Below are 255,617 nucleotides of genomic sequence, written 5' to 3'. Positions count from 1 at the left end.
TTTCCCTTAGGAGTGGAAGAGGCTGCATCAGCTGTTTCCTGACATTTGAGAGGCTGATTTCTCCCCCAGGTATTTGCTTGGGTTTTTTGGGTTTTGGAGAGACAACAAAATAAAAGCCCCATGTATTAGGCACTGAGTCAGGGGAGGCTGGGAGAGAAAGCCGCAGGGGCTTCAGCCAGCCCCTCTTAGCAGGGATGGGGAGCATGCAAACTCAGATGCCTTCAGAGCCACAAGTGGTATGGGGACAGAGTGACCCCACAGGAGCTGAATGACCCTCGGCCAACCCTGCAAAGGGAAGACCCGGGGTCAACAGATTTCTGAGAAATTAAGATGTTGCTATGGAATCGATGGATTTCAGGGATTGAAAATGAAGTGTATGTATCTGATTCCAATGTCCCACATCTTGTATATACATTTTTATAATTTGGGGAGGGGAAGGACTATAACAAAATGCTTACATAAGGATACAGGAAGAAAAAAATAATGAAGTGTGGCCAGGTGCTGGTGGCTCATGCCTGTAATCCCTGCTACTCCCAGGAGGCTGAGATCTGAGGATCGCACTACAGAGCCAGCTCAGGCAGGAAAGTCCATGAGACTTTAACCACCAGAAAACCAGAAGTGGAGCTGTGGCTCAAAAGTGTTTGAGCACCAACCTTGAGCAAAAGAGCTCACGGACGGGACCGAGCCCGGGCCCTGAGTTCCAGCCCCAGGGGGGAGGGGTGGGAGAAATGAAGTGTAAAGATAAAACTCACCTGTGGACGAGAGTCACCAGCATTTGCTGAACTGCTTTTAACACACCAGATTAATGAATTCAGGAACTAGCAACGAAGACCTAAGACCGGAAATAGCAATGCTTCAAGCAAGGGAGTGGTTGAATTTTCACCCAGGTAGCCTGGACTTCAGAACTAAGAAGTGACAGGGCTAAGAATGGTAGCTGTATTAAATCACCAGAACCCCAAGATCCTTCTTACATTTCCACAAGGCCTCCTCCTTATCCCTAAGTGTCTGAACCATTCAAACCATGCCCATTCCAGGCAGGAGAAAAGCTGTTGAAGGACAGAAGATAGCAAGGTTCCTGCCAGAACTTTCCAGAACGCTGCATCCCACAGAGTCTGCTTATTGCACGCTAGTGTGAGCACTGGAAAACATGGCTGCTTTAGCAGAGCATCTTGCAGCCCCCAATGATACAAGGGCAGTTAGTAAGGAAAAGGGGGAGATTGGGTATTGGGGTGCACAAGCATTGATAGGATCAGATGAATACAGGTGAACGGCAGTGCACACAGGTGAGCCACGTGCACAGAGAACTCAAGCACTGCAAAGGAGGGATTAATGACGGCTCTGACAGAGTTGCTCTCTAAATCAGCCACCAAATGCAGCCTGGAAAGAACCTACCGATGTGCCCGCATGCGCGCCATGCTGAGGATGGTATGGAAGAGCGCTTGTCATGGAGCACATGGCTTAGCAGTCCTCACAGGCCTAACCCGCTGCCATGCAGGAGGGATGCGCAATGGCTTCATCAAGCAATGGCTCCCTGGATCCTAACTCCAGAGTTGGAGCAATGCCTGGGTTTGGGGAGGATTTCCAAGGCCCCCACATAATTCTAGACATTGCAAAGGGAGAGAAGCATCGCCCCTATGCATATGCTGAGAAGCGTGGCACCCCTCCCCCACCAGCCTCCACTCCAAAGACCCCTTAAGAAGCAGAGTCTTAAGAGTAAACCTTGTAGACTGGAAATGGCTCAGTGGTCCAGTGCTTGCCTAGCATGCATGAAACCCTGGGTTCGATTCCTCAGTATCACGTAAACAGAGAAATTTGGAAGTGGTGCTGTGGCACAAGTGGTAGAGTGCTAGCCTTGAGCAAATGAAGCTCAGGAACTGTGCCCAGGCCCTGAGTTCAAGCCCCAGGACTAGCAAAATAAATAAATAAATAAACCTTGTGCTGATGTCACAGACTATAAGTGGAGCTATGACTCAAGTAGTAGAACACTAGCCTTGAGCAAAAAAAAAGTTAAAGGTCAGTGCCCAGCCCTGACTTCAGGCACCAGTACCGCACATAAAAGTATTACTATCCAGGGCTGGGAAGGTGGCTCAGTGGTAGAGCGCTTGCCTTGCATGCCTGAGGCCCTGGGTTCAATTCCTCAGCACCACATAAGCAAAAAGAAAAAAGCCGGAAGTGGTGCTGTGGCTCAAGTGCTAGAGTGTGAGCCTTGAGCTGAAGAGCTGAGGGACAGCGCCCAGGCCCAGAGTTCAGGCCCCACAACCAGACCACCCCCCCCAAAAAAAAAGTATTACCATCCTTATTATTATATATGATGAGATGTCATGTTCCCTATCTGAGATTCTGGGAGGTTCTTTTTTTTTCCCCAAATAAAGAAAAGAAAAACGGTAACGTCCAAACTAGCAGAAGACAGAATATGACCCACTAATCCTACACATGCTGCCAATTTGAAATGAACCCTTCGAAGTCCAAAGTTACAGCTAGGCACTTGTGGTTCATGCCTGTAATTCTGGCTACTCGGATGGCTGGAATGGCTGAGATCTGAGGATTGTAGTTCAAAGCCATCCAGGGCAAGAATGTTTGTGAGATGTTTATTTCCAATTAGCTACCAAAAATAAAACAACAAAAAAGTAGAACTGTGACTCAAGAATAGACCACTAGTTCTGAGCAAAACCAAGGGACAGCACACAGGCCCTGAGCCCAAGCCCCAGGACCAGCACCCACAAAATCTCAAAGCAGAAACAGGCTTCTCCAAAGGGGAGGGGAGAGTCTAGAACCACCACCTTCCCTAGAATGGAGGTCAGAGGGCAGTCTGGGCAGTGGCCAGGTGCTGGCAAATCCAAAGCATCCTCTGACCTCTGCTGTCCCACATGGCTCCTAGCTGAACTGCTATGCTGCCTTCCACAAAGTTAGCCCTACAGGCTCTGATATGGAGTAAACAGACACCAGCAGTAGGCGCTCTCCTCCACCGCCCTCCCCAGGAGCAGAGAACAGCATCTGATGTCTCCTCTGAGGGCTCAATACTGACACATTTGTCATGACGCACCAAGTAAATGCACGGAACAAATAATGAGCCAAACACAGAACTGAAATGAGGCTGTTGGATCCTCCACCCTGCGGGCTGTAATGAGGAGGGCCAGGGGTTGGCTGTGGGCCTCGTCACTTAACCTCTCTCCATCTGTTTCCATACTTGCAGAAGAGGATTCAGCTGAATCATGGATGGGGAATGACTGACCAGGGCTTGGCATCTGAAAGACCCTTTAAGAATAGTAGTTACAGGGGCTGGGAAGGTGGCTCAGTGGTAGAGCGCTTGCCTTGCATGCTTGAGGCCCTGGGTTCGATTCCTCAGCACCACATAAGCAAAAAGAAAAAAGCCGGAAGTGGCGCTATGGCTCAAGTGGTAGAGCGCTAGCCTTGAGCTGAAGAGCTGAGGGACAGCGCCCAGGCCCAGAGTTCAGGCCCCACGACCGGACCTCCCCCCAAAAAAAAAAGAAAAAAAAAAGAATGGTAGTTACAGCCTGGGCCCAGTGGCTCATGCCTGTAATTCTAGCTACTCAGTAGGCTGAGATCCGAGGATGGCAGCTCGAAACCAGCCCAGGGCAGAAAAGTACCTATGAGGCTCTTATCTCCAATTAACCACTATAAATAAATAAATAAATAAATAAATAAATAAATAAATAAGAGACTGGTATCTGTGGCTCACTGTTCAAAGCCAGCCTGTGCAGGAAAGTCCATGAGACTCTTTTTTTTTTGGGGGGGGGGGGGTTCCTGTTGTGGGGCCTGAACTCTGGGCCTGGGCGCTGTCCCTCAGCTCTTCAGCTCAAGGCTAGCTCTCTACCACTTGAGCCACAGCGCCACTTCTGGCTTTTTCTGCTTATTTGGTGCTGAGGAATGGAACCCAGGGCCTTGTGCATACAAGGCAAGCACTCTACCACTGAGCCACCTTCCCAGCCCTATATGAGACTCATCTCCAATTAACTACCAGTGAGTTCAAGCTCCAGGATGGGCATGTTCATGCACATGTGCATGCATACAAACATACACACACACACCACGCATGCACACACACACACACACACACACACACACACACACACACATTCTTTCCTTCTTTCTAAACAGGATGTGTTATATCTGAATATGAGTTAGCTGACAGCGAGCAGGACACATGCACAAGCGTGTGTGTGCACACATGCGCACACACACATACACATATACACACAGGTGAAGGGGTGAAAACTACTGCCAACTGGAAGGGAATCAGAAGAATTACATCACAAAACCCCTCTCATAAGGAAACCAATGCCCGGCCCTACTTGCTGCAACCCACACCTGAGGCGTCCGGACCTGTGTTCAGAGTCACAAAGCCCAGGCGTTTAGTCCCACTGACGTCTGTAACTGACATGCCGCTCAGCCCAGCAGGCCTGAGCCTCTCCATAGCAGAAATCAGGTTTGAATTTCAGCTCAGCTTCTTCACTGGTTAGCTGGGGATGTCTAGACTGCACATCTCAGCACTGAGAAGGTGGAAGGAAGGCAGAGCTGTGCCTGGCACGGGCACCGAGCACATGACCTCCCCCTCTCTGCTCAGCGGTGCACACCACATCTTACAGCTTCTGGTCCTGGAAGCTGGGAAACGACAAAGGCAGATTCTCTATTCATTGCTTGTGATAAGCAGTGATCTCAGTCCTGACTTCAGAAATGAATTTCCAATACGTGATTCCTGAATCATAACCAAAGTGAAAATGTCCCAAGTTTTAGTGTTTTTCATAGCATCATGTGACACAGGAGCAGTGCCATCTTCGATGCCAAATGACTTCAAGGCCCCAGTCAGAGCTGATTCTATGACTTCCTTATACACGTGTACACACACACACACACACACACACACACACACGGAAGAACAATTCTTCATGGTGAAATTCAGAGCCCAGGAGAACCTGCCTTCGCACTCAGGCGCCTTAATGACTGCACAGCACATGCGTCGTCCTAAGGCGAGGGCTGTGAGCAAGGCATGCGTTCCAGCGACAATCTTCAGAGACTGAGAATTATTAGAAAATCATTTTCTCCCTCTCTAAAGGTCGCTAAGTAAATTATAATATAAAGCGATTGTGGAATATAGACGACGGGCATACTTGCTGACTTAAACACTCCAGAGATATGTTTATTCATTTCCTATAATTTGGTAGCAGAGTCTCCTTCATCTAAGTAACGTTTTACTTTCCTCTAATGATGCTTCACAGGAAAATGCCAAATAAAAGAGGAAGATAAGGAAAATGCAGTTGATAGGCTACAACTGCCTTCGCCAGCCTTGTAGCGTGATACCCTTGTAGCAGGGGGGAGCGGAGTGTGCCAGGCACATGTGGACACAGATATTTCATTTCACAAGCACTTATTGGGCTCTCTGCAGATCAGGCTATGTTTGATTCCGGTATAAAAAAATAGGTTTGGCTTTCAAGTAGCTTAGGATCAAATGGCAGGCTCTAATAGATAAATAATTTTAACCCAGAGCAACAAAAGCCAAGATAGAAAGAGACAGAGACAGAGAGAGCAAAGAGGGCATAGCAGACTTCCCGTCCTTCAGGGTCATTGTGATGAATATACGAAACATCAGTGAGGAAAGAAAAATAAAATTAGGAAGAGAGGCAGTGTAGGAGAGGGAAGTGGGAGCAGTACATACAAAGCCACAGAAGCAAAAAGCAAGGGCACCTAGCAAGCCAGGCCGGAGCCTTGCACAGGGGAGTCACCATGAGAATGAAGTTTAAACAGAAGCTGAAGAAGAGTAAGCTGAGTACTGTGGAAAGACCACGGCGAAGGGCATGAATGGAGAGGGAGGTGGCGGTGGGGGAGCTGTGGAAGATGAGGCCTAACTATCACAATGGAATGTTCAATGAGCATTTTCTAGATGCAGCCAGTGAGGTGTACATTGCAAGAGCACCATCTTAGTATATGCACACAGCTCTGCCCACTGAATTTTTTTGGGGGGGGGGTGGTCTGGTCCTGGGGCCTGAACTTTGGGCCTGGGTGCTGTCCCTCAGCTCTTCAGCTCAAGGCTAGCGCTCTACCACTTGAGCCACAGCACCACTTCCGGCTTTTTTCTTTTTGCTTATGTAGTGCTGAAGAATCGAACCCAGGGCCTCAGGCATGCAAGGCAAGCGCTCTACCACTGAGCCACCTTCCCAGCCCCTAACTTTTTTTTTTTTTAAGTCACTTGTAGGGCTTGAACTCTGGGCCTGGGCGCTGTCCCTAAGGTTTTTTTTGCTCAAGACTAGCACTCTACCACTTGAGCCACAGCTCCACTCCCAGTTTTCTGATGGTTTATTGGAGGTAAGAGTCTCACGGACTTTCCTTGCCCGGGCTGGCTTTGAACCATGATCCTCAGATCTCAGCCTCCTGAGTAGCTAGGATTATAGACGTGAGCCACACCTGTGCCCGGCCCTACGAAACTTTTAATCCTTGCTGATCCTCTCTACTGTCTTGGTCCCTCCTCTCTCTAGCTACCAGTGCCCTGGACTCAGTCTTGAGCCACCTGCCTCTTCTATCTGTGCTTCTTCACTCTTGACTTCTTCTGATCCTGTGATTTTAAGAGCCATCACTCCACTGAGGACTCTTAGACTTCTGTCTCGTATAAATTTATCCCATGAACTCCAGACCCTCTGCTTCACCTGTCTAGTCAGCACCACTTGATAGTCTAATGGGCATTTCAAACTTATGTTGGAAAGTCTGCAGCTTTCACAGTCTTCCTCACTTCAGTTGATGGGGCCAAAACCTTGCCATCATTCCTGTATTAGCCCTCAAAACAAAAGGCCGAGATAAAGCAACTTCAAAGAGGAAAAGGTTTACCATGGTCACGGGTTCGGAGGCTTCAGTCCATTGTCTCTCGGTACTATTGTGTGAAGCCTGCAGCAGTACAGCAGCACACCATAGTGAGAATGTGATGGATGAGATCCCTGCCAGGATAACCAAGAAGAGAGGGGCTGGGGTCCTACAACAACACACACCCCAATGACCTAACTTCCCTCCACGACGCCCTGCCTACCGAAGATTCCGTTACCCCTCAATGCCTCACAGGCTGTTGACAAAGCCTTGAACACATCGGCATCTGGATGACTTCACTTCTCCAAATTCAACTTTCTAACCTTGCTTCCACAGGCTCATAATGCCAAATACATTTCCTCACGCTTTCTCCAGGTGTACTTAAAAGTTATAACTGTTCCAGCATTGCGCAAAAGCCAGACTTATGATGACTTTGGTCTCCTCGGTGACTCAAGGCAAACAGGTGTGAGTCACTGTAAAAATGAAAAACGCATTTCCTTTATGCCAAAGACATTCAGCATTTCCTCAAGTGTTTGGGGGAAAGGAGGCAGCTCTATTTCTGAGAAATGTCTATTTACCTCCTTTGACCGCTATTAATGATATTGTTGATTCTCTGGAGGATTTATTGTTGACTCTTTGGGGGGTTTAGTTTTTTATGCTCCTTTTATATTCTGGTTATAGGCCCTGTCAGATAGATGGCTGGCAAAGATCTCCCATTCTGTAGGCTTTCTTTTTAGCTTAGTGACTATATCCTCAGCTGTGGTAGAATATAATTGGTCACATCTCTCTCCTATCCGCTGAGCCTCTGGAGTTCCATTCAGGAAGCTCCTGCCTATGCCAGTAAGTTCTAGTGATTTTGTCACTCTTTCATAGTTTCAAAGTTTCAGATCCTACCTTGAGAACTTTTATCCATTATGAACCGCTTATATTAGTACAAGGTGAGGGCCATGAATCCAGTTTCAGTCTTCTGCATATGGACTTCATTTTCTTTTTTTGGGGGTGGGGTGGGGTCCAGTCGTGGGCCTGAACTCTGGGCCTGGGCACTGCCCCTCAGCTCTTCAGCTCAAGGCTAGCATTCTACCACTTGAGCCACAGCGCCACTTCCGGCTTTTTTTCTTTTTGCTTATGTGGTGCTGAGGAATCAAACCCAGGGCCTCATGCACGCAAGGCAAGCGCTCTACCACTGAGCCACCTTCCCAGCCCCTGGACTTCATTTTCCCAACACCTTTTGTTGAAAAGTTTATCTTTTTTCCAATATATTTTTTGACTCTTTTGCCAAAACTCAGATGACTCTTCTAGTGAGTCCCATTGGCCTTCGGGTCTATTGTTGTGTCAGAGACCAAGCTGGTTTTGAGACTATGACTCAGTAGTGTATAGCTTGATACCTGGAATTGGGAGACAGCTAACACTGCTTGTTTTGTTTGGGTTGCTTTGGCTATTCAGGGCTGTGTGTGTGTGTGTGTGTGTGTGTGTGTGTTCTTGCACACACACAGACATGTAGTCAGAATGGCCATCATCAAGAACACAAACAAAACAAATACTGGTGAGGATGGAGGGGGAAAAGAAATCCTAATGTACTGTTGATAAGTGCAATCACTATGGAAGTCAACATGAGAGATTTCTCAAAAAATTGAAAGCAGAACTACTCTATGAAAATGGAATGAGAAAACATGATGACACTGGAACGGAAAAGAATAGGTAGGGATGGGAGAATGATGGAAGGGACGTGTTAAACTGAAGCCCCTTACATTGTCCAAAAAGAAACGCACTCATTACTTGGCTTATGAATGGGTAACGTCTCTATCACCTTTATAATAATAAAAAAAATTTAATTAAAAACTTGAACCAACCACCCTGTACAATTATTTGACGGTAACAATAAAAAAGCATACCTTACATACTTCCAAGATACAATGGCATACAGTAAACATTTCCATTCCAAAAGGGAAGAATAGAAACAGAAAGGACTGGATCAACGCAAGACTAAAACCCAATAGAGCAAATATCAAGCCTTCAGAAGCCCTGCCCAGCACCTGAGACATGTGAGCTCCAAAGGGCTTGGGCTAGCTCTGCTCACTTCCTGAAGGTTCCCTCCACAGGCATTCCTCATTCTTGGCATCTCTAGCTTCCCAGGATTTCTACCGCAGCTCCAGGTTCACTTTCGCAGGTTCACACATCTTCCTGTAGGGGCTACCCACAGAGACTCCAATGCTGGAGTCCCAGGCTTTCCCTTGACATCTCAGTAGCAGCTCCACATTCCTGTAACTCTTACATTCTGCCTGCTTCAAAAACCAGCACTGCATGGATGATGCCAGGTCTGCTGCAAGAACAAACTGGAAAAGGGCCCACTTGAACCACAACTCCCGCAGCCTCCAAGGGCCTCAAAGACTAAGCACATCATCTCAACCTCCCTGAAAACCGGATCCTTTACACCACCCAATTCACCAAAGACTGTCCTCTTCTTGTTCCAGGCCCCCAACTGCAGCAGTGTAGAGAATTATCTTTGTTCTGCTAACTCCTGTATCCCCCTGATCTACACCAAGGCCAAGTCCACACTAGATCTCCATGTTTATTGAATGAACAGTAAGAATGAATGAATAAGTAAATTCTATTTTTACAGGATCTTCCCCATGCCAGCCTCAGAAGGTGGCAACCGTCACAGGCATACAATGAAACACACGAAGAATTTCAACTGATCTACATACCGCTGACAGAACCTAGACAGAACCAGGCACTGGTGGCTGATGCTTGTAATCCTTCTCAGGAGGCTGAGATCTGAGGATCTCAGATGGAAGCCAGCCCAGGCAGGAAGGTCCGTGAGACTCTTATCTCCAATAAGCTACTCAGAAAAGGCCAGAAGTGGCACTGTGGCTCAAGCGGCAGAGAGCTAGCCTTGAGTAAAGGGAGACTGGGAAGGTGATTTAGTGGTAAAGTGCTTGCCTAGCATGCATTGAGCCCTGGGTTCAATTCCTCAGTACCACATAACAGAAAAACCCGAAGTGGCACTGTGGCTCAAGGGGTAGAGTGCTAGCCTTGAGCAAAAGAAGCTCAGGCACAGTGCCCAGGCCCTGAGTTCTAGCCCCATGACTGGAAAAAAATAAAACAAAAACCTAGATGGAAATGTTGGTGGATTTAGCTTGAATCTTTCTCATCAGGCTTTTAAAAAACAAAAGACAAGCAAAGAATGTGAAACAATCCAAAAATGTTGCTTACAAACATCTGGGAATTTTATTTTTATACATTTTTTAAAATTCATGTTTTAAAATGTATTTCAAGGTAAATAAAATCATGTTACATTATAAATACAAAACTAACGATTTTCAAAACATACAAGACACATACAATGAAAAAGCATCTTTACATATACAAGGTCCAATGTAATTTCTCATACAAAAAAGAAAGTAGAGAAAATGCTTTACAAAGCTCATTGGTATCAGGTGTGATGGCACGCATATGTAATCTCCACATTTATGAGGTTGAAGCAGGAGGATCATGAGTTCAAAGCCAGCCTGGGAAACAAATCAAGACTTTGTCTCAGGAAAGAAGGGGGAAAAGCAGCAACAGCAGTTCACCTGCAAGCTCCAAGCATAGCTCCCTCCATCAGTCCGGTGATGTGTCTTCTTTCCTTGGGCTGCCTCATCATTATTACTTTTCTTTTAAGACAAAGCCCACCCAAGACTTTTTAAAAGATGATGTCCTGTTGCTATTTTACCAGTCAGGTGGTTTTTAATTCCAAAAGTCAATGCTTTTATGCTGAGTGATCGAGTACATGAACCCTAAACACTAAAGGAAAACAAGATTTTTGACTTGGCTAGCTGAGTGAAGCAGTTTTTACAGAAATCTGTTTGTAGGGGCTGGGAAGGTGGCTCAGTGATAGAGTAATTGGCTTGTATGCATGAGGCCCTGGGTTCAATTCCTCAGCACCACATAAACAGAAAAGGCCGGAAGTGGCACTGTGGCTCAAGTGGTAGAGTGTTAGCCTTGAGCTGAAGAGCTGAGGGACAGCACCCAGGCCCAGAGTTCAGGCCCCACAACCAGCAACAACAACAACAACAACCACAAAAAAGAAATATTTGTATAAAATTAAGATTTCCATGATCACATGTGCATAAATCACAGCCTGTAAATTAGTTCCTCAACCTATCAAAACAAAACCAAAACACTTTCTTAACAATATGAAAGATCTTACTCACTGCATTCCCAGTTGCTGCTACACAGGAATAGCTAAACTACATTTTAGTGGTTGATTCCCCACTGTATCTACTAATGTGCACCAACAACAGAAATGGGGTCACTGCTTATCTACTATTAATACTAATACTTATTTATTAGTTCTTATTGCAGAAACAAGAATCTCTGCATCTTGATTTTATGTGAAAACCACATATATTATTCATTTATCTCTAGTATCCTTAACATTTCAGAAAAATATCTAAATTTAAACTTCAATTAAAGTTCCTAATCAGGAAATGAAAAAATAACTGGTGAAGATACTGATGAGCTTTTTCTTTGCCGAAGCCATCTTGCCCAGGGATGTGGCAGTCTGAGACATAAGGGTCAAAGTTCAAGGCCAACCTGGGTAATATAGTGAGACCCCATTTCCAAGAAAAAAAAAGCTATCATTCCTAATTAACCCTGAAGGCAAGAGGTAGAAGAGGAAAAAGGACAGGGAAAAAGAGGGAAGTAAACAAAGACAGGGCGAAGAACAAAACAGATTGTTCAGAAGATTAAAGTTAACATCGCCCAGAGTCACAATGACTTCTGGAACTGCACACACAAAAAAAGAGAATTCTCTTGAAATTCACTAAGAGAACAACACTGACAATAACATTTATCAAAAAGTAAATGGAATTAGAAGGGAACAATGTTTTACCATTTCACATTTCTTAGAAAGTCATTATTAAGATGTATGATTAAAATTGACCCTTCCCAATTATTCTGACTAACATTTAACTATGGAGTGACTGCTCCATTAAAAAAAAAAAAGTCAGGAACAGTGACTCATGCCTGTAATCTCAGCTACTTAGGAAATGGAGACAGGAGAATTGACATTTTGAGGCCAGATAAAACTCCATCTTAAAAACAAACTAGCCGGGTGTTGGTGGCTGTAATCCTAGCTACTCAAGAGGCTAAGATTTGAGGGTTACAGTTTGAGGCCAGCCTAGCCAGAAAGTCGTCCTGAGACTCATCTTCAATTAACCACTAAAAACAGAAGAGGTACTGTGGCTCAAAGTGGTAAAGCACTAGCCTTGAGCAAAAGAGCACAGGGACAGTGCCCAGGCCCTGGGTTCAAGCTCCATGACCAACAAAAAATAAAATAAAATACTAAAAAACAGCCAGATACAGGTGGCTCATGCCTATAATACTAGCTACTCAGGAGGCTGAGGTCTGAGGATTGCTGCTCCTAGCCCAGGCAGGAAAGACTCTTACCCAATAAACTACTCAGAAAAAGTTGGAAGTGATGCTGTGGCTTGAGTGATAAGAGCATTAGCCTTGAGCACAAGAGAGGCTCAGGGACAGCGCCCACCCTAAATTCAAGCCCCAAGACCAGCAAAAAACAAAAATGAAACAAATAAACAAAAAAAAAGAAAAACAAAAAGGACTAAGAATGTAGCTCAAGTAGTTAAAAAAAAAAGTTAAAAAGGAAAAAGTGAGGATGAAGAAAAATTAAGTTCAGCTGAGTAAGAAGCAAACACTCAGCCAGGCTCCATGGCTCACACCTGTAAGCCTAGCCACTCAATAAGCCAAGATCTGAGAATGATGGTTCAAAGCCAGCCCAAACAGGAAAGTCTATGAGCCCCCTATCTCTAACCACCAAAAAGCAGACATGAAGCTGTGGCTCAAGTAGCAGAACACTAGTCTTGAGTGAAAAAGTTAAGGAGTAGCACCCAGGCCCTGAGTTTAAGCTCTAGTACCAGCCCAGGAAAGAGAGTGAGAAAGAAAAGGGAGGGAGGGAGAGAGGGACAATGGGAGGGAGGGAGGGAGGGAGGAAAGAAGGGAGGGAGGGAGGAAAGAAGGGAGGAAGGGAGGAAGGAAGGAAGGAAGGAAGGAAGGAAGGAAGGAAGGAAGGAAGGAAGGAAGGAAGGAAGGAAGGAAGGAAGGAAGGGAGGGAGGGAGGGAGGAAGGAAGAAAGGGAGGAAGGAAGGAAGCAAGCAAGGAAGGAAGGAAGGAAGCAAGGAAGGAAGGAAGGAAGGAAGGGAGGGAGGAAGGAAGGGAGGGAGGAAGGAAGGATTAGAGGAGAATAGTGCCCAACTCAGGTACTGACAACTAAAATCTAGTTATGGCACAGGGCTGCCAGGAACTCCAGGGAAGCCTCTGTACACATAATTTTGGCTTCATAGAAAGAGCTGCTAAAATCCAATGTTCACTTACTGAGTTAATTAAAGGAAATGTTGAAGACTGTGTACCCAGACTTTAACAGTTTCAGAAAAATTTAAGGAGTACAAATAAGCTCCAAGATTGTATTTGGGAGAACAAGCATTATCTTATATTGGGATAACACTGTTCCCTCAAGCACGGCCTACACAATGATATAAAATATAGATTCCCTTCGACTTCTTCTAATTATGTCAACCAATCTGAATGCATCAAGGAAATTTACCAACAGTATAACAAGGTCCATATTTACATTTTCATTTGCATCTTAAGGACAAGTAGTTAATGAAGATGATGAATATAAAAACCAAGATTAAAGGTCTGTCCACTTGGGGAAAAGCTACATTAATAGTACTCACCCAACCATAAACACTTGTAATGAATGCAATACTGGAAAACAATTCACAGTTTTTAAAAAGTTGATATACAGTTTCATTATTTTTTTCCAATTCAACATTAAGGAAGTCAACTATATTAATGCCTAATCATTTTACTCTAAAATCTGTAAAATATATAAAATCCCAAGATTATCAACAGTCACGTATGTTTTGAAGTCAGGGGACACATGTATTTTCTTAAGATTAGTTCCATTTGTGTAGAAGGTCTGAGAGGATTCTCCGGTAACAACATTCCACCACTGTTCAAGAAAAAAAAATTCTCATTAGACTAAAGATTATACTGCATGATAATTTGTAGTTTGTCCTATCACCTCCCCATTCCTAAATGCAAGGAAAGCAGGAAAAAAAAAAAACCCTTTACATTTACTGGAGACTTTATCAATCTAATCGGTTTTTGTTGATTAACTCTCATGAAAACTTCACAGCAAGGCTGCATCCAATGCCACCTGCAAGGCATGCTGGGAGCTACAGGCACCAGCCCACATAGAGTTCACTATGGAGGGGCTTGGCTGACCTCTAGCATCTGCAAATCTCAGTGGATGGATGGACAAGCACTTCTCTCCTCACATTGGTGCCTCTACAGACCATGAACGTTTTCTGACAGACATTTGGCATCCAGTCTATGGGACAGGCGTGCTTTACTGAACAGTCACCAGACATAATGGTAAAGTCCATGACCTGGATTGTTTAAGCAACAGTCTACACATTCATTTATTACATAAACGCAGAACACCTCAAATGAAGCAGGTGCTCTCACCAAGTCTTCCCTTTTCCTCACCATTATAACATTTATGTCAATTTGACATTTAAAAAGCTCATATAAAGCTCATCAATGAATCTCACAGCTAAAATGAAGGCAAGAAACAATATACATTAATATTTTTTAAAAGCCTCATGTACAAAAGGAGTGTTTTGAACTGAGTGTCACTGGCCTTTACGACCATGATACAGCCTAGCGCTCTGCCTTGCACACGTGCCTGGGTTGACTATTCCTGTTCACTCTTAGGAATATGCGAAATATCACTCAGGCAAAGGTTAGTGATATTATTTTCTCATTTGTAAATAAGAGAAATTTTGAAAGATTACTGGGGGGGGGGGGGGGGGGAGCTGCTGGTTAGAGACCTTCCCATCCAGACTGGCTTTGATCTCATCCTCATCCTCCTGAGTGGCTAGGATTACAGGCAGAACCCATCAGAACCCAGTGGAAGTTAAGAACTTTTTTGGCTACTGGATACCTACTTTATCTTTCTGGCATTCAATTTAGAATGCTGGACTCTAAAGTAAACAGACTCCAAAGGCCTAATTTCTTGGTCACTATAGCAGCTGTTCCTTTTTACTTCTAATTCGTTCCATGCTTTTGGATGATCTCATTAGCATGCCGGGTGAACGCAGTCCTGGCTGTAACATAATTAGCTTAACCATGCTGGTAATCAAACCAGAAGGCAAAGGCAGCCTGATTTGTCACTTAAATATACAGACTAAATATAAGGCAATAGTTTCTCCTAGCTTTCAGATACAGCCTCTACAGTACCCAGATGTACTCTGCTACTTTATTTCAAGTCACTGATCTTTATAACATCTTAGAAGTCAGACTAACAATTATGTGCCAGTGTTCTATGTAGCCCAGAGAATCAAATGACATGGTCTTGAGAAACCTGGTGTCAAAGCTGAGCAGTTAAGTTTTTCAGCAGCTAATATAGCTGAAGACTCAGATTCCCACACAAACAATAATGTCAGAGCCAAATAAGAGTTAGCATTTATCTTTACACAGTGGCACTCATGGCTCAGCAGCTCTAGAGACTGCATAAAAATGTGTTCAAAAGGTGTAGGTTAATGCAACATTAACATAATTGTATCTCCAATGCAACCTAAAAAGGGGCAGCCAAAAAGCAGTCTCTTTCATCATATAAGCCAGATTTTTATGCTGAATAAAATTTCAATAATGTGGGGACCAATTAACCAAAAACTTCATTCACTACACAGTTTTCAGCAAGAAATGGCAGTTTCATAACATTTTATGGATCTATTTTCTTTTATAATATTAGAAATGAAGTTTAATATAGATTCTAAAGCCTTGTGGATTATTTTGAATGAGAAAGCTTACAGGATGGCCACATGGTCAGCATAATATATAGTATCAACTTACGGCCCTCTTACAAATGAACTGCTTTTCAAAAGATACTCCTCTTTGTTCCTTCCGCTCTCCTCATACACACGTCTCAGACTCTCCTATAATTACATACATACATACATACAAAAATATACACACACAAATACACCTATACACACACACACACACACACACACACACACACACACTAAACTTGGGGAAATTATTTGCCACCTGCTTCCTGTAGACAGTGCACTGCCATTGGGCAGCTATGCACACAGAAGCATCTCAGCTCACAATGGACACTAAACATAGTTTTACTAAATGGACAAATAAATGCATGCACCAAAAAAACAAAAAAGGACCTTGAAACATCAATACACTTCTTGGCCTCCATTCTCACTAGTAAGTCTACAGAAAGCAACTTGCTAGAGAAAATTGAGAGGGAAGGGAATCTGGGTGTGAGTGCTGGCCCCTTACTAAGTTTGTCCTTTTAGCCAATTGCCAACATTCACAACTTATCAGCCTGCTCAGGGTAACCAAAGGATAATGAAATTTACAGGTCCCAAAGCTGGCTAGTGAAATTATGGGAGTAAAGCATTCGATAACCAGAGCACAATATGCTGTGGTTATTATTAATAATTGAAGGAAGAAAATTTCACAAATACTTTTTAAAGAATATTGACCAGAACATTAAAGAGAAACACAAAAAATAAAATGAAATTAGCCAAGTGCCAGTGGTTCACATCTGTACACCTAGCTACTCGGGAGGCTGAGATCTGAGGATAGCAGTCCAAAGCCACACAGGTCTGGAGATTCATCTCCAATTAACCAACAGAAAAGCAGAAGTGGTGCTGTGGCTCAAAGTGGTAGTGTTAGCCTTGAGCAAAAAGAGCTCAGGGACAGGGCCCACGCTCCAAGTTCAAGCTGCATGATTATCCAAAAATAATGACATTAAAAAAAAATTAAATTACTAGTCATTCTGATCACGTACATTCTTATAGGTACATGAGCTCCGGGTTGAGAATAGCACAAACCCACCAAGAGATCTGAGGAAAGTGGCTTTCACACCTGTCTCATCCTACAAACGGGGAACAGCAACTGCCCTTTGTTCTGCTGAGTTACAGGAAGTCCAACTGAGAAACGGGAAGTGAAACCAGCTTGGAAAATACGATACAGGCTGTTCTTTCTTTCCTAGTCCTTGAGTAACTCTTACCTTAATATATCCTCCAGCAGAGACAAGCATTTTGCTATCTGGAGAAAAGCAAAGGTCGGTCACCCAGCCCCCATGGGTAGCAGCTGCTTCTTCTACAGAAATCGGAGCACATAAATGAAGAAGCTCACCGTTTGAAACATTCCATATCTACATAAACATGATACAAAATTTGTTAACAGGGTTACCCAGCTTCTCTGGTTTTAATATACAGAGATAATTCTAAGCACGTATTTTCTAAAATTATTTTACTAGACATCTAAACATCCGATGACTTGCAGATTCTATGTCAGACAAGCAAGAGATATATAAGAGAATAAGAAAAATAGAAGTACACATAGCTCAATAGTTAAACCCATCATTTACAAATAAACGTCTCCCCACAAAAATCAAGTGAACAAATGGGAAAAACTCAGAAAGAATTCAGTAAAAAAACAAGATGTAACTCATATACACAAACACAACAGCTTTCCTACATTCTGAATAACCAAATAGAAAAACAATTTTTTCTTTCAGAATATGTACCAAAGAAAAAATTTTAAATAACACTCAAGATTTTGAGAGTGTTTTTTTTTTTCCTGTAGGGGCCTCTGAAAAATGAGGCACTGCCGCATGACTGCAAAGGAGCCTTCTCACTGGAAGACGGGGCCTCGGCCCAACGCGGCTCGGCCACTTAAGCTAGCACTGCATTTATGTCACCAGGACGGAGACAGCTGGCTCTCAGTCCTCAAGGAGAACTTCATCTTCCTAGAATAAGACCTGTGTTCCTGCAAAATACCTACTCTCCTATTCCACTGTGCTACATACCTAATTCCTTGAATTTTATATTCTGTTTAAAAACAAAAACAAAACAAAAAAATACCTCATGGATATTGGTCATCAAAACAGATATCTAATGCCCCAACTTTTTTCCATGTATGTCCAATTCTTCTAATATCACCAAACTATCTGACTGTTTTGCCATTATTTCTGCTCTTCCAGTGTACAGTATTTTCCATACTGCACTACATTTCCACAGACACAGGTGAGAGCAGTCTCCCACACCTCCCAGAAAGACTTTTGCCAAATAAAATTGTCATGACTCACATTACATTTAAAGCACTGCAGGATGATAAAAACTGACCTATCATGTAGACTGCAGTTTAGTGAGAAGCCTTTCCATGCCCACACAATGAGGGAAAGGGAGCTTTTGAACTATTAACAGACAATCCAAAGAGGATTTGCAATAAACTACATGTTGCCTAATGAGTGCTAAAGCTCTTTTTTTTGGTGGGGGGGGGGGGGAGGGGGAGGAAAACAGCATAATCTGCAACTCATTTATAACCTAGACAATGATTTGCAAATTTACTTTCCTGAAATTCTGACACTAAAAACAACCTTTGTGTCACATCCAAAAATTAAGATGAATCATTCTCAACTAAGAGCAGAGAACCAACTGCAAATAACTAGGGCACTTGTTCTTCACATACATAAGGAAATGCCTTAGTCTAACTCTAAAATGAATCCTTTCCTGCAGTGGAAGGTAGCTATGAATACAGTATGCAAAAGAAACAAAGCAAAGAACGTCTCGCCTAACCAAAACCCCAGGACCTATGCTGCCCTGCCCCATTACTGTGGTCCCCAGTGTGATCAAGAGTGCATGAGAAACAGTGCTCATGTCAGCATACACCCTACCCTGATTTCTCCATTGTCATCACCGGTAGCCAGCAAGGTACTGTCCACAGAGAAGGTAGAGCAGCGCACACAGGCATCGTGGCCCTTCAACTCATGAAGAGGTGAGAGGTGTTCAAAACTCCAAATCTGGAAGGCAATTAGGATTGCTTAGGAATGGTCAATACACTCAAAATAAGCCTGCCAAAGTGCTATCCAACCATTCAATTCAATCACATGCAAGTTCTATCTAACATTTGACAGTGCATAAATTTTCATGAGATGCCCAAGCTCTAACCTATGTTAAATTTCCAAGTTTCTCTTTAAAATCAGGTGAAAAACGAAAGTCACACCTTCTTGATCTTCACACTCAGGAAGAACAACACAGAATCAGTTAAAAACAATCTGAAGAAGAAAAACACACCTGAGGCTAAGTCCTGGTTCCATTCTTAGCTAGCTCCTAGTGACCTAGCATAAGGTTCTCTAGCATTTTCTTCGTCTGTAAAATGAGGGCAATAGTATAAAGATGGTATAAAGAGTAAACTAGGTTAAGGGGGGGGGGGGTAAAAAAGAGCATGTGGCAAGTGCTCTTCAAAGGCTGGTCCCTATACTGCCCTGCTATTTGGGGGCAAAATGCTGCCCTTTTCCTTCCACTGTTCTCTCTGTGGTTCCCTAACCACTGAACAAGTACCCAATGGAAACTACCAGGCACTGTGAACCAAGAGCTTGTGAAACTAGAAACAATATCTTTCCTTGAGGTTTATATTTTAATAAGAAAGAAAGCTCGAGAACAGTTAGTAAACATTTACATAAATATATCCGCCAATAAATATAAATAAAATACAATGGAAACACTGAATGTAGAACAGCTAACTGCCTGATGGTCAAGAAATGCTTCACTAAAAAAAAGCAGATATCAAGCCGGGCACTGGTGGCTCACGCCTGTACCCCTAGCTACTCAGGAGGCTGAGATCTGAGGATCATGATTCAAAGCCAGCCCAGGCAGAAAAGGCCGTGAAACTCTTGTCTCCGATAAACTACCAGAAAACCAGAAGTGGTGCTGTGGCTCAAGTGGTAGAGTGCTCGCCTTGAGTTGAAGAGCTGAGGGACAGCACCAGACCCAGAGTTCAAGCCCCATGACCAACAACAACAACAATAACAAAAAAGCATATTATCAAATGTAAATCTAAAAGAATGGCTTATTATACTTCCAGGTAAACATACACACACACAAAAGGAAAGGTTGTGTCAAACCAGAGTTAACAATATGCACAAAAAGATGAAGACAAGGAGTAGGCAAGTATAGAGGAAACAATGCAATGAAAAGAGATGGTGGTGAACTAAGGAGTTCATCAATAAGCCATCAAGTAACAGATGATTCAACAGAGGGTTGGTCAGTGGTAAGGGAAGATCCAATGGGGGAAGGGCAGATCAGAGGTAGGATATAAGGACAAGGCAACCAAGTAGGAAGAAGAGCATTGTCTTAAGGGTTGAGGGCAAGGAGCCGAATATAGACACACAAAGGAATAAATATAAGAACACAAAAGACAGGAGAGTGCCTAACAAAATCTGAGTGTCATTTAGAAAGACAGGTAGGTAATAAAGCCATGAACAATGGAGAAAAAGAGAGCAAATTATTCAATGTCCTCAATGAAGCAGCATGATTCAGTGATTTTTCAAAGGCATCAACTTGTATCAATCAAATAAAACTCAAATATAGGTTTGTAATTAAATTCTTTTCAGTGAAGCCAGGTGCTGGTGACTCACGCCTATAATCCTAGTTACTGAGGAGGCTGAGATCTGAGGATTGTGATTCAAACCCAGCCCAGGCAGTAAAGTCTGTGAGACTCTTATCACCAATTAACCACCAAAAAACTGGAAGTGATGCTGTGGCTCAAAGTGGTAGAGCACTAGCCTTGAATGAAAGGGCTCAAGAACACTGCCAAGTCCATGAGTTCAGGCCCCATGACCCCCATCCCCCCAAAAAAAATTCCTTTCAATGAGTTTTATTGAAACAAAACAAAGTAGAGAGTCTGTAAGATTAGTTATAGATAAAAGGTAATCCAAAGGAAAAAATTTAAAGTCTTCAGTGTTACTCCTTTAATCAATGTGACATTAAGCAAGTGCCAATGGGCAACCTCAAAAAGCATATGTCCTAAGACAACTCATATAAACTTGTCTAGCTTCAATTTTTGCATCTGTATAACAGGGACAGTGGCAGCTATGGTGTAAAGATTAGTGAGATTATAGGATATGAAATTCTTAGAATAAGGCAAGTACTCTTTATAGGTTAGCCACTATCCTATCCTATGAGCTCAAATATGTAAACAGAAACTTAAGTTTTTTATACATAACTAGCATTCAAAATATATAAGCAATACTACAGTTTTATGCATAGTCATTACAATTGAATGACCTACCTTTGCAGACTTATCGGCAGAGGTAGAAGAAAACTTGGTAGTATCAGAAGAAACATCACAAGAAAGTACTGTACCCTGGTGACACACAAAGTCCTTTTCTATTCTACCAGTGATAATATTCCATACCTTAAAAGGAAAAAAGAATGCTTAGAAGTTTATACTTTTGCTGGGAGCTGGTGGCTCACATCTATAACCTTCCTCTACTCAAGTGGCTGAGATTGAAGTGTCACAGTTCAAAGCCATCCAGGGCAGAAAAGTCCAAGAAACTAGTAGGTCTAATTAACTAGTAAAGAAGTCAGGTTAGGGGCCTGGCTCAAGTGTAGAGTGATAGCTATGAGCAGGTAAACAGAGAAAGAGTGCAAGGCCCTGAACTGATGGCTCCATGACGGCAAAGAGGTTGATATATTCAGAAACATTTTGTATTAAAGCATGTGATTAACTACAAAATAGATCTATAAAAAAGGTTTTATTGTGGCTGGGAAGGTGGCTCAGTGGTAGAGCACTTGCCTTGCATGCTCGAGGCCCTGGGTTCGATTCCTCAGCACCACATAAGAAAAAAGCCGGAAGTGGCGCGGTGGCTCAAGTGGTAGAGTGCTAGCCTTGAGCTGAAGAGCTGAGGGACAGCGCCCAGGCCAAGAGTTCAGGCCCCACGACCGGACCCCCAAAAAAAAAAAAAAAAAGGTTTTATTTAGCACAGCCAAGACTGTTTGGCTCCTCTGGTCTTCTTACTTTAGTATCTCTTATATACGATTTTAGTATAAATGTTGATGAACATATAATAAAGGCTTGACTTAAATAACTCCTCTGTATATCACTTTTATAATAACAAAAAATACAAATTAAAAAAATATATTATGAAAAATTTAAAAAGTTATGTGAAGATAAAGAAACACAGGCAGAATAAATTTTTTAACTTAATTACTATCTATGTGCTTGTCGCTATTTCAATATCAGAATATTTTTTCTTTCTCATTCTAGGCTTTTTTTAATTTTTTGTAAAGGTGATATACAAAGGGGTTGCAGTTACAGATCAATTTTCTTAAAAAGACAAACCTGAGATTCAAATTACCTTTACTGTTCCATCAAATGACCAAGAAAGCAATCTTGAATTTGTTAAAAGTCGGAAGTCTTTCACTGTTTCCTGGTGGGCTTGCAGAAAGACATATTCCTCTGACTGCCAATTCCAAACCTGAATACCAAAGAAATAAATCCATTACAACCTTTCCCCAACAATATCCTACTGGAAAGGGAAAGCCCACACTCTCTTGATAAGAAGTCGTCATCCTAATGGCATTTCAGAGAAGAGTAACAAAGAAAATGGTATCCACATTTTAAAATGACAAAATAAGGCTGGGAAGGTGGCTCAGTGGTAGAGCGCTTGCCTTGCATGCATGAGGCCCTGGGTTCGATTCCTCAGCACCACATAAGCAGAAAAAGCCAGAAGTGGAGCTGTGGCTCAAGTGGCAGAGCACTAGCCTTGAGCTGAAGAGCTGAGGGACAGCGCCCAGTCCCAGAATTCAGGCCCCACTACCAACAAAACAAAACAAAACAAAACAAAAAATAAAATGACAAAATAAGATGGGGTTAATTAACTTGACTAGAAGCAAAATGAAATACTTTTCCCCCTAAATAAAATTTGTTTTCTTCGGTTGCTTATTGAACAATTAATTTTACCAGACGAGAAAAGCTACAATAAGCGAGTGTTCTCACCACCTGATTAAATCTTCCAGAGAAAATTATCCCAAATACATATTCACTGATTTCTGAACCTACAAGATAAGCAAGTATGCAGATTCTGGCTCTACTGAAGCTGGTCCAGGAGGGTAAGGCAGCCAAAGTGCTTAAAACCAGGTCACAGAATTTCCAAGCTTCACAGGCACAGGTCTTAGCTAGCTTCTAATGCAATCCTCAAAAATCACATACTAAAGCTACCAGCACAATCATGCTTATTACAGCATAGTTTACCAACTCAGATGTCCCTCAGTAGACAAACAGATCAAGAAAATGTGGTATAGTGGGCACCAGTGGCTCATGCTTGAAATCCTAGCTATTCAGGAGGCTGAGATCTAAGGATCAAGGTTCAAAGCCAGCCTGGGCAGGAAAGTCAGTGAGACTATTAGTGGTGCTACGGCTCAAGTGGTAGAGCGTTAGCCTTGAGCTAAAGAGCTGAGGTACAGAGTCCAGGCCCAGAGTTCAAGCCCCACTACAAAAAAAAAAAAAAGAAGTGGGGGGCTGGGGGTTTAGCCCAGCGGAAGGGCACCTGCCTGGTGCACGCAAGGCCCTGGGTTCGGTTCTCAGTCCCGGAAAAAAAAAAAAAGTGGTACACACACACACACACACACACACACACACACACACACACACACGGAGTTCTATGCTTCCATCAAAAGAACACACACACACACACACACACACACACACACACACACACACACACACACACACACACACACACACACACACACACACACACACACACACACACACACACACGGAGTTCTATGCTTCCATCAAAAGAATTAAATTGTCCCATTTATAAGGACATGAAAAGACCTGGAAAAAAATTATATTAAGCAAAGCAAGCCAGGCCCAAAGAAATGCAGATTGCATGGTTTCTCTCATTTGTAATAACTAGATCATGTCCATGACATTCTTAGCAGAGGATCACAATAGCCCAATCCCTAGGTGCACATGACCATATATAATGAAGCATATCACAATGAACTTCAGTAATTGGAAACAAGAGGTTTCTATAATATACTGTTTGCAATTATTTCTTTTTTTCTTTCCTTCTCTTTTTTTTGTATTTGGTTTTATTGTGTTTCTTTTTTCCCTTTGTTTTGTTTGCTGTACCCTTTGTCTTGTATGTAACACTCATCTGATCCGCAGAAGGAAAAGGGAACCACAAAAACACCAGGACAAGGATGAACTAATGCAACAATAATACTCAGCAGACACTAAGTTAGGATGAACTTTACAACTTGGAAGGAAGGGGAGTGGGGAGGGGAAAGCAGGAGAAAATGAATAAAGGGGGTAACTGTGTCCAAAAAGAAATGTACTCATCACCTTACTTATGTAACTGTAACCCCTCTGTCCATCACTTTACAATAAATAAGGAAAAGAAATCACAGAATAATAGGACATTATTTTTCACATCAAACTTCAGAAGAGATCCAGCCATAACAGGAGAAGGAAAAAGTGAAATAATGCCAGCAACTGGCACAAAATAAACACATGAGCATATCTGAGGCACAGCAGTGAACAGAAGGGACATTGTAAGCCACATCCATGTACAGAACATCTTTTCCTCACTAAATCAGTGCATCTGTATTCAGAATCTTGATAATTCCTGACTTCAAACTAACCTACTTAATAAACATTAATTATCCACCTATGCATGAATCAAACAAGAATCTATCAGAAAGAAACCCAAGAGTCAAGCCAGATGTAGTTCATACTTGTTAATTCCAGCACTTGGGATGTGAAGGAAGAAAGACTGCAAGTTCAAACCAAGGCTCAACTACATAATGAATTCCAAGCTAATTTGGTAACATAACAAGTCTCTGTCTCAAAGAAAGTAAATAAAGCAAAAACAAAAGAGAAAATCAAAAGAAATGAGGCAGCAAAAAAAATAAATAAAAATTCTAGATAGAAGCTACTAATGATGGAAAAGAAAGTTCTATGGAATTGAAAAAAGCAATTCCTAGGACAGGCATAGTAGTTCAAGTCTATAATCACACCTACTTGGGAGGCAGAGTAGGAGGAACACAGCCCAAAGCTGGTCTTCAAAAAGCAGAAGACCCACTGGACTCTGGTGGCTCACGCCTGTAATCCTAGCTACTCAGGAGGCTGAGATCTGAGGATCACAGTTCAAAGCCAGCCCAGGCAGGAAAGTCTGTGAGACTCTTATCTCCAATAAACCACTAGAAAACTGGCAGTGGCACTGTGGCTCAATGAGCGGTAGAACGCTCGCCTTAAGCTGAAGAGTGCAGGGCAGCGCCCAAGCCCAAAGTTCAAGCCCCACGACCAACCAAGAAAAAAGCAGACAACCCTATCTGAAATAAAACAAAATATACCCTAAATGCAAAGGACTGAGGATGTGGTTCAAGTAACAGTACTTGCCTAGGGATCTGAGGCCCTGAGTTCAAACCTCAATACCATCAAAAAAAAAAAAAAAGCATTCCAAGTAAAAGCATAATTCACAAACTGAGAGGCAGGTTTTATGCTTTGCACCACAGCAGAGATGACAGGTGCACACCACACCCAGATTTTTTTTTTTTCTGTTGAGATGAGGATTCTCACAAACTTACTTTTTCTTTTATGGCCCAGGCTGGCCTAGAACCACAATCCTCCCAATTGATGGCTCATAAGTAACTAGAATTACAGGCCTGAGCCACCAGTGCCCAGCTGAAAGGGGCTTTTCAAATATGGGGTATGAAAGTACAACAGGAAAACATGAAAAGATTATAGGGACTTACTTATAGCTCAATCTAGCTAAAACATAGGACAAACAGAAAAAAACAGCAGAGAAAAAAAAGACTGGAAAGGTATTAAAAGAAACAGCCTAAGAGCTGAAAAGCTTAAAAACCATGTGGAAATGACCATATAAGATGATGCTAAGTGAAATGAATGCCAAGATATGGACACAAGAGGTCTGTCTTTATTGTTATTGTTTTAAATGTACCATGTGATTTTCTTTTTTGTTGTTGTGATTGTTTCCTTTGTATGTTCTTTCCCCTATGGCATATCCCCCGTTCTCAATGTACTTGATTTTGATACCCTGCATCTTATATATACACGTATGTCTAATCTTGGGAGGGGAAGGAGAATAACAAAATGCTGAAAACAAGGACCCAGGGTGAACCACTGCAACAAGGATACCCACAGGACAGTATGTTGAAAACAAACTTTGCAATTTTGAGTGGTGGCGGGTGGTAGGGAAGGAATAGTGGGACAACAACAAGGAAGGGCAGGGGTAACAATGATCAACAAGAAATGTACTCATTGCCTTACTCATGTAACTATAACCCCTCTGTACAGCATCTTAACAATAAAATAAAATTTTAAAAAATTTCATTAGCTCGACACCTGTGGCTCACGCCTATAATCCTAGCTACTCAGTAGGCTAAGATCTGAGGATGACAGTTCAAAGCCAGTCCGGGCAGGAAAATCCCTGAGACTCTTATCTCCACTAAACCACTAGAAAACTGGAAGTGGCACTGTGGCTCAAGCGGTAGAGCACTTGCCTTGAGATGAAGAGCACAGGGACAGCACCTAAGCCCAGAGTTCAAGCCCCAGGACCGACCAAAAGAAAAAAAAAATTTCACTATACCATTTACATAATGAATAAAATACAATTGGTAAACTAAAAAAAATAAAAGAAGAAGAAAAGGAACAGCCTGGAGGACCCAACAAGATGTAGATAGACAAGTCCAGAAGAATAAAAACATAAGGGAAATTCACCCAAACAAGAATGCAGATTAGTAATATTCTGGTATAGTTTTTTGACTGGTGAAAGTAAATAATAAAAAGATCTTTTTGTGTATGAGGCTTGAACTCAGTGCCTAGGCCCCATCCCTGATCCTTTTTTGCTCACGGCTAGCATTGTACCACATGAGCCACCGCCTCACTTCTGGTTTTTTTGGTGGTTAGTTGGAGCTAAGAGTCTCATGGACATTCTGGCCCAGGCTAGCTTTGAGCCTTGATCCTTAAGATCACAGCTTCCTGAGTTACTAGGATTACAGGCGTGAGTCAACAACATTTGGCCAAAAGTCTTTTTTTTCAATTAACTTATTTTTTTAATTTAAAATGTTTTACTATCTTTAATTGTTTTTCAAAGGAGCTTAAATTTAGTATATAAATGTGAGTACAATGCTCCTTGATCAATGACACCCCTTCCATCTTTCTCTCCAAACTACACTCATCCCTTCAAGTTACCTTGTTAAAACATTAAAAATGGATGAAGTATTCTGAGCAGAATAGCAAAGAAGATAAAACCCAACATATTTCTAAAAATAATATTTTTCTAAAAATATTTCTAGAAATTATTCTCCTGGTAGCTGAGAATATTTGCAAGCAGGTCATAAAAATCTTATGAGTTTAACTTCATATAGTATACAATGTCTCAACAGAATTTCATCAGATGAAGTTTAGTTTTATCCATTTCAAAGACATATGGAGAAGAAAAAAATGTGACTATTCCACTGAGTTTCACAGCTAATAAAGGAGCATCATGGGAGCCTACAAAAGAAGTTGCTGTACAGAAGCCAAATTTCATTTCAGTCATATTCCTTCACAGGACTCAAAGATAATAACACCTTTTTTCCAAAACAGCTTTTAAAAGCATACTTAATTACTGCCATTGTAAGAAATATATATATACTAAATAAAAGCTGAGTAAGAATCTGAGGCCCTAAATTTAAGCCCTGGATTGGGGGTAGGGGAGTGATAGCACTTTATAAGCATGCCATATGAAGGTAAGTATCAAAAGAAACATCTAGGGCTGGGAATGTGGCTTTGTGGTGAAGTGCTTGCCTAGCATGCATGCCCTGGGTTCCATTCCTCAGTATCACATACACAGAAAAAAAGTGGTGCTGTGGCTCAAGTGGTAGAGGGCTAGCTAGCCTTGAGCAAATGAGGTTTAGGGACAGTGCCCAGGGCCTGAGTTCAAGCTCCAGGACTGGCACAAAAAAAAAAAATCTAAAAGCTAAAATTGGTGTTTCTGAAAAAATAAGAAATGGGAGAAAGATCTGTTTTGTTTTGTTTTTAATAATAAGCCTTGTAATACTGTTTGCATTTTGAAGTGTGTATATCAGAACTTCAACAAAAAGTCAAGTGAACTGAGCATAGTGGCTGACTCTGACAGCCTAACTACTTGGAAGAGGAAGAGGAGGAGGATGGTTTGAGGCCAAGTGGGGCAAGAATTTCATCAGATGGCCATCAACCAATAAAAGCCAGGTATGGTGATGCATCTATCATTACAGCTAGGCAAGTAGTATAAACTGGAGGATCACAATCCAGGCTAGCCTGGGTATACACATAAAACACCATTCCAAAAAAATGTCAAAAGTAAGAAGAGCTAGGAGAGTGGCTCAAGGGAGGGACAGTCTGCCTAGCTAGTGTTAAGACCCTGAATTTAAACCTCAGTATTGCCCCCCCCCAAAAAAGGAAGGAGGGAAGGAGAAAAGAAAGAGAGAAAAGGGGAGGGGCAAGAGGAGATGGAGGGGAAGGAGAAGGGGAAAGGGGAGGGAAGGAGGGAAGGAAAGAAGGAAGGAGGGAAGGCCGGCAGGCGGGGGCGGGGGCAGGGGTGGGCGGGCAGGCAGGCAATAAAGTGAATTTTAAAAGACTAATAAGTTTACAACCTCCTTCATTACCTCCTTCATTTCTCAGATTTTATCCCTGTAGTAAGTGTTACTATTACAAGAGAATGAAATTTTTCAAATTAGATTAAGGTAAAAAGAAAATACATAAATATGACAACAAATACATTTATTAATGCAAATACAAGGAAGGCAAGAGAATTTAAATGAATCCTTGATTTTCACATTGTCTGCCATCCACCCCACCTTCCCATACACACACAAATATGCAACACGAATGTGTTTCCTCTAAGCTGGTGTACATTATCTAAATGTATATCCAAAATAGTATATTTAAGAGGTACATCAATTTTAGGCACAATCAGGTGTTCTCTTGCAAGAGAAGTCTCCTTGCATTCCTTTCTACAATAGTACCTAGGTTAGAAATGCATCTGCCCGCTTACCTGAATTACAGAATCATCAGAACTTGAAATAAGGGCCTTCTCATCAGCTGTGAACTGGATGTGCCGTACTGCTTTCTTGCGCTCCGTTCTGGATTGGAACACTCTTCTGTTCAGAAGTTCTAAAATCTTCAAAGTAGAAAAACCACAGAAAATTAATGCAAAGAAGTTCAATAATGTCCAAGTATTAAAAGCAAACATTATCAAACAGAAAGGGCATGGAATTTCCATCTCTTATTGTCTTTAATTTAAATACACACTAATACGTGTGTATACACACATAGACAAATGTATACACATATGCACATATCTGAAAATCAAGCATTTTCTGGAAGGGCTAGATGGCAGAGCAGGAACCCATGATCAGTCCTTCTGAATATTCAACTACCCAATTCATCAAACAAGTGGCAGTCTGGGCTTAGCCTCCTAAAAGAAAATGACATTTGTGATGGATAAGAAAGAAAAAAAGAAATAATCCTGGATGAGACAAGCAAGCTCTTCAAAAGTCAACACAGAGAAAAGCAAGATAAAGGATGATGAGGAAGACAGGTATGGGAATAAAAATATGTAAGAAAGTGGGAGGACAATACAATGGCGAGATTTAGGGAGCTAAGCCAGGTACCGGTGGCTCAACGCCTGTAATCCTAGCTACTCAGGAGGCTGACATCTGAGGACTGCGGTTCAAAGCCAGCCCGGGCAGGAAAGTCCATGAAATTCTTCTCTCCAATTAACCACTAGAAAATCAGAAGTGGTGCTGTGGCTCAAGTGGTAGAGCACTTGCCTTTAGCTGAAGAGTACAGGGACAGTGCCCAGGCCCAGAGTTCAAGCCCCATGGCCGACCAAAAAAAAAAAGATTTAGGAGGGCTGAAGATGAATATGCCAAACTGAGATTGAAAAATAACACAAATTTTAAAAAAGACAATCAAAATGCTTTTAGAGGAACTCGTACCACAAAGAGTAAACATGCTTCTTTGCCCAAATTAAAATGTATTTAAGAACACTTAAGGAAAATAGAGATGATTCAGTAACAAAAGATTCCAGAAGTTTAAACCTAAGCCACATGTCTGAAAAAAGGTTGCTTAGCAAGCAAAGGGGAAATTCTGTGAATGGGAGTCTTCCTAAATGAACAGATGGTCTGTTTCAGTCCCTCAGGGCAAGGCAGAGTAGTATAATATTGAAAACATAGGCTTGGAGACCTGGGCTGGAATATTAGATCTGCATACCAAAAAGTTGTAGAAATTAAGAGTTTAGGTATCTGTGAAACAAGATTAATAATAGCTAATATCCAGGATGTAGTAAGACTTCAATGAAAGCATCTGGCTCAATTACACAACCAAGTGTATGGGTATCTTGGTTAACCCATATGAAATCTCCTTTTTTTCTTCGTTTTTTTAATGTGTCAGTCTGGGGCTCAATCTCAAGGCCTGTGTGCTACCCTTAAGCTTTTTAGCTTAAGGCTAGAAGCTACCACTTGAGTCACAGCTCCACTTCCAGCTTTTTACTGGAAAATTAAAGATAAGTATCTCATACTTTCCTGCCTGAGCTGATTTCAAATGTGTGATCTTCAAATCTCAGCCTCTTGATCAGCTAATAATGATAGGTGGGGGCAAACTAATTTCCATTTTATAGGTGAAAAATAGATTATAATTAGTTAGGCACTGGTGGCTCATGTCTGTAATCCTAGCTACTCAGGGAGCTAAGATCTTAGGGTCAAGGTTCAAAACTAGCATAGGCAAGAAAGTCTATGAGATTCTCATCTCCAATAAACCACCAGAAAGCTGGAAGTAGAGCTATGGCTCAAGTACTATAGCACCATCCTTGAGGGATAATGTTACTACTACTGGACAGTATCCAGACTCTGAGTTCAAGCCCCACTACTAGCAAATTTTTAAAAAGAAGAAAGAAAAGGGGCTGGGAAGGTGGCTCAGTGGTACAGTACTTGCCTTGCAGGCAAGAGGCCCTGGTTCGATTCCTCAGCACCACGTAAGCAAAAAGAAAACAACCAGAAGTGGTGCTGTGGCTCAAGTGGTAGAGCGCTAGCCTTGAGCTGAAGAGCTGAGTAACAGTGCCCAGGCCCAGAGTTCAGGCCCCATGACCGACAAAAAAAAAGGAGGAAAGAAAAAGGGAAAAGCACAACAAAGCAACACCAACAAAAACAATGTGGTGCTGAGTTGGTGCCAAGGTACAGGAAAAGGGAAGCAAAAACCCTTTCAAAGTAATAATGCACAACACTCTGAGAGATGAGCCTGCAAGGAAGACAACGGTCTACGTGTGAATGTATAATCATCCTCACTCAACAAACAACCACAATATACCTTCTCAGAAAATCACCCATCTTGTTAATAAATTTTTCACAATAATGAAGAAAATGTAAGCTCTTTTTTTTGTTTTTGTTTTTTGGGGGGGTCCGGTCGTGGGGCCTAAACTCTGGGCCTGGGCGCTGTCCCTCAGCTCTTCAGCTCAAGGCTAGCACTCTACCAATTGAGCCACAGCGCCACTTCTGGTTTTTTTCTTTTTGCTTACGTGGTGCTGAGGAATCGAACCCAGGGCCTCATGCATGCAAGGCAAGCGCTCTACCACTGAGCCACCTTCCCAGTATAACCCCTGCTTTCACTGTATTTGATGTCGGTATAATTTGTGGAGGGGAAGGGGAAAAACAAATCGTTTAAATAGGGATACAGGTGGACCCATTGCAACAATGAGATGTACAAGTCGTTATGTCGAAAATGAACTTTACAACTGTGGTGGGGGGGGGGAGTGGGTAAGATTGGGGGGGGGGCGAGGGGAGGATGGGAAGGATGAGAAGGGGAAACAAAGGAGGAGGCTACAATGCTTGATAAGAAATGTACTCATTACCTTGCCCGTGTAATTGTAACCCCTCTGTACAGTATTTTCACAATTAAAAAAACAAAAAAAGATTCCTCAACAGCTATAAAAAATAAATAAATAAATAAATTCCTGTAAGAGACTAACAGTGGAACAATTTACTAGGGGATTCTTAAATTTATACAGTCTAATATAAATATAAAATGTTATGCATTGAATAAAATCTAGAACAAAATAAAATTAAATTGTTGCATTGAAAAAACAATGTAAGCTCTTAACTCTGAATCCAAGCCACAATAATCATGGAAAAGTTATAGCAGCATTGGCATCACTTGCCTCCTTTTCTGAACATAAGCATTTACTCTTCAGTGGAGAGACTGGACTGAAGAATATCTGCATGATTCCTAATAAAAAATGAGCCACAGTAAAATAAATGTGGCTAGTGTTATGATTAATAAATATATAATGATTAATATAACACTATAAATACATGATAAATAACTTTCAAAGTCTAGATAAGAAAAAGTGAGGTATATTAAAATGTGTCGCATTGTTCTAATAAAAAATCACCTTTTGATTTTGTTAAAAAAAAAAAAAAGAAAAAGTGAGTAAAACTAACGTTCTTTAAAGAAATTATACAGCTGCCAGGCACCAGAGTCCATGAGATTTTTTTTTTTTTTTTTTTTTTTGGTAGGTCGTGGGGCTTAAACTCTGGGCAGTATCCCTGAGCTCTTCAGCTCAAGGCTCGTGCTCTACCTCTTGAGCTACAGTGCCACTTCCGGTTTTTCTTGTGGTTCACTGGAGATAAGAGTCTCACAGACTTTTCTACCTGGGCTGGCTTTGAACCGAGATCCTTTTTTTTTTTTTTTTTTTTTTGGGTCTGGTCGTGGGGCCTGAACTCTGGGCCTAGGCGCTGAACCGAGATCCTTAGATCTCAGCCTCCTGAGTAGATAGGATTACAGGTGTGAGCTACCAGTTCCCATGAGACTCTTATCTCCAGTAAACCACTCAGTAAACTGGAAGTGGTGCTGTGGCTCAAGTGGTAGAGAGCTAGCCTTGAGCTGAAGAGTACAGGGACAGCACCCTGGCCCAGAGTTCAAGCCCCACAACTGACACACACACACACACACACACACCAAGAAGGAAGAAAGAAAGAAATTATACAGCTGGGGGAGAAACTGCAAGAGAGCTAGGGAAAGAGTGACATTGTCCAAAAAGAAATGTACTTGTTACATGACTTATATAACTCCTCTCTACATCACCTTTCTAATAACAATTTTAAAAAAAGAAACGATACAGAAAGGCAAAAATATGCTTTTGTTATGCATTTTGAATGTGATGAAGACAATACTTTTATCCAAAGTGAGATTTTTATCATACTATTTTTTTTAACTTTAACTTTGTTTCTCTTATTTGGGCTTTTTAGATAAGAATTTCAGGTGGTGAACAGATGTACTTTTAACACCAAAGATAGAAAAGCAAGGACTGGTGGAACAGGCAAGCAAGGGCGGCCCTACATACTCAACAAGGCTTAATGGTACCAAAATGGAAACCACTTACACTTCACACAGCTGAGCTTCTAAGGAGGTGGAAAAAAATGCTTTTGTATTTAAGTAGAAGATAAGAAAACAACTAGGTAGAGCTGGAGGCCAGTGGCTCATGCCTGTAATCCTAGCTATCCAGGAGACTGAGATCTGAGGATTACGGTTCAAAGCCAGCAAGGGCAGGAAACTCTGTGAGACTCTTATCCCCAATAAACCACTAGAAAACTCGAAGTGGTGCTGTGGCTCAAGTGGTACAGCCCTTGCCTTGAGCTGAAAGTGCAGGGAAGCGCCCAGGTCCAGGAGTTCAAGCCCCACGACCGACAAAAAAAAAGAAAAGAAAAAAAAACAACTAGGTAGAGAAGAACCAAAAAAAAAGCATGAGAAATAGTAGTAAAGGCAATCTAAAAAATGTATAACCAGTCAGATATGATCTATCTATGAAATAATGATGGATCATAAAAGATTTGTTTCTAATAAATGTACAATCCCACACCTATAATAAATTTTACTACTGTACAGCTCTGAAGACTGGAAGTAAATACCTCAATGGCTCCATCTTCATCTCCAAATGCAATATACTGAAGAGTTGGACTTAAACAACAACAGCTAACTTGAGCTTCAGTCAGGTAATCAATCTGACCTGTTTTTCCATTAATGAGCTAATAAAGAAAAAAGACATAGTCATTAGGTTTTAAGACAATTTCTTTGTCCTTTAGAATACAGGTTTTCCAACTGAACAAATAAAATGCAGAGAATAACCAAGAATTCCCAGGAGAACAACATAGCCCTATACTAGTTCAGCATCTGCATTTAGCACTTTATGCTTTCATTTCATTTTGTGGTTCAATTACATTTTCATAAAATAAAACAAGCTTTAAAAGGTTTAAAAAGCAGCTGCTGTACCACCACCTGAGATCCATCTGTCTGGTTGATAATCCCACAGCAAGTTCCACACCCTATTTTCCATTTCTTCACAAAGCCTATTTTTAAAAGGTTATCGTTTGTTAAAATGCACTTGTCTAATATTTTTCAAAGGTGTTGGGAAAAAGAACTAAGACAGAAATGACACAAAAACACAACTCTAAATTAAAATGAACTTTTATATTCTCCCAATCACAATAAAATTAAAATTTTTCCTCTTCTGGAGAGGCATCAAAAGACCCATTAAGTGAAGTAAGCCAGACCCAAAGAAATATAGGTCCCACGGTTTCCCTCATTTGCAATAATTAGTATATGTATAGGATAATTTTATCAGATGAGCAGAAAAGCTCAAAAGCTATGTACGTATGACCACATAAGATGATGCTAAGCAAAATGAACCCTAAGATATGGATACAAGAGGTCTTTCATTGTTGTTGTTTTTAATGTACTATGTGATTTTGTTTCTTTTGTACGTTCTTACCCCTATCCCCTGTTGTCATTATACTTGATTTTGGCACTCTGCATCTTGTATATATACATTTATCTGATTTGAGGAGGGGAAGGGGAATAACAAAATGCTGAAACAAGGACACAGGATGACCCATTGCAACAATGATACTCACAAAACATTATGTTGGAAATGAGCTTTACAAGTTGGGGGTGGGGGAGTGAGGAAGGTGGAGGAGGGAAGAGATAATAGGAGGAAAAAAAAAAAAGAATAACTAAGGACTAGGAATCTGGCTTAGTGCTTACCTAGCATGCAAGAAGCCATAGGTTTGATTCCTTAGTACCACATAAACAGAAAAGGTCAGAAGTGGTGCTGTGGCTCAAGTGGTAGAGTGCTAGTCTTGAGCAAAAGAAGCTCAGGGACAGTTCAAACCCCAGGACAGGCAAAAAAAAAAAAAAAAAAAAAAAAAAAAAAAAAGAATAACTAAGACTAAGATTACTGAGTTCAAGCTCCACAGCTGACAAAAAAAAAAAAAGTAGTTCACGGAATCATTAGCTATGACAATGTTTGTCCTTCTCAACCCTACTTCTTTCAGATAACCAGCAGGACAAGGAAGAATGTCTCACTAGCTCACATAAAAGCCACAATGACCAGCCCTTTTCCACCTTCTGTCTTTACCGTATCTCTCTGCCTCTTCTCATCACTTAGCTCCTTATGATACCACTTCCTATATGGCTTACTACTCAGCTGCTTCTCATAGGCTGGACACCATAAAGACAGCCTCTGCATTCAGTTTTCCATGAGATTCTCCTGTTCTTCCTACAATGCTATCACCACTTCCAGGGCTTCTCTATCAGGCAGTGCCAACTACACTGGACTTCCATTCTGAAGACATTTTATTCTGCCACTAATCTAGTGATGCTGACCTGCTATTGAATGGCACTGCTCTCGGTAGGCATCTCTTGTCCCTATTACCACCACTGGGACTCCAGTCAGTAGAGATTTCCTGATGTGATGTGTCCCATTCTTTGTTTGAGGAAAGTGAGAGAGCAGACTAGATTATGGATCCTAAAACAACTTTGATATTATAACACAAACTTTTCCTTCTCAAGGATTAATAAGCATTCAATAAGTATTTATAGGACAATGTGTAAGTAAATGAATGAAACATGTATCCTTCAGATATAAAGTCTAGCTCCCTCCATCTCAGCTCTGATGATTCAGACATGCCTGAATCACCACTGTGAACAAGTCTGTGGTATTCTTAAGATTCCATGTGAATCAAGGAATGAGGTCATAGATAGCAACCAGAGAGGAACAAGGCAAAGTGAGATAGCTCCCAATTTAATTCTAAATACTGGCATATTTAACCATCAGGCTTATGTCCCATCTATTTATTCAACTTTTATCCACTGAGTAGCTATTGAGACTATATAGTTATGCCTGATCCTAAGTTCAAAACAAGCAAGAAAAATTGTGAGTTCAACCAAAACAATTTTCAAATTTTCTTTTTTAAATACATTTTTATTGTAAAAATACTGAACAGAGGGGTTACAGTTACATGAGCAAGGTAATGAGTACATTTCCTATCAAGCATTGTTACCTCCTCCTTTATTTTTCCCCTACCCTCCTCTCCCTCCCACCTCCACAACTATACTTCCCCGCCCCCCCACCTCACCAGTTAAATTGTAAAGTCTGTTTTTCAACATGACATCTTGTGAATCTCATTGTTACAATGGGTCACCCCGTATCCCTATTTAAGCATTTTGTTTTTTCCTTTCCCCTCCCCAAGCTGGAGAAGTGTATATACAAGATGCAGGGCGCCGACATCAAATACAGTGCAAACAGGGGTTATACCCTGGGGGAGGAACATACAAAGCAACAAAAAAATAACATGGTAAATTATAAATAGGTTAGGAACAATAGCAAGAAAGAAAAAAACCACTCGTGTCCCTATCTTGGGGTTCATTTTGCTTAACATCATCTTATCTGGTCATATGTACATAGCTTTTGACCTTTTCTGCTTGTCTCAGACATATACTAGTTATTGCAAATAAGGGAAACCATAGGACCTATGTTTCTTTGGGCTTGGCTTACTTCACTTAATATGATTTTTTCCAAGTCTTTCCATTTCCTAACAAATGGGGCGATGTCATTCCAAACCAAAACATTCTAACCAAAACAATTTTCCAATTATTTTCTAAAAAACAAAAACAAAAAACACTCACTTGTAGATGTTGTCTATTGTCAACTGCAAGGATCACCACTTCATTTTCTTGAAACAGAACATCTACTTCTTGCTTTAACACTATAGCAGAGTTCTCACATACCTTCTTTGTTTCCCAGACCTGAGTGAAAGATGAAGAAATTAAAATAACTATATAAGTCTATCCTCTGAGATAATGTAAAAACTAGTCTTAGTGTTAAAGTAAGGTAACAAACTATGATTCACAGTTAAAATGTCCATGCTACACTTTCAATTGTTAAGATTATAATTCAACAGAAATATTTGTTAACTTCTATCAGTATAAATCAGTTAGTATTAGGAGTTATGGCCTCTATAGCTCAAATGTCTCAGCATGAATTCTAGTTCTACATAAACTATAACTCTGGACAGGTTACTAAACTCAACACTACTCAAAGGAAGAACCATCTGCTATTTCTCAAATTGATACCAGTCTACAACAAGATAATGAACTGGCACCAGAATATAAATTAACTATTATCAACGAACAGTCTGTAACACCAGGTTTAGTGACAGAGCTCACTGTTTTCAACAAGACCTCCTTGGTGAAGGATTTATATTCTAGCTCAAGCTTGATACATTTTAGCTAGCAATGACCTTTCAGGCATTTTCCTGGCCCATCTGTGCCTGTCTCAGCTGCACAAAGAACTATATGAAAATAAATTAATACATATACAATATGCTGTACAATGTCTAATATACAATAAGCAGTAAATAAGTTTTGACCATGATTTGTACAAAACACTGTATTAGATACTACAGGCACCTGTGTTTTTGGACTCAGAGAACCATACATAATCCTAAAGTTGTGAATAAATAAGTGAACCAGTAAAGCACTGAAAGTATAGAGTAAATCAAATCAATACTTGAAGTCAGAATTTGATTAAGCACCATAAAAAATTGACATAGAATTTTATGACATTAAGGAAAAGAGACATTCTTGTAAATGAGGAAGGTTTGAGGGACTGTAGGATAGTTATGTAAGGTATTCCAAACAAAAGAAGCCACTTAAGCAAAAGACTAAGAAACAAGGTGTTTGAGAAAATATAAGTGGCTCATGGAGGTTACCTGGAAAATAAACTGAAAAACACACTGGAACCTGATAAGACCAGACTATGAAGAAGCTTAGGGGCTGGGAATGTGGCATAGTGGCAGAGTGCTTGCCTAGCATGCATGAAGCCCTGGGTTCAATTCCTCAGTACCACATAAACAGAAAAGGCTGAAAGTGGCATTGTGGCTCAAGGGGTAGAGGAAGCACTTTGCCTAGAGCAAAAAAGGTCAGGGACATTGCTCAGTCCCTGAGTTCAAGCCAGAACAAAAAAAGAAGGAGGAGGAAGAGGAGGAGGAGGAGGAGAAGGAAGATGTGGTGGTTGAGGAGAAGCAGAAGCAGAAGCAGCAGCAGCAGCAGCTCAGAAATATGCATTTGCTTTGGTAAACATAGGAGTGGGGTAAAAAAATCTGCTTAAACAAAAATGACATAATCAGGAATGTGGGTATAGCTCAATGGTAGCATGTACATATTTAGCAGGCATAAGGCCTTGGCTTAATTTTCAGCACATATGCATGCACACAGAGACAGACATGGTGCTGGAAAAATATATTGGAAATATCACATAGGAAAACAAGAAAGGAGACCTGGCAGACCCTCATATAAAAGAAGCAACAGGTGCAAGTTGTGAGAATCTGAACCTCAGGGTGGTAGGAATAGAATAATAGAGATAAACAATAAAAATGCAAAGGTAGAATCTATGAAAATTAGCAAGTAATTACATGTGGGAATTTGGGGTACAGGAAAGAGCCAAAAAACTACTCTCAGGTATCAAATGAAATACATGTAGATTTAATCAATGGACTTCCCATAGCACCTGGCCCACAGTAACAAATGAACATGTCTGAATGCATGAGATTGTTATAAGCCACATGATCAAACTTTCCCAGAATGAATATGAATCTAGCAGTTTCCTATTTTACTTTCCCAAAGACTGTCATCAGTTTCTTAATTTGTAGAAGGTTTAAATGGTTAAAATGAAAGTCACAGTATTTCTCACCCTGATTGTTTGGTCATCAGAAGATGTCAAAAAGGAGGATCCATCAGGGGAAAACATCACACCATGAACCCAACTTAAATGCCCTCTGCAATCAGCTACCTTTAAACAGGAGTCTATATTCCACAACTATGGAATAAACAGAATACAGGAAATTAAATCATAAGCATTTGGAATATAGCAAGAATGCTGAAAATAGAAGAATGACCTAGCAATACTACTTGCACAAATACAGCCCCAAAGCATACTATAAACAATACAAAATCACTTGTGTAGAAAATTATTTATTGTACTATTATGTTTTAATAGCAGAAGACTGTAAAGAACACAAATGACCATGTGGGAGTAGCACAGTAGTTGTATGTATGCTTAGCAAGTATAAGGTCTTACGTCCAATCCCCACTACCCATGTATGTATGTATCATACATAAGGAAAATACCTTGGAAGCCACAAGGGAAACAACTGAATGAGCTACAGTTGATCACACAATACAATAATATACAAAACGAAATAGGGAAAAAAAAACTTATAACTTACCTCTTAGATATACTGTTAACAAAAAGTAAACAGATGAATATATACCCTACACCTTTGATAGAAGTTGGAAATGAAAATATGTCAATATAGAGAGATGGATATATATGCATAGATATTTGCTTATATATGCAAAATGAAATACTGTTACCCATGAAGTAGGAAAAATGAGTGGGTAAGAAGGGATAAGGATAACTGAGTTTCCTCTGACTAGAATTTATTATAAAACTTTGATTTGGGATCATGAAAATGATTTATCTATTTTTTAAAAACCTAAAAAATAATGAGATAAACATAAGCAGCTTCCACATATAAACTATTTTTCACTACTTCTATCATCTAACTTTCATTTGAACTGACTGCAAAATCCTACAATAAATGAATGCACTAATGGTAGCATGTACACACTTCTCTTGTTATTTGTGCTCATTACAAATTGCCGATGTCTCCCACCAGTCTGGCTGTATTTTGTCCTGAGTTCTGCTCTACATTACTTAAATATATTCCAGTCTAATGAAGTATCATGTGTGCCTGGCCTCTTCTCATTACACTTTGAATTACAGACCTACTTTATGATTTCAGAACAAACTCAGACAAAACAAGTACTTCATCACATGTCCAATAGTTTTCATTCAGTGAATGCTATGGTTACAAAATAATCATATGAAATTTCCTCTGCTGTATCTCTAGAGTCCATGCTGGGATATATGGTGCTAAAGGCCAGAAATGAAAATTATTACACAACTGAAAAATCTCCTTTGAGAATTCTTCTCTATTCCATCCTTGTTTTCTGAGCCTCCAAAGCCAAGTACCTACATTTCAAGAAGGAAGACAGTTCATAGAGCTAAGGATAATAGAGGGTAAGAACCTTAAAAGGGATCAGAAAAACTGTCAAAATTCTGACAAAACCCAGAGGGGAAACACCAATCACATCTTCCTTGAGTATCTACAGGTAAATTCAAGGTGCCCTAGCAGAGCTAAAGCTTCTGATTCAAGGTTTCTGCCCAAGAGAACACTGCCCCCCACACCCTACTTCTTCACACTGTATTGAGGGGACTGGTGTTCTTTAACTCACTTGCCTCTGCTTACAACAGAAAGGTTCTCGGCATGGAAAGCCTTCAGCCTACTTGTACTTCTGTCCCTAAGAATGAGGAGGAAGAGCCTACAGAGTTTATTACCAACTCTCAATCTGTTACTTCCACACTGAACAGCTACTCAAGGGAAGGTTGGCAAATGCTCTTAAAAACTGTTGGAATAGCACGTAACAATGAAGAAGTGCTTGCAACAGCAAGTAGTCTTCTCCTGAAGGGAAGCCAGTGAACCAAGTCAGTTATCTGCTCTGCAGATAAAGAACCAGACCCCTTTCCTCAGAAGGTCAATCTCAATCAGCCTCAAGCTACCTGCTGCTCAGATGGCCCTGAGGAACCAAGTGTGGGGAAATGTATCTATCTTTGAAGGAAAGATACAATCCATTGCCTTCTGTAAAGTTTAAATACCAACTCCTTAGGTAGATTTATTTCAGGGCTAGTTAGATATAAACACTAAATATAAAGTTGATTAGATAAGCACAAAGTTATAAACCAGAAATAAACTGGAGCCATTTAATTTTCTAGTGCTTGGTAATGACAGTATGATGTTAACCAATTTGAAATCTAACTTCCATCTTGAATCTGAACTCAACACTTAACTTTTTATTTTTTCTTGTGCCAGTCCTGGAACTTGAACTCAGGGCCTGAACTTTTTTGCCCAAGAACACCACTTGAATCACAGTTCCACTTTTGGCTTTTTTGCTTGGTTAATTGGAGATACGAGTCTCACAGACTTTCCTGCAGGTCTAGCTTTGAATCTTGATCCTCAGATCTCAGCCTCTAAGTGCCTAGGATTACAGAGGTGAACCAGCTCATCATTTCTTTTCTTTTCGTTTCTTTTTTTTTTTTAACTGTTATTAAAAAGTGTTGTACAGAGGGGTTCCAGTTACATAAGTCATGTAATGAGTACATTTCATTTTGAACAGTGCCCATACCTATACTGTTCAAGAGATGCTATATTTTAGCTTAGGAAACCTGTGGTCATCGCACTGTTTTCCCAGCCCATGAACACTCTAGACATGCTTGGATGAATGGCACTTTCATTTTCTGTCATACTGCTAAATCAAGTCTTCAATCACTGCTAAGATAATAAATATGGCTACACAGTTTAGTATCACAAGGCTACAGGTCATTAATATATGAAGAAAATACTGTATAATTTCTCAAGCAAGCATCTTATTCCCTATTATCCTTGGATATCTGGAGACCAAAACTTACTGAAGAAATTCAACATACTCACCTCCACACAGTACTGGGACAGGGCCACCACCGCTAAATGGTTCTGAGGAGAGAAGTCACAGTACTGAATGGTGCTGTGATGGCCTGTATGGATTTTTGCCGATATACAGCTGGTATGCATGTCGAAAACCTGTCAACATAAATAGAGATATGTATAAAGGTAAAATATTTTAACACATAAGCCAAAGCCGATAAAAAGAAAATACTGAAAGCTGTGCACCCGTGGCTCATACCTATAACCTTAGCTACCCAGGAGGCTGACATTTGATGATCGAGGTTTGAAGCCAGAACAGACAGGAAAGTTTATGGGATTCTTAGCTCCAATTAACCACCAAAAAGCCAGAAGTAGAGCTGTGGCTCAAGTAATAAAGTGCTAGCCTTGAGCAGAAAAGCCTAGGGACAGCATCCAGGCCCTGAGTTCAAGCTCCACTACTGACTCACAGACACACAAAAAATAACAGTATTAGGAAAACTGAAAGCACACATTGACTGGCATAAGCATTTTTAATTTATCTGAGTCTATGCCATTCCTTGAGGGAAGAGTCTGTCCCCAATAGTAAACAAAATAGAATTATTAAATACTAGAAGGAGGAGATGAAAATAGTGATTGATTAAGATGCTTTATACACATAAATTGACATATTTAAATGAAAACCAGGAAGCTGGAACATGTTTGGTGGGAGAAGGGGGAAGTTCAAAGAGAGGGTAGACAGATGAATAGAGAGAGGGCGGGTGAAGAACGCTCATCCTCTCAATTTACCTGGTTTCATTTTCACACACATATTCAATGTACATATGTGACAATGCAACAAGGTACACTGAAGAGATGAGTGGGGCTGGGAGAGATGGGGAAGAATGATGAAAAGGGTCCCATTGACCAAGATGCACTGTACTCACATGCTAATCAAACCCTTTCATATAATAATTACTTAAGGATAATAAAATAATTAATAAATTGAAATGTTAAGTTGAAGCCCTTTTGTACAACTATTTATAAAGAAAACCATTTTTAAAGGATCAGCTAGAAGCAAATTGAATCTAAATTTATTTTTTTAATGCCTCAAATCAAACATAAAATGTAAGTCCTACAAAACTACCATCATTAGCCAGGCATCAGTGGCTTGTGCCTGTAATCCTAGTTACTCAGGAGGCTGAGATCTGAGGATCATGGTTCAAAGCCAGCCTGGGCAGGGAAGTCCATGAGACTCTTATCTTCAATTAACCACCAGAAAACTGGAAGTGGCGCTTGTGGCTGAAGTGGTGGAGTACTCGCCTTGAGCTGAAGAGCTGAGGGACAGTTCCCAGGCCTAGAGTTCAAGCCCCATGACCAACAACAACAACAAAAAAACTACCATCATTACTCATAAATGGTAGTATATTATTGATAATCATAAATAAGATATAGTTCCATATACTTCTATAATATGACTTATTTGACACTTTTTTTTTTCTAGTCATGGGTCTGAACTCAGCCTGGGCACATCCCTGAGCTCTTTAGCTCAAGGCTAGCACTCTACCACTTGAGCCACAGTACCACTTCTGGCTTTTTCTGTTTATGTGGTACTGAGGAATCGAACCCAGGGCCTCATGCATGCAAGGCAAGCACTTTACCACTGAGCCAACTTCCCAGCCCCTGACACATATTTTATACAAAGGAAAACTCATCACAAATTTTCTCTCAAGCTGGCCTAGAGAGAAATAAAATCTTTGTGAATAAATGAATGGACTAGACAAATTAATATACAGAGCAGTTCTACCAAATGCTTGTTTATTCAAAAGAGAAAATGAACCTTCATAAATGAAGATGATCAAAATAATATAGAGAAAAGCTTGCTAAAATTAAATTAACTCAATCATTTCTATTTCTTTGCAGGAGCACCAAATTATTCCATTATGATTAATCATTTTCTCAATTTTGAGCCAATAAAAACCTAACTTTTTTTTAAGTAATATACCTTCTTCAATATTTGGAAGGTTTTAATATGTTCTGCAGTTTTTTTTTTCCCAAATGACAAAATGATGTGGGAGGGCTCGGACGGTGGTAGAGTGTTTGCCTTCCATACATGAGGCCCTGGGTTCGATTCCTCAGCACCACATAAGCAGAAAAAGTTGGAGGTGGCACTGTGGCTCAAGTGGTAGAGCGCTAGCCTTGAGCTGAAGAGTTGAAGGACAGAGCCCAGGCCTAGAGTTCAGGTCCCACGACCAACAAGACAAAACAAAACAAAACAAAATAGTGAAGTATGTATGTGCATACAGTATATTGATACAGTCTAGCTGTTTAGCACTGGGCAAAATCCTCAAGAAGAAAATAAAGACTCCAAGTGGGAGCTACGAAGAGACAAAGTGGATGGTAAAGGAGCACAGCAGTGGAGGAAACAACAAAGATCAGGAAATCATATTGGATGTTTGCTGGTGCAGGTATTCTTATAAAGCAGGTGCTAAGAGGGAATGAAAAAAATATGGCAAATGTGGAATATGAAGTTATCTCCATCCTGAAGTAGCAAAAGAGAAAAGATGTAACAATAGGAAAAAACAAGCAATACTAAAGTGGGGAGCGAAACAAAAGTGAAGAAGGAAAAACCAGAGTAAGAAACTAGGATCTACATGAAATTATGATTATTGTGGGGCAGTTTTATTCCAGCATGCGAAATAGGGAGCTAGCTTATAGGTTTTTAAAATAATGAGGCATTTCCTACATATATAAATGTATATCATTTATGTTTTACAAATACATATAAAAGTTATATCTCTTTTTCACTAGAACAGATTTTTTTTTAATCTTTAAAAAAAAAAAAAAAACATTTCTTGCTGGGTGCTGGTAGTTCAGCCTGTAATCCTAGCTATTCAGGAGGCTGAGATCTGAAGATTGCAGTTCAAAGCCAGCCCAAACAGGAAAGTCCCTGAAACTCCAATTAACCACCAGAAAACCAGAAGTGGTGTTGTAGCTCAACTGGTAGAGTATGCTAGCCTTGAGCTGAAGAGCTGAGGGACAGCCGTTCAGGTCCAGAGTTCAAACCCCATGACCGAAGGAAAAAAATTAAAAACTTTCCTTAGCCAGATTCAGTGTTCACACCTATAATCCTATTATCTACTCAGGAGGCTGAGATCTGAGGATCACCATTCAAAGCCAGCCCAAGCAGGAAAGTCTGTGAGACTCTTATCTCCAATTAACCACCAAAAACCCAGAAGAGGAGCTGTGGCTCAAGTGACAGAATGCTAGCCTTGAGCAAAAAAGCTCAGGGACAGCACCCAGGCCTTGAGTTCAAGCTACCAAGACCAAAAAAAGAAAAAATAAAATTCTTTCCCTCAAAAGCACAGGCACTGAGTAAAAATCCCAAAACTGTAAGGAATGAGGGAAACAAGCAACCTAGCAAGCAACCCAGCAAGCTTTTCCTCAACATCACTGATCATTAGAAAACAATTAAACCACAATGAAATACCACTTCCTACAGAGGATGGATATAATTTTGAAAATGGAAAATAACAAGTGTTATCAAAAACACAGTGGAGGGGAACAGCAAAAATAAATTGTTTAAATAGGGATACAGGTGGACTCATTGCAACAATGAGACGTACAAGTCGTTATGTCGAAAACGAACTTTATGGGGGCTGGGAAGGTGGCTCAGTGGTAGAGCGCTTGCCTTGCATGCCTGAGGCCCTGGGTTCGATTCCTCAGCACCACATAAGCAAAAAAGCCGGAAGTGTGCTGTGGCTCAAGTGGTAGAGCACTAGCCTTGAGCTGAAGAGCTGAGGGACAGCGCCCAGGCCCAGAGTTCAGGCCCCACCACGGGACCAAAAAAAAAAGAAAATGAACTTTACAACTTTGGTGGGGGGGGAGGAGGGTTGGGGTGGGAGGATGGGAAATGGGAAGGGGAAACAAAGGAGTAGGCTACAAGGCTTGATGAGAAATGTATACTCATTGTCTTGCCCATTTAATTGTAACCCCTCTGTACAGTATTTTCACAAAAAAAAAAAAAAAACACAGTGAATTTGGCCAGGCACCAGTGACTCATACCTGTAATCCTAACTACTCAGGAGGCTGAGATCTGAGGATCACAGTTCAAAGCCAGCCCAGGCACAAAAGTCTGTGAGACTCTTATCTCCTATAAACCACTAGAAAACGGGAAGTGGTGCTGTGGCTCTAGGGTAGAGCTAGAGCGCTCACCTTGAGCTGAAGAGTTGAGGGATAGAGCCCAAGCCCAGAGTTCGAACCCCACGCCCCGCTCCGACAAAAAAAACCAAACAAACAAACAAAAAAACAGTGGATTTGGAATCCTTATACATTCATTGCTTGTAGGAACATAAAATAGTTCAGGTACTATGGGGAAAGTCTAATAGTTCTTTAAAATGCTAAATACAGAATTACCCCATGACCCATCAGTTCCACTCATAGGTATTAAAAATATTAAAAGCAGGAACTCAAACAGATATTTATATACCAGTGTCCATTGCAGTATTATTTATAATAGCCAAAAGGTAGAAATAAGTCAAGAATCCACACAAAAATGAATTAATAAATAAAATCTGATATATACAAACACATGCCATGATAGGATACTATTCTATCGCAAAGAGAAATGCAGTTCAGATACATGCTACAACATGGATGGACCTTGAAAATTCTATGTGCAATGAAATGAAGACATAAATGGACCACTTGTATGAAATACCCAGTATATGCAAATTCATAAGTTATGTTATAGGTTACCAGGGGCTGAGGTACCAGCTCAAGGCCAGCCAGATAAAAAAATGATGCTGGGTAAGACAAAAAAAATGAAAGGACTAGCTATAATTTTATAATCCTAGCTATAGAAGACTAAGATCTGAGGACTGTGGTTTGAAGCCAACCCAGGCAGGACGGTCTGCGAAACTCTTATCCCCAATTAATCTCCAGAAAAACAGAAGTGGCACTGTGCTGAAATGATAGAGCACTCACCTTGAGTAAAAAAAAAAGCTTAGGGATAGCTCTCAAGCCCTCAGTTCAATCCCCATGACCAACACACACACAGGAAAGAAAGAAAGAAAGGAAGAGAGAGAGAGAGAGAGAGAGAGAGAGAGAGAGAGAGAGAGAGAAAGAGAAAGGGAGGGAGGGAGGAAGGGAAGAAGGGAGGGAGGAAGTGAGGGAGAGAGAAAGAGAGAGAAAAATGGGGGGAGGAAGGAAGGAAGGAAGGAAGGAAGGAAGAAAGAAAGAAAGAAAGAAAGAAAGAAAGAAAGGAAGGAAGGAAGGAAGGAAGGAAGAAAGAAAGAAAGAAAGAAAGGAAGGAAGGAAGGAAGGAAGGAAGGAAGGAAAGAAGGACTGGAGAGGACGCTCCAGTAGTAAAACACTTGTCTAACAAGTATAAAATCCTGAGTTCAATCCCTAGTACAAGGGGGAAAAAAGGAGGAAGATATATTCTTCTTACTCACATTTTTCCCATACCTTTTTCATTCCTTTTTGAAAACATCACAATCTGGCTCAATTGTTAATGAGTATTTATCTCTATTAGAGTCATCATACTATATAAAACCTTAGGGATTTAAAAATACTTTGAAAAATCACTAAAGTAAATGTATTTGAAATCAGTTCCAGAAAGAGTAATGCAATGATGTAAGTCAAGCCCAGAAAGACAAATGATGCATGTTTTCTCTCATATGCAGAAGCTACAGCTAAAATATACCAGGGCATGATAAATTATATTGGACTGTAGGCATTCACACACAGTAAGATATTCTTAGGGGAGAAAGACAAAGGCACGATAACTATGTGATTTTGATCATATAAAATAACATTTATCAAAATGAACTCCAGGAAATTTTCATTTTTTTCTTTGTTGTTATTTTTGTTTTTGTCTTGTTTGTTCATTTAAGGGGGGGGGGCATGGAAATGGAGGGTCAAAGGGTAAACAAATGTAGCAGTGGTATTTACTAGGAAATGAACTATACAACTTACGGGTAGGGATGGGAGAAAAAACTGGGAGTGAGGGAAGGAGTGACATTGTCCAAAAAGAAATGTACTCTTAGCCAGGCACCAGTGGATCACACCTGAAATCCTAGCTACTCAAGAAGCTGAGATATGGAGGATCATGGTTCAAAGCCAGCCCAGGCAGGAAAGTCTATAAAGAAACTTATCTCCAATAAACTACTCAGAAAAAGCCATAAATGCTGCTGTGGCTCAAGTGATACAGCACTAGCCTTCAACACAAGAAGCTCAGAGGCAGCGCCCAGGCTCTGAGTTTAAGCCCCAGATATAGCAAAACAAAACAAAACCAAAAAAAAGTACTCTTTACCTATTTTATGTAACTTATAACCCCCCTTTCATCATCTTTATAATAGGAGTAAATAAATAAAAATAGAATAAAAAATTAAAGAGTGATACAGAAAGTATTCACGGTTTAAATAACTCGAGGAACGCTGACTCAACCTCATCAATTGTACTGCAGGACTACCCAGGTTGTTAAATGTGGCTCTTGCTCTGTACCTTTCATAGAGAAAGCAGAACAAGCTGCTTCCCTGATCTGTGAGACCTGAAAGTCTTTCACGAGCAGGCCTTCCACATCCCCTAGAGTATGCTTGAAGAACTGCATTCTGGGAATCCTGTCCCCCAGATCACACAGCTAGACTTTATAGTGTCAGAAAACAGTGGAAAATGCAAACATTATTAGAAGTTTTCATTTTCTTTATATCAGACTAAATGTGCTGTAAATTCTAATACTTACAAGGATTCTGTTTTTTGCTGCAACCATTATCCTATCACCATCAGCAGACCACGAACAACATTTCACTATGACTTCCATATCTTCTTGAGAATCTTCTGAATTTAGGAAGAATTGTTTCACATTAATGTTTTTCCTCTCATTTGCTGATCTCACATCCCACAGCTTCAAATTAAAAAAAAAAAGAATTTTAAACAAAAATTCTGTTTTACTCTTAACTCAGATCTCCAGAATCTCAATAGATTAACTGTCATACTCTACTTAATGAAGTCTTTTTAACCTATGCAAGATTATATGTCTTTTAAAATAAGTACTTCCGGTTCATTCAGCATCTTCCTAAAAGTAAAAAATTAGAAGTACTACCCAAAATGTAGAAGACAGAATGTAAAATTAGATAAAAAGTTAACAGAGTCTCGTATGGTATGGAGGAGGGTAAGATTAGGTGTTGACAGTAAGTCTGAGTGGGTAAGAAAGAGGAGATGAAGAGTCCACTTGCTGCTGCTGCCCTCTGCTGGGCCATGCACAGTGTGCTCCACAAGAACTATATACACAGCTGGAAAAGTACACAGGCCCCATCCAAGCCACATTATAACCCAGCAGAGCTGCTAGAGAATATAGTCCTTAAAAATGAAAACAGGTACGCTGAAAGGAAGCAAGCTCCTTGTATGCTTGGTGGGGCTAAGTAGTGCTATGAAACTAACTGGTTTTTGAAAATGGGGTACAAAACACTCTAACTTCATTCTAAATAGACCTACTTGAATAATACAAAAAAAAAACAGGTCTTCATAAAGATACACCTGAGGCTGGAGTGTCTCAAAGAGAAAAACCTCTTTATTCTCCCAGAACTCAATGAGTATAATAATGATAATGGCTACCATGGCCAAAGCAAGAGTTATAGGCAAGGAGGAAAGAAGGGGAAAAAAAACAACTTGCTTCTCAAGCTTTAACTCAGTTTCCAAAGCATATCTCCCAGGTAAAATCTGACTTGCCCAATCAGGTACATCATTCATTCATCTATTTATTGGCAGTACTTAACCCAGAGCATCAAGCACATTCTACCACTTGAGCTACATTATCCCTAAACTATTTGAATTCATTTTCTTTGTTTTTCTAGACTGGTCTTAAATTCCAGATCCTCCTATCTCTGCCTTGAAGGTAACATGCACCATCCACCTGGCTTTTAATTCTTTAAATTGAGAGAAATTTTATATGTTCTATGAAACATGGAAGAAAAACTAAACTTTCTCCCTTGCAACAAATGTGGATAAAGTGAATAAAGTAAGAGATCACAGAAAATAAAACAGCCCAAGGTCAGGGCTCATGCCTGTAAGTCTTAGCTACTCAGGAGACTGAGATCTAAGGATCTAGGTTCAAAGCCAGCCCGAAGAGGAAAGCCTGTAAGATTCTTCTTTTTGGTTAGTCATGGAGCTTGAACTCCAGGCCTGAGTGCTGTCTCAGCTTTTGCACTCAAGGTTAGTGCTATACCACTTTGAACCAAAGCACCACTTCCTGTTTCTGGTGGTTAATTGGTTAACTGGAGATAAGAGTCATCATTTTATTGGGGGTTTTTTGTGGGGGAAGTCCTGAGGCTTGAACTCAGGGCCTAGGGCTTGAACTCAAGGCCTGGACACTATCTCTTAGCTTCTTTTGCTCAAGGCTAGCACTCTATCACTTGAACCACAGCACCACTTCCAGCTTTTTCTGTTTATGTGGTACTGAGGAATGAAACCCAGGGCTCCATGGATGTTAAGCAAGCACTCTACCACTGAACCACATTCCCAGTCTGGAGATAAGAGTCTCAAGAACTTTCCTGCTCAAGGTAGCTTCTAGCCATAATCCTCAGATCTGTCTCCTGAGTAGCTAGGATTACAGGCAGGCCCACGAGACTCTTAACTCCAATTAACTACCCCCCAAAAAAGCTAGAAGTAGACCTGTGGCAACAACAACAACAAAAAAGAACCTTCCTTGATACTAACGAGAGAACAAAACATAAATGCCTTATCACCCAGAATTCAATCATATCACCCAGAATATATGAGAAATCATACCTGTTTCCCTATCAGTAGGAAAAATTAAACCACAGTACTTGGATTTAAGACAGGTAAAGAAAGCTAACAATCTAATTTCATTACACCAGCCTACACTGGACTGGACTGTACTTTAGCAACTAGCCAAGCAGTGATAAAATCTCTCATATTAAGTGATAGTATAAACTATGCCAACATTTCATTTTGTGCAGATCATTGTACTGTATCTAGAGTCCCTATGCCCTTGTATACTTTAAATGACAATCTTTACATAAAACTCACATTTTATAAATAATTACCATCAAAGACAGATCCTTATCAATATGATGTCATACAAAATGCTTAGAAAATTACGAGCTATTGGGGCAGAAAATAATTTTACAGTCCTCATCCTCTCAGATGGTAAAAGCTTTAGAAGATTTTGACCTCGAGATGCTATTATCTAAAATTATTTTGTAGGACTTCTGCTTACTATGTGTCATGTGTCAGTGCAAATCAGAGATAGTAGCATCATAGCACTGTGGGAAAGCCAACATACTCTAGGCTCTCAAGGATGTAGAAATGTCTGTCCCTGGGGCTGGGAAGGTGGCTCAGTGGTAGAGCGCTTACCTTGCATGCATGAGGCCCTGGGTTCGATGCCTCAGCACCACATAAGCAAAAAAAAAAGCTGGAAGTGGCGTTGTGGCTCAAGTGGTAGAGTGCTAGCCTTGAGCTGAAGAGCTGAGGGACAGCGCCCAGGCTCAGAGTTCAGGCCCCACGACCGGACCCCCCCCCCCAAAAAAAAAAAGAAATGTCTGTCCCTGCTGCTAGTGACACTCACACTTGAATATAGAAATCAAAACCTGTCCCAAACAAATAAAGACTTTTTAAGGTTTCTCTCTAGGTTTATAGAGATCTTAGTTTAATTTGAAGTGACATAGCAAGAGTTTATCATCTTTAAATATGTTTAATAAAGGCTAAAATATGCATCGTGTGATAGAAAAAGATCCCATAGGGGGAATGTGGCATCCAAGCAGACAGCTTGGAGAACACTTTGTGAAGGAGACAGCCACCTTACTCTATTCCTGCACAGTAGTCTACTTCATGCCACCTTTTCATACAAAGAATCTTAACATCAAAAAGAGAGTGCTAGCCTTGAGCTAAAGAGCTGAGGGACAGCGCCCAGGCCCAGAGTTCAAGCCCCATAATCAACCAAAAAAAAAAAAAAGAGAGAGAGAGAGAGGAGGAATGTCCAAGGCTATAAGCTCTGGAATCAGTATAAAGTACAAAATGGAAAGGAAATTTAACAAAAGAGGAAAACAACATCTGATTATAGCATAAGTTACCTGAGTTCCTTATCTATAGCATCAGGTAAAAAAGTCCTCATCTGCTCTCAAAATATCCTCTATGTGGCTGAGTGCAGCTGTATGCAGCTGTGGTCCCGGCCACTTAGGAGAGTACAGGAGGATCATTTGAATCAAGGAGTTTCAGGCCATCCTGGCCGATAATATAGTAAGACCCTGTCTCCTTAAAAGCAAAGCAAAAAAAAAAACAAAACTCTGTATAGAATTTTGTCATTTTATGGTTCATCTATTCACTTACCCTCTTCTCTCACTTGATTCTGAATAACTTCAAGTTAGGTAGTATACTTTTATTTTTAGCATTGAAAACACAAATACTGGATGGTAGGGGGAAAACAATGGAGGGGGTAACAATGCTCAATAAGAAGTGTACTCATGGGCTGGGAAGTTGGCTCAGTGGTAGAGCGCTCTCCTTGTATGCTTAAGGCCCTGGGTTCGATTCCTCAGCACCACATAAGCAGAAAAAAAGAAAAGCCGGAAGTGGTGCTGTGGCTCAAGTGGTAGAGTGCTAACCTTGAGCTGAAGAACTGAGGGACAGCACCCAGGCCAAGAGTTCAGGCCCCACGACTGGACCCCCCCCCCAAAAAAAGTGTACTCATTACCTTACTCATGTAACTGTAACCCTTTGTATAGTATCTTTACAATAAAAAAATTTAAAAAAAAAAAAAGAAAAGAAAACACAAATACTGGAATAAAGGCATGGCCCAAACAATAGGTACTAGCCATGAGCCTGAAACCTAAGGTAGTATATGAGGTCCTGAGTTCAAGCCCTGGTATCAATGCCAAAACAAATGAACAAACAACAAAAAAGAAAAACACTAAGCAGATGGAAAAACAAAAGTTACTAAATTCAGAGAAAAGTGTTTGAAAAAGGGGGGAAAGTTACTATATTGCTATATTGATTAGTTACAGTGATAATAAAAAAATTGTTCCATGATTTTTGTTATCAAAATCACAAAACAGCTCGGTATCAGGAGCTATAATCCTATTTCAGTACTATATAATCTATAAACTATATATATAGTTTGATGCAACATTCCCCCTATGGGATCTTTTTCTATCACAAGATGCATATTTTAGCCTTTATTAAACATATTTAAAGATGATAAACTCTTGCTATGTCACTTCAAATTAAACTAAGATCTCTATAAACCTAGAGAGAAACCTTAAAAAGTCTTCATTTGTTTGGGACAGGTCTTGATTTCTATAGTCAAGTGTAAATGTTACTAGCACTATAATATATAATTATATAATATTATAGTTATAGTTTATATATATATATTTATATACTATATAATTATAGTGCCTATAATCCTAGCTACTCAAGTCTGTCTGACTCTTACCTCCAATTAAGTACCAAAAAAAAGCCAGTAGAATTGTGGCTCAAGTGACAGCGCACTAGCCTTGAGTGAAAAAAAAGCTCAGGAAAAGCACTCATGCCCCTGACTGTCTTCACGCCCTAGGACCAGCAGACAGACAGACAGACAGACAGACAGACACACACACACACACACACACACACACACACACACACACACACAATTCATTACCAAATCTTAAGACTTTCTATAAAATCATAACCCATTTTAATGATGTACAAAGGCTTACCTTTAATGTTCCATCAGCTGAACAACTAGCCAAAAGCTCATCATCTGGTGAAAATTTGCAGTGATTGACTGAATTTGTATGGCCAAATAAAGTATTTCGACATTCTTTTTGATTCAAATCCCAAAGCTATTTGAGAAAAATTAAAAGATAAAATAAAAAACCAGTACTGGAGCCAGGCATGATGCCATGTACACGTAGTCCCTACTTCTTGGAAGGATCACTTGAGTTCATGAATTCTCAACTGGTCCAATGGTCATTTCTAAGATTTCCCAAACCTTGGGACTACTAACTAGGCTAAAATCCTATGTGTCTGTGTGTGTGTGTGTGTGTGTGTGTCTCTCTCTCTCTCTCTCTCTCTCTCTCTCTCTGTGTGTGTGTGTGTGTGGACTCTCACTTGGCTTTTTCACTCACAGCTAGCACTCTACCATTTGAGCTATGTCTCCAGTTCCAACACTAAAAATCTTTTATTGTCTAAGAAAAGTTGTTTATAATTTGAGTGGATGAGTAGGGATGGGAGAACAATGGAAACGGTGACAAAGACCTATTCCAGTGTGTAGGTCTTAGAGCTGGAACTCAGGGCCTGGGCACTGTCCCTGAGCTTTTTTTGCTCAAGGCTTGCACTCTACCACTTGAGCCACAGCTCCACTTCTGTCTTCTTGGTGGCTAACTGGAGATAAGAATCTCACTGACATTCCTGCCTGGGCTGGCTTCAACCTGTGATCCTCAGATCCTCAGCCCCTGAGTAACTGAGATTATGTAAGAATCATTAGCCTCTGATACCGGGCAAGAACTATTTTTTGAATCATGCTACAGTTATGATACAAACAGAACTGACTCTACCTCTTTTTCCCTATCATTACATGGTTAAACTTGTGACCTTAAACAATCCAAGGATTCCATTCTACTGGTCACTGGGATTAGAAAGCAATGATCATAAGTCAAATGAGATGAATTAGCATCTTCTCTAATATTAGATTTATAGGATTGGGGAAAGGGCATGTTTCTCTATTTCTGTAATAAGGAGCTACAAAACCCAAGAAAACCTGAGCTGAGGGTGATCACATTTCCAGTCACTCAGGATAGCATCACTGAATAACTGAGAGGGAAGGCGAACCCAGAAATGGAGAAGAACTTAGAGCCTAAGACCATAACTGAAGCATCTAGAATCAGTACGCACTAATATTATCTCTTTGTTGTTGCTGTTGTTTAAGTAAATATAGAAGTTTCTATTACTGTGACAACAAATAGGGGGAAAAAAGCCCTATCAAGGGGCTGGGGATATAGATCAGTACTACAGTATTTGCTTAGCATGAACAAAGTCCTAAATGCAATCCCTAAGCACAGGGCAGGGGAAACACAAACACCTAATTTTCAATATTCACACTTACTTTGAGGAAGAAGTCACTTGACCCAGTGGCTAAGAGAAGGTGAGTACTGCTGTTAGTGAAATGGCAGCAGTTGACTTGCTCTGAGTGCTCATCATAGGTATGTACTAGTTGCCCAGTCACGGAATTCCAAATCTAAAGAGAACAAAGAAAATAAAAGTTTATAATAATAAATTATTCTCAAAGGGATAACAGGAAGGCAAATATAAATCACTTTGTAGATGCTATCTATCTTGTTATAAAAGATTTTTTTTCATCCAATATGATGCTAATCTCCCCTTTCTCAAAATACAGCAATATTCTGCTTCAAGTTTTATAGGTTACTGTGAAATCCGCACATATCTTCTCCTTAGCACAAATAGCACTGCATGATAATGCTCATTTCCCATTTGTAGTGAAAGACAGCAGTGAAGAAGTCCTATAAGAGAATCACATTATGGACTTCAGATCTGGTGAAGCCTAAAACACAACTCTACCACCTATGATCTGTGTATCCCCCATTGAGCCTTAGCTTTCCTGCATGCCAGTTCTCTCCTCTAAAAAATCAAAACAGGGCTGGAAAGGTGGCTCAGTGGTAGAGCACTTGCCTTGCAAGCTTGAGTCCCTGGGTTCGATTCCTCAGCACCATATAAGCAAAAATGAAAAAGCCAGAAGTGGCGCTGTGGCTCAAGTGGTAGAGCGCTACCCTTGAGCTGAAGAGCTGAGGGACAGCGCCCAGACCCAGAGTTCAGGCCCCACGACCGGACCCAAAAAAAAAAAAAATCAAAACACTGTACCTGTCCTACAAAACTTAACATGTCAAATGAGATAATGAACATGGTGCACGTAGAGCCCATGGTACCACATGGGTGGTAGAGTAATTGTCTACTAGACTGCACAAAGCCCATAAAAACAAAAGAAAGGAAGAAAAAAGTAAAGAAAGATAGTTCAATGAGGAAAAAAAAGTTCAAAAGAAAACTAGTTAGCAGCCTTATTGTTATTATTTAATGTGAGCAAAACCAAGTGCCTTCATCTCTGAATTGGTTTTCCCCATCTGCAAAATGGGATCAATACTTATTTACTTTGCAAGTTGTACTGAGAAACTGATAATGTAACACAAATAAGCTGGTAGTATAAAACCTTTCACAGTTAAAAATAATAATCATTCTGTTAATATGTAAGAAAAGCAAAAAGTCTGCTCCCATATGACAAAATTATCTGATAAACCTCTACTAGAACTTGGATTTTTATTTAAAAGTATTTATTTTGGGGCGGAGCGCCAGTGGCTCATGCCTATAATTCTAGCTACTCAGGAGGCTGAAATCTGAGGATCGCAGTTCAAAGCTAGCCCTGCACAAAAATCCGTGGGACTCTTATCTCCAATAAACCACTCAGAAAACCGGAAGTGGTGCTGTGGCTCAAATGGTAGAGTATTAGCCTTGAGCTGAAGTGCTGAGGGTCAGCACCCAAGTCCAGAGTTCAAGCCCCACAACCAACAAAAAATATATACATATATTTTTGGGCTAGGAAGGTAACTCAGTGGTAGAGTGTTTGCCTTGCATGCATGAGTTCCTGGGTTCAATTCCTCAGCACTACATAAGCAGAAAAAGCTGGAAGTGGCACTGTGGCTCAAGTGGCCCCTTGAGCTAAAGAGCTGAGGGAAAGCTCCCAGGCCCAGAGTTCAGGCCCCACAACCAACAAAAAAAAGAAAAAAAATATTTTTGAGTTAACACACTGTAGAATTTCCATACATGCACACAGCACACTTTGATCAAATTCATCCCCTCCACCATTCATTTCCTTCCGTAAACTCTGACCTTTTAGAGGTATTCATGTTTCCTCCCAGAGCATTCCCTCTGTTTTTGCTTTTGTGGTTGTTGTTTTTGGGGTTTTTTTTTGGTCAGTTGTGGGGCCTGAATTCTGGGCCTGGGCACTGTCTATCAGCTCTTCAGCTTAAGGCTAGTGCTCTACCACTTGAGCCACAATGCCACTTCCAGCTTTTTCTGCTTATGTAGTAATGAGGAATCGAACCCAGGGCCTCATGCATGCAAGGCAAGCACTCTACCACTGAACCACCTTCCCAGGCCCCCCATTCCTTGTATCTTATCAAGAACTTATTAGAATCCCTCAGAGGTCCATATTTATTTTTATTGTCTTTAGGTAGTTGTACAAAGAGGTTTCAATTCAACATGTCAATTTTTAAGTACAATGTATCCTGATCAACATAATCCCTCTTAAGACCCCTCATCTGTCCTAACTCACCAATCCACTCAAGATGTGTACATTGAATATTATTGGCTGCAACAAAGAGTTTATTTTATTTTATTTTTTATTTTATTTTTTTTTTGGTCTGGTCATGGGGCCTGAACTCTGGGCCTGGGAGCTGTCCCTCAGCTCTTCAGCTCAAGGCTAGCACTCTACCACTTGAGCCACAGCACCACTTCCGGCTTTTTTCTTTTTGCTTATGTGGTGCTGAGGAATCGAACCCAGGGCCTCATGCATGCAAGGCAAGCGCTCTACCACTGAGCCACCTTCCCAGACAAAGGGTTTATTTTATTTTGAAGCTCTTGAATGAATTTTTAGCCTCTCATTTTATATTTTGACCTCTAAGAAACAGGAATTCAGTACTGTTATTCCACATAGCTCTAACTTTGAAAGTCCCCAGCACTTCAAGTATGACTCAAAGTAGAAGCTACAGAGTGAATTATTAACTGTTGGCTATAAAGCCACTGAGTCTAATATACTAAAAGCAGGTTTTCCCAAAGCCTCAGTTTTTGTTTTTTTTTTTAGTTGGTCGTGGGGCTTGAACTCTGGATCTGGGTGCTGTCCTTTAGTTCTTCAGCTCAAGGTGAGTGTTCTACCACTTGAGCCACAGCACCACTTCCAGTTTTCTAGTGGTTTATTGGAGTTAAGAGTCTCACAGACTTTCCTGCCTGGGCTGGCTTTGAACCTGGATCCTCAGATCTCAGCCTCCTGAGTAGCTAGGATTACAGGCATGAGCCACTGACACCCTGCTCCAAAGCCTCATTTTTTAATCTGGACATTCTATAGTCCTTTGCAAGCAACTGAAAAGTCAAGGAAAATTCCCAAACCAACTATCTTGGCCAGCCAGCAAAATTCAGTACTCTACAATTCCTTTGGGGGGAAAAAAAAGCCTGAAGTGAAGTCTTCTGCCCATACAGCAGTGATAAGACATCTCCCAAGACGCAAACTTAGAGGTAAGACACAAGAAAAAGTAATTAATAAAGACAAAAATTGCTCTTCTTAGATTAAGACTAATTGGAGAGAGGTGACAGAACAAGAGAAGATAATAGAGAGAGATATAGACTATGATCAAAGTACATTACACACATGTATTAAAATGTCATAATGAAAGCTAGTATATTGGAGCCAGGCACAAGTGGCTCAAACCTGTAAGCCTTGCTACTCAGGAGGCTGAGATCTGAGGACTGCAGTTGGAAGCCAGTCCAGGCAGGAAAGTCTGTGAGACTCTTATCTACAATTAACCACCATGAAACCATAAGTAGAACAGTGGTTCAAAGTGGTAGAACACTAGCCTTGAGCAAAAGAGTTCAGGGAAAGTGCCTAGGCCCTGAGTTCAAGCCCTATATCTAACAACAACAAAAAAAAACTTTCAGGGGCTGGGAAGGTGGCTCAGTGGTAGAGCTCTTGCCTTGCAAGCCTGAGGCCCTGGGTTCGATTCCTCAGCACCATATAAACAAAAAGAAAAAAAGCCGGAAGTGGTGCTGTGGCTCAAGTGGTAGAGCGCTAGCCTTGAGCTGAAGAGCTGAGGGACAGCGCCCAGGCCCAGAGTTCAGGCCCCACAACCGGACCCAAAAAAAACAAAAAAAAAAAACAAAAAAAACTTTCATTTTGGACCATTAATATGTACTAAAAAAAAAAAAAAAAAAACAAGCCGGGTACTGGTGGCTCAACCCTAGCTTCTCAGGAGGCTGAGATCTGAGGATCGAGGTTCAAAGTCTGTGAAACTCTTATCTCCAATTAACCACAGAAGTGGTGCTGTGGCTCAAATGGTAGAGGGCTCACCTTGAGCTGAAGAACTAAGGGAAAGCACCCAGGCCCAGAGTTCAAGCCTCACAACTGACATGAACAACAAAAAAACTGCTTTTATTGTTTCTTCATTTGTTTATACCAGTAAACTCATTTTTTACTGAACACATAAGCCAGTTCAGAAAGGCTAAAAAAGAAAAAAGTTGAGGGAAGTGGAGATAGGGAGGATCACAGTTTAAGGTTAGACAAAAAGTTAATGAGACTCTATCTCAGCAAACAAGCCAGGTACGATGGTTCACATCTATTATATTAGCTACACAGAAGACTGTGTAGAAAAGTTCAGTCCAAGGTCAACTTGGACCAACATAGGAGACTATCTGAAAAATAACTAACTAAAACAGTAAAAAGTTTAAGAGGAAGAACATCTGCCTAGTAAGTACAAAACACTGAGTTCAGACCCCAGAACCAGGACCAACAAAGAAAGAAAAAAGGTATATTTTATATCAGGAATCTGACCTCAGGCAATGATTTTGTGTAACTTTTAATCACAATTTATTCAAAGATTTCAACTGACATTTAATCCACAGACCGATCAGTCTATTCATTACTTTATAATTATTCTTTTTTGTGTGTGTGTGGTGCTGATGTCAAACTTGCACTTGCTAGCACTCTTCCACTGGGTAAATCCCCAACCCCCATTAATTTGTAATTAGTTTTACCCCCTGCCTCATAAATACCTCAGGCTGATCAATCTAAGCATTTTTGCTGGTGCTTAGAAATAAAAAATTTTTCAGGAAATGTTAATTTACCATGAATCAAGTTATATCAGCAGGTAAGAGTCCTTCAGCCCTAATTACTTTCATCTTTTATGGAAAAAAAAATCAATGGTGATGATTTCAGTTCAAGAGGAAAATGTTTTCCTACCTTCACTTTTTTATCCACTGAACAGGTTGCTATAAATTTGTCATCTGTAGAAAATGCACAACAAAGCACTTCATCCTCATGAGCCTTGATTTCTAGAAGTTTCTCTCCTGTTTCAGCTTTGAACACCTGAAAAAGCAATAAATGTTTTACTATAAATCATATAATTATAAGTCATCATTCAATAAAAATTTCTTTAAAATATTTTACCCATGAGAACCATCATTGTTAAATGTTGGTGAATACCAATAAGAAGTGGCAGAACATAACTTTAGCTCCTGACACTATTATAGCAAATTATTAACACAATCAAATAAAAAGCATTTCATTCATTGTTTTCTTTCTGTAGATCAAAATCCAAAATAAGATTACCAATCAATGGGCTGGGAAGGTGGCTCAGTGGTAGAGCACTTGCCTTGCATGCCTGAGACCCTGGGTTCGATTCCTTAGCACCACATAAGCAAAAAGGAAAAAAGCCGGAAGTGGTGCTGTGGCTCAAGTGGTAGAGCGCTAGCCTTGAGCTGAAGAGCTGAGGGACAGCGCCCAGGCCCAGGGTTCAGGCCCTATGACCAGACCCAAAAAAAACAAAAAACAAAAAAAGATTACCAATCAAGTACTATATAAATAAGGTATGCAATTATAACTTTGGAAAGACTAAAATTATTTTAAATATAAAAAGGTTTTGCTAATTCAATCCTATTTCCTTCTGGAGAACAAATGTAAAGAAAAATATTCATTCCTATTTTCTGAAAATAAATGAGAACTTAGAGGAAACTACTTAAAACATCTTTGAAAATAATCTATTCCAATTCCTGTTAACAGACTGAAATCTATGTCTAAGCCTTAGATAAATAGTTACTTTACTTGATTACTTCTTTTCATCAGGGCCCTACTCACTATGATTAGGTCCTTGTATCTTTTAACAATTTCCATTTCCACATTAGCCTTAAGTGGCAAATATATGGCAGGTGCCTGATTCTCAGGGTAACCAGCACTTCTTTGTCACCTAAAAAGTTCAGAATTACAAAAATATGTAACCTTATCTTTAAAATTTCAAGAGCTGGGTGCCGGTGGATCACAATTGTAATCCTAGCTACTCAGGAGGCTGAGATCTGAGGATCACAGTTCAATGCCAGCCCAGGCAGGAAAAGTCCATGAGACTCTTATCTCCAATAAACCACTAGAAAACCAGAAGTGGTGCTGTGGCTCAAGTGGTAGAGTGCTAGCCTTGAATTAAAGAGCTCAGGACAGTACCTGGGACCAGAGTTCAAGCCCCACAACCGACCACAAAAAAATAAAATCTCTTGAGAAAGCTTTATGTTCAACAAATTTAGATTTTTCTATTTCTAACTTGCAATATTCTTAAATTTGAGGATTTGAATATATTAAATATGCAAAGGATTAGATGCATGCCTCTGAGTTTTTTCTTAAGAGAAATGTCATACCTGTAAGGTTTTATCAGCGCCACAAGAAGCTATTCTCTGACCATTCTCAGAAAAGCATGCATGGTAAACAGCATCTGTATGGGGGCGGACAACCAAGCGGGAGAGATTCTTGATGGTTTTTTTGTTTCTAAATACAAGAAAAAAATGAACAGATATCCAATGAGAATGAACTGTTTTCTTTCAGTAAAAAATTGTTTTTTATAGTGGGTATAGTCCCCAAAATACAAACTCATGAATAACATACAAATGACAGCTAAACTACAGCTAAAGGAAAAACACTATCTAGCACAAGTGACATTTTAGGAGAACAGGTACCCTGTACCAGTCTGCTGTGTGTTACAAAGTCACTAGTTGGAAAAAATTTATTTAGTCACATACATGCTGTCTTCTGTTCTCCTCTAATACAGTAATTAATGATAAGTGTGCAGATAAACATTATATAAGCATACTTTTTAAAAAACATTCCATCATTTTTAAAATAAACAACTATTGAAAATGAAGCTAATTTCCTAACTCAAGTTAACACTACACCCACCAGTATGATGATGTACTTTAAAACTGCTTTCTTCCACAATTATCTAGAAACAGTTATAAAAAGATAAGCAATGTCATTTTCTTTATATATTAATCTAAGGATTATCAATTATTCCAATACTATACTTATTATATTATTGCTGTGAGGCTAAAGGGTAAAGGAACACATGCGTACTTGAAACAGAAACAAGTATGAGAATAGTAATCTTAGCCACTCAGGAAGCTGAGATCTGAAGATCGCAGTTCAAAGACAGACTGGGTAGAAAACAGCCAGGCAGAAAAATCTATGAGACTCTTACCTATAATTAATCACCTAAAAGCCAAAAGTAGACAATGGTTCAAGTAGTAGAGAGTTAGCCTTGAACAAAAAGGCTCAGAGTCAGCACCCGGGCCTTGAGTTCAAGCCCCAGGACTGGCCCATGTGCAGACAGACAGACAGACACACACACACACACACACATACACACACAACACAACAACAACAAACAAACAAACAAAAAATTTGACAGGCCAAATAACACAGAAGTAAATCTTAGAGGATCCTTCCTAGAACTTTACTAGAAGTAATATAAATTAATGTAAGAACTAGAAAACATAAGTTACTTACAAACTTAAAAAGAAACTGACTAAAATTAACTCTGGCCAGGTTTGATGGCACATGGCTGTAATACTAGCTACTGAAGTGGCTAAGATAAAAAAGACCATGTATTCAAACCCAGGTGACAAAACAAAACCTCATCTCCCTTTACCGTAACATCTACTCAATTTTCCAAATCTCAGGAAGTAATGTTTACAATGAAAGACACATAGTAGAAGACCAAAAGGAATGAGTAACGAATGAGGGAATAAATGACTTTTTGGAAACTTATTACATTTAAGCTTTAAGTCTTTCTGCAATTAAAAAAAAAAGTTCTACTACTGAAATAAAGCATTCTTTGAGTATAGCTTGCTCAAAGGTAAGAAAAAAATATATACCTATAAATGAATAACTATTCTATTCTAGGACGTTATAGCTTAAAATGCAGTTGATGCAATGGACAAAACAGAAATAAACAATACTTCATAGAAAACAAAAACTAAATTTCTGTCCATCTAATCCCTAACAAGCAGGAATTTATTCAAACTTCCACAGATTTCTAATGAATGCCAACTATGCGGACCAGGCACCAGTGGCAGCAGTATCCCTAACTACTCAGGAGACTGAAATTTAAGGATGGTGGCTAGAAGACAGCCTGGGCAAGAAAGTCCCTGAGACTTGTATCTCTAGTAAACTACAAAAAAGCCAGAAGTGGAACTATGGCTCAAGCAAAACTAAGGGACAACACACCTAGGAACTGGGTTTAAGTACCAGCACACACACAAAAAAACAAAACAAACAAACAAAAAAGGTCTCAAAGTATAAACAGGCTTCTCCAAAGGGGAGGGGAGAGTCTAGAACCACCACCTTCCCTAGAATGGAGGTCAGAGGGCAGTCTGGGCAGTGGCCAGGTGCTGGCAAATCCAAAGCATCCTCTGACCTCTGCTGTCCCACATGGCTCCTAGCTGAACTGCTATGCTGCCTTCCACAAAGTTAGCCCTACAGGCTCTGATATGGAGTAAACAGACACCAGCAGTAGGTGCTCTCCTCCACCGCCCTCCCCAGGAGCAGAGAACAGCATCTGATGTCTCCTCTGAGGGCTCAATACTGACACATTTGTCATGACGCACCAACTAAATGCACAGAACAAATAATGAGCCAAACACAGAACTGAAATGAGGCTGTTGGATCCTCCACCCTGCGGGCTGTAATGAGGAGGGCCAGGGGTTGGCTGTGGGCCTCGTCACTTAACCTCTCTGCGTCTGTTTGCATACTTGCAAAAGAGGTTAAAAGAGGGAGCTGGGAATGTGGCTTGGTTGTACAATGCTTGCCTAGCATGCATGAAGCCCTGGGTTTGATTCTTCAGTACCACATAAACAGAAAAAGCCAGAAGTGATGCTGTGGCTCAAGTGGTAAAGTGTTATCCTTGAGCAAAAGAAGCTCAGGAACAGTGCCCAGGCCCTGAGTTGAAGCCCCAGGACAGGCAAAAATAAAAATAAAAATAAAAATAATAAATATATATACACACACACATATATATACACATATATTTATATATATGACATATATATATAAGACATATATATACACATACACAGAACTGGCACTGTGGCTCAAAGTGGTAGAGTGCTGGCCTTGAGCAAAAGAGCTCAGGGACAGCACCTAAGCCCTGAGTTCAAGCCCCACACCACCACCAAAAAAAAAAAAAAAAAAAAAAATGAGGCTGGGAAGGTAGTTTAGTGGTAGAGTGCTTGCCTACTATGCATGAAGCTCTGGGTTTGATTCCTCAGTACCACATAAACAGAAAAGGCCGGAAGTGGCACTGTGGCTCAAAGTGGTAGAGTGCTAGCTAGCCTTATGCAAAAGAAGTTCAGGAACAATATCTAGGCCATGAGTTCAAGCCCCAGGACTGGCAAAAAAAAAAATGTTAGCTGCTTACTTTTTGGTGTGTGTGTTGTTAGCTGCTTACTTTGTGTGTGTGTGTGTGTGTGTGTGTGTGTGTGTGTGTGTGTGTGTGTGTGTGTGTGTGTGTGTGTGTGTGTGTGTGTGTGTGTGTGTGTGTGTGAAAAATGTTAGCTGCTTACTTTTTGGTGTGTGTGTTGTTAGCTGCTTACTTTGTGTGTGTGTGTGTGTGTGGTGTGTGTGGTGTGTGTGTGTTTGTGTGTGTGTGTCTAGCCCTATGGCTTGAACTCAGGACCTAGGCTTTTTGTGTGTGTGTGTGTGTGTGTGTGTATGTGTGTGTGTGTGTGTGTGTGTGTGTGTGTGTGTGTGTGTGTGTGTCTAGCCCTATGGCTTGAACTCAGGACCTAGGCATCCCTGAGTTTTTTGCTCAAGGCTAGCACTCTACCACTTGAGCCACAGCTGTACTTCTAGCATTTTGGTGGTTAACTGGAGATAAGAGTCTCATAGACTTTCCTGCTCAGGCTGGCTTCAAACACTGATCCTCAGATCTCAATCTTCTGAGTAGCTAGAATTATCAGTATGAGCCACCTGCACGTAGTTGCTAAGCACTTTCTATCAACTGGGTACTGTTCAAACACTGTGTATACAGACATACATATACACAGGGAGTTCTTCAGTTCTCATAATAACACTATAAAAAGGTACTCCTATTAGGCAAAACATGATGAATAACTTTTATTTAGTGATACACAATTAATAAGCAGCAGGCTGGAATCCAAGTGTAGCCCAGGAAAAAATGAGCAAGATCCTATCTTAAAATCAAGCTTAGAATGGTCATTTATGTCTGTATTACTAGCTATTTGAATAGAAATAGAAGGATTAAGGTTCAAGGCTAGCCCTGAACAAAAAAAACTCAAGTCACTACCTGAAAAACAAACCAAAGACAAATAGGGCCACTGATATGGCTGAAGTGGTAGAGTACTTGCCTACTGTAAGTTCAAACACTAGTAAATACTCTCACAAGAATGCACAAATTACTTTATACCATTATCTTATTTAAATCTTCACAAAAACAGTACTTACCTTAAAGAATAAGGATAGTTTTCCATTTTACATTTATGAGAGTGATCTACTGCCTGTTCAAACTCACAAAGCTAGTCAAATCCGGTTTGTGCTTCTAAAGTCCATACTCTTTGCCACCATAAATTACAGTAAGCATTGCATATTAATATTTGGGATGATTTGTCAAAACGGCTTATTTCTGTGAACTGTGCAATATAATTGTTTTCTGCTATGCTAACTTCTATAGAAATTTTCACTAAGAATGCTTGTTAAAAGTTCCAGCCCTGCTGGCCCTGGTGGCTCACGCCTGTAATCCTAGCTACTCAGGAGGCTGAGATCTGATCATCGTGGTTCAAAGCTAGCCCGGCACAAAGTCTGTAGGACTCTTATCTCCAATAAATCACTCAGAAAACCGAAAGTGGTGCTGTGGCTCAAGTGGTAGTGCACTAGCCTTGAGCTAAAGAGCTGAGGCCCAAGAGTTCAGGCCCCACAACCAACAAAAAAGAAAAAAAAAGAAAAAAAAAAGAAAAAAAAGTTCCAGCCCTTTCCAAAGTAGTTAAATCTTCCTGCTTCCTGGAGTGAACTTATTCAGTACCTAAAAAATAATGACATAGTTAGCAATCCACTCCCTTTGATTTCCCTCATAACCTACTTACATCCACTCCAGGTAAAGCATTCCTTTATCAACCTCCTGCTTGGCCTGCAGCTTTGCTTGCTGATAAACTTCTGAAGTCTCTGGTTCACAAAGACCCAGTTGTACAATATTAGGAAATGGCTGTCGTCCAAGAAGGTGTCCATTTAAAGATAAAAACTCCTGAAAATTTTCACAGACTGCACAATCCTGAAAATAAACTGAAATCTGTTAGAAATATAACCAAAGCCATGATCTGACATTTTTCTATTTCTGTGAGTCTTGTCATTTCAAAGACTTAAATGAAATATTCTCTGTATGAACCAAAATTTAATAGTCAACCATTAGGTAACAAATATACAGTGATCCTCTCCTTATTCTTCCTTTTTTTCCTGTGCCAGTCCTGAGGCTTGAACTCAGGGTGTAGGCACTGCCCCTGAGCTTTAGTGCTCACGGCTAGCACTCTACCACTTGAGGCACAGCACCATCCAGTTTTGGTGCTTAACTGGAGATAAGAGTCTCAAACTTTATTGCCCAGGCTAGATTCCAACTGTGATCCTCAAATCTCAGCCTCCTGAGTGGCTAGGATTACAGGCATGAGGGCCTCTGGCATCTGGCCCTCTCGACTTTTATAAGGAAGGTAAAAACTTCATTATCTAACAGATTCTTACCTCTTAAACACAAACACACATACACTAAAAACTTTACTCTGCCAACTTCAAACTTTAATCATACCTATACTCCCAGCAGTCCAGAAGAAAATTAATTAAAATAATCAGGGCAATTATCTCTATTCAACCATTCTATTATGCTCATTCCTACCATTAAATCTAGAACTGAATGTTAAAATTAGATGTGCTTTAAACATGAACTTTTAATACTAAGATATACCTTTTCATCCAGTATATGCCTGTATTCCACAAATTCATGAATCAGATGAGCTGGACCTAGGAGTTCTGTTTTTGCTTTAATCCAATCCAGAGAAAACATTAAAGTACAAAGTTCCTGACAGAAAAAAAAAAAGAGAGAGAGATCAATAGCACTGTTAAAAAGAATATGTATAATGGGGGAGGGGGAACAATGCTCAATAGGAAGTGTACTCATTACCTTACTCATGTAACTGTAACCCTCTATATAGTATCTTTTTTTTTTTTTTTTTTTTTGCCGGTCGTGGACCTGAACTCTGGGCCTAGGTGCTGTCTCTTAGCCCTTCAGCTCAAGGCAAGCACTATATCACTTGAGCCACAGCGCCACTTCTGGCTTTTTCTGTTTATGTGGTGCTGAGGAATCGAACCCAGGGCCTCATGCATGCAAGGCAAGCACTCTACCACTGAGCCACCTTCCCAGCCCTATATAGTATCTTTACAATAAAAAATTTTTAAAAGGGTTGGGAAGTTGGCTCAGTGGTAGAGCGCTTGCCTTGCATGCCTGAGGCCCTGGGTTTGATTCCTCAGCACCACATAAGCAAAAAGAAAAAAGCCGGAAGGGGCGCTGTGGCTCAAGTGGTAGAGCACTAGCCTTGAGCTGAAGAGCTGAGGGACAGCGCCCAGGCCCAGAGTTCAGGCCCCACAACCAGACCTAAAAAATATATATTAAAAAAATAAATAAAAAGAATATGTATAACATGAGAGAAACTTAGCAGATACTTAGAATTTAGGATAAAAAGTAAGCTGGTAAAAAAGGGATGTTATCATCAGTCCCAAAATGGGCTTTACATCTTTACGGAAAATAAAGTACAGTTGAATTCAAGATTAAATATAAAACAGAAAACTTTAAAATACACTAGAAAGGCTAGGAAGGCGGCTCAGTGGTAGGGCGCTTGCCTTGCATGCATGAGGCCCTGGGTTTGATTACTCAGCACCACATAAGTAGAAAAAAGCCAGAAGTGGCACTGTGGCTCAAGTGATAGAGTGCTAGCCTTGAGCTGAACAGCTGAGGGACAGCGCCCAGGCCCACAGTTCAGGCCCCACGACTGACAAAATAAATAAATTAAATTAATTAAATTAAATATACTAGAAGATGGGAAGAAGGTAAAGATCAGGAGGATCATAGTTCAAGACCTGCCCAGGCAAAACAGTTAGCAAGACTTCATCTCAATAAAACAAGTTGAGGGGGCTGAGAAGGTGGCTCAGTGGTAGAGCGCCTGCCTTGCATGCATGAATCCCTGGATTCGATTCCTCAGCACCACATAAGAAAAAAGAAAAAAAGCCGGAAGTGGCGCTGTGGCTCAAGTGGTAGAATGCTAGCCTTGAGCTGAAGAGCTGAGGGACAGCGGCCAGGCCCAGAGTTCAGGCCCCACGACCGGACCCAAAAACAAAAAAAGCAACAACAATAAAACAAGTTGAGTGTGTCTACTATTCTTGCTATGGAGAAAGCATAAGCAGAAGGCCAGCCAAGCCAAAATAGGTGAGACTGTATCTGAAAAATAAGCTAATGCAAAAAGGACTATCATAATATCAAAAACCTTAAAAAGATGGATTACACAGTGATTCCAATTCTACAAAATTTCCAAGGACATAATATGGACAAGTGAGAACCAGGAATACTCCTTGCAATGTCGTAAGAACAAAAGAAACTAAAACCAACCTAAATGTTCAATTAAAGTTTGGTTCAGTAAATTAGGGCACAAACATTTATTTAGATGTCATCATTGTGATATAGATTTATTAAGTGTAAATATATTTTACTAGGTGAAAAAAAATCAGGCTACAACAGTAGATCATTTTTGTAATTAAGAAATAACATACCTGAGTATATAAAAGTTACTGAAAGCCTAGAGTTTTCTCAAATGTTTAGAGTAGTTGGTAAGCCTAACTGAAAATGTTATCTATGTATTGATTCAGTATTTCCTGTTAGATATCTTAATAGGTACATTAAGCTTAATATATTCAAAATGAATGGAAGTGGCTCTGTGGTTCAAGTGGTAGAGTGTTAGCCTGGAGCACAAAGAAGCTTAGGGACAGCACCCAGGCCCTGAATTCAAGCCCTAGAACTGGGGGAAATAGATATAGATATAAGTAGATACAGATAGATCTATATGTATATATTCAAAATGAGTTCCTAACCTTCCCCTTCCCCTGATTGGGCATGAGGGAGATCTTGTTCTCCCTTAAACTTTACTATTCACTTAATGGTTCCATTCTTTCCACTGTACAAGCTTGCAGTCATCTTTGATTCTTCTCTTTGTCACAATGCACAGCAAATCCACCAGCATATCATAATTCTATCCTATAGCATCACTTTCTTCTCTTGTATACTTTGTCCTCCTGAGTACTTTACAACCTATGACCATACTACACAATTATTTGCCTGTCTTCTCAAAGATTGTAAGTCCACTTGCTGCAGCTACTAATATACCTTCCTTAAATCACTGCAGGTAAAAACAGAAAGAAAAGAAAGAGAAAAAGGGAAAGTGAGAAATAAGTATAGAGGAGAAGGGATAGGAGAGGAGAAGAGAAAAGGGAGAAATGGAAGGGAGGGGAAAGAGGGAAAGTTTACATAAGCTACAATCCTTTTACTAATAAAACAAAGTTCTGGGCTGAAAAGTTGGCTCAGTGGTAGAACGCTTGCCTTGCATGCCTGAGGCCCTGGGTTCAATTCCTCAGCACCACATAAGCAAAAAGAAAAAAGCTGGAAGTGGCGCTGTGGCTCAAGTGGTAGAGTGCTAGCCTTGAGCTGAAGAGCAGAAGGACAGTGCCCAGGCCGAGTTCAGGCCCCACAACCGGACCCAAAAAAACAACAACAACAAAGTTCTAATATAGGACAATGTATGTTTACAAGCACAACAGCAAAGAAATGCATTTAAAGGTTAAAAAACATCTTCAGTAAATAGAAATGTAGAAAACAGAAAGACCTTTTCCAACATATATGAGAAAAAAGTTAGATAAGAGAATTTTCCAGTGAATCCTTACTTTGTGCATATTTGCACTGGCCATGTGAAATGCCAGAAAATTGTACCAATACATGCAGTCCTCCTGATCTGGAGAAAGAGTATGTGGCTGGTGATACCTCTGAAATTGAGTAATCATCTTCTTATGTAGATCCTGAAACTCAAATTAAACATTTCAGAGGACAGAAACAACTTTAGAACCTAAGCAGCACACTACCTTAAGCTTCTGAAACTACTGGGTAAATACAGGAAGTCTACCCTATGAAATACTTCACAGTGAAGAAAACAGGCTAAATAAGTTAACATTTATATATTATCAATAAGACATATCAAGCCCAAGTACTCCCTAATTTGATGGGCTGAAAAGACATAATATATCTGTGGTTGTGTTTTTTTTCCTTGGGGGGGGGGGGGTAGGAGTCAGTTGTGAGACTTGAACTCAGGGACTGAGCACTGTCCTTGAGTTCTTTCACTCAAAGCTAGCCCAACCACCACTTCTGGTTTTCTGATAGTTAAGCGGAGATAAGTCTCACAGACAGCCGGGCGCTGGTGGTTCATGCCTGTAATCCTAGCTACTCAGGAGGCTGAGATCTGAGAATGGCAGTTCAAAGCCAGCCCGGGCAGGAGAGACTGTGAGACTATCTCCAAAAAAACCACCAGAAAACTGCAAGTGGCGCTGTAGCTCAAGTGGTAGAGCACTCGCCTTGAGCTGAATAGCTGAGGGACAGCGCCCAGGCCCAGAGATCAAGCCCCACGACCAACCAAAAAAAAAAAAAAAAACGAGTCTCACAGACTTTCGTGCCTGGGCTGGCTGTCTCTGAACCATGATCCTCAGATCTCAGACTCCTGAGTACATAGGATTACAGGTGTGAGCCACCAGTGCCTGGTTTATCTGTGGTATTTTTTGACAAATATGTATAACCTCAATCTAGCCAGGAAAAAAAATCAGAAAAAAACTAGATTAGTGAACACTGTACAAATTATTGGCCAAGATTCTTCAAAAGTGACCAGGTTGAGCTGGGGATAGAACCTAATGATAGAGCACATGGTGCTATGCATGCAGCTCTGGGTTCAATCTCTAATACCAGAAAGACTAATGTGACAAGGCCATGAAGACAAAGACTAGGGAGTTATCAGTTTTTCAGTTTTGAAGAGACAAAGGGAAATGACAACTGGGGAGAAAAGATTGTAGGAAAGCCATTAGTGGGAAAGGTGCAGAATGAACTCAAGAGTCTGTGGATTGGTTAATAAGTGTATCAACAGTGATTTTCTAAATTTGGTATATGTACTATAGTTATTATATTATATATAATATATATTATATATATATTATATATATATTATATATATATTATATATATATTATATATATATTATATATATATAATATATATATTATATATATATTATATATATTAACATGAAAGGAAGCAAGGAAAAGGTTTACACATAGAAATTCTCTGTACTGGGGCTGGGAAGTTGGCTCAGTGGTAGAGCGTTTGCCTTGCATGCCTGAGGCCCTGGGTTCAATTCCTCAGCACCACATAAGCAAAAAGAAAAAACCCGGAAGTGGCGCTGTGGCTCAAGTAGTAGAGGGCTAGCCTTGAGCTGAAGAGCTGAGGGACAGCGCCCAGGCCCAGAGTTCAGGCCCACAACCGGATCCAAAAAAAAAAAACAAAAGAAAGAAATTCTTTGTACTATTTTGTAACTTTTCTACAAGTCTAAATTTTTTTTTCAAAATAAAAAGTTAAAAAAGTACAGACAGGAGTGGGAATATACTTAGCGGTAGAGTGCTTGCCTAGCATGTATGAAGCTCCAGGTTCAATTCCTCAGTGCTGTGGCTCAAGCTGTAGCGTGCTTGCCTTGAGCAAAAGAAGCTTAGGGACAGTGTCTAAGCCCTGAGTTCAAGCCCCAAGACTAGCAAAAAAAGTACAGACATGCTAGTACCTGAAGCTGACTGCGATTCTTTTCTGTAAGAAAATCTACTTGAAGATCATGTAAATAATAACGAAATGACTTCCCATTCCGATCACAGAATAGGAGAGATTTATTAACGAACTCTTGCAGTATGTCTTCAACCTCTTCAGTTTCCATGTCCCACAGAATGCATAATACCTAGGAAACATTTTTGGCATTTAATATCACAGAAGTACAATGAATAGGACTATGTATAAAATATTAATATGTACACAGCAAAAATAAATAAAAAAATAAAAGCCATTATGTTAAAACCCTACATGAGAACATTAACATTTCATAAAATGCTTAACTATCCCTAAAGGTTGAAAAAAGAAAGAGAAATTGGATACTTTTCTAGCTCCCCTAAAACAGATGAGAATTAGGTAACTCATGAGCTCCAAGCGAGCCTTTCATGGAGAATAAGAGTAGAGGGACTTCTGGACCTTCTTCAGCCTTTCATGGAGAATAAGAGTAGAGGGACTTCTGGACCTTCTTCCTTCACTCAGTCCTATTGGTCTTACCCATGCATTATAACTTGAAACAATGTCCTCAGTACTATATCAAAGGTCATGTGTCCTAAGTACTCAATGTCAAGAACAGTTGGTCCACTTGTTACCTTTGTAGGCACCTTAACATCCTTCTGAAAGATGGAAAGATCCGTGTAGTAATCTTTGATGTCTTCTCTGAGCATTTCAACACTTATAGACATGGCTTCATCCAGAGCCTCATAATCATATGATGAAGATTTCCTTATTCTCTTAAACTGCTTATTCTGAAGTTGCCTGAGGTAGTAATCCCAGCGATTGGGAAAATCACGTAAAAGTGCACCAATTAAAGACACCACAAGAGGAGAACCTTAAATTAAAAAAGAAAGAATTGTGTTAATACCATCTTACTTTTTAAACACATTATCAAGAAACAACTTAAAGAATCATTTCTAATGCATATTATTTTGTGTTGGTGTGCACCCATGTGTACACACACATACTCAAGCTGGAGCTTAAACTCAGGGCTTGGGTGCTGTTCCTCAGCTTTTTCTTTCAAGGCTAGTGCTCTATTGCTTGAGGCAAAGCTCTACTTCTGGCTTTTTGGTGGTTAACTGGAAATAAGAGTCTCATGGACATCCCTACCAAACCTGGCTTTAAATCTCAATCCTTAGATCTGAACCTCATGAGTAGCTAGGATTACATGTTTGAGCCATCAGCACCTGGCTTCAAAGTCGTGTGTGTGTGTGTGTGTGTGTGTGTGTGTGTGTGTGTGTCTGTGTGTGTGTGTGTGTCTGTGTGTGTCTGTGTGTGTCTGTTTGTGTCTGTGTGCGTGTCTATGTGCCAGTCCTGGGGCTTAAACTCAGGGCCTGAATGCTGTCTCTGAGCTTTTTTGCTCAAGGCTGGTGCTCTACCACTTGAACCACAGTACCACTTCCAGCCTTTTCTGAGCAGTTTACTGGAGATTATAGTCTCACAGAGTTTCCTGCCAGGACTTACTCTGAACCATGTTCATCAAATCTCAGCCTCTTGAGTAACTAGGATTACAAGCATGAGCCACCATGGGAAAATGCTCACAATATATAAAAAGGACGAGAGTCAAAATACTATATACAACAATAATCTAAATTTTAATTTCACTATAGACAAATTTTGTCAAAAAATGAAATCAAAAGACATATGAAAACAAATATAGATATATATTTGACAAAATTATGCAAACGGCTAATAGCTTCAATAGTTAGGAGTATTTAAAATGCAATTAAAATATTTATATTTTAAAAGAAAATAAGGTAAAGGATATCTTAAAATGCAAACAACCAATAAACAAGTGTAATACTATGATACACGTATTCTGAATTTTTTGTCCAAGGTTCCTAGCTCATAACTCCCTCTTCAAGGCAGCTAATAGAAACTACAGTTTATTGTAGGTGACCATCAGAAACTCGAATCCCCTATCTTTCTGTCTTGTAACGGGTCATAAAGAAATCTTCTGATTATCTTTTTTGTCAGATAATATATCAAGAACTCATTTCAGAAGGATCGCACCCCATACATATAAGGAAGAAACACTGCACACAGACTCCAAGAATCCAGGAAAACTTGCTGAGTTTTCCCATTTTATTGGCATACTCTTTTTGTCCAATCACCTTTTTACATTGTTGTCAATACTTCATTTATTTCTATGCAATGGTTATGTCAATTAAAAACTCAAAAAGACAAGAGTTGGGAGAGGGTCCAAAGAGAACATATGGATGTTTCTGAAGGGCATGGAAATACCACAACCTGGGGTTGAGAAGGTGGCTCAGTGGTAGAGCGCTTGCCTTGCATGCATGAGGCCCTGGGTTCGATTCCTCAGCACCACATAAGCAGAAAAAAAAAAAAAAAAAAGGTGGAAGTGGTGCTATGGCTCAAGTGGTAGTGTGCTAGCCTTGAGCTGAAGACCTGAGGGACAGCACCCAGGCCCAGAGTTCAGGCCCCACGACTGGACCCAAAAAAAAAAAAAAAAGAAAAAGAAAAAAAGAAATACCATAACCCTTCCCTGAAACATTCCTTATATACATCTCTTCAACTGTATCCTTTAGAGTATCTTTTATCATAAATGGGTAAATATGTTTCCCCAATTTCCTGATTTCTATGAACTGTCTGAGCAAATTAATTAAACCTGAGAAAGTGTTTGTGAGAAACTTGATTTATAGATGGTGGGGTCAGAAGCATAGGTAAAAACCTGAGACATGCAAATGGCATCTGAAGTTGGCATTAGAGACAGTCTTGGGGACTGAGCCCTCACCCAGTGAGACACTGGGTGATGAACACTGCAGCACTGATGGTTTGCTTGGTGTGGGGGGAAAAATGACGACAAATCTGCTATTAGAAATTATCAGTGTGGCCGGGCGCTGGTGGCTCACGCCTGTAATCCTAGCTACTCAGGAGGCTGAGATCTGAGGATCGCGGTTCAAAGCCAGCCCGGGCAGGAAAGACTGTGAGACTCCTATCTCCAATAAACCACCAGAAAACCGGAAGTGGCGCTGTAGCTCAAGTGGTAGAGCGCTCGCCTTGAGCTGAAGAGCTGAGGGACAGCGCCCAGGCCCAGAGTTCAAGCCTCATGACCGACAAAAAAAAAAAAAAAAAAAAAAAAAAAGAAATTATCAGTGTGTCACACTGTAGTAAAAAAAAAAAAAAAGCTCAAAGGACTTCAGCTATACTGGGTACCAGTGGCTCATGCCTATAATCCTAGCTACTCAGGAGGCTGAGATCTAAGGGTTGCAGTTCAAAGCCAGCCTGGAAATGTCTCTGTGCGCCTCTTATCTCAAATTAACTACTCGAAAATGGAAGTGGAGCTATGGCTTAAAGTGGCAGAGCGCCAGTTCTGAACAAAAGAGCTCAGGGACAGCATCCAGGCCCTGAGTTCAAACCCCACAACTGACAAAAAAAAAAAAAAAAGAGGACTAGAAAGGTGGCTCAGTGGTAGTGTGCTTGCCTTGCATCCAAGAGGCCCTGGGTTCAATTCCTCAGCATCACATAAGCAGAAAAAGCCAGAAGTGGTGTTGTGGCTCATGTGGTAGAGCGCTCTCCTTGAGCTGAATAGCTGAGGGACAGCGCTCAGGCCCAGAGTTCAAGCCCCACGACCAACAAAAAAAAAAAAGAATCCTGAGTTTTATGTTTCCTTCTACATTTTCAGAACAAATTAAAATAAAATTTTACTTCATTAATAAAAATGCAAATTATGATGATAACATATCATTATCAAATTAGGACGGTATCTTTATAATATCCCAAAGAAAAACACTTTAAAATTTTTCACTGTTTTTACTCATGTTTTCACTTCAGCATACACACTCACAGCATACTGGGGATGCATGCTAAATCTTAATAAGTGAACAAATAATATAATATCCTGTATTCATTTATGGTATCAGAGAATAATCTAAAATACTAAATTAGAACTAAAGAGGATTTTTATGTGCTAAATTATCACATTTATTAGCTTAATTCACAAAGAGAGAATGAATATCCCTGTAACCCAGCTCATCATACCTTTGCACTCTTTTACAATACTATGAGCTTGTTCTGGCAAATCTGCTTTCTTCATATTAACAAAAAGGGCTAAAATTTCAAGTCCTTTTTCTTTTCCTAGGCTACTTTCCACAGGAACTACATATTTAGGACCTGCAACAAAATGGTAAGACACAGTAATAAGTAACTTGGTGTGGCACATATTTGTATGCAGCTGAACTAAATACTTTAATACCCCTAATTTACTGTCTTGTTTAGTAAAAGTATTAAAAAGTAATCCTTACCCATTACTGAGTCTGTAACACTCTTGTCTCTGGTTGTAAGCAGAATCTGACACTGATTGTCAAATGCTTTTAATACCCAAGGATCCCAAACATCATCCAAGATCAACAGAGACCTAATTTGAAAAAGTTAAGAAAAATAATTTTTTTTTTTTTTTGGGTCCGGTTGTGGGGCCTGAACTCGGCCTGGGCGCTGTTCCTCAGCTCTTCAGCTCAAGGCTAGCACTCTACCACTTGAGCCACAGTGCCACTTCCGGGTTTTTTCTTTTTGCTTATGTGGTGCTGAGGAATTGAACCCAGGGCCTCAGGCATGCAAGGCAAACACTCTACCACTGAGCTACCTTCCCAGCCCCAAGAAAAATAATTTTTAAAAAACACACAGAGGGCTGGGAAAGTGGCTCAGTGGTAGAGTGCTTGCCTTGCATGCATGAGGCCCTGGGTTCGATTCCTCAGTACCACATAAGCAGAAAAAAGCTGGAAGTGGTGCTGTGGCTCAAGTGGTAGAGTACTAGCCTTGAGCTGAAGAGCTGAGGGACAGTGCCCAGGCCCAGAGTTCAGGCCCCACGACTGACAAAAAATAAATAAATAAATAAATTAAATAAAATAAATAAATAAATAAAAAATAAAAAAACACAGAGAGAATGAAGGAGTATGAGTATGGTCAAACTACATGTGTGAGAATGGAACAGGAAAGCTTGTTTCTTTGCTTTTTTGTTTTTTTTGCTTTTTTATTGTGAAAATACCATATAGAGGAGTTACAATTACATGGGCAAGATAATGAGTACATTTCTTATCAAGCATTGTTGTCTCCTCCCTTTGTTTCCCCTTCCCTAAAGCTTGTTTTGTTGTTGTTGTTGTTGTTGTTGTTGTTTTTGTCGGCCATGGGACTTGAACTCTGGGCCTGGGCGCTGTCCCTCAGCTCTTCAGCTAAAGACTAGTGCCCTACCACTTGAGCCACAGTGCCACTTTGCTTTTTTTCTGCTTATGTGGTGCTGAGGAATTGAACCCAGGGCCTCATGCATGCAAAGCAAGCACTGAGCCAACTTCCCAGTGAAGCTTGTTGAGATTAGTTTGAGAAGGGAAAATTGGAGAGATTGACAGAATCTGATCAAGGTACATTTTATGCATATGTGCACAAATCAAACTGAAACTCTCTTGTACAGCTAATTGGTGCTAATAAAAAGTTGGAGGTAGAATTTATTATATAGCAAATCATTAATAAAATTTATTTGACATACCCCATATGTGGAAGTTAGCTCTAAAATACAAAGACACATGATTATATATGCTTACATATACAAATTGAATAAAGAATGGTATACTTAAGATAGGAGTCCAATGATGTAACTCCTCTGAGCAATTAAGGAATCCTTTGACAAAATGAATACCAGGAAGCTGAAACGTGTTCTGTTGGGACAGAGGGAGCACACACATGACAAACAGAGTGCAAAAGAGTGAGCAAACTCAGCGCTATATTCAATGTACGTTATGTAGGTGGGCTGGGAAGGTGGCTCAGTGGTAGAGTGCTTGCCTTGCATGCATGAAGCACTGGGTTCGATTCCTCAGCACCACATAAGCAGAAAAACCTGGAAGTGGCACTGTGGCTCAAGTAGAGTGCTTACCTTGAGCTGAAAAGCTGAGGGACAGCACCCAGGCCCAGAGTTCAGGCCCCACAACCAACCAAAAAAACAAACAAACAAACAAACAAATCAATGTATGTTATGTAGAAATTGAGCTATGTAATGTGAGGGCAGGGATAGGATGAGTAAAGATCGGGGAGAATGATGGAAGGGGATGCATTATAAGATGCATTATACTCATAACCTGACTTGTAAATCTGAAACCCCTTTGTACAGCTACTTATAAAAAAAATAATGAAGAAGTGCTAAAGGTTAAAGATGGAAGACTAGAAGTTTTCTCCATGAGACTGAAATGACAACAGTTGCGATAGCAAAGAACAGATACTCTGGGGAGATAAAAAGTATCAGAAATCAAAGAAGAGGTAACAGAACAGTAAAAAGCATAGAGAAACTTGTAAGCACACAAACACACATAGGCAACACAAAATAGAGTAGGAAATAGTCTCCAGTTCTAATAGTGACAGGTTGTGGATTACACGTGACTGCAACCAGGCACATCCAGCCATGCAGCCATCCATCCAGGCAGACCTGGTGACAACAAACTAGCAGATGTAGCCATAGGAATAGCTAACAAATCTTAAATCCAGTGCAGGGATTTAGTGTGACAGTGACTCCTTCTGCACAAGCAGCTAGTATTTGGAAAAGAAATGAATTACATCACTTTTCATCTCTCCAAATGCTATAGGTAGACACTATCTACAGAATGGCCTATATTTTGAGACCAAGTTACTTGAGGGACTTGAAAACAAGAAACAATCAAAAGTCAGAAAGCCTGAAGATAAGCTGTCACTATGTCTGGGTGGGAGATGAAACAAAGAGGCAATAATGGAGAAAGGGAGGGTCAGATACGGACTTGTGAGAAGTTTAAGCAGTAGAAGTACTGTGCAGAGTACGGTGATCAGTGGCCCTGCCCTCTGTGGCAACACAAAAGCCCTATCTATTACACATGATAGTTACTGTGGAGACTGATGGTCCAAATCCATGCCCATGGATTGCTCAGACTTCGGAGTTCCTCCCTGCCCACTATGGTAATGTAACTCTGGGTTTCTGCAGCCTCTTCCCTCCTGCCAGGTGTTTACCACCAGAAGAGTCTGAAAACTCTGAGACCAGAAGCATAGCTCCTGCTCCTTTGGTCTTCCCCTTACAGTGCAGACTCAGTGTTCCATTTGCTTCCCCACCGGTTTAGACATTTGCTATACCTTGGCACATAAACTGTGAGGCCTTTGGAATAAGTGGGACAAAGCTCACTGGGGCCAACAGGTATTCCTGGTATATACCAAAATGGGAAATTTCTAAAGTGAATACAGTCCTGACACTGACAACACAGCCTTGTCTAGCCATTGCCTCAGCTCACATACAGCACCAAACTGTACATTGAGAGCAGAGAGAAAATATAAGACTCCAGCTTCAAACCACTACTTACTTCCAGACATGACAGACGGCATTATTAGAGGAACTAAACAGATGTATAATGAGCAATAAGACTGACACAATAATAGAGTCTCCCAACAAAGAAAACCTCAGGACCAGATCAATTCACTGCAGAATTCTATCAGACCTTTAAAGAAGAGCTAATGCCAATGTTCCTGCAAGTATTGCATAAAACAGGACCAGAATTCTTCCAAACTCGTTCTATGAAGCTAGTGTAACCCTGGTACCAAAACTGAATAAAGATGTAATGAAAAGAAAGAGAAGCAGACCAATATCTTAGATGAACACGAACAGAAAAATCATCAATAAATTATTTCAGACCAAATTAATTAACACATTCAAGGGATACATTCACAAGCTAACTTCATTTCACCCATGGACACAGTCAAGGAAACACTATTAAAGTTTCTTTTTTTTTTTGGGGGGGGGTCCGGTCGTGGGGCCTGAACTCTGGGCCTGGGAGCTGTCCCTCAGCTCTTCAGCACAAGGCTAGCGCTCTACCACTTGAGCCACAGCGCCACTTCCGGCTTTTTTCTTTTTGCTTATGTGGTGCTGAGGAATCGAACCCAGGGCCTCAGGCATGCAAGGCAAACGCTCTACCACTGAGCCACCTTCCCAGCCCTATTAAAGTTTCTTTTCCCCCTGCTGTCATGTCTCAAGTCAGAGTCCCCTAACAAACCTGCAGAAACTCTTCCACAGAAGGCTGAGCTTTGAAACAATGGATGAGGGTCTGAGATGACACTTTAGGCAAAGGAGACACTGATGGACGACTCTGTGGTGACATGAGAGCCAACATCAAGCACTCCAGGGGCTTTCATTTGTTATTCATCCCTTTCTAGAGGAGGTGAATGCAGCTATAGTGCAAGAACACACAAAAGGGATGGAAGAGTTGTAAAACCGAAAGGAACTATCAATGCCCACTTAACTATAAAAAGAATGTTTATTAGTGGAAAAAAAGGAACACATTAGGGAATACCACCTATGAGATTATGTTAACAGTAAGGGTGAAATTATGAAAACCTGAGACAGTAAAAGAGGGGGCTTTTCTTTTGTAACGGTTGTTGACTATGACACTTTGTATAAAACTGTAATTAAGAAACACCACAGTCAGGCTGGGAAGGTGGCTCAGTGGTAGAGTGCTTGCCTTGCATGCATGAGGCCCTGGGTTCGATTCCTCAACACCACATAAGCAGAAAAAATCAGAAGTGGTGCTGTGGCTCAAGTGGTAAAGCACTAGCCTTGAGCTGAAGAGCTGAGGGACAGCACCCAGGCCCAGAGTTCAGCCCCACAACCGATAGAAAGGGAAAAAGGGAGGAAGGGAGGAAGGGAAGAAGGGAGAAAGGGAGGGAGGGAGGGACAGACCACAGTAACCACTCACTGGTGGCTCATGCCTGTAATCCTAGCTACTCAGGAGACTGAGATCTGAGGATCACAGTTCGAAGCCAGCCCAGGAAGGAAAGGACCTGAGTGAGATTCTTATCTCCATAACCACCAGAAAACCAGAAGAGGCACTGTGGCTCAAAGTGGTAGAGTGCTAGCCCTAAGCAAAAAAATTCAGGGATAGCACCCAAGCCCTGATGAGTTCAAGCCCCATGACTGACAAAAAAATAAAACTTTGAAAATATAAAAAAACACCATAGTGTGAAAGGCCACAACTATGAAGGAAGGTCCTGCTGAAGTAAGAGAAGGCCAGACCTTCATCTAGCCAAAGAGGAGGATGCATGTAGTTCCTGTGGATATCTCAGTGACCTAAAAACTACAGGGGTTTGTGGGATCATTCTATCATTTGGGATTCAGATCTCTTAGGTGGGGCTGGAATCTCTGGGCATGATAGGGCCCGTTTTGAGTGTGGGTTAATCATCACATACCCATGGGTCATAAAGGTAGGGGGAAGTTCTGACAGACCTGTGCAGGTAAAGCACAGTTGACACAGCAGCAGAAAAGGGGAACTTACTGTGGGGAGAGAAACGTTATAGCATGCCCAGATTAGCAAGACTCAGAATGATTGGCAGCAGGGCAGAGCATCTTCTAGTGTCTGATGGAGCCATGCCACACTAGAGGGTCTAGATGAGGTTCCTATCCACATTTGTGGGAGATAGGGGTGGCCTTCCTCATGGTCTCAAGAGCTCAACCTGCTCAGGGAAGGCGGTCCAGCTTCTTCACAGGGCCTTAATAACAGGGTTAGCCACTCAGGCTGCTTTGCTGCTTCTCAGAGTTGTGGGTCAAATTATATCCGTAACACAAGCAACAACTAAAGTGATGTCTCCCTTTTGGCTGAATGAAAACTGTAACTTAGTTGATAACAGTCCCTGGCATAATAATTATAGAGTATTTATTGAATTCCTTATTGAAGGAACAAATCTACACAACTATATGTGTGTGTGTGTGTGTGTGTGTGTGTATGTGTGTGTATACATATATACAACAATATATATGTGTATATATATGTATATATATACAACTATAAAAACTAAGGCATTCCAACAATGGGTATTATTAACAATCCTTCCTTCCAGGTATGGTAGCTTATATCTATAATCCTAGTTACATGGGAGGTAGAGATAAGGAAGACTGCAATTTCAGGCCAGCCAAGACAAAACGTTAGGAAGGCTGTCATTCAAGAATTAAGCCAGGGGCTGGGACGGTGGCTCAGTGGTAGAGTGCTTGCCTTTAATACAGGAGGCTCTGGGTTCAATTCCTCAGCACCACATAAGCAGAAAAAGCCAGAAGTGGCACTGTGGCTCAAGTGGTAGAGCGCTTACCTTGAGCTGAAAAGCTGAAGGACAGTGCCCAGGCTAAGTTCAGGCCCCACGACCAACCAAAAAAAAAAAAAAAAGAATTAAGCCAGTCTGGGTACTGGTGGCTCATACCTGTGATCCTAGTTACTCAGGAGCCTAAAATCTGAGGATCATGGTTCAAAAGCCAGGATGGAAAGGACCTGAGACTCATGTCCAAAAACCACCAGATAATCAGAAGTGGAGCTGTGGCTCAAAGTGATAGAGTGCTAGATGCAAGCGAAAGAGCTAAGGGACAGCACCCCAGTCCCTGAACTCAAGGGACCTAAAGCAAAAAGGGCCGGGGGCCTGGCTCAAGTGGCAGAATGCTTGCTTAGCATGTCTGAGGAGCTCAGTTTATTCTCCAGTGTTGGGAAAAAAAAAAAAAAAAACAACTACTGTCTTAGCAATTTTAAGTACGTAATACATTATGGGACTGAAGATGTAGCTCATTGTTAAAGAGTACTTGATCATCATGTGCTAGGCCTGAGGTGCTAGGTCTGACATTCAATTCCTACTATAATAAAAAATAAGCCGGGCGCTGGTGGCTCACGCCTGTAATCCTAGCTACTCAGGAGGCTGAGATCTGAGGATCACGGTTCAAAGCCAGCCCGGGCAGGAGAGACCGTGAGACTCCTATCTCCAATAAACCACCAGAAAACCGGAAGTGGCGCTGTAGCTCAAGTGGTAGAGCGCTCGCCTTGAGCTGAAGAGCTAAGGGACAGCGCCCAGGCCCAGAGTTCAAGCCCACAACCGACAAAAAAAAAAAAAAAAAAAAAAAAAAACCTTCTAACAATGTTCTCAGTGGTAGAACACTTTTTAACACATATAAAGTTATAGGTTTGAGCCCCAGGACCATAAGAAACAAAAATCCTTCCTCAAGGATGGCCAATAGACACATGAAGAAATGTTCAACCTCTCTAGCCATAAAAGAAATGCAACTCAAAACAACATTGAGAGACCACCTCACCCCAGTTAGGATAGCTAGAATCAAGAACTCTAGTAACAACAGATGCTGGAGGGGATGTGGACAGAAGGGAACCTTACTGCATTGTTGGTGGAAGTGTAAACTTGTTCAACCACTTTGGAAAATAGTATGGAGGTTCCTCAAAAGACTCCACATACAGCTCCCCTATGACCCAGCAATCCCACTTTTGGGTATTTACTCAAATGATCACAAACAAGGCCACACTAAGCTACCAGCACGACTATGTTTATTGCAGCATTATTTACCATAGCTAAGATATGGAACCAACCCAGATGCCCCTCAGTAGATGAATGGATCAAGAAAATGTGATAGATAGATAGATAGATATAGATAGATAGATAGATAGATAGATAGAGACAGACAGACAGACAGACAGACAGACAGACAGACAGACAGACATATACAATGGAATTCTATGCCTCCATCAGAAAGAATGACATTGCCCCATTTGTTAGGAAATGGAAAGACTTGGAAAAAATTATATTAAGTGAAGTAAGCCAGGCCCAAAGAAACATAGGTCCCATGGTTTCCCTTATTTGCAATAACTAGTATATGTCTGAGTCAAGCAGAAAAGGTCAGATAAGTTGATGTTAGGGAAATGAACCCTAAGATACATATTCAAATGTTTTCTTCTTTCATGCGATTGTTTCTAACACATTTATAAGATTATTTCTTTGTTGCTTTGTATGTCCCTCCCCCACAGTATAACTCCTGCTTTCACTGTATTTGATATTGGTATAATTTGTGGACGGGAAGGGAAAAAACAAATCCTTTAAATAGGGATACAGGTGGACCCATTGCAACAATGAGATGTACAAGTTGTTATGTCATAAACTAACTTTACAACTTTGGTGGGGGGAAGGAGAAACACTGGGTGGGGGAGCGGAGGGAGGATGGGAAGGGATAGGAAGGGGAAACAAAGGAGGAGGCTACAATACTTGATAAGAAATGTAACTCATTATCTTGCCCATGTAATTGTAACCCCTCTGTACAGTATTTTCACAATTTAAAAAAAATCCTTCCTCATTCAGTCTTTTACCAGTTGTTTACATTTGTTTCCTCTTTTGTTCTATGTTAACTCATTAAAAACAATGGATTCAAGTAAAAGGTTTGTATTTTCTAGTAAAGGCCACTCATCAATTATTCAGAAATGACTTATATTGCTAGGCACCAATGGATCACGCCTATAAGCCTTGCTACTCAGCAGACTGTGATGTGAGGATCCTGGTTTGAAGCCAGCCTGGCAGGAAAGTCCATGAGACTCTTATCTCCAAATAATCACCAAAAATGGAGCTGTGGCAAATGGTAAAATACTAGCCTTAAGCAAAAAAGCTCAGGTATAGTGCCCAGGCCCTGAGTTCTTGCCTCAGGACTCACAAAAAAAAAAAAAAAAAAAAAAAAAAGTAGTAAGTTATATTTCTCAAGAAAAAGAAGTAGCAGGGCTGGGAAGGTGGCTCAGTGGTAGAGCGCTTGCCTTGCATGCTCCAGACCCTGGGTTCGATTCCTCAGCACCACATAAGAAAAAAGCTGGAAGTGGCGCTGTGGCTCAAGTGGTAGAGTGCTAGCCTTGAGCTGAAGAGCTGAGGGTCAGAGCCCAGGCCCAGAGTTCAGGCCCCACGACCGGATCCAAAAAAGAAAAAGAAAAAGAAGTAGCCCCAGAAATGGAAACAAGAGGCTTTTTTCCTTTGTTGCTGTTTTTGTTTTTGTTTTCATTTCCACCTTGTTTGTTCATTTATCTGACTTAGGGAAGGAAAGGAGGGAGGGGGTACAGAAATGGAGATAAAAGGCTGGGCGCTGACAGCTCACAACTGTAATCCTAGCTACTCAGGGGGCTAAGATCTGAGGATCATGGTTCAAAGCCAACCCAGGCAGGAAAGTTCATGAGACTCTTATCTCCACTTAGCCACCAGAAAACCAGAAATGGCACTGTGTGGCTCAAGTGGTAGAGTGCTAGCCTTGAGCTGAAGAGCTCAGGAACAGCACCCAGGCCCTGAATTCAAGCCCCACAACTGACAAAAAACAAACAAAAAAAAAGACGTGGTGATAAAGGGTGAACAAAAATGCAGCCGCAGTACTTACTCGTGGGTGGGGATAGGAGGAAAAAACTGGGAGAGAGTAAGGGAAGGGGTGTCCAAAAAGAAATATACTCTATCTGACTTAGGTAACTATGGTCCCTCTGTACATCACCTTTATAATAAGAATTGAATTTTTTAAAAAGAGAAATGGCAATTCCAAACTTAGTAACTACTTTTTTTTTTTTAATACAAAATAAAGACTAGCAGAAAAGCAATGGTTCTTTATTGGTCCCTCTACAAAACAGCGGGAAAGGGAGTAACATCTTGAGATGTCAGTAAAGACCTCACATACCAACTTCATTTGACCATCTGTACCTTGGATGTTTGTGCAACATTAGAATGCGAAGACGATCTTTAGCCTCTTCAATATTAAGTGGGAGCCTCTGGGAAAAAGTCCCATCCTGATCCAACCGTGTGCAAAGATTCTGCAGTTTCATCAGAAGCCCAGATTTGTCTTGTTTTCCAATTGAAACCCAATGTACACCTCCTGGGAAACAACCTAATGAGGAAAAGAATCATAAATTTAAGGCCTTTGAACATGAGGTCTCTTTTGCATTGTTTTGCTCTTAAAACATCTTGAAATAAGCTGGGCACTGGTGGCTCATGCCTATAATCCTCTCTATTCTGGAGGCTGAGATCTGAGGATCACAGTTTGAAGTCAGCCCAGGCAGGAAAGTCTCTGAGACTCTTACCTCCAATTAATCACTAAAAAACCAGAAGTGGAGCTGTATGTAGCTTAAGTGGTAGAACGCTAACCTTGAACAAGAGCTCAAGAAAAGCATCCAGGCCCTGAGTTCAAGCCCACTACCAAAAAAAAAATCTTGAAATAGTATTTTTTATTGATATATGTATCAGGAGTCAAATATTTTAAGTCTTCCTAAATTATACTTACTCAGGCCTTTTTTGTGGGTTTTTTGTTTTGCCCATCCTAGGGCTGGAACTCAGGGCCTGGATGCTGTCCCTGGGTGTCTTTGTGCTCATGGCTAGTGCTCTACAACTTCAGCCACAAAGCCACTTCTGGCTTTTTTGTGCAGTTTATTGGAGGTAAGAGTCTCATGGGTACTTTTCTGCCCGAGCTGGCTTTGAACCGCCAGATCTCAGATCTCACATCTCAGCCTCTTGAATAGCTGGGATTACAGGTTTGAGTCACCAGTGCCCAGCTACTTATTCAGTTAAAAAAAAAAAATTAAAACCAGGTACCAATGGCTCATTTCTGTAATCCTTACTACTTAGGAGGCTGAGACCTGGAGGACTGCTGTTTCAATCTAGTCTAGGCAGAAAACTGGAGAATATCTCCAATCAACCAGCCAAGTTCTGGACTGATAAGTATTGGATCAAGGGGTAGAGTAACAGCCATGAGCAAACAAGCAAGCTGACTGAACCTAGGGCCCAAACACCAACACAGACACAATAAATAAGTAAGCAAATAAATAAACATATTCACATACATAAATGCAAACATCAGAATCACTCCAATCTTAACTTTTATTATGTCTTCACCTTATTTTGATTCAAGTCATAATGATTCAAGTCATAATTATGATAAATTATTATTGGGTTATAAATGCTAAATCTAAGGGAAACTGAAGATCTGAAATCTGGATTAAAACTGAAGCACAGGGGGCTGGGAAGGTGGCTCAGTGGTAGAGCGCTTGCCTTGCATGCTTGAGGCCCTGGGTTCAATTCCCCAGCACCACATAAGCAAAAAGAAAAAAAGCCAGAAGTGGTGCAGTGGTGCTGTGGCTCAAGTGGTAGAGTGCTAGCCTTGAGCTGAAGAGCTGAGGGACAGCGCCCAGGCCCAGAGTTCAGGCTCCACGACCGGACACAAAAAAAAAACAAAAAACAAAAAACTGAAGCATAGCAGAAAAATCTTCCAAAAGCAAAATTTCTCAATCTGTTCTTTGTCATTAATGATCACTGCACAGCACCATCTTTCAACCTCAGCACTCTTAACATTTTGAGGCAGAATAGTTCTTTGTTCTGAGGGATTGTCTCATGCATTACACAGAGGCCTCCCTGGCCTCTATCCTCCGGGGTGTCAGTAGAGTTCCCTCCTAAGGAGTATTGACAATCAAAAATATCTCTAAACATTGCCAAATGCTCCTGGGGACAAAATCATCCCAAATGAGAATAACTGATGTCCAGGAATATATAACTTACTCATTATGGTTCTTATTCTTAGTTAAATTCAAGTTAGATCTACAACTTACCAGCTATGCAATTTTTAGCAATATAACCTCAGTCGCATTTGTTATATTGAAATAAAGACTGTCTATTCCATTTTTTTCAGAGTTGCTCTGAGAAAATAATATAAAGCATGTGAAATTGCTAATTGTAAAAGGTTATAACAGAATTATTAGTGCTATGTGTCTGTATCCTATATTAAGCTTTGAACTTGTATACACTTATAAAAATAGCCATTATCATTGTTACTCTCAGCATTATTAATCAAACCACATACATCTTTCTTTTAATTTTTTATTGTTATTATAAAGGTGATATACAAAAGGGTTACAGTTACATGTAAAAGAATGCATTTCTTGGGGCTGGGACGGTGGCTCAGTGGTAGAGCGCTTGCCTTGTATGCCTGAGGCCCTGGGTTCGATTCCTCAGCACCACATAATGCAAAAAGAAAAAAACCTGGAAGTGGCACTGTGGCTCAAGTGGTAGAGCACTAGCTTTGAGCTTAAGATCTGAGGGACAGCACCCAGGCCCAGAGTTCAGGCCCCACTACTGGACCCCCCCCCCCAAAAAAAAGAAAGAAATGTAAGAATACATTTCTTTTTGGACAATGTCACTCCTTACTTCACTCTCTCCCAGATCACAATATATCTTACAATATGTATTTTTCATTTACATATATATCAGGTGCCAAAAAAAATAAATTCTTCATATACTACACCTGACAATTCCACATTGGTTTAAACACTTCTAGTGTATACTAGAAGAGAACTCTACAATAAGTCAAGACAGGGCTGTCAAGTCTGGCTTGATCATTAGGGCTACTATTTCAGAAGATAGTACGCAGAAGTTGCAAGTTCCCTCAGACCTCCTTTAGTACATATCAACAGTTATGAAAAGGCAAGTTCTAATAGTGTCACTTAATGTTAAAGCTGTGTTCTGTGTATACACATACAAATGCAAAGAAACAGCTTGAAAAGATAATCCAGTTTTCCATCCAAGATTATCTTTGGGGTGAATCTTAAAATTTAAGAGAAAGGGGATACTGACAAGTACAAAGAATTTTTTCCTTTTTTTTTTTTTTTTTTTGGTGCCAGCACTAAGGTTGAACTCAGTATCTCATTCTCTTATTCAGCTGTTTCCATTTACAGCTGGCATTCTACCACTTGTGTCATGTCTCCAATTTCTTACTTTTTTTTAAACATAGGGTCTCATTACTATATTAAGGCTTATTTCAAACAATCCTGCCAGCCTCAGTTCTGGGTGCTTAGATTGTAAACATGCGCACCATGATTGCTCACATTTTAATTTAAGCACCAATTACCTAGGTTAAAGGTTTTCCCTAACTTCAAAGCTAAAAGCTAAAATAAATAAATCAATCCAAAACACTAGAGTATTACAAGAAAAAAAATTACTAGCTTTCAAAAGGTAGACAAACAGACCAAGGGACCAACTGATCTAAAAATCCCTACCACCACAATAAAACATTTAGTTAAATACTGAAGTACTATTTACAATTTCAGAGAGAATAAACATCTTGACAATGGGCACAAGAGGGAGCAATTTAGCTTTGAATGAGGCTTTGCTTATAATTTATTCAGAGAAGTTTATTTAGAGGAAAATCGCATTTATTTAGAAAAAGCAAACCTCGTCCTGCTTTCATATGAGGTTTTTCTTGGTAACAACTAAAAGACTAATTGCATCTCAAAAAATCTTTGAGATAAACAGAAGCAAATAGGCAGCTGATAGTGAAAGCATCCAAGTTTTAAAATTCAGCATATGAAAAAACAATGTAAATAGTTTCAAGGTATGGCAACAATTTCCATACTGTAAAAAAAAACTATTACTTCCGAAAGAAAACTGAGTCACTTAAAAAGTAATCCTAGCACTTGGGTACTGAAGTAATATTGCAAGCTCAAGGCCAACCTGAGCTATATATAGAATTTGAAGGCAGCCCACAATACATGTGATCCTATCTCAAAAAAAAAACAAAAAATATAAGCAGAAGTAGCTAGAAACTTAATATTTTCTTATTTATATCAACCACCACCCTAAGATAACAAAAGATCTGATTTTAAGCAACGATTCTCAGATCTTAGCCTCTTCTAGGATTATAGGTGTGCATTATTCAGGAAGCTGAGATCTGATGATCATGTTTGAAGTCAATCCTGGTCAGTAAAGTCCATGAGACTTTTATCTCCAATTACCACCAAAAAGCCCAAAGTGGAACTGTGGCTCAAGTGGGTAGAGTGCTGGTCTTGAGAATAAAAGGTACAGTGCCTGGACCCTAAGGTCAGTCACCAATACTAGCACAAAAAGGAAGAAAAAAAAAGGGCACGGGGAAAGGGAAAGAAAAGAAATAATTTAAATTAATACAAGTTGCTACACAGGAGAATCACCCAGTGAGAAAGTCATTAATGGAATTGAATTTCCAAGTACCTCTTTATTGCACTGTATGCTAAAACAAACACTCAGCTAACAAGATGGGTTAAGTCTATTCCTGCCTAAAAGGCAAGGATATAAAGTGGGTAACTTTTTTCAATCCTATAACCCCTTCAGTTTTTAAGATGCAAGAGAATTAGCTTCACTCCAGCCATCTGATATATTTGTGAACTTATTGGCCTGGCTGACCAAGTCTCACTATAACAAGTGAGGCAGAAAATAAATTCCAAATTTGCTATGCCTATGATAAGGAGAATAATGGCCCCAAAAGATGTTCACAACGTAATCCACCACACTGATAAAGTTACTTCATATGGTTAAAGGGACTTTGTATGTATGTATTTGATTCAGGGTTTTTAAATGAGATTATGCTGGATTACAAAGTAAGTTTAATGTAATCATAAGGACCCTTAAAGCAATAATTTCTGACCTCAAAAAGGATTCAGCTCAATGGTAGAGTACATGTCTAACATGTAAGATATCCTAGGCTGATCCCCAGAATTCTCTTTCCCCTTTAAAAAAAAAAAAGTATAATAAAGGAAATGTGACACAGAAGCAAAGGTGTGTGTACGAGAGAAACATAGACAGAGACAGAAAAAGGAGACAAGAGGTAGACAGAGAGAGGAGAGAAGGGGTAGTGGAATTAAAGATGCTAAGCATCACCACTGAGGTGATGATATGTCAAGGGAATGTAGACTCATCTAGGAAAGCGGCAAGGGGGGGCAGGGAAGAGCCCACACAGAACGGGACGGCTCTTCCAGGCTGAGGGCATGGATTAAGTGATAGAACTCTTATTTTTGCCACAAGTCCCTGAGTTCAATCTGTAATTCAGGCGATAGGAAGGCAATCACAGATAAGGAGGATTGAGTTTGAGGTAACCAGGGGCTACAAAGAAAAAATCTCCATAGAGCTTCCAGAAGAAACTACATTGATAACAGCTGGGTTTCTTTTTGTGTGGAAAGGTAGGTTTTCCAGGGCTTAAATTCAGGGCCTAAGCACTGTCTCTGAACTTCATTTTGCTCAAGGCTAGACCTCTACCACTTGAACCATGGCTGCATTTCTGACTTTTTTGGCTGACTGGAGATAAGACTCTTAAGGACTTTTCCTGAACCACAGGCACCAGGCTTCAACATTTAGACCAAGTAAAAATTCTCCAGAATTGCAAGGTAATAAATATTTTGGGTGTTTTTGTTTGTTTGTTTATTGTTTCTTTGGGCCAGTCCTGGGGTCTGAACCCAGGGTTAACACTGTACTTGAACTTTTGTACTCAAGACCAGTAATTTACCACTTTGAGCCATAACCCCACTTCCACCTTTTCGGCAGTTAATTGGAGATAAGTCTCACGAACTTTCCTGCCTAAGCTGGCTGTGAACCACGATCCTCAGATCTCAGCTTCCTGAGTAACTAGGATTACAGGCATAAGCCACCAGCAGTCAAATATGTTTTATACCAAATGCTAAATTTGTGGCAATTTATTATTAACAACAACAGGAAGTCAAGACAATTCTTAAAGAATTATCTCCTTAGCCAGCAACACACTGTGGTCAAAACTTACCTTCTAAGAGGGAATGATCTCGAACAGCTTCTGCAGCTAATACAGACTTTCCACAGCCTGCCATTCCATATATTGTGACCCATCCTGATTCACCATTCAATTTGGAGAGCTTCTGCTGAATTGCATTCACCAGCTTCTTCCTAGTAACAAAGACAACTGGCCTCTGCGGTACTCCACCTTCACATAGCACTGTTCTTACTGAAATCAAAACAAGCATGAAGTGACTACTAAGTGATGTCTCTAAAATCTCAAAGGGAAAGGTTGAGGCTTTAGGCTTAAAATTTCCAGGAAAAGTAAGAAAATGTGGATACGGTATTAACTTCAACCTTCTGATTTCTCAAAACACAGTAAACAAAAGCAAACACATATTTAAAGAATTCAACAAACGGGCTAGGAAGGTGGCTCAGTGGTAGAGCGCTTGCCTTGCATGCGTGAAGCCCTGGGTTCGATTCCTCAGCACCACATAAGCAAAAAGAAAAAAAAAGCCGGAAGTGGGGCTGTGGCTCAAGTGGTAGAGCGCTAGCCTTGAGCTGAAGAGCTGAGGGACAGCGCCCAGGCCCAGAGTTCAGGCCCCACGACCGGACCAAAAAAAAAAAAAGAATTCAACAAAGGTGCCAGTGGCTCATGCCTGTAATCCTAGCTACTCAGGAGACTGAGACCTGAGGATCATGGTTGGAAGCCAGCCCAGGCAGGAAAGTCCATGAGACTCTTATCTTCAATAGACTACTCAGAAAAAGCTGGAAGTGGCACTGTGGCTCAAGTGGTAGAGCACTAGCCTTGACCACAGAAAGGCTCAGGGACAGAGTCCAGGCCCTGAGTTCAAGCCCCAAGACTGGCAAAAAAAAAGAATACAGATTTCTAAAGATTCTTATTCTATACTATAAGCTGCATAAACACATGGAACCAGACCAGGAAATGAATAAAGTTTTTACAGACAATATTATGTCTGAAAGCTAGAGAGTACATGCTGTTATCTTAGCAATAAATAACCCACTAAGTCAGAAGAAAATGTGTTTACTAAATATTTAAATTGAAATTATCACTATAATTTTTCAGTGAACCGATTACATTTACATTTACTTCAGAATATTAAACCTACTACAATCAGACACAGCTGCAATGATGCAACAACCACCATAATAGCAATGGGACAGAAGTCTCAAGGATACAAACCATATGAAGTTATTCCACCATTTGAGTCTTTGACACTGGAAGACGAAATAACAGGAATGCCACTATGGAGAAGGGCAGCGAGGTCTTTATATCCTTCATGTAGAAGAGCATTGTAAAATGATATGTAGGCGTAATTATCCTTTTTAAGTATCATTTTAATGAGAACAGCTGCTCGTTGAAGTTTGGTAGGCTAAAAAAAATAATAAAGTAGTTTAGTATACAGTAGCAAATATGTTTGCAACATTTTTTTTCTTTTTTTTTTGTTGGTTGGTCAGTCATGGGGCTTGAACTTTGGGCCTGGGCTCCTCAGCTCAAGGCAAGTGCTCCTACCACTCACCACTTGAGCTACAGCACCACTTTTGGTTTTCTGGGGGCTAATTAGAAATAAGAGTCTCAAGACTTTCCTGCCCAGGCTGGCTTTGAACTGCTATCCTCAGATCTCAACTTCCTGAGTAGCTAAGATTACAGGTGTGAACCACTAGCACCTAGCTTGCAACATTAATTAGTAGAGACCATCCAAATTCTGAAATTCTAAAAGCATTTAAGAAAGCAGATTGTTTTATTAGAGTTTTACCTGATTTTTCACTTCCTCCTCCTCTGATATTGCTAAAACTCCATCACTAATCATGTGATCCATGATGTAGGATGTCTTGATATCCTTCTCCAGAGCTTCTTTATGTTGAAGCAAACAATTTCGAGCTTTTGCATCCATCCTCCATCCAATTCTCTCTCTGAGCTGTCAATCATGAGCTACAGGGAAAATACCAAGGTATTTGTCAGGATAAACTGCCAAGAAAAACAAGGGTTTTTTTGTTTTGTTTTGGTTTTGTCTGCTAAAATAGAGAAGAAACATTCAAAGATGTAAACATGTGGGGGAGGGGGATTGGGAGGGAAAAAAAGCTGGGAGAAAATGAGGGAAAAAGTGACACTGTTCAAAAAGAAATGTACTCATTATCTAATTTACATAAGTATAATCCCTCTGCACATCACCTTTACAATAACAAATAAATAAAACCCAGGGAAAAAAGGAAGGTGTGAGGAAACAGTCATTCTTAAATATTATTTTAAAGAGAGAGTACAAAATGGATGTCACTCTTCTAGAAGGCCGTATAGATATGTTTAAAGTGTTTAACTATTTTCTTTAACCCAGAAATCCTGCTTCTAGGAATCTACCTTCAGGAAAGAATCACATATATAAAAAAAAAAAAATCCACAAAGTAACTTAACAAAGCAGTGTCAAACCTGGGCACCAGTAATTCACTGCTGTCATTTCTAGCTACATGGAAAAATCAGATAGGGATATCAATAGTTTCAGACCAGCACATGTAACACAAATTGAAGACCTCATCTCAACAGAAAAAGCTATATGGCACCTGTCACCTTAGCTATGGTAGGAAGCATAAACAGAAGAATGGTATAGTCCAGACCAGCCCTTTCAGGTATTCTAATAAACCTTTGTTTTTCCTATTCTCTTGTTTCACTAATTTTTTTTAACCCACCTTATTACAAAAAGACAAAAAAAATAATGAAGTCAGTCAGGTGGCTCACCCCTGTAATCCTAACTACTCAGGAGGCTGAGATCTGAGGATCGTGGTTCAAAGCTAGCCAGGCCAGGAAAGTCCATGAGACTCCTATCTCCAATTAGCTACCAGAAAACAGGAAGTGGCACTATGGCTCAAGTGGCAGAGCGTTAGACTTGAGCTGAAGAGCTCAGGGACAGCACCCAGGCCCAGAGTTCAAAGTCCACAACAACAACAAAAAATTCACAAGTGGAGCTATAGCTGAAGTGGGAGAGCACTAGTCAAGCAAAAATGCTCAGGGACAGTGCCCAGGCCCTGAAGTAAAGCCCCAATACACATGTAAGTGCATGTATACTCATAAAATCAGGAAAATGGGGTCTCTTCACCTACAGTAAATAAAGAACCTCTCTATCAGCCGGGCGCCGGTGGCTCACGCCTGTAATCCTAGCTACTCAGGAGGCTGAGATCTGAGGATCGCGGTTCAAAGCCAGCCCGGGCAGGAAAGACCGTGAGACGCCTATCTCCAATAAACCACCAGAAAACCGGAAGTGGCGCTGTAGCTTAAGTGGTAGAGTGCTCACCTTGAGCTGAAGAGCTGAGGGACAGCGCCCAGGCCCAGAGTTCAAGCCCCATGACCGACAAAAAAAAAAAAAAAAAAGAACCTCTCTATCCTCTCCTATTTCCAATAGACAGATTCTTTCTTTCTTTCCACTTTTACTTCCAATTCCTCTTAGCAAGTCATTGAAAAATATCTCTGTCCTGGGAAGGGATTTTTCTGCCCAGTGGAAGGAGTCTCAGTGCTAGTAGCCATAAAGTGACAAATAGATATAATATGGCTCCTATTCTCTCCTGGATGACCCTCAGTGCCTCTTGGCCCCTAGACCTGGCTTCCACACAGCCGAGTTCCAATATTCAATTTGATCCTTCCATATTCCCAAGTATTGCTACATGATCCTCTGCTGAAACAACACATACATGAACAGAGACATCTTTATGATCCTACTCAGATCAAATCAGCTACAGGAGATGAAATATTTGCCCCATTAAAACTGGTTCTGTTGTTCTGTCACAGAGCAGTGTGAAGTCTTTTTTCCCCTTGCATTTATTTATTTTTAAATTTTAATGTCAAGGTGCTGTACAGAAGGGTTACAGTTACATGATTCAGGTAACAAGTACCTTTCCTTTTAAACAGTGTCATCTCCTCCCTTATTCTCTCCAGTTTTTTCCCCTCCTGACTTCCCTCCCCCAAAATCTTATATAGTTCATTTCCAACATAGTGACTAGTGAATTTCACTGCTGAATTGGTTCACCCTTAGACCCACCATTTCTGTGCTTCCCCTTCCCTTCCCCAAATCAGATAAACTTATGTACAAGACAAGGGGTACAGAAATCTTCATTTAACGAGACTTGGTGGCTCATGCTTATAATCCTATTATAAGCTCATGCTTATAATGCTATTCAAGAGACTGGTATGTGAGGATTGTGGTTCAAAGCCAGCACAGGGAAGAAAAGTCTCCTAGAGACTCTTATCTCAAAAGCAGAAGAGTGGTAAAACACTAGTCTTGAGCACAAAAAGACTCCAGGACAGCATCCAGACCCTGAGTTCAAGCTTCACAGCGGACAAAAATGGAGCTGTGGCTCAAGTGATGGAGTGCTAGCCTTGAGCAAAAAAGCCCAGAAACAGTGCCCACACACTGAGTTTAAGCTCCAGGACTGGTACAAAAAAAAAAAAAAGGAGACACAGCAGATAGAGAAATACCAGCAAGGAGTGAGCTAAATGTGTGAAAAGAGCCAAACCAAACACAGAAATGAGTCAAAGGCAGGAAATAGGCCAGATGGATTGTAGATGTGAAAAATGAGCTCTCAAGATGTTACTGAGTGCAGGGCTGGGAAGGTGGCTCAGTGGTAGAACACTTGCCTCGAGGCATGAGGCCTTGGGTTCCATTCCTCAGCACCACATAAACAGAAAAACCAGAAGTGGCTCAAGTGGTAGAGTGCTAGCCTTGAGCTGAAGAGCTGAGGGACAGCGCCCAGGCCCAGAGTTCAGGCCCCACAACTGACCAAAAAAAAAAAATGTTACTGAGTGCAAAATTTAAACTATGGTCCAGAAAATAGACAACTAATCAATATGGCCCACAAAAAAGGAAACAGCCAATCAGCAAAGCCCAACTACCCCCATAAAAGCCTGTCCTGAATCCTATACTAGCTCAACAGCAGGAGAAGCAGTATGCTTCCCCTTTGCCTAGCTCCCCCTTTCTTTAATGACATCTTAATCTTTGTTTTTCCCCATTTAAAGTAAAATAAAGCTGGTCACTGGTGGCTCACACCTATAATCCTGGCTACACATAAGGCTGAGAACTGAGGATCACGGTTCAAAGCTAGCCCTAGAAAGAAGTCAGAAGTGGCACTGTGGTTCAAGTGGTAGAGCACCAGCCTTCATTGAAAAAAGCTCAAGGACAGCATCTAGGTCCTGAATTCAAGCCTCTGTACCAGCACACAAAACAGTAACAGCTGGTTCTAGTGGCTCACCTCTGTAATCCAACTAATCAAGAGGCTGAGATCATGGGGCTGGGCAGGTGGCTCAGTGGCAGAGTGCTTGCCTTGCATGCATGAGGCCCTACATAAGTACCACATAAGCAGAAAAAGCCAGAAGTGGTGATATGGATCAAGTGGTAGATCACTAGCCTTGAACCAAAGAGGTGAGGGACAGCCCAGGCCCAGAATTCAGGCCCCACGACCGACCAAAAAAAAAAAAAGAGGCTGAGATCTGAAGATCACGGTTCAAAGCCAGCCCAGGTAGGAAAGTCCATGAGACTCTTATCTCCAACTAACCACCAGAAAACTAAAAGTGGAGCTGTGGCCCAAAGAAGTAGAGCATTAAAAAGGTAGTAAGTAGTTCTAGGAATTGGGTGTAAGCTCCAAGTCTTCATTAGTAAACGTATTTCTCACAAAGCAACAGGAAATACCCTCTGATGTCATTTTTGGATTAAGCGGTGACAAAGGAAGAATAACATTCTCTATAGTCTACCATAAAATACTTTTTTTGGGGGGGAAGGGGGGTCTGGTCATGGGGCCTGAACTCTGGGCCTGGGCGCTGTCCCTCAGCTCTTCAGCTCAAGGCTAGCACTCTACCACTTGAGCCACAGCGCCACTTCCGGCTTTTTTCTTTTTTCTGCTTATGTGGTGTTGAGGAATCGAACCCAGGGCCTCAGGCATGCAAGGCAAGCGCTCTACCAATGAGCCACCTTCCCAGCCCTACCATAAAATACTTTTTTTTTTTTTTTTGTCGTGGAGCTTGAACTCTGGGAATGGACACTGTCCCTGAGCTTTTTGGCTCTGGTACTCCACCACTTTGAATCACAGCGGGTACTTAACTGGAGATGAGTCTCATGGGCTTTCCTGGCATAGAACCACAATCCTGGCTACTTTTTTTTTTTTAAGTAAAATACTTTTAAGTTTCTACCACCTTTATTTCAAATATATTTGTATAAAGTCCAGTTCAGAGCCAGGCACCAGTGGCTCATGCCTATAATCCTAGCTACTCAGGAGGTTGAGATCTGAGGAGGGGTGGTTTGAAGGCAGTCCAGGAAGGACTTATCTCTAATTAACTACCAAAAAGACAGAAGTGGAGCTGTGACTCAAGTGGTAGAGCATTAGCCTTGAGCTCAAAAGTTCAAGGACAGGGCTCAGGCACTGAGTTCAAGCCCCAGGACTGGCAAAAAAACAAAAACAAAAAACAAAAAAAAACCCTCAGTTCAGAATGTGGAAGTTCAGTACATATGTAAAGCTCTTCTATACAGGAAGCTGTAAAGAAGAAAAGGCATAGAAATAGAAAGTGAATGGCCTAAGTGCAAAACCGAAAATGAACATAAGTAACTCAGAGAACGTAGAAAAGCAGCAAAAATCACCAAGCTTCGAAAAAAAATGACCGTATTTTTCAAAAGTTATCAAATACAGCATTTGAAAAAAATAGGAAAGTAGGGTGTGCTTGTCAAGGTGCCCAGGACTATTATTAAACTATTTTTTTAATCTGCGTTCAAAATTAAAACGATCATATTTGGGGAAGGGGGTGTCTTAAAATACGCTTCTTGACAGTTTTGATATTGAATCTGTCCAAAAAAATAGGTTAGGTCCCACATATACACAAACAGACGCTCTTCGGGGGGCGATGGGAAATTAAGTTCCCGTTTCCCCTGGTCCTATAAAACCTAAAGAAGACATTTTTCAACGTGTTTTTCAAACTTCACACGGGTTGACATACGAAGAATACGTTCTGTGTCCCATCTTCTGTAACCTTATGCAAATGAAAAAGCAAAAATTCTTAACCCTGGAGATGTTAAAAAAAAAAAAATACAGAATCAAGGTACTACTTCCTCGTTAGTTCTTCCTGGTACAGCCAGAGGACCGTTTGAAAATACCCCCCTCACCCTGGGTCCTGGAGTCCCTGAAATCAGCCCCACCCACCCCACCGCACCCCCCCCCCCAAGAGAATGTGGCTCTGGGAGGGAAAACAAAACCCAGAGGTGAACTCACCCAAACCTTGGAACTGAGGTCTCCCTGGGAAGAGAGCAGCCCCGCGGGGAGAGACCGGGAGGCTCCAGGACGCCGAGGGCTTCCGACGGGGAGCGCGGGGCGCCGGGGACGCGGGCAGGCCGGGGTCTCCCGGGTGCCTCACCCGGGCCTCCGCAGCCGCGCGCGCGCAGGAAGACCCCGCGGGACCTCCGAGGCCAGGCTCGAGGGGGCGTCCCCTCCACAGGCCCAGCCAGCCCGCTGCCGCCCTCGGGGCGGGGGGGGGGGAACCCCGCCCCTGAGGGCTCCACGGACGCCGCGCCTTCCGTCCAGCGGGGAGCTGCACCCCGGCGGGAGCCCAAAGCCACCCCGACCGCCGCCGCCGCTGCTTCAAATCCCTGGCAGAACGCGGACGCTGGGACTCTTCACCCTCCGGTCCCTTCGCCCCTCCTACGTGCAGATTCAAGCGTTCGCACCCACCAGCTACCACCTTCCCCACAGACACAAGACCGCCGGGAGGCCAGGCGCACCCGCTCGGCCCGCCCAGCCCAGACAGCGCACGCGAGTAAAATACACACGGCCGGAGTGCCTAGGGGAGGCCGCGGCCGCCGCCCCGCGCACCCTCAATCCGGGTTCGCCCGAGCCAATGGGAAGTGCCCGGCCTTCCCAAAGGCGGGGTAGGGGCGTGGCCAAGACCCAAGGCGGGGGGGGGTAAGGGCGTGGCTAATACCACAAGGGGCGAGCCATATTCTCCCGAGCCAATGGGAAGCACCCAACCTTCCCAAGGCAGCTGGGGAGCGTGGCTAAAAACCGTGGCCAGGGGGTGTGGCTAAGGGGCCTGGCGGGGTGGGGGTGGGGTTAAGACCCAGGGACTCTCCGCTTTCGCCGGGCCTGCGCACAACCGGGAACTCGAAAGTCCGCGCGTCTGCGTCAGTTATGCGAAGCAACGAGGAAGGTGGGGTCGTCGCCTTCCTCTGCCGGAGGAACTGGGGAGCGGAGGCTGGGACGGCCCGGAAAATGAGGGGGCTGGGTTCTGGGCGGCGCCGGCTCCGTAACGGGGCGAGGCTACCCGAGGAGGCGCCCGCCGCCACGTCCCGCCATCCTCGAGACTGTGGGCCTCGGGGCCTGCAGACATGAACGAAGTGAAGAGCCGCAGGAAGCCCGGGCCCAAGGCAGCCGCGTCGGAGCCCGCGAAGCGGAGCGAGGGCGGGAAGAGCCCCGCGGCCCGGGGCGGCGGGGGCGGGGGCTGGGCCGACCCCCGGACGGGGCTGAGCCTGCTGTCGCTGGGGACCTGCCTGGGCCTGGCCTGGTAAGTGCCCCGGGGGCCTCGCGTCGCCGCCCCTGCCGGAGTCCCCGCGGGCGGGACATCCCGCCGGCTGCCCACCCGCGACTTGCCGACCCCGGCTCCCGCCTGCGCGGCGTTGCAGACCGTTACCTCCACGTCCCACGCCGCGGGTGACCGGGACCCGCTTTGCCCACCCCGCCCTCCCCTGCTGCAAACGTTTGCCACCCTGAAAGAGTCCAGGCCACGAATGCTATGAGGGCAAAGTTTGGTAGTCTGCTCCTAATGTGATATTTCTCTTTAGTATAACAGCTGTAACTGAGCCTCCCCAGTAGCTAGGATTACAAGCATGAGCCACCCAGGCCTGGCTAGCTCCGTATTATTTAATTTTCTTTTTTGGTAAGTTAAAACATTTATTGTTTTAAAATAAAAAGGCTGGGAATGTGGCTTAGGGGTAGAGTGCTTGCCCAGCATGCATGAAGCCCTGGGTTCCATTCCTCAGTACCATATCAACAGAAAAGGCCAGGCATGGCACTGTGGGTCAAGTGGTAACGGTGCTTGAGCAAAAAGCAGCTCAGGAGCAGTGTCTAGGCCTTGTCAAGCCCCAGGATTGGAAAAAAAGAAAAATCTTATTACAATAAAGTGAAATGTGAATTCTTAAGGGTTTTCTTCAAAAAGAAAAAGAATTATTTTACTAGTGGTGGTTCTGTGTGATGAATCTTTCAATTTGACCTGAAAAGAATTTATGTACAAGGCTTGCTTACTGTTCGAAATAAGCCTCTCCTAGTCGGATACTGCTGCCTTTACTTGATGGGATCCACAACACAGAAAATAACAAACTACTCAAAACTTAAAATGCATTATATTTTTAGGTCAATAAAAAAAAATAGCTTGAGGGCTGGGAAGGTGGCTCAGTGGTAGAGCACTTGCCTTGCATGCCTGAGGCCCTGGGTTCGATTCCTCAACACCACATAAGCAAAAAGAAAAAAAGCCAGAAGTGGTGCTGTGGCTCAAGTGGTAGAGCCCTAGCCTTGAGCTGAAGAGCTGATAGACAGCACCCAGGCCCAGAGTTCAGACCCCACGACCGGACCCAAAGAAAAAAAATTGCTTGATAAGAAATATACTCGTTATCTTGCCCATGTAATTGTAACTCCTCTGTATGGTATTCTCACAATAAATATAAATAAATAAATAAAACTTGGGCTTGGGATGGTGGCTCAATGGCAGAGTGCTTTTTCTGCATGCATTAGGCCCTGGGTTCAATTCCTCAGCACCACATAAACAGAAAAAGCTGAAAGTGGCCCTGTGGCTCAAATGGTAGAGCACTAGGTGAAGAGCTGAGGGACAACATCCAGGCCCAGAGTTCAAGACCCATGACCAATAATAAAACTTGCTACCGGATAGTGGTGGTTCACACCTGTAATCCTAGCTACTCAGGAGGCTGAGATCAGAGGATCACAGTTAAAGCCAGCCAGGGGAGAAAAGGCCATGAGACTCTTTATCTCCAATAAACCACCAGAAAACCAGAAGTGGCACTGTGGCTCAAGTGGTAGAGCACTAGCCTTGAGCTGAAGAGCTGAGAGACAGCACCCAGCCCAGAGTTCAAGCCCCACAACTGACAAAAAACAACTTGTTTTCTGTTGAAAATTACCTGAAATTTATAGACCAAAAGATAAAGTTTCTCTCTAGAGCGTAATAGTAGTGGAAGAAAAAGGATTAGGGGGGTTCCCACACAATTTACAGGAACTTGAGATTCACAGAAAAGAAAAATAACAAAAACAGTGTCTCACAAGATGAAAGTTTAACAGGATAAAATAGGAAAGGGGTCAGGAAACATCTGCTTTTCCCACAGAGCATGGAAGTGAAGAAGACCCCAAATACTGGTTCTCTTTTGGAAGGATTTTATTTTGATTTCTTGTCAGAAGGCTTGATCTGGTCATGTAGAGATCCCTAATCACCTTACTGAGTTTTTAAGCATAAAAACTAAAGGTTTAGGATGGGTATGTTACCCAAAACATGGCTAACTGGATCTATTATTCAAAATAATGGAATTTTGACTTTCCCCAAATACTGGGATTATAGATATAACTAGAGCTATCATTTGTGCAAGCTGCATTTTTATTTTCTGCCTCTATTCAACATCTGAAAGACTTTTTTCCTATTCTGGGACACTTTTGTAACAGCCTTGAAGGAAAGGGAGGGTGAGGAAAGAAGAAATGATGCTCTGATTTTTCACAGTTCCTCCTCCGCCCCTCAGGTCTGTTTTAATTCCTTTGTGTGGCCCTTCTAGTAGGTTTTTTTCATTGCCTCATCTATACTGCCTCCATTTTCTTACTTTCTAAGTTTATTAATTACAGCCAAGGATTTATATTCATTGAAATAAATTATATCACAAGATGTTCAGTAATTTAGCTTCTGTCCTATGAAAAAGCTTCAATAGGAATAAGACTTTTAAAGAGACTAAAACTTAGCCAGGTGTCAGTGGCTCATGCCTGTAATTCTAACCACTCAAGAGGCTGAGATCTGAGCATCGAGGTTCAAAGCCAGCCCAGGCAGGAAAGTCCACAAGACTCTTTATCTCCAATAAACCAATAGAAAACTGGAAGTGACTCTGTGGCTTCAGCGGTAGAGGGCTTGCCTTGAACTGAAGAGCACAGGGACAGTGCCCAAGCCCAGAGTTCAAGCCCCACGACTGACCAAAAAAAAAAAGAGAGACTAAAACTTGCTAGACTTGGTAGTTCATCCCTATAATCCCAGCTTTTAGGGAATGGATATCAGGAGGATCTCAGTTCAAGACCAGCCCTAGCAAAGAGCTAGGAAGATCCCATCTCAATAAGCTGGACATGGAAGCATGCATTTTTGCCTGACCCCAGGCAAAAACTGGTCTCTTAACTGAAAAATAACTAAAGCAAAAAAGGGGTAGGGAGCCGGGCGCTGGTGGCTCACGCCTGTAATCCTAGCTACTCAGGAGGCTGAGATCTGAGGATCGCGGTTCAAAGCCAGCCCGGGCAGGAGAGACCGTGAGACTCCTATCTCCAATAAACCACCAGAAAACCGGAAGTGGCGCTGTAGCTCAAGTGGTAGAGCGCTCGCCTTGAGCTGAAGAGCTGAGGGACAACGCCCAGGCCCGGAGTTCAAGCCCCATGACCGACAAAAAAAAAAAAAAAGGGGTAGGGGCATAACTCAAGGGGTAGAACACTTTCCTAGCAAATGAAAGGCTGTGATTTTTAAGGTCCAGTTCCAAAGAGAGAAAAGAAGAGAGGGAGGTAAGTATTAGAAGGGAGAGAAAAGGAAGGAGGAAGGTAGAAAGGAAGGAAAAAGAAAAGAATCATCTCATATATTTTCTATTAGGGATTTTTTTTCTTTTTTTTTTTTTAATTGGTCATGGGGCTTGAACTCTGGGCTTTTACTTTATTACAGAAAGACAAAAACATGTTATATTCACTAGAAAAATTTCATCTGAACTATGTGAAATGATTTTTTTTAACATTGAATTAAGATTAAGGCTAGAAGTATAGCCATTTGCCTAGTATGTGTTAGACCCTGGGTTTGATCTTCAGCACTGCCTATAATTGATGCTAAAATAGCTGACCCTATTCTTGCAAAATCTTTTACCATAAAAGTAGAAGTATATGGGAAGGGAAGGGATGGATGGGGGAAAACAAAGGAGGAGGTAACAATGCTCGATAGGAAATTTACTCATTACCCTACTCCTGTAACTGTAACCACTCTGCACAGTATTTTTTTTTGGGGGGGGGGGGTCCGGTCGTGGGGCCTGAACTCGGCCTGGGCACTGTCCCTCAGCTCTTCAGCTCAAGGCTAGCGCTCTACCACTTGAGTCACAGTGCCACTTCTGGCTTTTTTTCTTTTTTGCTTATGTGGTGCTGAGGAATCGAACCCAGGGCCTCAAGCATGCAAGGCAAGCGCTCTACCACTGAGCCACCTTCCCAGCCCTCTGTACAGTATTTTTACAATAAAAATATATGTGAAAAAATTGAAGTATATATACTTTGGTTGCTGTTTGTGTCAAGTATTCACAGTAAATTTAAGGATTAGTTATCCTAGCTAAACATTTTCCAGATTTAAAAAAAGCAAATAGAATAATAAAAATAAATTTAAAAAAAAAAACCGGCACGGGTGGCAGTTTTGTGATCGTAGTCACTCCCAAGGCTGAGATTTAATAATCACTGTTCAAAGCTAGCTTAGGGGCATGGGAAGGTGGCTCAGTGGTAGAGTGCTTGCCTTGCATGTATAAGACCCTGGGTTCAGCCGGGCGCTGGTGGCTCACGCCTGTAATCCTAGCTACTCAGGAGGCTGAGATCTGAGGATCGCGGTTCAAAGCCAGCCCGGGCAGGAGAGACTGTGAGACTCCTATCTCCAATAAACCACCAGAAAACCGGAAGTGGCGCTGTAGCTCAAGTGGTAGAGTGCTCGCCTTGAGCTGAAGAGCTGAGGGACAGTGCAAAGGCCCAGAGTTCAGGCCCCATGACTGGCAAAAAAAAAAAAACTATCTTAGGCAGATAGTCCATGAGACTCTTCATCTTCTAATTAATCACCAGAAAGCCAGAAGTAGAGCTGTGGCTTAAGTGGTGGTAGAGATCTAGCTTAAGCAAAAAAGCTCAGGACAGCACCCAAGCCCTGAGTTTAAGCCCCAGTACTGGCACACACACACACAAACACAATAAATACATACATGCATATATACATAAATTTTAAATGGATATAAATTGAGCTGTAATCATCTTTTTTTTTCTTTTCCAGGTTTGTATTTCAACAGTCAGAAAAGTTTGCAAAGGTGGAAAACCAATACCAGTTACTGAAAATAGAAAGCAATGAGTTCCAAGGACTTCAAAGTAAAATCAATTTAATTTCAGAAAAGGTAATTTGTTGCTTAGTCTATTTGGGGAGATTTTCTCATTTTAATACTTATCTAACTCTTTTCCGACTCAGAACTTCTTATGGGCATTGGTCTGACTACCAGGGACCAAGTGATTATTGGGAAACATGCCCTTTTTGTTCATTATTCGTCATTAATCCTTTATTCATGTAATAAAATAAGGACTTGTGGTTGGCACCCATTGGATGTGATAGTTTTTCATCATTGTGACTAATACCTGAGAGAAACAATTTAAAAGGACAAAGTATTTATTTTGACTGACAATTTCAGAGGTTTTTATTCCAAGATGTACTGGATCATTGCTTTGGGCCTGAGGCAAAACAGAATATCTTGGCAGTGTGTGCTTGTCACAAAGGCTGCTTACCTCTTGGTGGCCAGAAAGCAGAAGGAGAGGAAGGGACTAAAGACAGGTTTATCTTTACAGGACTTCTCTAACTAATTATAAGGATATATCTTTTGAGTATCCTGTAAAGAAACTTCCTCTAGGGGAGCTGGGTAGGTGGCTCAGTGGAAGAGTGAAGAGTACTTGCCATGCATGCATGAGGCCCTGGGTTCGATTCTTCAGCGCCACATAAGCCAGACATGGCACTGTAGGTCAAGTGGTAGAGCGCTAGCCTTGAGCTGAAGAACTAAGGGACAGCATCCAGGCCCAGAGTTCAGGCCCCATGACTAACAAAAAAAAAAAAAAAAAGAAAAGAGAAAGAAAGAAAGAAAGACAAACTTCCTCCCAGCTGGGCTTGGGTGGCTCACACCTATAATCCTAGCTACTCAGGATGCTGAGATCTGAAAATCTAGGTTTGAAGCCAGCTAGGGAAGGAAAGTCTGTGTGACTTATCTCCAACTAAATCACAGGAAAAAGCTGGAAGTGGTTCTGTGCTAGAGAGCTAACCTTGAACAAAAGGAGCTCAGATGCAGTGCCCAGGCCCAGACTTCAAGCCTCAAGATTGGCAAAAGAAAAGAAAAGAAAAAATGAAAAGAAACTTCCTCCAATTAGGCCCATTTTCCAATACCATAATATTATGAATTAACCCATTGATTATGTCAGAGATCTCAATATTCAATCACTTCCCAAATGCCCTTAAGCTAGCAATCAAGATGTTTATACATGAACCTTTGGTGTCACATTTCAGGTCCAAATCATAACAATGAGTAAAGCTGTTGTAGAAATGGATAGAAAATGGAGGGTCTCCCACAAGATAAAATCTGTGGATGGAAATTAAACATTAAGCAATATCCATTACCTTTCCTTATCCTCCCTCCCTGCCTCCAGCTGACCTCCTTTCTTATCCCAAATTAACCTGTCTACTATCATGTGTCTTTTTTTTTTAATCTAAATTCCATATATGAGGGAAAAAATGTAGTATTTGTCTAAGTCTGACTTATTTCACTTAACATGAGGTTCACTAGTTTTATCCATTTTCCTGAAAATGACATAATTTTTGTTCTTGTTTGTTTGGGTTTTGTTTGGGTATTTTTTTTGGGGGGGGGGGGTTGGTTGGTGTGTTTTAGTGCTGGTCATAGGGCTGGAACTCAAGGCCTGAGCGCTGTCCCTGAGCTTTTTTCCTCAAGGCTGTCATCTTGCTCCTTGAGTCATAGCTCCACTTCTGACCTTTTGCTGGTTATTTGACAATCATAGTTTCATGCACTTTCCTGGCCTGGCTAGCCACGAATCCTCAGATCTCAGCCTCCTGAGTAGGATTATAGTTATGAGCTGACATCCAGCTCAATTTTGTTGTTCTCTATGGCTGAATAAAAATCCATTATAAAGACGGATGCTGGTGGAGCACACCTGTAATCCCACTACTCAAAAGGCTGAGATCTGAAGCTCACAGTTCAAAACTAGTCAGGGCAGGAAAGTCTGTAAGATTCTTTTTTTTTTTTTTTTTTTTGGTCATGGGGCTTGAACTCTGGGCCTTGGCAATGTCCCTGAGCTCTTCAGCTCAAGGCTAGTGCTCTACCACTTGAGCCACAGCACCACTTCAGTTTTTGTGGTGGATAATTGGAGATAAGAGTCTCATGTACTTTCCTGTCCTGACTGGCTTTGAACCTCGATCCTCAGATCTCAGCCTCCTGAGTAGCTAGTATCACAGGTCTGAGCCACCAGTGCCCAGCTTGTAAGATTTTTATCTCCAATTAATCACCAGAAAACCTGTGGCTCAAAGTGATAGAGTGCTAGCCATGAGCTCAAGGACAGTGCCCGGGACCAGAACTCAAGCCCCACACCCAGCAAAAAACAAACAAACCTCCATGTGTATATAGACTGTATCTGTTGATAGGCACTTAGGCCACTGTGTAAATATAGGTATGCAATTATTTCTATATTGTATGCTTACTTCAATTCCTTCAGGTATTTACTCAGGTATATTATATACCTGGTATATGCTAGACATACCAGGATCATATGGGACTTGTAAAATTGTCTTAAGCATTTCAGAGTGGTCTTACTTTATGAGACACTGCTGTTGCACATTGTTCCCCCTATTACCTGGAACATCTATATATCTTCACTAATTTGGAGCCAAGAACTATGTTTTTTTACTATAATCAAGATACTTGGGAAGTTGAGCTGGGGAGGATTACGATCTGATGACAACCCAGACAAAAAAGGTTCTTGAATCACCATCTCAACCAATAAAAAGTTAGATGTAGCTGGGCATCAGTGGCTCACACCTGTAATCCTAACTACTCAAGAGGCTGATATCTTAGGATCACAGTTCCAAGCCAGCCTGGACTCTTATCTCCAATTAACCACTCAAAAACTGGTAGTAGAGCTGTGGCACAAAGTGGCAGAGCTCTAGCCTGGTGCAAAAGAGCTCAGGGACAGCACCCAGGCACGGAGTTCAAGTCTCATGACCAGCCAAAAAAAAGATAGATGTGTGCTACTGATATCCCAGCTGTGCTAGAAGTATAAATAGGAAATTTGTAGTCCAGGCAGATCAGAGCAGAAAGCAAAACCCACCTCAAAAAAGTAAGAGGTGGTAGGAGTATAGGCTAAATGATAGAGTGCCTGCCTAGCAAGCACACAGGCCTTAGTTCAAGCTCCCACCACCCAAAATAATGTTACGAATAGCAGTGTAGGATGGTTTAGAGAGACAGTGACTGAAAGTAGATGGATGGTAATAATATAGAAGTATTATTACCTTGATTGAAGTCTGGGTTGGTATTTCACCTGCGTGCTTTCAGAGTTCTCTTGTTATAGGGCAGATAGATTTCCCTTTCTAATTAAGCAGCTTAAGGACGGAGTGTATCTTGTTCAGTGCTAATGTCTTCAATACAAATGTTACAAACATTTGACAAATTGTCATTGGTAGGCCCTGTCATAGTCTCTAAAAATATTGTGTATGCTTGAATATAGACTGTGGCCTGTCCTTCCATATTCTATATGCACACTAAGAGATACTGGAAGCTTATCATAAATTTTCAGAAACTTAGCACACTTTACTATTTGTGACTTGTCTCAACTGTTTTCTTGTAATTCATGTTTGAAATTAAAAATGCCTTTTAAAAGCTAGGCACTGGTGGCTTATGCCTGTAATCCCACTACTCGGAACACTGAGATCTGAGGATCTTAGTTCAAAGCCAGACCAGGCAAGAAAGTCTGTGAGACCTTATCTGTAGTTAACCACCAAAAAGCCAGAAGTGGACCTGTGGCTCAAATGGTAGAGTGCTAGCCTTGAGCAAAATATGTTCAGGGACAATACTCAGGCCCTGAGTTCAAGCCCCATGACCAGCCTGTAATCCTAGCTAGTCAAGAGACTGAGATCTGAGGATCTTGGTTCAAAGCCAGCCTAGGCAGGAAAGTTTGTGAAACTCTTATGAGAAAACCAGAAGTGGTGCTGTGGCTCAAGTGATAGAGTGCTCGCCTTGAGCTGAACTCAGGGACAGTGCCACAACTGACACAGAAAAAGAGTGGGAGGGGGTGGAGGGAGAGAGAATACTAATAACAACAGAAATTACTCAGGGTGGGCAACAGATTTTCACCTTCTAAAAAGCCAGGTAGCAATAAAAATGACATCTAAGTTACTTTCCACTGGAGTAAAAGAAGGAAAATGTGATATACTTACAACTTACTTAACATTATTTTTCTTGAAAAAGCATACATGTATCAAGTAATTTCTAACATAAGGCTAATCTTTAAATTTGTTAAAATGACTCTTAAAAGTAAGAAATTATGTTATTAGTGTAATTTTGTCTGATACGCTTGGATATTTTAGATGTCTTCAGAATTTGAAGTTGGCATGTGTGATAGTCCTGCTTATTTAATAGAAAAGTTATTAAGTAGAGTTGGAAATTGTTTTGTGTTGTAAATGCAGCTTGAGTCTACTGAAAAAACCCTGCAGGAAGCTACATCATCCATGTCTTTGATGACCCAGTTCAAACAAGATGTATCTGGCCTCCAAAGAGTCATGCATGACATTCGAAATAGTGAAGAGATGCTTACTCCAAAGATACAAAACCTTAATGAGGAATTCTACAGTATTACAGATTTCTGTAAGAGAAGCTTAGCAGAAATGAGTGACAATACAGACAATTTCAAATCAGAAGCAAAACATGTGCATTCTCAAGTTACTGTTCAAATTAACTCAGCTGAGCAAGAAATAAAATTGCTCACTGAACAGCTAAAAGATTTGGAAGATAGCACACTACGAAATATTAGAACAGTGAAAAGGCAAGAAGAAGAAGATCTTATGCGAGTTGAGGAGCAGCTCAGCTCTGACAGAAAAGCAGTTGAGAAATTACAAGGGGAACAGTTTTCCCTCCTGGCTGGACAGGAAGATCTGTCGAATAAACTCTCCAGTTACAAACCCAAAGTAGAAGAATGCAAGACACATTTGCCAACAATTGAAAATGCTATTCGCTCTGTTCTCCGAGTCTCTCAGGATCTGATAGGAACAGAAAAGAAGATGGAAGACCTGACTCTGCAGATGTTTAATATGGAAGATGATATGCTAAAAGCAGTTTCTGAGATAATGGAGATGCAGAAAATTCTTGAAGGAATTCAGTATGATAATAGCCTATTAAAGATGCAAAATGAACTAGCTGTTCTAAAAGGAAAAGTTCATGATTTTATAACATATTCAAGCACAGGAGACAAGGGAACTTTAAAAGAACATAACATAGAAAATGAAGGAATAGGTGATGATTTTTAAATTTCACTCCATCTTCTGATGAACCATATTACTATTTGTAAACCAATTCTTAATTTTTTACTTATTTTGATGTGCCTCACATTGTTGAAAGATAAGTGAGATGTCCATACAAATGGATTAGACACATAATCAAAACTTAACTTCTCAAGTGGTAGAGTGCCAGGCTTACGTGAAAAATGCTAGGGGAAAACTTGAGGCCCTGAGTTCAATCCCCAGTACTGTGGCACCATAATAAAAAGTTTTTGAACTTAGCTTTTAATGTCTAAAGCTTACTTTAACTATTTTGAATAGAAATAGTTCTTTTTTTTTTTTTTTTTTTTGTTGGTCGTGGGGCTTGAACTCTGGGCCTGGGCGCTGTCCCTCAGCTCTTCAGCTCAAGGCGAGCGCTCTACCACTTGAGCTACCGCGCCACTTCCAGAAATAGTTCTAAAACGTACATATCTCTACTTTTAAGGAAATATGCTGAATATTTTTAAATGTAAATGTCACTATTAGATTGGACCTAAATATATTATCTCTAGGTACTAGTGAAGAATGTCTACCTTTTTGCTAAATCACACTAGTTTGCTCTTTTTCAGGCCTGTTTCTTCCTTTTTTTCTCTTTTTTTTTTTTTTTTTGGTCAGTCAGGGGGCCTGAACTCTGGGCCTGGGCACTGTCCCTCAGCTCTTTAGCTCAAGGCAAGCGTTCTACTGTTTGAGCCACAGTGCCACTTCCATCCTTTTCTGCTTATGTGGTCCTGAGGAATCGAACCTAGGCCCTCATGCATGTGAGGCAAGCACTCTACCACTGAGCCACTTCCCAGCCCCTCTTTATTTTTTTAATCAGTCATGGAGCTTGAACTCAGGACCTAATAACGTCCCTTAGTTCTTTTGCACAAGGCTAGCACTCCGCTCCTTAGAGCCACGGCTCTACTTGCAGTTTTTGAGTGGTTAATTGGAGATAAGTGTCTCATGGGGGCTTTTCTGGCGGGCTGGCTTGGGACCCTGACCCTCAGATCTCAGCCTCTAAGTTGCTAAGATTACAGATTTGAGCCACCAGCACCCAGCTCCTGTGTATGTTTCTCATACTTGTCTGTCTGTCATTTGATCTTGCTGTCAGGATGGTCAATAACATTCCCGCCTCAGCTCGTTCTTCACTTTCCTGTGTTAACTCACTGCAACCTAAGGATTCAAGCAATCCAATTCATAGAAATTTGTTCTAAGCCAGGTGCCGGTGGCTCACACCTGTAATCCTAGCTACTCAGGAGGCTGAGATCTGAGGAGCACAGTTCAAAGCCAGCCCTGGCAGGGAAGTTCATGAGACTCTTATCTCCAGTTAACCACCAGAATATGAGAAGTGGTGCTGTGGCTCAAGTGGTTGAGCATTAGCCTTAGAGCTCAGGGACAGTGCCCAGCCCCAGAGTTGAAGGCCCATGACCAACAATAAAAAAATAAAAAAAAAATTTGGTCTGAAACAAAAAAATCAAGTGCCCAAAGAGACTGAGGGCTTTCTGTGAATTAATATTTGCAGTTTCTGAAAACTGTGAATTCTGGGATACATTTTACTTATGGTTAAGGTTCTGTGTTACAGCTAGTTGTGAGAATTTTAAATATGAGTAAATACATCATTAAATATGGTCTTGTCTGTGAATTATACATGCTTTGAAGTGTGTACTTCTGGCATAATCAATTAGTGATTGATTTTTTGACATTGATGATTATGATTAACAGTATGTCATAGCCAGATAACCTGTAATCCTAGTTAATCAGGAGGCTGAAACTTTGAAGATCAAATTTGGAAACTAGCCCAGTCAGAAAAGTCCTCAAGAGTCTATCTCCAGCTAAACAGCCAAAAAAAAAAAAAAAAAAATCCTAGGAGGCCATGGTGGTAGTGCACCAGCAGTGACCAAAAAAGCTGAGGAAGAGTGCAGTGTGTAGAGTCAAGCTCTGGTAATGGCACCACCAAAAGAAAAAAAAAAAAAAAAAAGTGTCATTCTGGGTAATAGGGAATAGAGTACTTGTCTAGCAAGCATGATGCCTTGGGTTTAATCCCCAGTACTACTACTCCCCCTCCAAGTTATTTTTACTTGATTCTTTTTGACAGTAACCATCCTAGTTTTATAATGTAATTTCAGAGGAATTAAACACAAAGTACTTGAAAGCAATAAGTTACAAAAGATAGTTATGGTCAAGTAGTTTGTTGTTGATTTTTGGTGGTTTGTCTTGTTTTTGTTTTTGTTTTGTTTTGCCAGTCTTGGGGCTTGTACTCAGGGCCAGAACACTGTCCCTGAGCTTCTTTTGCTCAAGACTAGCACTCTACCACTTGAGCCATAGCACTACCTCTGGCTTTTTCTGTTTATGTATTACTGAGGAATCGAACCCAGGACTTCATGCATGCTAGGGAAACACTGTACCACTAAGCCACATTCCCAGCCATGTTTTTTTGTTTTGCCGATCCTGGAGCTTGACTCAGGGACCCTGGCAATGTCCCTGAGCTTCTTTTTGCCCAAGGCTAGCATTCTACCACTTAAGCCACAGCAGCACTTCTGTCTTTCTCTATTTATATGGTACTGAAGAATTGAACCCAGAGCTAGTGCATGCTAGGTAAGCACTCTATCACTACGCCACATTCCCCAGTCCCTCTAGTAGTTTTACTGTACAAATTCTTAGGGTTCTGGATTAGATTTAGGAAGTAGCCTTGGTAGAAGCCATCAGTTGTTTAAAAAAAAATGAAACAAAACAAAAACTGAGTATGTTTCTATTAGGATCATAGCATTAATTTCTTGAATCCTAACATTAAATAGTTTGACTTCTGAATGACTTAAGTTCTTATCTGTGTATATGAACAAATTGTATTTGTTTGCTTTTGTTTAAATCACAATGAAATTAGTTAGCTGGAATATTGTTTTTTCAGCCTCCATCCTTTCAAACAAATTCATCTCTAATTTTGTACTTTTTTGTGGATTGCCAGGTTTGATACACTTCATTGTAAACTTTTATATACCATAGTAATAGTAACTAAAAATAAATGGAAACCAAATGGGCATCATGGTCTATAATGACACAAGTACTTCTGCAAATATTTCATAAGGAAACTTGAAATTTGTGTTTCTGTGTATTCCTTTATGAAGATTTTTCTATTTGAAAAACTAGTATTTGAGGGTCAATCATAGTGACACAGCTACTCAAAAGATAGGAATAGGGCTGGTAAAGTGGCTCAGTGGTAGAGTGCTTGCCTTGCATGCTTGAAGCCCTGGGTTCCATTCCTCAGTACCACATAAGCAGAAAAAGCCATAAGTGGTGCTGTGGGTCAAGTGGTAGAGCGCTTGCCTTGAGCTGAAGGGATGAGGGACAGCACCAGGCCCAGAGTTCAGGCTCCACGACCAACCAAAAAAAAAAAAAAAAAAAAAAAGATAGGGAGAGAAGGATCTCAGATCAAGGCCATTTAGGCTAAATGTCAAGGAGACTGTCTCTTAAAAGAAACCAGGGCCGGGCGCTGGTGGCTCGCGCCTGTAATCCTAGCTACTCAGGAGGCTGAGATCTGAGGATCACAGCTCAAAGCCAGCCCAAACAGAAAAGTCTGTGAGACTCTTATCTCCATTTAACCACTAGAAAATCAGAAGTGGTACTGTGGCTCAAGCAGTAGAGCACTCACCTTGAGCTGAAGAGCACAGGGACAGCGCCCAAGCCCAGAGTTCAAGCCCCATGACCGACCAAAAAAAAAAAAAAAAACAGGGTGCCACACCTGTGATCCTAGCTACTCAGGAGATTGAGACCTGGAGGATCTAGGCTTCAAGTCAACTTAAGCAAAAAAAGTCCCCAAGAGTATCTAGCTGGGTGCCAGTGGCTCACACCTGTAATTCTAGCTACTCAGGAGGCTGAGATCTGAGGATTGCAGTTTAAAGCCAGCCCGGGCAGGAAAGTGTGAGACTCTTATCATCAATAAACCACCAGAAAACCGGAGGTGGTGCCTTGGCTCAAGTGGTAGAGTGCTTGCCTGGAGCTGAAGAGCTCAGGGACAGTACCTAGGCCCAGAGTTCCAGCCCCACGACCAACCAAAAAAAAAAAAAAAAACAAAGTGGCCAGGCGCTGGTGGCTCATGCTTGTAATCCCAACTACTCAAGAGGCTGAGATCTGAGGATCGCCATTCAAAGCCAGCCTGGGCAGGAAAGACCTTGAGATTCCTATCTCCAATAAACCACCAGAAAACCAGAAGTGGCGATGTAGCTCAAGTGGTAGAGCACTCGCCTTGAGCTGAAGAGCTGAGGGACAGCGCCCAGGCCCAGAGTTCAAGCCCCATAACCAGCAAAAAAAAAAAAAAAAGTATCTCTAGTTAGTAGCAAAATGCTAGTCTGGAGACATGGCTCAAGTAAAGTGCCAGTTTTGAGCAAGAGCATGAGGTCTTGAATCTGGAACAATAACAACAAAAAAAGGTGGGTGAGGAGATGGCCGGGTATGATTCAAATACTAAAGCGTCTGCCTACCCAGGAGAGTTGCACATTTGAGAGCAGCTTGGCTGGACTACGTAGTGTGAACCCATCTCAAAAAATGCTGAGTGCTTGCCTAGAATGTGTTGACTCCCTAGGTTCAAATTCCCCTTATAGACACAAATATACAAGATTGGCCTGAAATCCTAGCTACTCAGGAGACTGCGATCTGAGGATAGCAGTTTCCAGGCAGGAGGAAACTCCATGAGGCTCTTATCTCCAATAAACTACTCAAAAAGCTGGAAGTGGTGCTGTGGCCCAAGTGGTAGAGCTCTTTCCTTGAGCAAAAAATGCTCAGAGATAGCGCCTAGATCCTGAGTTCAACCTCAGGACCAGCAGAAAAGAAAAAAAAAGATTGAAGGAAACTGAGAGAGCAGTAGTGGAGAAAGAGCCCTGGCCTGTAATCTTCTAATCTCACTATATGTTCTTGGCCACTGTACTTGAGGGCTTAATTTTTAAATAAAAGAATTTCAAATTTCTTACATTCCTTTTGGCTTTATTTTAAATGGCACTGATGCAATACAATTTCTAGATCATTTAGTAAATGCTAAGATCCTTTAGCAAAATTTTGGAAAACAGATTGGTCATAGACTTTTCCCTGAACCATGTTGCTGTGCTTCTTAGCCAGACAATATTTAAAAGTACGGGACAACACTTGAGTTTAGTACCTTTCATGCATAAGTATTTTGTAAATATACTGTTGGATTTTTTTTTTTTAGCTGCTCCTAGATTCTCCATCCTATCCATCCTAGGCAAATCATTTTTTAAATACTTGAGTTCAACAATTTATAGGGATAGGATCTAGCTCAGCAGTAGAATGCCTTATGTCTAGCATATGCAAGACCCTAGCTTAAATCTGAAAAAGAAAAAACATATGGAAGGATTTTTAACATTTTCTGACTGCTAGTGCACTGTGTTCAGTGTCTGTTTTAAAAAATCTGTGTTAAATTGCCTTTATAAAGGTACCAGGTAAAACAAACCAGCATCTTCTTAATGATCTGATTCTTCTAAGAATAAGCTAAGCCCTTTCTGAAAAAAAATTTTTTTTGGTCGGTCGTGGGGCTTGAACTATGGGCCTGAGTTCTGTCCTTGAGCTCTTTAGCTCAAGGCTAGTGCTCTACCACTTGAGCTACAGAGCCACTTCTGTTTTTCTGGTGGTTTATTGGAGATAAGCGTTTCATGGATTTTCCTGCCCTGGTTGACTTTGAACCGAGATCTTCAGATCTCAGCCTCCTGAGTAGCTAGGATTACAGGCGTGAGCTACCAGCACCAGCTTCTGAAATATCTTGAGTAATAAGATTAAGCTATATAAACTCTACCAAAGTAGATGCATAGATGCATTAGTAAATGAGAACCTAGTAATGAAATAGATGAACATAAGCCATCTACCTATTCCTTTTACCCTTGGGAGACTGTTTTAACAGATACACTGTATTACAAAACTTTCTACTTAAAAATAAACCATGGTTTTGCAACTACTTGATTTCCTTCCTGTTTGTGACTTTCCTTTAGCATCATACTCAGCATAGCATTTTTGCAAAAACTACTAAGAAGGGCTGGGAAGGTGGCTCAGTGGTAGAGCGCTTGCCTTGCATGCATGAGGCCCTGGGTTCGATTCCCCAGCACCACATAAGCAAAAAGAAAAAAGCCGGAAGTGGTGCTCTGGCTCAAGTGGTAGAGCGCTAGCCTTGAGCTGAACAGCTGAGGGACAGCACCCAGGCCCAGAGTTCAGGCCCCACGACTGGACCCAAAAAATAAAAAAAATAAAAAACTACTAAGAAAAATCCTAACACCTGTTTTTTAATACAAAAATAAATGCTGGGGCAAAGAGGGAATTATTACCTTGAACACACTTTTGAACTGTCCATTTCCACAGTAAATTGTAATTCTTTGCAACTGTATGGGTGCTTACTTTAAAGCAGGCCATAAAAATAATATTCTGGGGGCTAGGAATGTGGCTTAGTGGTAGAGTGCTTGCCTAGCAATGCATGAAGCCCTGGGTTCGATTCCTCAGTACCACATAAACAGAAAAAGCCAGAAGTGGTGCTGTGGCTCAAGTGGCAGAGTGCTAGCCTTGAGCAAATGAAGCTCAGAGACAGTTCCCAGGCCCTGAGTTCAAGCCCAAGACTGGCAATAATAATATTAATATTCTGAGCTGGGTACTAGTGGCTCACACTTGTAATCATAGCTACTCAGGAAGCTGAGATCTGGAAAATCTAGGATCCAAGCCAAGGCAGGAAAGTTCATGAAACTCTTAACTAACCAACAAAAAAGCTTGGATGTTGGTGTGATTTAAGTGGTAAGAGTGCCTGCCTAAAACGTACAAGGTCCTGAATTCAATCTCCAGAACTAGAGGTACAGGGGAAGCAACCTAAAGACATACATAATTATTTAGAAAAGTCTTCATGATTTTAGATCAAAGTGCACATCTTACAGTGTGAAAATGTTTTTAGCCTATTTAACTTTTTCTTCCTAAGCATTAACAATGTATTTCTACCACTTTGTACTTCTTTACTTTTCTTTATACTTACGTCACAGGGCTTGTTAATCTTTTGATTGAAGCTAAATTACTGCATTTGACTTTTCCCATTTCTGTTTTATTTTCACCCTTGCATTGTGTTTATGAGACCTACCCATCATTTTGACCAGCACTTTAATTTTCCTTTTCCTCATTTTTATTAACGGTTGGCATAGTGCATTTTGCAAATATTCTAAGTACAGGAGAATATCCAACTTCCCCGTGAAAAATAGGGATGGGAGAAAATATTTGCCAACTTTATATCTGGGTTCCATTCCCCAGTACCACATACACAGGAAAAAGCCAGAATAGGACTGTGGCTCAAGTGGTAGAGTGCTAGCCTTGAGCAAAAGATGTTCAGGGATAGTGCCCAGGCCCTGAGTTCAAGCCCCAGGACTGGCAAAAAAAAAAAAAAAAAAAAAAATGCTAGTCTGGTCAGGTGCTGTGGCTCAAGCCTGTAATCCTAGCTACTCAGGAGGCTGAGATCTGAGGATCACAGTTCAAAGCCAGCCCAGGCAGGAAAGTCTGTGAGACACTTCTAATTAACCACCAGAAAACCTGAAGTGGCACCTGTGGCTCTAAGTGGTAGAGCGCTAGCCTTGAGCAAAAAATTCAGGACAGCGCCCAGGCCCTGAGTTCAAGCCCCACAACCAACCAAAAGAAAAAAATTTAAACAATATAAAATAAAAATGCAGCTTTCGAGATGAAGCTAAGGCAGGAGGATCACTGAGTTCAGGAGTTTATGGCCAGCGGTAGCAACAGAGCAAAACCTACCACAAAATGAAATGTGAAAGTTGGGGAGAAAGAGAGCACCGGATTCATGTGTTCTTTCAAGGAAAATAAAATACAGCAAAGCTCATCTGGAGATTTACTCTGTGTGTGTGTGTGTGTGTGTGTGTGTGTGTGTGTGTGTGTGTGTGTAAAATACAGCAAAGCTCATGTGGAGATTTAGTGTGTGTGTGTGTGTGTGTGTGTGTGTGTGTGTGTGTGTGTGTGTGTGTGTGTGTGTCCTGGGGCTTGAACTCAGAGCCTGGGCAGTCAGTCCTTGAGCTTTATTGCTCAAGGCAATTACTCTACCACTTGCCACAGCTCCACTTCCAGATTTTTGGTGGTTGATGAGAGTCTCACAGACCTTTCTGTCCAGGCTGGCTTTGAACTATAGTACTCAGATCTCAGCCTCCTGAGTAGCTTGGATTTACAGGTGTGAGCCGCTAGTACCCGGTGGGACTCATTCTTCCCTTCTCTAGCAACTGAGAAAACATATCTGTGTTGCAGTGCATTTTGTTTCTTTACAGAGAATCCATATTACAGAAATAATAAGAAAATATAATTTCCAGAAAACATCTTATAAAATTTCCCGCATATATGTGTTTCTAATGCATTTATAAGATTATCTCTTTGTTGCTTTGTATGTCCCTCCCCCACAGTGTAACCCCTGCTTTCACTATATTTGATGTCAGTATAACTTGTGGAGGAGATGGGGAAAAACCAGTTGTTTAAGGATACAGGTGGACCTGTTGCAACAATGAGAAGTACAAGTTGTCATGTCCAAAACGAGCTTTACAACGTCGGTGCGGGGGGGGGGGGGGGGGAGGAGAAGGATTGGGATTGGGGTGGGGAGGCTGGGAAGGGATGTGAAGGGTAAACCAAAGGAGGAGGGTGCAATGCTTGGTAAGAAATGTACGCATTATCCTGCCCATGTAATTGTAACCCTTCTGTACAGTATGTTCACAAACAAAATTAAATTAAATTAAAAAAAAAATTCCCGCATGTTTTCCTTATCATTAGTAATATGCTTAAATTGTACAAAAGGCTCTTTAATTTTTTAAATTGCTTTTTATAATGTTGGGGATCAAACTCAGGGCCTTGCCCATGCTAGGCAAGTACTCCACCACTGAGCTACGTTGCTTTTCTTAGTCCTGAAGCATGAATAGAGGGCCTGGGCATTGCCCCTGAGCTTTTTTGCTCAAGGCTAGCACTCTTACACTTGAGCCACAGCTCCACTTATGGCTTTTTGATGGTAAATTGTAGATAAGGGTCTCATGAACTTTCCCTCCTGGGCTGGTTTCAGACGGTGATCCTCAGATCTCAGTCCTGAGTAGCTAGGATTACAGGTGTGAGCCACTGGCACCTGGCAGGCTCTTACTTTTGAACCATTTTTTTGCCAAAGAACAGTGAAGTTGTAGTAATAATTTAAAATAACATAAAATTTAAGTTGAAATTTTAAGTGTTATGCTTTTAATGAATTTAATCATTGTGGTTTTTTCCTTGTAGTATAAGAAATGTGAAGCTCTCATGGAACAACTGAAATCTTTTCAAATAATTGCTGATCTACAGCATCTACAAGAGGAAATTAATGTGGTGAAAACTTGGACTAACAGGATAACCGAAAAACAGGATATACTGAATAACAATCTGACAACTCTTTCTCAAGATATTACAAAAGTAGACCAAAGTACAAGGTCCTTGGCAAAAGAGGTTGGTGTCAAAATCACAACTGTAAAAACAGATTTAAGACGTATTTCAGGTTTAGTAACAGATGTAACAACTTTAACAGATTCTGTGAATGAACTAGAGGATAAAATAGAAAAAGTAGAAAAAAATACAGTGAAAAACATAGGTGATCTTCTTTCAAGTAGCATTGACAGAACCACAGCACTCCGAAAGACAGCATCTGAAAATTCACAAAGAATTCACTCCATCAAAAAGACACTAACTGAGCTCACAAGTGATTTCAACAAACACACAGATAGGTTTTTAAGCTTAGAAAGTGACAGAGCCAAAGTTCTAAAGACAGTGACTTTTGCAAATGATCTAAAACCAAAGATTCATAGTCTAAAGAAGGACTATTCTCGTTTGGAACCCTTGATAAATGATTTAACATTACGCATTGGAAGATTGGGCACTGACTTATTACAACGAGAAAAAGAAATTGCTTTTTTAAATGAAAAAATATCTAATTTAACCATAGTTCAAGCTGAAATTAAGGATATTAAAGATGAAATATCACATATTTCAGATATGGGTTAGTTTGACATTTAGACAGGTATTTTTTTCAATGAAATATTTGTTATGAAAAGACGAATAATCAGGTATTTGGGAATGAATACCATTTTCTACTTGATTCTCTGTTGTTCAATAATAAAATTTTTCTTTTTTTTGTTTGTTTTTTTTTGGGGGGGGGTCCGGTCGTGGGGCCTGAACTCTGGGCCTGGGTGCTGTCCCTCAGCTGTTCAGCTCAAGGCTAGCGCTCTACCACTTGAGCCACAGCGCCACTTCCGGCTTTTTTCTTTTTCCTTATGTGGTGCTGGGGAATCAAACCCAGGGCCTCAGGCATGCAAGGCAAGCACTCTACCACTGAGCCACCTTTCCAGCCCTAATAAAATTTTTCAAACAGGCTAAATATTTGATTTTATGAAGTATGCTGAATCCATCCTCCTAGCATGCATTTATCTGAATCTTAAATACATACATACACAGAATCTGCTATCACTGGGCAATCTAAATGAGACAGGATCCAAATCCCTACGTGCTTGACTGCCAGTAAGCTACACTTGTGTTTGAGACACTGAAGAACTGAAGAAGTTCCCCCCAAGAGAAGATTAGAATTCTGTACCCAATTAGAAACTAGAAAGATCAGCCAGGCGCTGGTGGCTCACGCCTGTAATCCTAGCTACTCAGGAGGCTGAGATCTGAGGATCGCGGTTCAAAGCCAGCCCGGGCAGGAAAGACCGTGAGACTCCTATCTCCAATAAAACCACCAGAAAACCGGAAGTGGCGCTGTAGCTCAAGTGGTAGAGCGCTCGCCTTGAGCTGAAGAGCTGGCCCAGAGTTCAAGCCCCACGACTGACAAAAAAAAAAAAAAAAAGAAACTAGAAAGATCACTACCAAGGAGCTGCAGAAAAAGAATTAGGTTAGTCTTTCTGGATCCTTCATGGCTTTAGCAAACAGGGAATGTGATACAGAAATGTCTTAGTCTGACCTGCTATTATTATAGATACCAAAAATAGGATGGTTAATAAACAACTGTAATTCATTCTTTATTGTTCTAGATGGTAGGAAGTCTTTCTGGTTCACACTGTCTATGTCCTCACATGGCAGTTCTTTTATAAGGAAGGGCACGAGGTCTCCTCCTTCATGACTTACCTTCCAAATAGCCTAATATTATCACATGATTACTAGGCATCAACATCTAGAGATACAGACTATGACAAGTAGGTTACCTAAAAATTAGGGTTGGGAAAAGGACATCTTGAGCAGTCTTTTTTTTTTTTGGTTTTTTTTGGGTCTGGTCCTGGGGCCTGAACTCTGGGCCTGCGCGCTGTCCCTCAGCTCTTCAGCTCAAGGCTAGCGCTCTACCACTTGAGCCACAGCGCCACTTCCAGCTTTTTTCTTTTTGCTTATGTGGTGCTGAGGAATCGAACCCAGGGCCTCATGTGTGCAAGGCAAGCGCTCTACCACTGAGCCACCTTCCCAGCCCATCTTGAGCAGTCTTGAGTCTGAGTCACAGACAAGATAGGTCTCAAAAAGAGGTTCTGCCACAAGGCAGATGTGTTGCTATAAACAGCCAAAGTACTGGAGGAGATTCTAACATTTAATATAGCAATTGCAGTTATAAATGCAAATTAATCATCATAGAAAGTAGATCAATGGAACCCGGCACTGGTGGCTTAGGCCTGTAATCCTACTCAGGAGGCTCAGATCTAAGGACTGTGGTTCAAAGCCAGCATAGGCAGAAAAATCCGTGAAACTTTTATCTCCAATAAACTACTCAGGAAAAGCTGTGGCTCAAGTGGTAAAGCACTAACCTTGAGCACAAAGAGGCTCAGGGACAGCACCCAGGCTGAGTTCAAGACTGGCCAAAAGCCGGGCACCAGTGGTTCACGCCTATACTTCTAACTACTCAGGAGGCTGAGATCTGAGGATTGCCATTCAAAGCCAGCCCAGGCAGAAAAGTCCGTGAGACTCTTATCTCCAATAAACCACTAGAAAACCGGAAGTGGCCCTGTGGCTCAAGCAGTAGAGCACTCTTTTTGAGCTGAAGAGCACAGGGATAGCGCCCAAGCTCAGAGTTCAAGCCCCACAACCAAAAAAAAAAAAAAAAAAAAAAGACTGGCCAAGAAACAAAAAATAGCACAGTGCTTGCCTAGCATGCATGAAGCCCTGGATTTGATTCCTCAGTACCACATAAACAGAAACAGCCAGAAGTGGTGTTGTGTGACTCAAGTGGTAGAGTGCTAGCCTTGAGCACAGAATGGCTCAAGGACAGTGCCCAGGCCCTGAGTTCAAGCTCCAGGACTGGCAAAAAAAAAAAAAAAAAGTAGATCAATAGTCTATTCTCCAGAGAGATAGAACAATAACAGATCTGTGTTCAGGAATTGCTTTATATGATTATAGAGGTCAAGAAGTACCACAATCCAAGTTGGAACATTAAAGTCAATTGTATAATTCAGTCTGAATAAAACTAAAAAACCCCATGGCATGAATTCCAAACTAAGTCTGAAAGCCCAAGAACCAGAAGCACTGATGTTCCAGAGAATGGGTGTTCCACCTCAAGCAAATTTATCCTTCAAGACTTGTACTGTCAATCCCCTCATGGATTAGGGGGTGCCTGTGAATATTGTCTGCCAATGGAAATAAATGCTAGTTTCTAGAAACATTCTCAGACACATTAGCTGTTTTACCAGGCATCTCTTAGGCTCAATCAAGTTGACATATAAAATGCCAATTAATTGCATGTTTATACCATCCCTGGTAATAGACATGGATAGATTATACACACACATTTTGAGGTTAAGAATGATTATTGATGATGTGGTGGTTTCATGAGTATCAACTCATAAAATCATATTATGTTCAGTAATAAGTACAGTATTTAAGGTGTTATCATCTAGCCTAAAATAAATAACCTACACAGAAAATAATGGCTTGAATCAGGTGGTAGTGGCTCAGGCCTATAATCCTAGTTACTAAGGAAGCTCAGATCTAAGGATTGTGGTTCAAAGCCAGCCCAGGCAGGAAAGTCCATGAGACTCTTATTTCCAATTAACCACCAGGAAATTGCAAGTGATGCTGTGGATCAAAGTGGTGATATGCTAGTAGCCTTGAGTGAAAAAGCTCAGAGACAGCACCCAGGCATTGAGTTTAAACCTTACAACTGACAAAAATAAAACAATGCTGTAGAATCATCTTGAATCATCTGCATATTTCTGGAATATCTGTGAAGCTGGGCACAGGAGATTCATGTCTGTAATTATAGCTATTTAAGAGGCAGATATTTGAGGATCGAGGTTTGAAGCCAGCCCAGGCAGGAAACTCTGACTCTTATCTCCAATAAATTACTCAAAAAAGCCAGAAGTGGCACTGAGTCTCAAGTGGTAACAATGCTTGCCGTCAGCAAAAAATCCTCGCCCTTAGTTCAAGCCCCAGGACTGGCAAAAAAATTAAAAAAAAAAAAAAAAAAAAAGTCAAAACTGTGCAGTGATCAGTAACAGGTTATCACCCAGTAAAAGTTGAGTTTTAACTTTTTTTTGGCCGGTTGTATGGTTTATAATCTGGGCCTGGGCGCTGTCCCTGCACTCTTCAGCTCAAGGAGAGCACTCTACTGCTTGAGCCACAGCACCATTTCTAGTTTTCTAGTGGTTTATTGAAGATAAGTCTCATGGAGTTTCCTGCCTGGGCTGGCTTTGAACTGTGATCCTCATCTCAACCTCCTGAGTAGCTAGGATTACAGGCATGAGCCACCTGCGCCGGGCAGTTTTAACCTTTTTTAAGGTCATGGAACTTAGAATGACACTGCCTCTCACACTGTCTCCCATCTGCAAACCTTGCAATAAACTGCATCCCACAAAGAAAGCCAAACAATTTTGTACATCCAAAGAAGTTTTGCCAGTCCTAGGGGCTTGAATTCAGGGCCTGGGCACTATCCCTGAGCTTCTTTTGCTCAAGGCATGCACTCTTACCACTTGAGCCACAGTGCCACTTCTGGCCTTTTCTGGTTATGTGACACTGAGGAATCAAACCCAGGGCTTCATGCATTCTCAGCCCTGTTCATCAAATTCTTGTTCATAGTGTGTCTTGAGTAGGAGACACATTTCCAAGGCTATTTCATTCAATACAGGAAGACTACATTTAAGTGACTTTGCATGTGTGGGACTTCAGTCTGTTAACACACAAAAAAATCTTTGGATTAGCTTCATTCTAGGAAAGACTCAAGTTTGGTTCACTTTTGTACTTAGAACCCTTCTTTCTGGAACACAGATAAAGATGGTAATATGCAACTAAGGCCACCTGGCTTCTAATTTTTTTTTTTTTAATCCATTGTGGGGCTTGAACCCAGAGCCTGGGTGCTATCTCTGAGCTTTCTGCTCAAGGCTATCACTCTACCACTTTGAACCACAGCGTCACTCCTAATTTTCTAGTGGTTAACTGGAGATAAGAGTCTCATGGACTTTCCTGCTGGGGCTTGGATCTCAGCCTCGTGGGTAGCTAGGCTTACAGGTGTGAGCCACCAGCACCAAGCTAGGTTTTTTTTTTTATTTGTGGATCATGGGGCCTGAACTCTGGGCCTGGGCACTGTCTCTCAGCTCCTCAACTCACAGTGAGCGCTCTACCATTTGAGCCACAGTACCACTTCCAGCCTTTTCTGCTTATATGGTGCTGAGGAATCAAAACCAGGGCCTCATGCATGCAAGGAAAGCACTTTATCACTGAGCCACCTTCCCAGCCCTAGGTTTAATTAAAGCTAGTTTTTATAGTAACCATAAACTCAGACCAAAAAAAAAAAAAATCACGAATAGATTAGTTTATTTCAGCAGTAAATTTGAAACTCTTGCCTTAGCTAGCAAGGGTACTACATAATTTTATCAGGAATAGATAATTTCCTACACTGTCAATATATAAAAGTTCCTTTGCACTTTCTTGAACACTGATCAACAAGCAGATTCAGTCCATATTGCTTTGATCTATCTACTGGGTTAGCCCAAGCTTCTTCTTCAGAGACTCTGGCATCTCAGGAGGAGGAGGGCGAGGGAGCCTGAAGTAGACCTTCACAGAGTCATAGATGAACCATTGTAGTGCAGTCAGAGTACCAATCATGATGATACGGGCGAAGAGTCCCTTCCACACACCTGATTCAGATAAAAATATGAATGAAATAAATGCAATACACTCAAGTATTCTTTCTTTAGAGAGAAAAAGTCATCTCACCTTTAAAGCCAAGTCTCTGGAGGACCTGAGTAGCACTGCTACCCTTCTCTTTATTCAGCACAGACACCACAGAATCAGCAGGGTGAGAGACAATTGCACAGAAGACTCCAGCTGAAAAAGTCAAGATTAATGATTCCAGGTGGCTAAAATATTCACATCGTGGTCAACAACCCTTTTCATGTATCTTTTTTTTTTTTGGTCTGGTCATGAGGCCTGAACTCTGGGCTTGGGTGCTGTCTCTCAGCTCTTCAACTCAAGGCTAGTGTTCTACCACTTAAGCCACAGCACCACTTCTGGCTTTTTTCTTTTTGCGTATGTGGTACTGAGGAATCAAACCCAGGGCCTCAGGCATGCAAGGCAAGCGCTCTACCACCTTCCCAGCCCCCTTTACATTTTACATGTATCTTAATCAACTTTAGTTTTAAGTCAGAGATCCCACAATCCCAGCTACACAGGAAGACCGCTTGAGCCTAGGAATTTGAGGTCAGCCTGGGCAAGAGAAAAAAAACTATCTCAAAGGAAAAAAATATAGAGGCAAGACTATAGGCAAGACACAGAATACCCTGTGTAAAATTAGGCAGTTTTAGTCAGTATTAAAATTTGGCCATAGCCAGACACTGATGGCTCACAACTACAATCCCAGCTATTAAAGAGGCCAAGATCAATGACAGTGTTTGGAAGGCATAAAGTCCCTGATACTTTTATCTCCAATTAACCACCATGGCACCGAGGCTCAGAAGTGGTAGAGAACTCACCTTGAGCAAAACAGCTCAGGGACAGCACCCAGACCCTGAGTTCAAGCCCAGGACCGAAGACTTTACAACTTAATTACAAAGCAATCATGAATCCAGGTCCTATGTTATGGGAAATTGTATCTCACCAGTAGAAGCCAATGTAAATATTTGTCCCAAATTCTCAAATTCTAGACAAGTGCGTCTAAACAATTCTTACCTATGTAACCTGCCACAAATGTTACAACCAGCTGTTCGGCTTTTGTACATTCACTTCGGGGCTTAGGAACCACAAACTTGTACAATGCTTCAACAGTACGTTCAAAGCAGGCAAATTTCATCATGGTGTATGGTATCTGTCTCATCCACAGAGGAGCAACTCCCTTGTAGAACCTAGGACATCAGATGACTTGATTACACAGTTGCAGCTATTAAACTAGCAAAGACCTATCATTAATGGAAATGTCCGCACACAAGTCGAGTCCTGAGAGTAGAGGATGACAGCATAGCTGCATGTCATTTCTATCAGAACGTTAGACTAACATGCAGGTATATTCATCTCACATGCCAATGACTCAAGCACCTTTGACTGTACAACCAAAAAGTTGCTGGATGTTTCTTTGACTGGAACTACAAGAAACAGAAGTTCACAAGTAGAACTCAGATCAAGATTCATCCACAAAGGTGGATCTAAGGAAGCATGTTGTGGCCTGGCTACATCCACACCCCCCCCTTTTTTTTTTGCCAGTACTGAGGCTTGAACTCAGGGCCTGGGCACTGTTCCTGAGCTTTTTTTGCTCAAGGCTAGCACTCTACCACTTGAGCCACAGTGCCACTTCTGGCTTTTTCTGTGTATGTGGTACTGACGAATTAAACCCAGGGCTTCATATATGCTAGCTAGGCAAGCACTCTACTACTAAGCCACATTCCCAGCCCTACATGCAAATTCTGAACTGTGAACAGATTTGTTTCTAATAAGTCCTCCTTTAAAATCAACTAACAAAGCCGGGCGCTGGTGGCTCACGCCTGTAATCCTAGCTACTCAGGAGGCTGAGATCTGAGGATCGCGGTTCAAAGCCAGCCCGGGCAAGACAGACCGTGAGACTCTTATCTCCAATAAACCACCAGAAAACCGGAAGTGGTGCTGTAGCTCAAGTGGTAGAGCGCTTGCCTTGAGCTGAAGAGCTGAGGGACAACGCCCAGGCCCAGAGTTCAAGCCCCACGACCGACAAAAAAAAAAAAAAAAAAAAAAAAAAAAAAATCAACTAACAAAGGTTTAGACCAAATATCAAGTCTTTGCAAAATGACAAATACTTTACTAAGAAATAGAAGTTCCTTAGGAGATTATCTTCAAGAAAAGGTTTACTTACGCCTTTATGCCTTCTTCTTTATACATTTTTGGAGCTGCATCCCTCAAAGTGTTGGCATAACCTGGTTGGGTTTGAATTCGAACCTTAGCAGCTTCCATAGGAGCCAGAGCAATGTCAGCAAAGAATTCAGCACTGGCAGAAGAAGCCAAATAGAGTGATGTTCGCCAGAGATAGGTGTTCTCCTAAAAAGCAAAGTAAATCACTTCCAATTGTCTGTTTCCAGTTTAACTTTGACAATTCCATATAACAACTACAATTCAAACACATTTTTTTAATCTGCCTCAGTCTTCTAACTGCTGAGATTAAGTGTACAGCACCACACTGGTTTATGTTTCATATCATACAATCAATGTATAACTGATGTGTCTCTCTTACGCTCCTAGGTCATTGAAACTATTATCTCCAATTAATTACCAGAAAACCAGATGTGGCATTGTGGCTCAAAGTGATAGAGCATGGGCCTTGAGCACAAAACCTCAGGGACAGTGCCCAGGCCAAGTTCAAACCCCATGACCCACCAAAAAAACCACCAAAACCTTTTAGCACTTTAAATCACATACCTCACCAAGCATGTTGCTATACAAGACTTTGAAGACTTCATAAAAGCCAAACTTGCACAGCCCTTGCATAGAGTAGCCAATGAAAGTTGGAGCCCATCCTTTAGCCAAACCACGAACACCATCCTCTTTAAGTGTGACTGAGAATCCATTAAATATGCCCTTGTACTTCTGTGGGTCCACCTTTATTTGAAAGAAGGAAAAGAATTAATAAAATGCAAAGATCTAACCCCTCCTACATATCTGATTTCATTTTTTCCTTTTGTTCCTACAACAGATTTCAGTCACTATACAAAGGTAAATACAAATGATAGTATCAGCTTGGTATCTATGATTATTTTAAAATGGAAACATTTTGTTCCTCAAGGTCTGGCTTTGAGTCAAAGAATCTAGAAAAGGTAGATGAAATGGTAAAACCCAAGAAAAAATGCAAAATAAAATTGACTCATAACTCTCAATACTTAAAAAAAAAATAAAACCTAGTTTTAAAACTACTGTCTAAATAGAGAAGCTTGGATTCTTGGTATATGAATCCATTTAGGAAATTTTATAACTTTATAAGGTATATAAAAGCAAGAAGTTGTCTTTTGATTTAAGCTAAAATTGCTTTGAGAGACGGGTAAGTTTTAGAAAAGATATAATTCATATTAATGAAGGGGCTTATCTATTTCTGTCAGTACTAAAAGGGCTGGTATACATACATCACCTTCCTCTCTCTTTCTCCTAATATTTCACCTTCCCTTCTCTTTTAGGTAAGAAGACTTTTAATCCTGTTTGGGACAAATAAATTTTCAATGTTTGATTATTCTTCAATAATCCTAATTAAAAGATATTCAAATAAGAAAACTCTTACGTAAATATTATACAAGAGGCCATGCCTATAGTATTTTCATACAAGGACACTAAAAGCATTTTAACAAATCTACATGTAGGGCTGGGAATGTGACTGAGTAGTAGAATGCTTGCTTAGCATGCATGAAACAGGAAAAGCTGGAAGTGTCGCTGTGGCTCAAGTAGTAAGAGTGCTAGCTTTGAGCAAAAAAGAGCTCAGGACAGTGCCCAGGCACCGTGTTCACGCCCCAGGACTGACCAAAAAAATTTACATGCATTCTTTGCCTTGGTCTTATCAATATATAGGAACATAATGTGACTTGACATAGCCCACAAGACTGATTACACCCATGATCACATGTGAACTGCTTATTAAATGACTTTCTGGGCTTTGTAAAGAACTAGTAGGCATTCAAGGAGAAACTTTGTCCAGGACCGAACACCAGTAGCCAAAAGCCATTTTCAACCAGAGTCTGAGAGCAAATATCATTTTCTAAGAGACATTTCTAGCTGGGCACAGGTGGCTCACACCTGTAATCTTAGTTACTCAGGATGTGGAGATCTGAGAATCACAGTTCAAAAGCCAGCTCGGACAGGAAAGCCCATGAGACTCTTATCTCCAATTAACCACCAGAAAACCAGAAGTGGCACTGTGGGTCAAGTGGTAGAGGCTTGCCTTGAGCTGAAGAGCTGAGGGACAGTGCCCAGGCCCAGAGTTCAAGCCCTATGACCGACCAAAAAAAAAAAAAAAGAGACATTTCTTAAATTTAAAACATTAGCCAAAGCACCAGTGGCTCATACCTATAATACTAGCAGGAAAGTCCTTGATTCTTTGTTTTTTTTTTGGTGTGGGGAGGGTTAGAGGGTACTTGAACTCAGTTCTGGGACTGTCCCTGAGCTTTTTTTGCTCAAGGCTAGCACTTCTGACCTTTATTGTTTATGTGGTACTGAGGAATGGAATCCAGGGTATATGCATGCTAGGCAAACACTCCAATCACTAAGCCACATTCCTAGCCTCTTCTTGAGACTCATATCCTATCAACTAATCCAAAAAAACTGGAATTGGAGCTGTGGTTCAAATAGTAGAATGCTAGCCTAGGCCCTGAGTTCAAGCCCCAGAGCCAGCACCAAAAAATAAAGACCACAAGTTAAAGAAATTATAGTCTAGTTTCCTAATGAAGTTTCTAGCAGTCTTCAATTTCATTTATGAAACTCATTAAGATTTAGAATTAAATCACATGAAAAATATGTTCAACATTGCCATAGAATACAAACCTGCATACGGCATTTCACTAAATCCAGGGGAACCACAGCAGTGTGTGTCAGCCCACAACTTAAGACCCCACCAAAGCCACAAAGTGCATAAAACTTCATGGAGCCATATTCACAACTGTACTCTGTAATAAGACAAAGACACACCATGCATTTTAGTTCAAAACTCATGTTACTGGTCATCAACTTACCTCTTGGATAGTTAGGTTTCCACACAGCTTGTTAGTAGATGTCTACATCTTATAACAGCCATGCTTCGACAATATACTTTAATCCAGCATGCAAAACAAACCTGCATTCTGCATTTAACCAGATCTAGAGGAACCAATGCTGTATGAGTGGTGCCACAGCTAATAATTCCTCCAAGTCCACAAAGGATAAAGAATCTGCCAGATCCATATTCACAGCTATACTGCTCTGTTTGATTGAAAGAAAGAAAGCAAGTAAGTATTTCTTCAGAGATGATAAAGGCATGGGAATGAAGAAAATTCCCTGTGAAATGGCACTACCCCAGCTGAGCCATCTACAGATAAGTAGAAAGATGATTTCCCCTCTATTAATTTGCTGTGAAAATCAGATCATTTAAAATTAGGATTCTATGTTTGTGGGATGGCTCTTATTTTGTGATGTAATAACTTCTTCAATTAAAACAAAAAACAGCTGACAGAAACATGCTTCAGAATACAAATCAGATTCAGAAGAGCATTCTACATGTAAAAACCTTGCCAAGTTCAAGTTTGCTCCTACTAACCCAATACTATCGCCACTTGAGAACTTTTGTAACATAAACCTAGATATGCACAATTCCTGCAAATTTACATTCAATAACTTCAGTGTTACGCTTTAACTTTAGTTAAGAGAATGATAATGTGAGGACTTTTAAATCCACACTAAGGCGTAACACAGCACAAGAATGGAAAAAGACAAAAACCCACCAAACTTTTAGCTTTTCCATTTTACAGGCACAATGTAGGCTAACATTCTCCCAACTGCCAGTTTCAGGTTTCTCTGAATGTATGCACCACTGGGATTTAAAACATAAAACAAAGCTGAATTAAGCCCAAACGATGTCCCATCAATTATGTCCTTTCTAGAATTTCTCTGGGCCACAAGTAGACACAAGAGATCTCGGTTATCTCAGACGACTTAGTGGAATTTATGTTACTAACATGAGCTAATATAAAACTTGCTAACTATGAGTCAGGGAAGTTATTTGTAAGGGGGGAAAAAATTACCCTGATAAATCGAAGGGCATGGAACTGTGGGTGACCAATGTCTAAAAAGATTACCCAGTAGTACCGACAGCCCAGCAAGGCTCTTGGCGCTGGAGACAGTAAGCTAGTTACGGCCTCTCAGCCTGCCTCCATTCCCTCGGGGACGTGGAGGTCACCGGGTGACGCCAGGCCCAGGCCTTTCCACGCCCTTGAGGGGAGGTCCACCGATCGGACACCGGCTCGGGACCCAGGGGGTTGACCGCCGGCCATCAACAGGAGCCGGCTGCGGGTGCGGCAGGCGGGCGCGTCCTTCCCCGTCCTCCAGGCCTCCGAGGCCGAGCGGGCACCTCGGGACTGGACGATGGCGTGGAGGGCAGGGCGGGCACCACAGGAGCTGGTGGCTGGTGACCGGGGCCGGGTCAGGGTCTGATCTCACCTTCCACCGCGGCGGCCGCCAGGCTGCGGGAACGTCTGGGCGGGCCCGGGGGCCCCGCCGGGCTGCTGCGCGGGCCATCGGACACCAGCTGCAGGTGCGGCGCGTGGAAGGGGTTCGCCCGCGCCAAGTGCGCCACGGACGAGAACATCTTCCTAGGGGAGGGGAGGGGAGAGCACGGTTAAGGGCAGAGGCACCGGCGCCGCGAGCCCCGATAGCGGCCTTCTTTTTCCCGCCTCCGCGCGCCCTTGAGGAGGTCACGGCGCTTTCCCGAGGGAGCTCCGCACCCGACCGGGCCTACAGCCAAAGCTTGCGGTCCCACAGGGGCTCCGCTGCCCACACCCACGGCGCGGAAGGCCGGGCCACACTCACTCCCTAAGATGGCGAACACCCAACCGCTCCCTCGGAAAGGCTGCGGCTCACAGAGGCCGAATGTCCTCCGGGCCCTCAGATCCGTGCCCTTCGCGCGTCGTCAGCGTGACGCGCGCTCCGAGCGTCACTGCGGCACGCACCGGCTATTGGTGGAGAGGAACGCGGAGGCCCGTGGCGTCATCGCGTCCTCCTAGCAACCCCGTCCCCGCCCCCTGCCCGCCTCAACTCTTCCGGTCCAGCTAGTGCGCAGGAGGGTTCGTACTGCGCAGGCGCGCATTCCCAGCCGGATTCTTCTTCTTCTTTTTGGAAGTGGTGTGGCATTTGTGATCTCGCCCCGTTTCCCCCGTTCCTTTCACCTTCACGAGTCTCTCTGGGGCATCCGTTCTTGACGTTTAAGTGGTTCTCCACACACAGCAGTCACTTTAACTGAAACAACAGACGAGCAACACTTGGTCTTAGGACAAGAGTTCTGCCATGATAGTACCTTTCTTAAAAGTCCACCTGATGACACTAAGTGAGCTGTCCACCAGACTTAAGGAAAATAACAGGAAGTTTACAGCAAGAGCTCTTAAAATCTACAGCACACACACACACACACACACACACACACAAACACACACACACACAGCTTTCTGACTCATCACGACAGTCTACATAGTACATTAAAACGTTCAGTAAATGGCTGGGAGACGGTGGCTGGGGCCTGTAATACTAGCTACTCAGGAGGTTGAGATCTGAGGATCGCAGTTGGAAGCCAGCCCTGGCAGAAAAGGTCCGTAAGACTCTTAGCTGCTGTTATAAAGTACCGCGTAAGTCAGAAGTAGAGCTGGGGTTCAAATGGTAGCGTCCTAGCCCTGAGCAAAAAAAAAAAAAAAACACGCGGGGCAGCGCCTGGGCCCTGAATTCAAGCCACAGGACTGGCACACAAGAACAAAAAGCAGTCAGTAAATACTTAACACCGGTGGGCACAGAAATGCTCTACAGTGAAAGTGAATGACAGCAGTGTGTGTGTGTGTGTGTAAGACAGACAGACAGACAGAGAGACAGAGATTTAGGAAATCTCTTCTAAAGAGGGCTAGTTTAGTTGGAAAGAGTTTAGTAGGGACTCAAACCTATTTTTTTTTTTTGGGTCCGGTCATGGGGCCTGAACTCTGGGCCTGAGCGCTGTCCCTCAGCTCTTCAGCTCAAGGCTAGCGCTCTACCACTTGAGCCACAGCGCCACTTCCGGCTTTTTTCTTTTTGCTTATGTGGTGCTGAGGAATCGAACCCAGGGCCTCATGCATGCAAGGCCAGCGCTCTACCACTGAGCCACCTTCCCAGCCCGGGACTCAAACCTATTTTATAATTTTTTTTTTCTCTGCCAGTCCTTGGGCTTGAACTCAAGGCCTGAGCATTGTCCCTGAGCTTCTTTTGTTCAAGGCTATTGTTCTACCACTCAGCCACAGTCCCACATCTGGCTGCTTGTTTTTTGTCTTTATTTTGGGGGGTGGGCGTCGAGGGAGGTAGTTTATTGGACAAAATAGTTTCATGGACTTTTTACTTTCCTGCCTGGGCTGGCTTTGAACTATAATCCTCAGGTCTTGGCCTCCTGAGTACCTAGATTATAGGTATTAGTCACTGCCCCCCCAGCTCTGATTATAATTTTTGCTTTTTGACGTTTTTCCAGCTCTTCTTTAAGTGATTTGATGCAATTTGTTTTCCCTGCTAGAGCAACTGATGCCCTTCACCTTAGTGCTACAAGTGCACCTGGTCATGACTCAGGATTTGATGGAGGAAGTTTACAGGGAGCTGGAAGAGCTGATTACCCAGCTCCTACCCTGTGTCAAAAAGGTGACCTTCATAGTGTAAAAGCTTCAGCCTGACTTCTGCTTTCCCAGTGCTACACACGTGACTCTTGTACTTAACCCCAACTCAGAACCACGCAGAAAAAGAACTTCTGGGGAATGTAGTTCCAGTACAGGTACACTTGAACAATAGGAAAGCACTACAGACCATCTTTTCATCCTTTGTCAACTGGGACTCAACACACACCTCTTTAAATCATACTAATTTCCAAATAAAGACAACAGTAAAAATCATGTATCTAACACAAAGCAGCTATTCCTTCTACAATTGTAAATATACTTTCACAAAAAAAGGATACAAATCCTTTCATCTATTTTTGGATGATGTCCATTCTAGCTGAATCACAGTCCTTTTATAGACCATAACACAGGCACCAGGGGCTCACACCTATAATCCTAGCTACTCAGGAGGTTAAGATCTGAGGATCGCTGTTCAAAGGCAGCCCAGGCAAGAAAGTCCACGAGACTTTTATCTCCAATTAGCCACCAGAAGTGGTGGTGTGGCTCAAGTGGCGAGCTGAAGGACAGCGCCCAGGCCCAGAGTTCAAGCCCCACAACCAAGCAAAAATAAATAAATTATATATATATATATATATATATATATATATATAGAGAGAGAGAGAGAGAGAGAGAGAGAGAGAGAGAGAGAGAGAAGAGCAAATACTAGTAACACATCATATGTCCAATGGTAAAAGAATAAGAAAAAAAGTTGATGAATATATGCAAAAATGTATTCATATTGAGGAAGTATTGTGTCACTTTCTTATGAGTAGGAGGAGCTAGATAGCAACTTTATCTTCTGAAAGGGTCAAGTCAGTAGGACTCATACCACACAGAGAGGTGACCAAAGTCCCTAGGGACTTTGGAAAGTTGATTAGCTTTGAAATGAGATGAAGTAAGAGGGCTAGTTCTACTCGGTGAAAATATACTGTTTCTGAAGGTACTTAAAGCTTGTATGGAGAAACAAAGCATTCACTGCGGGATATCTGGTCCTGAGGAACAAGCTGATTTTTCTAAATCCATCAATTCAAATTTTCTGGACCTGTGTGTATGTATACAGGCATTCGTGTGTGGCATGCAGATACTCAGGCCTCTCACTTGAATTTTTCCCCCCTCAAGGCTGGTGCTCTACCACTAGAGTCATACTTCTGGCTTTTTGCAGATTAATTGGAGATTAAGGTCTTTCAGACTTTCCCTCCTAAAATGGCCCAGCCCCTCTTGTACCAATATTGAGGCTTGAAATTAGGGCTTGGTTGACTGGGAAGGTGGCTCAGTGGTAGAGCGCTTGCCTTGCATGCCTGAGGCCCTGGGTTTGATTCCTCAGCACCACATAAGCAAAAAGAAAAAAGCCAGAAGTGGCGCTGTGGCTCAAGTGGTAGAGCGCTAGCCTTGAGCTGAAGAGCTGAGGGACAGCGCCTAGGCCCAGAGTTCAGGCCCCACGACTGGACCCAAAAAGAAAAAAGAAAAAAAAAGAAATAAATCAGGGCTTGGGTGCCATCCCTTAGATTTTTTTGCTTAGGGCTGATGTTCTACCATTTGAACCAAAGCTCCATTTCTAGCTTTGTTGGCAGTTAATTGGAGATTAGAGTTTCACAGACTTTCCTGTCTGGGCTGGCTTCAAACCTTCAATCCTCAGATCTCAGCTTCCTAAGTAGCGAGGATTACTGGTGTGAGCCACTGGCGCTAGGCCCTAAGCAATTTTTTTTTTTTTTTTGTCGGTTGTGGGGCTTGAACTCTGGGCCTGGGCGAGCGCTCTACCACTTGAGCTACAGTGCCACTTCCGGTTTTCTGGTGGTTTATTGGAGATAGGAGTCTCACGGTCTCTCCTGCCCGGGCTGGCTTTGAACCGCGATTCTCAGATCTCAGCCTCCTGAGTAGCTAGGATTACAGGCGTGAGCCACCAGCGCCCGGCTGCCCTAAGCAATTTTGCTCAAGGCTCTACCACTTTGAGCCACGGCTTCACTTTTGGTTTTTGAGTAGTTAATTGGAGATAAGAGTCTCATAGTGACTTTTCTGCTGGGAATAGCTTTGAACTGTCATCCTCAGATCTCAGCCTCCTGATTAGCTAGAATTACAGGTGTGAGCCACCAGGACACAGTGATTGTTTGTACTTTTCATGTTTTAGTCCTGGAACTAGTTACTTCTCCATGTGACCTTGGTAATGCTTTTCAGAGGAATAGTATTTAGAAACTAAAACCTAAGCACCCCTTAACCTTGTAAGGCAGTCCACTTGATTGAATATAACTTGCTTTAGTCATTCTGAACCAACAGATTTAAAATAGGGCTCACTTGCTCAGGCTGAGCAGGCATTGAACTCTACATTCTGTAAGATGATAGTGATGGGACTCTGTAATCTCAAAATGTGTAAGCCCACTCCCCAAATGCCCAGGTGAAAAGCACCTGAGTTCCTTGAAACAGGCCAAAACTGGCTGAGACTGGGACTTGCTCAAAACCATAGGTTCCCAGATCCAGGCCTGTGTAATCAACTTCAGGCCAAGACAATAAACTTAAAAAGTGCATACCATCCAGGCACCTTCAACACTATTTCCATCTGGGACTCACCTTAAGTCCCTCCATCCCTAACCCATTACACCTCCTGTCTCCTGACTTTCCTCAGGTCATCCTGGTGTTCCTCTTTAAAGTTTATCTAGTTTGTTGAGGTCGATGTCTTTGTCAGCCTTTGTTTTTCTCACCTTTCAAGCCCTTCCTCTTCTGTAACTGGGAGATTCTACCAGGGCCAGTTTTACTTCTCAATGGATTTTGGCATCTGTAGTGCAAGCCACATATAGAAAGCATTCTATAAATACTTTCTGAATGATCTCATGCTATTAAGCACACCTTTGAGAAATCTACTTGAGATACAGGCTCAGCTCAAAGTTCAAGGGTCACCACAGAGAAGTTCCAGTCTCTTTCATTTCTTATAGTTACTTATCACAGTACAGACACAGAGCATAAAATAAATTTATTTCTCCACCCTTTCTATTTTACTGTTTACCTTTCTGTTTTATTGAGTTAAAATAGGACTAGTAGAAGCAACAACTTAGCCTGTAAAAGTTTTTAGTGTCTCCTTTTTCAAGGGGCCTTGTGTTTTAGATTTTCTAAATGGTTAGGAAATTGTGTGTGTGTGTGTGTGTGTGTGTGTGTGTGTGTGTGTGTGTGTGTGTGTGGTGATAGTGTTGGAACTGGGAACTTTTTGAGTTTCTTTTTTTTTTTTTTTTTTTAATTTTTTTATGTTTGGGTCCAGTCGTGGGGCCTGAACTCTGGGCCTGGGCGCTGTCCCTCAGCTCTTCAGCTCAAGGCTAGTACTCTACCACTTGAGACACAGCGCCACTTCTGGCTTTTTTCTTATGAGGTGCTGAGGAATCGAACCCAGGGCCTCAGGCATGTAAGGCAAGCACTCTACCACTGAGCCACCTTCCCAGCCCTTTTTTGAGTTTCTTAAACAAGTCTTCTTACCAGTTAAGCCATTCTGCCAACCCAAGAAATGATTTAAATAAATGTGCTGCTTTTACTGAGGTATTGACTGTAATGATTTCTATAAAGCCTAAGGTGCTAACTAAAAATGCATAGTTCAGTATGATATGGTGAAGGAAGTCAAGATGGAATATAATATTTGACCTGGATTGTGTAAAATGGATAATGAATGATTTTAAGATATAAATGTAAGTGTGCTGTGGATAAGACTTCCCTGGTAACTAGCTATTTTAGCTAGTAACTGTAATTGTAACTCCATAACCCTGTAACTCTGTAACTCTGCTTCTGCTGTTTTCTGAGCAATGCCAGCCCTAACCCAGCTGAACCATCACCACCCTTTGTTCTATTCCCCTGCTTCCTGCCAGCAGAACCTTGGCAGGAAATTTAAACTTACTCACCTTAAGTTTAAATTGGCTAAAACCAACACCCAACCTTCCCCTTTCCCCACCCTATCCCAAAATGCTTAAAAGCCTATGTGGGCTGGCAGTCCAGGGCTGTTTCCTGGGATCCTGCCTCCAGGTGTGGTCCTGGCATGTCAGCACTTTTTGCTCAATAAAATCTTTTACATTTTCACTGCGGACTGAGTGGTCTCACTGCACCTCCCCACTACAAGTAGAGCATCTGAGGTATATTTTCTCTGGGGAAAAAACCAGGATTAAAGTTATCCTATCAGGGAGAAAGAAGAAAGAAAAGAAGCCACATTAGTTATTTGAACAAAATATTTCATATGGCAATTGTTTAAGCAAACACTAGAGATCAGAAAAGGCTCAAGGACAAGGTTACCCAGACAACCACAGACAGCAGAAGCACAGACAAGAGTCTAGGCTGGGGAAAGGAGGTCTTACAATTCAACAACAAGCAGAAGAGCCTTGTAGAAGTAGATCTAGACCTCCTCTGAACATGGTCTTACTGGTTGGTGCTGCTTCTCTGAGGGGACTCAGGGAGAGACTGAGTCTGGAAAAAGAAAAAGCTGGAGACGGAAAGCAACCACTAGTATCAGAGCAAAGGGGAGGATGGGGGGAGGGAGATGCAAAGAACTGGAAAAAGCAGCCAAGTTCCATCTTCCTCATCTGCTTCTTCTTTGGACCCTCTGATGGTTGGAATTTCATGTAGGCTTTGCATCATCACCACCCTACAATAGGGGTGTGGAGAATGACTTTGGAGTTGGAACAGGGTGATTTGGGCTAAGAGTGTGGCTCAAGTGGTAGAGTGACTGCCTAGCAAGCACAAGGCCCTGAGTTCAAATTCCAGTAACACATGTGTGTGTTCATGCACACCCACAAAGACAATAACTTAATGACCAGCACAGCATTCAAGAGAAGCCCTGGTTCAAAACAATTTGCTATATTGGCACATTTAGGCCTGAATACAATGCTGCAGCCAGACCACCTGAATGCCAGAATCCATAGGAAGGATTTTGTGCATAAATTCAATTCTTTGTGTTTGCTTTGTTAAAGTCATCTTATGGCAAGATTTATATGATATTTTCAGAGTAAATAATAAAATACCAAAAATAATAATATCTGTTATCTGTGCATTAATACATGCATAGATAGAACTTTGCCTTATTTTAGACAAATTAAAGACTATTAAAGACCACAATTACAAATTGAACACAAAACTAGAATTCTGATCTTCGACTGGATTGAACTTGGGTCTTACATTTGTTCAATGAGCGCTCTATCATTTGGGCCTAACCACCTGCCCCCAGCAGGTTAGAAAAACAAGCTGGGTGCTGGTGGCTCACACCTGCAATCCTAGCTACTCAGGAGGCTGAGATCAGAGGATCACAGTTCCAAACCAGCCCAGACAGAAAAGTCTGTGAATCTTTCATCTCCAATTTAGCTCACACACACACACACACACACACACACACACACACACACACAACCTAGAAGTGAACCTGTAGTTCAAGTGGTAGAGAGTGCTAGCCTTGAGCACAAAAGCTCAGAGATAGTGCCCAGTCCCTGATTCAAGCCCTACGACCAGTACCAAGAGAAAAAAGAAAAAAATGCAGAAATCTAATACACATAGAAATATACTTTAAAAAAAAGTGTTCAAAAAGAAATGTACTCATTACCTGAATTATGTAACTGTAACCCTTCTGTATACCACCTTTACAATAAAAAAACAAAAAATATGCTTTTTTTTTCTTTCTTCTTGGCATTACTAGTATTTAAACCCAGAGCTTTGCCCTTATAAACATTTTGTCACATAAGCCACACTACTAGTCCTTTTGGCTTTAGCTTTTCAGATAGGGCTTCATGCTTTGACTCTGAACAGTATCGGACTGCCATCCTCCTACCTCAGCCTCCCTTCCAAGTGGCTGAGAGCAATCATGTAACCACTACTTCCTGCCTGAGATCTTGCTTTACAAAGCACTTGATAATTAGAAGATGAAAATTAGTAAGGGAAAGATGAACTGTTACAAAGAGATAAAGAAATAAAGAGATAAAGAGATAAAGAAAAAAGGAACACGATAGCAAAAGTAAGAAAGTTAAGCAAAATGAATAAAAGTGGGGCTGGGAAGGTGGCTCAGTGGTAGAGTGCTTGCCTTGTATGCATGAGGTTTGATTCCTCAGCACCACATAAACAAAAAAAGCTGGAAGTGGCAATGTGCTAGCTTTGAGCTGAAGAGTTGAGGGACAGTGCCCAGGCCCTGAGTTCAGGCCCACAACTGACAATAAATAAATCAATAAATCAATAAATCAATAAATAAATAAAGCGGTTTTGTTCCTAATTGGGGTTCAATCTTTTTTTGTTGTTGGTCGTGGGGCTTGAATTCTGGGCTTGGGCACTGTCCTGCGCTCTTCAGTTCAAGGTGAGCACACTACCGCTTGAGCCACAATGCCACTTCTGGTTTTCTAGTGGTTTATTGGAGATAAGAGTCTCACAGACTTTCCTGCCTGGGCTGGCTTTGAACCGTGATCCTCAGATCTCAGCCTCCTGAGTAGCTAGGATTACAGGCCTGAGCCACCGGCACCCGGCAAGTTCAATCTTATGATTACAGCACATACTCAAACCTCATTAGGGAAAGGGATGGAAAAAGACAGAGGACAAGGGGCTTATTTTTTAAGACATGTGACACTCATGCATCAAAACAGCAAATCTGAATATACTTTTTTTTTTTTTTTTGCCAGTCCTGGGGTTTGAACTCAGGGTCTGGGACTGTCTCTGAGCTTCTTTTGTCCCAGGCTAGCACTCTACCTCTTGAGCCATAGTGCCACTGGCTGCTTCTGTTTATATAGTACTAAGGAATTGAACCCAGTGGTAGAGGCAAGCACTCTACCACTAAGCTACATTCCCAGCCCTGAATCACTTTGGTCCAGTTACTTCCTTTCTGGAGAATTTATTTTATACTTATCACATGTTCAAAATGATGTATGTATAAAATGATTCACTAGCATAAAATTCATTTCAGTATAAAATGATTCATAAGCACAACAGATCGAAAGGAAAATAAATATTATTAAACATGTTTAACCGACCTTGCTAATCAAATTAGAATATACAAAAAGCAAAAGTTAAGATTGCCTACTTCTTATTCATTATGCTTCTCACAGTCTACCTCTGTGGTTATTTTAGTGTAATTATGTAAACATAATCACATCTAATAATATTCCTTTTTAGGGGCTGGGAAGGTGGCTCAGTGGTAGAGCGCTTGTCTTGCATGCATGAGGCCCTGAGTTCGATTCCTCAGCACCACATAAGCAAAAAGAAAAAAGCTGGAAGTGGTGCTGTGGCTCAAGTGGTAGAGCGCTAGCCTTGAGCTGAAGAGCTGAGGGACAGCGCCCAGGCCCAGAGTTCAGGCCCCATGACTGGACCCCCCCCAAAAAAATATTCCTTTTTATTTATTTATTTCCTATTTATTTATTTATTTTTATTATTATTTTTTTTTGTCGGTCGTGGGGCTTGAACTCTGGGCCTGGGCCCTGTCCCTCAGCTCTTCAGCTCAAGGCGAGCGCTCTACCACTTGAGCTACAGCACCACTTCCGGTTTTCTGGTGGTTTATTGGAGATAGGAGGCTCATGGTCTTTCTTGCCCGGGCTGGCTTTGAACCACGATCCTCAGATCTCAGCCTCCTGAGTAGCTAGGATGACAGGCGTGAGCCACCAGCGCCCGGCTTATTTATTTTTTGAAAGTATTTTTCATTGTGAAACAGAGGGGTACAGTTACATGAGTAAGGTAATGAGTATCTTTCCTATCGAGTGTTGTTGCCTTCCTTTTTATTTTTGACAGTCTCACTTGTGAACCTCCTGCTTCCTAAATTCTGGGGTTACAAACATGCACCAGCTACCACATCTGGCTTTTAATGATCTAGCATTCACAAAGAACAAAAGTAACAGCAACTTGGCATGATTACTTTCAAATGGCACACTATTGACCAGGCTTTTACAGCAAGCAGACATATTAACAGCTAGCATTGCACAGCGACACCTAGCGTACCCTTTATGTAAAAATCCCTCAGATTCGATTTCTGGGATGATCAGGTGCCATTTTTTACATTCTCAAGGAGACAGCCTAAGTAACATGTGTTATTGATTTATTTTTCGTAACTGGGATTTGAACTCAAAGCTTTGCAATGGCTAGGCAGGGCAGGTGATCTACCACTTGAGCCACACCTCCATCCACATTGGTTTGTTTTAAAGACAATTATCACATGGTTTCATATGTGGAATCTTAAAAAAATTTTTTGTTATTATAAACAATGTACAGAGGGGTTACAGTTAGATAAGGCAAAAAGTGTATTTCTTTTTGGATAATGTCACTCCTTCCCTTTTTCTCTGTTTTTCCCTCCTTTCCCCACCCACAAGTTATATAGTTCATTTCCAACATAGTGTCCACCGAGTACCACTGCTGTATTTGTTCACTCTTTGTCCCTCTCATATGTGGAGTCTTAAAAAAAAGACATGAAAGTAACAGACCAAAAGGAGAAGGGGTGAATATGATCACAGTACAACAGATATATATATGCATATGAAAATGTCAGAAAACCTGCCAGCTGCTGGTGGCTCATACCTGTAATCTTAGCTACTCAGGAGGCTGAGATCTGAGGATCTCAGTTCAAAGCCAGCCAAAGCAGGAAAAGTCTGTGAGACTCTTATCTCCAAGAAACCACTCAGAAAACCGGAAGTGGCACTGTGGCTCAAGTGCTTGCTCAAGTGCTAGAGTGCTTGCCTTGAGCTGAAGAGCTGAGGGACAGCACCCAGGCCCAGAATTCAAGCCCCACAACCGACCAAAAAAAAAAGAAAGTCACAAAACTATTACTGGTCTAATTAACATATGTCAATAAAAGCACTATGAAGTAGTCCTAAGAGGAGGAAAGCATAGGTTCTGCTGCACAACTGAATACAGCCAACACTACCATATTATACAATTAAGATGGTAATGCAAAATACTGCATTCTTTTCAAAGGATGTTATATTCTTTTTTTTTTTTTTTTTTGGTCGGTTGTGGGGCTTGAACTCTGGGCCTGGGCACTGTCCTTCAGCTCTTCAGCTCAAGGCCAGCGCTCTACCACTTGAGCTACAGCGCCACTTCCGGTTTTCTGGTGGTTTATTGGAGATAGGAGTCTCACGGTCTCTCCTGCCCGGGCTGGCTTTGAACCGCGATCCTCAGATCTCAGCCTCCTGAGTAGCTAGGATTACAGGCATGAGCCACGAGCGCCCGGCTGTTATATTCTTTTTTAAAAAATTATTTTTTGTTGGTTATTTTTGGGGGGTTTGAACTCTGAGCCTGCTAAGTAGCTAGGATTACAGGCATGAGCCACGGGCACCTAACTAAGATGCTATATTCTTTCATGAAATATGTAAAATATTCAAATGCATTAACAATATCAAATAACCACTCATTTACCTGTAAGATTTCAATATATCTTTTTTTTTTCACGTCAGATGGGTAGTGTGCCCATGTCGTAACAAGGTTTAGAGGGATGCACATATCACGCAAGCGCGTGAGAACCCAATCATCATGCTTATGAACCAGAAAAGGATCGAGATTTCAATATATCTTGGTAACAGGAAGAAGCACTAATTGTAAGATACATTTATTATTGTTGTTGTTGTTGTTGTTTGCCACTCCTGGTGCTTGAACTCAGGGCCTGGGCAATGTCTGAGCTTCTTTTGCTCAAGGCTAGCACTCTACCACTCAAACCATAGCACCACTTCTGGCTTTTTCTGTTTATGTGGTACGGAAGAATCAAATCCAGGGCTTCCTAACAGACTATTTAGGGAAGCATTCTGCCACTAAGCCACATTCCCAGCCCCATAAGATATATTTGATCTAGAGAATATGTAACTACTTGACAAAATTTCAAAATATTCATGCATAAGGATTATGAAATCTCAATATATCATAGCTTAATAACATCTTAATAAACCTTAATTATTTTAATATCTTACCAAAAGATCACATCGTGTGTCTGTGTGTGTGTGTGTGTGTGTGTGTGTGTGTGTGTGTGTGTGTGTGTGTGTGTGTGTGTGTGTGTGTGTGTGTGTGTGTGTGTGTGTGTGTGTGTGTGTGTGTGTGTGTCCTGGGGCTTGAACTCGGCCTGGGTACTGTCCCTGAGCTTCTTCAGCTTAAGGCTAGCACTCCAACCACTTGAGCCAAAGCACAACTTCTGGCCTTTTTTGAATTGTTTATTGAAGATAAAAGTCTCACAGACTTTCCTGCCCAGACTGACTTCGAACCATGATCCTCAGCTGTGTCTCCTGAGTAGCTCAGGATAACACACATGAACCACCAGCTCCCTGCTAAAAGATAACATCTTAATGTATGTCATTAGTTAATAAGGGCTGTATGGGGGGAAGAAAAGTGGGAGAAAAATGAGGGAAGGGTAAAAATGTTCGACAAGAAATGTACTCATTACCTTACTTATGTAATTTGTACCCCTCTGTACATCACCTTTACAATAAAATAAAATAAAAGAAGGGCTATATATTGGAAATTAAAAAACTAAAGATCAGTCATTTCTTTTTTTCTTTTCTTTTTTGGTCATGGGGCTTGAACTCTGGGCCTGGGCACTGTTCCTGAGCTCTTCAGCTCAAGGTAAGCACTCTACCACTTTAGCCACAGCACCACTTCCGGCTTTTTCTGTTTATGTGATGCTGAGGAATTGAACCCAGGGCCTCATGCATACAAGGCAAGCACTCTACCATTGAGCTACCTTCCCAGCCCCTATATTTCTATGTTCTTAAAATGATATCACAATGCATAGGAACATGTTAGTCAAACTAAAAAGTACATGCCATTTAGGGTTAAAATAAAACTTTAAAGCTCTTCCCAGGGAACTATTTAGAAAGAGGAAGGGAACAATGTGAAGGGAGAAGGTACAGGGGAGCAAATATGAACATTCCCTTTATGTATGTGTGAAAATAACAGAACACCTATTGTTTTATGCAGTAACAACACATCCCATTCTAGAAACAACGCTCATGATGTGCATGTTTCCACAAGCACTCTTCTGCAAGCTGCAAGCCCTCTTCTGCACTTCTTGCACTGCTGCAAGGCTATTTTTCATCTTTCTTTCCCCTAGGGATTCTTGTCTTTGCATAAATTGTGAGCTTTCAGATTATTTGCCTGAACAGTCCTCCTAGTGTTATGTTAATTACTATTTAAAAAATGAATACCCCAAACAAAGCAAACACAAACAACAACAACCACCATAAAGTAACTTCCTCTCCCCCCACTCAAGCACGGTGGTGAGTGCTTGTAGTTGCAGCTTCTTGCCCAAGGCTCACTTCCAGATTCAGTGTGCTCCCAGTGCCTTCTCTGTAACTGAGCTTTCACCCAAGGAAAGGCCTGGATTGTGATCCTAGAGCTGACCACCTCTGGGTGAACTTCACACCTGTACCTATTGGGACTTCTTTTTCATTTGGGTGCCGGTCCTGGAACTTGTACTCAGGACCTGGGTCACCTCCCCACCCCATACCACCAGCACCTTCTTTTGCTCAAAGCTAGTGTTCTACCACTTGAGCTACAGCTCCACTTTCACCTTGTTAATGGTTAATTGGAATCTCAAGAACCTTCATGTCTGGGCTGGCTTTGAACCACAATCCTCAGACCTCAGCTTCCTCAACTAGGATTACAGGTATGAGCCACCAGCACCCAGCCTATTGGGATTTCTGGTTATTAGTGTTCAGCATTTTCCCATTTGCTTTTTTTTTTTTTTGAAGAAATTTAAATCTTTTTTTTTTTTGCCAGTAATGGGGCCTGAACTCTGGGCCTGGGTGCTGTCCCACAGCTCTTCAGCTCAAGGCTAGCACTCTACCACTTGAGCCACAGCACCATTTCCAGCTTTTTTTCTGCTTATGTGGTACTGAGGAATCGAACCCAGGGCCTCATGCATGCAAGGCAAGCACTCTACCACTGAGCTACCTTCCTAGCCCAGAAATTTAAATCTCTTGATCAATGTTTCTGAGGGTCTTTACAGTGCTGACTGACTACAAACTCTAAGGCTGAAGTAATCTGGTTGCCTCAGACTCCTAAGTATCTTGGGACTTTTGGAACATACCATGAGCCCATATCCAGCCTTTTGAGACGGGATCTCTCTGTAGTCCTGGTTGGCCTGGAACTTGCAGTGTAGCCACACTGGCCTCAAACTCATCCCCTGGCCTTCATCTCCAAGTGCTAGAGCTTCAAAGATGTGTCACCATACGGGGTTTATTTTGTTTTGTTCTGGTATGAGGTTTTTCGGTTGCCCTTGCTGGGCGGGCATTCTACCATTTGAGCCACAACCATTTGTCACCCCTCAAGCTTTTTTTTTTTCTGGGGTGGGGGTGGGGATGTGCTTTTTTGGATTCACTCTTGATTTTTCGTAGATTACAGGCTTATACCACCACATCCTATTTGAGATGGGGGTTCACTCACATTTTGTCCAGGTTTGGTGTTGAGTTGCCATCTTTCTGGTCTCTGCCACCTGAATAGCTGAGATTACAGGCATAAGATACTGCACCTGGCAGGTCCCCTTCTTCCGCCTCCCCTCCCCCCCATTTAGCTGTGGGGCTTGAACTCAGCCTGGGCACTGTCCTTGAGTTCTACCACTTGAGCCACAGCACCACTTCCTGTTTTTGAGTGGTTAGAGGTTAAGTCTCTTGGGGACTTTTCTGCTTGGAACTGTGATCCCCATATCTCAGCCTCCTGACTAGCTAGGATTATAGGTGTGAGCCACAGGTGCCGGCTTTTTTTTTTTTTTTTCTTCCATTTTAAAACAGCCTTTTTCTTCTGGTTGGGCCGTGGGGCTTGAACTCTGTCCCTCAGCAATTCAGCTCAAGGCTAGCGCTCTACCACTTGAGCCACAGCACCAGCACCACTTCCTGTTTTCTGGTGGTTTAGTGGAGATAAGAGTCTCACAGACTTTACTGCCTGGGCTGGCATTGAACTGCCACTCTCAGACTTCAACTTCCTGAGTAGCTAGGATTACAGGTATGAGCCACCAGCACTGGGCTTTTTTGGTGCCAGTCCTGGCCTTGATCTCAGGGCCTGGGCAGTCCTTGAGCTTCTTTTGCTCAAGGCTAGCACTCTGTCACTTGAGCCACACTTCCAGGTTTTTCTGTTTATGTGGTATTGAGGAATCGAACCCAGGGCTTCATGCATGTGAGGCAATCACTCTACCACTAAGCCACATTCCCCCCAGCCTTTTTATTTATTTTATTTTTTTATTTTTTTTTGTCGGTTGTGGGGCTTGAACTCTGGGCCTGGGCGCTGTCCCTCAGCTCTTCAGCTCAAGGCGAGCGCTCTACCACTTGAGCTACAGCGCCACTTCCGGTTTTCTGGTGGTTTATTGGAGATAGGAGTCTCACAGTCTTTCCTGCCCGGGCTGGCTTTGAACCGCGATCCTCAGATCTCAGCCTCCTGAGTAGCTAGGATTACAGGCGTGAGCCACCAGCGCCTGGCTCCAGCCTTTTTAAATTGTAGAATTGTGAGCCCTTCTTTTAGGAGAGGTTGGTACCGGGACTTGAGCTTGCACTTGTTAGGCAAGTAGTATAAAAGGTTGTACAAATATTTTCTCCAATAGACATTATTTTTTTCTATTCCAGATTGGAACAGAAGTCTTAAATTGATGTAATTTCACTTCTCTTTTGCCTTGGCATCATAGCCAACAAAACCATTGCTAAATCTGTCAGGAAGCTTCCTTCATCTTTCTCTAGTTTTATAGCTTCAGATATTAAATTTAGACCATTAGTTCATTATTTTTTAAGGTGAGGACCTAACTCTATTCTTCCCATGTCTATCATTTTCCACTTGTAGACACTTGTAGAAAACTAACCTCCACAACTTCCTTGGAGGCCCGGTTGAAAATCCTGTGACTGTACGAGGGCTTCTTTCCAGCCCTGGCTATTCAATTTTGACTTGGTGTACTGGAGATTTTTCCATTTGAGATATTTAGTCCTCCATCCTCTTTTGCCTGTGTCAGTACATTTTGACTACCATAGCTTTGAAATAAAAGACTTCCAACTTTGTTCTTTTGTTGGTGTGTGCATGCTCATGGACCAGGGTTTGTGCTCTACCACTCACTCAAGCCATGCCCTCAACCACCTAACTCTAAGTGTTTTGACTATTTGGGTGATACTTTTTTCCCTTTTTTTTTTGGGAGGGAGGTCCAGTCGTGGGGCCTGAACTCCGGGCCTGGGCGCTGTCCCTCAGCTCTTCAGCTCAAGGCTAGGGCTCTACCACTTGATCCACAGTGCCACTTCCAGCTTTTTTCTTTTTGCTTATGTGGTACTGGGGAATCGAACCCAGGGCCTCATGCATGCAAGGCAAGCGCTCTACCATTGAGCCACCTTCCCAGCCCTTTTTTCCCATTCTTAAAAAGAGGATTTCCTCTGTTGTCCAAGTTAGCCTCAACTTCTGATCTCCCTGCTGAAAGATTACAGACATGTACTATATCCAATTCCTTCTCATTCACTTGTTACATATACCCCTCAAGCAATTTTCTTCTATTCCTGCTATAAAGCTAGGTTTCTGCTGAGTTAACTCAAACATACAAGTGAGTCACTCACAAAACATATGATTTTATTTACAAAGACCAGAACAAAACCAGGCTCTGCACAGGTTACTAACCCTTGATATGGGAATAGACTGGTAAAGTTTTTTTTTTTGTCGGTCGTGGGGCTTGAACTCTGGGCCTGGGCACTGTCCTTCAGCTCTTCAGCTCAAGGCGAACACTCTACCACTTGAGCTACAGCGCCACTTCCGGTTTTCTGGTGGTTTATTGGAGATAGGAGTCTCACGGTCTTTCCTGCCCGGGCTGGCTTTGAACCGCGATCCTCAGATCTCAGCCTCCTGAGTAGCTAGGATTACAGGCGTGAGCCACCAGCGCCCGGCTTTAGACTGGTAAAGTTTTATTACCCCCTCCCCCCTCATCAGTTGTGGGGCTTGAACTCTGGATCTGGGTGCTGCCTCTGAGCTCTTCAGGTCAAAAGTGTGCGCTCTACCACTTGAGCTATAGTGCCACTTCTGGTTTTCTGGTGGTTAATTGAGGTCTCATGGAAACCTTGATCCATAGATCTCAACCTGCTGAGTAGCTAGGATTACAGGAATAAGCCAACAGCACCAGGCAAGTTTTATTTTTTTATTAAGTGATTACATAAATTTCACAGTATTATGGAATAGTGATACTTAAAATCACAAAGTCATTTTAACCTTCAAGAGGCACATTGGTATTATAGTGGTCTGTGAAGCTTATGGACTCTAAAAACTGACACTACAGCTATGTTTTTCAAGTCTGGTGATATGTATAATTTTGGTTTTGTTTTGTTTTTTTTTGGTCTGGTCGTGGGGCCTGAACTCTGGGCCTGGGCGCTGTCCCTCAGCTCTTCAACTCAAGGTTAGCACTCTACCACTTGAGCCACAGCACCACTTCCAGCTTTTTTCTTTTTGCTTATGTGGTGCTGAGGAATCAAACCCAGGGCCTCATGCATGCAAGGCAAGCGCTCTACCACTGAGCCACCTTCCCAGCCCTGTATAATTTTGTTTTTGAAGACAGGTTTACCTATGGAGCCCAGGCTGATACTGAACTTAGAATCATGCTACCCCAACCTGGGATTACAGGTATGTGCCACAACATTTAGGTCTGGTAGTTTATTGGTCTGTGTGCTCTCATACTAGAAACAATCTAAAACCTGATATAGATGCTCAAAGCTTCAGATCTCTTTGGGAGTTGTCTACACTTCAGCATTCTGCTGTGAACAGATTATTTTCACCAAGGTCCTTTTTCAATATTTTACTCACTGGTATCAAACAAAACTACTGACAACTCCTCTTCAAATATTCTCTCCAACTCCAACACATGCAGTGTCCAATAATATGACATTGCATTTTCCTGGTCTTTCATTGAACACTGGAACCCATTCATAGCCCTTATTCACTCTTCCCAGTTGCTGGGGGTACATATTTTAACTTTTTAAACTGTTATAACAATCTTACAGCACTTTGAATATACTTGATCAAGACTTCCAAGTGTTGGTTTGTGTTTCAAAGCTTAGTTTCTTAAATGCAAAAGGAGAATCTCAATGTGGACTCCCTGACAAGTTAGGCCCCAGTAGGTCTAATAGGGTATTAGAGTTTCCAAAGTATCCTCCAAATCTGGTTTTCCTCTATTCTTCCTATGATTGGTGCCACTGTCAGTAGGTCAGCCAAGTAAAACTCTAGATTCACTTTTTCTACTTAACACTGTTCCTTTTCAGTCCTGCTGACTATAGCTAACCCCATATAATCTGATTGTACCTCCGTATGTATGGCCCACGGAACTGCAATAATTACTTTAGGCTACTGGATTATTTTTTTGTTGGTCATGGGGCTTGAACTCTGGGCCTGGGTGCTGTCTCTGAGCTCTTAAGCTCAAGGCTAGCACTCTACCACTTGACCCACAGTGACACTTCTTATTTTCCCAGTAACAACTATAATGTGGTTAATTTCTACCATGTAAATGGATAAAATACACATTTCCCCCCATTTCGAATTATTAAGTTACAAGATCAGCATATCAAATTTTGAACAATGTTGGGCTGGGAAGGTGGCTCAGTGGTAGAATGCTTGCCTTGCATGCATGAGGCCTTGGGTTTGACTCCTCAGCACCACATAAGCAGAAAAAGCTAGAAATGGCGCTGTGGCTCAAGTGGTAGAGCGCTATCCTTGAGCTGAAGAGCTGAGGGACAGTGCCCAGGCCCAGAGTTCAGGCCCACAACCAACAATAACAAAAAAAGAAACCACCTCTCCCTAAGCTAGACATAATGGCCTGCAAGCCCAACACTTAGGATCTGAGAAAGGATCAGGAATTTGAAGCTGGGGCCACTTAGTGAGACTGTCTTACAGGAGTGACATTGTCCAAAAATAACTGTACTTATTAGTGATGTATGGAACGGTAACCCTTTTGTATAACACTTTAATAATAAAAATTATATTAAAAATAAAAATGTCTATGCAAGATGGAAAATAAAAGGGAATATAAAAACTATATATGAGACAAGTGCCAGTGTGGGCAGAAAAGTCTGTGAGACTCTTTTATCTCCAGTTAACCACCAAAAAACCGTTAAGTGGTGCTATGGCTCAAAGTGGCAGAGTGCTAGCTGTGAGTGAAAAAGCTTAGGTTCAGTGTCCAAGCCCAGAGTTCAAGCCCTAGGACAAAAGAATAAACAAAAACAAAAAGCTATAAATGAGCTGGCTCTTGGTGGCTCACACCTGTAATCTTAGCTACTCAGGAGGCTGAGATCTGAAGATCGAGGTTCAAAGCCAGCCTGGGCAGGGAAGTCCATGAGACTCTTATCTCCAATTAACTACCAGAAAACCAGAAATGGTGTTGTGGCTCAAGTGGTAGAGTGCTAACCTTGAGTTGAAGAGTTGAGGGACAGGGCCCAGGCCCAGAGTTCAAGCCAAAAAACAAACAAACAAACAAACAAAAAAACAAATAAGAAAACTTATAAATAAGGTATATAGTTCTAAAGTCCCTTGAGAGATTTTTACAACTTGAGGCACTAGCAACATTAAAAGGAACAGAATTGCTTTAAACTATACAGAAGTGAGCCTTCTTTCTGATCATATCTACCATAGTAAATGCAACCAAATCCATAATTTCTCAGCTATAATATAAACCTTCGATCAAATTCCTCCCTGTTAATGACAGAATAAGAAAATACCTATCTTTTTTACAGGATATCACAAAGACTAATATTTGTAAAATTTATCAAGCACATACAACATACCTAGCACATGGTTAGCATATAATAAGCTTTGTTTCTATTGTAACTTGTTTTTAATTAACTAGTGTAAATACTACTTTGAGAATTTGCAGTATAAATAAGATCTCTCCAGGACACACAAAAGGCAGAGATCTTATAGTGCTTCCATCTTGGAATGCCACAGTGGTACCTTGGCTTAGTTTCAAAGCTAGACTAACAATCCCGAGGGTTACACATACGTAATACGGACATGGAAACTTGGGGTTGGGGCTGTGAAAGAAGTGGAGACTTAAGAAAAATAGTCACAGTATTATAGACAGAGACGATGTGCCCTTCAAGAGTGTCCTAATGCCATTCTACAAGTACAATTGGCTATACCCCGCTTACTTAGTAGGAACAAATGAGGACCTGCCTACAATGGGAAGTGAAGCACAGAAACAGATTGAAATGATCCATAAATACCACAAGAGAATGTTAACTAGAAACTTTTAATTTGTGTTATATGAAAAATCACTTACTGCAACAACAAAACTAGAGGTTAAAGACTCCTTTATTATTGAATTATACTGTAATGTCTACATCTACGATTAGTCAGGAAGCAATGCTTTGCATTTACATCAATAACACATTTACTCTAATGAAATAAAACAGACACTGACAAAGGACTGAGAACATGTTTTAAAAAGTGACTACATGTTTTACCTGGTCCTATTTTGCTATTTTGGACCATACTCTTTCTATTAGAGAACTGACTTTAAATACATATTAAGTCTGATTTATCTCCTCATATTTTTAAACATTAAATGGAGTTTGTTTTTTTTTTTACAATTTCTAATTATAAACAAAAGACCGAAAACAATATAGAAGAAAAAGTTTGAACAAAGGAAGTAAGAGCAGATGGCTATGATCTAATAGCGGAGTATAACATGGCCCCTCTGTGGCTCATCTCAAAGAGACACTGTTACTCAGAGAGGTAGCACTTCAGACCAGGACTGAACTTCCCTGTGTCTGAAGGACCAGATCCTATAAGTATTTCTTGTCTCAACTGCAAAAAATAAGTGAAAATACCTACAAAGTATCTAAAAGCTAAATATCAGATGGTACTAATTCAAATCAAATTTATATGCTGGTCTAAATATACATATTTAAGCTTTGTTTTAAAAATTATCCTCTTATTTTGGACAATATTAAAAAATAGCTTACATTTTTAGTGTGCTGTATGGTCAGTAACTGTAAAGTTGTAACTCTAATGATTAAGTTTAAAATTTGTATGTTTTCCTTGATTCTACTGAAACTATAATTAAGACTTTACCTAATCAACATACATGAGGTAAGTTTAAGCTAAAAAAAAAAAAAATCACAAAGATAGAGTTAACCACCAGAAGACTACACAAAATCATAATGCCCACACCTCATATTCAAAGTTTACAGCTTTTAAATATCAACCACTGCTTATATGTAATTTAAAAGCAAATATTTTCTGCACCTTAAAATCAAATTATATTAGGAAACATGGGGAAAAATATCTTGGCAGAATTTAGTTTTGGTAACAGAAGACAATGCAACAATGAATCCAAATGGAACAAGACAGCAGTGTTTAAAGTTTCTAACTTCTAAACAAACACACCAACACACTTATTTGTCTAAAAAAATATTTTGGTAATAAATTGACAGAATAAATGTTTTGCTGTAAATAAAAAGTAAAAAATTCCAATTAGTTTATAGCTAGCCTTTTAAATCATGTACAGCCAGCTAATAGTTCTCTGAGACACCTATTGTTGCCCTAAAAGATTCCTGCTAAAATCAAACTGTTAATACGTCTTACTGAAGTAGGACTTCCATGATGCTAGAAATCATTTAGAAAGGAAGATAGGGCTACATCACCACCATTACTATTCATAAAAGTCACAGAAGAGATTATTGCTGTGCTTTTCTTTGTCAATACCATCAAATTTTGTTGCAGTTATAACAAGTACAACCAGGTTACCTTTTCTCTTACTGAATTTCATGTTTCACAGGTCTGTAACATTTTTTATCCAGTAGAGAATTTTAAAATAGTTTCTGTAAGCATTCCAAGAATTTAAATGTGTAGCTTCACATTGTACTATCATGTTTTGCGCCCTTGTTTTTCAAATACACCAAAGAAATGTATTTTTCCCAAAAATGAAATATGATGTCCACATTAAAAAAATAAAGCCTACAAAAAAGTTCCAGAGCTAAAAAAGATTTTTCATATGGCACAATGTGATCTCCTACTAGTCCAAAGGTTTAAGTCCATTTATATATCTTGTTTACTTTTCAATGGAAAACTAAACTTATTGAGGTGAAATCACATTATTTTTAGTTCTTCAGTCAACAAGTATACACATATGTTTTTCTATATAGTTATTAAAAATAGGAGACCAAGTTGAACGTGCCAAAGTGATACTATTCAGTTGGATGTTTTAGACTCATCACGAAGAAAATTAGAAAAGGGATTTCCTTGGTTGGTTTCCATAGCTTGATAGACCAAAAACAAAAAAACTGCCACAATAACGAACAGCAAAATTTTTATCCACATGGGAATGGAGCGTCCCTTTTTTGTCTTTTCTGATTTGACATCTGCCAAGGGAACATACTTAGGAACATATTTGGACGAGAAAGATTCTTCCATCCTGAAATCACTGAGTTCTAATGGTCGGCCTGCAGCCCCTTTTATTGGTCTGCGACAACTAGCACTGTTGAAAGTGGAAACAAAAGAAAAAAGAAGTTTTTAGGTAAAGTCATGATGTGATAAATAACAAAATGTCAATGCCACTACTAAGCTTCAAGTGACTGTAGAAAACGGATTCACATAAAGCAGTCAAGTTAACCTAGTCACAGTAGAAAATTGATACACATAAAGCAGAGAAGTTAACCTAGTTAAAACTTCTATATATATTTTCACCTTAGAAGTTAGGTGCAGGGACTGGGAATGTGGCTTAGTGGAAGAGTGCTTGTCTAACATGCATGAAGCCCTGGGTTCAAGCTCCAGGACTGGCAGGGGAAAAAAACATTAGGTGTAGTGGTTCATGCCTATCTCAGTTAGCTGGGAGGCAGAGATGGGGAGATAAGGGTTCATTAGCCAGCTATGGCAACAAGTTAACAAGACCCTATCTTTGTTTTTTTTTGGTCAGTTGTGGGGCTTGAACTCAGGGTCTGGGAGTTGTCCCTGAGTTTTTTTACTTAAGGATAGTGCTCTACCACTGTGAGCCGCTTCTGATTTTCTGGTGGTTAAATGGAGATAAAGAGTCTCATGGACTTTCTTGCCCAGACTAGAAGCACCACCCTCAGATCTTAGCCTATTGTGCAACCAAGCCAGGCAGGGTTGTGCACACTAGAATTCTAGCTAAGAGATAGGAGGATCTCCAAGGTAAGAGAATCTCTTAAGCTGGAGAATTTCTATTAGAGGCTGTCTCAGGTAAAAACTAGCTAAAACAAAATAGAGTTGAGGGCTATTTTTCAAGTGGTAGAGTACTGTCTAACAAGCACCAAGGACTGAGTTCAAAACCCCAGTATCACTAAATAATAACTAATACTATTATTTATTTTGTTGTTTTTTTGTTGTTCTTGCTAGTTGTGGGGCTTGAACTCAGAGCCTGGGCACTACCCCTGAGCTTTTCTGCTCAAGGCTAGTATTCTACTACTTTGAGCCACAATGCCACTTCTGGTTTTCTGATGGTTAATAGTAGATAAGAGTCTCAGGACTTTCCTGCTCAGGCTGGCTTCGAACTGTGATCCTCAGATCTCAGCTTCCTGAATATCTAGGATTATAGGTGCAAGTCAGTATGCCCAGCATTGCTAATCGTCAGAACACAAATGTTCACTAAACCTGGCTTTTAAAGATTTTTCAAAACTAATATATCTAGCTAGGCTGGGAATGTGGCTTTGTGGTAGAGTGCTTGCCTACCATGCATGAAGCCCTGGCTTTGATTCCTCAGTACCATATAAATAGAAAAAGCCAGAAGTGGCACTGTAGCTCAAGTGGTAGAGCACTAGGCTTGAGCACAGAGAAGCTCAAAAACAGTGCCCAAGCCCTGAGTTCAAGCTCCAGGACCAGCAAAAAACAAAAACAAAACAAAAAACAATGTATCTAGAAAGAAATAAAAATACAAGGTGCTTTTAGTTTCTTAGTTACTCAGGAGACTGAGATCTATCTTGGTTTGAAGCCAGCCCTGGCAGAAAAGGTCCCTGCAAGACTCTCACCTCCAATTAACCATTAAGAACAAAACCAAAAAACCAACCAAACAAACAAAAGCAAACCAAAGTGGAGATGTGGCTCAAGTGGTAGTTAGCCTTGAGCACAAAGAGGCTAAGGCACAAAGAGGCTCAGGAAAGTGCCCAGGACAAGTTCAAGCCCCACAACTGACAAAAATTTTAAAAATTAAATTAAAAAAAAAAAGGAAGAAGGAAGGAAGGAAGGATTGTTCTTCTTACTAGATTTTTGTTTAGATTACAAAATACATGGTCTGGGTATATAACTCAGTAGTACAACACTTGTCTAGCATGAATGAGTGCCAACACTGTCCCCCTCTGTACCCCCCCCAACCACAAACCCCCAAATCTCTTATGCTTGATTCAGGTTTGAAGTACCTAATTCCTGTTGGTGTAGATGCTTCATAGGGGAACATTTCCTTAAGAATATCCCTTTCTATTCTTCTTTCTTCTGTTTTTTCTCCCACCTATTAGGAAACAAACAATGTAAGTTAAAATTTAGTAAAAACATGCCATAATTAAAACAATTCTACATATAAGTTTTAGAGAACAAAATGTCATTTCAATCTATCCTAGCCTTTGACTGCTGTTTCCCAAATTCATGATCATCTAAGTGTCCACATGCTACCAAAGCCCCTTTCAAATTTCTTCATTATATAGGTATCTTAATGGAGTTATTAAAGGGAAACTGACATAAACTCAGAATCCGGTAATCTAATAAGATATGTCAGTATAGATCCTCTCCCTGACTTTCTATGTTCTTCATGACTAAAACATTGAGAATGAAATATTTCTTCCTTTTATTAATTCTGCAACAAATGCTCAAACATAGAAGGTGCTTAATCATCACAAACGTTTAAATTTTAGTATGCTTTAAACTAGTCAATGCACCTTGCAACTCAAAATTTTTTTCTCAAAGTTTGTTTTGCCATGTAAGTTTACATTTATGCCAAGACCAAAGTATTTTACCTGCTTTCGTAAAGATTCACTGGAGTTATAATGTACCATGCAGTTAATAGTTTAAGGATTAGTTATACAGTTAATCAATTCAAGCACCCTACAGAGACCCGTGGAAATCCCATCATTTGACCCTTTTGAGCCCCCCTTAAAGTCCAAGTAGCACTTTCAGGCTTGGATCCATGACAAACAGACAATATTACAAGTAGCACACACATGATCACTCCCTTGAAAACTAGAACTAAAGAGACACATGACAGCAAGAAGATAGTATTATTAGTACATTATAGTATATTAGTTAATTTTCATTTTCAATAGTATCTCTAAAATATTTGTGCATGTATACACAGACACACACCACCCAGGTAAAGTTAAAAGTTCTGCTCCCCTCCCACTCCAAAAAAAGTCTCTTTGAAAGATCAATGATAGCATCGATCTAAGTTTTATTCATTTACTTCAGCTCTGGTCAATGGTTTCTTTGGTGTTCTTCTGGGTATGTCTGAGAATTCACTGATTGGCAGAATAGGAGCTGCATGCTTGAAATTTCCAGTCACCCTATTGACAACCTGCCAAGATTCAAATTATTCAGACTCAGAATTTACCAAACATAACAAAGATACTTATAAAAAAAAATAATCTGCTTCTGTAATGTTTGAATTTCTCTTAAATAAAAATCTATGCAGAATTGAAACACATTCAGCGGTTCACAAATGAAACCTTGAAATTCTTCAAATATTTAGTAAAAATTAGCTTCATAATAATGAGGACATTTGTGTAATGAATTAAACTTATTTGTATACAATGGCTATATTGAAAAATTCTAAAACTGAATGAAAAATTCTAAGTGCAGAACAATATAAGGAAATCTGTCTAAAATGTAATGTATAGAACATGTAAAGTTGAGATTTGCCACAATTCACCACCTCCCCATTTCCAACTATGAGATAATTTACAAAAAATACCACTTTTATAGTTTGTGAAACATATTTACTAAAGAATCGTTGCTTGAAGCCATTATAGTTTCAGCTATAGGAGTACTCTCTGAAATTACTGCACCATCTATACGAAAATGTTGTGAAGTTTCCACCTGTTAGTTTGAAAACAAAACAAAAACAATAAATGCACAATAATAACTAAGACCCTACCAATCTGAAAACCCAATTCTAAGCAATAAGCCTTGCATCACCCTTTTCCTTGGAGTTCTTCTTGACCCTCTTGTAGATTCCCTAGTTAATGCCTGCAGAGGTCCGACTTTTGAAGATCCACTTGTCCATTCAGTCTCAGTTACTCCAGCTTGAGAATAGCTCTATTCAAGCATCGACACGTTAAAAAAAAAAAGTCATATTCTCACATCAAACACCTTAATGGCCACATTAGCACAGAGAAGCCAGAAAGCCAGCAAATCCCAGCAGTTACAAACAATGCTATGCCCTCAAATTATTTCTAATGTATTGATGACACTGACATCAAAGAAAACAAAGGGTGGTAAAATACACTCAAAAATCCACCAATAATAGCTCATAAATTATAATAAAAACAAGGGGAAAAGCACATCAATTATCACTGGCTCCTTTTGTGACTCACTGTTGGCTTATGTTTTAGGACTGCAGCTGGATTTCTGTCTAAACCAAGAACAGACTGTCATGATTTATATGAAAGTCATTTGTTATCACAAGTGAGTTTCCTTAAAAAAGGAAGCAAGGTGCTGGTAATGTACAACTACAATCTTACCTATTCAGGGGGCTAAGATCAAATGACCATGATTCAAAGCCAGCCTACACAGGAAAAATCTTATCTTCAACTAATCACCAAAAGGCCAAAAGTAGAGGTATGGCTCAAGTGGTAGTATGCCAGTCTTGAGACACAAAACTAAGGGATAGTGAACAGGCCATGAATTCAAGCTCTAATACCAACACTGCCCTCCTTATAAATTTTGGCTGGGGGTGTATTAGTAGTAGACCACTTGCTAAATAAGAAAAATCTGTGGATTCAATCCCTAGCACCATCTAACAAACTTATGACTTAGCATACAGTAAACACTATTCTTTTCATATGGTTAAGATTATTTTAGCAACATCAATTTAAATTTAAATTATACTCAGCTACCTGAACTAAGAATTTCCCAGGTATTAAACTCTCTTTGGAAAAAAGAATCAAGATTAGGCAATAAGAAAAACCTGGCAATTATCATTTCATGAATACACAAGCTTAATATGTCACAATTGCAATGTTACCTTAGTCTCTTTATGGAAAGAGATAGGTACAAGCAATAAACAGGGCTGTCTTATAGTCAAAAGATGTTGTAGAACATTAGATTTGAGCAAAAGCAGCTCTGGGACAGCACCCAGGCCCAGGATTAGCACCAAAAAAAATTAACTAATTAAGTATGTATATAACAAAGGGTTGTAGATGTAACTCAAGAAAGACTGCTTGCCTAGCAAGCAGCTCTGGGTTCCATCACAAGCACCATAAAGAAAAAATTAGCATGTTTTAGACCAATGTTTCTCAATGCCAGAGTGAGATTATGTTATCACTTTTGCTTTTTATGTAATATTTTACCTAGATAATTTATGGGTTTATAGCTATTACGTTTAATGCCTTTTTAAAAAAAACTTTTTTTTTTTTTGCTGGTTGTGGGGCCTGAACTCTGGGCCTGGGCACTGTCCCTCAGCTCTTCAGCTCAAGGCAAGCACTCTACCACTGGAGCTACAGCACCACTTCCAGATTTCTGAGTGGTTTATTGGAGATAAGACTCTGATGGATGGGGCTGGGAAGGTGGCTCAGTGGTAGAGCGCTTGCCTTGCATGCATGAGGCCCTGGGTTCCATTCCTCAGCACCACATAAGCAAAAAGAAAAAAGCTGGAAGTGGTGCTGTGGCTCAAGTGGTAGAGTGCTAGCCTTGAGCTGAAGAGCTGAGGGACAGTGCCTAGGCCCAGAGTTCAGGCCCATGACCAGACCCCCCCCCCCCAAAAAAAAAAAAGACTCTGATGGAGGAAGTGGCACCGTGGCTCAGGCAGTTGAGCACTTGCCTTGAGCTGAAGAGCTGAGGGACAGGGGCCCAGGCTGGCTTTGAACGTGATTCCTCAGATCTCAGCCTCCAGAGTAGCTAGGATTACAGCACCAGGCTAAAAAAACTCTTATCTAGTGACAAGATTAATCATCCAGCTAACCAGGCTTATTTGGCCAGAAGTATTACTACTAAAAAATTCCACAAAGATAGTGTCCCAAATCTGACGTTATATTTATACATACTGACATTTACTTTGACTCAGTTTAAATCTCTAGGGATTCCTTCTGCTATCAATTAGGATATAGCTGATGAATATAAAATAGATATGAAAAGACAAATTTGTAAATAAATTATACTAAATGGTCAACTTCCTGATTATGTGAATGGAAGAAAATAGTTGTTTTTTTGTTGGTTGTAGGACTTGAACTCAGGGTCTGAGATTTTTTTGCTCAAGGCTAGTGGTCTACCACTTTGATCCACAGCTCCACTTCCAGTTTTCTGGTGGTTAACTGGACATGAGTCTTTTGGCTTTCCTGTCCCAGCTGGGTTTGAACCATGATCCTAAGATCTCAGCCTCCTAACCAGCGAGGACTACAGGTGTGAGTTTACTTTACTGTTTTCAATCTGGTGGGTACAGCATCATCTAGAAGGGGCTTTAAAAAAAAAGGGAGCTAAATACCTGAAATCCTATCTACTCAGGAGACTGACATGTAGAGGATGAGGATTCCAGGCCAGCTGAAAGGAAGCATGTTTGTGACAGGAGTTCATGAGACCCCCCCCCCACCCCCGTATCAAAAAACAAAAACAAAAACAAAAACCACAAAAAAACGGTATGCAGTGGTGCAAACCTATAAATAGGAGCATCTTGTACAAAATGCTGCTCTAGAATACCCCAGGCAAAAATGAAAGAGTGTATTAAAAAGAAAAAAAAAAAAACAGGAATGAGAAAAATAACCTGTTTAGCGACTGAGAAATTCCAAGTTCAAATCCTTGTACCACAAAAAAGCAAGCAAGCAGCTGATGGCTCATGCCTGTTAATCCTAGCTATTCAGGAGGCTGAGATCTGAAGGAGCACGGTTCAAACACAGCCCAGGCAGGAAAGTCTGTGAGACTCATCACCAATTAACCACTAGAAAACCAGAAGTGGTGCTGTGGTTCAAGTGGTAGTCCGCTTGCCTTGAGCTTAAAGAGCTGAGGGACAGCACGCAGACCCAGAGTTCAAGCCCCATAACCGACAAAAAGAAAAAAATAAGTAAGGAAGAAAAAAAGAAAGGAGAGAGAGAGAAATCCTTGGATTCAAGTATCTAGAGTAGCAGAGTATCACATGTGAAGCCAGCCTGGGATACAGAGAAAAACTGTCTTTTTCCAAACACAAAATAAAAAAGAACAAGAATACTTTCGACTACTGGGCTCATGCTTGTAATCCTTGCTACTTAGGAGGCTGAGATCTGAGGATCCCAGTTCAAGCCTGCCTGGGCAGGAAAATGCGAGATTCTTACCTCCAATTCATCACCAGAATATCAGAAGTGGTGCTGTGACTCAAAGCCTCAGTAGAGGGCTAGCCTTGAGTGAAGGAGCTCAGAGATAGTGCCCAGGCCCTGAATTTAAGCCCCATAACCGGAAACAAAACAAAACAAAACTCAAACAAAATACATAAAATGCTAGCAGAGACAGCGGAAAAGCTTGAGGAACAGCATCCAGGCCCAGAGTTCAATCCCCATGACTAGCAAAACAAAAAAGAAAAACATACCCAACATACCAAAAACCCTTGGGCCAATTACAAAGCCCTACATCCAACCTCCAGCACAAGCAAGTAAAAAACCACCTAAAATAAACAAATGAATAGGCATGAGCGTAGTTAATTCTAATTGTTTCTGAGAAAATTCTAAAGCGAGATCTGATACATCTTGTTCAAAATAATTTAACTGCAATGGACTTATCTCAAAGCTAAGTTTAAAACAAAACCAACAGCCAGGAACCCAGTGGCACTGAGATCTGAGGTATCTTAGTTCAAAGTCAGCCCAGGCAGGAAAGTCTGAGACTCTTATTTACAATTAACCAGTAAAAAGCCAGAAGTAAACCTATGGCTCAAGAGTGCTAGCCTTGAGTAGAAAATGACAGGCAAGATCACTGTGAACACAAATACTAGTACTGGCACAAATCAAATCAAATCAAATTAAATTAATATGTGAGCTGGTGGCTCACATCTATAATCCTTGCTACTCAAGAGATTGTGAGATCTGAGGATGGTGGTTTGAAGCCAGCTTAAGCAGAAAAGTCTGAGAGGCTCGTATCTTCAATTAACTAGCAAAAACCCAGAACTAGAGGTGTGGCTCAAGTGGTACTGTCAGCCTTGAGTAAAAAAAAAATTAAGGGACAGTGCCATGGCTAGCCCTGAGTTCAAAACCCAGTCCGGAGGACTGGGAATGTGGCTCAGTCGTAGAGTGCTTGCCTTGCATGCCTCAGGCCCTGGGTTCAATTCCTCAGCACCACATACTTAGAAAAAGCCGGAAGTGGTGCTGTGGCTCAATTGGTAGAGCACTAGCCTTGAGCTGAAGAGCTGAGGGACAGCGCCCAGGCCCAGAGTTCAGGCCCTACGACCGGACCCCAAAAACAACAACAACAACAAAAAACCAGTCCTGGCACGCACACACACTGCATGCGTGCACACACACACATGTAATACTGCAATTAAAACGGTTATTTAATAAGATGGACCAATTATTGAGATTAACTCACTGGCACGTAAAATAAGAATGTGATTGCTGTTTTGAGGCCAAAATAAGAGTTGTAGTATCATCTATGTTAGAGCAAGATGTCTCACAGAACCTGAGCAGGATGACACACATTTGTAAATCCAGCACTTAGGGGACTAAGGCAAAAGGATCTCAAGTTTGAAGCCAGCCTGAGCTACAAACGAAGTCCATCTTAAAAAACAAAACAAAACAAAAAACCCCTGAAGTGTTCTATAGACACCAAGGAGAAACAAACCTTTTCACAGTGCCTTCTAATTAAGTTCTTGGGTGAAAGTCATTTGGGTAGCTAGACTTCAGAATGTAGATAGAAACTGGGTTAGTAAGGACTATACATTCCAACCAATAAAAATACAAAATACAAATTTAAAAAAATTAAACTAGGTCATAAAAGAAAGTCAAGCCAGGCATAGTGGTACACTCCTATATCCCCAGCACTCAGGAGGCTAAAGCAGAAAAACCAAGAGCTAGATGCTGGTGGCTCACATCTGCCTAGGAAGCTGAGATCTGAGGTGTGGTTTGAAACCAACTCAGGCAGGAAAGTTGGGAGACTCTTATCTCCAATAAACTGCTCAGAAAAAGCCAGAAGTGTCACTGTGGTTCAAGTAGAGTACTAGCCTTGAGCCAAAAAAGCTCAGGGACAGAACCCAGGCCAAGACTTCAAACCCCAGGATAGCAAAAAAAAAAAAAAAAAAAAAAAAAAAAAAAAAAAATTGAGGTAAATCATGACTTTTTTAATACTAACTTAAAAAAAATAATATATTCCCCCCATAGAGAACAGTGTTTTCATCAGTACTGCTGGAACACAAAAACCTCCAACTCATAGTATTTGAAGAAGTGGCACTGTGGCTCACAGTGGTAGAGCACTATCCTTGAGCAACAGGGCTCTGGGACAGCACCCAGGCCCTGAGTTCAAGCCCCAGTACTAACCAAAAAAAAAAAAAAAAAAAAAGAGTAAGAGTATTTGGTGACATCTAGTAAAACTATCTAGCAACTTCACATATAGAGTTCTGTAAAACAAATTGATCAAAAAAAAAAGTAAATGCTACCTGAAAAAGACATTTTGACATAATGCTTAACTAATAAGAGCATGCCACAAAAAAAAAAAAAAAAATATATATATATATATATATACATATATTCATCCACAAAATGGCAGACTAAACAGTAGGTCCATGAAGATGGCTATAATCTCCTTAGGAGCAATTTGTAGGATATGACAGAGAAGAATGTACAAAGTAGGGTTACTTTTATAAAAGTATAAAAGTTAAAAAGATTTTTTTTGGCCAGTCCAAACAGAGGCTTAAACTCTGGGCTGAGGTGCTGTTATGAAGCTTTTTTTGCCAAAGGCTAGCAGTCTACCACTTGAGCCACAACATCACTTCTGGCCTTTTCTGAGTAGTTTATTGGAGATTAGAGTCTCACAGATTTTCCTGCAGGGCTGGCTTCAAACCACAATCCTCAGATCTCATCCTCCTGAGTAGCTATGATTACAGACATGAATCACCAGTGCCTGGCTTAAATGAAAGAAAAAAAATCAGCTTTATAGGAAAAAAATATCTTAGACCCATTAAGCTATAACACAAAGAAGAAATTCTATCTAGCATGATCTTATACCCAATATTTTAAAGTTATATCCTAATGAAGTATATCTTAAATGGAGGGGAGACCTCAAATTACACTTAGTAACATTATCAGTAGTAATACTGTACTATTTTGAAACAAACATCATGTGATAGTTATATAAAGTATCACTGGAAGAATCAAGATACTCAGCATAAGAAAAAAGATACCAATTCTAATACCCAAAGTTATATACCACATTTATAAATTTGAAATATCATGTTTTCACAATATGCTTTTCTTTTTCCAGAGGGAAGGAAGAAAAAAAGAGAGAGAAGGGAAAGGGCAGGAGAGAATGGGAGTCAAGAAGGGCGGAAGGGAGAGGACAGACTCAAGAGGGGAAGAAAGGAAGAAATCAAAAACTGAGATAATCTCAGGCTGGGGATATAGCTCAGTGGTGAGTGCTTATCTAGCATGTGTACAAAATACAACAAAAAAGTCCTGCAATGCATCATAAATCAAATATATAAAAATCAAGTATTTGAAAAAATACTTGCCAGATACTAGTGGTTCACACCTATAATCCTAACTACTCAGGAAGCTGAGCTCTGAGATTACAATTTAGAGCAAGTCCGAGAAGGTCAGTCTCTCCAATTAACTAGCAAAAGGCCAGACTGGCTCAAGTAATAGAGTGCAAATAAGTGAGCAGAAAAAGTGACAGTACGAAGGAGGCCCTGAGTTGGAGGCCCAGTACTAGCAACACAATAAATTAATTTATTTTTCTTTTTAATAACATGGGCAATTAGTAATTAATCTATGTAGGCCACATAGTAAATTCTGACCTAGAATTTACTATGTAGTCCAGGCTATGTTTAAACTCAAGGTTCTCTTGCCTTGGTCTATGTAATGCTGGGCTTATAGGTGTGACTATATGCTTGGCTCAGGTTTAATGTTTTAATTGTAAATCTTTTTTTTCCTTTTGGTTGTGGGGTTTGGCCTGGGTGCTGTACCTCAGCTCTTCACCTCAAGACTAGTGCTCTACCACTTGAGCCACAGCGTCACTTCTGGCTTTTTCTGTTTATGTGATGCTGAAGAATCAAACCCAGGGCATCATGCATGCAAGGCAAGCACTCTGCCACTAAGCTACCTTCCCAGCCCCAGGCTTATTGTTTTAAAAAAAATAGGTAAAACATATAATGATATGTAGGTATTACTCCAATCTTGATTTTAACAATGTAATTGTAAATCAGACATTTCAGAGAGTGGAAGAATTTGAATGTTGATTAGAAAAAAATTACTTTTACTAGGAGGCATAGTGGACATAGTAAATATCTTTTAGTGCATGAAATTACATGTCAGAAGTCTGTTTGAATATAATCCAGCAAAACAAAACAAAACAAAAAACAATTTAAAAACAGTATAACTAGTGTGATCATCTGTTAACTACAATTTAAATCTTCCCTCTACTTTTCTTATTTTTTTTGTAATAAGGCCATTATTTAATTCTGCCTATCACCTTTTAAATCTAAACTTTTCTTTTGACTACCCTGCTCTTCAGCTGGGATTCTCAAAATCCTGTTAAACCATCTTAATTCTCTCCTTTTCATCTTGTTATCTGAAGACTCTCTTCTTGGCACTAAACTATCTTGCATCCTAATCACATTCTAACCAGTTTTCTATGCTTGTCTATTTCAATATCTTACAGGATTTTCTAGTTGCTCTTCTGTAATTTCCTTACTTTTTAGCATGCTTTTATAGGTCTTTGCTAGCAATATCAAAGGCAAAAAAAAAAATCTTATATTTGGTTCTACAGCAAATAAGATCTCCATTAATTCAATGCTCTATGTTCTCCAATCACCAAACATTTTTAATAAAATACTTCTATGCCAAGTGAAAAGTACATGCTAAAAGAAAAAAATCAAGAACATCTCCAAGATGAGATTTTAAAATGACCGAGGACTGTGAACATACCTTAGTGGCAGAACCTGGCTAGCATGCATAAGGCTCTGTTTTACCACCAAGTAACCCTTACCAAAAACAAAAACAAGAAAATGGGATAGAAAATAATTTGACAAAATTTCCAGCTAATCAGCAAAGGTAAGGAAAAAGATTTTAGGGTTGTCTGTATTATCAGCCAAACTAATGCTAAATTAAGACTGTTTTCAGAAAACTAGTTCATTCACACCTGTTTATTTTCCTCTTAGTTTCCTACATTTTTCTTTTGTAAAAACTACCTTATTGCATCTTCCACAACAACAAAAAAAAAGGCAAATTTCCATCATAAGAAAGAAACAATTATCTAGTCTTAGGACCAAAATAGCTTCAGAGTTTAAGAAAAAACTACAGGCAAAAGTAAACAAAGGAGGTGGCTGGGAAGGTGGCTCAGTGGTAGAGTGCTTGCCTAGCATGCATGAGGCCCTGGGTTCGATTCCCCAGCACCACATAAGCAAAAAGAAAAAAAAGCCGAAGTGGTGCTGTGGCTCAAGTGGTAGAGCGCTAGCCTTGAGCTGAAGAGCTGAGGGACAGTGCCCAGGCCCAGAGTTCAGGCCCCACGACCAAACCCAAAAAGGGGAAAAAAAAAAAAAAGTTAAACAAAGGAGCCAGACGCCAGTGGCTCACGCCTGTAATTCTAGCTACTCAGGAGGCTGAGATCTGAGGATCATGGTTCAAAGCTAGCCCAGGCAAGGAAGTCCATGAGACTCGTATTTCCAATAAACTACTCAGAAAAAGCCAAAAAGTGGCACTGTGGCTCAAGTGGTTAGCCTTGAGCAAAAGAAGCTCAGGGATAGTGCCCAGGACCAGACTTCAGACCCAAGCCTGAGGGAGGGGGTGGAGGGAGGGAAGAATTTCTTTCACAAAGCAGCATGACCATAGCCTGGGAGAGATCCTGGGTTCAATCCTTAGCTTATATGAGTATGTCTAAGGTAGAAATGTAAATGACTAGTTTTGAACCATGCTTGGCATAGAAAGAGACATAAATGAGATATTCATGCAACACAATTTTGCAATAAATACAGGATATGCTATGGACAAATTCTATACAATTTACAAATTTAACGAAGAAACTAAGTTTACTGGGTAAGTTGGAAATGTGGTGTCAACTATTATTAATCAAAGGCCAAAACACAAGACATGATGAATGTTGGTCAGATTACACCTGTACAGAGTTATAAAACTAAAGATACCTGATTATGCTCAATTCTTCTTTGCTTGAGTGTTACTGGTGTCTTCGCTCTGCCCTTTAGTGGTTCTCTCTTCTCAAGTTTGAGTTCTATTTTGGAGTCTGGAAATAACATTAGAGAAATCATTACTCTCTGAAACACTCAATTATGTTTTCCTGGTATTAATTTGGAACCCTGCTTTTAGGCACTTTAATACATAGAAGCTTGTATACTGATAATACCAAAATTATTTCTTAGCTGGGCATTGGTGGCTCATGCCTGTAATCCTAGCTACTTAGGAGGCTGAAATCTGAGGATCCTGGCTCAAAGCCAGCTCAGGCAAGAAAATCTGATATTCTTATCTCCAATTTAACCACCAGGAAACTGTGGTAGAGTGCTAGCCTTGAGCTGAAGAGCTAAGGGACAGCACCCAAGCCCAGAGTTCAAGCCCCATGACTGACACACACACACACACACACACAAATTCTCTTAGAGAAAGCCTTTTGCCATTTCATTCCATTTTCATGTGATACTAATTTTTCCTATTCCCTCCTTTTATTTAACCTAACAGCTTTAAACATAAAGGTGAATTCAGACTGCTCAAGAAGGCTTTTCATTAAATCCAATTTCTAGTTACCACTCTGGGAGAGGGAGGAGTCCATGTAATACATCTATCTCATTAAAATCTGGGTTAGGTGCTGGTTGCTCACACCTGTAATCCTAGCTGTGTAGGAGGCTGAAATCTGAGTACTGAGGTTCAAAGCCAGATTGGGAAGATAAAAATTCCAGACTTTTAATTCTCCAATAAAACAACAAAAAGCTGGAACTGGAGGTATGGCTCAAGCATTAGCAAAATAAAGTACTAGCAAAGTAAAGCTAAGCTAGAGTATAAGACCGTGAGTTCAAAACATTGGCATACAAATTAAAATTTGGTATATGGGCTGGGTGACAATGGCTCAAGTCTGTAATCCTAGCTACTTAGGAAGCTGAGGTATAAGGATCATGGTCCCAGTACAAAGCCAGCCCAGGGGCTGGGAAGGTAGCTCAGCGGTAGAGTGCATGCCTTGCAAGCATGAGGCCCTGGGTTCGATTCCTCAGCACCACATAAACAGAAAAAGCTGGAAGTGGTGCTGTGGCTCCAGTGGTAGAGCACTAGGCTTGAGCTGAAGAGCTGAGGGACAGCGCCCAGGCCCAGAGTTCAGGCCCCATGACCGGCAAAAAAAAAAAAACAAAACAAAGCCAGCCCAGGCAGGAAAGTCCTAAGACCCTTATCTCTAATTTAACTATCAAAAAGCTGGAGGGCTGAAAGGTAGCTTAGTGGTAGAGTGCTTGTTTAGCATGCCTGAAGCCCTGGGTTTGATTCCTCAGTACCACATAAACAGAAAAGGCTGGAGAAGTGGCACTGACTCAAGTGGTAGAGTCCTAGCCTTAAGCAAAAACAAACTCAGGGATAGTGCCTAGGCTCTGAGTTCAAGCCCCAGGATTGGAAAAAAAAAAAAAAAGTATAGGGAAAGAGAGAAGTTTAAGAGTCAAAAAGGCCTGCGTGGTATCAAGCTTTCAATAACAATGAATGGTAACTGCCAATAAGGTTAACATATAGTGATTTTCAACCAGAGCTGTAGCTCATGCTTCATGTAAGGCTTTGAGTTCGATCCCAAACACCAAAACATGAAAAGAGAAATAAGACCTTTTGCTGTAGATACATAAGACGTGAATACAACAGAGGTAAAAAGAATTTTGTTCTCAAATACAACCAAAGGTTGTTTCTCTTCCCTTTTTTTCCATGATAAAATGTATCTGAAAATAAAAGTCATTAACCCAACAATACAAAGATACATTTTAACATCTCCACTCTTCCTTCACCATTTAAAGATGTACAAAGATTAAAATAGTAAATTCCTGCTAATTGGAGCAGTAAACTTCTAATCCCAGCGCGGGGAGGCTGAAGCAGGAGGATTCTGAGTTCAAGACCAGCCTGGAATACATACAGAGTGGATTCTGTGGTAAATAAATAAAGACAGATAAATAAGTACATTTCTCCATTTTTTTATGGCCACTTATCATAGGGCTAGGTGGGCTCTGGTGGTACAGTACTAGTCTAACAAGTGAGAGGCTCTAAGAAGTTCAAACTCCAGTACAACATTTAAAAAAAGAAAAAAAAAAAAGAAAAAAGGGTCAAATCTATATAAACAAAGCTTCATTTTACATGAACTTAATGATATGCTAAAAGGTAATTATGGTATGTTTTGATCAACTTTCCAGTCTGACAATCTACTTGCAAGTTTCCCCCCAAAAAGAAACTGAATTTTACCAGATTAATTCAAACAGTTCAATTTTCATTTAAGACTAACTTATCAACTTCATTCCCATCTCCTATCTATTAGCCAATCAATACATCTGTTTTGTACAATTATTGTTATAAAACCTACAAATTACAAAACAAAAATTAAAAAATCTATTAGTCAATCAGAACTCATTAGACAAATAAAAGAATCTGGTTACAAATTCCTTTCATAAATTTATATTCCAACAGCCAACTAAAACATGGAACAAACCACACAACAATAATTACAGCACTTTCCATAACTTCACTGGAGATGGGTGCTGGTGGCTCATGCCTTTAGTCCTAGCTACTCAGGAGGCTGAGATCTGAGGATCTTAACTTAAAACTGGCCTAGGCAGTGAAGTCTGAGACTCTTATCTCTAATTAATCACAAAAGCTCAAAGACAGCCTTCAGGCCCTGAGTGCAAGCCTCAGGGACTCTCCCACCCCCCAATAAACCCCAACACTGTAAGTTAAGTGAGTTTTAATGGCGAAATGGAAAAAGGATGCTCATATACAAATATTAAACTTGTTTTAACTCCATAATAAAACAGACATACAACATGTTTCTGGAGACCACACAGAACTGTTCAAATTTAACCAACTTTATTGAATTTGCAGAAGCATTCTACAGGAATACATTTTTAAAGTCACACAGAACTTAGGCACATGTACACATGTACATTTTGGAAAACACACAACAAAATTACTCCAGAAAACTGCAAAGATGGAATGTGTAGTCTAAGAACAAGGTAATGGCTAGATGAGTATCCATGGCACCATATTTGTTATGTTACTTTTCACATGCCTCTAGATAAACACCCTTACCTTACAATCAGAGAAATGAAAACAGAATATACACATTGCTTTATACAGACACTGGAAGAAAGTATGATTTCTCAGGACTTTTTTTTAAAAAAAGAGAATGTCCTTTTTTACCATACAGATTGGTAAGCCATAATAATCCACAAAACACAACATACATGAAAGAAATTATATATATTAAAAGAAATCCCATCTTTCTAGTGTTTCATTTATCTGACAAAATAATGATGATGAATGAGCATGCACAATGGCAGAAGCAGAGTCCCTCAAAGTGTGGTCCAGACTAGTATGACCCATGCATGAACTGATAGCTATCCGTGCAGGAAGAGATGAGACACCTATATGAGAAGGTACATTGAATACTGCTTTCTTATCAGTAAAAGCTTACTGCAAAAATAAATCCTATCTTTGGCTTAAAACACCTCAACATTCTTTTATTTCTTTAATTTCATTTTCTTAAAAGAATTTCTTTTGGTGCTGGGAACTGAACCTAGAGCCTTCTACATGTTAAGCATATGCTCTTACTACTGAACTACACCCATAGCTACTTAAACTCAAACAGTCTCATGCTTATCTGTATAAGAGGTATGGACTCATACTTTTGAGCTGAACTGATCTAGAATATTACAAACAATGCTGCAGACAAAAGTAAACAACAAGCAAAAAAAAAAAAAAGAACAAAAGTGTGAAAATTGCTAGAAAGTGAAAGATATTCAGAAATAAAAAAGCATTATTTGGTATGTGCAAGTGTTTAATTCTATCCTAGGAATCAAGGGTTATTACTGTTAAAAACAGTGGAGATATGTATTTGTTACGGGAGTTTTCTTAGTTTTAAAAAGTTAGGAGTATAGTAACAGTGAATGATTTGAGACAAATACATGATCTCTAAAGCTTAAAAGTGGTTTTCTGAGCTCTCTGCAAATCTTAAAAATAAAAAGCAATTCTATGAAATTATTTTTATATATTACTAGCTCAATCCCAAATCCAGAAAGAAAATTTTGGCATAAAAGAGCCTAGAAAAGCTCTAAGTTCTCTAAATCAAAGGTAAGATAGACGTGTTTGTTTTTGACTATTAGTGTTTACTGCCACGCTTTTTAATTACTTTGTGTACTTCTCCTCCAAATAATGTTCCACCTTTAAAGGGGGCAACCGTCAGCTTGTTCTTAGATGCTGAATTAATTTTGCAATCCTTCAACCAAAGGTGACGGCGACCAGCAGTGGAACATCCCATGGTACAGGCAGCCATCTTCACTTCATCAAATGAAGCTTCACAAAGAAACGAGGCTGCATCGTATGTTTTGCTTAGAATGTTGAGTGCCTGGTGTGCACAACTAGGATCTGAACTAAGAATTTGTGCAGCTTGACTGATGTCTGCCTGTATAGCCTTAGCTACAAAAGCAGTGTGGGTTGCAATCCGTAATGCTGATGCTGCAGCTTCGTAAGTTTTACAGAGTGTTAGGTCCAAGTGTTTATTACAAGACTCAGTGGAGGCTGCCCGAATACCTGCTGGTGGAGTGGCTGCAGAAACAAACTCTAGGATTTCATCATCTACTTTTGGAACTGATAGTATCTGTGGTGCCTCTCTGGAAGAAACTGGATACTTGCATGCCAATGAAGGCAGCTGCTTGTCAATTTGTTGCCACTCCTCTTCAATTACTTTTAAAATAGACTCATGGAAGGGAAAGGATAGTTCTGAGGACAGTTCTATTTTATCATTCTGTGATTGCTTAGACATATCTATGCCTAAGGTAGTAAGTGAATGAGACACAACGGTTTTAGCCAAAGAAGACATCTGTTCTGATTCAGGTACGTTCTGAGATGCCATAGAGGAACCTGAATCCCCTTTCCCTACTGACTTCTCACTGAGTCTAGACAACTTTTGTGGAGGAGACATAGTTTCAGTTTCTTGAAGATCAGACTGGCCAATTTTCATGCATATGCTTTCTATATCCAAGGTGGGTACAGAGTTAGAGGTTCCTGGCAAACTACCTACTCCACTCTGGACTAGCAGAGAATTGACATAATCTCTGATTGCCTGAGCAAGTGGTGGAGATATTACCTGTGACCTCTTTGACTCTTGTAGTACTTCTCTTTCACTGGAGAGAACTGAATGACCTGAATTATCAGACCTCTCAGGATACAACGGCTGAATTCTACCTTTCCCTCCATGGCAAATATTTTCTACTATGTCTTTAGAGTAAGTAGTAGTGGTTTCTCGAATCACTGAAGGAGAAGCTGTAGCTGAAACCAACATGGCAGCAAGGTCAGGCTGAGAAGATGATGGAGAACTTTTTTCTAAGCATCTACCATGGCTAGATTTGGAAGAAATAACTGATCTCTCTCCAGAGGCTAATTTCTGCACCTGTCTCTTGTCAGGCAAGGTTGTGGCAACAAGAGACTCTCTAGGTGTATCTCCCTTTGAAGTATGTACTTTCTTAGCTGCCTGTGGTTCAGTCCTGCCCAAAGGAGGACGGGTGGAGATTTCAGGAAAAGAGATACCCTGAAAAAATCCACCAGAGGGAGTAGTTGGAAGTTCAGAAAAAGGAACAAAACCCCTAGTGGACTTCACTTTCTTGTGTTCTTTCTTCTTTCCTGTAGAGGCAAAAGAGGCAGGAAGTATTACTTGTGTTTGAGTTGATCTTATACTGTGCCTCCTTGCTAAAATAGTGCTGTTGAAGGAAGAGACTACATTTTACCTTCTAAGTAACCAATTCAGTAGACTGTGCCTTGAAAGGCATTGCTTACAGAGATAAAAGCAACTTGGACAAAATTAAATAGTCACTAGAATAATAAGTCATGAATTAAAAGTTTACAAGTAAAATAAACTTAAGGATTTTTTTTTTGTTTTTTGTCAGTCGTGGGGCTTGAACTCTGGGCTTGGGCGCTATCCCTGCGCTCTTCAGCTCAAGGTAAGCACTCTACCGCTTGAGCCACAGCAGCACTTCCGGTTTTCTAGTGGTTTTACTGGAGATAAGAGTCTCACGAACTTTTCTGCCCAAGCTGGCTTTGAACCGTGATCCTCCAATCTCAGCCTCCTGAGTAGCTAGGATTACAGGCGTGAGCCACCAGCGCCCGGCTAAACTTACGGTTTTTAAAATGATATTTATCTTGTGTACTACTCTCAAAAATATCTAAAAACTCGTTGAAATTTTCTTACATTATAAAATATGGTCAAAATACTGTTTTAATGTTTCTGTGAAATCAGATTTACCAAAAACATCCAACAATTTAATCGCCTATCAACAGAGCTGAAAATATCATATTACTACCATAAATTAGAGATTAGATATGTAACAGTAAGAACACATATTAAAAATATGAAAGTTAAATACTAATTGTGACTTATACCACTTACAGAAGTTTTAAAAACACAAAACAATAACATGTAATAATAGATGAGGAAGTACCAAAAATTAAATTGGAAAGAAAAACATCAAATTAATGACAGTAGTGGTAATGGCAAAGGACAAGAGAAGGAAACTTTTTATAAAAAATGAATTTGAAAAGGATTAACTGACAATTTTAGATGACAATTACACATTTGTATTTTTGTTGTTTCTGAGAATTCTGAACAAAAAACTATTTAAATTATTCGAGAGAATTAATCTAATGATATGAACAAAATTTTCATTATATCTTACTAATATCGTTGTAAACTTTACTTTGTGGCTATTGTATTTTATGAGTCTGAAAAAAATTTAGACATATTTGAGTAAGGAGATTAAATTTTACCTTCTTCGTTGTCACTGTATCTGTCAGAGTCATTACTTCCATTCTGTCTTGTATTTTCTGCTGAAGAAGAGATTGTTGGAAGAGGAGTAGAAGATCTTGATTCTGGTCCTTGTTCCCTCAGTTTTAACAGCTTTTTCTCATAGAGCTTTCTGGTTGTTCCTGTTTTAAGGCAAAATTTATTTGACCATTTACATAGCTCTAGCTTAGAAAACATTACATGCTTAGTTTCATTCTATCTTTACTAAACTTAAGTGCTTTAACTATATAATGTACTCTTTTTCTAAGACAGACTTTTGGGATGGGGATGTTAATGATATTATCATGTTCCCTTCAATATCATGTAATACACTGTAGAATGGTAAAAGTATTACTGGAAATAACCTACTGAAGAACCACGTGCCATTGGTTTTTACCTTTTCTTTTTGAGCCAGGGTCTTGCTAACTTTGCCTGGGCTGGCCCTGAACTTGTAATCCTCCCAAGTAGCAGTATGTGCCACCACGCCAAGCCTGTATGACTATTTTTCACACCAAGTCTTGGATTTTATATATTCTTTCAAGATACAAAGAATTACTTACCAATGTATACACACGTGTGTGCACAAACACATAATAAAATATACATAAGAAACAGATGGTACACCTGAAAAATATGATTACATCTCATGACACTAAGAGATTAATATTTTTGAGTAGCCATTTAATTATAAATAGCTTTCTTCTGCTTTATAATAGCTGCACAATATTCCTTAGTGTCTATTAGGAGAGTAAAATCAAGAGTGGGTACTTGTCACAAAAAACACGTATCTAGTAGCACTATCTAAGCAACTTTAAGATGAACAGTATGTGATTTATTTATGTTGACATCATGTACATTTTCAAGTCTTTTTAAATTTTTTATTATTATTATTTTTTTTTTGTCGGTCGTGGGGCTTGAACTCTGGGCCAGGGCGCTGTCTCTGAGCTCTTCAGCTCAAGGCGAGCGCTCTACCACTTGAGCTACAGCGCCTCTTCCGGTTCTCTGGTGGTTTATTGGAGATAGGAGTCTCAAGGTCTTTCCTGCCCGGGCTGGCTTTGAACCTCGATCCTCAGATCTCAGCCTCCTGAGTAGTTAGGATTACAGGCGTGAGCCACCAGCGCCTGGCAAGTCTTTTTTTAAACTACTGGACTGAGACTTGAATTCAGGATCAGGATCTCACATGTACTAGACATGTGTCTTAGCCACATCTCCAGCCATTTTAGAATTTAAAAAAAAAAATCAAAGATGGTATCAAATGTCCACTGGCAATGTTAATAAACTTATTCATCTGGAAGTAGTATATAAATTGTAACACTCTAAATCCTTGTTTGCAACTATACTTAAAACCCACCAAATCAAAGTAACCCAATGATAGAAACCTAGTGTATATTTAGTCTAAGTTCACTCTTTAGTTTGTTCTTTCAGTATCATTCTTGAATTCCAATCAAGACAGGACTTCTTCAAAGCTATTATTTTCCTTATTGATTTGTATGAACTGGCCAAGTATTTTAGTTCCCACTTTCTTCAACTTGTCATATAAGACGCATATGGTCTCACCAGATAGTGGTACAATAATCATATTAAAAAGTCTCAACACAGGTAATTTTAGAGATTATCTAGTTCAATTCTCTCATTTTCATCTCCTTCAACATTACTAAGGAACCCCAAGTCTTAACTGATCCTATAAACAATTCATGAAACTGGCTCTCAGGACCCAAATTCCTTTTTTTTGTCTTGTCAATTGTGGGACTTGAACTCAGGGCTTGGGTTGTCCCTGAGCCTCTTCATACTCAAGGGTGGTAGTGTTCTACCACTTGAGACACAGCTCCACTTCCGGTTTTTGAGGGATTAATGGTTTTCTGCCTGGGTTGACTTGAAAGTGATTACATGTGTGAGTCATCACTAGCATCCAAATTCTATGCATGGGTTGGATATATGGCAGGCCCATCCCCCTGGGCTTCTCAAAGTGTTCCATATCAGAGCAAACTGTATCTCTGACCTGTGGGCTACTGGCACCCAAATTCTAACTACTAGGCAAGAGTGGCCCCCCCACCCCCCAAAAAGATTGACATTCTATCAACTTACCCACAATAGGACCAGGATTTACTCCATATTTTACAAGCTGATCCAGAAGATCTTCATTAGAGAGCTCAGTTACATCAACATCATCTTTATCTTCTACTCTGGATTTATCAGTTTTCTTTGTGGCTTTCTGTAAATAAAGTCAGGTTATTATCTCCTCGAGAATCAAAGTGTTCATTTACTAAACACACTGTATACTCTGTATACACAATACCAGGCACAAATTACACCTATAACTACATAAGTAATTTGTTTAATTTCAAGTATTGAGGGGCTCGAATTCAAGGCCTGTTAAAATTTGAACATACCTAACGAGGTAATAAAATTCAAAAATTCAAAATCAAAGCTGGACACTAGTGGATCATGCCTGTATTCCTAGTTACTCAAAGAAGCTGGGGCTGAAACCTGCCCATGCAGACAAATCCAAGAAACTAGAATGTCCAATTAACCCCTGGAAATGGAGTTAAAGCGCCAGCCATGAGAACAAGGCCTCCAGTTTAACCCTTAGTACTGATATAACAAACAAAATTCAAGATCATATGAAACAAAGTATAACTAATTGATTTTGGGTGGTATTACTTATTTGAGTCTCATGAGGACTTTTCTGACTAGGCTGGCTTTAAACCACAATCCTCAGCTTCCTAAGTAGCTAGGATTACAGATGTGAGCCAGCAATGCCCAGCTTACATCTTAATTAAGCATACTAATTCTTGAAAGAAAAGGAAATTTTGCAAACTGAAGTCAAACCTGGTTTACACATTCTCATCCCAGCCATCATAAACACAATGTACCCTGGCCTACTCTTGAAATTTGAATTAATCCAGGAAAATTTTAAACTCAGCTGGACACTGGTGGCTCACGCCTGTAATCCTAGCTACTCAGGAGGCTGAGATCTGAGGATAACAGTTCAAAGCCAGCCTGGGCAGGAAAGTTGGAGAGATTCTTATCTCCAATTAACCACCAGAAAACCAGAAGAGGTGCTATGGCTCAAGTCTGAGAGATTTCATAGTTACATATCACCTCAGACACAGCTTTATGTGTCAAAGAAAAATTCCAACTTAGGCGATGACAGCATTCATCAGAAAAACTATACATATTCCCAAAGTTAAATATGTGAACTCAACAAAAATGTGGGTGCTTTTTAAAGACTGGGGCAAATAACCTTACAAAGGTCTCAGTAATCCCTGAGAGCAGAGTACAGAACAAACACTAGTTGTTTAAATTAGAAAGTTGTATAAGAATAGTTTACTTTCTTTTTCTTTTTTGGTCGGTTGTGGGGCTTGAACTCTGGGCTTGGGCACTGTCCCTGCGCTCTTCAGCTCAAGGCGAGTGCTCTACCGCTTGAGCCACAGCACCACTTCCAGTTTTCTAGTGGTTTATTGGAAATAAAGAGTCTCATGAACTTTCCTGCCTGGGCTGGCTTTGAACCGTGATCCTCAGATCTCAGCCTCCTGAGTAGCTAGGATATTACAGGCGTAAGCCACTAGCGCCAGGCTAATAGTTGACTTTCTAATTAATTCTGGGGTAAGGAAACTGGGCATTGTCTGACAATGAACTTTTTTTTTTTTTTTTTTTGGTCATGGGGCTTGAACTCTGGGCCTGGGAGCTGTCCCTCAGCTATTCAGCTCAAGGTGAGTACTCTACCACTTGAGCCACAATGCTACTTCCAGGCTTCTGATGGTTAACTGGAGATAAGAGTCTCACAAACATTCCTGCCTGGGCTGGCTTTGAACCACATTCCTCAGATCTCAGTCTCCTGAGTAGCTAGAATTATAGGCATGGGCCACCAGTATCTGGCACTAGTTTGTTTTTAACAAATAAAAATTTGAAACAAGGCCAGGCGCCGATGGCTCATGCCTGTAATGCTAGCCATAAAACCGTGAGCAAAAAAGTTTAGGGACACTACCCCAGGATTCAAATTCAAGCCACAGGACAGGCACAGGCATACACACGTATACACATCTTGCTCTATTCTGATTATGAATCAGAGAGCCTGAGAATCTCCATTTTTAATGTGCTGTCCAACTAATTTGAAGGCATCAATTAAGAGGGCTTCAGAAAATAAAAGCATTTTCATATTTTTATCCCAATGTATAACAGAACCTAGAGTAAGAACAAGCACTTGATATTTTGTTAAATAAATGAAAATGCAATCTGGGTGGGAAAAATTAATCACCTAAAATTTTTTCTTATTAGATATGACTACTCTATAGCATAACAAAAAGTGCAGTGTTTTTCTAGCACGTGTGAAGCCCTGGTTCAATTCACTCCTCTTCCATAATTAAGAACTCAGTTCTGGTGGTTCACTCACACCTGTAATCCTAGCTACTCCGGAGGCTGAGATCTGAGGACTGCAGTTCAAACAAAGCCAGCCTGGTTAGGAGTTTGTGAAACTCTTATCTTCAGTTAACCACCAAAAAGCCAGAAGTGGAGCTGTGGCTCAAGTGGTAGAGTAGTAATAAACTCAGGGACAGCACACAGGCTGAGTTCAAGCCCCAGGATGGTTATAAAAAAGCAAATAAAATTCAGCTGATCCATAGAATAAGTGGGCAACCCCCCTCCCCAAAAAAACCTCACATAAGGTAAATCAGTTAGAATCAAAGTTCATTAACACTGGGTTGGCGCATGTGTGTTGGTCTTAGGGCTTAAACTCAGGACGTGGATGCTGTCCCTGAATCCTGGAGCTTTTGTACTCAAGAGTAGTGCTCTACCATTTTAGCCACAGCTCCACTGCTAGATTATTAGAGTCTCATGGACTTTCCTGCCCATGCTGGCTTCAAATCACTATCCTCAGGTCTCAGCCTCTTAAGTACCTAGGGTTACAGGCATAAGCCACTGGCACCAGTTCTAATTTCTTTTATTTCCCATTTGTAGCACAAATGATTATCATGCATTTTTTAATCAATTAATTTTGGGACAGAACTTCTGTGTGTAACCCGGGCTGGCACAAGGTTCACAAAACACATGCCTCTGAGGGGCTGGGAAGGTGGCTCAGTGGTAGAGTGCTTGCCTTGCATGTATGAGGCCTTGGGTTCCATACCTCAGAACCACATAAACAGAAAAGGCTGTAAGTGGCTCAAATGGCAGGGTGCTAGCCTTGAGCTGAAGAGCTGAGGGGCAGCACCTAGACCCAGAGTTCAAGCCCCACAACCAACGAAAAACAAAAAACAAAAAACAAAAAAAAGAAAAAGAAAAAGAAAAACCCATCTGCCTCTGAGATACTAACACCTGCATATTACAAAGTGAGGAAACTGAAGTCTAAGGCGAACTCCATAAATATGCACACTATGCTATACAGAAACAGATGAACAGACATATCACTTTCACATATTTGTCCTTTCTGAAAGCTATAATATAGTAACTGCACAGTACTGCCTTGGAACAAAGTAAAGACAAAAATTTCATAAACAGGGCTGGGAAGGTGGCTCAGTGGTAGAGCGCTTGCCTTGCACTCATGAGACCCTGGGTTCGATTCCTCAGCACCACATAAGCAAAAAGAAAAAAGCCGGAAATGGCGCTGTGGCTCAAGTGGTAGAGCGCTGGCCTTGAGCTGAAGAGCTGAGGGACAGCGCCCAGGCCCAGTGTTCAGGCCCCATGACCGGACCCCCCCCTCAAATTCACAAACAGTATGTGGATTAGGTGTTACTGAGCAATGGCACTTTCCGTATGTAACCTAATTAAATCTTCTTTTTTTTTTTTTTTTGTGCCAATCCTGGGGCTTGAACTCAGGGCCTGGGCACTGTCCCTGTGCTTCTTTTGCTCAAGGCTAGCACTCTACCACTTGAGCCACAATGTCACTTCTGGTCTTTTGTTTATGTGGTTGACACTCAACCACTAAGGCACATTCCCAGCCATCTTTCTTTTGCTCAAGGCTAGCACTCCACCCCTTTTGAGCTACACCTCTACTTCCGATTTTGGGGTGGTTAGATGGAGATAAGAGTCTCACAGGGACTTTTCTGCCCCGACTGGCTTTGAATGGTGATCCTCATATCTCAGCCTCCTGAGTAGCTAGCTAGGATTACAAGCAAGAGCTACCAGCACCCAGCTCAATCCTCTATCATACCATTGGCTATTAGATTAACATTACTAACATTTCCCATCACTGTTCGGTTTCACGTCTAAACACTTCCAATAGTTTATAATAAGGGTGGGGGATGTAGCTTAGTGGTAAAATACTCAGTCACATAGCTTGCACAGGCCTCTAGGTTTAATCTACAAGAATTCATAATGTGTCCCACAGGATGACTAATAGCTATACCTTTATGCTTTGCCACTAGCAACGAAAAGGCAGATTGCCTAACTCTGTAAATGTTTAAACTTGTGTCCGCAATGTAGATAATTTCAACACTTAAACACATGGGTAGGGCTGGAAATGTGGTGGTAGAGGGCTTGCCTAGCATGTATGAATGATTCCTTAGTACCATATAAACAGAAAAGGCCAGAAGTGGCACTGTAGCTCAAATGATAGAATGCTAGCATTGAGCAAAAGAAGCTCAGGGGCAGTGCCTAGGCCCTAAGAGTTCAGGCCCCCAGGACTGGCAAAAAAAAAAAAAAAAAGGTATCAAGATACATGAAACAAAAAGCATAAAAATAAAACCATAAAATTAAAAAAAATTAACATGCAATTTTCCCCTATGACAGGACAGTACAGAGGCAGCAGATATAGTTTTTCCCTTTTAAGCTGAGTATAGGGTTCATGCCTATAATCCTAGCTACTCAAAGAGGCTGGGGTTCAAAGTCAGCCTAAGCAGAAATGTCCATAAGACTATCCAATTAATCAGCAGAAAAGCTGGACTGGAGGTATGGCTCAAGTGGCAGAGCCCTAGATATGAGTGAAAGGCTGAGCCAGGACACTCTTCAAAGAGCTGAGTTCAAGCCCAGGTAATAGCACACACACACACAAAAAAGTTCTTAAGGCTGGGGATGGTGGCTCATTACTATATTGCCAGCACCAGGAAAGACTGATTTGAGTTGGAGGTTAGCCTGGGCTACATAGGCAACATAGTTACCATGAAGGCCTGGGTTGTATACAGCAAGACTGTCTCAAACTAACAACAACAAAAAAAAACCCTCAAAAGGTCACGATTTAAATGGAACATACACAGTACATAAACACCTATTCTTGGCCAAATCCATATAACATTTCATTTGTCTAAAAAATGTTAAAAATTCACCACTTAAAAATCTTCCAGAAGCAAGCATGATGGTGGTGGCTCACACTTGCAATAGCTGCTTGGGATGCTGGGGTCTGAAGATCCTGGGGCAGTAAAATCCATGAGTCTCTTACCTCAAATAAACTACTCAAAAAAGCCGAAGCCCGTCCAGTGGCTCACGCCTGTAATCCTAGCTACTCAGAAGGCTGAGATCTGAAGATCGAGGTTCAAAGCCAGCCTGGGCAGGAAAGTCCATGAGACTCTTATCTCCAATTAATCACCAGAAAAGGTGCAGTGGCTCCAGTGGTAGAGCACTAGCCTTGAGCTGAAGAGCTTGGGGACAGTGCCCAGGCCCAGAGTTCAAGCCCCAAGTCCAATAACAACAAGCAGAAAGTGGAGCTGCGCTCAAATGGTAGAACACTAGCCGTGAGCACAAAAAGGCTCAGGGACTGCACCCAATCCCTGAGTTCAAGGAGGGGAGGGCATTTCTGCCAAATCCCAGCACTGTTTTTTTAAAAAAAAAAAAGTGTATCTGGCATCTGCACTCTCAAACATAATTTGCTGTCTCCTAGACTGTAAAATATTAATATTGTTTTAAGAATTGTGACCATGTATTGTTCCATATGGGACTGAATGACTAAAAACATACAGTATGTAATAAAAGAACATGCCACGCAGAACTTTATAAACCAATTATGATAACTTCTTTGCAGTACTTTTCTTATAAATCAAGACATGTTTTCCTATTCCTGACTGAAATAATGAAATGTACTCAAAGGCAGGTGCCAGGCTCAAACCTATAATCCTAGCTACTCAGGAGGCTGTGAGCTCAGTGAGAATCTTAGCTCCAACTTAGAAAAAAAAAAAAAATCGTAAGCAGAGCTTTGGCTCAAGTAGTAGAGCACTAGTAAATAAACTCAGGGAGTGTCCAGGCCTGAAGTTCAAGGCCCATAACCAGGACAAAAATAAGGTTTACTAAAGGATGGGCTGCAGGTGGCTCAAGCCTAGGTACTCAGCTATTCTGAGTAGCTCTACTCAGGAGGTGAGGATCTGAGGATTTCCATTCAAAGCCAGTCTAGGCAGGAAAGTATCTGAGACTCATCTCCAATTAACACCTAGAAAATCGGAAGTGGCACTGTGGCTCAAAGTGGTAGAGTACCAACCTCGAGCAAAAGAGCTCAGGGACAGCACCCAGGGGCCTGCACCCATCGCCCACATCAAGCCCTGCAACTGACACACACAAAAAAGTTTAGCAGACTCTTAAGTGAACATTCAAGTCGTATTCACACCATTTACACATTATTTAGTGTTCTAAAACACTCCAGGCGAATATGACAAATTAAAACAAGGTAACAAGAAAAAAATGGAAGCCAGATGCCTGCAGTTTGAACTAAAAGGGAGGGGATAAAAGTAGTGATCAAGAAATTGAGGGCTGGATTTGCATGCCACTGGACACCTTAGACACTACAATTGCTGGTGACTAACTAGGACCTGAAGCACATAAAGCAGCACTCTACCATTGAGTTATACACTGAAGCCCAAAGTAGAAGCTTTAAAAATGTTCATTTCTTTCAACCCCAAACTGATCTATGAGTAATAACAGAATTTTTTTTAAATCTTAAGAAATGAAACTATTATGGAATGAGAGCTTCAGAAATCAATCTTCAGTAAAGAGCACACATTCAGAACGCAAAACTAAGGGATAACAATCCTGAGATTTAATTTTTACATACAACCAAAAACTTTATGGTTTGGTACATTTATACTAAAGACCAGTGCAGAGTTGAAAGTGTGCTGACTGAAATGGAAAATATCTCATTTTCAACTAAATCCGTACTGAAATAGGTGGAATACCTTAATCTATGGGGGAGAATAGATAGGAATATGTTTTACTTTAAAACTTTTTACTTATGATGGCTTTTTTTTAAGGTACAAAAAGGCATCAGGAATAGTAAGATATGGCTGGCATTTTATTTGTCGAACAGGTACTTATCATCCACTATTATACTCTAAAGAGTTAAGACATTTAAGATTTCAGTTTCTCCACAGGGTTGTAGTTTGGTGACTGAGGGCACTATGAGCATAAATCCTCAGCACCAAAAAGAAAGGCAGCAATAATTTTGAATTATGCTAGTTATCAGTAGCACCAACTCCATCCAATGGCCCCACACCACACACCATCAAGTTTTAACTGTATGATCTGAATTGTACTAACTCAACAAGCCAACAACATCGCATGTAAAATGTACGAAAAAGGGGGGTGGGGGTAAAATAAAAAGAATTCTTCGCTGGAGTCATCTGCTATTCAACTGAGATCAGACATTTCAAATTATGATTAGCGATACATCAGAATGTCAGAAACATTTTCGACTCGGAATCTTTCAAGGAAAACTCAACAACAACAACAACAACAAAGCCCGTCACCAACCCCAACGAACTGACTCGATTTCCAGCTCTATCTATAAGCAGTACGCTGAGAACAAAGCTACCCTTCCTCAAAGACGCCTGTGGTTCGAACGGCTAGCAACCTACAACAGCGATGACGAAAAGAAAGAAACCGGAAAGATCAACGGTTCCGAACGCCCTCGGTATGCAAAACAGAGAGAGAGGGAGAGAGAAAGGCGGGAATTTCTTTATTTCAAATGCTGCTGGCCCATCCGCCGGTCAGCCGCTGGCCTCCAGGGGGCGCGCGAGGCCCGGCAGCCGGGCTGTTTCAGTTACTAAAGCGGGAAAACGCTACAACTTAACATATAGCGCTCGAGAGCTGATCGTGGCCCCCGCACGGAAGTCCGGGTCTGAACACCGCACCCCGGGCCGGGCGGGGGGGATGGGACCAGGACCTGGGGACGGAGACGGTGTGTGTGTGGGGGGGGGGAGGTGAGGAGGGAAACGTCCCCCCCCATCGGGCTCAAAAAACACATCACCCCACCGTTCCCGCAAACGCACGCGCCGACACCCCGCGCACCGGGACGCGGATCTGCAGCTCCCCTCCCCGGCCGCTGTCCCGGACCTCCGCGGCGGCGGCGGCGGGCGAGTGCGTGCGCGCGCGCGCGCGGCCCCCAAACGCCCACCTTTTGTGGCCCGGGCCCCGGGGCCGTCCAGCCTCTTATCCTGCCGACGGTGGCGCGGCCGCGGCCCGCGGCGGCGCCGAGGACCGGGGTGGGCTCGCGCTCCTCGTCGCTGGAGAAGTCGGGCGGCCCCTTGCTGTTGGCGCCGCCGGCGGACAGCGGCGGCGGCCGGTTGCGCGTCGTGAGGTGCTGCAGGTAGAGCTGCACGTACACGTCTTTGCGCTGCTCCCCGGCCGGCAGCGTCACGTTGTTGGCGACCAACTCACTCTTCAACTTGTCCTTCGTCAGGACCGACGGGTCTTCCAGGAATTCGGGCATCTCCGCGTCTGCGCGGCTCCCCGGCCCGTGCCGCCGCCGCCGCCGCCGCGCTCACTCGCCCGTCCGCCCGCGCCCGCTTCCTCCGGCTCGCTCCCGGCCCGGGGCCGCACCGTCGCGTCCCGGCGTCCGCCCAAGGAGGAGTTGGCGGTGAAGCCGAGCGGAAAAGTCCGTTACACACAAAAGCCGAGGCCGGGGTTCCGGCACAAAAGCCCGCCGCCGCACAACTACGGAGCAAGTGCAGCCGCAACCCGGGAGCCCGCGGCGAGCCTGGCCCACACACGCGCGCACGCACACACACATACACACACATACACACATACACACGGGCTCGGGCAGCGCCGCGGCGCCCGCGCTCCAACAACGCGCGCCGCCATTGGCTGACGGGGGCAGGAAGCGCGCCTGTGATTGGCGGGTCGGCTCGCGCGGGGTCCATTAGCCGTGGCGCCCAAGCCAAAGGTGATAGAACACGCAGTTTCAAAGCCGCTCGGGCGGGAGCCTGGGTGTCGGGCTCCGGGGTTGTGTCCGTCTTCTCCACCCTTCCCGGGCGACGCTGAGAAGAGGCAGGTCCGGCCGCTCTCGTGCGTCGTCTCCTTTCCCCGGTGTAGTGATGCGTTCCACCCGAGACGGGGGTGGGGCTGGGGGTCCCTCCTCGTCTGCGCCTCCCAGGCTGGGCCTTGCTCCCTCCCTGGACACCGGGCTCGGGTAACGTGGGCGCCGCCCGGCCTCCGCCCTGTTCACCGGGGATCGGGACACGCTTCGGGCGCTCACTTTCCCCGGTTTGATTGACTTGGGGAGTGCAGGAAGCCAGATTACCACCCCCTTCCCATTTCAGGTCTTCTTCCCCCCCCCCCCCCCCCGCATCTGCTCATCAGTCCTTTTGTTCTTAAGATTCAGGAAAAGCCAGAGTTCTACTACTTGGGCACTTGAAAATACTCTTGACTGAGACAACGTTTCGTTCTTCTATTCCCACCCCCCCATTCGCGTCTTACCCTAAAGGTGGGGTGGGGGGGCACTTCTGATTGCTTCTGGACAGTTTTACTTGGGCTTCAGATCAATCCGGGCATCGCATTTTTGTAGAATGCTGTTTTTTTTTTTTTTTTAATCGATTAGATCTACTCCAAAGTACCTTCCCAAACTTGATCGAACCCAATCCTTGATAATTAAAGTGAAAAGCAATTATTGAGGGCTCGCTTCACATCTGTGAAGTGGTGCATGCAGGGTTTTTCGTTTTAGAGGAAGTGTAGTGACATGTAATTAGATCGGGAGTTCAAATCAAGATCGTATTACTGACTCAAAACTTGGTGGAATCTTAGAAATCTACAACAATCACCATGTCTTCCTGAAGAGGCTGCTGATGAAAAAAGTCATCGGTACAAATACATGCTTCAAGAACATAAGAAAAAGTATGGTGCTTGCATGTAGGAAAATGTCAAATGTCACAATGGAAAGCATGGTTCTGTACCGGTAATTTGTGCTAATAAAAATGTATACACGTCTATATACATCTCAAGGACGATCTTTCTAGAAAAGGAAGAAACAGACTTGAATTTAGGGTACTAATCACTTCCCCAGAGTTCCAAATTATTTTCCTGGACATCTTTATATTTTAAAAAAATGTTAACTTAGTTTCTACATTACTAAGTTGAAATCAGTTTAAAACTTTTACTAAAATGTTCCTATAAGCTTGGAGAAATATTCTAGAGGCAATTGTATTATTATTATTTTTACAAAATTTCTGTTCACATGTATTTGAGCAACAGTAGTAAGCTCAGCTATGAAAATTTGCAAATTTAAAATTGTATTTTAGCAAGTTGTTTTGCAGATTTGTATGATGGCTGGTAACTTTTCCCCATTCTACAGCTTTCTAGATAAGTGTTGTTCTCTTCAGAATGGGGAAAAAATGCTGAAAGTCCAAAGAACTATGATTTTGCAGTGATGGGGAATCTCTGGGTGTTATTCATATCTCAATTCTTTTCCAGTTATTTTTTTTAATATAGTCTCAAATTATAGTGGACAGAGCAACAAAAGCCTTGAGATTTATCTCTGCAAAGCCATAATCTGCCTATGTTGCTCTCTTTGAATTAGCAAATTATCTTGTTAAATTGTTACCTTTCTGGTTGAAGAATCTGGCAGCAGCTTGACTCTTTCAGTGTGTAAATGTTAACTATTGCTATTCTGACAGAAGTGGTTTAGTTATGAGGACTATATTTTAGGAGCGGTAGGGTGTCTAGGCACTGACAGCTCCGTATTGTATGAGGACTTGTGGGCCACTAGACTCCTGGAGTGCAACTTCAGAGGAGAATGTATCACTTGGAGAATAATATTTGGCCTAGGTTTAGTGTGAGACCAATACAATACTGGCGCCTTCTTGTCATCCTTGAGAGCTGCCTGAAGATATGATTTGAAATTGGTTTTTTTTTTGGGGGGGGGTCCGATCATGGGGCCTGAACTCTGGGCCTGGGCGCTGCCCCTCAACTCTTTAGCTCAAGGCTAGTGCTCTACCACTTGAGTCACAGCGCCACTTCCGGGTTTTTTCTTTTTTTGCTTATGTGGTGCTGAGGAATCGAACCCAGGGCCTCAGGCATGTAAGGCAAGTGCTCTACCACTGAGCCAACTTCCCAGCCCTGAAATTGTTTTGTTTTACCAATGGGTTTTTTTCGTACCAGAAAATTTAATCTGTAGAGACATAACTTGTCTTGTATAGGATTGGCTGTGAACTTGTGTGAGTCACTTCAAACAGAGCAAAATGAATTGTAAAATTGTGAATTATGATGTCAAAACATATGCAGACACTGATATGACCACAATCAAGTTAATACACATGTCCATTGTCTCCAAAATGATACCAAAAGACTGGGAAACCAAAATCTTAAAAAAAAAAAAAAAAAAAGTTTTCTTTCCTTTAAACTAGTTCTGGGGGGGCTGGGAAGATGGCTCAGGGGTAGAGTGCTTGCATGCCCTGGGTTCGATTCTTCAACACCACATAAGCAAAATGAAAAAAGCCGGAAGTGGCGCTGTGGCTCAAGTGGTAGCGCTAGCCTTGAGCTGAAGAGCTGAGGGACAGCGCTCAGGCCCAGAGTTCAGGCCCCACGACCGGACCCAAAAAATAAAAAAATAAAAAATAAATAAACTAGTTCTGGGAATTGCAAAGAAGTCATTATATGTGGAGGTTTTTTTTGTCTTTTGTTTTTTTTGTTTTTTTTTTTTGTCAGTCATGGGGCCTGAACTCGGCCTGTGCTCTGTCCCTCAGCTCTTCAGCTCAAGGTAAGCACTCTACCACTTGAACCATAGAGCCACTTCTAGCTTTTTCTGCTTCTGTGGTGCTGAGGAATCAAACCCAAGCCTCATGTATCCAAGGCAAGCACGCTACCACTGAACTACTGTCCCAGATCAAATGTAGAGTTTTAAAAATAAAGATATTTATTGCTTCATCATTTATAATGGATAAAAATTAGAGATCTAAATCTCTAACAATAAGGAACAGGTTAAGTAACTTAGGATATCTCTACATGATACAATTCTGCATGGTCACTGAAATCATGTTCTTAACACTTATTTGGGGAAATGAGACAAAGAGTCTGATGGTCCTTGACTATAATTACAGCACTTGAAAGTTAGAGACGGGGAACATGAATTCCATGCCATCATGGGCAAAGGTAGCAAAACTGCCCTCCCCCTAATCAAGGAAAAAAAAACCAAAAGTATGGGAAGAAGGATGGGTGCATAATTCAAGTGTTGCATGCAAGAACAAAGTGCTAGGTTCAATTTCCAGCTGAAAGAGAGGGAGAAAGTAGAGAGAAATGGGGGGAAGGGGTTGGTTCCTTTGGCTCAAACCTAGCTACTCTAGAGTCTGAGATCTGGGCACTGTAGTTCAAAACTACCTGGTGGAGAAAAATCCCTGGGAGATTCTAAGCTCCAATTAACCACTCAAGAATGGGAAATGGTGCTGTGGCTAAAAGTGGTACAGCACTAGCCTTGAGCAGGAAAGTCCAGGGACAGTGCCCAGACCCTGAGTTCAAACCCTACTGAACGACAACAACACAAAGCAGGCCCTGAGTTCAAGCCCCAGACTGGCAAGAAAAAAGAAGGGGAAGGGTTCATTTTAGTTCACAATTTCAGTCAATGGTTGGGCTAGCTTTATTGCCTGTGACAAGAAACATCATGGCAGAAAGTAACCAGGAATTAGAGAGAGAGGAAAGGTTTTGGAACAAGATAAACCCCTCAGAGGCATGGTATTTACTCCAACCAGGCCTACTTCCCAATACCCCATCTAGTATGCCCTCATGAATATATTAATTCATTGATAAAGTTAGCACCCTTATGACCCAATCACCCCTCAGCAACTCTACCAGTGTTGCACCTATGAACCTTTTTTTTTTTTGGGGGGGGGGTCCGGTCGTGGGGCCTGAACTCTGGGCCTGGGCGCTGTCCCTCAACTCTTCAGCTCAAGGCTAGCGCTCTACCACTTGAGCCACAGTGCCACTTCCGGTTTTTTTCTTTTTGCTTATGTGGTGCTGAGGAGTCCAACTCAGGGCCTCAGGCATGCAAGGAAGTGCTCTACCACTGAGCCACCTCCCCAGCCCCCTATGAACCTTTTTTTAGGAGCACTTCATGAAGAAACAATACCCAATTACTACAGGGAAAAATGTTTCTAATAGCTCCCACTGGGTAGTGGAGCATAGGTGATTCTTAGTTCTTGTTTTTGTGTATTTTCTTTAAAAAAATTTTTTAAGGGGGCTGGGAAGGTGGCTCAGTGGTAGAGCACTTGCCTTGCATGCCTGAGGCCCTGGGTTTGATTCCTCAGCACCACACCAAAAAAAAAAAAAAGCCGGAAGTAGCGCTCTGGGTCTAGCCTTGAGCTGAAGAGCTGAGGGACAGCACCCAGGCCCAGAGTTCAGGCCCCATGACCAGACCATCCCTTCCCCCCCAAAAAACAAAAGGCAAATGATAAAAAAAAAGTTTCAAATAGAGATTATGATAGACAGAGGGATTACAATTACATGAGTCAGGTAATGAGTACATTTCCTTTCATACAGTGTCTTCTATTCCCTCACTCTCCCCCAGTCCCTTCTCCTATCTCTATTTATGAGTTGTATAATTCTCATTCATCAGTGTATTTATTTTTTATTTTATTTATTTATTTATTTTGTTGGTCATGAGGCTTGAACTCTGGGCCTGGGCACTGTCCCTCAGCTCTTCAGCTCAAGGCGAGCACTCTACCACTTGAGTCACAGTGCCACTTCCAGTTTTCTGACTGGTTTATTGGAGATAAGAGTCTCACGGACTTTCCTGCCTGGGCTGGCTTTGAACCATGATCCTCAGATCTCAGCCTCCTGAGTAGCTAGGGTTACAGGCATGAGCCACCAGTGCCCAGCATTTTTCTGACTTCTGTAATGAAGATAAATGAATTGCCAATCAAATATTTTTCTTTCAAAATTAAGGTAAGAGCTGGCTGTGGCGGCACATACCTGTAATCCTCACTACTCTGAAGGCTGGGGCAAGAGGACTGTGTATTTGTGTTGATGGCAGCCTGAACTATATAATGAGATTGTCTGAAAAAAAAAAAAGTGAGAAATTGAGGAATCAGTCTTCTTCAGCTTTGCATGTTCAAAAGTTCCATTTTAGACTTTCTTTAATTTGCTTTTTGTTTTTCTCATGATTCTGTATTTCCCTATAGTGTACTCACATATATATGTGCAGGAGGGCTGGGGGGAGGGCACAGAACTTGAGGAAAAAGGATGAAAAAGTGCAACAATGGAGCACACTGGACATTGAAAGTGAACTATACAACTTAAAGGTGAAGATGGGAGGGAAAGAATGAGAAGCAAAAGACACTGTAGGAAGGGAAATGTACTCCTTACCTGACTCATGTAATTGTAATCCCTCAGTACTTCACCTCTATAACAACAACAAATAAATCTAAAAGAAAAGTTTCCTTTTATTTGCTTTACTACATCTGTTTTAGGTAATTTATTTTTAAAATAACCTGAGATTGCAGTTCACAGCTAGACCAGGCAGGAAAGTCTGTGAAACCTCAGGTAATCACCCAAAAGCCAGAAATGGAGCCATGGTTCAAGTGGTAGAGCACTAGCCTTGAGCATAAAAGCTCATGACAGTATCTAAACCCTGGGTTCAAGCCCTGGGACATACTCTCTCTCTGTCACACACAGATACACACACACACACACACACACACACACATATAATAAGTATTAAAATAATCTCAGAAGAGAAAGATTAATCAGGAGAAATACATCCTCAAGTGTGTTTACTGTACTGATGGATAAACTCCATTGTATGAATAAATGAGCCAAGTCTTGTAGCACATTGCAATCCTGGCACTTGGAAGGTAGAGGCAGGAGGATCTTTGGTTGAGGCTAGCCTGGGTTATATAGGGAGATGTCTCAACAATAACACAAATATTAAAAAATATTGGATATTTTTATTCTTAGTTTTTTAGTGAAATACAGCAAAACCACAGAACTATTCTGTGTAAGAGTGTGAAGATCAAAGATGGATCTCTGTAGAGTCTCCATACTATGAGATGATGTAGATTAGATTAAAATGGGGTGTTGGATTTGGGGTCACTTCAAAGTTCTACTATCTGTAAGGCCCTAAATTCAAACTCTAGTATTGAAAAAAAAAAAAAGTTCTCCCAAATAAGCAAATCCGTGAGACTTTCTGAGGAACTACAAAGGCTCCAGCCTTGAGAAAGAAGAGGGAGCCCAAGACGTGCAAGTTTATAACAGTAATAATGATAAACACACACACATATATATGTATGTATATGATGCACACAAGCATACACACACACACACACATAGTGCTCTGCAGCTTAGACAATGTTTTGATACAGTTATTTGATTATCTTAACCTTTGAGGCAAGAGGTTATAAACAATCTTGTATTCAAATCAACTAGAAAGTTTGTGGCTGAGCACCACCCTAGAGGTTGCTGAAGTCTGTAGATCTGGGGTGGTGCCTGAAATTTTGAATTTCTAACTTGTTCTCAGGATGCAGTCCAGGAAAAATTCTCGGCCAACTAGATCTGATCTGAAGCCAGATCAGATCTTGTCACAATCATAAATAACAGCTCTACGTCACCCCCTCTATTAGTTAGAATGGCACAAAGTCCTGTGTGGTTGGCTTGTTTATACCTCCAATTTTCCCTTTTCCTCTCCATCCACACCAGAGAACTAAGCAGCATTGCTGACTTCTTGTTCTGTCCTCACATGGCCTTTCTATGTACCCATATCCTTGCTGAATATATGTGTGCAAATTTCCTCTTCTAAGTGTGACACTGCAATAACAATCACATTCCATGTTATTGAACCTGGACCAAGCTTGGACCAAGCCATGTCACCTCATTGACCATTATTTTTGTGATGTAGACAGAGCATATTGTGACACCTTAGAATGAGTTCATGATCCAACGTAGAGTTAATGACCCTGCTTTTATCATTCCACATCACTGTTTATGCTATTTTCTTTTCTTTTCTTTTTTTTTTTTTGTTTTTTGGTTCGGTCGTGGGGCCTGAACTCTGGGCCTGGGCACTGTCCCTCAGCTCTTCAGCTCAAGGCTCGCACTCTACCACTTGAGCCACAGCACCACTTCCAGCTTTTTTCTTTTTGCTTATGTGGTGCTGAGGAATGGAACCCAGGGCCTCAGGCATGCAAGGCAAACGCTCTACCACTGAGCCACCTTCCCAGACCCTGTTTATGCTATTTTCACAGCATTCATTCCAACATGTGTTATCCAGGGGCTTAAAATATACCTGTTTTCACTCTATGTGTCCTCATCCTCATTGTTTACAGCACAGTTACCAGGAACAAAGTAGTTGGAGGACCATAAACATCCTTCAACATGCACCATCTAATTCCAATCCACTCAAACAGAAGGGGAAGAACAAACTAAACCAAGTGTAAATACGATGTCTAGCTATATTGCTATATTAGTGTAAATCACTCGAAATTGGTACTTGATGTTTTCAAAATACCAGTAAAACTCAAGAGACTTTACAGAACATGTCCAATAAAAATCTGAAAATATTTCTCCAAGCCTTTATTTTTTTTTCTTTTCCTTTTGCTACCAATATTTGACTCACACCTGTAAGTCTTTATTCAATACTGGGAGTGCTGGAGCTCACAGAGGTGAATGAATAAGAGATAAATGGAGGTTGTGCTTGTCACTGCTTGCACAAGTTGGTGAAACTATACAACGCCAACGGCTCCTAGGATATTCCTTTTTTGTGCATTTATTGAACATTGAAACGGGGGGATGTGCATTCAGTCGCTTGGTTTGAAGCTGGTGATCTCTGGCATTTCCTAATTTTCAGATATAGCGCCTCCTTGCATGGAAGACTACGTACGGTGGGCTGATATGCCCGAATGCACAACAGTAACTATGCACATGAATGCCACAAAACGACTAACTTCACAAGCACAGACATCAGCCTCTGGCGCTTTTGTATGTTTATATGTGCAAGCGCCATCTTTGTGAAAAGTAAGTCTTGCTACGATAACAGAGAAAAAGCTGTTTCTTATTTTCGAAAAATGGCGGGAACCTAACACGGTTGATATTCCGTGCTCATCTTCAAGAGAAAATAGCTATGACCCCGACGTGATTCGAACACGCAGCCTTCTGATCTGGAGTCAGACGCGCTACCGTTGCGCCACGAGGTCCTGCTGGGCTGTGGCTCGCGCGGTTTCTTAGAACTGCGCTCACACGGCGTATCTCGCCGGCGAACCCCGCCTTTCCCTCCATCCCCTCCCCACCCTCCACTCCAAGGCCGCCAGAGCCGAGGACGGACTCCCTCAGGGGCCGACTGCTCCTGACAACTAGCTCTCTACGGGGACGGGGACGCCACGCAACCAGGGGCGGCTGGAAAGCACGGTTTCCCGTGTACCCAGGTCCCCGGGGTCAAAGGAAACCGGTCCTTCCTCTTCTTGACCAACCCACTTCCGCTCTCGTCCGCCCCGCCCCCCCTCGCCCGTTAGGGGCGGAGACGCTGGCTCCCCTCCCCCACGGAGCGCGCGCGCGGGCCCAGTTCGCGACCTCGCCTGGTAATCTGGCGGTGCGCCACTGCGCACGCGCAGACCAGTGCCAGAAGGCGGCTGCGAGCAGGCAACCCAGGCCTCCCGGGGCGGTCGCTCTTCAGCCTTCTCGTTCCGGGCAGCTCATCGAGAAGCGTTTTCTAGCAGAAAGCTTTCTGTACAAGCATTATGCTTACAGGCCACCGTTTTGAAATGAAAAGATGTGGTCGTGCACTTAGCAAAAAGGCATTTCCGTGTCTTATATCCGAAGGGAGCATGGGCTAATGAAGTCACAAAGAGCGTTGTGTTCGAGAAAATTACAACCTCCCCGTCGGGGAATTGAACCCCGGTCTCCCGCGTGACAGGCGGGGATACTAACCACTATACTAACGAGGAGCTGTGAACCTGCCCCTTTCCAGGTGCTACTTAAAGCTTGTGTTATTACTTCCAGTTTGTGTTGCCAAATGTGAATTTAATTAAAAACAAAACAAAACACTTTCTTTTCTTTTCTTTTCTTTTGCGGCAAGAACAAACGATTTCGAACAAACGAAACCAAAGAGCCCTAACAATTTTTAGCAGAGGTGAGTTATGAGCGTTAACAGAGGCTTTCCTGGGGCTGCTTCATGCTTTCCAAATGACTCCGGGTGCTGCAGGCACTGCTGTTGCTTAATATCACCGCGATCGAGGGTGTCCGAGCTGAAGCCGAGATTTCTGAAGCGGATTTCTACTTTGATGTGGAAGTTGAAGTTCAAGGCTGTCATATGGTTGCCACATGTCTTGTGAAATCCGCCTGCAGTCTTGCAAGACATTGCCCAGGGTTTCAGGACACAGAAAGGCTGATGTGTCCGTGGCCCAGTGAACACTTATCTCCGAATTTCCCCTGTATTATTGTCTTTCTTGAGCTGTGTACAGTTTACTTGAAAAGTAACAGAAATAACTATGAGCTTAGTTAATAATACATTGAAATAATTCAAAGTAAAGATGTGCCGTCCATGAGCAAGGTGTTCCCAGAGCACGCTGTGGGATCACTGGTGTCATCCTGGAGCTGGTTTCCCAACAGGAGCAGGACGAACTGATTCACAAGCAAACTTCAGACTTGTATTTAGAGAGCCACAGGTAAACCCTCCTGCTGACGGGATTGAACAGGATTCATGGTAGAACTTACACTCATGGGTCTCAGTTTGCTGAGAATTCTGGTATATTTTAAAAATAGATCTTACATTACATAATATGATTCATCTGATGAAAGGGCTCATTTAATGTGGAAATAAAGACATGATTTCTGAGCTGTGCTTTGGCATGTTCTTTACATCCTTAAATGTACCAGAAGCTCCCCTCTAAACAAAACCCTCCCGTGCCCTGGAGCCCACTTTTACTCCTCACCCTCCCATCATTTTGTGGTGTATAACGAGGATGATGTCCTTTTCTAGGGAAGACTTCAAGGACTTGGCCCTGATCTCTTAGTTGGTAGAGAGACAGAGCAAGGGAAACCAGATCTCCTGAATCATGTTTGCCCCCTGCTCCATATAGGACACAAGAGGCTTAACCTTTCCTCCTCCAGAAGAGAGCCGGTTCTTTTCACTGAGGCTCTGGCCAGGCTGTGCCAGTGTTCAGACCTCATGGGTGACTCTCTACCTCCCTGGGAGAAACTAAGAAGCAGCCTGAGTCAGCATAGATCAAGCAGCAGGGCCATGAGCACCTGCTGTCCATCTTCCTAAAATGGAAAGGAAAAGGGAGAGTAAGGAATCCGGAGGGTAAGTGAGCTCAGAGATTCCTTACTGTCAGCATTGGGACAAAGTAAAGGTTGGGAATGTGACCGGCAGCTCAGACTCACTGCACTCTGCAGGAAAGTAGCATGATGGCAATAGATATTTCATTGAAGGCTTCCAATCTTGCTTTGCTAAAGTAACTGTTTGCTAGCTCATCACAGCTTGCAAAATCAAGCATTTCATCCTCTCAGTAGCCATAGGAGGGGCAAAAGGGCAAAGTGTTTTGATTTTATAGTTTCTTTATGGCCTAGAGAGAATCTAGAGCCGGATGACACTGGTAGGAAATTATGAGAGGCTGGGAATCCTTCATGCTTTGACAGTAAATCCTCAGTAGTTTCCTGCATGGGGTAGCTTCGAACTGTGATTCTCAGATCTCAGCCTCCTGAGTAGCTAGGATTATAGGCATGAGCCACCGGTGCCCAGCTCATATATCTTTATTGTGTGTATGCCAGTACTGGGGCTTGAACTCAGGGCCTGGGCAATGCCCCGTAGCTATTTTCCTCAAGACTGGTGTCCTCCTATTGCATCCACAGATCCACTTCTGGCGTTTTGTCGGTTAATTTGCTAGATAAGAGTCTCAAGGACTTTTCTGCTCCAGCTGGTTTTAAACCTTGATCATCAGATTCTCAGCTTCCTGAGTAGCAAGGGTTATATGTATGAGCCACTGGCGCCTGGCTTGGACTGGGATGTTTGAAGACCTACTTTTCAGGTGGGTCTGTGATGGTTGATGAAGAACATCTTTTAAAAAAATTATTGTTATTGTAAAGGTGATGTACAGAGGAGTTACAGTTACATAAGTCAGGTAAAGAGTACATTTCTTTTTGGACAATGTCAGCCTTTGATAAACTTTGAACAAAAAGGGAGGAAAGTTTTCTAGTGCTCAAGGAGAAGGGAATCACTCACACTCCTTGTGTCTTGAAACAGAAGAATCAAGATGTGAATATAGGGAGCGACAGGAAAGCTTATTAGCTAAGACATTTGGCAGAGAGGAAGAGTCCATGGCATGATGCCAACGTCTTCAGCCATGTTCACGGTATGCACTGAGCATTATGTTTAAGCAGTGGAAGAATTAGGGGCAAGGGGACAAAGGTCCCCGATGACTAGTCATCATCTCAGTTCTGGTTCTCCTGGATTCCAGAGACGCGGTTATCCTTGGGAGAATTAATCTGGTTCCCATGAGATGACTTCTCCAGCTTCAGGGTACACAGCCTGCTCATTATAGGTAATTATCCTTATCTGGAGGCGATCTGTTCAGTAAGCATCTGCTGTTTCTTAGAGGTGGTACTGGTGTAATGTTATAAATACTTCTTGATCAGTCTAGTCTTGAATCCATTTTGGTGGCAGAATGATTGTGGAGAGAACAGCTAAGAACAATGACAAACCCAAAATGGCAGCAGTGATGCCAGGCAAAACAGACAACCTGTTACAAACACACTTTCAGTAGGCTGAAGGAAGGTTGTCGCTATGGTGAGAACGCAGCCCTAGCCTTTGAGAGTTGAGTACTTATTGAGATTACCTGTGTGCAATTCTTATCCCTAGGTCCTGTTTAGGGAATGGAGGTCACCTGTGAGGAAGTCTTATTTATAACCTACTCAGAGATATGGGGATGTCATTCTCCATTTTAGGTCCCCTTTGCAGTTACCTGTCCCGCATCCATCAGCATCTAAAACATCATCCTTTTATATCCATGCTGGGCTAAATTTCCTGTCCTTTGAGGAACTACGGGTTTGTCATTGTCTCAAGGTTGGTAACCTCCCTGTTTTGGTTTTCTGGGTTGCCCCTATCGCCTGGTAGCTGTGCTGGTCTGTCTCTCCTTAAAGCAAGTACTGACAAAACCCACACCCCAGAGAACCAGAGAGCCGTAGGAACCCATATTTTCCTCTGGTTCTTTGGTGGTCAGTCTTCATGGAAGAACGATTCATTCTTCCTTTTTTGAATTGGGATGTAATAATTTCTATGTCTTTGGACTTAAACTGTTTTGTCTTCTAAAGGCAAAATGAGAGGGGGAAAATCCTACTTTTATTCCTGTTTCAAATGTCTGACTCAGGGTATTCAGGTTGCTGCTGCTGTGTTAGGGGAAAAAACTGCTTGCAGCACTTTTGAAAAAAATTTTTTTTGTGCCTCTGTCAGTGATGAACTTAGGTGATTACCAAAGTTTTGTTATTACAATTTATTGACAAAATGAAGTTGATGTCTAATAAGCGAGAAAAATACCCCAGCACAAAAGAATCCTACTTTCTAAAAAGTCTAGGAAGAAAGGTGAAAATAAAAACAATCATGTCTGTGTTAGAATGTATTGCTCTCTGTTCTTTTTTATTTTTCCGTACTTTCTAGATGTTCTTACTATGTGCATATTTTATTTTTCAACTCTGAAAAGCCAAAATAAAAGGGTAATTTTAAAAGTTACTATTACTAGGCAAAGCAAACAGCTCAAATGCGCACCTGCGATGCTCTTTTCTGTGTTGATTAATGTGTTCTGCTCTGGGTTTTCTTGTGAGCCCAAGGTTTCATTATTTTGCAGCTTCAGTTGTTTATGTCTAGTTCCCCAAGCAGGCCGGAGGAGCGGTGAGGAATTCAATTCAGCTCCCATAACACGGGGTGTGCAGCCTGGTTCGCTGTCCCTTTGTCTCAAAGCTGTTGTGTTGCCGGTCTTTTGTTGTTCTCTGCAAGGACTTGGGAGTTGAGATTTAAAGAAAAACAAAAGCTGGCCCTCCTTGCGCCCTCTGGTGTCCTAAAGAGAAATAACCAAAAAGAAGAAGAAGAAAAAAACCCAACAAAGATCACAGCCATTTTCCTCCACAATGCTCCCCCAGAAAGGTGATGCCTGAAAGGAAAATGTCAGGAATTTTGGGGAAAGGAATGGAGCACCAACCGGCGAGGCAGGTTTAGCTTTTGAAGCTTTACAACATGCAATAAATACTAATTAAAAGCATGTGTGCTGTAAGTATTTTTAAAAACCCAGGGGTTGGGGGTTAGGGCTCAGTCATAGTGCTGGCCTAGTATATATAGAAGGCCCCGAGTTTGGTTTCTACCATCTGGAAAAAATAATCTGGTAATTAAATCAATTCTCAATTGGTTACTGAATTCTAAAAGTATTAAAGTCAAGTTTTGTTCTAGAAGTAATAGCATAAGTCAATACTTAAGATTATTTGCAAATGAACTGGGTAAAAGGGAATCAAGCTAGCTTGATTTGCTGACTCCAAGCTTTGTCAGTTATAATGTGAGAGTTAATGCTCTCATGTTACCTACTTTACCCATAATATCCTTTGTCTTATTGTGTTTTTCATCACACTAAAAGAAAAAAAAAAAAAAAAAAAGCTCAGGGACAGTACCCTGGCTCCAAGTTTAAGCCTCAGGATAGTCCAACCAAAGTTCTATTCCCCTGAAAGTTTTATTAGAGAAAACAATGTTGTTTTAAATATTTGATTGGTAGGGTTTTAGCTATTATAGTTTCATTTGAATAAACCATTCCTGAACATTGAATGAAATTCAGTTTCAGAAGGTGTACAGGGCTCATAGTCTCTCCCATTCCCATAGTCACAATCCTTTCAAGTGATGTCAGGATTGGCCAGGATGCTCAGTAAGGTTATGGAAAACTCTAGGTTCTTTTTCATCTGGGTCTTTCTTTTCTTTGGAGTCTTTATCCTTGTCTTTTTCATAAATTGTCACTTCACGGTCTTGAGACTGATGCTTGCTGCTGACATCATGGCCACTTCCAAGGCTGGAGCATGAGGCAAGCGGTCCCTTAGGATTTATTCCTTTAACAGGAATGAAGCCTTCCAGAAGAATGCTGGCAGGTGTTTCCTTTTTTCATCAGGGAAACATTGGGTCACAAGAAGGCTGAGATATTGATAATCCAAAGTTGTCCATCTATAATTCTAGGCTGTTTATGATCTTTTGTTTTTGGTTGGTCATGAGGCCTGAACTCTGGGCCTGGGTGCTGTCCCTCCGCTCTTCAGCTCAAGGCTAGTGCTCTACCACTTGAGCCACAGTACTACCTCCTGTAGGCTGTGTTAAGAACTGAAATCTTTTAGTATAATACTATGCCAGAAGATACGCAAATTGGAGTTGCAAGTGTTTAGAAAGTGTTTTTGACCACATCCTCCTTCTCTTTCAAATCCTTCAGAGGCATTAAAAAAATTGACTTACCTCCAATTTTCCTCACTATCTGGCATATGTATTTTCTCCAGAGCTAGCTTGGGTCCTGATTCTTTTTTTTCTGTAGTTTCCTGATGGAGTTGTTTAAGAATGGAAGGGCACTGTTTAGAAGGGCAAATGAGATGATGGTGTGTCATCATTATTTGAAGGTCTGTTTTCCTGGGATAATTGTGTCTGTGGAGTGGATATATTATACGAATATTCCATTTAGTACCCAAAGTGTGTCTCAATTTGGTTAAGAAATTAGGGGGTTAGGGGCTGGGAAGGTGACTCAGTGGTAGAGTGCTTGCCTTGCATGCATGAGGCCCTGGGTTCGATTCCTCAGCATCACATAAGCAGAAAAAGCCGGAAGTAGTGCTGTGGCTCAAGTGGTAGAGTGCTAGCTTTGATCTGAAGAGCTGAGGGACAGTGCCCAGGCCCAGAATTCAGGTCCCACAACCAACAAAAAAAAAAATAGGGGGTCATTTACTGCTTCAAGCATACATAAACAATACTACCTTTCACTCTGCTATGTTACTTACCCCGTAGGTGCCAGACTATCATGAAGGCAAGGGTTTGGCTTCTTTCACTCGTGTATTCTCAGAGCCCGGTTCCAAGCACACAATATGCACTTAATCAATATAAATAAATCAACACATAAATGTATTGCTTGGGACTTGGCACATTGCCGCTTGAGCAACTGAATTCTGTTAGCCAGGAATATGGAGAAATGATTTTTGGGGTATACAAGTTCTGGTGCCTGCCAACACAGGCATTTTCGATTTTGAAAGATACTGTCAAGTCGTTCTCCCCAGGGGGTGAGCCAGTTTCTACTCCCACCAGCAATATGTGCAAGCATCTGTTTCTCTAACCTTCATCCACATGGTGTTATCAAAATTTTCGTCTGTGCCAATCTGGTAGTTTAATTTGTGTTTCCTTTACTATGGAGAAGATGGAGCATATTTTCATGTTTAAAAAGCCGTATGAAATTTCTTTTCTTCAGAACTGTCTTCTTACATCCTTTGCCCATTTTTTTTTTTTTTTGGAAAGAATTATTGGTCTTTTTCCTACCAATTTGTAGGAATGTAGATAGTTGTTTTCAATTTTTTAATTCCTTTTGGGTTTGTTGATGGTGCTGTTACTAAGCAGAACTACGTAAATACATGCATACATACATATATATTTATTTATTTAGCTTGTTTTCCTTTTATAGCTTCCATGTTATGCAACATGCTTTCCCTAATCTCAGATTTCAAAATAGTTCTTCCATATTTTCCTCTTTTCCTTTCAGTTTTTCAGTTTCCTCATTATAAATCTTGATTCATCTGGGCACTGTCCCTGAGCTCTTTTGCTTAAAGCTAGTACTCTACCACTTTGAGCCACAGTGCAGCTTTTGGTTTTCTGGTGGTGAATTGGAGATAAGAGTCTCACAGATTTTCTTGCTTTAGCTGACTTTGAACCTCCATCCTCAGATCTCAGCCTCCTGAGGCTAGGATTACAGATGTGAACTGCCAGTGCCTGGCCAGGTAGAGACTCTTAATTTGCAAATTTCAAATAACTATTTCCTATAGCATTGTCTTTATGCTTTACTTTGGGGAGAACTATACGGATTTATCTTCTAGCTTTTATTTTGAATTCTGAATTCTGTGAGCATAATTTAAACTTTCATATGCTCATTCTTATACTCAGATTATATTTGTAAAATCATTTGGTTCTTGTTTTAAGGAAACAAAAGTCTCTTTTCTTGCTGAGAACATTATAGAATTTTTTTTTGTTTTATTCTCCCTTCACGGTTTATGTTTCTTTCTTTCTTTCTTTTTTTTTTTTTGGGTCCGGTCATGGGGCCTGAACTCTGGGCCTGGACGCTGTCCCTCAGCTCTTCAGCTCAAGGCTAACGCTCTTCCACTTGAGCCACTGTGCCACTTCCGGCTTTTTTCTTTATGTGGTGCTGAGGAATCGAACCCAGGGCCTCAGGCATGCAAGGCAAGCGCTCTACCACTGAGCCACCTTCCCAGCCCCCTATGTTTCTTTCTGATCACTTCACTTTTCTTCCTTTATTTGGATTCCAGTGTGCATGCTAGGGTCTTCTCTTAGATGACTTGGAAATCATTGCTTGTCTGCTTCTGATTAAGACAGAGGACCCAAAGCACAGTTTGCAGTTCTGAGTGTGAGTAAAGCTTGTTTACTATGGGAGCCTTGCAATAAGTACCCCTTGATTCCCTCTACTCTTACCCCTGTGTCTGTATCTTCAGGTCTTCCCTCTTGAGCCAGTTAGATCCCTTGGAAAGTGCTCATATTTCTTGCATGGAGACTAAAGTCTAGTATCCAGTATTTTATTTTATTTATTTTATTTTTTTGTTGGTCGTGGGGCCTGAACTCTGGGCCTGGGCACTGTCCCTCAGCTCTTCAGCTCAAGGCTAATGCTCTATCACTTGAGCCACAGCACCACTTCTGGCTTTTTCTGCTTATGTGGTGCTAAGGAATCGAACCCAGGGACTCATGCATGCGAGGCAAGCACTCTACCACCTTCCCAGCTCTAGTATCCAATAATTTAGAACCAGGTGAGGAAAGAGGGCTGAGGGTCTTGGCCTTCCATAAATATGCAGTTATTTAATACCTTGCATTTCAGCACAGTATCTATGATCTCAAGTGTTCTCCAGTTGAGGTCCAATCCAGAGCTACAGTCAAAGTCAGGAAGGTCTAGTTTACCTTCTGTAGCAAATAATCCATTGACAGCACGTCTGTGTTGAGAGAGGAACACTGGTCTATCTGCATGGAACTGAGGAAGGTGATCTTGGGGATTAACTGCTTTTTCTTTAGATATATCATCTACTTCCACCTCAAGTATTTACTTATTTATTTATTTTGGCCGGTCCTAGGGCTTGAATTCTGGGCCTGGGCAGTGCCCCTGCACTTTTGTGCTCAAGGCTAGTGCTCTACCACTTGAGCCACAGCTCCACATCTGGCTTTTTGTGGTGAATTTTTTTTTTTTTTTTTTGTCGGCCGTGGGGCTTGAACTCTGGGCCTGGGCACTGTCCCTCAGCTCTTCAGCTCAAGGCGAGCGCTCTACCACTTGAGCTACAGCGCCACTTCCGGTTTTCTGGTGGTTTATTGGAGATAGGAGTCTCACGGTCTCTCCTGCCCTGGCTGGCTTTGAACCGCGATCCTCAGATCTCAGCCTCCTGAGTAGCTAGGATTACAGGCGTGAGCCACCAGCGCCCGGCGTGGTGAATTTTTTTGTGGAGAAAAGTGTCTCTTGGATTTTTCTGCCTAGGCTGGCTTTGAACTGAGATCTCTAGATCTCAGGCATGAGCCATCAGCACCTGGCCCACTATTACCTCAAGAGGTTCATAGAGCTCTCAATTCTGAGGACCTTTGAGGATTTCAAAGTATTAATCCAATTGTCTTCGGCTTTCCTCGCTGCCACTTTAGAACTGAGTTTTTGGCATCTGACATTAGTTATTCCTATATGCTTCCTAGATATAAACAGAAGAGAGATGGTTACTGAGTAGACCTCCAGCACTGCTTGCCATGTTTCTTGTATGAGCCGACCTCAAGTATCCTTACAGATTGTTGACTAGTTGACAGCCAGTAGACCAAAATCAGACAGTGTTTGGAATGCCTCACGATCGTGGAATGTCATTTAAGGGGAAGTAGTCATTGATCAGAAGAACAGAGGTAGGGAAAGAGGACGTACTTTGTAAGAGCAAAGTATCTGATGTATCTAAACTTCTGAATTTGCCTAAGTTTCCATTTGGCTTTAGGAATAAAGTTAAGACAATAAATAAGAATTCGATTAAATTTACATTAAAGCCAGATACAGTACATTAATATTAATATTACAAAGAGCAAGGAAAGAAAATACTTCCAAAGGAAAGATTATATATTTGAAGGTTGATAGGATTTCTACTCATAAAAGAAATGGTTCTCAGCTGGTTAAAAAAAAGTCAGTGAACCTCTCTGTAAAGTTGAGGATAGCTTATCCTAATGCTTTTGATGAATTATTAGGAGACTCAGAAAAAGCTGTATTCATTTAAAATAAATCATTAATAATAGCATCAAGTGTAGCTAGGGAGAAAGAACAAACAGGTATTTGTAGTTCTGTTTGAAATGTTGGTTTCTCAGATCTGTAGGGAGTGTGTCATTCAAGTTTCTAGTCCTACATGACAAAACTTTAGCTGGTTTAAGCAGCAGCAAAATTTATTACTGTTTGACTGATAGCTCAGAGAAACTCTTTGGAAGGACAGAATGAGGCTTGGTGACTTGAGACCTGGAAACATTAGCATGACTTTATAGTGTAGATTCCATCACAGTGTCAGCTGATGGTGACCCCATTGAAGTCCCCTGTACCTTCTCCTGCTGTTAGGATTCTAGTTAGACAGTACTGCCTATTTTCTGTGTCTTCTGCAGATAGAATTTTCCCATGATTAGGGGAGCCTATATCACATGCTGGCACCCTAGTTGAAAGAAAAGCTGAGAAAGCCAGATTGGATGCTAACCTTTGAGGGCAAGGCTCATAATGTGGAGAGTATGATCACCATAGATATAAAGCTGTTGGGGTTCCTGGTAGGAAACATACAACAGACCAAAAAGAGACAGATAGGGTTAAACGCAGGGAGTCAGATGCTCTTAGTCAGATGCCCCTCATAGTCAGCTACTCAACTGGCTCCTGCTTTGTAAAATATAGATGATTTCAGTGACTACCTCACAGAGGTACCATGATGGTTAGGTGAGACAGAGGAGAAGGCAGTTAGCCTAGAGCTTAGTGCATGGTGATACACATATGCATCAGGAAGAGAGTCATGCACATTCTGGATGATGTGAAAAATCATGGAATTTCCCCCCTCCCCATTTTATTTTAAATATATATTTTCTGACTTTAATACTATAAAGAGACACATGTTCTAGTTATAGGTACTTCTATATTATATGCTATTGATGTACTACTTCAGGGATGAGTTTTTCACCTATGTAATCTAGATGCAGAAAAATCAAGATTTTTTGTTTGTTTGTTTTTTTGGGTCCGGTCATGGGGCCTGAACTCTGGGCCTGGGCGCTGTCCCTCAGCTCTTCAGCAGAAGGCTCGCGCTCTACCACTTGAGCCACAGCGCCACTTCTGGCTTTTTTCTTTTTGCTTATGTGGTGCTGAGGAATCAAACCCAGGGCCTCTGGCATGCAAGGCATGTGCTCTACCACTGAGCCACCTTCCCAGCCCCAAAATCAAGATTTTTAAAATACCAAATAAGCCAGGCACGGATGGCTCACATCTGTAAATCCTAGCTACTCAGGAGGCTGAGATCTGAGGGTGGCAGTTTCAAGGCAGCCCTGGCAGCCAAGATTGTGAGATTCTTTTTTTTTTTTTTTGGTTGTGGAGCTTGAACTCAGGGTCTGGGAGCTGTCCCTGAGCTTTTTCATTCAAGGCTAGTAGTGTTCTAGCACTTTGAGCCACAGCACCACTCATGAGATTCTTATATCCAATTAATCACAGCAAAAACAAGCTATGGCTCAACTGGTAGAGTACTTACTAACCTTGAGAAAAGGAGCCCAGGGTCAGGGTCCAAACCCAGAGTTCAAGCCCCAGGACCAGCAAAGAAACAAAACAAAACAAAATCCTCCCAAAACAAAAAACAAATAATATCAAAATCCAATTCATTTATTTAATTATACTGGGAATTAAACCCAGGCTTTCATGTACACCAGACAAGATATCAGTCACTGAATGACTTATAATTACTATATATAATAGTACTTAATTAAGCACAGATGCATATTTAAGAGGAGCATATTTAAGAATAGGCTTATATGTCAGATAACCCCCTTTACTTAATTTGATCAGCAGCGACTGAATTCATCAGAAGAAGAGGAAATGTTAGTTTTCTTAGAAGATGATCAAAGCTAGTGAGTTTTTTGTTTTCTTCCTAATCCTGGGGCTTGAACGCCCCTGAGCTTCTTTTGCTAGTACCCTGCCACTTGAGCCACAGCACCGCTTCTGGTCTTTTCTGTATATGTGGTACTGGGGAATCAAACTCAGGGCTTTATGCATGCTAGGCAAGCACTCTACCACTAAGCCACATTCACAGTCCAAGGCTAGTGAGTTTTCACTCTCCTAGCAGGTCATTCCTAGGTCAGAAGACTTCTAGGTGTTTTATCTGGAGCGATTGGGATGCTGTGTGATAGAAAGATGGATGCTGGTCAGGGCTATGGATCTGGTTCTGCACCCACCGTCTCTGAGGGAGGGGAGGAGCACTGTTTTTCTTGGCAGACTCTTGGAAGTTGCCTCAGCCTTAGCCTGGACTGCTGCCAGGAGGGTGTCCCTGTCTCATGTGATCTATGAGGCAGAGCTTGGCCTTTCTGGAGAGTAAAGTCTGGGGAGAAAAGAAAAGTTCTCTAGGAGGTGCCAGTCTTCTTGAAATAAATCAGACTTTTGGGAAAGCACCGAGAAAGGGAGTGAAGGAGAGATTGGAGAGAGAGAGGGAATGGGGGAGGGATGGAAGAAAAAAAGAGGAAGAAAGAAAGAGAGAAAAAGAGGGAGAGAGGACAGGAAATACTACTTGTGATCTACTATATCTCCTGGCTAGCTGTGATTGTAATTATGGGCCACCTCCTCCAGCCTCTTATTATTTATTTATTTTTGTTAGTCATGGGGCTTGAACTCTGGGCCAGGGCGCTGTCTCTGAGCTCTTCAGCTCAAGGCAAGCGCTCTACCACTTGAGCCACAGTGCCACTTCTGGTTTTCTGGTGGTTTATTGGAGATAAGAGTTTCACGGACTTTCCTGCCCAGGCTGGCTTTGAATGGTGATCCTCAGATCTCAGCCTCCTGAGTGACTAGGATTACAGGTGTGAGCCATCAGCGCCTGGCCTCTTAATGTTTTAATAATAAATCTACTGAATTTATATAGAGATTTATAGCTTCAATAGTGAAAAGTGAAATGGTCTAAGGTAGAAATAACTGAAATATTTTTAATATTTATGCACTTATTTTTTCAGTATCAGGGATTGAACACAGGGTCTCATTCATTTTAGGCTGTCATTGAGTGACAGTACTAGACCCCAAGGCTCAGACTTTGAGAAGAAAGTAAATAACTTGTTAGGGACAGCATAAAAAGAAGTTCATAAACCACCTATATTATTTCAAAAATTGAATACTACTGATTAGAGGTCAGCTCACACACAGTGGTTAGATGTCAACTCAGAGCTTACCAGATGAATCCTATGTTTCAAAAGGTTGTAAAAGGTGGGTACCTGAAGCCAGGTGCCAGTGGCTCATGCCTGTAATCCTAGCTGCTCAGGAGACTGAGATCTGAGGATCGAGGTAAAGCTAGGTAGAGAAGGAAAGTCCACGAGACGCTTATCTCTAATAAACTACTCAGAAAAACCTGGAAGTAGCCCTGTGGCTAGCCTTGAGCACAGAAGCTCAGGGACAGTGCCCAGGCCCAGAGTTTAAGTACCAGGACCAGCAAATAATAATAACAAAATAATAATAATACGGACACCTGAACATGATGAATGAGGAATGTGGCCTTAGACCATCAAAACACAACACACACACTGTTTCACAGGAAAAGAATTTTATACCAGTTATTTGCAGATCACTAATGATTTTCTGTGTTTAAACTTTATAAACTCTGAAAAGAGAGAGAGAGAGAGAGAGAGAGAGAGAGAGAGAGAAAGTGCGAGAGAGAGCGCATTTGGATTGGTAACTGTGTCTGTTGGGATATTCTTTATCTTCTTTATCTCTGACCAGTTTGCTAAAATAGTTTGGCACTCAGTATTGCAGAGTCTGACAGCCTTTTGGGGAAGCCCAACCAGGAGAAAATATCTCAAGATTTTGGGCATTTGGGTTACTTACAAACTTTTCCCCTACAACTTAGTTTTCTCACTGATAAAACAGAGATAAGAAAGTGATTGCAGGAAGATTAAGTAAAGACTACTAGGAAAATCACTGTGAAAGAGACTACTCTCTGTGCTGCCTGAATAATTTCCTTTTTTCTGGGCACATGTGTGGTAGTTTGGCATGGTCATATGACCAATTCTTCCCAGCTGAGTATAAGTGGAAGTAAGGAGTATCATTTTCAGGCCCATCTGTAAAAACGTTCCCTGGCAGCTAGAAGCTGGTCCCTCACTCTTGTAATCATAACTGTGCAGGAAGTTGAGATCTGAGGATTATGGTTTGAAGCCAGCCAGCCAGCCAGCCAAACACTAGCAGCAGCTAGCATTTAGATTAACTAACCCTAGGGCCTAGGTAACTTGCAGGAGAGTAAATAAGCAATCCAAAGGGGGAAAAATGATGGGAGAGCCTCTCTCTCTGTGTCTCACATAACACTACATGCTTAACCTCCTGTGTAGTTGAAGACACTATTTTAAAATATATTTTTCAGCATATATCAGTTGTGTAAGTGGGTTTTTGTGTCATTCCATCCATCCATCTGTCCATCTGTCCATCCCTCCCTCCCTCCGTGTACATACAGAAGAATATATCCTGATCAAATTCACCCCCTTCATTTCTTTCTTCTTTTTGTCGGTCATGGGGCCTGAACTCTGGGACTGGGCGCTGTCCCTCAGCTCGTCAGCTCAAAGCTAGCATTCTACCACTTTAGCCACAGAGCCACTTCTGGCTTTTTCTGCTTATGTGGTGCTGAGGAATCGAATCCAGGGCTTCATGCATGCACTCTACCACTGAGCCACCTTACCAGCCCCTCACCCCCTTCATTTCTTCCTCCTTCTCTCTCATCCTTCCTCCTCTTCCTCCTCCTCCTCCTTCTCCTTCTTCTTTTGTTGCTCATGTGGCTTTAACTCAGGGCCTGGGCACTGTCGCCGAGCTCTTTTGCTCAAAGTTAGCGCTTTACCACTTTGAGCCATCGTGCCACTTCCAATTTTCTGGTGGTTAATTGGAGATAAGAGTCTAATAGACATTCCTATCTGGAATTTGAACCTTGATTCTCAGATCTCAACTTCCTGAGTAGCATGAGGCAGTGGCATCTGGCTCTCATTCCCCTTCTTAAAACAGTTTCAACAAATTTTATCGTTTTATTTTCATACCATATATATATATGTATATATGTATATATATGATAGTTTGACCAAATTCACTTTTATTTACCCTCTCCATTTTTCTTTCCCTTTCCCTTTTTCTTTTCTCCCCTTTCTACCTTTCCCCTTCCCTCCCCTCTCCTCTTCTCTTTTTCCCTCTTTTGTTTAGGGTTTTACTCTATTGACCTGGCTGGTCTTGAATTTATGGGTTCATGCGATTCTCCTACCTCAGCCTCCCAAGTAGCTGGTACTGCAGGTGTGTGCCATCAAGGCCTGGCCAAGCCACAGTATATATATATTTTGGTCATGGGGCTGTGGGCCTGAGTGCTGTCCCTGAGTTCTTTAGCTCAAAGTGAGCACTCTACCCACTTGAGCCACAGTACTGCTTCCGGTTTTCTGGTGGCTTATTGGAGAAAAGAGTCTCATGGACTTTTCTGCCCAGGCTGGCTTTGAACCTCAATCCTTAGATCTCAGCCTCCTGAATAGCTGAGATTACAGGCATGACCTACCAGCGCCAGGCAAGCCACAGTATTTTTGATCATGATGCTCATCCTTGCTATAAGTTCATGAATGTGTGTTATTGTCATATACCCAGGTTAGATTTATGGACCTGGGTTATAGCCATTAATCCACAGGTCAGCTTTGTCAAAGGCTGTGTTGTAAGGGAAATGGAGCAGGTCTGAAGGGGTGTCAATGCAGGGCAATGGAAAGGGTTCACTGGAAGGACACATGAGGCCTGCCCTTCACTGGGTCTCTGGGTTCTCAGGAAAACATAATGACCTTCTTTGTCTTTCTATGACATCAGCCATCTTCTCCCCCATCCTCAAGTTTTGCCTTTATCTCATAAGCCGGAAAATCCCACAAAACTCTAAATTCCTTTTTGCTCAGTAGTTCATAGTAGCCTCTGTTTCCAGTATTTAAACTTGAGAGTAAATTAAGCAGGCATTACTTTTGTTTGAGAATCACCCACACTAAATACAGTAGATCCAATGTGGGTATTATTTTCAATTTTACATTTTAATTTGATGTATAAGTTATGCAAAGGAGTTTCATTGGGACGTGCGTCGTTGTGATGCACCTATCATGCCTATAATGTACTTGATAACATTCATCCTGTTATTCATTCTTTTCATCCACCCCTTTAAACATGTATTTATTTATTTATTTAGTTAGTGCCTGTCTCAGGGCTTAAACTCAGTGCTTCATACTTTTACTTGGCTTTTTTTCACTTACTGTTGGTACTCTACCACTTGAGCCATACCTCTAATCCATCTTTTCTGCTGGTGAATAGGAAATGAAGACTCATGGATTTTTCTACCTGGGCTGGCTTTGAACCACAATTTAAGATCTCAGTTGTCAGCATAGACTAAGATGAAAGTTGTGAGGCGTCAGTGCCTGAGTATCTTTTAAATATTTTTAATAAATTTTCATTATTCTATTTTTGTCTATGTGTATGAAATGCTCTGATATTTCCCCTGCCTTCATCCTCTTCTTTTGCTTTCAACTCTCCCTCTGTTTTATACTCATGTCATTTATTTTAATTTCTTTTTTTAGTTCTAGATTTATAGGAGGCCATTTTCAACGCAGTCCAAATTACAAAACATTTTATGCTGCTAAGCTATATAATGTTAAATACATTTATCAACTTTGGGGCTCTGTCAACTTTTTAAAAACCAGTAGACTTATGCCTATTGAGATAGCAAGACTAGGAGACAGAAATAAAGCAGCAACAACAAAACCTTTCTAAAGTAAAAACCTTTTTGCATAGACTCTAGCATGTGGCACTTGCAAATTAAATTTGTCTATCATATCTTTGGGTCATTCATACCTGTTAAGTTAGAAAATTGAGCTGAAAATTATATTGTTAGCTTTAGTTTACTGGCATACATGGCTGCAAATATTTAGAATTAGAGTGTCGTTCAGGTTGGCTTTGATCAAGGAGCTCAGTAATACTACCCAATACTTAGCTCATTTTTATTTTCAACTCTGCCTTCCATGCTGCCAGCATTATCCAAAGGCTACTTGCTCTCAGTGGTGCAATATAGCTGCTAAGAGTTCCTGAGTTTATATGCGTCTTCTCTATTGGAGGAAATAGTGACTTTTTCTCCTGTCAGAAGAAAGTGCTGGTCTTCACTTTGCTAAGTCATGTGCTCACCTGTTGTAGTGACTAGAGAAGAACATGTGTTGTAGTTTGGCTCAGGTATTTAGAGCCTGGAGCTATAGAAATTTCAATTTTGCCTATAGCTAATCCTAGAGGAGGGACAGCTCCTTCAAAGGAACAGTACTTTTAGAAAAGAGAGAGAGTAGCCAGTGCCAATGGCTCATGCCTGTAATTCTAGCTACTCAGGAGGCTGAGATCTGAGGATCCTGGATTGAAGCTAGCCGCCAGGACAGGAAAGTCCTCCAGAAACTCTTATCTTCAATTCACTACTCATAAACAGGAAGTGGCACTGTAGCTCAAAGTGGTAGAGTGCTAGCCTTGAGCTGAAGAGCTCAGGGACAGTGCCCAGGCCCAGAGTTCAAGCCCCATGAATGACAAAAAAAAAGGTATGTGGGGGGGGGAGAGCAAGGATAACCTCTAAGTGGATAACCCAACAACTGCCCACCACCCTGCTTCTTCTGGGTCTGCCGCTGATCATGATTTCTCAGCTCTTCTTCCAGTTGGCAGTTCCTGAATTCAGTTTGCTCTGTCCCAGTTCCCTTCTACTCTTCCATGATTTTATCCATTCACAGAGTCTGCTCCTCTTAGGAGGATGACTCTAGAGGATGGTGGAACTTTCCATGAAACCCATTCTTGCCTGTTAAAAGCAGCAAGGCTATGGCAAAAGGATTAGAGGGATAGTAAGAGGGGCAGAGCCTTCAAGAAACGTAGGATTAATGATCCTGAGCATGGTGGGACCTTGTGTGCTATGTGTTGAGGTGTGATTCACTTGTATACAAAAGATGAGTAACCCCCATGGTTGACAGAACAGGGAAAATGGAGGCCAGGGCCCATGAGGGCGAGGGAGAGAGGGAGAATATATATCTCAGGATTTTTCTATTTGGGTTGGAAGAAGGGCATCCCCCTTTCAATGAGAGTACAGTGAGCTGTAGTCATGCATCAGGTATTTAATGAGTTCTAGTTAGGAACTGTGCTGGCCTTGGAGACAAGCTGTCCCTGCTCACACAGAAAGGACAATAGGTGGGGATATGTATTAACTCTTTCCTTCTTTTTCTTCCTCCCTCCCTTCCCTTTTCCTCCCCTCCCCTCCCTTTCCCCCCTCCCTCCTCTTTCCTTCCCCCCCTTCCTTCCCACTGTCTCTTTTTCTTTTCTCTGTGCTCATACTGAGATTAGAACTCAGTGCCTGGGTGCTGACCCTTAGTTTTTTTGTTCAAGGCTGGTGCCTTATCACTTGGGCTACAGTTCTACTTCTGGCCTTTTGGTGGGTAATCGGAGATAAGAATCTCATGGACTTCCTGTCTGGGCTGGCTTTGAACCACAACCCTCCGTCTCAGCCTCTTGAGTAACTGGGATTACAAGTGTAGGGTATAGGTATCTGGCTACAAATATAGTCACCATCTTTTTTTTTTTTTTGCTCTCAAAGATGATCAGGATGCTGCCTTTCTTCAGTTACAAATGCAGGTCTCTGGCAAAGCAACAGGTTTGCATTTAGCATTGGTCAGTCTTGGCCCTCCAAAGCAGTCCCATTGATTTGGGAAATGCGTATCATGAAAATCTAACCAGGGTTTAAAAAGAAGGAACACATTTTCCTTCTCAGGTGTGTATACAGGTCTGTAAGAGGAGTTTTACAGAGCAATGGTGTTGGGTGATGAGTCACACAGTGACACATGCTGGTTGAAGACTGGCTGTATTGCATGAATGTGAGGGCTGCTTCTTTACCACATATTTATGCATGGACACACAACGCACAGGTGCAAGTTAGTAACATCTTGTTCTTTGAAATTTTGCCAACAAATACCAAGTTTTCCAGTTTGGGGACATTTTCAGTCTTAATGTTTTTTTTTTGTTTGTTTGTGTGTTATTACTATTTACATTATTTTCATGGCAGAAACCCAGTTTATTTGAGGAGTTTTTATTACATTTCTGTGAGCTGCTTGCACAGTCTTTTTTTTGGTTGGTTGTAGGGCTTGAACTCTGGGCCTGGGCACTGTTGCTGAGCTCTTCAGCTCAAGGCAAGCATTCTACCACTTGAGCCATAGCACCACTTCTGGTTTTCTGGTGGTTAATTGGATTTAAGAGTCTCATGGAGGGCTGGGAAGGTGGCTCAGTGGTAGAGCGCTTGCCTTGCATGCCTGAGGCCCTGGGTTCGATTCCTCAGCACCACATAAGCAAAAAGGTAAAAGCCGGAAGTGGCGCTGTGGCTCAAGTGGGAGAGCGCTAGCCTTGAACTGAAGAGCTGAGGGACAGCACCCAGGCCCAGAGTTCAGGCCCCACAACCGGACCCAAAAAAAAAAAAAAAAAAAGAGTCTCATGGACTCTCCTGCCTGGGCTGGCTTTGGACCATGATCATCATATCTCAGCCTCCTGATTACAGGCATGAGCCAATGGTGCCCAGCTTTGCACAGTCTTAAATTATGTAGCTCCATGGAAATATTGATGTGTCTTAAATTATGTAGCTCCATGGAAATATTGATGTGGTATGTCTATGAAAGATCTTTCACCCTATGTGTTTATGGAAATGTGCTTATTGACAAGTCCTTTCCAAGAACAGCATCTGCTCCTTTTTGGGGGGGAGGGGGGAGTCATAGGGCTTGAACTCAGGGCCTGGGAGCTGTCTTTGAGCTTTTCTGCTCAAGGCTAGTGTTCTACCACTTTGAGCCATAGCTTCACTTCTAGTTTTCATGTCATTATTGGAGATAAGAATCTCACAGACTTTCCTACCTGGGCTGGCTTTGAACCACAATCCTCAGATCTCAGCCTTCTGAGTAGTTAGACATGAGCCACCAGTGCCTGGTTAGCATCTGCTCTCATGCATCTTTTATAATATATATATATATATATATATATATATATATATATATTTTTTTTTTTTTTTTTTTTTTTTTTTTTTTGGTCCGTTGTGGGTGCTGAAATCTAGGCCTGGGCACTGTTCCTCAGTTCTTCAGCTCAAGGCTAACGCCCTACCACTTAAGCCACAGCACTACTTCTGGCTTTTTTCTGCTTATGTGGTGCTGAGGAATCAAACCTAGGGCCTCATGCATCCGAGGCAAACACTCTAACACTGAGCCAACTTCCCAGCCCATATATAATATTTTGTGTCTGCCCTATCTAATAATTTGTCTCTAGCATTTGATAATTTATTTTTTCCCATTTAAAGTAATTTGTTCTTTTTTGTTTTGACAAATGATTTGTGTGTGTGTGTGTGTGTGTGTGTGTGTGTGTGTGTGTGTGTATGTGTGTGAGTCTGTGCATTGTCCCTGACCTTTTTTTTTCTTTCCTCTCAAGGCTAGTACTCTAACACTTGAGCCACAGCTCCATTTCTACTTTTTTTTTTTTTTTTTTGGTTTGGTCATGGGGCCTGAACTCTGGGCCTGGGCTTTGTCCTTCAACTCTTCAGCTCAAGGCTAGCGCTCTACCACTTGAGCCACAGCGCCACTTCCGGCTTTTTTTCTTTTTGCTTATGTGGTGCTGGGGAATTGAACCCAGGGCCTCAGGCATGCAAAGCAAGCTCTCTACCACTGAGCCACCTTCCCAGCCCCTCTATTTCTACTTTTTGATAGTGAATTGGAAATAAGAGTCTCACAAACTTTCTTGTCTGGGCTGGCTTAGAACCAAGTTTAGATCTCGGCCTCCTGAACAGCTGGGATTCCAGGTGTGAGCCACTAGCACCTAACAAAGTGATAATTTTTAATATTGGGGAGCAAAAATAAGAAAGATCACTAAAATCTATGAATGAGTGAAAATATTTTCCCTGGGTTCTTTAATTTCTATCATCATGGCATACTTTTCAGAAGGCTGGAGTGGGTATAGAAAACTTGTCTAGCAAGTTAAAGAAAGCCCTGAGTCTGAATCTTACCCTAGCACTGGGGGGAGGGGGGAAAGCATTAGTGGGTGCTTGTAGAGTAGATAGGCCTGTTAGATATTATCTCAAATGGAAGAATTACGTATGTTCAACCAGTGATTGACACAGAGGGCTAGGGTTCATAAAAACTGCGAAGAATTAAAAAGCTGTCTCTGTTCTTTTTTGGACTGAAAATGTGAGCTTCCAGCAGATGTGTGTTGGGTTCCTTGTTTGATCATGACCTCACTCCCTTCCTGTACAAAATGGAGTTTCATCATTTCCAGTGTTACCAAATGGCTCCTTTTGAATTGCAAATTCACCTTACCTTCTCCTTTGGTTGTCTCCATGGAGAGAAAACCTAATAAATCCCTGAATACAACCCCACAGAGACCTGTATGAACAGAGCTCCTGATTTCAGAAAACAATGAGTCATGCAATAAGCTAGTGTTCTTCTTTTTTCTTAAAATAGCATTGGAAACAATCTTATTAATAACATTTCCTGAGTTCTTAGAACCAGAGAATTGGGTCAAATTAGGGGACCTAAGTAGAAATACCTACTTGTTGATTTATGAAAATATACACATTGGTTCAAATGCTGCAAAAGTGAAACCACCTTACCAGTAAAATTGGCTTTTAAAAACTAGGCGAGGGAGCAATGTATCTCCCAATGTGTATATAGACACCTGTCTTACCAGTGTGGTGTGCATACCATTGGCTAGCAGGATACAAGATGGCTTTTGGTAGCATGTGGGAAAACTTGTAAGAACAAAATTTGGCTTGGTGCTAGGGATCGAACCAAGAGCATTGTGAACTGCTAAACTGGTGTTTCTAACACCCAACCAGGCACCTTGGCCAACTTTGAAAAGATGTAATCGTTATTTACTTATTGTATGGGGGAAGATAGACTAATGCTCAAAACTCATAATAACCTACAACTTCAAAGTGCGACCTTACTTGGAAATAGGATCTTTGAATTTATAATTAAATAAGAATCTCTAGATAAAGTAATATTGGATTTAGGGTGGCCTCTAAATCCAGTGGCTGTTTTCTTTATAAAAGAAAGGAAAAGAGCCAGCTCAAGCCTGTAATCCCAACTACTCAGGAGTCCGAGGATCATGGTTCAAAGCCAGCCCAAGATAGGAAAGTCCATGAGAATTTTATATCCAATTAAGCACTCAAAGCTAGAGGTGAAGCTGTGACTCAGTGGTACAGCCCTGCTAGTCTTGAGCACAAAGAGGCTCAAGGACAACACCTAGGCCCTGAGTTCAAGCCCCAGGATAGGCCAAAAAATAAAAAATAAAATGAAATAAAAAATTAAAAAACAGTGATGCATGAGTGAGATGAGTTTCTGGTCTCTGGCAGTGTAGAAATAAATCCAGGAACAGGAGCACAATAAATAGTAAGGCACTGACGAGTTTAACAAAGAGAAAATAAAGGCTACTCAGGAGAGTGAACAGCAAGACCCTAAAACCAGTTGTCCATCTTGGGGGTCTTTGGGCTATTGTTTTATATTATTTCTACCCACCCTCTTTCTTTCTCCTCCCTTTAAGCAGTTTCTCAGATTGTGATCACCTTGTCTAACAGGCAAGAACTCCTGAGTGGTAGCAATAGGATGGTAGGCTAGCCTGAGACAGGTGATAGTTTCCCTTTTCCTCTTCCCTCAGCAGGTAGGAGTTTAAGGTAGAGTAAGTTTATTTGAAAGTGAAAGAAAAGCTGTAAAAGAAGTGTGTGTGTGTGTGTGTGTGTGTGTGTGTGTGTGTGTGTGTGTGTGTGTGTGTGTGTGTGTGTGTGTGTGTGTGTGTGTGTGTGTGTGTGTGTGTGTGTGTGTGTGTGTGTGTGTGTGTGTGTGTGTGTGTGTGTGTGTGTGTGTGTGTGTGTGTGTGTGTGTGTGTGTGTGTGTGTGGCCAGGCTGCCCTGGGTCTCTTTATTAGTTAAGTGAGCACCTGAGCATAACATTTGAGCAGGAAGAAGATGATTTCAGCAGGAGCCCACAGCATGACCGCAGCAAGAAACAGCATGATGGGACACATGTGACTAGCCATGTGTTAATAAGTTCACCATTTTTTTTTATCCCCACCTGCCTAACAATTCCTTCTTTTCTTGTATTGGGTTTTAGGATAGGGTACTTCTGGTAGCTAGGTTGATGTACAGAACATTTTGTAATCAGTGCCCTCAAATGTGAGTTGTGAGTGACTTAATATATGGACTGAGCATTAAGGGAAGTGAGTTGTAAGCAGTAGGAAGCGAAGCAGAGTCTTTGGTGAACCACAGCTTCAGTTACCTGCCTATTGTTTCAGAATATTCTATGCATCTTATAAGCTATGATGACTTTTATTTCTCTCCCCCCTCCCTCCTTCCCTCTCCTCCTCTGTCAGTTGTGGGACTTAAACTCAGGGCCTGGGCACTGTCCCAGAGCTCTTTTGCTCAAGGCTAGCACTCTACCACTTTGAGTGACAGCTCCACTTCCAGTTTTCTGGTGGTTATTTGAAAATTAGAGTCTCACAGATTTCCTTACCTAGGCTGGCTTTGAACCTTGATCCTCAGATTTCAGTCTCTTGAGTAGCTTGGATTACAGGCGTGAGCCAGTACCAGGCTCTCCTTTTTTAGTGCTGTCATCTCAGAATTAATAAAAGGAAAAGAACTCTAAATGTAATAATCAATCATTACTTCCTAGAGCTGTTGCATATATTTTCTATCATAATTCAGTTACTTTTTAACTGTTTGTGTACCCAATGATATGTATCTAGGTTTTATATTATGATTAAGATATTTTCCCAACAACCAAAAGGGAAGGGGAAACAATGATTGACCAGTAATGTACTCATTGCCTTACTCATGTAACTGTAACCCTTCTGTACAGCATCTTTACAATAAAATAAAATTAAAAAAAAAAAGATTTTCCCTTCAGGGCTGGGAAGGTGGCTCAGTGGTAGAGCGCTTGCCTTGCAATGCATGAGGCCCTGGGTTTGATTCCTTAGCACCACATAAGCAAAAAGAAAAAAGCCGGAAGTGGTGCTGTGGCTCAAGTGGTAGAGCGCTAGCCTTGAGCTGAAGAGCTGAGGGACAGCGCCCAGGCCCAGAGTTCAGGCCCCACAACCGGACCAAAAAAAAAAAAAAAAGATATAAGTTACATTTTCAATGCAACTGGAGTTCTTTTTTTTTTTTTTTTTTTTGGTATGGTACGAGAATAAGACTTTGCATTTTTTTCAAATGAATAGGCTCTTGTTCCAATACTATTAGTCTGTCATTTCCTTAGTGATTTTAACTGTTTCCTTTTCATAGTCTAAGATTAATCTATTTATCTGTGGATCCACATGCATTTAATCTATCTGTATACCATGCATTTACACGTGTGTACAAGTGCATATACATTTTCTAAGCTTTTTATTCTGTTTTAATGATCTATTATTGTGACTTTTTATTTAACACCTATTATAATGAGTCCTTTTTCTTAAAGGCAATCTTGACTTTTTTGGGCTACTTTTCATAGCTGGGCTTCAGAGTTAGCTTATTTCTATTAAATACATTGCTGGAATTTTGATAAGTAATTATATCACATTTCTTAATTAGCAGAGTACTAATATTTGAATGGTATCAGAAAAACTATGTTTTATGTTTATTAAAACCATATGTTAGCCGGGCGCTGGTGGCTCACGCCTGTAATCCTAGCTACTCAGGAGGCTGAGATCTGAGCATCGCGGTTCAAAGCCAGCCCGGGCAGGAAAGACCGTGAGACTCCTATCTCCAATAAACCATCAGAAAACCGGAAGTGGCGCTGTAGCTCAAGTGGTAGAGCGCTCGCCTTGAGCTGAGGGACAGCGCCCAGGCCCAGAGTTCAAGCCCCACGACCGACAAAAACAAAACAAAACAAAAAAAAAAACCATATGTTTAGGCCGGGCCTTAGTGGATCACGCCTGTAATCCTAGCTACTCAGGAGACTGAGATCCGAGGAATATGGTTCAAAGCCAGCCCGGGCAGGAAAGTCCGTGAAACTCTTATCTCCAATAAACCACCAGAAAACCGGAAGTGGCGTTGTAGCTCAAGTGGTAGAGCACTCGCCTTGAGCTGAAGAGCTGAGGAACAGCGCCCAGGCCCAGAGTTCAAACCCCACGACCACCAAAACAACAACAACAACAAAAAACCCATATGGTTGTTTTCAGTAATTTTCATATGTCAAGTATTTCCTAGGTAATTCAAGATTTCATTGAGCTGGGCGCCAGTGGCTCACGCCTGTAATCTTAGCTACTCAGGAGGCTGAGATCTGAGAATCACGGTTCAAAGGCAGCCCAGGCAGAAAAGTCTGTGAGACTCTTACCCCTAATTAACCACTGGAAAACTAGAAGTGGAGCTATGGCTCAAGTGGTAGAGCACTTACCATAAGCTGAAGAGCTCAGGGACAGCACCCAGGCCCAGAGTTCAAGCCCCATGACCTTACCCCTGCAAAAAAAAAAAAAAAATCATTAAAATTGAATATAGTGTTCTTTTTAAAAATTATATCTTAATATTGATTTTTGTTGATATTAGAAATTCTGTTGATCTTTTTAAATCTTGCTTCTACATCACTAAAATTTTAATTAGTCCATGCATACTCTACATGATTGCTTTGGGCTTCCAAGTTTGTATATAGCCAGTATCCATATTTATTTTTTCTGGTCATTTTGCATCATTAGTAATAACTACTGGACAGTGTTGACTATTGATGATTCAAGTAGGCACATTTTTAGCCAGCTGATGGTGGCTTACATCTATAATCCTAGCTACCTCAGGAGGTTGAGTTGTGAGGATCGTGGTTCACAGAGAACTCAGGCAGGAAAGTCCATGAGACTCCTATCTCCAATTAACCACCCAAAAGCTGGAAATGGAGCTATGTGGCTCAACTAGTAAAGGGCTAGCCTTGAGTGCAAAAGCACAGGGACAGCACCCAGGAGATGAATTCAAGCCCAGGACTGTCACCAAAAAAAAAAAAAAAAAAAGTAGGCATACTTTTATCTTGTTCCTGAATTTTATGAACATGTGGTCTAATATTTTACTGTTCAGAAAATTGGAAGATTAAAAAAGTATTGGTAGTAGCTGATGACTGATAGATACCCACAGTTCATTAATTTACTTTATGTGTATATTTGAGAATTTTCATTGTAAAGATTTAGATGAAGAAATAGCATCAAATAACAAAGGACAAGAGTTCTCTGAGGTTTTTAGTAGAGTTATCTTTTCAAATTAGCCAATTATTTTTCCTTTCCCAGTGTATAATTTCTTAGGAATGAGTTTAGAATTAAACACAATTCAGTTTTACTTACTTTTTAAAAGAAAAGGTGTAACAAGTTCCATTAATATCAAAAGATCATGGAAGAAGAGTATGCGAATCTCAAAAAAATAAAAAGGAGGAAACTTACCTATTATTTATACTTGCTTATTTTTCTTTCTTTTCATCAACTGACAGCTTATGATAAGAACAGAAGTGCCTTTAGGGCCTACCACATTGCAGAAAATTTAGGAGGGGATAAATAATTTATGTGTCATTGTTACAGATGTGTGGGGGTGGTGACATAGATTGGAATGGAAATTGTGTGGTACTACCCACATCCCTTCCAGCAACAAGGAATTTACCCTTCCAGCTGCTGGGATTAAATAACAGTTGGCTGCCAACCCTTTCCAGATATTGCATATTATTGAAGTTCCAGGACCACCTTGCTCAAAGTTGAATGCTCTTCTCAGGGATAGCGATACCTAACAATTGGCCTATGTGGAGATGTAAGAAGGCTTATTACCCTAACTCAGGGCAGGTCTCTGCTCCAGAGCTTCCTGTGAGTCACAGGCTGAGTGTGAGACATAGGCACGTCTGAGGCTACATGACTCACATTGATCAGTGAAATGTGAATTGGAAAGGTTAGGTGTCACTTCCTGGTGGAAACGTTATGAGGCAGTGTCCGCTTTGCTATGTCCTCTACTTCTGTCCTGAGACCCGTGGAAGTATTGGGTTGAGATGATCTCTCAGATGGGGCTCAATTTAATATGATAAGCTGGATCTCTCTGTTGATCTACAACAGGCATGTACTGTAGGACAAGAAACAAATTATTACTATTGTCTAGCACCAAAACAACTGGTGGCTCACGCCTGAAATCCTAAGGAGATGGGAGGCAAAGATCTGAGGCTGCCAGTTCAAAGCCAGCCTGGACAGGAAAGACCATGAGACTTATCTCCAATTAACTGCTTGTTAGACTTTGCCAGAAAACAATGCAGACATCCAGGCACAAAGAACAAAGAAGTTATTTTCAGCAAAGGGACCAGCAAGACCCTTGTTCACAAGAAAGAAGTGCTGGCTATTATCTGAGGTAACCTATATAATCTACAAAGATAGGAGGCGGAGACCCAGGTGAGGATGAGTGGAGCAGATTTCATCATGGCGGGCTGGGATTTATGGCTACTGCCCAAGTGGCAGATAAGGGGTCTTGCAGCTGCCCAGACCTGAAGGTCACTCTAAGGGGATTTTGCTGCCTAATATGTGGTAGCTGCCCCAAAGGAGTACCATCTCAAGGTGAAAAGGGGTGGAGGCCGATTATTTACTGCCTTTACTAAATGAGCCTAAGGATGCCTAGGAAAAGAGGATGCTAAGCTAAAATCTTCCAACAGCCCTACATTTTGAGTCTAAGTATTAATAAGTTGCATAAAATACAATTATCAACCAAAAAATTGAAAACACAGTCAAATCTCTTTCCTTCTGATAGTTGACTACAGCCATGATGATCTTCCTAGAACTTTGAACTTGATGGGTTCCTGACTATAGACAATGGAACTTGAAGGAAAGAGTGGAAACTTAAGCACAAAGAAAGTGTTAGATATGGCTTGGAGTGCTGCATAGGAACAATAGGGACACAACTCCAAAGGAACTTAGCAAGGCAAAGTTTATCCCCCCTCCCCCTCCTCTCTTGTCAGTCATGGGACTGGAACTCTGGGCCTGGGCACTGTCCCTGAGCCTTTCAGCTCAAGGTAAGCACTCTACCACTTGAGCCACAGCGCCACTTCCAGTTTTCTGGTGGTTCATTGGAGAGAAGACAGACTTTCCTGCTCCGGCTGGCTTTGAACTGCGATCCTCAGTTCTCAGCCTCCGGAGTGGCTAGGATTACAGGCGTGAGCCACTGGTGCCCAGCAGGCTGCTCTCATTTTATCTCTAACCCAGCAGGCCCTGCCCCTCTGCTCAGTTTGGCTTAACTGAGGTTCACAATCCGCAAAAGGATGTGGCTTAGTTAACAGGAGCAGAATGGACCTAATATTCAATGAGCATGTAACAGTATGTCTTATTAAAGTGTAGCAGGAGGAGGATATAACTAAAATGTAATCAACAAGGTACCCCCTCTCTCCCCGCTCAACTTGGCCAAAGCAGGGACTTTAAAAAAAAAAATAGTGCTCACAAGATTCACTGAAAGGAAGCAGTCCACTTTAATTTTTTTTTAAAAAAAGACCTCTTTTCTCATGAAAGTTACAACCTTCTCTTTACTAGGACATCTACAAAATAAAATATAAACTCAGGAGATTAATTATGTATTAACTATGGTGCTGGGCCTATGTTTATTGTAATGTGGGGAGAATCCATCCATGTAGAACGCTTCCTCTCTCAGAGAATGGTGTTTGTAAACCTTAGTAATTTATAAAGCCAACATGCTTAGATAATTATCCGAGGTGCCCTTCTTTCTTTTTCAGCATATTTGAAAGCTTTTGAGCTGGGTCTCTGCCACACCATAGTAGACTGACAGTGAATAAAACTGTCTCTACTCTTGCCAGTGAGGCATCTCTATTCCTTTCCTAAATTACTCATCATGGATCTTGTTTGTAATTGTCTAGGCCTAGGTTCTTTAAACAGTGTCCCATGAGCCCAATTTAATGTGTTGTCTGTGTTTATATGACTAAATATATTTCAGTTTTACTTAAATGTAGGATTGTAACTAACAATGTTTATTAATAAGGGCAATGCTTTTTGTATTCCTTCCTTCCTCCTCTTTCTTTTCTTTTTCCTTCCCTTCCTTCCTTCCTTCCTTCCTTCCTTCCTTCCTTCCTTCCTTCCTTCCTTCCTTCCTTCCTTCCTTCCTTCCTCTCTCTCTCTCTCTCTCTCTTTCTTTCTTTCTTTCTTTCTTTCTTTCTTTCTTTCTTTCTTTCTTTCTTTCTTTCTTTCTTTCTTTCTTTCTTTCTTTCTTCCTCTTGAACTAAGGGCCTGTGTGCTATCCCTGGTCTTTTGTGTGCAAAACTTGTGCTCTGGCTTTTTTGGTCTGATTAATTGGAGATAAAAGTCTTGTGGACTTTCCTGCCAAGTTAGCAATCAAGGTAACCATGACAGTACATTATATTTTAAAATATGTATACTTTTCTGTACTATCTGAAAACAAATCACAGAAATCAGAACACTCTGTTTCTAATATTTCAGCATGGCCCACACAAACATAAGGATATTATCCTATATAATACACATTATCACATAAAAAAATTCCCTAGTATAATCTAATACTCAGTCTACATTTAAATTCTCTTAGATCAAGATGTATTGTATTTGTAAACTGCTTTGGTGAATGGCAATTCCTGTGTACAACTATTTAAAGATAATAAAAAATATTTTAAAAATTCCCATAGTTATCTCCAAATATCTTTTCTGGTGTATTTGTTTTTGTTTTCCTCAAGGCTGGTATTCTACCACTGGAGCCACATCTCCACTTCCAGTTGAGAGGGAGTTTAGGTTAGTGTAGTGGTGCATACTCCTGCTACTTAGGAGATTGAGGCAGGAGGATTGAGAGTTTGAAGTGAAAGAAAATAAACAAAAGGACTTGAGTGATATGGAAAATGCTCAGGGACTTGGATTCAAATCTCCAACATGAGCTGGGAGTGGGGAGGACAGAGAGAAAGACAGAGACAGAGACAGACAGAGAGAGAGACAGAGAGAGAGAAAGAGAGACAGTAAAAGAGACAGACTGGTGTTGTTGTCTAGCACTGAACACAATTGCCCAGGCTGTTGGAGGGGAAGATTTCATGGTTTCTATTGGATCACTTGACATGATGAATGTGTGCTAATATGTTCTTCAGAACCCTCTTTCCTCTTTTATAGGCAAGGAAAAAAAGTCTCATGAACTTTCCTGCCCAGGCTAACTTCATACCATGATCTTCAGATCTCTGCCTCCTGAGTAGCTAAGATTATAGCATCTGCCACAGGCACCTAACCAATATTTTGTTTCCCAAATTTCTGCCTGAGTACAAGGACAGAGTTGTGATAAAGATATGCAGAAATGAAAGAAAATAATCAAGTGATTGGGTTTTAATCCATTTTCTTCTAATGTGGTTATGTCTTTAATAGGAAGATGAAGAAATTGTATATTTGCATTACAATTAACTTTAGATGAAAAACAAATCCTTCAGAATTGTTTTATTGTTCATTATATTTTAGGTTAGTTACTATTTATTTTCCATGTATAAAACTTTTTGTATAGCTCTTTCCTACTACTTTTTTCTTTCCTTTTCATTGCTGTGCATATTTTCCAAGATTATTCTTTTTTTTTTTTTGCTGCTTGTGGGGCCTAAACTCTGGGCCTGGGCACTGTCCCTCAGCTCTTCAGCTAAAGGCTAACGCTCTACCACTTGAGCCACAGGGCCACTTCCGGCTTTTTCTGTTTATGTGGTGCTGAGGAATTGAACCCAAGGCCTTATGCATGCAAGGCAAGCACTTTACCACTGGGCCACCTTCCCAGCCCCAAGATTATTCTTTATGGTGCTGAATACAGCAAGCTGGCACCAACTCCTGTTTTGATATAAGTTGAGACCTTCTTTGAATGAAAGATTTATTAATATAAATATTAATTCTTATGTACATCATTTATTTATAACAGGAAATTACAACCCCTCATGTCTAATTGATAGGTTTTCTCCAGTTTTAAAATGGTTTGTATTTTAAGTTTGTAGTTTGAACTTGATTTAGTTTTCCCCTTTTCCTTCCCCTTCCTTTCCCCCTTCCCTTTTTTGAGTGTTGGAGATAGAACCCAGCTCTATCACTGATTTATTCCTTTGGCCATTGAAATACTTTTTTTTTAGGTCATCAGTCCTGAACTCTGGCTCAAGGCTAGTGCTCTACCACTTGAGCCATAGTACCACTTTCTGTTTTCTGGTGGTTAATTGGAGATAAGAGTTTCACAAACTTTCTTGCCAGGGCTGGCTTTGACCTTCGATCCTCAGATCTCAGCCTCCTGAATAGCTAGGATTACAGGAGTGAGCCACTAGCACCTGGCTGCATATTATTTTTATTAGTATCAGTGAGCTGTTCAAGCAGGTTTCATGTCTTTGCAATTATACAATGTACAAATATACAATGAGACGCACCTGAGTCATCTCCCTCCTTCTCCCTTCATGATCTCCACAAAGTTCATTGTTCCATTTTATTTTTTTAATTTTTAAAAATTATTATTAAAAAGGTGATATAGAGAGGGGGTTACAGTTACATAAATCAAGTAAAGAGTACATTTTTAAAAAAATGTCATGGGGCTTAAACTCTGGGCCTGGGCACTGTCCCTGAGCTCTCTAGCTCAAGGCTAGCGCTCTACCACTTGAGCCACAATGCCACTTCTGGCTTTTTCTGTTTATGTGGTGCTGAGGAATCAAACTCAGGGCCTCATGCATGCAAGGCAAACACTCTACCACTGAGCCACTTTCCCAGCTCAAGAGTACATTTCTTTTTGGACATTGTCACCCCTTTCTTGGCCCTTCCCAGTTTTCCCCTGCATTGCTCAGTTTTCATGCATACACATAAAGTGAAATACATTTTCTTATATAAACAATGCTATAAAATGGTGTGTAGTATTTCTACATCAGCCCACTAAAGCCTATAACACAGCTGAAATGTTTTAGTGTTATTAGAATTAAAAACATTTCAAACAATAGCCTTCCAAAGGGAATAGTACTTGAAAAAGTAGACATATAAATTGAGAAGAGTTTAAAATAGACAGGTATTGGGACTTTGTGGAAGTCACTGTGAAAGTGCTAGCTTAGAAGTGAGAAGTTTACTCATCTTACTCATGTGATTGTAACCCTTCTGTATAGTATTTTCACAATAAAAAAACATTAAAAATAAAAAAATTATCCAAAAAAAGTGAGAAGTTGTGCGTTACCATCCCTCAACTCCCTGCACTACTAACAATAAAAATAAATAAATGGATATAGATTCTTGAGGAAAAAGCAATAGCCAGTGGATCCATTTACTGAGTATATTGGTTATGATTTCAGGTATGGTAAAATGGAGCACAAAATTGGGCTGAAAATTTCTTGGGAGGGGAGATTTTCCAGAATGAGGTGACTACATGGAGTTAGGAAGAATATGATTCAGATAAGCATATCTTGGGAATGAAGAGCCTCTGGGAGGAGAAGTTAGTGGAGTCAGGAGTGTAAACAAGGTAGGCACTGGTGGCTCACACCTGTAATTCTAGCTATTCAGGAGGCTGAGATCTAAGGATTACTGTTCAAAGCCAGCCTAGGCAGGAAAGTCCATGAGACTCTTATAATCCAATAAACCACCAGAAAACAGAAGTGGTGCTGTGGCTCAAGTGGTAGACACTATCCTTGAGCTGAAGAGCTGAGGGACAGCACCCAGGTCCAGAGTTGAAGGCCCATGACTGACAAAAAAAAAAAAAAAAGAGTGTAAACAAGAAAAAGTAGCGAAAGTAGTGCCCGTGGGAGTGCCCAGGCTGCTTCTTTCTTTTCTGCTAGCATTTGTTCTCAGCCATCCTCTTCTATTCCGATCGTCAACCTTATCAAGTGAGGACTAGGAGTTTATGGGGGACAAGAGCTGGGAATATTTCTTTGAGAAGTCTGAGGAGTATTGTATTGATGTATACATAATGGTATGTGATGTGTGTGTGTGTGTGTGTGTGTGTGTGTGTGTGTGTGAGAGAGAGAGAGAGAGAGAGAGAGAGAGCTTCCTATAGAAGAATTATATACTGTCCTTCCTGGAAGTATTAAATACCTTCAGTGTAGCTGGTACCCATAAGATACAACAATGCAGTAAGAATAGAGTAGGGAGAATGTTCCATCATGGGAAATTAAACATCAAGGAAGTGCCCACTCACCTTATTCACATTCAAAATACTTTCTTGGCTAGGTGTCTGTGGCAGATGCTATAATCTTAGCTACTCAGGAGGGAGAGGTCTGAGGATCTCTGGGCAGGAAATTTCATGAGAATTTTTTTTTTTGTCGGTTGTGGGACTTGAACTCTGGGCCTGGGTGCTCTCTCTGAGCTCTTCAGCTCAAGGCTAGTGCTCTACCACTTGAGCCACAGTGCCACTTCTGGTTTTCTGATGGTCAATTGGAGATAAGAATCTCACGGATTTTCCTGCCTAGGCTGTCTTTGAACGGTGATCCTCAGATCTCAGCCTCCTGAGTAGCTAGGATTACAGGCGTGAGCCACTGGTGCCGTTTTCAGGGGACTTTTATCTCTAATTAACCACCAAAAAAGCTGGAAGTGAAGCTGTGGCTTAAATGAAAGAGTACTAACCTTGAGCAAAAATACCCCCCTCCCCCCAAACAAAAAAAGCTCAGAACAGCATCCGGGCCCTGAGTTCAAACCCCAGGACTGGCACAAAACCAACCAACAAAAACTTTTGATTTTCATGAAGTGGTTGCAAATAGAAGTCTAAATATAACACAATTCAAGGAAAGACTGAAATCTCACAGTGGTGCAACTCTTTTTTTTTTTTTTATTGTGAACATACTGTACAGAGGGGTTACAATTACATGGGCAAGATAATGAGTACATTTCTTATCAAGCATTGCAGCCTCCTCCTTTGTTTACTCTTCACATCCCTTCCCAGCCTCCCCCTGCCCCCCCAATCCTCCCCACCCCCAAGTGGTGCAACTCTTGCTTAATAGTTTCCTGCTTATCTGCAGTTGACCAACTGCAGAAGGATTGGAGAGATCTCACCTTAGGACATACTAAAGAAGGGGTTAAGAAATCACACCAGCTCATTGCCACATGACTGATACAGTAACCAAAGATCTTTTGGGAACCCCTCAAATAAAAGATAGTTGATGCTTAAGCATCATAGGAATTAGAGGTACTGAGAGGCCAGGAAGCAACTGTCTGTAATTTTTGACTCCTCTAAAACTTTAGAAGGGGCTCCATAGATCAAGATACATTGAACTCATGAAATCCCTTTGTACATCTGCTTAAAGATACTAAAACAATAACAATAACAGAAACTTAATTTTTAGCCTTCTGTTGCCCAGAAACCAAAGAAATAACATAAGACCATTAACTCACATTTTTATTTTATATCTGTTCTGTATAGGTAAGTGAAAACACAAACTAATCAATACTCAGACAAGAGCTGTGGTGGAGGTGATCAGTGTCACAAGACATTTCAGGTAGATGCTCCTGGCAGCAAGGGTGGCTGCTGAGTCCTCACAGCAGTGCTGTACACATTGCAGTTTATTTTATGCAATTGTGAGTGAACCCTGCATCTTTACATTGCTTTCCATTTCTCTCACCTCTCCATGGCATTATACATAGTCTTATAAGTGTCTCTGTGCTTAAATTTTAGTAGATTTTTAACTTTTTACTCTAGATTTATGTCTATTTTGGGACAACAAATAATGAAAATAGATGGTTATTTGTATCTATATATGCATTCATGATATACCTTGTTAATTTTTTTTCTTTGTTGGTCATGGGACTTGAACTCAGGACTTGAGTGCTGTCCCTGAGCACTTACACTCAAGGCTAGGGTTCTACCACATCTCCATTTCCAGTTTTCTGTTGGTTCATTGGAAATAAGAGTCTCACAAACTGGGCACTGGTGGCTCATGCCTAATATCCTAGCTACTCAGGAGGCTGAGATATGAGGATCATGGTTCAAAGCCATTATTATCTCTAATAAACCACTAGAAAACCAGAAGTGGTGCTATAGCTCAAGTGGTAGAGCAGTTGCCTTGAGCTGAAGAGCTGAGGGACAGTGTCCAGGCCTAGAGTTCAAGCCCTTTGACTACCACCACCATCACCACCACCACCACCAAAAGTCTCACAGACTTTCCTGTGTGGGCTGGTGTTGAACAATAGTCCTCAGATCTCAGCATCCTGAATAGCTAGGATTACAAACATGAGCTACCAGCACCCAGCAAAAGGGATTTTTTTGTTTTGTTTCTTTGTCTTCTTTTTGGTGCTGGGGACGAAACCCAGAATGTTATACTTGCTAGGCAAGGGCTTCGCCACTGTGCTACATCCCAGCCTTCTTTAAGTTTTTAAAACTATTTCTGGGCTCTATGGTTCATCTGAATTTTTTTTTCAGAATTTCATAAATCTCCCAAAAGAAAACTCCAAGTGGACACACGTAGTTCAAACCCATGTTGTTTGAGCTTCAGCTATATTCTGTTTCATTGATCATGGACACTAATTTGTTAGCTCACAAGTCTCAACTTCTGTACAAAAGGTGGCATCATAAAAATTGGGCAACAGATTATTATCTGGTATCCTCAGTTGTACTCCTTTCCTATACTTAAAACAATGAAAACAAAACTTTTATTTGGTAGTGGTAGTTTGGTGGTAGTTTGGTGGTCGTGGTAGTAGTGGGAACTTGCTTTTCAGATGCATCTCCTTCATGAATGTGAACCTACTTTGCTGCCACTGCTAGATTCCTTCATCAGAGTGTGAATCTTGCTGTCTGAACTTTGAGTCTCCAAAATGACAGGTGAAACATCCCCACCCCGTTTTTCTTTGTAAGTTTCCCAGCCTGGAATATTTTGTGATGGTGGTGGAGAATGGACCAAGATGTTCCAGTGCTTAGTATAGGGGTAACTTCCTTTCTTTTGCTTCCAAGACACTCTTTTTGTCAAGTAATTTTGTCTCTTTTCCCTGCAACTGTTCTATTCTTTCTCATCTATTCTGCCTTCACTTCCCTTCTGTGTCCAGCGCTTCCCTCCTGGGATACTTTCTCTCCTTTTCTCAGTTGTCACAACCTGTCTCACTTTGTCAAATAATAGATCAAGTCTTACATCAAGTGAAACAGTAGAGGACTTTTGTGGGTTCTTTGGAGGTTTCCTGTTGGAGACCTCTAACATTGCAAAATTTCCTCACATGGGTGAGGCTTTCTGTCCTCTTATGACATGCCCTCAGCCATACTCCAGAGCTCACACTGTCCAACTCCTTGCTTCTGAAATGGCCTGGAGCCATTGGGCAGCCATTTTGAATGAGATCCTTTCTGGAAGGCTGTAGCAGGCTGTCTTCTGCAGCACCCATTTAGTCCATTCTCTTCTAAATTCTGGAGGCCCAATGCCTTCTCCTTGCTCTCTGTCACAGACAGGCTTATTCAGCCTCTCCCCACCCCCACTTCTCTCTCTCTCCCTCTCTCCTGTGGGGTATTCTGGTAAAAATCAGACACTAGTCTCTGTCCTCCCCAGACTCCCAAGGAACATAGATCAAGATTTCTGTGATGGGCAGAACAAGAACTACTTTCCTCAGAGCTCCACGTCCCAATCCCTGGAATTTATAAATGCACTGCTGTCTTCATCCATTTTTTTTTTCTGTAACACAATACTTGAGATGTGTTGATTTATAAAGCATCAATGCTTACTTGGCTCACAGTCTGGAGGATGGGTGGTTGCGTCTGGTGAGGGCTGTATGCTATCTCATAACATGGTGGAAAACCAGGAGGGCAAATGGGTACATTTGGAAGACATAAAACGTAAGAGGTGGCTTTGGTCCCTGCAACCAGTCCAGTCCCATAAGAGTAAGAACTTGCTCCCCCACGGTATAACGCCTGCTTTCACTGTGTTTGATGTTGGTATAATTTGTGGAGGGGAAGGGCAAAAACAAATTGTTCAACTAAGGATACAGGTGGACCCATTGCAACAATGAGATGTACAAGTCGTTATGTCGAAAATGAACTTTACAACTTTGGCAGGGGGAGAGGGGGAAGGAGCAGGGGAGATGGGGAGGGATGGGAAGGGGAAACAAAGGAGGAGGCAACAATGCTTGATAAAAAAAATGTACTCGTGGGCTGGGAAGGTGGCTCAGTGGTAAAGTGCTTGCCTTGCATGTCTGAGGCCCTGGGTTCGATTCCTCAGCACCACATAAGCAAAAAGAAAAAAACTGGAAGTGGCGCTGTGGCTCAAGTGGTAGAGTACTAGCCTTGAGCTGAAGAGCTGAGGGACAGCGCCCAGGCCCAGAGTTCAGGCCCCATGACCGGACCCCCCCCCCCAAAAAAAATGTACTCGTTATCTTGCCCATGTAATTGTAACTCCTCTGTATGGTATTCTCACAATAAAAAAAGAAAAGAAAAAAAAGAGTAAGAACTTGCTCCCAGGACAATTAATTCAGTCCATCAAGAAAGGCATTAAAATGTATTCATGACTTCATTATAACTTAAGAGGCTCCACCTGCCAACACTGCCAATGGTGCCTCAATGGCAATTAAATTCCAACAGGAGCTTCATGAGAAACAATGTGTAGCATTACTTCACCTGGAAAGGGACTTGGTAGATGTGACAGAGGTTGTGAATCTTGAGTCAAGACCCAGATTATCCTGGATTTTTTCCAGTCTGATGATTTTACCACAAGAATCCTTAAAAGTAGAGAATGTGTCCCAATGGTAGTTAGAGAGAAAGACATAACTGCTGGAGAAGATTCAGGGACATGTAGCATGAGGACATTTCACCACCACTGCTGACTTGAAAATGGAGGAAATCAGCACCAGACCAATGAACTAGAGAGCCACAGAAGCTGGGAACAGTCTTCTGCTGTAGCCAATAAATCCATGAGGACTTAATCCCTCCACTACAAGGGAACTAAATGTGCAGGAAACAGATTATGCCATAGAGCTTCTTAAAATGAACTCAACTGCTGATAACTTGATTTTGGCCAAGGAGGTCCCTATGAGACTATGCCCTGCAGATTGTGAGATAATACATTCATGTTGTTTTAAGTCATTGAATTTCTGGTGATTTGTTATGGCCGCAATTGAAATCTTACTGCATCTTTCTGCAGATTTTCTCCCTGGATATTTTAGTTTCTGCCTCTTAGTAAGCACAGTGCTAAGAAAGGTGGTAAAGATGGTCTTCTTCTCTTGGTGGGGGGGAGTGCGGGAGGTTTTCCATTCTCAAGCATTGCTTCTCTTGCAGTTCCTCCAACACGGTTCAGAAGGGCAAGGGCAGGCTTCTCTATACCACTGGCCAGACAGCTTTGCTGTGCTCATACTTATACATATGTTACTGGTTGGAAGTGGACTTTTGGGTGTATCCTGAGATGCCTTATGTATGTATGTATGTATGTATGTATGTATGTATGTATGTATGTGTTTATTTATTGGTCAGTTGTGGGGCTAGAACTTAAGGCCTTGGTGCTGTCCCCGAGCTCTTTTGTATTCTACCCTTTGAGCCACAGTGCCATTTCTGGTTTTCTGGTGGTTAATTGGAGATAAAAGTCTCATGGACTTTCCTTCCCTGGGCTGTCTTTGAACCGTGATCCTCAGATCTCAGCCTTCTGACTAGCTAGGATTACAGGTGTGAGCCCCCAGTGCCTGGTCTGAGCCTTCTTTTTAAGCACTCTGCCTCCCAAATTACAATGTGGAGGTAATGGCCCACTTTGCAGTGCTGAAAATGTCTAACAAATCTTTGCCTCTTGTGTTGTGTTTGAGGGCAAGCACATATAGATCATGTCTGTGTATTTCTACTGTTCTTAAGCTTCTGTTCTTAAGCTCAGGCTAGATGAGGACTACTTGATGAAAATCCCGTGACGGATCCTTGTCTACTGCATTGGACATGCCCCTCACATTACATTTGGAGCACGTTGGGGCCCATTTCCTGTCTGAAATTAATTTCTGTGACCAAGTCAGCTCCTAAATTCAGCCTCTCATGCCAGCAAGACAGTATGCCTTATGTCTGAACCTTCTAGAACATAGACTTCTAGACCTGGGATTCTAAAGATCAGCTGTTTTCACTGCTTCTCTCCTCCCACTTTCCAATCCTGAACTATCCCTCCTCTTATTCTATTAGCATTTTTCTGATCTCCCCAGGAGGTAATACCATCCCAATGCAGGAAGTCAAGTAGGAACTGAATAGATGATGATTATTATTTTTGTCAATAGTGGAGCTTGAACTCAGGGCCTGGGTACTGTCTCTGAGTGGTTTTTGCTGAAGGCTAACACCCTACCACTTTGAGCCACAGTTTTCTGGTGGTTACTTGGAGATAAGAATCTCACAGACTTTTCTATTCCAGGCTGGTTTTGAACCACAATCCTCAGATTTCAGCCTCCTGAGTAGCTAGGATTACTGGTGTGAGCCACCGATTGCCTGGACTGAATGAATGATTGTCACCAAACTGGCTTCCACAAAACAGTTTTTGGGACAATTTGGAGTTATATAACCTCCTCTGTACAATATGCTCTTTAACTATATAAAGCTATCCTGTCCTAATTATCCCATCCTTTCTAATTTGATAGATTTTTCAAGCCTACAAAGGATATTCCTATACATCAGTTCCAACGCTTTCTCTTTCAGTTATATAATAGCCTCTCTAAGGAATGTTTGGCTTTCTGGCACCTATTTGGCATGAGGGTGGGTCAGAAGAGATTGTGAAACTATTCCAAAAGTGTGTGGTTTAAATCTTTCCAAAAGTCTTATCTCAGCAACCCAGACACAGGACTCTGCCAGGTGTCCCAGCTTCTCTGTTTTCTAATGGCGTGAAGTCTGCAGATTGCCCCAACAAGGACTGAAGATTGCTATACAAGGCCTCATAGCTTGCTTTAAGTGTAATGGGATACTCAATGGGGTTTTATACGGTCTCTTGAAATTTCATCTGGAGTCCCAAAGCAGAGGACAAAAGGTGATAAGTATTCCCAGATTTCTGAATACCAAATGTGTCTATGCAGACAGTGTGAATTCTGGTACAGTGAGTACAGATCTTGCACACCAGCATGTAGTTTATACAGGAGAGAAAGGGGATTAGTGTATTATCGAGGTTAAGGCTATAACAAAATGGAAACGGAAACAGGCTTGCTTCCTGCCTGCTGAGACTGGAATTTGGGAGGCTGGTCAGAATCCTAAATGAGTAGAGAGGAATTCAGTGGCAAAACTGCTAGAGTTGGTAATGGCAGGGCTAAACTTTCTCTCAGGATTGCAAGGGAAAATAGCTAGCCTTGAGCCAGGAAGCTTGCTTGCTTTAGATGTTCAACTGACTGAAGTTTTCAGTGGGATGTTTTACTGAGTTTTGATTCGTGAAAATAAATTCAAAATCTATGAGATATACCAGAGACTGTCCAAAGGAAGGGAAAGGAGTTGTTTTCTCTAAACTCATTGGCATATGATGGATGATGACACTGAATGATAATCTGGTAAATTCCAGGGAGGCCAGGTGGACGGATAGGTAGACATCAGACTATTCTTGAGAGTTTGATATTAATGAGCTCTTTTAGAAAAGATTATCTTATTTATTCAGCTTTACTATGTAATGCAGGTTGGTCTGGAAATCAAAATCCTCCTGCCTTAGCCTTCAGAGTGCTGATTATAGGTGTATGCCACAGTAGGTGGACTTTACTGTTTAATTTTTTAAAAAGGGTTTTTTTTTTTTGGTCAGCCCTGGGGCTTGAACTCAGGTCCTGGACACTGTCCTTGAGCTCTTTTGCTCAAGTCTAGTGCTCTACTACTTTGAACTACTTTGGTTTTCTGATGGTTAATTGGAGATAAGAGTCTTACCGACTTTCCTGACTGGGCTGGCTTTGAACCATGATCTCAGATCTTGACCTCTTTAGTAGCTGGGATTTCAGGTCTGGGCCACCAGTGCCCAGATAAAAAAGGACTTATGTTGAAATAAATTTACAACTAGAGAAAAGTTACTAAAGTAATACAGATTCCTATATATCCTTCAGTTTTCTTTTTCTGACCAGAACCCAGTCCATGACCCCATATTACATTTATTGGTCATGTCTTCATAATCGTCTTAGTCTTTGTACCATTACTTGTGTGTGTGTGTGTGTGTGTGTGTGTGTGTGTGTATACGTGTGTGCGTGTGCACGCTAGTACTTGGGCTTAAAGTTGAAGGAAAACATCAGCCAACTGGTTCAAGCCAGCTTGCTACCCTCCACCCCTAGCCCAGCTATGGCCACCATGCTGAGGAGGGTCTTGGAGGGTCTTGGGTCTTGCTATAACTCAGGTTAGCCCTCTTGCAAGCCACCACCCTATGGCTATTGCCCACAGGAGGGTCTTGCTTATTTCAAACAAACCAATCACCATTTGACAAATTGCCAAAAGGGAAGAGAAAAAGGTGGGGAGGGAAAATAGAAAACAGCTGGTCCATGACCATGTGGCGAACAACTGGTTTCAGGGTCCACTGTTTACTCTCCTGAGCGGCATTTACTTTCTGTGCAGAGGGGTTACAGTTACGTAAGTCAGGTAAAGAGTATATTTCTTTTTTTTGTCAGTCATGGGTCTGGGTGCTCTCTCTGAGCTTTTTCGCTCAAGGGTAACGCTTTACCACTTTGAGCCATAGTGCCACTTCTGTTTTCTGGTAGTTAATTGGAGATAAGAGTCTCAAGGAGGACTGGGAAGGTGGCTCAGTGGTAGAGCGCTTGCCTTACATGCATGAGGCCCTCAGCACCACATAAGCAAAAAGAAAAAAGCTGGAAGTGGTGCTGTGGCTCAAGTGGTAGAGCGCTAGCCTTGAGCTGAAGAGCTGAGGTACAACGCCCAGGCCCAGAGTTCAGGCTCCACGACTGGACCCTCCCCCCCCCCCAAAAAAAAAAGAGTCTCAAGGACTTTCTTGCCAGGCTGGCTTTGAACCATGATCCTCAGACCTTGTATCCTCAGTAACTAGAATTATAGGCTTAAGCCACCGGCACCCAGCTTGTACCATTATTTTTTTAATTATAATCCAGGGCATTAAGAGTCTAGATGAGTCACTCCATGGATTCTTGACTACCCTCTGTAAAAATCTGTTTGTCTATTTTTTGCATGAAGCCATCTCTAGATGGGGCACAGCGTTACTGTGATAATTTGCTTTCTTACAGTTGTCATCTATTGGTGATAGCTCTCACCTTATCTTTTTAGAACATGGTCCTTAAGAAAAAGGTCAATTTCTTGTTTCTTCAACTTGAAGACCATCATATTTCTACTTCCCAGGAACCACACTTATCACTCCTGCCAGATCCTTTCTTCTCAGGATGGGAATCCTCATACCCACCAACTGTCCTTAGAGGATGAGGTTTCAAGTACAATGGCACCAAACTATTTTGGGACATTTTACCCTGAATTAACTCCAATCAAACTAGCTCTAGTCTGTCTGTCCTTCTTTTCTTCCTTTCCTCCTCCTCCTTTCTTTCTTTCTCTTTCTCTCTCCCTCCCTCCCCCTCTCTCTCCCTCCTCTCTTTCTGTCAGTTTCTCCCTCCCTTCCTCACTTCCTTCCTTCCTTCCTTCCTTCCTCTTGCTTTCTATCATCATCTATCTACCCTTTTCCCCCCTCTTGCTCTCTTCTTCCCCTCTCTGTTATTATACCCTCAACTAGATCTAATTATATGTATACATATAGTGTCTGAACAGAAAAAAATCAGTTATTATTTTCCATATTTTATATCCAATATCTGAAGAACAAGGCTCCCAGTTCATTCTGTAAAGATAGGCTGGCCCTGGTTTTGAGATACTAATTAAACAGCCATTTCTAGCAAAGTATAATTGGTTATCTAGGCTCTTAAGTGAGTCACTAAAAGAAGTTTGCCCTTTGTCTTAGATAAACTTGTGTGGTAGCAGGCTAGATAGATCATGCATGTTTTAAATATGACTGGATTGGCAAGAATCCAATTAAAAATGATGCTGATAAGATTTTAGCATACGTTCTCCTCCCAAACAAGAGGCAATATATATAAAAAAATACAAGTGAACTAGCAGAGTCCAGAAGAACTTGTACTTACTCAACAGCTTGTAGAAATGGATTGAGAAAAACAATATGACCTATTAAAAAATCAAGTATTAAAAAAATATTTCTCGAAAAGCTCGAAAAAGTCAATTTACTAAGCTAGGTGTGGTGATTTATACCTGTAACCCCAGCTACTTGGGAGGTAGAGATAGCAGGACTGTGGTCCAAGACTGCCCCAGACAAAAAGCCCAAGACACTGTCTGAAAAACAAACTAAAAAGTAAAAGGGTGCTGGGAAGGTGGCTTAGTGGTAGAGTGCTTGCCTAGCAGGCATGAAACCCTGGGTTCGATTCCTCAGTACCACATAAACAGAAAAAGCCAGAAGTGGTGCTGTAGCTCAAGTGGTAGAGTGCTAACCTTGAGCAAAAGAAGTTCAGGGACAGTGCCCAGGCCTTGAGTTCAAGACCCAGGACTGGCAAAAAAAAAAAAAAAAAAGTGAAAGGAATGGGTTCATGTGGTAGGGCACCTGCCTAGCAAGTATGAGGCCCTGAGTTCAATCCCTAGTACAACACCAATCTACAATTTGTACTCATGTTCATTTGCAGGTGATTTTTTTTTGTCCATCGTGGGGCTTGAACTCTGGGCCTGGGCACTATCCCTCAGCTCTTCAGCTCAAAGCTAGCGCTCTACCACTTGAGCCACAGCACCACTTCTGGTTTTCTGGTGGTTTATTGGAGATAAGAGTCTCACTGACTTTGGTGTCCAGGCTGGCTTTGAACCGTGCTCCTCAGATCTCAGCCTCCTGAGTAGCTAGGATTACAGGGTTGAGCCACTGGCGCCTGGTGACCTAATTCAGTTTGAACCTAGAACAGGTTACATCTGTTCAGAGTCAGAGAGCCAGTGATGGAGGTAGCGGTGACACTAGTTGAATATCTGCAGGATCCTGGGAATGGGGCCATGGAAATGTTGACAAACCACTTTTTGTCTAAAAGAGGTTTTCAGAGGGGAATTAAATCAGCTCCTCGGTGGTAAGAAAGAGGGAAGCAGTCCCTGACATCTTGATGTTGTTATGCACAGCTAGGTCCTGAGGTACACTTGGTAGACCTAAACAATTTATAGAACATGAGCATTACTCAAGACTGCTATGCTTCAAAACGGAAGCGTGGTTATGCCTGAATAAAGACAATACATGAACATTACTGGAATGAGTGGTAGCTGCTAACTCCACCCCTTATTGATTGTTGTAGCATTGCTTTAGGGACCTGCCTTCCTCAGAGAGAAAGACACTAAGCTACAAAATTACAAAATTGCCCCTGCTGACCGTTCAGACTCCAGGCAGTATATGTGCTTCTTTGGATTCTCCCCCAAATCACTGAACCAAATCACTGAGTAAGTCCTTTCTAACAGCCTCATGCAGCAACACCAGTGGTTGCCATGGTAGTGAATTTCATCTTCTTGTAACCCCATAATAAAACCAATACATTCAACATGTTACAGGGAATTTGGGTTTGAGGGCATTGACAGCAGGCAGAGGGTGGGACAATATGTCTCTGGGCAACACCAATAAGAGTTAAACTCTCTCCTTTCAAAGGCAAGAAAAGAATAAGATGGAGCAAAATGTAGAGTCTAGGAGAAAATTAGTGCTGAAGTAAGGGAAGAGGAACACAATCTCTAGATTTGGCATAGGCTACATTGCAAGCTTCAGGTCAGCCTGGGCTATAATAAGATACTGTCTCCAAATTTATTTTTTTTTAAAAAGAAGAAGAGGTGGAAAGAGTGTTACGATAGCTCAGTATCAATGTGGCTCTTACTTCTCAGCTCTCCATCTCTTCACAGACCCAAGCTGTAGTCAGCCAATCAGCAGAGACATGCTTCTTCAGAGAACTTCAGTCCAAAAATGATTCAGTGGAAGCATCATCTGAGTTTGCTTGTCTCAAACACTACTGTAAGAGAAATGTTGGGCTTACTGCAGATTGGCTTGTTCAATCTGTGCCCTGGACCTTTTGGAGTATGCAGGGGCAGAAGAGCCCAAGACCCACTCCTCCCAGAATAGCTTTTGGATCTGTATAACGATATAGATTCAGCCAAGATGATACATGTAAGTGAGGATGGTTTTAGGTGCAGGTCATGCAGGTCAGGGAGGAAGGTCATGGGGCATCCGTTATACCAGCACTGCAAGTGGCTAATTGTAGAGGTGACTTCCTGATGGTCGTCAGCTTCCGGTGGGGTAGAGGCTGCTGATGTGGCCATGTTTCTGTCTTAGCAGGTGACAGAAACAATGGCCTGCCATGTAGGCAGGAACCATGGCTTCATTAGCAGTTTCAGATCTCAAATATGCGTTGGAGAATTGCTGATAAAAGCTCAGTCTAGAATAGTACTGTCCTGTAGCAAGGTAACATGACACAAATATGTAATTAATAATTTCAAGTAGCTTCCATTGAAGAAGTACAAGGAAATAGGTTACATTTTGATCATGTATTTTATTTTATTTTATTTTATTTTTTTTTTTGGTCGGTCGTGGGGCTTGAACTCTGGGCCTGGGCACTGTCCCTCAGCTCTTCAGCTCAAGGCAAGCGCTCTACCACATGAGCTACAGCGCCACTTCCGGTTTTCTGGTGGTTTATTGGAGATAGGAGTCTCACGGTCTCTCCTGCCCGGGCTGGCTTTGAACCGCGATCCTCAGATCTCAGCCTCCTGAGTAGCTAGGATTACAGGCGTGAACCACCAGCGCCTGGCTTTGATCATGTATTTTATTTAACTCAATATATTAAAAAATACAATTCTATTGACTTTAAAAATCAGTATGAGGTATTATAAAGATACGTCATATTGCTTTCTGGTTTTTAATTTTGACCCAAGCATGTTTCACTGGAGACTGAGCGTATTTCAAATGATCAGTGGTTACACGTGTCCTCTGTATTGCACAAGTCTAGGGTTTTTGTTATTTTCTTTTTCTCTTTTCTCTCCTCTCCCTTCTTCCCTCTTCTCTTCTCTCCTCTCTTCTTCTTTTCTTTTTGAGTTCTAGTGATTCAATTAGTAATTTGATACCTTGTGACAAATCCTTCTGTGCTTTAACTTGTGGATCATGCTGAACAGTGGCTGATAGATTTGTTAACCGAAAAGTTTTACATATATTAAATTTAGCAGAGCTCATTAGAACAAACTGAGTGGTGCTGAGAAGCTGGACAGGTTTAGAGGGCCCTGCCCAGCATGGTGAGCAGTGAACTTTTATAGACTGACATTGCTGTAGCTAGGCATTTGCCTTATTTGGGCGTGCTTATGGTTGAGTGAAACTTGGCTGTTTGTGATTGGTTGCTATGCTCTACTGAGATTTGAGTTTACTTGCATACTAAGTTAGATTGAAGTTTTCTTTTGGAGGAACTCAGAGTACAGAGATAGCCTCAGGCTAATGACCTGCTGCTTATTTAACCAACAGAAGCCATAGGAACGTGAGAATGAATGAAAAAGTTCAGTGAGCACTGGCAAAATTAATGAAAAGAAAAATTCTGCCCAGACACATGTGGATGAATTTTTGAATTGCAAAGATAAAGAAGCTCAGGCCCAGTGGGACAGTCTGTTTCCCATTCCTAATCGATAAAGGAACAGCACATAGGTCAGCCTCAGTTTCCTTTCCTGCCATGGTAAATGGCAGAAGGAAATGGATTGCTGGCTGTATATTTGGGGCATAAAAGGTATTATTTGACACTTATTTTCACTCAGGATTTTTTTCAGAAGATTTAAAAATATGTAAAGGTTCGTAAATTGTATCATGCACAGAAATTTCTCAAAAATGTTATTTGGCAAAATTTTCTTTATTATTTCCACATTTCCTTGTTTTACTTCTTTTTGGTTCCATAATTTCTTGTTCTGTTCGGTCTCATAATTTCTTGTTCTTTTCTTCTCAACCATTTCAAAGTGGTCCTTTAGAGGTTACACATAGAGTTTGAGTTAAAAACAAAAACAAAAAGTGAATGTTTGGCTGAGCAGGGTGGTACATGCATACAATCCAGCGTTCAGGAGGTGGAGGTGGGAGGATCTCAAGTTGAAGGCCAGCCTATCTCAAAAAAACCCACAAAAACAAACCAAAAAATTTTTAAAAAAGATCTACTTTTGATCTGCTTTTTATAGTAATTTTACTGATTAATGTTATTTTCTCATAATGTCAATTTTCTTATTGCCTTCTTGGATTTTAGGCTTTGTGAGGAAAATGGTTTGTCTATTTATCTAAGTATTTATTTGGTCCCCTGCTTCTACTTCACCATCAATCTGAGAGTATTGAGGTGGTTTCCACAAGGACTTTGGGCTCTCCAGATTGTTTGTTTGTGTGTGTGTGTGTGTGTGTGTGTGTGTGTGTGTGTGTGTGTTAGAACACTAACCATGAGATCTATCTTCTGAACAATTTTTTTTGATAGGTCATGAGACTTGAACTCAGGGCCTGTGCGCTGTCCCTGAGTTATTTTACTCAAGATCAGTGCTCTACCTGTTGAGCCACAGTTCTGCTTCCAGTTTTCAGGGGTTAGTTGGAGATAAGAGTCTCACCAGACTTTTATGCTTGAGCTGGCTTCAACTACATCCTGAGGTCTTAGCCTCCTGAGTAGCTAAGATTATAGGCGTGAGCCACTGGCACCCGGCTCTGGACAACTTTTTAAATGTAAAACATTATTATTATTGTTGACTATAGGTCAACAGTATTGACCACAGGTCTTCTATTGGTTGCTTGGTAACCCTATCCCATAATGATACAGTACCATAGCTCCGGGATGGCTTGCCTGGAGCTCAGGAAAGGAGGTTTGCTTTTCTAAACTCATGGCATCACAGAAGGTGTGGGCCTGGCCAGGTAGCAGTCTGTTGAGGCTGTTTGCAGCTTCCTTTCTTGTGCTGGGGAGCTCTTACTTAATTTCTCTGGTCTCCAGCCACATCCCTGGCTGCCTGAGGGGTATCGCTATGCCTGTTGTTATGGGAGACAATATGTTCTGTCACAGCTCTGCTGTTTATTTACCACCATAGTTGATTCTACTTGGTAGCAGCATCTATTCTTGCTGGCAGGTGCCTGTGCCAAGCTAGTTAGTAATGGCCACATCAACCCTGTCTGTTATTCCTCAGAAGCAGCCTTCTTGGCACCCCAGACTACTCTAGCCTGGAACCCAGTAGGCCTGTTGGCTCAATCCTATTCACTGCTCTATGTTTTTATTGTAGTCCTGGGCCTGTGTTTGTTTTGTTTTTGAGAATGTCTGTGACTTGAGTTTTCTTTGTTCTTCTATATTTTTTATCTGTGATATATAACAGAAGAATTGAGGACCTCAAAATACATACTTAGATATGATATTCTGGCAAGAAGTTTCCTAAGGATGTGGTCCGTATGACTGAGACAGATAGATACCAAAATGAAGAAGTCAGGACAGGGGAAGTTACTGTATTAAAGGGGAGAGTGCTTAAGTTTAGTAGATAAAGCTTAATCCAGTAATTCTAAATAGTGACAAAACTAAGGGCTAAAAGTAATGTCTTAAAGTTAGTAAATATAATTTAAGAAGCAATTATTATGATGGTGTGTTATTAGAATATCTGGTGTATTAAGTTTTAGACCATGAAGGGACAAAGGGAAACAAATGTCACAAAATTAATATAAACATTTTATACAAAAACTGTACTAGCAGCCGGGTGTGGTGGCTCATGCCTGTAATCCTAGCTACTCAGGAGGCTGAGATCTGAGGACGACGGTTCAAAGCCAGCCCAGGCAGGAAGTCCGTGAGACTCTTACCTCTAGTAAACCATTAGAAAAGCAGAAGTAGTGTTGTGGCTTAAGTGGTAGAGCGCTCACCTTGAGCTGAAGAGCTGAGGGATAGCACCCAAGCCCAGAGTTCAAGCACCACGACTGACCAACCAACCAACAAACAAAAAAGCTGTACTAGTCTGTTATGGTGGTTATGCATTTGCAATCACATCTACTAAGGAGGTAGAGGTAGGAAGAACATCAGTCTTAATGCCAGTTGGGGCAAAGTTAGCAAGACCTTGGCTGAGAACAAAATACAAAGTTAAAACCAACGACAGAAGCCAGAGTCTTGGCTCTAGTAGTAAAGCCCTTAGAAGTTTGGGTTCAATTTCTAGTACTATAAAAACAAAAACAAATGTGCATGCATTTAGAAGGGTAGAAATTTATAATTGCCCTTAATAGTCCATGTAGTAAATATGCAAAATGAGATCTTAAAGGATGAGGTGTAAGTTGGGTTCAGCAGCAAACTGACGTCTTCAGTGGAATCCATTATTCAACAAGCAAGTAGTCAATTTAAGCAAAACAAATCCAGGCACTGGTGGCTCATGCTTGTAATCCTAGCTACTCAGGAGGCTGAGATCTGAGGACTGTAGTTTGAAACTAATGCCAGGAAGAAAAGTTCTTGAGATTCTTATATCCAATTAACCAACAAAAAGCAGGAGCTGGGTGCTGGTGGCTCACACCTGAAATCCTACTTACTGAAGAGGCTGAGATCTGAGGATCACAGTTCAAAGCCAGCCCACCACTGACCAAAAAAAAAAAAAAAAAAAAAAAAAAGCAGGAAATGGAAGTGTGGCTCAAATGGTAGAGTGTTGGCCTTGAGCAGAAAAAGCCTAGTGAGAGTGTGAGGCCCAGAGTTCGAGCACCAGTACTAGCACAAACAAAACCAAAGGTGCCATCTTAAGGACAGTAATAGTGAGTGTCACATGTTAAATACACTATTAGCAAATATTTGAATTGAAAATGAGAACACTATAGGACTGATATATTAATTCAACAGATGACTTATTGAAAAACCAATTTTTCAAGAAAATCCTTGAAATATAAAAAAAATTAACAAAATTATGGACATAAAAAAGAAAATTCTTCCCTATAAGAAGACTTACTGAAGTTTCTATGGGTAGAATGATAGGGAAACCTTGGATTTGTATAAAAATATGGTATTCCACTTAACTAGGTGATTTGGGAATAAGTGAAAGAATATTGGCAATAATATTGATTGCTATTGAAGATGGGTATGAGTACTTGGGGCTCATTAAACTGTTCTCTGTACTTGTATGCATGATTAAACTTTCCCATAATTAAAAGTTAAACAATTTAGAAGAGAATGTTACACTTGACTCCATGGTAACATATTTGAAAATTTCCATAATGTGTTCTGCGAGAACATATTACTAAAACTGACTTAAGAAATGAACAATGTGAATAGAACAACCCTGGAAGACATGATAAAAGAATTATCCCCCAGTGACTCCAAGCTGTGATTATTTTATTCATGAATTTCTTCAAGAGACCTATGTCTGATGCTCTGTAAATTATATGGAAATTGTGCCACTGAATTCATTCATCAAGATTGGTACAATCTTATTTCTAGGATCTAAGATACGGACAACAAAAATATCAGGCACATTTATGTGCAAATATATGTGAGAAATTTCCAAGTAAAATAACAAGGGGATTAAACTCATTTGCATTCAACAAATCTCCATTTAACAAATTTATCATAGTATATATTTGTTCCTTAGCCAATATGTCCCACAGAGGGATGGATGCTCATGGTGAATTAGATTTGGTGTTCTCTAGCATTATTATCTTTTCAATATCAGTTTACCAAACCAGTTATATTAGTAGTGTTTGCTACTATATTTATGTAATCTAATTAAATATTTATATAAATGGATGAATGATGACTATGGAAAAAAAGAATCGCTTCTATAAAAGTTAGATTGAATGCATTGAAAGAACTCAGAGCAAGTGAGATCAGTAAAAAAAAATTAATTAGGTGAGGATGATACAGTGAAATATTTGGGAAAAAATCCCAAATGTCTAAGAGAATACAGTTCTGTCATTGTTTTAGGAATGATTTAAATTTATCTTCTTTAAAGAGTTTGAATGGCACAAGGCAACATATTAGGGGTGTGATTTGGGCAAGACAGATGGTACAGAACTCTAACTAGGAAACTGATATGTAAAGTCATTAGCTGGGCAATGCTATTTGTTTACTAAATTAACCTCCAAATCTCAATGGCTTAATACAATAAACACTTTCCTAGTTATGTCAAGTCCAAATGACTGTGCCTCTCCGGTAGGCATGAGGCTGTCTCTTGGTTCTGACATGTCCAACATGTGGCTTCCAAGGTGGCTATGCTTTTCTAGACACAGAAGGAAGAGAACACAGGGATTCTCATGTGGGCATTGTCAAGGGTAGGGTAAATATCACATCACTTCAGGTCATATTGCATGGACTGTTAGCAGGCGCATGTTATAGCAAAGCAAACTGGGAAATGTAGTTTCACCACATGCCCTGGGAAAAGTAGAAACAAGTAGAAACAGTGATCCAGTCTCTGCATATCCAAACCCCACCCCCAGTTTATAAATGTTCATTTATATATATTAAGTTAAAGACAAAATGTTCAAAGTCTTTTTTAGAGAAACAACTCCCCACTTTGTCAGGCAGCCTTCAGGGCAGAATGGCACAGTATAATGCATGAGAACAAGGACTTTGGTACCTGATTTCCTGAGCTCAAAGGCAGGATCTTACAGTTGTTAACTTTGGACAAGTTATTTAATGTCTCTGAGCTTTAATTTTCTTCTAAAGTATTATATTATTATTTTTGGCAATATTGTGATTTGAACTCAGGGCCTTTTGCTTGCTAGGCAGATACTCTACCACTTGATTCACTTTGCTAGCTCATTCTTGGGTTGGTTATTTGTGTCTGAGCTGGCTTAGACTATGATCCTTCTATCTACATTTTCCTGTGTTGTTGAGGTATTAGGTAAATGACACTTTACCCAGTAGTTAGTTGAGATAGAGTCTCATGATACCTCCCCCCCCCCCCCAAGGCTGGTCTTGAACCAGAATCTCCTGATATCTACCTGGCTTAAACCACCAGTGTCAAGGTAGTATTAGTGGATTCCATATATATATATATATATATATATATATATATATGTATATATATGTCTGTGTATATATATATGTATATATACGTATATATATGAAATCCACTACTGTGGATACTACCTGTATATGTGTGTGTGTGTATTTATATATATATATATATATATATATATATATATGTTTGGACATACGGTAATTTTCAGCAAATATTAGCTATTTATTTGATTCAATGTTTTGATTGTTTACTGATGAGTAACTCTCACTACACTAGAAAAAGCTTCTCTTACATTTGGAAAATAAAATACCTTAGAGGTTTTTTATTTTAATCTATCAAATATGCTTTAGATGGAAAAAACCCAACAAGAGTAGCCTTACTCAAACCTATTTAATAGTAAAGTACAGTTATTAGCACCTGTAAAGATGACATATGCTAATAAATATGTTTAACAACTGATACATCATGGTAATGATTAGAATGGACATCTGATTAGTAAGGATCATGTGAGTCTTATATATGGTTATGCTAGTATGGGTTGCTCAGTATATTTTCTTGGGCTTATATAATTGAGAAATCCAGAAGTGTGCCCCCTTCAGGTGAAGCTTGATCTTATCCAATAGTATACCAAGCATTAAGTTTAGTTGGTCTCTTTTCTGTTTTTCTGCCGTGACTTGCATCTTTAACTTAGTCCCCAAGATGGCTGTCAGTAGATTGGCTTGATCGAGGTCTATAGCCACCTGGAGCTCGGAATATAGGTAGCTTTTCTGGAACATGAAGATCCCCTAGCAAGCATTAGGATACTACAGGGAAGAGAGGCTATAGATACTAAACAAATAATAAATATCTATATTCCTGCAAAACATGTCATCTGTGTATCTGATAAAAAATTACATGGTAATCTTAATGAGTTAAAAAGTATACTATATAAGATTATTTTACAAATACAATAATAGAACAACTCCCCAAAGAAAAATAGAAAGTATAGAAAGTGATCACAGAAGGTATACAGCTGGGCAATAAAAACATATGCAAGTCCACTAGCAATCAAAGAAATGAAAATAAAACAATCATTTGTGCATTTTGTTTAACAAATTGAGTAAGCATTATTAACAAACAGAATTGCTCAGATAACTGCATGCTTCACTAGGTGTCTTGGGTCAAAGACTTCATTAGGACTCAAGGCCTGGCCTTTCTCCCAGTCAGAGGAAAAAAAATGAGTTTAGCTTCTCAAGTGACTGGGGCTTCTTGCCTGTTAGTCATCTTCTATGCTGTTATAAAACACCTGAGACAATCAAAGGAGGAAGGATTTATTTTGCTTCATGGTTTCTGAGGTTTCTGTCCCTACTCAGCTGCTTCCATTGCGGTGGGCACAGTGGAAAGGCATGCAGGGGAAAGCTGCTCACCCCATGGTGGTCAGGAAGCAGAGAGAGACAGCAAGGAGCTAGGGGTAAGTTCTGCACTTCTAAGATACACTCCTAGTGATCTGCTGCTTCCAACCACGTCCTACTTCCTAAGACCCCATTCTCTATGAACTCAGTAGACTAGTGCCCTCATGATCCGATCAGCTCTTAATAGCACAACCAGCTGAAGTCCAAGCTGTCAATAAAGGGATAAATGTGTGTGTCAATGTATTCAGACCATAAAATCCCCTCTGCAAAAGGTGAAGTGAGAATAGCAGTAGCATACCAAAACAACCCCCAAGCCCCCATAATCTTTGTGGGCTTACACTCTAAACTATGCTAGTAAGTAGTTCAACTCCCCAAGTAGACAGCTTGGCATGCTGATAAAGCGACTTGTTCATCTTTGTTACATACCAAGGAATACCCCTGGGGCCAGGGTGCCAGCCTGCCTCTTGATGAGTTGCAGGAGTGACTAGGAGCACTTGTCAAGCCGACTCTGTCCTTTATTTTCTTTTTCCAATGGAGCCACTTCCTTAGCCATTTTATGTGGTGTGAATTTTCACTGAAACCCTAATGCACTGTGAGGAGACACGGAAGAAAGAGAAAAACCTGACATACTCAATAATTAGGTGCAGTGATTTTCTTTCTTTCTTTCTCTTCCTTCCTTCCTTTCTTTCTCTTCTTCTTTCTCTTTCCTTCCTTCCCTCCCTCCCTCCTTCCCTTCCCCTTCATCCTTCCTTCCTTCCTCCCTCCCTCCCTCTCTTTTTCTCTCTTTCTTTCTTTCTCTCTCTCTCTTTCTTTCTTTCTTTCTTTCCTTTCTTTCTTTCTTTCATTCTTTCTTTCTTTCTTTCTTTCTTTCTTTCTTTCTTTCTTTCTTTCTTTCTTTCTTTCTTTCTTTCTTTCTTTCTTTTCTTTCTTTCTTTCTTTCCAGTTCTGGGGCTTGAACTCAGAGCCTGGACACTGTCCCTGAAAATAAATAAATGAATAAATAAATATATATTTTTTCCTCTTGAGGCTAGTACTCTGCTACTGAGCCACTGCTCTACTCACTGACCTTTTGGTAGTTAATTGGAGATAAAAGTCTCATGGATTTTCCTTGCCCAAGCTGGCTTTGACCCATGATCCTTAGATCTCAGCCTCCTGAGGAGCTAGGATTACAGCTATGAGCCACCAGCAAAAGTATATATGATGTTGAGCAATTTTATTAGTTAAAAACTTCCACTAGAGACTCTAGAAATTAGATAGCTACATGGTTTTTGATGAGGAATCAAGGGAACAACAGGTAGTTGGCCACTTTTTGTTTGTTTGTTTGCTTGCTGGTCCCGGGGCTTGAACTCTGGGCCTGGATACTATCTCTGAGCCTCTCTGCTCAAAGCTAATGCTCTACCACTTGAGCCACAGCCCTACTTCTGGCTTTTTCTGAATAGTTTATGGGAGATAAGAGTCTCACAGACATTCCTGCCAGGGTTGACTCAACCTCCTGAGTATCAAGGATTATAAGTGCCAGCGTCAAGTCACTTCTTGATCATGATTTCAAAGACAATCTTTAAAATATACCTCTGGGCCTATCTTTGGGCTTGGAGGACTGAAACTGCAACCTAAATCTAAATAATGTGGTTCTGAACACTGAGGCCATCTGGTGGCCACTTAGAAAGTTTCCGATTTCTGTCTGCATTCCTGCTACCCACACAGTCCCTCTGGCTTTGAAAGATTCCCCACCCATCCTGAGGACCTTTGGAATTTCCTGAACCCAGTGTTCTGGAGTGAGTCCAAGATTGTGTTGCCAAATTTAGATCCCATCACATGTTAGAGTTGCAGAAGGTTCTTATATTAAGCAGTCAGTCTGTGCGTCCAGCCTGTCACCTGTTCCCAGACGCATTGGGAAGTCTCACAACAGAAAGATTCTACTGTCAGCTTCTAAGTTGGGATGGGAGTGAAAAACCTAAGCAATTCCATTTTACTTAAGACCCCATCTCAGTTCTGCGACTTAGCTCGTGGCCCACTTTAGCCCCAATGCTAGGAATTTATGACAGAAAGCCATGAACAATTCTTGGAGCCATAGATGGCGTTTGCTTAAGGCAGGTGTTAGCCCCCAAGTGGTGCTGCCCCGCAGTGACCTAGGGCTAAGAGTTTCAGTTAAAACCATATAATGTTCCGACCAACTGGTTCTTCAGAGCCCAGGGCGAAACATGCCATGCATACTGTGGGTCCAGGTGTGACTCATAACCGTTGTGGTCAAGCTATGGACCAAGGATATTTTTCTGTAAAGGTCATCCAATCATATTTGCCCACCTTAGCTTGCTTTAAATGTTAACCAATCATGTAATTTCTTATGTAAAAGTTCCTTAAAGTTGTTTGTTCAATACTATAAAAACTGCGCTGATTTTACGCTCGGGGCCTCTTAGCGTCACTGGCTGCTGAGTGCACGGAGGACCAAGCTCGAGCTTGCAATAAACGACTCTTTGCTGTTTGCATTGATCGTGGTCTCTGGTGGTCTATGAAGGGGCATCAGAAAACGGGGTACTAGTGGTCTATGAAGGGGCATCCGAAAACGGGGTACTTCAGGGAGGAGGAAGGGTCTTGACAAAGATCTGTGTCTGGACCTTATCTAGGTCTTCTGTGGATTTTTCATAAACAGTATGATCAGTTCCAAGAAAACATATTAACCTCTGTATAGATGGAAGAGATGTTAAGATGTGGTGAACAACAGGTGATTTACATTTTCTAACAATGTCATTGCTTGGACAAAACCCAATGACAAGAAGAGAATGTCGCCGGGCGCTGGTGGCTCACGCCTGTAATCCTAGCTACTCAGGAGGCTGAGATCTGAGGATTGCAGTTCAAAGCCAGCCCGGGCAGGAAAGACCGTGAGACTCCTATCTCCAATAAACCACCAGAAAACCGGAAGTGGCGCTGTAGCTCAAGTGGTAGAGCGCTTGCCTTGAGCTGAAGAGCTGAGGGACAGCGCCCAGGCCCAGAGTTCAAGCCCCACAACCGACAAAAAAAAAAAAAAGAAGAGAATGTCCTAGAGGTACGACTTGATTTACGATAAAACAATTTGCCTAGCAAAGATACGCAAATACTTGGGATATCCTCTGAAGATTTTATAGGTCCATGTTGCAAATTCACAACTCCTACTTGCTTCTACATTATTGTCATAAATGTAACATCATAAAGTAACTAAAAAAATAACTTTGTAAATGTAACCTTTTCAGACATCCTGAAATGTGTGAGCTAGAAGTTTCCTTTTAATGTTCACTATTACATTTCTGTTTATTTTCTCCTCCTCTGACTCAAAATTTCCTTATAGACCAGAGAAACAAAAATGCACATTTTGAACAGAGTGTTTTTCTCCTCCTTCTAGGCACTAGCTTTTTTGGACTCTTTTTGGGCTGGAATATTGCTTGAATACCTGAATTATGAAACAAATGCAGACCTGTTCTTTGGAGACTTGGAGTTCATGCAGGGAGCTAGATCAAAGGAACCTGAAAAAAAAAAAAAAAACAAAGACCAAAGAGAATTGGAATGCATAGTGAGCCTGTCTGAGAAATACATTGCCAACTTCAGAAGCTGGCACTGTCCTGTTAACAGTGGATGCTTGTGTGGCAATTTCCAATTTTCTACAACACTTTTATGTCCATCCTAAAGGAAAGGACTGCATAAGCATTATTATTTGGTGGTATAGACACTGACACGAGCTGTCTGGACCCTAGATTGTAGCCTTTTCCTGTCCTTACCCGAAAACCCCACCTGCTTTGGTTATTCTGAAAAGGTTTTCTGTGTTCACACCCCTTCAGCTAGTAAGATTCAAGGCGGTTGATCTTGCATTCCTGGGCCTCTTCCAGCCCCACACCCTCCATCTGCATGCTACAAATGTTTCCCTCATGGATGAACTCCAGATAGGAAAATATTTTCGTTCCAGTCTGAGTTCAATATCAAAACCCTATTTGTAATTTCTATTTAGGCTACGATACCTAAGGGATTCTGAAGGGCCACAAGTGTGCGTCCATTTGGCGTCCTTTCTCGGGGCCAAGAAGGTGATGGGGAGTCAAGGGGTGTTAGAATTCTCCTCTCACTATAGAGTCCAGCTGCCAGGGCTTAAGCTGAATTGATAGTCAGGGAGAGAGCTAGCAGAGAGCTCTGGATCGGGTTTCAGTGGTTCCACCTCAAATGAGATTGTCTCATTGGTCTGGCAAGAGCCTGCTGGATTTGAAGTGAAATTAAACTGGGGACTCTGGGGGACAGCACAGGAAATTACAAGTGACAGCTGCTCAGCGCAATAGCAACATCTGGTCCAGAGGCCTCATCGAGGCCCCCTGGTATGTGAGGCATGGGGATCCATTGGCGGCTAGTTTTGAGCCTTTGGGGGGAAAGTTGTTGAGACTAGAGCAGAGAGTCAAAAAAAATTTTTGGCTTGATTTCTTTACCAGCTTGAATCTCAGGCTCTATTTCTCGAATCCTCAGTTTGTTAATCTATAAACAGAAGAGTAGAAATATTTGTCACTTATGTTTTATTTTCCTTTCCTTTTTTTTCTCCTTATGTAAAAGCATTTTCTAAGTCACAGTGCTGTAAGAATGGCTATTGTTACTAACAGGCTTGAGTTTCCTGCTGGAGTAGGGGTAGAACCACATAGAAAACAAGTAGGGTCTCCCCTACTTGGTGGAGAGATACTGTTAATCTGATGCTTTTGTATAAAATAGCACAAAGCTGATGTGGACATGGACAGAGATGGAAGGCAGAGTGGGGAAGAGGAGGAACATGACCTGAGCATCGGGGCATTATCAAAGGCGTCTTTATTTCATGAAGCCTTCACAGTTCAGAGTGTGTGTGTATGGCCGGGAGAGTGTGTGTGTGTGTGTGTGTGTGTGTGTGTGTGTGTGTGTGTGTGTGTGTGTGTGTGTGTGTGTGTGTGTGTGTGTGTGTGTGTGTGTGTGTGTGTGTGTGTGTGGTGTGTGTGTGTGTGTGTGTGTGTGTGTGTGATTGCTTTCTGTATAGAATTGATTCCATAGCACTAGGTTTTTTTTGGGAAAAAACGGCAGAAACTTTATTGCATGGTTGATAGCAAGCAGTCAGGAGCTGAGCTGTAACCTCAAATTTACCTCCTTGATCTGCTGGTAGTGGGGGAAATTTATAGGAAGGGAGAAGGGGAAAGCTGCTTGTTGATTGGGTACATGTTTCCTTTCTGGGAGAGTTCTGTTCTGCAAATGTGATTTTAAGTTGTGACAACATTGATTGAATCAAACCTGACTTCTCATGTCCCTTCTTGAAAAAATAGTTCCAAATCATAAAAACCACTAGTGAAACGCTTGGAGGCTTTGCCCAGAAGATAATTTAAGTTCAGGAATTTATGTCAACAAGTGTCTAGACCTTTTCTGATTTCACTGAGATTCAGAGACCTTGTGTAACTTGCTCAAAGCCACATAGCTAGTGAATGACTCTTCTGCCTCCAAAGCATACACTTACCTATGGACAAATGAGGTAATGCACCAGGTATGTTAACTCACAAAGGCACATTATCAAAGGGTTGAGAACTGAGGAAGAAAAGGCAGGCCTGGCAACTGGGGTCGAACAACTCAACCCTGTTTACCTAGAACTCCACTTTAACAGTAAAAATCCCGTGTCCCACAAACCCCCTCAGTTCCATGAAAACCCAGCCTTAAGTTGGACACTCTCCATCTGAGAGCTAGTAGGTGGGTTATTTATTATCACTTAGCTCATGCTGTTCCCTAGATGAACATAAACAGAATAGTAACATCACTGAGGACTTTCAAGAATGTAATGGAACAAGACAAACACAAGGCAACTCCATATTTCTTCCTGGACAGGGATAAAACAGATGTTGTACAACCAGAAAAATGACCAAACACCCCCCTCTCCTGGCTAAAGGAAGACTACTGCTGCTGTTTCAATGACAGCTATAGCCCAGCTACTTTCCTCCTGTTCACCAAATTGAAATGAAGATAATCCTTGGATTCCCTACTTTTGAGGAGCTCCAAGCAGCACTTCCTTGTCGAATCAGCCAACACAGCCTGATTCCTTTGATACTTTTTAACTAGCACCCTTGCTCTGAGACACTTCATGGTGATGTATTGCTATGAAGTATCCTCATAGCAGAGAGCAAACCCAACTCCTCTGGATTGCCATCTTTCCTTCTTGAACTATGACCTTAAATTGAGCATGCTCAGAAATGTATTATTTAGCTGGACTTGCTCAGGAATGTGCCTGTCCCTCAGGTATGTTTCTGAAGGAATCTTTAACTCAAGGGTATTGATGGGCAGTTTGTGAAGAGGTGCTGTTAGGTTTTTAAAAAGAGGTAGCCGATTAAGAACTGCACCAGCACGCACGTGGTATTCAGGTAAGGGGTAGGTTTATTCAGTAGACCTGCTGGGACCAGGCAAGGTTGGCACTCCACGTGGCTGGGAAAGGCCTGGGAATGAGAGAGAGCTGGGAAGAGAGGAAAGAGAGAGAAAAGAGCCAGAAAAGAGCAGAGAGAGGGGTAAGAACAGTAGCATTCACGTGGTATTCAGGTAAGGGGTAGACCTGCTGGGACCAGGCAAGGTTGGCACTCCATGTGGCAGGGAAAGAGAGAGAGAGAGCAAGAAGAGAGCAGCACGAGCACGAGCACGAGCAAGAGCAAGAGAGCGTCTGGGCCTGGGTTAGGCCTTATGTAGGGTATGGGCGGGGAAAGGTGTGGCCACATCAAATTCAGATGTGACCTCAGCGGATGCAGATGTGACCTCTTCCAGGTATCCCAGTTGCCTAGGTAACACAGGTACTGGGTGGAGACTTTGCTGCGAGGAGGGTGGAGTCTGCTGGCCATCCAGGAGCGGACCTTACAGGCACTACCTGTAATTTGAGGTGTTGTAATCATTTCTGGGCCCTCTCTACATCTACACTAGATACTTCTTCAAAGCAGTATTGTGCAATGAAAATAGCTAACATTTTGTGAAGATTTCTACTTGTTGGCTACTCTATTAGACTTTTCCATGGATTGACCCATTTAATGCTCAGATACTGGGTGCTATAATTCTTCTCATTTCACAGATGGAATTAAATGAATCAATAGAAATCAATGAGTTTATCAGTGGCAGAACCAAGATTTAAACCATTGAAAGTGAGTGGAGAGCCTTGCTGGCAGCTACCACACATCTAATGATTGAGAATAAGTCAATGAATGATTTGACTTGAAATGAAGATTTTGTATTAAGACCAGACACTATTTTGAACACTTGATATATATTAAGTCATTTTGTTCCCATTTGATGAATCTAAGGCAGAAAAAGACATACTTAATCCTTTAGTTTCTGGCCAACACACCGACCATGTTACCAGAAATTTAAGACAATAAAGGTGACTTCAGCCCTTACATCTGTCAAGAGAATTCAGGCAAGATGTGAACATAGCAAAAGCCTAGTAGAAAAGAAATACGGCAGAGAAAGAGTATATCATTGACATGCTACAGGAAGATAACACTTCAGCGCGTCAGCCATCTTGTGTTGTCTTCCTCATTAGATTAAATAGGAATAACTGGTCATGAAGATGACTTTCTGATTGGTGGATTTGCTTTCTGTTTCCTATAGGATGCTGATACCCAAGACTCACTGTCTCATTCTTATTTTCCTTGTTCTTTTGTTCTTTCTAATTTCCTTATTGTTTTGTAACCCTCTCCCCCCATTTAGTTGTTAGGCAAGTTTGGGTTTATCAGTTTATCCTGACATCTGTATAGGTTGAAATTCCCTGACAGGTCTTTCTATGAACCCAAATACATTTAACCTTTACAATAATTTAATGCACGTAATACTACTATTATCTCTATAGATAAGGAATCTGAAGCCCAAAGAGGTATATAACACATTTTTACATAAAGCTTATCATGAATAGAATGTTTTTACATTTTTCTCTTTTTTTTTTCCCTATCAGTCCTGGGGTTTGAACTCAGGACCTAGGCTCTGTCCCTGGCCTTCTTTTTGCTTGAAGTTAGCCCCCTATAACACGAGCCATAGCTCCATGTCCAGCTTTGACCTAAGCTACTACTCTATTTTGAGTAGGAGTGCAAGAACAAGTCTACTTCTTGTTTATACAAGTAAACAACGATCATCTGCCAGCACACCATGAGACACAACTGGTAATTTATTTGTGCCAATAATCAATTATATCTGCAAATATATCAAAACTCATATCGGAAACAGCAGGCATAAATGTGTTACAAGAAATGTAGCCACCTGGGACAATAAAAGGAGGAGCACCCAAAGACCAGCACATGGCAGGCATGCTGACTCACCATCTGGTCACTCACCAGAATTTTTGTCCAGAAAATTTGCCAAAGCGAAGGACTTGTGCATCTGTCCCCTGGCTGCAGCCTGAGTGCAATTTCTCCTGCCTGTCACACGTAGCCCACTTCAAACTGACATTGTAAATGGCTTGCCACCAGGAACTGCACCTGCAGTTCACAACACTTATCTGGTACCCTACTGAGACTCTCCCCGCATCTGAAACAGCAATCTGCCTGCGCCTTCACACAGCCTCTAAGCCCTATAGCAGACTTTACCCCCACCCTTTATTTCTTTGTAGGATATTGTAACTCATATATTGATTCAGCAAGAAGTATAATGTGTGCTCTGAGAGTTCATATTAGTAATTAAGACAAAAATAAAAGGACCTATTTGCCAATGGCTTGTGGTTATCAAATGATATCAGAAGTCATTGGTGAATCAACATCGATGAAACTACGCATCTTGTGAATTTATTCTTAGTCAATAAATTCTGACATTGTAGAAAAGGATAGCTTGCTCACAACAAGAAGTTTTTGAAGCCAGAAATGGTGTCATACAGTTTTATTCCTAGGACTTGGGAGGAAGAGGAGGAGGCAGGAGGGTCATGAGTCATGTGTGTGTGTGTGTGTGTGTGTGTGTGTGTGTGTGAGAGAGAGAGAGAGAGAGAGAGAGAGAGAGAGAGAGAGAGAGAGAGAGAGAGAGAGAGAGAGAGAGAGAGAGAGAGAGAGAGAGAGTTCAATAGGATATATTGTAAGATCCTGTCTCAGAAAACAACAACAACAACAACCAACCCAAGCCATAGTGTATTGATAGAGAGGTGTGGTACATTAACAAAAGGAGAGGAAATGAGAAGACTACAATTGGGCCCCATTGTTTCCAAGGAATTGGTCCCAGAATATCATGAATACCCAAATCCATAAATGCTCATGTCTTTTACATAGAATAACATAACATTTACATTATTACCCATGCACATCTTCCTGTATATGTTAAATTGTCTCTAAATTACCTTTTAATTACTAATACAATGAAAATGCCATGTAAATGATTGTTACGTTGCATTATTTGTTCAGTACAGATACAAC

General features: G+C 41.3%; 4 protein-coding genes and 4 non-coding genes across 16 annotated transcripts; 1 reads left to right on the top strand and 7 right to left on the bottom strand.

Annotated features, from left to right (window-relative positions):
• Window positions 1-12,926: 12,926 nt before the first annotated feature.
• Apaf1 (apoptotic peptidase activating factor 1) lies at window positions 12,927-98,748 on the bottom strand. Of its 2 annotated transcripts, XM_069990728.1 has the most exons (27): window positions 98,183-98,748; window positions 92,704-92,879; window positions 92,130-92,319; window positions 90,957-91,154; window positions 85,094-85,277; window positions 75,874-75,986; window positions 75,611-75,742; window positions 72,205-72,443; window positions 71,577-71,744; window positions 69,652-69,783; window positions 66,632-66,745; window positions 65,766-65,950; window positions 61,035-61,161; window positions 59,593-59,718; window positions 54,682-54,813; window positions 53,294-53,419; window positions 48,322-48,483; window positions 41,628-41,756; window positions 38,768-38,893; window positions 36,703-36,822; window positions 33,648-33,764; window positions 28,739-28,864; window positions 22,046-22,165; window positions 20,977-21,102; window positions 18,581-18,706; window positions 16,910-17,056; window positions 12,927-13,822 (listed from the first exon to the last, which is right to left on the bottom strand). In XM_069990728.1, exons 2-27 carry the CDS (start codon window positions 92,839-92,841, stop codon window positions 13,676-13,678), a joined length of 3,750 nt encoding a protein of 1,249 aa, XP_069846829.1. In that variant the 5' UTR covers window positions 92,842-92,879; window positions 98,183-98,748; the 3' UTR covers window positions 12,927-13,675. The 2 variants fall into 2 exon arrangements, with proteins under 2 accessions (XP_069846829.1, XP_069846839.1); XM_069990738.1 differs by lacking the exons at window positions 12,927-13,822; window positions 16,910-17,056; window positions 18,581-18,706; ... (2 more) ...; window positions 28,739-28,864; window positions 33,648-33,764 and adding an exon at window positions 36,178-36,332.
• Window positions 98,749-99,074: 326 nt separating this feature from the next.
• Window positions 99,075-119,874, top strand: Ikbip (IKBKB interacting protein). 3 transcript variants are annotated; one of them, XM_069990684.1, is made up of 4 exons: window positions 99,075-99,467; window positions 104,202-104,319; window positions 108,651-109,473; window positions 118,746-118,829. In XM_069990684.1, the coding sequence occupies exons 1-4, from the start codon at window positions 99,292-99,294 to the stop codon at window positions 118,748-118,750; spliced, it is 1,122 nt and encodes a 373-aa protein (XP_069846785.1). In that variant the 5' UTR covers window positions 99,075-99,291; the 3' UTR covers window positions 118,751-118,829. The 3 variants fall into 3 exon arrangements, with proteins under 3 accessions (XP_069846785.1, XP_069846793.1, XP_069846775.1); XM_069990692.1 differs by lacking the exon at window positions 108,651-109,473 and having other exon boundaries at window positions 118,746-119,874; XM_069990674.1 differs by lacking the exon at window positions 118,746-118,829 and having other exon boundaries at window positions 108,651-111,312.
• Window positions 119,875-124,260: 4,386 nt separating this feature from the next.
• On the bottom strand, window positions 124,261-131,563 carry Slc25a3 (solute carrier family 25 member 3). 2 transcript variants are annotated; one of them, XM_069990706.1, is made up of 8 exons: window positions 131,460-131,563; window positions 131,091-131,242; window positions 129,733-129,857; window positions 127,341-127,520; window positions 126,781-126,962; window positions 125,631-125,803; window positions 124,680-124,790; window positions 124,261-124,600 (listed from the first exon to the last, which is right to left on the bottom strand). In XM_069990706.1, the coding sequence occupies exons 2-8, from the start codon at window positions 131,236-131,238 to the stop codon at window positions 124,440-124,442; spliced, it is 1,080 nt and encodes a 359-aa protein (XP_069846807.1). In that variant the 5' UTR covers window positions 131,239-131,242; window positions 131,460-131,563; the 3' UTR covers window positions 124,261-124,439. The 2 variants fall into 2 exon arrangements, with proteins under 2 accessions (XP_069846807.1, XP_069846817.1); XM_069990716.1 differs by lacking the exon at window positions 129,733-129,857 and adding an exon at window positions 129,444-129,565.
• On the bottom strand, window positions 125,872-126,115 carry LOC138806385 (small nucleolar RNA SNORA53). The gene has a single exon (XR_011365838.1). It is a non-coding gene; the product is annotated as a small nucleolar RNA SNORA53 (small nucleolar RNA).
• An 11,102-nt stretch (window positions 131,564-142,665) lies between the features above and the next one.
• Window positions 142,666-142,770, bottom strand: LOC138806429 (small nucleolar RNA U13). Its single transcript, XR_011365878.1, has one exon. It is a non-coding gene; the product is annotated as a small nucleolar RNA U13 (small nucleolar RNA).
• An 8,716-nt stretch (window positions 142,771-151,486) lies between these two features.
• Window positions 151,487-184,505, bottom strand: Tmpo (thymopoietin). 5 transcript variants are annotated; one of them, XM_069990632.1, is made up of 9 exons: window positions 183,834-184,490; window positions 175,613-175,739; window positions 173,512-173,670; window positions 166,656-166,753; window positions 157,331-157,450; window positions 157,136-157,231; window positions 156,600-156,710; window positions 155,566-155,654; window positions 151,487-153,671 (listed from the first exon to the last, which is right to left on the bottom strand). In XM_069990632.1, exons 1-9 carry the CDS (start codon window positions 184,146-184,148, stop codon window positions 153,386-153,388), a joined length of 1,401 nt encoding a protein of 466 aa, XP_069846733.1. In that variant the 5' UTR covers window positions 184,149-184,490; the 3' UTR covers window positions 151,487-153,385. The 5 variants fall into 5 exon arrangements, with proteins under 5 accessions (XP_069846733.1, XP_069846744.1, XP_069846754.1 ...); XM_069990643.1 differs by lacking the exon at window positions 156,600-156,710 and having other exon boundaries at window positions 183,834-184,491; XM_069990653.1 differs by lacking the exons at window positions 157,136-157,231; window positions 157,331-157,450 and having other exon boundaries at window positions 183,834-184,491.
• Window positions 184,506-192,756: 8,251 nt separating this feature from the next.
• Trnaw-cca (transfer RNA tryptophan (anticodon CCA)) lies at window positions 192,757-192,828 on the bottom strand. Its single transcript has one exon. It is a non-coding gene; the product is annotated as a tRNA-Trp (tRNA).
• Window positions 192,829-193,503: 675 nt separating this feature from the next.
• Window positions 193,504-193,575, bottom strand: Trnad-guc (transfer RNA aspartic acid (anticodon GUC)). Its single transcript has one exon. It is a non-coding gene; the product is annotated as a tRNA-Asp (tRNA).
• Between the last annotated feature and the right edge of the window lie 62,042 nt (window positions 193,576-255,617).

Source organism: Dipodomys merriami, unplaced genomic scaffold, assembly GCF_024711535.1.
Source record: "Dipodomys merriami isolate MVZ:Mamm:240054 unplaced genomic scaffold, mDipMer1.0.p SCAF_10, whole genome shotgun sequence".
Classification (NCBI taxonomy): domain Eukaryota; kingdom Metazoa; phylum Chordata; class Mammalia; order Rodentia; family Heteromyidae; genus Dipodomys; species Dipodomys merriami.
Note: the sequence above shows the minus strand (reverse complement) of the source record. Positions and strands in the feature narration are given on the sequence as shown.

What these genes read in the sequence shown, in the direction of transcription:
- Apaf1 (XM_069990728.1), bottom strand. Translation starts at nt 92,841, where the DNA reads ATGGATGCAAAAGCTCGAAATTGTTTGCTTCAACATAAAGAAGCTCTG. An exon ending in CAGCAAAAAACAGAATCCTT is followed by an intron (nt 41,757 to 48,321) that starts GTAAGTATTAGA and finishes TTATGTTGACAG; the next exon opens with GTTTTCGACATGCATACCAG. An exon ending in ATGACAATGGAGAAATCAGG is followed by an intron (nt 17,057 to 18,580) that starts GTAGGGTGTATG and finishes ATGTTTATGTAG; the next exon opens with ATATGGAATGTTTCAAACGG.
- Ikbip (XM_069990674.1), top strand. Translation starts at nt 99,292, where the DNA reads ATGAACGAAGTGAAGAGCCGCAGGAAGCCCGGGCCCAAGGCAGCCGCG. An exon ending in ACCTGCCTGGGCCTGGCCTG is followed by an intron (nt 99,468 to 104,201) that starts GTAAGTGCCCCG and finishes TTTCTTTTCCAG; the next exon opens with GTTTGTATTTCAACAGTCAG. An exon ending in TCAATTTAATTTCAGAAAAG is followed by an intron (nt 104,320 to 108,650) that starts GTAATTTGTTGC and finishes TTGTAAATGCAG; the next exon opens with CTTGAGTCTACTGAAAAAAC.
- Slc25a3 (XM_069990706.1), bottom strand. Translation starts at nt 131,238, where the DNA reads ATGTTCTCGTCCGTGGCGCACTTGGCGCGGGCGAACCCCTTCCACGCG. An exon ending in ATAGCAACATGCTTGGTGAG is followed by an intron (nt 126,963 to 127,340) that starts GTATGTGATTTA and finishes TTTGCTTTTTAG; the next exon opens with GAGAACACCTATCTCTGGCG. An exon ending in AAAGAAGAAGGCATAAAGGC is followed by an intron (nt 125,804 to 126,780) that starts GTAAGTAAACCT and finishes CTGATGTCCTAG; the next exon opens with GTTCTACAAGGGAGTTGCTC.
- Tmpo (XM_069990622.1), bottom strand. Translation starts at nt 184,148, where the DNA reads ATGCCCGAATTCCTGGAAGACCCGTCGGTCCTGACGAAGGACAAGTTG. An exon ending in CGGGGCCCGGGCCACAAAAG is followed by an intron (nt 175,740 to 183,833) that starts GTGGGCGTTTGG and finishes CTTTATTTACAG; the next exon opens with AAAGCCACAAAGAAAACTGA. An exon ending in AAATCCTGGTCCTATTGTGG is followed by an intron (nt 173,671 to 175,612) that starts GTAAGTTGATAG and finishes GCCTTAAAACAG; the next exon opens with GAACAACCAGAAAGCTCTAT.